The 288358-nt window shown below is 42.9% G+C and overlaps 1 protein-coding gene across 3 annotated transcripts; it reads left to right on the top strand.

Annotated features, from left to right (window-relative positions):
• Positions 1-123285: 123285 nt before the first annotated feature.
• LOC148010490 (uncharacterized) lies at positions 123286-287455 on the top strand. Of its 3 annotated transcripts, none has more exons than XM_087672138.1 (11): positions 123286-124106; positions 124219-124350; positions 177050-177242; positions 177392-177459; positions 177570-177635; positions 177705-177809; positions 195677-195750; positions 255995-256056; positions 256247-256320; positions 284906-285010; positions 286950-287455. In XM_087672138.1, exons 1-11 carry the CDS (start codon positions 124089-124091, stop codon positions 286971-286973), a joined length of 921 nt encoding a protein of 306 aa, XP_087528264.1. In that variant the 5' UTR covers positions 123286-124088; the 3' UTR covers positions 286974-287455. The 3 variants fall into 3 exon arrangements, with proteins under 3 accessions (XP_087528264.1, XP_087528262.1, XP_087528263.1); XM_087672136.1 differs by lacking the exon at positions 286950-287455 and adding an exon at positions 285474-286903; XM_087672137.1 differs by lacking the exons at positions 284906-285010; positions 286950-287455 and adding an exon at positions 285474-286903.
• Positions 287456-288358: the final 903 nt, after the last annotated feature.

Raw genomic sequence — 288358 nt, 5'->3', positions numbered from 1 at the left:
GGCCTTTAAAAGGTCGTAACAAATTGAAATGAAAAGTATTGTGAATTTTCTAGTGTTGGGGTAATTCTAATTTAAATGCATTGTCGTTGATTTTGTGAATGATTTTGAGAGATTCATAAAATCTAGGAGCTAACTTTACTACAGGGTGTTTCTCAACACTTTGTAATCTTCTCTTTTCAATTCTTAACCAAACATAATCATCAATGGTGAAACTCATAGCTTTGCTTTTCTTATTAGCTTGTTTTGTGTATAATTGCTGGGCTTTCACAATCATGTCTTTGACTTCAGCAAAAATAGTAGTATGAATATTAGCAATATCATCAGCAGCTTTAACTTTGTTTGACAATGAGGTAATAGGTGTAGGAAATCTATATCCATAAATGATTTCAAAAGGTGCTTTTCGTATAGCTATATGTGGGGTATTATTGTATGCAAACTGAAGTAGATGCAAGTGTGTATCCCATGTTTGTGGTTTTGAAATTGTGTATGCATGCAAAAGATCAAAAATTGTATTGTTTGTAACTTCTGTTTGCCCATTTGTTTCAGTATGAAATGCAGATGAAAATCAATATTTGTACCTAAATTAGCAAAAAAAGTAGTCCAAAAATTATTACAAAATCTAGAATCACAATCAGAAATAATAACTTTTGTCAAACCATGGTTAGTGAAAACAATTTTCAAAAACAATTGAGCAGCTTGAGATGCAGTTAACGTTTTCTTGCATGAAATGAAATATGCTTGTTTGCTAAACCGATCTACAAAAGTCCAAATCGTATCATGATTAGCTTGAGTGTTAGGAAAACCAATAATAAAATCCATTGAAATATGTTCCCATGGTCGTTTTGGAATTGGTAAATGTATTAACAAACCATATTGCTTACCATGGTGTCGCTTAACTCTTTGACAAAATAAACATTCAAATACAAAGTTAGAAACATCAGATTCCATCTATGGCCAGTAAAAATCTTCAATCAATGTACGTAAAGTGGAAATAATACCTCTATGGTCTTGATATGGGGGACAATGAATTTCGTGCAATACAAATTATCTAATTGGAATAGTTACACATAACCTTTTCTCATAAAACATAAATCCATCAACATAAGACAATGAATCAAGTGGAATCCAATTATTTGCAATTAATTTATTCCAATCAGCTTGAAAACTAGGGTCTTGATCATAGGTATCTTTCATAGGAATAAGGGAATCAAAAGATATCACATAAATATTATGAATAGTTGGTCTTATACTCAAGGCAACGACAACAACATTTTCTTTTCTAGTGGATGAAAACTTTGGATAAAAGCATCCCATTTAATATGACAATCAGAGATTTGTGGCTGACTAAGGAGATGTTTGATACTTTGTTGGTCAGTTTTGATCATGAATTCAGATCCCATTAAATAGTGTTTCCATTGTCGTAAAGCTTGTACTACTACTAGCAATTCCTTATCATATGTAGAATACTTAAGTTTAGGGGGTTTAAGTATGCAGCTAGAGTAGGCTATGGGATGTGAATCTTGCATAAGGATAGCTCCTATTCCTCCAGATCCAAAGGGTTCAGTAGTACGAGTATGCTCAGTGCTGTCTCCTATGGAACAAAGCAAGTATGCTAGTAGTATGAAAATCATGAAAAGAATTGGTTATGGACACTTACGTTGCTGATTTGATTAACTAAATTGTTTGTGCACATGTAGGAATTCACCTTTGCATTGCATTCCATATCCATGGTATCAAACGAGTATCAGCTCTACTGCTAGATTGCATAGCACTTGGTTTTCTAGACAATGACCCACGTTGAGAGTGTGAGAAGTCTCAAGCTATAGGTTTAGTATGTTTGTTTCTTTGGGGGGATTGAGTTAGTGGGGATTATACTTCATCTCCTCAAATGATTTTCATAAAAAGTGGACTAAGTTTACAGTCAACTGAGGAGTGCTCACTGTGTATGTGCTACAAGGTGCTAGGAACCATTATGTTTGTGTACTCCCTGTGAGGAGTTGGAAAGGGATCTATTGGACTATGAATGTTATAAACATGTGTTTAAGTTAGATTAGAGTGTGTAGCCTCCAGATGCTCTCTTGGTCGCAAGGCCGTGTGGTGTTTTAGTTGAGCATAAATGCCCAACTAGAGTCTTAGAGCCAGTGTTGGGCGCATTTTGGTTCGACAATTGGTATCCATATCTAATGCCAAACACCCACAATGCATGTTGCTTCTCAATCAAAATTATTTTCTCTACATTCATCGGAAGGGCATGTTCTCCACAAAACTTGGTCAGCACGTTAAGCACAAAAATGGAGAGCCTTGCATTTTTCTAAGAATATTCAGTATGAAAAAATATAATGTGTAATAGCAAAGTTATTTATTCAGATCAATACACAATCTTTCTCTATAATACATTGCTTGAAAGTGTGTTTGCACATAAGTACCTTTGTATGATCCAATTTGCCAATGTATTGTGAGAGAATTGCATATTTTTTGTGGTTTGTTGTCTTGGAGGTGTTGGCAACCGATGTCCTTAAGCCCCCTGCTTGAGCAAGGAAGTTGTCACTATCAACTAGCATCGCTTGTAAATATGCATTCTTAAAAAAGAAGCCAAGAACATTGTAGACCAAGAATAAGAAGAGCACACAGACTAAAATGCCCATTGATTTTCATCTCTTTCAAGCAAACGTGATCCAAAAAGGAATTGTGCCACCCTTGGATTCTTATGGCATTGATATTTCATGCTATCCAATGTTTGTCATGTCGAGTCTTTTCATTATTGCCTATTTGTCCTCCTTACTAGGCCGTTGCCGATGCTCATAGGTCTTGGCCTCCACTTCAAGCCTTTCGAGGATCTCTTTATCCAATGTCTATCTTGCATCTTTGTCAGAGAGAGAACTAGGGAGAGAAGAAGAAGAGAGAGAAAGACTGCAGAGGAGAGAGAAAGACTGCAGGAAGAGAGAGAAATAGAGTGACGAGGAGAGAGAAAGACTAGAATTGGAGAGAGAAAGACAGGAAAGATGTAGAAGCCATGGAAGCTTGGAGCAAGAAGGGAGAGAAAGATTGTAAATGTATTGGTATGTCAAAAGATGTGTAAAATTACAACTTCTCTCCTTATATACCAGTGTCAATGTGACATGGCATATTAATAGCATTCTAAGTAGTATTCCCAGCTTCTTACAATCCATCCCTTCCCAAAAGTTTTTGTCCTCAAAAGCAAACCAAGAAAGAACTAAAGAAAAGATGGATGGAACAGAGTACTACTCTGTTTTACAGCTTTACAAATGGGGAATGAGTGAAGAATTATCATTACAAGGGCTGAATATGAAGAACGGAAAGAGAACCCCACTATATACATGATTTGAAGAACTTTAGAAGCCATTGGAGCCATAGAATCTTCAACAAATAATTCCAGAAGAAAGTAGACAGCTTGCTGAAATAACAGTCCCTGCTGGACCAAATCTGCCATAACTTTTGATAGAAGTGTCCAAATGAGATGTACCACATATCAAAACGAAGCTCTTGAAGAGTACTTTAAGCTCATGTAGATAGCTCAATTCTGAAAATGAAGTACGGCAAAAACTGTTCTAAAACAGCGTGCTGTCCTGAACCAGTCTGCACCAATACTAGCTCCATAAGCAATAGGCTTCAGCCACCAATGTATCCTTCAAGTATGGATACTCATCCAATATTAAACCAGGTCTCCAAGAAGCCTCTTCAGAGGGTAAACCTCTCCATTTAATCAAATATTCCATAATAGAACGTGATCGAAGCTTCTTTTCACGCTGACCTATAACAGCCTCTGGGATGTACTGAACGATACCATCTTCATCAATAGGTGGCAGCTCAACAACTAAATCCACTGGATCACCATAATAGGGCTTGAGCTGACTAACATGGAAGACGTTATGAATCTTTGTAGAAGAGGGAAGCTCTAGTTTGTATGCCAAATCTCCAATCCGCTTAAGGATCCTGTAAGGGCCATAGAATCTGTGGGCAAGCTTATTACTGGATCCATCTTTCAATGTAGAGTACTTGGATTTGGGCACCTTCAACAAAACCAGCTCTCCTTCCTGGAACTCTAAAGGCCTCCTCTTCTCATCAGCATACATCTTCATCTGATCTTGAGCCTTCCTTAGATTCACCTTGCATTGCTGAAGAAGGGTCTGCATTCTTTCCAACTCTTCCTTCCCATGAGGGTTGATCTTTTCGTTAAAAATGACTGTGGGTAGGGGCACCTTGTAACCATACAAAGCCTCAAAGGGCGAAACTCCTATGCTCGCATGAGTGGAATTATTATAAGCAAACTCAGCCAGGTGTAACCAAGAATCCCATGAGGTTTGGACATCATAGCAAAAATGGCGAAGATAAGTCTCCAACCATTTATTAACTCTCTTTGTCTGTCCATCAGTTTGGGGATGATAAGCCGTAGATGGAGCCAACTTGGTACCCATAGATGTAAAAACCGCTTGCCAAAAGTTACTCATAAACTTTGAGTCCCTATCATGGACAATCACCTGCGGTAATCCATGTAATCTGAAAATATGCTCCATAAACTGGTTGGCCACCTGAGAAGCAGTAAACTGAATTTTTGTTGGGATAAAATGAGCTGCTTTGGTGAGTCTGTCAACCACCACATAAATACTATTCCACCCCTTCTTGGTAGTAGGTAAGCCTGTGATAAAGTCCATAGTAATATGAGTCCATTTACCCGTAGGAATAGGCAATGGCTGCAATAAACCCCCTGGCTTATGGGTGCTATCCTTATTTTGCTGACAAGGCATACACTTCATAACGAAGTCCTTGACATCTTTCCACAGTCCTTTCCAATAAAAGCTCTTGCTGATCCTGTCATAAGTCTTAAAAACTCCCAAGTGTCTAGCTAAAGGCGAAGAATGCATCTCCTCCAAAAATTTTCGCTTGAAAGAAGAAGTAGAGGGAATAACAATCTTGCCTTTCCACCAAATAAGACCATTTTTAAGCTGGTAATATGAGTTTTCTTCCATAAGACCTTGCTGTAATTTCTGAAAGATTTGGCTGAATTCTTCATCTAAGAGATATGCCTCTTGTAGCTCTTCAATCCAATCACTATGTAATTCCGTCATGGCTGATACTTTGCAGGCCCACATACGAGAGAGAGAATCAGCCACTATGTTATCTTTGCCCCTTGTATGAGTGATGTCAAAGTCATAATTTTGTAATGTTGCTACCTATCGTCGTTGCTTTGGAGTAAGATTTGACTGAGTAAGGAAATACTTAAGTACCCGATGATCACTATGCACTCTGAATCGGCTGCCATATAAGTAATGGTGCCATTTCTTGATTGCATGCAGAATAGCCAACATTTCCTGATCATAAACATTCATGGCCATCTCCTTATCAGTAAGCTTACGGCTTTCAAATGCAATTACTCCATGCTCCTGAAGCAAAACAGCCCCAATGCCACGGCCACTAGCATCACACTGTATAGTAAACTCTTTAGAGAAATCCGGGCATACAAGAATAGGAGCAGTGATAAGTAATTCCTTTAACTGGTTGAAGCTGCTATCTGCAAGAGCATCCCAAAAGAAAGCCTCTTTCTTCAACCTGTCAGTTAAAGGGGCTGCAATTGCCGCATAATGCTTTATAAATCTGCGATAGAATGAAGATAGACCAAGAAATCCTGTAAGAGAGGTAGTAGTAGTAGGCGTTGGCCAATCTTTTATGCATTGCACCTTCTTGGGATCAGCCTGTATTCCTTTTTCACTGACTATATGTCCCAAGTATTCCACTTCAGTCTGCATGAAAGAACACTTCTTCTCCTTAGCAAAAAGCCTATGATGTCTCAACACATCAAAAACCTTCCTCATATGCGACAAATGATCCTGAAAAGTCTTGCTGTAGATCAAAATGTCGTCGAAGAACACCAAGACAAACTGAAAGAGGAAAGGTTGTAGAATCTTATTCATCAGTCTTTGAAAGGTAGCTGGAGCGTTTGTAAGGCCGAATGGCATCACCAAGAAATGGTAGAGCCCATGATCAGTCCTAAAAGCAGTCTTGACCTCATCACCCTTTCTCATGCGAATCTGATGATACCCTGATCTCAAATCAATCTTCGTGAAGAATCGAGCCCCCTTAAGCTCATCAAGCAAATCATCTATCCTGGGTATAGGATACCTGTTCTTCACTGTTATCTTATTAAGATCCCTGTAGTCAATGCACATTCTGAAAGATCCATCTTTCTTTTTGACTAACAGGACTGGGGATGCATACGGTGAAGAACTTGGTTCAATGAATCCCATTTCAAGAAGCTCTTTGATTTGCTTGGCTACTTCCTCTCGTTCACATTTTGATAATCTGTAAGGTGGCTTATTGATTGTCTTTGGGTTGGGTTCCAAATCAATGGGGTGATCCACCGCTCTCTTAGGAGGCAATGAAGTAGGTACTTCAAATAAATCTCTATACTCCTCAAGAAGAGCTGTTAAGGCTGGATGGTTTGCTGAATTATTAGGCTGATCCTGTGCTTCTTTGTTCAAATGCAATACAAATATCTGTGAGCGCTTCTTGTACTCTTTCTTGAGTTGTTGAATGGTGATAAGCTGAAAATCAGATCTACTAGGGATTCCCTGTAAACGGATGAGCTGTCCATTGGAGAAAAACTCCATATATAACTGTGAGAAATCCATAGTAATCCTGCCTAAGGTCATCAACCAGTCACAACCAAGTACAATATCTATGGGCCCCATTTCCAAAGTGATCAGATTTACTTTGACTTCAAAATTTTCAGCCATCTGCAAAGAAACCTGTGGACAAATCTGTGTGCTGATTTCCTCTTCACCATTAGCCACTTGTACTCTAATGGGCTGCTGTAAGTCGGTGGGAACACAATTCAACTTGTACATAATGGATTTATTGACAAAACTGTGGGTACTGCCACTATCTATCAGGATGAACACTGGCTTTCCACATATGCTTCCCTTCATACGAAGTGTATTAGGGTTCTTAGATCCCGTCCAAGCATCCATAGAGATAGAACAATTAGTGGCAGCAGGCAACTCATTACAAAATCCACCAGGATCAAATGGGATATCACTGCCTGGATCAAAAGGAAAAGAGTCAGATGGATCATAGAAGTACTCCTGTCCACCATCATCCTCGAAATCTTCATTTTCAGCATTGATTGGGACTGCATTAACTTCATCTATGTCATTTTCAAGGTCCTCAAGAACTAGCATACTCTGAATTTTTGGCTTGGCATTTTTGTATACACACTTTGAAGCATGGTCAGGAGTATACTTTTCTCCACACTTGAAGCATAAGCCTTTGTCCTTTCTTTCCTTGTAAAGATCCATGGGAATATTTCTGGAATTTGTATTGGCTGAAGTAGACTTAGGCTTATTGTCACCTTGCTTAAATTCAACCTTTGGACTGTTTGCTGTCCTGAAATTGCTTTGAATCCTAGAAGCATTAAATGGAGGATAAGTTGGTATCCGTAAGCTCCCACTAGGCATATGATTGCTGCCATAATTGTTACCAACTTGCCCTTGCTTTAAAACAGTCCTTGGCTGTCCATAACTTGGCTGAAATGAAGACTCTTTCCTATACTTCCTTCCAAAGCGCTCTGCAAGCTCAATAGCCTTGAAAAGTGAAGTAGGATTCTGCGCCATAACATCAACTGACAAGGATGGTTCCAAACCATACATGAACTTGTGTAACTTGGCCTCATCACTGATGTTTTCCACATATATGGTCAAGTTGAGGAATTGGTTTGTATATTCTCTTACACTTAGGCTCCTTTGTTCCAAGTTATACCATCTTCGTTCTAACTTCTCTTTTTCAAGAGGTGAAACAAAGACTTCAGCCATAAGTGCCTTGAAAGCTTCCCAATTCTCAATAAGTACATTCTCTTTCTTGATATACCTCCACCAAGTGTGGGCAAATCCTTCTAAGTGGAGGGAGGCAAAATGTATCTTCATATCATCAGTTTTAAGAAATATGTCGAAATAAGACTCCATCTTAGAAGTCCATTCCTCTAATTCTGATGGTGAAGATGACTGGCCATTGAATTTGGATAAAACAATTTTATCCTTAAATTCTCTATCATGGAAAGGTTGCTGTCCCAAAACTGGCTGATCGGAATTTCTAAGTACAGAACCCCCAAAATGAGATTGAAATCTTCCAGCCATGTCAAAGATGAAGTCTCTCAAGTATATCTAGGTTCAAGGGTATAAAGCCACAAGTAACGGTCAAGATTTCCTGGCGATGAAGGAGAAAGCCATTGAACGTGGCAGCAAGGTGGCGTAAGCTATGATGGTAAGCTTGAATATGTGATAAGTTTAAACGAATACTCCGAAGGATCGACGATATAAAGAGAAGGCCGCCGAAAATGAAGAAAAGCAGGGAACGAGAAGTCTAATAACTAAAAAGCTACGATGCTTTCCTGGGAGCATGGGGAGGCGGCGCTGATTATTTAAGAGGGTGGAAGGCGAATGATGGAGGAGGAAGCACAAAAGTTAACGAAGCAGGCACGACAAAGCTACTGCAGAAAGTGACGTAATGAAGAACGTGGACGGGTTGAGAAGAAGGATTGTATCAAATCGTCCTGGTAGACAAGAACGAAGCGAGCTCGAAAAGTGACGAAGGGTACAATACTTCTTTCTTTCGTTGTCTACACTTGTGCTACTGAAAGCAGAAGAATAAAGAAATGTTTATGACAAGACCACCATGACGGCTTGATGAGTAAAATGCTGACGGCTGAAGGATGGTGCTGCATTCGAAGGTGGAGGACGAGGAGGAAGTGAACCGAAGAAAGCAGCAAGGTGAAGACTGCACATAAGGACGTCATCGACATCTACGAGATCATCTCATGAGTTGCGGTAATGGCACTGAGGACCAGACGCAGCTTGTCTATGCTCAATAACTCCAGCGACGAAGCTGATCAACTTCTGATTCTATTCGAACTGAATGCTGATGATCATCTTTGATTATTCAAAAGAAGTTGAAACTATGGAGTGAAGATCATTGAACTTGAGGGGAAACTAGAACTAGTAGGATTACTACAAGAGCATATTAAGCCATTATCATTTGCTGAAGCGAGCGTAAGGAAGTGAAAGAGAAGTCTATACTTTCAAACTGAATAGAAGAGCTAACTTCTACTCTTTCAATCGATTTAAATGTTATTCTACCTATTGTGAGAAATAACATCTTTTCGGTTTGATCTTATACAATGGCATAGTAAGCTTTTGGAAAAGCATCAATTGTTATCATTGAACTATATATGCTCATCCATTGGTCTTGTACTCCTTGATCTCAAAGATAACACATGGAAAACCTTAGAAGGATCCAATGCACATAAAACAAACATGAATGCCTCCAATGTATTTATTGAAACCTCTTGTGAAAAGAATTCTGATGTCAATGATTTTACTGTGAGTTGAGCACAATTCTTCATCCTTGTTCCCCTCTCGCATAGCATCTCTGCGGTTAGCGGGCGACTTTCACGAATCCCCCGCACAAATCCATGTGACATCTGGTGAACTGGATATGAATTGAACACGCAACCTTTTGATTGTTGAGATGGGAGACTCTTCAAATACTCCACCCACTTCATCATCAAGTGCCTTCCTTTTTTACCGATGAGATGAAGAATTTATTGCAGACTCTTTCTTCGGCTATTATAATGATGCAGAATCACTAGATGCAGTTATGTATGTAGCAGTAGTAACAGCTACGTTAGCAATAATTTGATCAACAATGATTGTTGCATCAAGAACAAGAGCATAAACATGGAGAAACCAAAGCGATCGAGGCCATGGTAAGTGAACGCAAATTATTTGATGGTCGGAATGTCTCAGCTTATCTTAAAAATTTTGAAAGCCAGATGCACTTCTTTGGAGTTCCTACCAACTGAAGCAATTATTTCTTACAGCTTGTCATGCTTGCTTTGCAGGTTAGACTGACTGATTTATTTATGCAAGATTCAAATTGGAATGTCTTCAAGAAAGAGCTCAAAGATGAATATTTCCTAGAGGATTATGGTATTGCTACGTAAAAGACATTCAGAGAGTGGGTCTATCATCCCAACAAAGGACATGTTGCTTCTGAGTTATTGCGCAAGTTTGAAGAACGTTACAACCAGTTGGATGCACTTGAGAAAAGAGCCCTAAACTTGGAGAAAGTGGAGCTATTCTTGCAAGCGGCTGATCCTCCACTTTAGGATGAGTTGGGAAAGCTTCTTGAAGACTGTATGCAGCCTATGGGATTGAAGACGGATTGGCAAGATGTTATTGATGCAGTTTCCACATTGATGAAGAGGTGGAGATGGAAGGCTCGCTTACAAAACGGTATGCAAACATCCCTAACGATGTCTTCTTCTACCTCCACTTCTCCTACTTCTCCTGCTGCTCCCTCCACTTTCTCTCCTACTTCACATCCCATGTCTATGCCTACAGTATGATGAGAGCAAAGATGCGCCTAGATTGGTGCCTCTTGTGGCCATTTTTCTCAAAGTCATTGGGCTCGTGCAGTTATAGAAACTGTCGTCAAGCTTGGTGAGAGTGAGACTCCTTGTGTTTCTCTTTTGGATCATCGTTCCGAGATTAATGTAATTGTGTGAGGTTTATATGATACTGGTAGATGGCCAATTGATGTGGATCATGGTTGGCACATGTATACGGCCAATAACACTGCAGGAGATTTATATGCTGCTTGTCCAAATCTGAAGATTTCTATTGGAGATGTGGGTGAGTCTTATCATTTCTTTGTACAAAAATCTTGTTCTTATCCTATTATTTTGGGGCAACCATTTATTACTGAGTCTCGGATGGAGACTAAGGTTTTGGATGATGGGCCTACCTATGCACGGATCCTAAGCAAGGATAGGAAGAGAGCTGTCTAGTTCATGACTATTTGTATTAATCATTAGCGGAATAAAGATTCTTTGAGGAATTCTCCTCTTCCAACAAGAGAGCTGGATTTTTGTTAGGTACCACTGTCTTGCAAGATGATGGTGGTACGAATCAAGGGGAAAGCTCAAGCCTCTTGGTAGCGGCATTTTTTCCTCATGTGTTTATGGTGTATCCACTGAAAGTACTTTGTGTTTTCACTATATTTCAAACATGCCTAGAGCTGCCAGGCAGTATGTAAAAAGAAAAGAAAAAGAATTGATGATTGCATGTGTTTTGCAGGAAGCAGACCATATAGAAGGTCTTTATGATGGCCTTTCATGCTTAGATACCATGGAAGAACTTTTGGTATTGCTAAATGCTAACAATCAAGAGTTTTCATAAGTCTTACAAGTTCATTCTTTGGCGATGTATTGTGAGATTTCTGATTTCATGCTTCAAAAGAATTTGGATGCTGAGGATTCTTAGCAAAAAGTATTCCTTGTTGCTGACATATTTTAGCAAAAAGATTTGGGTGTTACTTTTTATACACATCAAAATTTGTATTTACTAGGGTATTTTCAACAAGGGTTGAAATCTGCAGGTTGTAACAATGAAGCAAGAGTTCAAACAAAATATAAGATAGTTGACAAGAAGGTTAAACTAGTTGCAAGATCACTACCTTTGGACAGTGATGAGATGATTAGGAGAGCTGTTATGCAACCTTCTTTGCGAGATCCTGCAGGTATCAGACATACGTTTTCAGCTGAGACATTGAAAGAGATGAAGATTGGGACTGAAGATTTTTTACTTCCTAAAGTGTTAAGATGTTTTGAAGAGATATTATGTAGACATGAAAAAGCTTTTGCTTTCTTTCCACATGAGATTGGATGCGTTGATCCTAGGGTTGTGATGCCTATGGTTATTTTTATCATTCCTCATGTCCCTTGGAATCTATAACCTATTCCTGTACCGAGGGCTCACTTGCCCAAATTGGTAGGGCTTTTGGATGAGTGGATCAGGATGGGGATTCTAGAGCCATCTTCAGCTCCATATTCAAACAAATGGTTCAAAGTTCCTAAGAAGAATGGGACACTTAGATTCATACATGACCTATAGCCACCTATAGCCATTAAACAAGGTCACTATTCCAAATGTTGGTACAGGATCTATTCTAGATGAGTTTATTAAGGCTTTTGCTAAACGTGCTATCTATTCACTTGGCAATCTTTATTCCGGGTATGATCAGTTCCAGCTTGCCCTTGAGAGCAAAGATTTGACTACGATAAAGACACCTCTAGGTCTTGTCCGAATGTGTATGCTTCCGCAAGGAGCTACTAATTCGATTGCTCATATGATGAATGAGATCAACAAGGTTCTACGAGATTTTTTTCATGAGCTTACTATGCCTTTCATTGATGACTTATCTATCAAAGGTTGTTTACAAGAAGGAAAAGATGATTCTTTAGACAACCATGGATGCAGATTCTTTGTGGCCTCACATATTAGAGATGTTGAGAGGAAGAAGTGAATTTGACCTTGTCAAGGTTGAAGTCTCTTTTGTGAAGACTTGCTCTTCTACTTCGAAGGTTCGTAAGTTTCTTGGAGCTTGTGTGTTTTAAATTATTTGGATTCCTCACTTTGCTCATATTGCAGATGATCTCTACCAGCTCTTGAGAAAAGGGCAACATTTTTGTTGGGAGATAAAACATACTAAAGCCATGTCGAAATTGAAGAAATTATTGAGAGCTGCTCCAACTCTTCAAAAGGCAGATTATGAGTGTGGGAGACCTATTGTTCTTACTGTTGATACCAGTCCTATTGGCATTGGATGGGCTATTGACCAAGATGATGCAGGTGGGAATTGAAGAAATTATTGAGAGCTGCTCCAACTCTTCAAAAGGCAGATTATGAGTGTGGGAGACCTATTGTTCTTACTGTTGATACCAGTCCTATTGGTTTGGGACAAAAGTCCTAAACAAGCGACAACAAAGGTATCCACAAGTTAAAAGAGAGCTCTTGGGAGTTGTCACGGCTCTCAAGAATGACAGAGAGTACTTCATTGGTGCTACTGTAGTGGTCAAGACTCATTATTTGCCTCTTCTAGGTATGATCATGGGTTGTTCTACTCCAGATATTTCCATGCTTAGGTGGATTGGGTACATAAAATCCATAAATCCTGAGTTAAGGCACATAGCATGTAAAGACAACCCAGTAAGCTGATATGCTTTCACGAGTGAGGTATGATGATATGGATTTTTATTGTATTGATGATGCTGATGATGGGGCTGATCTTTTAGCCATGCATGCTGATCATATTTTTTATGTGTTTTCTCTGGAAAGCTTTGATGAGACTTTGTATATAGGAGAGTATTTGCAGATTGGTGAGTACCATGTCTAGACAGGATGGATGGACTAATGCAAACCATTGAGAGTTGTTTGTGATAAAGCTTCACAGGTGCGTATCATGAAAGAATTCCATGAAAGTCTTTGGGCTGGACATCGAGTTGTATGGGCAACCTATGAGAAGATCAAAGAGTGCTATTGGTGGAGAGACATGTACAGATATATCTCACAGTTTATTGAGACATGCCCAGGACATGCCCTAATTGTCAATTGTTCTCTTCAGTGAGGCATAGAGATGAGCTTCATCCTACCAACCTGCTGAAAGCAGAATGACATCATGAATGGAAAACTGCAACAAGGGAATTATGCATCTTCTAGTAGACAGGGTGATGACAGAAATGAGCATTTGTTTATGGTGCAGCACATGAACAATTCTGTGACAAGTGCAGAAGAAAGCAATGATGTATGGTATGTTGACTCAAGTGCATCAAACCACATGACAGGTCATGCAGAATGGATGGAGGATGCAAGGAAAATGGAAAAACCAGGATTTGTGGAGACTGGTAATGATACTGCACATCCTATTGTGCAGATTGGAAAAATTCCTTTGTCTATGCAGGATGGGAAAAAGAAATACTTGTCCGATGTATTTCATGTCCCGAATATCACCAAGAATCTGGTTTCTGTTGGTCAAATGGTTGAGCAGGGCTTGCAGGTCAGATTTAATCCTCATGGATGCTTTGTTGAGGATATGAAAAATAAAGGTCGCTTGATAGCAAAAGGAAAGAAGAAGGGCAGAATGTTTACATTGGATGCAGACATGTCTGAATTGAGTGCAGCAATGTTTGCACATGGGACCGGTGTAGTTGCAGATATTGATATCTGGCATAAACGCATTGGTCATGTTAATGTACAGCGACTTAAATCAATGCAGGCCCAAAATATTGTTGCAGGATTGCCCAAATTCAAGGTTGCAGAAATGCATAAGGTATGTGAAGCCTGTCAGTTTGGAAAACAGGCAAGGAAACCATTTCCTAGACATGTTCAAGAGAGTGAGAAGCCATTGGAATTAATCCACTCTGATGTGTGGACTACTAAAGCTGCATCTCTTGGAGGCTGTCATTATTTTGTCACTTTTATTGATGACTATAGCAGAAAAGTTTGGGTGTATTTTATGAAAAAGAAAAGTGAAGTTTTTGGGCATTTCAAAACTCTTAAAGCTATGGTTGAAAAAGAAACAGGCCTGCAGATAAAATGCCTAAGGTCAGATGGAGGGGGAGAGTACCTCTCAAATGAGTTTGCAAGGTTCCTGCAGGAGCATGGCATAAAGCAACAATATTCATGCAGTCATACCCCACAACAAAATGGAATTGCAGAAAGGAAAAACAGGCATATTGGAGAGGTATCTCGTGCCATGCTCAATGAAAAAGACTTGCCAGATTTTTATTGGGCTGAAGCAGTTGCTACAGCAGTCTACATAATGAACAGGACTCCCACTGCAGCAATACATGGAATGACTCCAAAGGAGAGGTATACTGGTAGGAAACCATATATTTCTCATTTGAAAATTTTTAGTTGCATTGCCTATGTACATGTGCCGGATGAGTTGAGATCTAAGTTGGATCCAAAAGCTGAGAAGTGCATCTTTATTGGTTACTCTCTGCAGCAAAAAGGGTATAGATGCTATAACCCTTCTACTCGTAAGTTTACAATGAGTAGAGATGTTGTTTTTGATGAGATGAGTAGCTGGTATAAACCAGTAAATGTGATTGATGATGTAGATGCACAAAATGGTAATGCTGCACAGAATTCACAGCAGCAGTCACAAAATATTAGTGGACCTGGAGCGTCCTCTAGCAGTGGTTCACATTCTTCGCCATGGACAGGCAGATTGAGATCAGGAGAATCTTCTCAAAGCAATGCAGATAGTGGTATGCAGGTATCACGAAAAGGAAAAGAGAAGGTTGATCAGCCCATGTTTGATGTGAATGCAGGTCACTCTTATGTGGATGGTGAATCCAGTGGCTCAGAACAGAGCATTGATGATGAGTTGGGTATTCCTTCTATTGTTACACCTGGAGTAAGGAAGACCAGGGATGTTTTGAGAGCACCTGGGAGTGAACCTACTTTGCGCAGGTCTACGAGAGCTAGGTATCCTGTGGATAGGCTAAAATATGATGGATTTACAGCCATTCACTATGCATATATAGTTAAAGTGATACAGGAACCAGAACCCACTTCTTTTGAGGAAGCCATGGGAAAAGAAAAATGGGAGAAAGCCATGGATGAAGAAATGGATGCCTTGGAAGCAAATGCTACATGGGAATTGGTACCTTTACCTAAAGGTAAAAATGCAATTGGCTGTAAGTGGGTTTATAAGGTGAAGCACAATGCAGATGGTTCTGTGAACAGATACAAGGCAAGATTAGTAGTCAAGGGGTATGCACAAACATATGGCATTGACTATGAAGAAACATTCAGTCCGGTTGCAAGGATGGCAACCGTAAGAGCAGTCATTGCTATGGCTGCATCAAAGGGATGGTCTTTACATCAGATGGATGTAAAGAATGCCTTCTTGCATGGTGATTTGCAAGAAGAGGTCTATATGGAGCAACCACCAGGTTATGTGCATGCTGTTCATCCTGAGTTTGTTTGCAGGTTGAAGAAAGCCTTGTATGGCTTGAAGCAAGCACCTAGAGCATGGTCTGACAAGATAGGACAGTATCTTGTCACTATTGGCTTTCAGATTTCCAAGGCAGATTTCTCACTTTATGTGAGAAAAACAGAGAAAGGTATTATGCTACTTGTCATTTATGTTGATGATTTGATTATGACAGGTGACAGTGATGAAGATATCCTTCATGTGAAAATGCTATTGAAGCAGAAGTTTGAGATGAAGGATTTGGGAGAGCTGCGTTATTTCTTGGGCATTGAGGTGATTAGATCACCAAGTGGGATACAGCTCTTGCAGAGGCAGTATGGATTGGACATGTTGTCCAAATATGGGATGACAGGCTGTAAGCCTATTTCAGTTCCTTTGGAGCAGAATGTGAAGCTGAGCACAGATGCAGGTGAGCTTCTAGAAGACCCTACTATGTACAGACGCATAGTAGGAAGTTTGATTTATATGACTATTACCAGGCCAGATTTGAGCTATGCTGTTGGATTGGTAAGTCAGTTTATGCAGGCTCCAAGGAAACCACATTTGGATGCGGCTAGACGCATACTCAGGTATGTGAAGTCCACATTGCAGTATGGACTATTTTATGAGACTGGGGTTCAGATACAGTTGCATGAATACATGGATGCTGATTGGGCTGGTAGCATTTCTGATAGACGTTCTACCAGTGGATATGTGTTCTCTTTTGGGAGTGCTGCAGTCACTTGGAGCAGCAAGAAACAGCCTACAGTTGCCTCGTCAAGCACAGAGGCTGAGTACAGGGGTGCAGCAATGGCTACATGTGAGGTGGCTTGGTTGCATAAGCTACTTTATGATATGCATCAGCCTCCTACAGATGGGCCAGTTGTCATTTATTGTGACAACATGAGTAGTATACACTTGGCAAATAACCCAGTCTATCATGCTAGAACAAAGCACATTGAGGTGCATTATCACTATGTGTGAGAGAGGGTTTTACTAGGTCTTATTGATCTAGTTTATGTCAGCACAGAGGATCAGGTAGCTGACATATTCACGAAGGCATTGGACGCAGAGAAGCTGCGCAAGTTCAAAGACCTGCTTGGTGTGCAGGAATTGGGATTGAGCTCGAGGGGGAGTGTTGAGATATCAAGCTCCACTCGTGATACGCCAGGGTGACCGTTGTGTATTTATGTCACCGACTTGTCAGTTGCAGACGCGGTTGGTACACCGCCCATGAATAATAGCTACATGATAGCTATCCTTATCTACTCTAGCTCGTGGCTCAGTTAGTATGCCACCTTAGTTAGTTGAGTTTGGTTTGAGACCCATATATAGGGTTCTTCTATTTCTTTGTATGAGAGTTCTTTTTGGCTTACACAACTAAGAAGAGGAAAACTGTTTTCAGCCTCCACCTCTGTGTGTATTCCCCCGTTGTGCAAGCAAGAAAGCTACAAGTGAGTCTCCTTCCTTCTCTCCCACAATCTTGACAGTAATAATTGTATGTGATACGTTCGTGCTGATTGAGAATAATAGAGCTCTTTTCAAAAGATTGATGTTGGATGACAAGCCTATGGTGCAAAGCTAAAGAAAAACCTCTTATGTCCTTTACAAATTTGTTATGGATTTTTAAATGATTAATCAGATGAGTTAATGAATAATGAAAGTTTTCCTTTAGTAGTATTTTTCTACTAGATACAAGTGATAAGTTGGGGTTGTGTTTTGGAGAGATTATTGAAGATCCTATAGAAGAAAAAAATTGAGCTCTTTAATGAACTTATATTCTTCTTTTCCTTAGGTCGTGAGGACGCTTCCTTTCTAAGTGTGGGGATATGTTCAGAGTGGAAAAAGACTGAATTTTTGACTAATTTTTGTTGTTTTTGAGGTCTGAATGACTGATTTTTGATGGATTTAGAGTAATGTATGGTTGTTAATGGAAGTATTTGAGAGTGTTTTGGATGATATTGATTATATTTTGGAAGTTCATGATGATTTTTACTGGAGATATGAAGCTCTATGATGTTCTGTTGAGGTTCTGATTGGTTCTGTATAGCTTCTGTTTTGTTCTGATTTTCTTCTGTATGAAGCATGGATTGATGATGGATGAAGATTGATATCTTTTGAAAGCTTATTGAATAGTTTTTGTTAGTTTGGAATGGTTTGATTATGAGTTATGAGGTTTTGATGACCTATGCTCAGTTGATGTCTCCTATGGAACAAAGCAAGGATGCTAGTAGTATGAAAATCATGAAAAGAATTGGTTATGGACACCTACATTGCTGATTTGATTAACTAAATTGTTTGTGCACATGTAGGCATTCACCTTTGCATTGCATTCCATATCCATGGTATCAAACGAGTATCAGCTCTCCTACTAGATTACATAGCACTTGGTTTCCTAGACAATGACCCATGTTGAGAGTGTGTGAAGTCTCAAGTTGTAGGTTTAGTACGTTTGTTTCTTTGGGGATTGAGTTAGTGGGGATTATACTTCATCTCCTCTAATTATTTTCATAAAGAGTAGACTATGTTTTGCATGTGCTTTATGTTGGAACGGTGCATCTTGGGGCCAATCCCCTTGAGGTGTAGGAGAGGCATAGTGGGGTCACAGCAGTTAGCCGAGGGGTGCCCTCTATAGAGCCTCTGTCTCTGCTCTGTCTCTGTATTGTAATTGTACTGTAGCTGCTCTGGCACTGTACTGTAACTGTTCTGTAGACCTTCTATAAGTGTTCTGTAGAATGTATGGGAAAGTTTTCTAACCTTTGGAAAGGATGAATCCAAGTTCAAAAGAGCTAAAACAAGTGGAAGAAACGACTGCTGAAGATTGAAGAGAAGACTAAGTGACAGTGACATTAGTGAGCTGTGAAAAGACACTGTAGTGGCTCTAGTGACTCTTCATATCAGGCATACCTCTTGGGAGGTGCATCCACGACCTAAGAAGGATTATTGATGGTTATTATGAGAGCATTGTAGTGATGATATGATGTATTATTGATGGAGAGAGAGAGAGAGAGAGAGAGAGAGAGCAAGAGATAGTCAATTCTATCAAAACAGTGTAACTATATATGAGAGATTGAGAGAGAGAACTATGAAGACATTGAAGATGAATACTATGTGATTGATTTCCATTCAAAGATGGTGTATTCTTTTGTGTTCTTTGTTATATTGATGGATTCTATGAATATGTTGAAGATTATGGTTGATTCTATCAAATCCGTGGGAGAAATCTACTATGATGCTGCGTGAAGAATTGTTGTTTTCTTTGTTTTGATGATCAAAAGAATGAAATAAAATCTTGTTGATGTTACAAGATAGATTTTCTTGCAAGAGAATTTCCTTTTCCTTGGTGTTCCTCTTAGGGATCCACTCTATTGATGCTTCTCAGTTGTTGACTATATATTCTCAATGTTGGCTACTTGATTCTAGGGCTTCCTTTTCATGTTACCCCGCATAGGGATTGGTTTGCGATCATAGCATGATAGCTTTTATGAGTCTGGGAAATGACTAGGAATTGGATATTGTTGGCATTGGGGATGTAGAGTTTCAATTTCCTCATATTGCTCTTCTACTCTACATAATGTATCTCATATACTAGCTTTGACCAAAAGTCTTCTATCTACTAGATAGTTGGATGATGCAAGCTATTATGTATCTTTTGGGGAATCCACATGGAAGATTACCCATGGGAATATTGGTTTTACTCGAGGTGCCAAGGCTAGCAACCTCTATCTTTTATTTGTATATGGGTCACTTAACCATGTTTTGACTATGGCCGATATACCACATGTATCTTTATGGCATCTTTGCATCAGGCACATGTCCTTAAAGGGAATGAAAATGCCTATTTATTTGCAATATATTCTAGCTCTTGATTACAACGTTGTTTATTCTTATGACCATTGTCTTTATGGCAAGCAAACATGTGCATGGGTGAGCCTCTAGCTCTTGTGCATTCTGATGCATGTGTCTCATTTCCTATCGATCATTGGGTGGTGAGAAGTACTTTATTACGTTACTTTATTATGTTCATTGATGATTATTTACATAAATTTTGGGTGTATCCTATTAAGCAAAAATCACATGTGTTATCTACCTTTCATCATTGGCTTGCTCTTGTTGAGAATCAATCTAGGTGTATAGGTTGAAATACCTAAGGTTTGACAATGGGAGTGAGTATGTTTCTAAGGCATTCGAGTAATTTTGTGATGAGAGGGGTATTAAGCATCAATTGATAACTCCATACACAAACCCCAAAACGGTGTTGCGGACCACATGAACAAGACCATTTATGAAAGATTCTAAAGTATGTTCAATCAAGCAAGCCTATCGCAACATTTTTTGGGTTGAGTCAGTTACTATTTCCATAGTGTTGCGGACCACATGAACAAGACCATTTATGAAAGATTCTAAAGTATGTTCAATCAAGCAAGCCTATCGCAACATTTTTTGGGTTGAGTCAGTTACTATTTCCATACATTTTATAAACAAATCCCCCTACACTATTGTTGTGTATCTTAGAGTCTTTGGATATGAGGCTTTCTACCATGTACACAGGGACAATCCTAAGACAATGAAATGTATCTTTCTTGGTTATAGGAATGCAAGTGAGATGAGCTATCACCTACAAGATTTGCAGGCTTGAAAGGTCATCCACAACCATGATATTATTTTCCATGAGGAGAAGATGGATAAGCAACTTGAACAAATAGTTAAGGTATGTAGGGCAATATTTCAAGAGAATCCTCATGTTATTATAAAGCTAGCTAGCTTGTAATAGTGATTGATGCTCTAGTGGCCCATGATCATGAAGTTGGACATGATATACAAGCCCCACTAGAGATTGACTGTTGTATGATTGGTTTTGGCCTTCGTTGCATAGTTATCTGACCTTTATCAAATGGATGTGAAAATAACTTTTTTGCATGGAGAGTTGCATGAGGATATCTATATGTAGCAACCTAAGGGCTTTATGGAAAATGGCAAGGAACACCTAGTGTGCAAGTTGAGAAAGATTCCTTATGGCCTTAAGCAAGCACCTAGGGAATGGTACCATAAGTTCAATGCATTCATGAAATCATAGGAATATACTCTCAAAATGATATAAATATGTGTTTTTATACAAAGAAGGCTCGTGATGGTAGCCTTATTATCTTGGTACTTTATGTTGATGATATGTTGATTATTGGGAGAGCTTGTGATGAGTTGGATGCTTTGAAGACTCAACTCAAGAAGAGATTTGAGATGAAGGACATGGGACATGCCTCGCATATTCTTACTATGTGCATCACACACAATCGCTTTTAGGGGCTCCTTAACCTGCCACGATAGGTGTACATACAAAAGGTGCTTGAGCGATTTCATATGCAGGATGTTAAGCCAATTGGTTGTTCTTTACCTTCCCATGTGAAGATTAGTCATGTCGATTGTCCCCGATCAAATGAGTAGAAGGCTGAGATGGCCAAGTTTTCTTATGCATCCATACTGGGTAATTTAATGTATGCCATGATAGCCACTATTTTGTGTGTGTGTGTGTGTGTGTGTGTGTGTGTATGTGTGTGTGTGTGTGTGTGTGTGTGTGTGTGTGTGTGTGTGTGTGTGTGTGTGTGTGTGTGTGTGTGTGTGTGTGTGTGTGTGTGTGTGTGTGTGTGTGTGTGTGTGTTGATCAACATTGTTTTAACTTTCATGTGTTTTTGTCATGACAAATATCATTGTTATTATTATAATTGTTATTCTAAGTGTTGCTTAGGAAACACACCCTTGTTTGTTCATTGCATAGGTTGCTCCTTCTTTATTGTTTCTTGAACAATGAGTTGAATTATGAGGAATGTGCTAAGAAATAATGTATTAGGGATTCACATAAGACTTCTAGAAAGCACACGAGAAAGGCACGGGCTTTACACAAGTGTAAGAACATATTTCATAATATTCAAAGGGGAGTTTTAAGTCATGGGCTTTTGGAAACATTGTTCCCTTTTGCACCCTTTCATGCGTTTGGTTTGTATAATTTTGTGTTGCCCTTAACGTATCACCATCAATAAATTTGGTTTGATGGTTTGGACCCATTCTATGCTTTGCATGGAAATCTAGATATATCATGAATAATAGAAGTGCTGCTACATGTTTCCATGGAAAATGCCAATACATTAGATGACGATGCAATTCCCAATGTGCATCACAATGTGTTGGGAAATGTAGGGAACCATAATGATGTGATTATAGAATGTCTACTGATGTACCAAAATTTTAGAAGTTCTCCTCCAATCTATGGGACCAATGTTGTGCACAGAGAATGTTTCAAGGTGAGATCCCTTGGTGGGCTACGTTAACAACAACCCAAAGGGAGGCCATTGCATGTGGATCATATGTTGTTGATTTTGGAAGAGCCATTCAATCCTTCCACAACAAAGCATTATGACAGAATAGTCTGCACAAAGCTCCTGGACAAAGAAAACTTCCTTCCATTGCATGATAAATTTTTAGATGTAACACACATGGTTTGTGTGGGCCATTCAATTTGCACACTCCATATATGAGTGAAGGAAAGTACAAAGGGATACCTGAAAAATTTTGTTCGCAAGATCATTGTAAATGATACTAGTTATCCAGTTTATAGGAGACATGATGATGGTAAAGATGTGGACATTAGGAGTAATGTCACTGATAATCATTGGGTTGTACCCCATGGCACATCTTTTGAGGGCTTGAGAACTATTGGGTCTTGTGAGGACTCTATCAGATTTCCTCAAGATGCCTAAAATACAAGTGTAAGATGAGGTGTCGTAAGGAAATCCTCTTATTCTTGAGGAGCTTGAATATGATCGATGAGAAGGGGAAAAAACCACTAAATTGATGAAATCAAAACTCAACAATGGTCAAGCTATTGCAGCTCATGCTATTCTTGGTGCCTTGGAAGCTAGTGCGGGGCAGCTCTTCTTCTTAGATGGTCCAAGGGAATCATGTAAGACATTTCTTTATAAGTGTATTTTGGCAACATTGTGTACAAGTGGTCATTTGGCTTTGATGACTACATCATCCAAGATTGTTGCATTGTTATTTCCAAATGGTTAGATGGTCCACTTGATATTTAACATCTTGTTGCTATTGGAGGGCCATTCTACATGCAATATACACATGCACAGTGATCTACTAGGCTGTTAAGGGATACCTACCTCATTTTGTGGGATGAAGCTTTAATGATGCATCATTATGCTTTTGAGGCCCTAGATAAGAGTTTGTGAGATATCATGTCTTGTAATCAAACTTTTGGTGGGAAATTATGTTGTTTGGGGGTGATTTTAGACAAATGTTGCTTGTTATAATCAAGGGAAGTCATGAGGACATTGTGAGTGCATTCCTTTGTTGCTCCAGTTTGTGGTAGCAAGTAAGAATTTTAAGGTTGGCACAAAACATGCATGTGTGTTAGAATAATGACTCTGGGGGTATAGGATTCATTGGGTGGCTTCAAGGTATTTGAGATAGTGTGGCCTTAATAGATACTATTAATAGGGTTGCATTACCTACAAGCATGGTTATATAGGGGGGTCAATGATGAATCTCATTGTATGTGTTCATAAAATGACTTCTCCAATGTGCATGATCAAGCAAATTTCTTTGCAAAAAGGGTATCCTTGGTCCAAGGGATGTAAAGATTGAGCAACTAAAATTAGAAGTAGTGTGTTTGATGGTAGGAGATGTGAGGTAGTATTACAATGTTGATAGTATAGCTAATACAGATGATATTCCATTTATGTACTCTATGGAATATTTGAATTCTCTTGATCTTGATGGTGGATTTCCACTATACTTATTACTCTTAAAGGTCAATGCACCCATTATTCTACTTCAAAACTTGAATCCTACAAGAGGACTATGTAATGGAATGACATTTATATGTAAGAATTTTAGTAACAAGGTTTCGGAAGCCGACATCATTACATGTACAAAAAATTGGTGCCAAGGTATCAAGTATCTTTATCAAGATTTTTTATGAGGAATATGTTAAATGATAGAGTAGATTTAGAGCAACAGAGAGAGTGAGCAGTCAACTCATCCCATTTCTTTCATTGTTCCCTCAAGTAACTAGTAGAGGAGAATAGTTACAACTAGGTCATCTAGCTACTGTACTAACCATAGTTAAGTCAAAGACCACTGACTTATTAAATGTCCCACACTTACTGTGTATAGCTAGACATACAAAAGACTGTCGGTCACACACATAGACAGATAGACAGAGCTTGAAATCTTAACACTCCCCCTCAAGCTCAAGATAACACCTGTACACCAAGTAGCTATCGAAATAATCGACTGAACTTATCTTTACCTAAAGACTTGGTAAAGATATCTGCTACCTACTCATCCATCTTCACATGCATAAGACCCACTCTACCTGTGCAAGAACCATCTCACAGATGAAATGGTAGTGTACCTTAATATGCTTCATTGTAGCATGGTAAACTGGGTTTGTTGCCAAAAGTACACTACTAATATTGTCACAAAATAAAGTCACTGGAGCATCCACCTACATATCCAAATCAGCCATCAACTTAAGCAACTATACAATTTCACTGGCTAGCAAAATAGCACCTCTGTACTCTTGCTCAACTAGACAATGAAACAGTCGGTTGCTTCTTGCTACTCCAGCTAATCATCCCACTTCCAAAGCTAAAGGCATAACCACTTTTAGACTTGTGATCATATGAGCATCATGCCCAATCTGCATTAGTGTAACCAATGAGTTTTAGGGCCTTATCCTTCTCATAGAATAGCCCATGATCTACAGTGGACTTTACATACCACATAATCCGTCTAACAGCATCCAAGTGTGGCTTTCTAGGCTTCTGCATCAACTAACTTATGATCCCAACAACATAACTCAAATCAAGTCTTCCGATGGTCAAGTAGATCAAGCTTCCAACCATTTGCATGCACATAGTGGTATCATCAATTTTAGCTCCAATGTTTATGTCTACCTTAACATTCTATCAAGTGGTTTACATTCAGCCATGCCATATTTTTTCAGCATTTCCATGGCATAGTGTTTTTGCATCAGCAAGAAACCATTATTTGCCTTTATCACCTCAATACCCAAGAAGAATTTCAACTCACCTAAATCCTTCATATCAAATTCAGATTTCAGCATACTCATGACATTCTGTATTCCAAAGTCATCATCACATGTGATTATCAGATCATCCACATAAATAAGCAGCACTACCAATCCTTTGTATGTCTTTTTCATGAACAGACTATGATCAGTCTTGCCAACTATGAAACTCAAACTCTTCAAGTGTTGATCCTTGCATGCCATGCTCTAGGAGCCTATTTCAGCCCATACAAAGCTTTCTTCAACTTACAGACATAGTGCGAAAACTTAGGGTGTGCATACCCTTTAGGTTGATCCATATAAACATCATCTTCAAAGTCACCATTGAGAAAAGCATTCTTAATATTATCCATCTGCTAAAATTTCCAGCCTTTTGCAACAGCTAATGCAATCATTGTTCGTATGGTTTCCATCTTTGCAACAGGGCTGAAAGTTTCTTCGTAGGCTAGACCATACTATTGAGCATATCCCTTGACAACCAGCCTAGCTTTGTATCTCTCTACATCACCATATGACTTGAATCTAATCTTATAAACCCATTTGTGTCTGAGTTGTGGTGCACTACTAGATTCCCCTCTCTCATGAGGCAAAATGTATCTGCTCTGTCAAGTACCAGGCATATACACAGTAGGAATACCAAGTTCACTATCAAGACTATAAACCGAGTCATAGCCTGAAGTCATCATGCCAAGTGTATCATCAAAAACTTTTTCTTTCCCTTTGTTATCCATCATGTCATATCTCACCCTCACTGACATAGTGTCAGTGGGGACAATGAGCTAGAACTCCGTAATCTCCCTATCCATGGAGGTACAGGGGATGATACATTCGTAACATTAGGACCTGTCAATGCAATACTCTTCTCTATAAACCAATTGTAGAAGCATGTGTAGAAGGCATGTCACATAGTACTACTATAGGTGATGCATACCAAGTAGCCATCTCATCAAATATAACATCCCTACTCACAAGTGTCTCCCGAGTAGAGGGGTCAAAACATTTATATGCCTTCTTTTCTTGTGCATAACCAATAAAGGCACACTTATGTGCTTTCAGATCCAACTTTCTTCTCTTTTCATCAGGAATATGCACACAAGCAATACAACCAAATACTTTCATGTGACTAACATTAGGTTTGCAGCCATACAACTTTTGAAAGGGTATCACATCATGAATGCCTATAATGGGAGTGTTGTTCAAAATGTACATGGCTATCATAACAGTCTTAGCCCAATGGTAAAGTGGCATATTCTTATCATTCATCATAGCACGGGTAGCTTCCATCAATACCCTATTCTTCCGTTCAACTACTCCATTCTGTTGTGGAGTGTAGTTTCATGTAAGCTACCTACAAATACCATTTTCAGCCAAAAAATTGTCAAACTCATGTGATACATACTCCCCACTGCTGTTAGATCTCAGACATGAGATGTAGCAATCAAATTCTTTCTCAACCTGCTTCTTGAACTACTTAAAAATAGCAAACACCTCATCCTTTGCTTTCAGTATATAAACCCCAGTATAGTGGCTAAAGTCATCTATGAAGGTCACATAGTAATTAGAGCCTCCCATGGATGCATTATGGTCTATGTTGAGATGACAAGCTCAACACATGCGGACATTAATGATGGACCGCCTGGTAAAATGGGTCCACACGTCTACGCTTAGCACGTCGGTGGTCATTATGACTCTCACATGTCCCACTGACTCATTACTTATTATATTCAGGTTGTTACACCTATTTACAGCTGGCATAGTTATAGCGCCAGTCAACTAGTGTAGTCGGTTATGCTTTGTTTGACTTAGTAGGCCACTTTCCTTTATGTTGAATTCTATCTATACTTTGTGTACATTGTAAAGTGTGTGGAAGAATAAGAAAAAACCATCAAGAAAACGTTTTGGCCTCCATCTCTCTTCTTGTCTCTTAAGTAAGCTTCTCCTTGTGCATTCTGTGTGTGTTTGGCGCTGCAGCTCAAGCAAGTCCTCCCACCACGCGATTCTTGACATGGTATCAGAGCCGCACCACTGAGAGAGGCTGATTTCAACGGCTGAAGTGAAGGAGAAGAAGCAAGGTTCGAGCAAGCAAGCCACGGGTAAGAAGCTCTCCCATCCTTTCACTCTCTCTCTTGGATAGTGCCTATGGAGGCACTGGAAGCAGGATCGAGCAAAAATCTCAGATTGCTGTGAGATCTGGTGTGTGAGCAAATCATTGAATATTTTGCAGATTGGCCCTTTAGGGTGCTCCCGTAGTTATTTTGGGCATCTGAGGCCGTTTCAGGCCCCGTTTTAGAGCTGCAAGGTTGCGGACAGAAGTTTCAGGGTACACTGTGATTTCGACTGTATTGACCGAAAGTGGATGCACAGGTTACAGATTGCGAATCTGTAATTTTTGAGGTGTTTGCAAGAAGCAAACATAAGGTTTATCTGTAAACAGGTTGTAAATTACATGTACTATTGAGCAATCAGTGAAAAAGGTTGCTTGGTGTATTATTGTGCACGTGTTGTGGAAGATTGTAGAAGACTAGCTTGCTGTGTTATATCCTTGTTTGTGATAATGGCAGTGAACAGTGGAAATCCCATTATTGAGAAGCTCGATAAGAACAACTACCCTTCATGGAAGTTCTGTGTGACGAACTTCCTCATTGGAAAGGGCCTTTATGAGTTTGTCTGAGGTGAAGAAAAGTAGCCAGAGTTGGGTATCCCTTCGACTGCAGATGAGTTAAAAGCATGGAAAGAGTGGAATGCGAAAGACAAAAAGGTGATGTATTGGTTATCTGCAGTAATTGATAATACTATGTTGGGACATATCAAGAATGCAGAAACTTCACATGCAACTTGGACAATTTTTGAGAGTATGTTTTCAGTAAATACAAAGGCACGAAAGATTCACCTCAAGCAAGAGTTGAATGCCTTGAAGAAAGGAAAAATGTCTATTAATGAGTATGTGTTAAAGGTGAGGAGCATTGCAGATGCTTTAGCAGTGATTGATGCAATGCTGGATGATGATGATTTGGTTTCATCCACTCTGAGTTGCCTTAACAATGAGAAGGCATGGAAATCATTTGTTACTTCAGTATATGTATGGAAGCCAGATTTTGATGAGCTAATCTCTCTCTTGATTACTGAAAAGATCAATATGCAGGGTGATTCGTCTGAAAGAAATGGTGAACAGGTCCAAGCATTTTACTTGAGTTCAGGAAGGGGACGTGGTAAATCCTCTTCGAGAGGTCGTGGTATGGGACGTGCTGGCGATAACCAGCAAAACAGGTTCAATCAACAGTTTGGTGAAATGCAGGTTTCTAGAGGCAGAGGAAACTTTAGAGGCAGGGGGAGCTCTAGAGGAAGAGGTGGATGGCAGAATAGAGGTTCTGGAAATTTTGCTATTGTTTGTCATTATTGTGGCAAAACAGGCCATATTGCAGCCAATTGCTATGCAAAGAAGGATGATATTTGTAGTGGTAAATTGCAGTAACAAAACTATGCATCATCTTCACAACAGAATGAAGACAAAAATGAGCGTCTGTTTGTTATGCAACATATGCTGAATGCTGCTATAGGAAAGGACACATGATGATGTTTGGTATGTTGATTCAGGTGCATCCAATCATATGACCAGCCATGCAGAATGGTTTGAGAGATGTAGGATTTGCAAAATACAGGTTATGTGCAGATGGGTGATGATTCATACCACCCAATTTCACACATTGGAAAAGTTCCCTTGTCCTTACATGATGGTAAGACAAAGAGTCTTTCAGAAGTATTACATGTACCATCTATTACAAAGAACTTGGTTTCAATCGGTCAGATGGTAGAGCAAGGACTGCATGTTAGATTTAATGCAAAGGGCTGCTTTGTAGAAGACTTCAATGACAAGTGCAAGTTAGTTGCAAAGGGAAGTAGAGTTGGACGTATGTTTACTCTGGATGCTGGAATTTCTACTATGAATGCTAAAGGAAAAGGTGTTGTTGCAGATATTGAAATTTGGCACAAACGCATTGGACATGCAAATGTACAAAGGCTGAAATTAATGCAGTCCAAAGGGTTGGTTATAGGTTTGCCTACATTTAGAATTGCAAAATTTCATAAGGTATGCGAAGCATGTCAGTTTGGTAAGCAGGCAAGACAACCCTTTTCGCATGACAGAGATGTAAGTAAAAATATCCTTGATGTTGCATACAGATATTTGGGGGCCTACACGAAATGTATTTCTTGGAGGCAGTTCATACTTTGTCACATTCATTGATGATTGTTCTAGAAAGCTGTGGATATATTTTTTGAAGGAAAAGAGTGAAGCATTTGAGCACTTTAAAACTTTCAAGGCTGCAGTTGAAAGAGAAACAGGCTTGAAAGTAAAGTGCTTGAGGTCAGATGGAGGGGGAGAGTACCTCTCGAATGAGTTCACTGATTTTCTAAGGTCTCATGGGATAAAGAGATAGTTCACATGCAGGTATACCCCACAGCAAAATGGGGTTGTAGAAAGGAAAAACAGGCATATTGCAAAAGTTGCACGCACCTTGATGGCCGAAAAGAATATGCCTAAGCATTTTTGGTCTAAGGATGTTCATATTGTTGTTTATATTATGAACAGAACTCCCACAGCTACAGTTCATGGTATGACCCCCGAAGAATGTTTTACAGGTAAGAAGCCTGATGTCTCACACTTGAAAGTGTTTGGCTATATTGCATATGTTCATGTGCTAGATGAGTTGCCGAATAAACTGGATCCAAAGGCTGAAAAGTGTGTCTTTGTTGGATACTCTTTAGAGCAAACAGGGTATCGTTGTTATAACCCTGTCACATGTAAGTTCAGAGTGAGCAGGGATGTCATCTTTGATGAAATGAGTAGTTGATATGCATCTAGTGGTGATGCATTGGATGATGATGATGATCATGACACTCATGTGCAGGCTAAAAAGCAAGAATCATGAACTCTTAGTGGACCAGAGACATCATCTAGTAGTCCTTGGTCAGGGAGACTAAGGAGTAGCTATACATCTTCAGGTGCATCTAGTAGCACTACAGGTAAAGACAAAGGAAAGAATAAAGTGTCAGATGGCATTGATGCAGTTCTTGATGAAGACTCCAGTGGCTCAGAGAGCTTGGATGATGAGCTTGGCATTCCTTCAGTGAGGACTCCAGGTATGCAGAGAGCATGCATCAATGCAAAGACTCCATTGAGTGATCCAGTGGTACGCAGGTCTAGCAGGGTGAGATACCCTATTAACAGATTTCATTTTGAAGGTTATGTAGCTCACCATTATGCTTATATGGTGAAAGTTATTGAGGATGTTGAGCCCACATGTTTTGAGGAGGCTGTTGGTCATACTCATTGGGATGCAGCAATGGATGAGGAGATGGCTCCATTAGAGGCCAATAAGACTTGGGATCTAGTATCATTGCCAAAGGGCAAGAAAGCTATTGGATGTAAGTGGGTTTATAAGATTAAGCACAATGCAGATGGTTCTATTGGTAGGTACAAAGCTAGGCTGGTTGCAAAAGGCTATGCCCAGATATATGGCATAAATTATGAAGAAACCTTCAGTCCAATTGCTAGGATGGCAACTGTCAGATGTGTGATTGCTTTGGCAGCAGCCAAAGGTTGGAGGTTGCAGCAAATGGATGTGAAGAATGCCTTCTTGCATGGTGATTTGCAGGAAGAAGTGTATATGGATCAGCCAGCAGGTTATGAAGATTTAGAGCATCCCACGTATGTGTGCAGGTTGAAGAAGGCGCTCTATGGGCTCAAGCAAGCACCTAGAGCATAGTTTGACAAGATCAGAGAGTATCTTGTCAATATTGGCTTTTATGTTTCTGATGCTGATCACTCACTTTATGTGAGAAAGGGAGATGCAGGTTTGGTCATCATAGTCATCTATGTGGATGACTTGATTATTACAGGTGATAGTGATAGTGGGATTGCTGAAGTCAATGACTTTTTGAAGAAGAAGTTTGAGATAAAGGATTTAGGTAAGCTAAGGTACTTCCTTGGCATTGAGATGATCAGGTGTGATGATGGTATATGGCTGTCCCAAAGACAGTATGGCTTGGATATGTTGTCCAAGTATGGTATGACAGTATGCAAAACACTTTCAGTCCCGTTGGAGCAGAATGTAAAATTGAGTGCTGATGTTGGGGATGAGATAGAAGACCCTACTATGTTCAGGAGGATAGTGGGGAGTTTGATCTACATGACCATTACAAGGCCAGACTTGAGCTACGCTGTTGTTCTTATGAGTCAGTTTATGCAAGTACCTAGAAAGCCACATTTGGATGCAGTCACATACATATTGAGATATGTGAAGTCCACATTACATTATGGACTTTTCTATGATGCAGGTACAGATGTATAGGTGTTTGGATACACAGATGCAGATTGGGCTGGTAGTATGTTTGATAGAAGATCTACCAGCGGATACATGTTCTCTCTTGGTAATACAGCAATTACTTGGAGCAGCAAAAGCAATCTACAGTTGCTTTGTCGAGTACAGAGGCTGAGTATAGAGGTGATGTTGTTGCAGCATGTGAGGTAGTATAGCTACAAAAGTTATTGGCTGATTTAGATGTGCAGGTGGAAGGTCCAGTTGTCATTTATTGTGACAACATGAGCAGTATACAATTGGCTAGGAACCCTATGTTCCATGCCAGGACAAAACATATTGAGGTACACTACCACTTTGTGAGAGAAAAGGTACTAGCAGGCGAGATTGACTTGGTGTATGTCAGCACACATGATCAGATAGCTGACATCTTCACGAAGGCATTGGGTACAGAGAAGCTTCAAAAGTTTCGAAGCTTACTTGGAGTTGCAGAGATGCAGTTGAGCTTGAGGGGGAGTGTTGAGATGACAAGCTCAACACATGCGGACATTAATGATGGATCACTTGGTTAGAACCACATGTCTACACTCAGCACGTTGGTGGTCATTATGACTCTCACATGGCCACTAACTCATTACTTATTATATTCAGGTTGTTACACCTATTTACAGCTGGCATAGTTATAGCGCCAGTCGACTAGTGTAGTCGATTATGCATTGTTTGACTTAGTAGGCCACTTTCCTTTATGTTGTATCTTATCTATACTTTGTGTACATTGTAAAGTGTGTAGAAGAAGAAGAAAAAACCAATAAGAAAACGTTTTGGCCTCCATCTCTCTTCTTGTCTCTTGAGTAAGCTTCTCCTTGTGCATTCTATGTGTGTTTGGCGCCGCAGCTCAAGCAAGTCCCCCCACCACATGATTCTTGACAGTCTGGCCCCCACACATCAGAATGAACCAACTGCAAAGGTCTCATGTTGTTTCGTACATGCCTAATCGTGACTGTTAACCACATTGACAAGCATCATATACATGACCAAGATTAGTGTAGGAAAACTTCAGTAAGTTAGTAACAAGCTATCTCTTCTGCATCAATTGCAACCCCATTGAATATTTACATGCCCCACTCTCTCGTACCATATTTCTAGTTCTTTGATTGTGCCTGAACCATGATCAAACATTGTCTATTTCAGCTGTGGTAAAGTGGCATCTAATGTGAACATCCTACCATGTCTATGACCACAAGCAATCAATTTGTAGCCATTATGCTTATTAAAATGGACCTGCAAATTCTTCTCAGTCATCTGACCCACAGACAGCAAATTCTTCGTAATTGATGGGACATGCAACACATCATGCATGTTCTTCTTCTTGCCATCATGAATCACTAAAGGTACTATGCCTTTGTTCTCAATGGCATGCTACGTATCGTCGCATGTGCATACATAGCCATTCTTGTCAGGCACCATATCTGTGAACTAGTCACCATGAGGTGTCATATGATTTGATGCTCTCGAATCAACTGCATTCGACTTCTTAGCAGCCCTGTTCTGCACGTAAGTCATGGCAAACAACCGATCTGTGAAATCATCCTCTGTATGGTTGGACGATGCATAATGTCCATGCTGCTTGTCCTTCTAATTGCCTTGCTTCTTCCAGTAGTCCTTAGCAATGTGTCCATACTTGCCACAGTAATGACAATCCTTATCCTTGTTAGGATTGTCAGAGGCACACTGATGTGACTGCCAGGAGCCTCTGCCCTTAGGTCTAGATCTCCCCCTAGCTCTAAAATTTCCACCTTCTCGTGCATTTAAACCCTGCTATGTATTACTGCCATGAGACATATTCTGTGATGCTCTTTTACCACAAACAAATCCTCTACCACGACTGCCACGACCACTTTGATTTGAGTAAAATATAGCATTTTTGCTCTTAGAGCTACTAAAACTAGTAGCCAATCCTAGTTTGACTTCCTCATGAATGAGCAATGCCACAAGCTCATTAAAATCTAGCATTTCATCCCGCATAGATATGGAAGTATCAAAATATTTATATTCAGGCCCTCAAGCCATTTAATTCAACTACAACCACGTCTTCATCCTCCACCTATGTGCCAATGGACGCTAATTGGTCCGCAATGGTCTTGATTTCAATGGCATAGTCTTCAATAGACCCACCCTTTCTCTACATATTATTGAATTTGTGCTTCAGTTCTATCTTCCTAGCACTTATGGTAGTGCCATAGTACCTAATCAAGGTATTCCATGCATCCTTTGGAGAGGTGTAGTTCATAATTTGCATTACCATACCATCCAAAATACATAATGACAGCCAATGTAGAACCCTACTATGTGCTCTTTCTGTCCAAGCTCTATGAGCTCCCAAAGTTGATCTAGAGTGGAGTTCTTGTTAGTACGAAATTTGGGTTCAGCCTCTACTCCTGTTACCAAATCCCAATATCCTTTTCCTATCAGGAAGTTCTCCATGCGGAACTTCCAGATGGCATAGTTGTTGCTGTCAAGTTTCTCACCCACTATCTAGGTTATGTTATCTGTTTTGTCTGCATTGTCCATGTCTACAACACACTGTATTTACTGCAATAATAAAAACTGTATCAGCTTGACTTCCTGCAAACCAAGTAATTTCACAGACAAGGTGCTTGTATGCACTCCAATCAATCCAATAAATATGAAGACAAACTGTTTGCAATATCAACCAGGAGTCACCAACAACAAGTTCCCTCCTAAATTTTGAATTTTCCTATGTTTTACCACCAATAAATCATCTCAGAACTGAGCATTAAAAACTTTCAGTATTCTTCAAGACATCCATAGTCCATGTAGTAAGATCCAAGCATTAGATGACAATAACGCGTAGTTCAAATGTGCTTGTAGTATCAAGTACAGTTTCGTGATTGATTTCAAGACCATTCCAGACTTGTAAATGCATTCAAATCTCCGAAGTTTGGACTCCTACTCATGGTCAAGTACAAGATTTTGAAGGGATAAACAATGGCAGTCAATTCGCAGTGATTTTGTATGTCCTTCCTGTGTATGCAAGAATTCAGATGCATCTTACTACACTCACAGAGAATAGTCTGCAATTAACTATTTGTCATAATGCAAGATGTACTTCATCATTCAGCCTGTAATTATTGCTCCAGGTTTGAAGGTCCAATGCTCATAACATGTTACTTAACATCCATACTTGATGTGCAGGGTATGTGCAGGATATTTCCAAGATAGCAGTGACTGTTAGAAATTCATCCATATCTTCACTCCATTGCATCATTGTCATGCCCAAATGCATGTACAGAATCTCAACTCCATTAGTTAGCATCTAAGACATTAAGTATGACATTTTTCAAGCACTGTATAATGAGAAAAATGACCTATAGGTGAAGGAAAATACAGACATAGAATTTTTGACATCACACTATCTATTGATCACATTTTTTAACTGTAGCATAGTGATTTTATTGATCTTTTCGTTTGGAACTTGATATGCCACACATAGACTGCATTTACTCAACATCAAAGCTGCCCATTCTTGCCAGTTGAGTGTAGGTGCAACCTCCCACCAGTTCACATTGAATTCCAGGAGATAGAAGCAACTCCTTCCTATTGTAAATGATGAGCATTACCAAGCATTCCTTAGTTCCAATCATACCCTGCACATAGAGCACAACATACCAAGATGTTGAGCCACACAAATCTACAATATCACAGATGTAGTGTTGTCATAAGGCACCAAAAACTGGTGCATAGCTTCTCTAGATCACATATTTTTTATGCAACCTATCTTATTTTGTCAATGCTCATCCAAACTGAGCTCTTTCATGTGACATTTCACCTAGGTAAGCAGCCTCAATAAGCTCCACCAAGCATAGAACTCAACATTCTCTGATGCTCATTTTTCATTGAGCTATGGTTGCTAGCACTTTCTTCTTCCTTTGCAGTTCACAATAGCCAAGCTCACAAACTAACATGGCTCTGATACTATGTTACATGACAAAGTAGATTTGGAGCAATAGAGAGAGTGAGCAATCAACTCATCCCATTTCTTTCATTATTCCCTCAAGTAACTAGTAGAGGAGAATAGTTACAAGTAGGTCATCTAGCCAATGTACTAACCGTGGTTAAGTCAAAGACCACTGACTTATTAAATGTCTCACACTTGCTGTGTTCAGTTGGGCATACAATTAGACTATCGGTCACACACATAGATAGATAGAAAGAGCTTGAAGTCTTAACAGAATATGTGTAGTGCTATTACATAGTGGTGCCCCCTATCTACAACCACATTATGTAACGGTCACACTCAAGGAGGATTCCTCCTCAATGGCAATGATGGGAGTGTCATGACTTGTGTTTCTTAGTTGTGCTACATCAATTGAATATGGATATCGACCAAGGTACTTCTTTACCTTTGATGCAATTGCTTTTGTAATTTTGTGCACTGTGTTGTTGCAGCATATTGTATGTTTTCTATAGAAATAAAGTCTTCTTGCAATGCTTCAAATGTAATTACATCACCCATGCATATGCAAATGAGGACACTTGCAATTGTTGGTGTCGATTCTCCCAAAACAAGACTATTTGAAGAGTGTGATATAGTTTGGATGTGCAAGTCTTTCAATATACATTGATTTCTTTTCCTGCTTGCAAGAGTATAGTTTTTTCAGTATGCACATAAACTGGTGCTATGGATTTGAGGCTCTTTTATGATTTTGGATGGAATGCAAGTTCCGCAATGTACATAGCATTTTGGTTATTTTTGCAAACGGTCAATATGCTTAACATTTTAGTACTACTCTCAAAAGAAATCAATTTTAAGACTACATGTTTGTTTGATCATTTGTCTTTTATTGGTTTTACGTGTGGATATACTGACATGAAATTTTAGTGCTTCTGACTACTCTCTCAAACATGCAATGTGCTGTTGTGAGAAATAAGGAGAGTGAGAGAAAGAGGGATAGAGATAGGAGGAGGGGAGTTTAAAAAACATCATGTTACATGTTCCCTTAAGACCCATGGTTGCACAGGTACTAGCACAAAGTGCTAGGATGATGAACACTTGTGCTTGACCATACTAACATGGAGCACTAGTGAGATTTTATCAAAGAAAAAGCAGGAGAATGTATACGAGAGACTAAAGGTATACAAGAATGTTCAAATTATTTAATACACAAATACTACATGGCAAATAGTCTAACAAATTAGCATGCAAGAATATGGGTGTGGGATCACACAATTCAATGTGTGTGACAATGAGAGCCGAGTTCCTTCAATTGGAAAGGTTGTGACTCAAAGACTCCTCAGTTTAGCAATGAATTTCTAATAGACGAACAAGCTACAGGCAATTGATGAGCATGCTTCGATAGTAGGGTGGCATTTACAATAATAAGAAGGAACAAAATTCGATGAAGAAGAGGAAGATAAAAGCTTATGTTAGTGCTGGTGGTGACGAGCAAATGTCTAGATGAGGCTGCACACTTAAGGGCCACCTGCATGTCCATGGTGCTTATGAGCATCTGAGAGTAAAGCAATGCCAACTGTGTGTGGTGGAAGCTTCTTCACTGAGCTAGATAATCAAAAGGTGACAACACGTTTGTTGGAAAATCCTTAAGGCCTTAAGAATATTATCTTATTAATACATTATAATTATATGATATTAATATACATTGTTAATGGTTATATGCTACTTTTATTGGTAATATATAAATGTTAATGTTATCAATGCTAATGTTACTAGTACTAAGAAAGGTCTTTCGCCTTTGGCGAGTGAGGGAGCAATGAGAGAAAACATAGGCACATACACATATACACATATACACACACACACATGCACACACCATTGATGCGAAATGCCAATCCAAGTGCTATGGCATGTGAAGTATAGTATCCACACATACACACGTGTGCATGCATGCATACGTACACACAACTTGTTGATGATGCAAAGTACTAGCCTACACACTAAAAACTATGGTATGTGAAGTACAATATCAATATTGGCACGTGTGCACATGCATGATTGAAGAGCGTGTAAAGAGAGGGAATATAGCTTTAACTCATGCTTTGAATAGTTAGGTGAGGTTGTTTATGATATCATGTAATTCTATTATATTGGAAAAAAAATCTTAGGTACATATTAATGTGGTCTTTGTTTAGTGTGGTTTCTATGAAATAATATTGGTTACCAACATCATTGAGATGTATACCAATAATCAAGAAGTAAGTCATTAAAACATATAATTTAGAATGTATTCTAAAAAATACATGTGTGAAGCTACCTTTTTAAATGTATTTTTAACACTTATGTGAATAATATGTATGTTTGACATAAAAGCTTAGTGCCAAAAGCACAACATCAAAAGTAGGGGTTCCTTCTAATAGGCTTTGTGATTTATTGTGAAATGTTGAGGAACACATGTATAATGACAAAAGCACAACATCGCAATTCTAATATCCTTTGAGATTTACTATGAAACATCAAGGAATACATGTGTAGGAGTTCTTGACAAAGTATAAATTCTAGTGTATAAATGTAAAAGAGTGGGGATAGACGATACTCCTAATTTCACTGGCTCTTTTATTCAATGACCAAAGCAATGGTGGAAGACCTTTTGGAGATTACAACAATGTCTACATGTTGCATGTGTAGCAAGAATGAAAGAAGTAGTATCTAAAGCTCGTACCCAGTTTTCAGAAGCACAACTACAGAGCCAGTTGCAGGTGTTGGACACACAGGGAAAGAGGCAGATTATGGGGCTACAGATCAGCAAGGCACCACCAAGATGGTAGCTATTCCTCTCAAAGCTCTAGCTTATGCACTCTCTGGCTAGATCTGCAGCCACTTCTTTCATTTGAACTAGTGAATTGTGATGAATGGATGATCACCACACCTCTAAGGTTGGCCTATCCCTAACACAGGAGTCAAGAGTAGCAAAATCAATAAGGAGAGTCACACTGTATGCAGCAGCAGTAAATGTGTCACTAGCACAGGTAGTATCAAGGGTAAATGGAGCCAAATATGCAACATGGATAGCATCATCAATAGTTTAGACTGTTGTTCCTATTAAACGTGCGAGTTCTATTGAACTGAGTACTAAAATGCACCGAAGAAGATCTTCAGGACTCGAACTTCCTGCGCTACTTGCATTTGCAGCCGGGGTATGCCTATGCCTTTGATTGGAAATCTTGGTAATGATGCTTATTATTGGTCTTGAGATGTCATGTCTGGTAAGGTTATGCTCTTGTTGGCAATGTATTAGCCCTAATCAGCAAGGATTTGGTTCGTATTGGAAATAGTTCCCACGCACAATGATGCATGGATGTTGCAAAGTATTGCAGGGATGTAGACTCAGGGAACTGCTGACAAAAGTCAATTACAGCAAAGCCTTCTTGTGTGATCAAGCATGGACCCCATAGCTTGATTTGAAGAGGGCATATTTTGCTTTGATTTGAGCTAAAAATCTCCCCATTCTGCCCTAAGGTTTGGGAGATACGCCCAATTTTGTGCTCAGAGGTACTGTGGGACAGGCAACAGTCCTACACAGTCAGCCCATAAAAGTCAATTACAGCAAAGCCTTGATCATTTATTGTCAGATATATTTTTACATACCCTCATAGAGGGGATCGAGAGATTTAATTTGAATCAGAAATTTTGGTGATGGGAGCTTGCTAGATCAAGATATTGCCATTTCTGTAACAGGGGGTCTAGTGGACTGCACTTGGGATGGCAGGCCACAAGGGTAAAGCAAAGGCCCAAGAGGACTTCCAGCGTGAAATAAGGGACTCCCGTGCCTCAATGAATGATCCTAGCTTAACCCAAGAGGATTGTGAAGACATGTTTGAAGAGGGTGCCCCCGAGATGGACCACTTCTCTATGCTCAACCATACTCTATGCCAACATGAGACCCATCATGCCAACCAGCATCGAGAGTTGGAACAACGCCATAGGGAGATGGAAACCCACCAAGATCAGCGTCATTCCGAGATGATGGCCAAGATGGACTTACTCATCAAGCGCATGGGCACCCTCATCCCCGCCATCGCACCCTCCTCAGCTCAGCCCAAGGAGCATGTCCCTCCCTGTGAGGCCAACTCCCCTCCTACCTTGGAGACCGGGCATAACCCACAAGGTTTTGGTGGCACCCATGGCCTTCCCCATAGCACCTATGAGTTGGGTGAGCCCTCTATGCGACATGATGAACCCATTCTCCCATCACCCGTGATGAACCCTTCTAGCCCATCCTTGGGACTACAACTCCCCCATAATGGAAGCTATATCCACACTCATGGGAATGGCCAGCAAGGGCCTAATGCAAATTTTGGGCAGCATGGAATGCAAGGTGTACATGGGCAGCATGCACATGGCAATGGGCAACATGCACATGGCAGTTTTGGGCAGCATGGTCATTTTGGACAGCAAGGTCCTAATGTGCAATTTGGTCCTCATTTAATGCATGGGCAGCCCATGGAAATTCTGGATAGCCGGGGTTTGGACAGCAAGGCATGTATGGGCAGCACAACATACATGGGCAGCATGTAGCACATGGCATACATGGACAACAAGGCCCTAATAATCAGTTTGGCCCACATGTAATGCATGGGCAGCATGGCACCCATGGACATTTTGGTCAGCAAGGCATGTATGGGCATTCTCGCGGACATTATGAGTACCATGACCATTGGCATGGATTCGATGTGCAAAGGAAAATACATGCGCCTACTTATGGCCAACATGCATATGATGAATGTGAATATTTTGAGCAGCATGCATCTGATGACTATGTATGTTCTTATGAACTACATTCTGGTCACATACATGGACAACCATCTAGACAGCATTATGTACATGGACAACATCATGCAAATGTATATGAGTATGTACATGGGGAGCAACATCATTATCAACAATGGAGTGCTCGATATCATCAACCACTTGATCATTACTATAAGCAACATGCGCATCCTTATGAACCACATGATACTTCTCAGGAACGATGCCATGATGAGAGCATCTCACTACTTGCAAGCTCATTAGCAGATGCCCCATCAACCCAAGGCTCTTAACTTTGAATGCCCAGTAGTAGCCACGCATGTGAAACTCATGGACATGAAATGCCTAGGGATTGATGCACTGGATGCTATATTGATTGCAGCCTCATCTGCTCTAGTCCAATTTGACCTAGTGGTTCCCAATGAGTTTATGGACAATTCAATGCATGCTACCGTATGGGTCAGTAAGGATCTTGTGCCACCATCAGTGCTTGACGATGACACCATAAATTACTTCTATGATACAGTGGATGCATTGGATCACAATTACCCTTTTGACCTCGGTGGTAGTATGGTGACCCATGCTTGTATGGATGACCCTTGTGCTCTTGATGCTTATTATGCAGGTTATCCATTTGATCCCGGGGAACGGAATGGTCTTAAAAATCCCCATCCTGATCAGCATTTCACCAGTGCAGTTCTTTCCCTACTTCAAGGATGCAATTTTGATTGAGCAGTAGCTAAATTTTCCTCAGTCTGAAATGCAGACAACTTACAAACAGCATACTATTTTAGCATAGTTTTTACCCTACATTAATGACAGTCAAGTGTCACCTACAAGGCTTGAAAGTACGCTTCATGAGCTTCGTTTTGACATGTCACACGCCTCAATCGGAGCTGCCCATAGGAAGTTATGACCAGTTTTCTCCATCAGGCCTGTTCTGGACAGCATGTTGTCCACTGTTTGTCAGCCCCTAATTGTCAAGAATTGGAGGCCAAACTCATATGCTATCAACTTGCACATGTCATATACATCATATACACAATTCTATGCCCCAATTCCACATGAGATTGTACTTCACTATACCTATATTCTCCTTTGTAATGCTGAGCAGAGTAGTACTCTGCAACCCCCCCTTTCGATGTGAGCCATAGGTCCTCTTTTTGTTTTTGAGGGCAAAAACCTTCGGGGTCGGGATGGAATGTAAAAGAGTGGGGATACACAGGTAGGACATGGATTAGCATGGGAATACCCAATTATACTGACAAGTTATATAAGGTGTTGAGAGACCCAATTAGGGCATCACTTTATCAATAATCAAGTCTCTCCTTTATCCTTCCTTCTAGCTTTCATGGCTTCCCTCCTCTTTCTCTCTCTTTTCATGTCTTTCTCTCTCTTCTGCTAGTATTTCTCTCTCTTCTTCTCTCATCTTCTTCCTCTTTCTCTCTCCTCTCTGCAGTCTCTCCCTTCTCTCCTTCTCTCTCCTAGGTCTCCTTCATTACAATAAAGTGCCTATTAGTACATGTGGGCCACAACAACAAAATATGGTGGCTATGTGTGGAATATGTGTAGCCAACAACATGCTTGATGCACAAAATGTGGCTTAGGGTGTGAAACACACTCCATTTTCATAATGCCACACTTTGCATGGCCTAGGCTTGGAGCCCTAAATAGAGGAGTTATGAGGAAACTCCTTCAACCAACATTTTGATACCCCGCTTAAACAAGCCAGATTGTGGTCCCAGCACTTCCCATTAGTTTCTTGGCCCATAGTATGCACTTGCTTTACTATATGCTAATTGAAACTCTCTCTCTCTCTCTCTCTCTCTCTCTCTCTCTCTCTCTCTCTCTCTCTCTCTCTCTCTCTCTCTCTCTCTCTCTCTCTCTCTCTCTCTCTCTCTCTCTCTCTCTCTCTCTCGACTTGCAACAATATGTAGTAGAAAGATCAAACAAATGATTGATTAAGAAGAGCTAAATGGAGTTCATAGCTTGGGTTATAGTCTACTAGTGCTTATCTCCATTCTTCTAAGTACAATGCTAGACATTAGTGAAGACAGGAGAGAGGGAATAGAACAATATAGTAGCCTAAGTAAGAGGTAGGTTGTTGTAGTGTGTGTGTAAGCCATTGAAGCAAGTGGAGTTGCTACCTCATCCTATACATTAAGCTAGAGTTGCTTGAAATTTTGATCCCATCATTGGGATAGAATGGTTCTCAACATACAATCTAGTATGCATCATCCATACAACTTTAGCATAATAGGGTGGGCTATGAATTCGAGTGTTGAACTATAAAATATCTCCAATACTGTGAGCATAACAATGTGAAACCCATTTATGGTTAGTTTAGGGTAGATGAGAATTTAACCAAGATGTGGATTAATCGAGAAAAAGAGATGTATCTAAGTTAAGATCCATTTATTTTTGCATTCCTTGTATTTTTAATAAAATCAAGATTGAGTACTAGGTTGTAGAAAAAGGATTGTGTCATTGATTAAATGTTGCACTTTGGTATCAAATTGAGATTAAAAAATCATTGAAGCAACCAATGTTTGTATCCTTATGTCAATGTAAAAAACTTCATATACCCCGATGGTTAGTTTAGGGTAGATGAGAATTTAACCAAGATGTGGATTAATCGAGAAAAAGAGATGTATCTAAGTTAAGATCCATTTATTTTTGCATTCCTTGTATTTTTAATAAAATCAAGATTGAGTACTAGGTTGTAGAAAAAGGATTGTGTTATTGATTAAATGTTGCACTTTGGTATCAAATTGAGATTAAAAAATCATTGAAGCAACCAATGTTTGTATCCTTATGTCAATGTAAAAAACTTCATATACCCCGATACTCGAAAAGAAACATCCCCTCCACACTTGTCAACTTAGATTCATTCCAAGGGATCCTAAAAACCCTAAGTGAGGTGTAGTTGTCACTAGCAACCTTAGCAAAAAACATTTTTAAAACTTGAGGTAAACTTAACACCCTTAGAGTAACTCGTTTAAGAAACTCAAGGTAAAATTTTACATTCACATTGTGTATACAAGTTTACCTTGACAACTTGATTTTTACCTTGATCTCAAGTAAACATATCTTGAAAGCCTTTAAACCTCTACATTAAAGCATGGATTGTGTTTAATTGTTAATCAATTTAAGTCTAACTTGGTTTTTAATCAATGGAAATTAAAAATTAAAAATTGCCCTCACATAAAGAGCATCTACTTAGGAGATAGAGATCATTCACATATTGAAAGAATATTTTAGCTTAGGAAATATGTATCGTTGGGGGTAAAGGTGACTGTGTCTAGCTGCTCGTGTATTAGTTACACTGATAGTTTTTGCACACCTATACGCTAAAGGTGGCGGGCTCCCATTACTGTTACTTCATTCATTATTCTTCAGTGACATTTGAATAAGGGAAGGCCAGTCACACATTGTGACTGTTGGAGTTCCCACATCTTGTGTCTCTTGATCTTGCTCTCTTGCTTCTTCCATCCTAGTTCTTATTTCTAATCATGGGCTTCCACTCAAGGCTTACTTTCTTCGACTAGTATCAAACCTAAGATCAAGGAGCTCTTCCCCTTCAGTTTGCTTCAGCCCGTGAATACCTATAATAGTTTATTTTAGGGAAACCATGGATCCTTCACTCCAAGGTATGCATTAAGCTCCATCTTTTACCCGGCTTCTTCTTCTCCCTTGAGGCTTGTTCCAAGGCTTCATTTGGCCTACTTGAGCACCTTAAAGTGCCTCTACAACACCACCATCACTAGCATAAGCAACAGCAAAGGGGGCTACAATTAGTGTGATTATACCCGCACCTCCCCTCTTGATTGGACTAGCCATCTCCCTCAACTCCTAGAGTCTATAAGCACTTGGGCATTGTCACTAAATTGATTGCTTATTACGCATTCTCTATTTAATAAATTCATGTCAATAAATTAATGACTCACTTTTCTTTAAGTGTTGATGATGAGTTAGCATGGCCATGAGACCATTTAGAGACCAGTATTCCTAGTGCATCACTTAATGGGGTGATCAAAGCACTATGACGAGGATATCTGGTACAAGCAATACAAGTTATGAAGGGGGAAAGAAGTGTCTACCAAGTGTAAGAGTGTACACAATGCTTGGGAATGTTTACTTGTGTGTAATGAGCATTGCATTCATTTGGGGTCATCCTCTCCCCTACAAGTCAAGGTTTAAGGTCTTTTCTTTCATTAAGAAAGACGAGAGAGGGAATTCTCTCATTAAGAAAGACGAGAGATGTGATCCTCTGAAAGTGAGGAGAGAAGTAGTTTTCTCTTTCTAAGGTCTAAAATGACACAAGCTTTTGTGTGGAATTCAATCTTAAAGTTGAGGCCCAAGGCAATCTAATAAACTCTCCTTATCTATGACTCAAGGTGGTTGCATGGACCACAAATTAAGCGTACAGTTTAAAAAGCTATTTTTTGGAAAATCCATTTTTAAAATATCTTGCAATAGAAAAACGATCTCTAAAAACATGCTACATGGGTTATAGGAAACAGGAGATCCACAACTTTTGTATTGGAGGTTTTTTCATCCAAACAAGGCACAAAGAGATATCTCGAAATTAGTGCTGCACAGTGGAACAACCACATCTTGCATGAATATCAACTCAACTCTCTCTCCAAGAAGAGAAGCTCTTGAAAGCCTATAAAAGAGGAGGCTCTCCTCGGGTGTAAGGAAGAGGTGAAGGAAGCATCACTTTGCATGTATCCAAGAGGAGAAGAGAAGGTGCAAGTGCTGCGGAAGCCCTGCTGAAATCATGTGCTGCAGAAGCTCTTCCGAAATCAAGTTCCAAGAGGAGAAGAGAAGGTGCAAGTGCTGCGGAAGCTCTGCTGAAATCAAGGGCCAAGAGGAGAGCCTTACACATATTGTGAAGGAGAGAAGGAGACTCAAGAAGAATCAAAAGGTGCCAACTTCCAAGTTGTGCAAGTGTTAGCCGGTTGTATACCATGCAAGGAACCGTGATCTCATTTCCAAGATCTACAAGTAAGAATTGGCTTATGTGTAATGCAGGAGCTTCCTCCTTGTCAATAATATAACTCCACAAGGGGGGGGACTGGCCCATCTTCCAGTCCCTAGTGTGTTGCCAATTTCTCTACCTCTCTCTCTACATCTTTCTTTTCTCACATCTATTCTCCCTCTGTGCCAACATAATATTCACTATATATATTTTAAGTATATAAGAAAATCGAGCGTGTATCTCAGATTCTATAACAGTGGTATTAGAGCAGGTCTCTTTGCTTTTCTCAAAGTAAAGGTGATCCTTGCAAGAAGAAGGTAAAGATAGCAACAACTGATGAAGCACCTACAAGTGAGCAATTCCAGGCTCAATCGATAGAGTATCGTAGCTTGTTGGAGATTCCTGAAGTACATCAATTGATTGACAGCTTAAGGGCAAGGGAAGAAGCTACTTATGAAGGACCGAATCCTCCAAAAGATGGTGATACTGGAGAAAACACCATTGCACCAACTAATGGTGAAGATGCAAAGCATCCAATTACTGAGAAGCTTCCTAGAAGGAAGAAGAATTCTCGGGTCAAGAAGAGTAAAAAGACCTCACCTCGAGTGAGGCGGATAAGGAGGGAGTCATCTCCCTTAGTAACCAGCTACTCCCTTGATTACTCAAGTTCATCCTCCTCCTCATCATCTTCTAGTTTCTACTCTCATGGTTCTAAGTCTCATGCAATCATCAAACGGACAAAGAGGGACCATAAGAGGAGCAAGCTTAAGAAGACTAAGACTTTCAAGTCTAGGGATAAGGACATAAAGTTTGATTTTTACTCCGGTAAGAGAGATCCTGCTAAGGCGTTAGCCTTTGTCAAGCAATTTGAAGTTACTTTTTCTTATGGCAATTTCTCAGAAAAGTCCAAGCTAAGGCATGCAAGCATGCATTTGAAAGACACCACTAGCAATTGGTAGTTGACTCTCATTTTGAAGGGAAGGAAACCTACGACTTGGGAAAAAGTTCAAGAACAAGTTTAATGCTCAGTTCTTGCCTCTTGATTTTGAGAATGATGTCAAGAAGGAGTGGCATTGGCTAGGCCAGAAAGAGCATGAAAAGGTCACTAGTTATATGGACAAGTTTTGATCTACTCTTCTCAAGGTTACTCCTTTCATGGAGATCAGCGATGAAGAGAAGAAAAGGAAGTTTGAAGCTGGCCTACTCCCTCATTTACACAAAACCATGAAGGTGTATCCACATGAAACCTTATCTCACATGATGGAGTCTGCCATCATAGCTGAAAGTTTGCATACACCTGGTACATCTTAAAAGTTGGAGATGAGTTCTTATAGAGCTAGACAAGAGCATATCTATGATCAACCAAGAGACAGGACTAATCGAAGAAGACCTACCTTTACCCATTACCAATATTCAAAGCTAGAGGGTAACAAGAAGAAGCGCAAGTATCTCTCACCTTCTGAGATACAAAAGTACAAAGAGGAAGGAAGGTGCTTTCTTGTGGTGAGTTAGAACATATGAAGCCTGATTGTCCTCACAAAAGGAAGGAAGAAAATGTGGTTAAAGATCCTCCTCCACCATCCTCAAATTCTGTTCCGAATGTGCAAGCTAGCACTCATTCAAATGAGAAGAAAAGACAACTCTTAAAGGGTTGGGGAACACTCAACTATCAATGAGTTTTGATATTCTTTGATCCAGGGTCCACAAATAATTTTGTGTCGGCAGATACTGTTAAAAGGCTATAAATTCCATTAGATCGATTGGGAACACCAATTGGATCAGGTTCAGCATTTGAAGTTCAAGGGAAGTTAAATCTTAGAATTGGGGATTACTGCGACCAAGAATCTTTTCTACTTGCATCCATAGGTAACTTTGATGTTATCTTAGGCATGCTTTGGCATTACAAGATTAGACCTCTTCCCGATTTTGTTAAGAAGACCCTTGCATTTCAATTCAAGGGTCGGAACATAGTATGCATTGCTAATGCTAGAGATTGGCATGTGCCAATGGTTAGTCATGTTAGCATTTCTAAAGAAAAGAAGAAAGCTATTTCTGCGTGCATGATTTTTATGAGAGAGTCAAAAGAAACTAATGATTCAAGGGCACTTTGTGCCTCTAATGAACACACAATACCAACTAATGCTTCTAAGTCTTAGACTTTAAAAGAGCCCCTCTCTTTAATTGATCAAGCTAGACATGATTTTGTTAAACAATATGAAGATTGTTTTAGTGATTCACTCCCAGGAGAGTTACCTCCTAAGCGCCTGAAAGATCACACAATTGATCTTATCCTAGGCAGTTCACCATCTAACCAACCGCCTTACCGAGTAAGTGCAAGTCAGCAAGAGGAGATCCTAACACAAGTAAATGAATTGTTGGAAAAAGGGTTAGTTCAACCTAGATCTTCTCCGTACTGCTCACTAGTCTTACTTGTTCAAAAGAAAGACTGTCCTTTCCATACATGCATAGACTACAGATCTTTGAACAAGATCACAATCAAGAATTGTTTTCCTATCCCAAGGATAGATGATATCTTGGATAAGTTGCAAGGGGCTAGTATCTTAAGTTGCATTGATCTCAAGAGCGGCTATCACCAAATACGGATAGCACCTGAAGATGTTCATAAGACAGCTTTTCGTATGACATTTGGACTATATGAGTTCTTAGTCATGCCATTTGGTTTGACTAATGCACCCACCACATTCAATCGAATGATGGAGAGAATTTTCAGATCTCACTCAAAGTTCACATGTGTATTCTTTGATGACATTCTAATATTTTCACGGTCTGAAGAAGAGCATAGAAAACATATGTCTATTGTTTTTCAAGAGCTTCACACGCATAGACTACAGATCAATGCTAAGAAGAGTGAATTTTTCCTTTCAAAAATTCATTACTTAGGCCATATTGTTTCTCACAATTTGGTGAGAATGGATCCTGAGAAGATTCGAGCCATTGTTGAATGGCCTACACCTACTTTTGTACATGAAGTTAGAAGTTTCTTGGGCCTATGTTCATACTATAGGAGGTTCATACGAGGTTTTGCATATATTGCATCTCCTCTACATGACCTTACTAAGAAGCAAATGCCTTTTTGCTGGGGATCAAGGCAACTACAAGCCTTTGAAAGAATTAAGTTTCTTGTGACTCAAGAACCAGTTCTCATAGTTTTGGATTTTCAAAAACCTTTTGAAGTTCACTGCGATGCTTCTGGGGATTGCATTGGAGCTGTGCTTAACCAAGAGCGTCATGCAGTAGCATTTGAGAGCCGATGCCTCAAGGACCATGAGCTACATGCTCCAATATATGAGAAAGAGCTTATGGTGGTGGTACATGCTCTTCAAGTATGGAAATACTATTTACTTGGTGCATATTTTGTTATTAAAACAAATCACCAAAGTCTAAGATACTTCCTCACCCAGAAGAAGCTTTCAGAGAAACAAATGCATTGGGAAAATTTCTTATCTATGTTTCATTTTCAAATCCTTCACACATCTGGAACTCAGAATGTGGTAGCAAATGCTCTATCACGACAACCTCGAGTGAATGCAATCACAACTGTTTACCATAACGAGTTCATGGATTTACCCAAAATGTATGCAACTGATTCCAACTTCTCAACCATATGGGATCAGCTTAACTCAGGTCAATCGATTACACCTTACTCGCTTCGAGATGGTTATTTGTATCATCATCAAGCAATTTGTGTAGCATTACCATTGCGACACAAGGTAATGGATGAAGCACATGCATCTCCATATGTTGGACATAGGGGTATTCTACCCACTACTCAAGCATTGGAAATATATTTCTTTCGGCCCACTCTTAGAGCTGACATTGAAAGATATGTCCGCGAGTGCAAGATATGCCATAAACTAAAGTATGACAGGCATAAACCACTTGGTCTACTGAATCCATTACCTATTCCCAATGAGCCTTGGAAAAGTATAGTCATGGACTTTATCATGGAGCTTCCTCACACACAAGCAAGCAATGATGCAATCTAGACTATCATTGATAGATTCAATAAGCAAGCTCACTTTATACCTATGTGAAAGACAATCAAAGCCAATCATATGGCTAAGCTATTCATTGCTCATATTTTCAAGCATCATGGCATGCCTAAGTCCATTATAAGTGATCGAGATCCCCGCATGACCAGCCTCTTTTGGCAAGCTCTCTTCAAGAACCTCGAGACAAAGTTAAAGTTTTCATCCTCTTATCATCCTCAAACGGATGGGCAGAGTGAAAGTGCTAAGTCTATTGTTTTGGACCTTTTGAAATCCTATGTCTCTAATAATCAAAGAGAATGGGAAAATTATTTGCCTTTAGTAGATTTTGCATACAATAATATGGTGCACTCTAGTACTGGTAAGGCACCCTTTGAGATCATCTATGGTAAGCCTCATTTACCACCCATTCTTCTTACAAAAGATCAGATCTTTGCAGCAATTGAGTTTGTTAGAGACATTGATACAACTTTCACTCAAGTAAAAGCTATCCAAAGGACACAAGAGAAGCATAAAGGTGAAGCAGATAAGCATCGTCGTAAGTTAGATCTCAAGTTGGGATAGTATGTTCTTCTTAAGTTTGAGAAGGCTTGCTTGAAGAAGAAGGAAAATCAAAAGGGTAAAGTGGTTAAGCTTTCTAATTGCTATTATGGCCCTTTCAAGATCACAGATAAGATAAACGATGTGACTTTTTGTTTGGATATACCAAGTCATTGGAACATTCATAATGCTTTCCATATAAGTTTGCTATGTCCCTATATTGGAGAACCTCCAATGGAACCAATCAAGGGAGATTTACCTGACATAGAAGAAATAGAAGATTTCCTTGTGCCTAAAAGAATTTTACACCATCAGGACAATAATCTAAGGTCAGGTAAGGTATTATGGAAGTATCTAGTTAAGTTTAAGAATTATCCCCCATTGGACGCTCAGTTTATGACTGAGAGAGAACTACAAAACTTTCCAGATCTTCTTAAGGACTATGTATCCCCTCTGCAGTTGAGATCAACTATTTAGAAGCCAGAGGGATGTCACTAAATTGATTGCTCATTACGCATTCTCTATTTAATAAATTCATGTCAATAAATTAATAACTCACTTTTCTTTAAGTGTTGATGATGATCTACCATGGCCATGAGACCATTTAGAGACCAGTATTCCTAGTGCATCACTTAATGGGGTGATCAGAGCACTGTGACGGGGATATCTGGTACAAGCAATACAAGTTATGAAGGGGGAAAGAAGTGTCTACCAAGTGTAAGAGTGTACACAAGAACCAAGAAGTTATACATAAATGAAGATGGATTGAGTTCTAAGAAGAGGAAGTGCATTAGCATTGTGTATATGTATTTATGTATGCATCCAGGGATGCCTCGGAATGTTTTACTTGTGTATAATGAGCATTGCATTCATTTGGGGTCATCCACTCCCCTACAAGTCAAGGTTTAAGGTCTTTTCTTTCATTAAGAAAGACGAGAGAGGGAATTCTCTCACTAAGAAAGACGAGAGACATGATCCTCTGGAAGTGAGAAGAGAAGTGATTTTCTCTTTCTAAGGTCTAAAATGACACAAGCTTTTGTGTGGAATTCAATCTTAAAGTTGAGGCCCAAGGCAATCTAATAAACTCTCCTTATCTATGACTCAAGGTGGTTGCATGGACCACAAGTTAAGCGTACAGTTTAAAAAGCTATTTTTTGGAAAATCCATTTTTAAAATATCTTGCAATAGAAAAACGATCTCTAAAAACATGCTACATGGGTTATAGGAAACAGCGAGATCTACAACTTTTGTATTGGAGGTTTTTTCATCCAAACAAGACACAAAGAGATATCTCGAAATTAGTGCTGCACAGTGGAACAACCACATCTTGCATGAATATCAACTCAACTCTCTCTCCAAGAAGAGAAGCTCTTGAAAGCCTATAAAAGAGGAGGCTCTCCTCGGGTGTAAGGAAGAGGTGAAGGAAGCATCACTTTGCATGTATCCAAGAGGAGAAGAGAAGGTGCAAGTGTTGCGGAAGCCCTGCTGAAATCACGTGCTGCAGAAGCTCTTCCGAAATCAAGTTCCAAGAGGAGAAGAGAAGGTGCAAGTGCTGCGGAAACTCTACTGAAATCAAGGGCCAAGAGGAGAGCCTTACACATATTGTGAAGGAGAGAAGGAGACTCAAGAAGAATCAAAAGGTGCCAACTTCCAAGTTGTGCAAGTGTTAGCCGGTTGTATACTATGCAAGGAACCGTGATCTCATTTCCAAGATCTACAAGTAAGAATTGGCTTACGTGTAATGCAGGAGCTTGCTCCTTGTCAATAATATAACTCCACAAGGGGGGGGACTGGCCCATCTTCCAATCCCTAGTGTGTTGCCAATTTCTCTACCTCTCTCTCTACATCTTTCTTTTCTCTCATCTATTCTCCCTCTATGCCAACATAATATTCACCAAATATATTTTAAGTATATAACAAAGTCGAGTGTGTATCTCAGATTCTATAATAGGCATCAACTTGTCATTTTACGTGGCACTTTGTCCCTAAGTTTGGGCAGCCTTGAGATCAACCATTGTCTCACAATCTATGACAATTTTCTATAATACAAACAAGGGTAGTCATTACCTCATTGTTTGAGCTTCATTAATGCTCATACACCTATGCATTGATGTTGGGATGCTTGGTACATGTCTTGAGATGCTTCTTGCATAGTTTTGAGCTTTCTTTGCTCAATTGTAAGTAGGGTTCTTCATTGTATATACAATGGGTAGCAAGTATTTCACTTGAAAGCCTTATGCATTGAAGGCTTACATGCTTCTCGGGTACAACATATGCTAATGTACATACTTGGCACTAATGTATGGGCTTGATCATGTCTATGGTGACATCTGAGGCTCCCTTTTGAGCCACATTGGATGCTTTGGCACCTTGGTTTTATGCTTTAGTTTTTTCCGTAATTGAACTTACAAGCTTATATTGGGTTTTATACTTTTGTCTTATGCTTCATGTACCTTGGATACTCAGATGCCATGTATTTAGTGAATTGATCTTGCATTGCTCATTTGGCATTTGACTTTTATTCTAGTGGGAGCCACTACTTGACACTTGGATGTTACAATGAGCATTTTATATTTGTAGTTGAGCTTGAGTGTATCACAATGAGACAATGGGACCCATTCTGACATGTACATGCTCTATTCATGCTATATGTATGTAGTTGATGCCTAGTGGGTTTATTTGACTTTTGTTTTGGGCCGACACCTATCTCTGTCACACTATTGTTAGTGATGTATTCATCTTACATAGCTATCTATTAAGCTTCTATTGTCATTGCTTAGTCAATTGTGCCTTTGGCAAGTCTCTTCCGTTATCTGTGAGACCTACTATATGCATGATGGTTATGCCTATGGGATATATCTCAATTTGACATATTAATATTTGGCAGTTCTTGATGCTAGTTGTATATTCACTCACTACTAGTTGCAATATTTCCCTAGCAATTGCATGATGGTTGTATATTCACTCACTGCTAGTTGCAATTCTTCCCTAGCAATTGCAGTTTGCATTGTACTACTGATAGCTCATACTTTGCTTTGATTTCTTACTGTTGTACTCTATTTTCAACATGTTATAATTGCAGTTTACAGCTTGATTTAGAAGTGGTTTTGGGGCTGATTTGCAAGAAATTACAGCAGTTTATTTTTCCCTTCTGTGCACTTGCTTGGTCTCATTATGGTTGTTGGTTCTCATGACAGTGCTATCTTCAATATTGAAAAACTAGATGGAACCAACTATAGCTATTGGAAGACACAGATACAACAAGTTTTAGTGCAAAAGTTGCAGATTAGACAACTAAAAAATGAGAGTGCCAAACACCCAAAAACATTATGGTCGAGGATTGGGCTGAACTGGATGAGTTATGCAAGTCCATAATCATTTTATCACTCTCTAAGCAGGTTTACTACAACATTGTGACTGACAATCAGACTACATTATGTGCTTTGGACACAAATTAAAAATCTTTATGATAAGCAAAGTCTTGTATCTCAAATGTATTGGCTGAAATAGTTGATGGACCTTGGCATGAAGGAAGGGACTTCTATGTCTGCACATTTGAATGAGTTTCACTGCATCATTAGTCATCTAGCTTTGCAAGAGATTGAGTTCAAGAATCCTTTGTATCCCTTATTTTTGCTTGGGACTCTACCTAAGTCATGGGATACATTTCATATGGCTCTATGTGCTAACGCCTCAAAGGATGGGCTAAAATTGTAGGATGTTGAGAGTGCCCTCTTGAAAAAAGAGGTGAATGAAAAGAATGTAGATCCTTCTCATACATCACATGCATTGACTGTGAAAGACCAACAAGATGAAAATGTCCATGGTAGAGACTCTCAAAGGTCTCAATCTAGGACACATGGATAATCTCGTAGTAAGTCCTGTGGCCGTAAGTTTGGTCTTACTTGTCATTATTGTGGAAAAGCAGGTCATATTCGGCCACAGTGCCATAAAATACGCAAAGAAAAGTGCAAGAAAAAGGGAAAGGGTAAACTACAAGACAAGAATGATGATTGCATCATTGTGCCTAGCAATTCTAGCATCAAGATTAAGAAGATTAATGCAGTGTAGCTTGATGTGTCCGATGATGACATATTGGCAACCTCTTCCTTGCATGCTTCACAGCTAACTAATGCTTTGTCAAGTTATACGCAGTGTTGGTTGATAGATTCAGGGCTTACTTTCATGTGACCCCTCATAGAGAGTGGTTTCACTCCTATCACAATATGACTAGATTTGTTCATTTGGGTAATGACCTAGTAGTTGATATTGGTCATGTCTAGCTACAATTTGGTTTAGGCAACATGTTCACTCTTCATGATGTACCTCATGCTCTCACAAGGAGCCTTATCTCTACGAGCACCTTAGATTATACATATTATTTTGTCTCTTTTGGTGATTCCTCATGGAAGTTTACCCTTGGAAATCTTGTTATTGCATGTGGTGCTAAGTCTAGTACCCTCTATCCCTTGCTTATATCTAGGTCAGTTGACTATGTTTTGGTTGTGGCTCTCATTCCACATGTATCTCTTTGGCATCGTCACCTTGGGAGCATGTCATTGAAAGGAATGAAAATGCTTACCAATTTGCAGTATCTTCCACCCCTAGACTGTAAGTGTTTTGAGTCTTGTGATTATTGTTTATATGGTAGGCAAACCCATAGTATGCATAAAAAATTTGGCATGAAGTGAATGGATGAGCCTTTGGCTCTCATTCATTCGGATATATGTGGTCCCATGCCTTGAAGTACTTTGTCACATTCATTGATGATTACTTACATAAGGACTTGGCTTACCCTATTAAGTAGAAATTGGATGTCTTGTCTACCTTTCAATAGTGGTTGTCTATTATTGAGAACCAACTTGGGTTTAGGTTGAAATGCCTAAGGTCAGATAATGGAAATGAGTATGTCTCAAAAAATTTTGAGCAATTTTGTAATGAGCGGGGTATTAAGCATCAGTTGACTACCCCTTACACCCCTCCCCACAATGGTATTGCCAAATGCATGAATAGGACGATTTAGGAGAGAGTCCACAATATGCTTAGTCAGGTAGGCTTACCATATCACTTTTAGGCTGAGGCAATTACTACTACCGCGCACTTGATTAACATGTCCCTTTGCACTGCTATTGATTGCCAGGTTGCAGAGGAGGTATAGAATGGGAAACCTCCATCATATGCTCATTTGTGTATCTTTGTTTGTGAGGCATTCTACCATGTTCCCAAGGATAAGCATAATGAGTTGGATCCTAAGTCTGTGAAATGCATCTTTCCTTGTTATGGGGATGCAAAAAGTGAGATGGGCTATCGCCTATGGGATATACAGGCAAGCTGAGCTACCTGTAGCTATGATGTAGTTTTCCATGAGAAAAAGATACACAAGTAGCATGAGCAGCATGAGCAAGTAGTTAAGGTACATAGGGTGATCTTTCAGGAGGATCCTCCAGCTCCCATATAGCCAATTAGACAACATGCAGTAGTTGATGCTCCAGTAGCTTATGATTTGTCTATTGTACAAGATCAGCCTATATTGAGATGCTCTACTAGAGTTACACGCTTTACGCCCTCTATGGATTATGTTATGGTGACATGCAAGTGAGACTCTCTCCTATGATGAGGCTATGCATAGAGATCATAGTCACTCATGGGATAGGGTTATGTAGTCAAAGTTTGATACAGACAAACCATATGTGGTATTTGATTTCTATGCCTAGTGGCAAGAAGAAACTGCTATGCAAGTGGGTATATAAGTTAAAAAGTATCCCTAGATGCATCAAGCCCATTTATAAGGCAAGATTGGTAGCTATGGGTTTCAAGTAGGAACATGGCATTGACTTTGATGAAGCCTTTTCTCTTGTGGTCAAAATGATGGCCCTATGATTAGTACTAGCATTGGTTGTTCAAGACCTTTATCAAATGGATGTAAAGATGACTTTTCTACATGGAGACTTGCATGATGAGATTTATATGTAGCAACCTAGGGCTTTGAGAAAAAAGGTAAGAAACACCTAGTGTGCAAGTTGAGAAAGAGCCTTTATGGCCTTAAGCAAGCACCTAGGGAATGGTACCACAAGCTTAATGCTTTTATTCATTCACAAGGATATAGCCGTAGTGTTGTGGATATGTTTTTATATACAAAGAAGGCTCATAATTGTAATAAAACATAAATGTCTTAGTCTAGGGTAGGCTAGGGTTAAGTATAAAAGGTGGAGATGTAACATGTGAAGGATCTTTTTGTCATTTTACAAACACTACATGTTTGAGGTCTTAACCTCCCACCATCTAAGAGAGTGAATACTCTTGGCCACCATAACTTGGGGTGCATACCATGTTGTGGCCACTTATCATTTGATTCTTAACCAATTGTTTAATGTTTTGTTGTGGAAATTAGCTTCTTTACATTGGTATCAGAGCATGGACTTTGATCCATGGGAAGAGTCATTTTCATGGAGAATCTAGTCACAACATGGTTAGAGGGTGACTGGGCGCCAAAAATTTAGACACATGGGTCTACACAGTTCAAACCGTGACTAGTGGGAGTCTTCTATAGTAAGTCAGGACCAAATTGGTGGATCTTGAAGAATGTAGGAGGGAGAAATGGCTGCTTTAAGGTCATTTTAGCATCTCATGGTCCATTTGAGGGTCATTTTAGGGGTTCTTGATCCTAACTGTGGTCTAACCATGGATTAGTGGAGCTGAACCCTAGATTACTTTTTGGAACAAGCCTCTTTCCTCTATCTCAAGCTTTCTTCTTCAAACTGCCATGGAGGAAATTACTCATCTCTCTCTCCCATTGTTTCTATCATCTATGCAACCTACATAGGATCAAAGTAGACATTCTAAGCTTGAGATTAAACACCTATATGCTTGGATTTAGTGAAGTATCCATCACATAGTTGAAAAAGCATACTGGTAGCATTTTGCGCCAATTTTTCAACACTTGGAACTACCATTTCATCAAACGTTTGAATATTGGAGGCTACAGGCTCTTCCACAAGGTTATTTGGACTACAAAGGTGATGTACAATGCATCAATGGCATTCTTCCTTCTCTTCCCTTCAAGATTGAAGCTCTCTTCAAGCCCTAGCCATGGCTGAAATTAGACAACATGAAGAATCCTTCAATTTCTTGAAGATTTGACCTCTTCTTGACTTCTTCTAGCTTCCTAATAGCAAGGGCAAGTATCTAAATCAAGCATTGGACCGACATTGAGCAAACATTGGAGCTTCCAAGCAAGATTGAAGCATTTTCTTCATCTCAGATTGGGAAAAACATGGCAGCCATCAATCTTCATCAAATATTGCTTCATTGAGGCTTCAATTCATGGGGCTTTTGTTTTCTACAACCCCAAGAAGGTTTAATTCAAGGTATTTATTAAAGATTGGGTTTGCATTGAAGAACTTCTTCAAGATTAAAGGCATTTTTAGCCTCTTGAACATGGCAATATCTGAAAATTCATGGAATCATTGATTCTAACAAGAATTTACACTCTTCAAAGCTCAAAAGATCTTCTCCAAAAAGCTATTGTAGACTTCTATCAAATCATTGACTTCTTTTGAAGGTTACATGGGAGCAATCATATTGGACAAAACTTTCTTGAAGTTGGTCATATGATCTCAAATCTTGGTCTATTGATAGTGGTTTATGCTGAATGTTGATTGGTTGGATTCATATACTACTCATCATCAACATTAAAGAGGTAATTCTATTGCTTTCAGCTTAATCTCTCTTTTCATCCAATTGTTGAACTAGTCCCATTGTTCATAAGAGAGATTGAGTGTAATAGAACATCTTAATTCCGATTGAAGGGCATGTAGAATTCAGCTTAGGACTGATTATGATTGCTTAATGAATTTTTTTCCTGCCCATTCAAATGTTGATGCTCAATTGATTGCATAAATGCTCCTAAACTATCCCAAAATAGTTCTAACAGCAACTTCCTTCCTCACGACAAGCTTAGAGAAATGCATGCAAAAGGATTATGCTTCAAATGTGGGGAGAAGTGGTCTCACAAGATCATAAGGTAAAGTGTAAAGCAAAGAACTCAAAAATCAACATGGTGATCACTCAAGATGTGGAAGTTGAAGAAGAAGAAAATCAAGAGGAGAATTTACTGCATGTTGATGCATACCCAATGGTTGAAGAGATTCATGAAGAAGAGCATGCTACCAATGAAGAATTTTATGATCCCATGGATGGATTTCCATTTGATCCAGGTGGTGCTCATGATCTCATGCTTCCTTGTGTACCATCTCACATGATGCATGGACTAGTTGCAAAGGGAAAAAGGTTTCATTGATGGCAACGTTGCACATATTTTAGTGGATATGGGCAATAATCATAGCTTCGTCAACACCAAATCTTTGAATGGGTTGAAGTTGCTACCCATTGATATGGATTCTTCCTTGTGGATACAAGTTGCCAATGGTGCATATGAGTCTAGTAAAGAAGTGTTTCCCTGTACTTCAATTGAGTTATCGCCCTCTTGCACAATAAATGTAGACTTGATCACTTTGGATATGGGACCCATTGACATTGTTATTGGATGTAATTGGCTGAAAACACTTAGCAAATTCACTTTAGACTTGGAGCAAATGCAAATGGGATTTAATTGGCAAGACAACACATAGAGTTGAAAGGCATAGACCACAAACAAATAGAACTCATCTCCATGAAGAAATTGCGAAAAGAAATCAATGCCAAGTTATGCATCTTCACTCTTTTGCTGCTTGCAAAAGTAGATGAAGGGCAATCAACAAATCAGTCATCTTCTTCTTCAAAGAAAAGGGATCCAAGATTGGAAGAGCTATTGGAGGAATACAAGGATTTATTTTAGCCACCATCATCTTTACCTCCAAAGAGAGAGGTTGACCATCCTATTGATTTGTTGCCTAACACAAAGCCCATCAACAAACCTCCCTATCATTTTTCCAAGTTTGAAAGGGAAGATATGGTAAGTCAAAGAATTGTTGCAAATGGGTTCAATTCAGCAAAGTCAATCACCGTTTACCTCTCCCATGCTCTTAGTCAAAAAGAATGATGGATCATTTTGCATGTGTATTGATTATCGAAATTTGAACAAGTCAACGGTCAAGAATAGGTATCCTATTCCTCCAATTGATGATCTTTTGGATGAGTTTAAAGATGAAAAGGTCTTCACCAAAATAGATTCAATCGGGTTATCATCAAATTCAAATGAAGGAAGGAGATGAGTTCAAAATAGCCTTTAGGACTAAAAGAGTGTTATACCACTTCTTGGTTATGCCATTTGGGCTTTCCAATGCACCCACTACTTTTCAAGCCCTCATGAATAAAATATTGTAGCCCTTCTTGTTCAAAACAGTTCTTGCTTTCTTTGATGACATCTTAATCTATAGCAAATCCAAGGATGAGCATTTGAAGTATATCCGAGAGGTATCTAACACATTATGAAGACACACACTCTTTGCCAAGATGACAAAGTGTTCTTTCATGGAAAATGAAGTTGAATACTTAGGTCATGTTGTGGGAGAGCAAGGCATTAGAGTGGACCCCAAAAAGATAAAATGTGTTAAAGAATGGCCTACTCCTGTGAATGCAACCTCTTTGAGAGGATTCATTGGGTTATCATCCTTCTATAGGAGGTTCATCAAGAATTATGCTCATGTGGCGGCTCCATTAACGAATAGACTCAAAAGGGAGGCTTTATTTTGGGACTCCATCGCCGATCAAAGTTTCAATGAGCTGAAATCTCTTCTAAGTTCAGCACCCATCCTTCTATGCCCAGATTTCTCTAAGGAGTTTATCATATGTGCGGATGCTAGTGGAAGAGGAATTGGCGCTGTTTTATGTCAAGACCATGGAGTCATAGCTTATGAGAGCCGAAAGCTTGATGGCAAGGAGCATCATTTATATATTTATGAGCAAGAGATGTTAGCAATATTGTATGCTATCAAAAAGTGACATCATTACATCTATGGCAGCCATTTCAAGATCAAAAGCGATCATTGTGTGCTGAAATAACTCCTTTCACAACCAAATTTATCTCCCAAGCAACGAAGATGGTTAGCAACTCTTCAAGAATATGACTTTGAGATATCTTATATGGCTGGAAAAGACAATGTGGTGGCAGATCCCTTATCAGGAATGTGGACATGTTCTATATCTACTATTTCAACCTACATAAGGATTGGATCCATGACATCCAAGAAGAGTATTTGCTTGATGAGCAAGCATCAAAGATGATGAAGAAATTTCAGCAAGGTAAAGGAGAAGACTATCTCAATTTCAAATGGCACAATAGTCTTTTATGGTATCATGGTAGAGTCTACTTGACACAACAATCTTCTTTTAAAGACCTAATCTTGCATAAGATGCACTCTTCGCCTTTAGTGGGACACCATGGATTGTTCAAAACATTTAATAATATCCATAAGAGTTTCTATTGGAAGGGCATTTGGAGGGATGTTAAGGATTATATTATGCAATGTCTTTCGTGTCAACAAAATAAAGACTCCTCTCTTCTACCCAGTGGTTTACTTCAGCCACTTCCTATTCCTCAAGGCAAGTGGACTAATATTACAATGGATTTTATTGTGGGGTTACCTACAACAAAGCATGGGTGGAATAGCATTTATGTGGTGATGGACCGATTGACTAAATCAGCTCATTACATCCCTACCAAGGCTCAATTTACAGCAAAGCAAATTGCTGAAAATTTCATGGAATGTATTTTTAAGCTTCATGGTATGCCATTGAAAATAGTATCCAATCGTGATACTAAATTCATGGGAAGTTTTTGGAGGAGTTTGTTCACTTCTATGGGAACAATTTTGACTCCTAGCATGGCATATCATCCCAAAACCGATGACCAAATGGAGCATGCTAATAAATGGTTGGAAGTTTATCTTCGTTGTTTTTGCCATGACACTCAAGCTTTCTGGGATCATTAGCTACATCTTGCTGATTGCTGTTATAATAACAATCATCATATGAGCATTGGCATGTCGCCATTTGAAGCACTTTATGGATACAAAGTGCAAATACCTTCAGCTCTTTTTCATGAAGACGTGAATCCACAAGCCAAGGCTGAAGTTGAGAAAATGGACGCTCTTTTGCATCGATGCAAGGAAAAATTTAGGAAGGCACAAGATGTTATGAAGGCTTATGCTGATGAAAAGAGAAGACCTTTTGAGTTTGAAGAAGGAGATTGGTTATTTCTCAAAGTGCCTTCATCTAGGTATGCTTCTCTTAAAGGTGGTCATAATAAGTTGGCTTATCATTATTATGGGCCTTATCAAATCCTCAAACCAATTGGTGAACTTGCATACAAGCTTGATTTGCCTTCTTCAACAAGGATTCATTCTACCTTCCATGTTTCCCAACTTAAGAAGTATGTGGGTCCAGCCATAAATGTTCTAGAGGAGTTACCTCCCATAGATGAAGATGGTCTCATCATTTATGAGCCTGAAAAGATTCTTGGCAAAAGAGAAAAGGTTTTAAGGAACCGTTCACTGTTGGAGTACCTTATTAAATGGCAAGGTTTGCCCATGGAGGAGTCTACTTGGAAACCATCATCATACCTTGATTCTTTTCCATGGCTTTTGTAGGAGACAGAGTAATATCTGAACAGGATAGCTTGCTATATTAAATTTCTATCATAAAAATAATTGCTCTACGATCATCAAAATTTAATTTTTAAGGCATGGCTGGATACTAGGGATTGTCCTCTACATTTCTATAGCTCGTACATGGTGGTTGGATATTTCTTCTTCAAATTATGGCCATTCTTGTGTGCAACAACTTGTTTTGAACAGTTTCCAACAATATATTTAAATTTCATAATTGTACTTCATTGACATATGAGATCTTCTTCAGCTTGGAGTTTCATTTCAGCATGGATTCATCACTTACAAAGCTATCCTTGTAATCTTTCCTTGTAAATTATCCCAATTCCAGCTTTGAGGACAAAGCTCTTTTAGGCCGGGATGGCTTGTAATAAAGCATAAATGCCTTAGTCTAGGGTAGGCTAGGGTTAAGTATAAAATATGGAGATGTAACATGTGAAGGATCTTTTTTCCATTTTGCAAACATTACATGTTTGAGGTCTCAACCTCCCACCATCTAAGAGGGTGAATACTCTTGGTCACCACCATAGGGTGTATACCATGCTGCAGCCACTCATCATTTGATTCTCAGCCAACATTGTTTAATGGCTTGCTGTGGGAATTAGCTTCTTTACAATAATGGTAGCCTTATGATTTTGTACTATTTGTGGATAATATGCTAATTGCTGGTAGAGCTCATGATGAGCTAGATGCCTTGAAAACTCAACTTAAGAAGATATTTGAGGTGAAGGACATGGGATAGGCCTGGCATATTCTTGGGATGCACATCACATGTGATCACTCTAAAGGGCTCCTTTATTTGTCACAAAAGGAGTATATCTAGAAAGTCCTTGAGCAGTTTCATATGTAAGATGGCAAGCCTATTGACTATCCTCTACCTTCTCATGTTAAGGTTAGTCAATCCAATTGTCCACAGTCATATGAGTAGAGGGAGAAGATGGCCAAGATCCATTATGCATCCATAGTGGGCAGTTTGATGTATGCCATGATAGCCACTCATTCTAGCATAGCATTTGCAATGGGAGTTGTAGCACGCTATATGGCTATACCTAGTTGATGGATTAGGATGTCTTGAAGGGTATCGTGAGGCACCTAAAGGGCACATCAAATATGTGCATATATTATGGTGGCCAAGATACAGGAGTCATGGGGTACACTAACTCTGATTATGTAAGACATGAAAACAGTAGGAAGCCCATCTCTAGCTATGTCTTCACCTTTGCTAGAGGTACTAATTCTTGGATGTCCAGGGTGCAGAAATGCACAACTCTCTCTACTATCAAGACCAAGTATATTGTAGCCACTGAGGCTTGCAAGGAGGGTCTCTAGTTAGGCTGTCTAGAGGTAGACCTTGGTATTGCTGATGTGGTCCCTACACTGTATTTCAATTCTATAAGTGCTATTCAGTTGCGGTCTTCCATGCAAAGATAAAGCACATTGAGGTGCATTACCACTTTATCCAAGAGGACATTGAGGACAAGTCCATTGAGTTTGTTAAGATCTCAACTAACAAAAATCTTGTAGATCTCCTTACCAAAATTCTCTCAATAGAGGGTCGATGGGTGTTAGATGTGATGATATCTTTCCTCATCCTATTGTACTTTATGTACACTTTTACTTTGTCACCTTTGTCTTAGTCTCTCCTCACTAGGGGCACATTCACCTTTAAGTAAGAGGTTCTTGGGGGTAAAGGCACATGTGCCTAACTACCCATGTATTACTTACACTAGCAGTACCTGCATACATGTACACTGCAACTGGCCAATGCCCATCACTGTCACTTCATTTTTTATTCTTTCAATGACATTTGAATAAGGGAAGACTGGTCACACATTGTGACTATTGGAGTTTCCACATCTTGTATCTCTTGCTTTTTCTCTCTTGCTTCTTCCACCATAGCCCTTACTTCCACTCGTGGGCTTCCACTCAAGGCACTCACTCCCTTCATATATGGTTAATGCTCTTAAGGAGTGGCTCTATGATACACATCTAACCCTAACCACCTCAACCCTCTTCATATGAGGAGCAAGTTACTAACCTCATCATCCAAACATAAGAGTTAATCAATTCACAAAATTCGACAACAGATTCCAACTTCCAAAACCAAAAGAACAATGACCTCCCTAAAGAAGAAGTATATGCTATAGCAACTCTTCATGAAGCCAACTCAATCAACATATCAGGATGCTCTAATTTGGGGATGATGGAGTACTTACATGTACTTTAAAATTAGAGGTTCAAGACCTTTTCCAATGTATTGAAAACCAACAAGGAAGTCATCCAAAAGAAAGTAAATGAAATAGAAAGTGTGGACCCACACCAAGGTTCTAACTACTTTTGAACACTCCATTATGGAACTAAAATGTACTCGACTCTAAATCAAAGGGAGAGTAGTTTGGTAGTCATCTAGGAATTTGATCCTAGCCATCACCATCAATGCTTCTCATGAGTATATGGACTTAGGCAACTAGGTGTTCCCTAGGTCTACCTCACAAGTGAAGCTTCTGGCCTCATCCCATGAGGATCAACTTGTAAGTTCCTAATGACACATGTATGGTCTCTAGCAGCATTCTAGCATCAAGAGAAGACCATCACTATTGCATGAGCTATCAAAGACTCGAGGTGGGCAAGCTCACTACACTTGGTTCAATGAGAGTAAGAAATGAGGGGGAGTTGAGTGCCAACCCCTTTGCCCACAAGGCATAGTCTCGCACTAGCCCCCTAAAACAATGCTAAATCAATTCTAGGACTCAATCAAAATCCACATCCCTTTCTTAATTTTTTAGGAGAAGCAATTCAACTAACTAGGTCCACCCAACCATAGGACAAGTTCATTATGAAGTTCGTTCACCTACTTTTCATTTTAGACATGGTTCATTTTAGTTTTCTAAATAAGCATGCTACTCATATTGTGAAACAAGTAAAGATAACTTTCTTAATTAATATTAGCATGTGGTTCTTTGTCATGTTTCTTACATATGAACATAAAAACATTCATTTGGGAAATACTGTGTTTATATTATTGTAATATTTACATCCACCCAAAGAGCAAAAGCAATTCAAAACCTAGGTTGCCACCCTACCCTATTCATCCCAAGCCTTCCAATGCTAAACCATATTAGGCTCATATAGACTTCCTTCCCTATTAAAGGACCATGTACAATATTATATCATCATCTATCCAAAGCCTCATATAGACTTCCTTCCCTATTAAAGGACCATGTACAAGATTATATCATCATCTAACTAGAGCCTCATTGGTTCTTGCTTGCCATAAGGGGGGAGAACCTTCCTACATGAACAACCTCACATATGTAAGTAGTGGTTAGCCCTTAGGCAAAGCAGTATTGTTATTAGTCTGGGTGAAGAGTTTTTGGGAGTGGCTCTGTGGATGGCACAACCCCTTAATCTTGTCTAGTTGTCGAAGGCACTGACATCATTAGTATCATTTTAATATTTTGCTTCAACAAAAATCAATCATTTGAATTAATTGAATAAAAATAGTCCTTTCTAAACAATATCTAAGGTAACTTTTTTTATGGAATCTCAATAACTTTCATTCTAATGAATAATCTTGCAATCAACTCATGGTTTGAGTTTAATGATCTATATCCATATATATGCATATCTCTAAATACAAAGGTGATTCAATAAATTTTTAAATTGTTGAGAAGTAAGAAAGAAAATTAAATCATTTACTTACCATTTTTAACTAAGTTATGAAAACGGTAAATAAGCATGCATTCTTCATCAAGCAATTTATTTCTAAGTAATTTCTAGGCTATTGTTAAAAATAATAATATTAGTTAACTATTTTAACATCACTTTAATAGAAAATCATTCTACAAGTCTATACCCCCAAAATAATTTTCTTTAAAAACTTTGGTAAATTTATAAAAGTAAACTCTAAATTTTCTTTTTTTTCAATGTTTTTATTCTAATTTAGCTAATAACTTAATAAAATTTTGATTCAACATCTAATCTAATTTACTTGTCAATTATTTTATTTACTTCATTTTCAAAGTATTTATAATTTTATACTAATTATACAAGTTTAATTTAATTTTCATATTTATATTTTTACTTTTTGATTTTTTACGTATTTCTTTTTCTTCAATTTTGAGTAATTAATGAACTTAACTTTAATCAAGAGTTAACAGGGAAAGGGTTATGTTTAATTTTAATATACAAGGTTTTTTAAGGTCAAATTAATTATTTAATCTATTTATTTAAGAATTTTTAAATAAAATTAATCAATCTAAGTCGTGTAATTTATTTTTTTTCAAAGTCCTCTCTCAAAAAATTGATCATGATTTGGTGATAAGATCTTACTATATAGTTTTGTATGGATATCTATGGATACCCCTACTTTTCATGTACAAAAATAGCCATTTTAGGTTATTTTCCACCTTTAATGATGGTATCTTGGGTACTTCAATTTCAACTAGCCTCATAATGTACAAATACACCATGTCTCCTTGCTTTACTAGCTTCTCCACTTTGCAATATATCATTACTTTATTGACTTGTCCACTTGCTTCGCAGTACATGACATGATTCTAGGCCAAATGCTAGTACTCGTGTTGGCCACCACTCTATCTTGCATTTCCTTGGGTTTTGGAGCCTTTGGTGATGACACCTAAAGAAGCATAAAGAAAATAATAATCACATTGTTTCAACATCACTAAAATTACACCCTTACACATGAGGGAGTCACATCCACATGGTATACATAAAAGTGTATGTGCATACACTTTTAAAAAGCTAGCATTAGGAAAAAATGAGCTCACAAATGGGCCTTTTAGCCCCCCTCTCTCCTCCTTAAAACAAGGAAAAGAGAAGAGAAGAATAGTAAAATAATCCTCTTCTCTCTCCACTTTTGCAATCTCGTTTTGCCTTTTTTATATTATCTAGAAAGATATACTCAGATTCATTCTCTCTCCTCATTCAAGAAGTCTTTTTCAACCAAATTTTATATTCAAAAAGGAGTTACTTATGAGAGTGTGGTGCTTCTTTTTCAATGCAAAATGATTAGTAGATACGAGGTAATTGATTTTTTAATTGAGAACAAGGAAAATGAAATTTCAGAAGTTCCTTGTAAGATATTTTGGGGATTTTTTATATTCTACCTTTTGGTCAAAAAAAACCAATTGGTCAAATTTTGTGTTTTATGGAAATGTTTTTGGAGGTAAAATAGAAATTTCTAAAATACGAAAAGTCTTGGACATCCCTACTCTCTGAGCTATTTTCCCCCATATCTATACTCTCTCATGGCTCTATTGTGACCTCTTCTCTGTGTTTATGCAACCTTCATTAACAAAGTGAATTACTTACACCCTCCTTTCCCTTGGCACCTTTGTGTGCCACTCTATGTATCTCCACTCTACCTCCGATGAGACAACCAAGTAGGCTCCCTTTTTCTATTAAAAGTAAAATGAATACATGAAAGAAGGAGTTGCATATTGAGGTAGAGATTGATTATGCCTCATTATTCAAAAGAACCGAGTGTACCAATGTCAACCCTCAGGTTCTGTAGAGTTATAGGCAAATGGGATTGAAACATGTGGACTTGTGGGTTGATGGGAAAATCTACCCAATTAACCCCTTAAATAATACACCTCCAACTTTCTCAGGAATCACAAATTTGTTAAAGTATGTATGCGAGGGTGAAAATGGGTTGCTCGGTTACACTAGGCGGCTCAATGATCAAGAGTCAAAGTATTTACAACTTGCCAAGCAACCATTAAAATTTGTCATGATGTGATCGTTGCACATCAACTTCATATACAACTTATAGGACAAGTGGTACAGTTAAATGACACTAAAATTCAACAAAACAATCAAATTATTTCAATGCAAGACACTATCCATGACATTGGTATCTCATATGAGGAGGCAAATGCACAATTGGACAACCTAAGAAAGATCAATAGCAAGCTAACACAGGAGTGCAAACAAAAGAAGAAGCCAATCAATGAGTTAATTGTGAATAGCGGCTAGTGGAAGTGATGTATCAAAGCAAGCAAGGTAGCTCAGAATGAGAATCTAAATGAGGGTGAGATTTGATTAGGTATTAGAAATTTGCTAAAGGCAAGTACACTGGAAAATGCTTTGACCAATCCTAACTTTAAGGTTGTGAAGAAAAAGGTGATTGAGTGCACATTAAAAGATGTTTCAAATGAGTTCTCAACTGTGGATACACAATCCATTTGTGACAGGGCCAGTATTAGCACAGCGACTTACTCAAAGATATTCAAAGGTGTGAATGCTAGGTTTGGTCGTGTGCTGAAGAGAAATAGAATCGTGCCTCTTCCTCAACCTTCAAAGTTAATAGAGGTGCAATGGCAACTTAATACAAAGGTTTTGAAGTTGATAGGAGATCCCATACATGTTCAATGCGTGGAAACACTAAAAGTTGGGACCAAAAATGCATATGAGGTGAAGTTCACCGAACTCAACAATTACTATTTAGATTTGTATAAGGTGCATTCGGCAATGGTAATGTACTACAATATGTCCGTTGAGGAATGTAATGGTAAATTGCAAATTGTTATAAAATTGGATGAAAGTGAGGTCATCAAAGGAGTAAAGCTTGAAAGAGTTAGTGTAACTTTGATTAATAGAGCTTTACAATTTGATAAGAACAACCCAGGGAACTTTAGTGTTCAATTTGAGGGCCATGTGTGGTGGCTCACTACATTTGAAGTTCCTAAGGAAACATTTGAGGTGATGCAACTGTTCTTTACACACATAAGTATTCCAAACATCATCGATCATCAGGAACATGGTGAGATGCTCTCGATTGCTTGGCTGAATGGCATCTTGCAAGAGACTTGAAAACTTTAAAATGCATGTGTGGAATCTCCAATGGTGCAAATACAAAGAATCCATGCCTATATTGCTTAACAGAGAGGGTGGAAGGAAAGAACGGAAAGAAGAATTTGCAAAGGGTGACAAGTAATGCACCAATGTGCAACAGAGAAGATCCCACTTGGAAGCCTATCTTCAGCATTCCATTGGATCGTATTCACATTTGTTCATTGCATGCTTTTGTCAGAATCATGGAGAAATTTGTATATGAATACATTTGCTTTGCTCATAGGATGCAACAAGAAAAAGAAGCCATTGCAACGTGTAGGAATGTGGAGGGAGTGTGCTATCAAAAATTGGGCTACAAAAGCATCAAGTGATGATTGAAAAAGATGAGAAGAGATCAGGAAAAGCTAGTAACTTGCCAAAAAAGCCTTGCTTTGGAGGAGCAAAGGCTAGGAAGTTTCTCTCAGCACCCATCAATGAGGAAGGGAATGTCATGGTTCGTAGACCATAGGACTATGATGGGTGGAAAAAGTTACATTTGCAGTTCCTGATAGAAGTAATGGAGGAAAAACAAGGTTGGCCAAAGCTAAGGTTTGGATAAGTCTTAACAAATTTGCTTCCTTACTTTGCAAAATGGTGTTTAGCAATGAAGATAAGCAAGAATTTATCGATGTTGTGGTGCATAGCTTCTACGAAAACATGGTGGAAGCATGGGGAAAAAGCTCTATCACACTTTACATGGTGCATACTAAGCCAATATTTTAAAATTATATGAATTGTATAAACTATTGAGCATAGTTTTGCTCATGTGTGATATGTATCTTTGTAGCTTATCCTTGAGGCACATGGGCCATACTTTGCAGAAAAGGAAAGCATTAGAGTTTGGTCCACACAAAGGATGGAAAATTCACATTGGATAGTGTGTGGTGCATACCAAAGAAAAACCAATCATAGTGGATGGGTGAATGGTAGCAATCCAATGATCCAATTGCTATCTTAGTGATATAGGATTATAGTAGCGGATGAAGCTAAACTCTCACAAAAGAGAGCAAATGAAAGTGCTGATGAATCAGCTGCAAACATGATGGAATCACGTCGTGCCACTAAAAGAGTGCATTATGAAGCCTCAAGTCCCAAAGAGAGCCATGCCAAGTGGCTAGAAACAAGGCTTCGACAAGGTAACAAATGGGTTCAAAGAGAGCTAAGATAATAAGATGAACAATGTATTCAGTGTGAATGCAATTCATAGTTTAAGAGAGAAAGAGAGAGTGTACATCTATTTGAATGAATCTTACAGTGTTAGGGTTATATAAAAGAGGGTTTCACTTTTTATCTTATTCATTGCATTCTCACATCTCTTGTGCAGGAAAGATGGCTAGGCCTAAGGTAGTTGCAAATAAGCTTCCGCTCAGAGCCCCATATCGTGTTCAGCCCCTTGCAGCATCTACTAGCTCAGATGCACCCCCTTCTCAACCATACCCAACTTCCTCAAGTCGCTCTCACAAGGGTCCTCCTTAACATCCCCACAAGAAATGTAAATGGAAGCTAGGTACATTGGCCTTGAGAGAAATCAAGAGGTATCAATGCTCTTTTGATCTCATCATTTTGAAGGCAAGCTTCTCAAGACTTTTTCATGAGATTTTACAAGACCTCTACCACACAGAAAGTAGGAGGTGGTTTTTGGCACAAGGACAGAGGATAGACCTAATCGCTTCACAAAAGAATGCCTTCATGCTCTACAATGTGCTACATAAGCCTTTTTAGTTGACTTGATAACTAATGCTCAACGTTGTGCAATACATGCGAAGTGCATCACTGTAACTCCCAAGGACTTCCAACTTGTAATAAGAAAACTTCAAGCAATGAAGGATGCATTCATTCCAATGGAATGAACATAGTTTGTAATGTTATCTTTTTTGGTATAGTGTTCTTCTCGTGCATTGGACATATGACTATGTCCCAATGCAAAACTATTGTACACGCCCTTAAAATATGAATTAAATTTTTACTCTTGTCCTTCTTTGCTCTCAACTTTGACTATGTATCTTCGCTGTATTTTCAACTCTTACTTACACTTTTTGCTAGCACGGTCAATTTCAATAGGAAAAAATGCAAAAAGTTACCATTTCTTGTTGCAAACTTTACTCATGATGCCTCTATATAGTCCATGTGGTTTGAAGTTTCTAAGGGCTAGTAGTCGCAATGTTGATTTCTCGATTAGCAATCCACCCATAATTTTAGTGTGGGATAATTTTTAAAATACTAAATTGTATCAAAATACAATGAAAATTCACACGCACACTCGTTAGGTGGCCAAGACCCCAATTTTTTTCTTTTTTGAAAAGAAAATGTATATAGGCCCATGGTCTGAAGTCTGGTATCATCTGGAGCCACTTTCCTACCAAGTCTGGCATCTAGAGCCACTTTCCTTGCAGGAAAGTGGCTCTAGACACTAGACTTCGGACCAGGGGTCTGCATGTTTTTTTTTTCCAAAAAAAAAAATTTGGGCTCTTGGCCACCTAACGAGTGCACGTGTGAAGTTTAACATTTTGATAAAAGGTAGTGGATTTATGATCACACGATGCATAGTGTATATGAAGCTGCATTAACCCAATTTTGGGATTTAAATGGTTTAAAAGTCCATTCTTCTTCTTATTTTCACATCTTTCTTTCTTGGCTTCCCCCATTCTCACATCCCCAACCTCTATCTCTTCTCCATCTTGCCCTCCTCGAGCTTGCATGGCATGCACCAAGCAAGCATGTCATCGTTTTAGCCACGGAAGGGCCTCATGCCAAGGCCTGCCACCTGGAGCACAAGGTGGAGCCTCTTCTAATGTAGCAGTAGGTGCTCTCCATAGAGCACAACGACTACCACAGAAGAAGAGGAGATGGAAACCAGGCATTGTCGCCCTTCGAGAGATACGGAGAATCCAGTGCAGATATGAGCTTCTCATCCCGAAAGGATCTTTTCATAAGGTTTTTTGGGAAGTTATGCAAGACTTGGAGCTGAAAGGGATGGGAAGATTTTGGGTGCGAGTGTGGGATGGCCCACCAATAGAAAAGTAAACTGCTACAGCTATGGAGGCCTTGCAAATGGCTACATAGGGGTTTCTCATTGACTTGTTCAATGACACATAGCTAGTGGTCATCCATGAAAAGTACATCACAATCGCAAATAAAGACATGAACTTTATCGTTCGGCTTTGACACAATAAGAGGACTCCTCCATAGGTTATGAGATTAATGATGCAAGGTTTTGTAATGAGTGTTATAGCACCATAGCATCTTGAAAGGCCAAAACATTTTGTATACTCTATCACATTGGAATATATATATATATAATATCTCATGCAATGTGTATTGAATTCAAATAATTGAGTAAAGTTGTTTTGTTTTGTTCCTTGAAATGCATGACTCTTAATTTTTGTTTAACATACGCATGCATCAAAAGTATAATATGTACAAATACGAGTTACATTATTGTCTATACACAATCGCAAGTGCAGTACTATGTGTTGACATAATTACATTGGATTATGTTAACGTATGCGAATGCGTCATTCACATACCACACATTATTCTCACACTTACACGAAGCACACATTTATTCAATAAATATTTATTATTTATAGGGACAAAGTAAAATATATTATATTCATTAATGAAAATACATTTGATGGGTTGATAGTGATGGTTGATACAAAAAGTCAATAGCCAACAAAAACTCTCATTCATTCCTTGGCTTTTTCATCAGTGGTGGAGAGGAGGGGCTATCTTTCGATGAAAATAGAAGTTCCTTCTTTGCTTCAAAAATGGCACACTCCCCCTTCAGCTCTTTCTCTAGGAGAAGCAGATCTGACACTTTAGCAAGGTCACCTAATGTAGCAAGCACACACATTGCTCCACCACATGTTTGGTCAAACAAGTAAAGAGAAGCTTTGACCGCTTGACTAGCACCGCCTTCTCCAAGCTAGATGTCACATGTATTGCTGGAAAAGGTCCAAACTTGGTCAAATCTTGAATTTTCATGATTATTTCATGACCTCATGGTGAGCACTTCTTATGAAAGACTACCAAGACTGCAACAAGGTTGTCAATATACTTCTTCAGATCTGAATCCTTTTGATGATCTGCATGTTGAGCTCCTCCTTGCCTTGATGCAAACTCATCTACATACGGTATGTCCTGAATGACAAAGTCAAATCAAACAATATATTTAGCAACTAACCTAGAGTTATCACAAACAACAAAACTTAATGGTAGGGTGCATCAGGTCCCCGGAAGTCCACCGATGAAATATTGGCTAAAAATGATGCATGTAATTGTCCTATTCGAAGTATGGCAAGAAAGTGGCCCCAGATGCCAGACTTTAGATAGGGCAGCTGTAGGCATCATTTTTTTCCAAGATTTCACTGGTGGACTTTGAGGGATCCGATGCACCCTACTATCAAGTTTCATCACATAAAAATACATAGTAGTTAGAAATCTCTTCTCCAAATCATCTTGCATCTTCGTTTCCTCGTATGTCACAACGAGGCACCTCTTTGGGTAGAGGGATCTACAAAGTCCTTGGTAGAAAGATGGGGCCTTAGTTCGAACAAATCATGCTTTAGTACTTCAAATTCAGCATCTAGCACAAGATAATCTTCTTCAAGTGAGGTATTCTGCTCTTGTGCTGCTATGATGGCACTTGTTGTATCTAAGCATGTGCCCTTATATCTTCCAATCTCTGCCATTGTCGGATGCACATCCATGTAATCATAATCGATCAGGTCTTCCATCAAATCCCTGACTAGAACAAAAAACAACTCTTCTTCCTTCATTTCCAAGTATTGTAGCACATCCGACAAAAGCAAGTATTGTATACCATCTACTTCAATGGGTGTCAAGGGCAAGGTTGGATTTGTTGACTTGTGGCTATTCTAAAGAAGATGGCACCATGAGAGTCAACCCTTGCTCTGCCACCACCCAATGTTCCTCTTCAACATTTATGAGCTCTTCAATCGGCTCTTCTCCCGTGTACGTGATAGCAATAACCTATGGAGTTGTATCTTCATCACTCTCTTCCTCTGGGGGTGTATCCAATGCAAGGAGATAAATTGCCAATCACACTCCACGAGATCCAAAGGTGTTATACCTGGTGCACTGCCCATGGGAATAGTGCATACTCTATGTGAAGGATCCACATGGGCCAGACACCTATTCACCACTTTTTGGTCTATTTCTTCTTCTTAGTTGTCTTTTTAGTGGACTTCTTTGTTTTTTTCCTTCCGGATTGAGCCTCCTGATCCTCCTTCTCTGTCTCAGTTTCTATCCTGTTGCTTGATGGATCTCTTGGTGGGTTGACGACCTATCTGGAGTCTCATCCACTCCTTCGTTTCCTTGTTGAGCTTCTTTTAGAACCTCCTAGATGATGGCCATCAGCACACTGCCATACTCGATGAAGGAGGCTTTCGAGGAAGGTTTCTTCCTCTCAGCATTTTTAGAGGCTGGGGGTTCTCCGCTTGCCTGTCTACTGCCCAGGGCTAGTGCTTTGGCTGCTTGGTCTATAGTCTTGCACTCATAGCCATTCCAGTCCACCTCATCCAAGGTGTGGGTTGCCACATTCTCTAGCACAGACACATTGATTCGGTGCATGAGGGAGTTATAGTGCTGATTGGAGAAAAGTGAGTGCACCAATTTTGCATGCATGTGGATCTTAGCATCGGGGATATCCTGTATGCTAATGCCGTCATTTGTCAAAACATCCTCCCTCTTCATCTTTAGCATAGCATACACATCTCTCTTATGTTTCTTCTCCACCTTAGGCTCCAGCCCTAGTGCCTTCTCCACCAAGGCCTAGTTCAATGGCACCTACACTTGTCGAGCATTCTCCCCTCTTTCCATAGTCACCATTCTGCATTCTTGATGGGGATTGTACGTTCTCAGAAATTCTACACACTTCGTGTGGTCAGGCTCTTGTGCAAACTTCTCTAGGTACTTTGAGAGGTTACACTATTCCACTACTCTCGTTGCGGGGTCCTCCTTGGCTACCACCTTCTCAAGGTTGTGGGTGCTGCGGAATTTCAGCTGATTATAAGCACAATTGTGGGTGCTGCGGAATTTCAGTTGATGCCGTATTGCATCCTCTCCTCCTATGTGAAAGGGGTTTGGTGAGTGTGATCTTGCTGCGACATATTTCGTTCATGTCATGAGCCATCATTCCCATTAGTGCTTTTGAAATAGTTTTTTGCTAAAAAGAAAGGCTTCGTGTTTGTTTAATGAAAACATTTAAGCTCCAACATAAACTTTCCTTTCAGACTTTTCACGCTTTATTTCAACATTTTTGTGACGTTTTTTCTCAATTGCAAATTAACATGTTTCTTTAATTCGTGCGTTTAAATGTCAACTGAGGTTTTCATAGCGGTGTGTTTTTTCTTATGTGTTTATGCGTTTGCTTGATTTTGATTGGTTCCGATTTGACTCACTCACCTTGACTCACTCACCTTATCTTACTCCCCTTATCCACTTCCCTTTCGGATTTGGGGAGAATCATTTCTAGGATTGAAGGCTAGCGGGCCCAAGGCATTCAACGTATGGGTCAAGTGTTTACTTTCGCATGAGCCAAGCATAGAAGTTTGGATTGTACTCCAACTGAGCGTCATGGTCCAAATTGAAGGGTCAGCTACCTATGTGTGTGATGTAAGTAAGAACGTCTATCAGGATGTCGCGGGAATCAATACGGCTAGCAATATGTAACCCTTTCTCCTCCACAAAGCATGTATTTTTTTTGTATTAATCATCTTCAAGCTCAAATAATAGCCCAAATTACAAAATAGCAAGCTTTTAGCTTTTGAGTTTGCTTTAGCACAAAATAGAAATAAAGCTAATGGGCAGTGCCCAAAGAGTCAGGCGTACCCAATACAATGTCCAAGTACAAATAACATAATCGTGCGCCCATGCGCATACAAAATAATAAACAAATATCCAACGCCTCAATAAATAGGTGCGACAAAATATAGGCGCCATGCCTAAGGTATGCGGCCATCAAAATATAAATGATAACTCGAATACTCGCTATCCTCCAATGCTTTCCTCCGCCACTGCTGCTATCTCTACACATCAACTGAAGCATTCACAATCGTTAGTAAAATAATACAATTAAACCGACAAAAGTGAATACCTAGCAGTCTTCAGCTACATAAATAAATCAATTGGTTAGAAATCAATCCTAACCTTAATTTATTACGAGTGCGCACTCTAAACTCATAAACGTTTATTAATTTAATATGCATTTTGCGGAATCACCCATGTACACACTAAATTAATGAAACGCCCGAAAAGGATAGGCATCCCCATCAACTTCTCGCACAAAGAATCCACTTTGTGTATGAGCCCCGGTTAACAAAGTTTACAGAATCCATCGTAAAACCTCATGGAATCCACCGTGGCACGGAATCTACCGTGAAATATGCCTCCTGGCATCATACCCCCGGGGTGGGATAGCAATTGACCTCAATTGCTATTAGCTCAATGTAGAGCTAGCAGAGTGGGGAAAACATTTAAGTCTCTAGTGTGCATCAATTGGGCTTCTTTTACAGGATGGTTCTTAAATTTGACTAGATATCTAAAATATCTTCGGCCAGTTCTAGTGGTCATAAAGTCAGTATCTATGATAGCTTCAGGTTCAAGTATTTCAGTCTCTTTCTCTAACAAAGGTGGGTTTTCATAAACAAGGTGTACAGGTAATTGGCCTCTAAAGGGTCGTAATAAACTAATGTGAAATGTGTTGTGAATTTTCCAGTGAGGTGGTAATTCTAACTTGAATGCATTGTCATTAATTTTGTGAATGATCTTAAATGGTCCATAGAATCTAGGGGCTAATTTCACAACCAGATGTTTATCTACACTTTGTAATCTACGTTTTTCTATTCTCAACCAAACATAATCATCAACTTTGAAATTCATTGCTTGTCTTTTATTATTGGCTTGTTTGGTATATGATTGCTGGGCTTTGGCAATTATGTCTTTAACCTCATAAAAAATAGTAGCGTGCATACTAGCAATATCATCAGCACTCTAAATTCTATTTGATAAAGATGCAACAGGTGTAGACAATCTATAACCATAAATCACTTCAAACGGTGCTTTCTTTGTAGATGTGTGTGGTGTATTGTTATATGCAAACTGTAATAAATGCAAATGTGTGTCCCATGTCTGTGGTTTAGAAATAGTATAAGCTCGTAAAAGATCTAAAATAATACTGTTAGTGGCTTCTGTTTGTCCATTAGTTTCAGGATGAAATGCAGATGAGAAATCAATTTTTGTGCCTAAGTTAGCAAACAAAGTAATCCAAAAGTTGTTACAAAATCTAGAATCACGATCAGAAATAATAACTTTTGGTAATCCATGGTTAGTAAAAACAGTTTTCAAAAACAATTGTGCTGCCTGAGATGCTGTTAAAGTTTTCTTACATGGAATGAAATATGCTTGTTTACTAAATCTGTCTACTACAGTCCAAATCATGTCATGGTTAGCTTTAGTATTAGGTAAACCAGTAATAAAATCCATAGAAATTTGTTCCCATGGTCTTGATGGAATAGATAAAGGCATAAGTAATCCATACTGTTTACCATGATGTCTCTTAACTCTTTGACAAATCAAACATTTAGAAACAAAGTTAGATACATCAGTGTCCATATGTGGCCAATAAAAATCTTCAGTTAATATACATAAAGTAGATATGATACCTCTATGACCTTGATATGGAGGACAATGAATCTCATTCAAAACAAAAGATCTGAATGGAACTGTAACACATAATCTCTTTTCATAAAACATGAATCCATCATTATAAGACAATGAATCAATAGGAATCCAGTTATTTCCAACTAATTTATTCCAATCAGTATGAAAAGTAATGTCCTGATGATAAGTATCTTTCATAGGAGTTAAAGAATCAAATGATATAACAGAAATATTATGAATGGCGGGTCTTCTACTTAATGCATCGGCCACTACATTTTCTTTACTGGGTTGATATTGAATGATGGGATGAAAACTCTGAATAAAGGCTGCCCATTTGATATGTCGATCAGATATTTGGGGTTGGCTAAGTAAATGTCTAATACTTTGTTGGTCAGTCTTAATCATAAATTCAGAACCCATTAAGTAATGTTTCCATTGTCTTAGAGCTTGTACTACAGCTAATAATTCTTTGTCATATGTGGAATGTTTAAGTTCGGAGGGTTTCAGTTTACAACTAGAATAGGCTATAGGATGATTGTCCTGCATAAGTATGGCTCCTATTCCAGATCCGCTAGCATCAGTAACTACTAAAAAGAATGGTCTATTAAAATCAGGTAGTTATAATACAGGAGCATGGGTTAATGCATGTTTCAATAAGTCAAAGGATTTCTGTTGATTATCAGACCAATGATAAACAATACCTTTCTTCAAAAGTTTAGTCAAAGGCAAAGCAAGTAATGAAAAATTACGCACAAACTTCCTGTAGAAACTAGCAAGACCTAGGAAAGATCGTAACTCATGCACATTTTTAGGTATAGGCCAGTTCAATATTGCTTCTATTTTCTTAGGGTCAACCTTAATACCATCAGATGATACAATATGACCTAAATATTAAATTTTTGTTTTAAAAAACTCACTCTTTTCCGGATTGGCATACAGTTGATTATCTTTCAATAACTTGAAAACCAATAACAGATGTCCATAATGTTCTTTCTCATTTTGACTAAACACCAAAATATCATCAAAGAATACAATAACACAATGCTGATATTTCAAAAATATACGATTCATCATTCTACTAAATGTAGCAGGTGCATTAGTCAATCCGAAAGGCATCACTAAAAATTTATAATGACCAAATTGTGTTCTAAATGCAGTCTTGAATATGTCAGACTTATCTAATCTCACCTGATGATAACCAGATTTAAGGTGTATTTTACTAAATATGGCAGAACCTTGGAGTTTATCCATAAGGTCATCGACTCTAGGAATTGGATATCTATTCTTTACTGTGATCTTATTTAAATCACGATAGTCAATGCACATACGATAGGTATTACTTTTCTTCTTTACTAACAAAACAAGTGCACCAAATGGAGAACTACTAGGTCTAATCAATCCTCTATTTAGTAATTCCTCAACTTGATTTTGAATTTCTTTTTGTTCTATCTGGTTATGCCTATATGGTGCTTTACAAGGTGGTTGTATACCAGGAATCAAATCTATTTTATGGTCTTCTGGACGTGAAGGAGGTAAACCAGGTGGTAGATCTTCTACAAAACAGTCTTTAAAGTGTGCAAGAAATTCTTTATGCTTAGAGTGCATATGATTTTCTTTAACTTGCAGTTCATTCACCCAAATGAGATAGGATTTACTACTTTTGCGTAATGCACGTTTAGCTTGAGTATGAGAAAGCAGTGGAAAAACATTAGGTGCATGCATACCATACAATGTAATATGTTTTCCTTGAAAATTAATATTAATTGAATGTGTGGAATAATCTATATCAGGGTTATGCTGATGACGCCAAGGCATACCTAATATAATATCACTGGACTGTAATGGTACAACTAGAAAATTCCTTCTTTCAGTGTATTCACCAAATTGAATTTCTAAATCATGCACCTCTTGTGTTCCATTATACCTTGTGCCTAAGAATGCTGTTTTAATGCGATAATGCGTAGGAACAATTTGTAATTTCAATTCTTTCACTATCTTTGCAGAAATAAAATCATGAGTACTACCATCATCATGCAAAATAATCTTTTCTTTTCCATGCACTAAACATTTCATTGTCAATAAAGAATGTGGAGTTGGCATACCTGGTAAAGTATCCGAAGGAGTAGTAATGTCGTCTTCATCTTCTGTGAAATCGGGCATTTCTTCATGTTCGTCATCTTCCATTGCTCCAAGGTAGTTGATATGGACAGGTGGCTTCTTCGATTAGCAATTGGCTGCTAGATGTCCAGGTTGGTGGCATTTGTAACACACTATAGGTTTGGCTTTAGATACATTGTTTGCAATGGCAGGAAGTCTAGGAATATTAGGATTTGGCTGTGGAATTGGCTTAGGGTTTTGGTTGGTATTGGATGGTAAAGCAGGTGGTTTTGCCCAAGACTTATGGAAAGATGATGAAGGAAAACGACCTTGATTAAATCTTCTAAAATTTGAGTTGAATTGCTTAGATTCATAGTTACCATTGGCTTGAAATTGCTATGGATGCTTGTCTCTTCCTCGAAGCTTGTCTTCAGTGTCATGAGCTAATGAAATTGCATCTTCAAGAATTGCAGGCTTGAACATGGTTGACTTCAGCGTAGTAATGCCCAAGTAATCCAAACATATACTTGCACTTGTGAGTCGCTTCAGGTACGACTTCAAGCATGCGTAACTGGAGTAATGCATTCCAAAAGCACTCGGTGTACTGAGGAATAGGCTCATGATCCCGTTGCTGAAGAAGGTCCCATTGCTTTATGGATTTTTCATGAAATTGTGGAGGAAGGAAATTCTGCATAAACTTCTTCTTGAAATTCTCCCAGGTAGTGGGACAATCTATGCTCTTACGAACCACGGTCCACCAAAGAGATGCTCTATCCACAAAATCATTAGTAACACACTTGATTTTATCTTTTTCTGCATATGTTTCCTCATGAAAGTAATCATCAAACTGACTGATGAATGCAAGAACAGTTTTTCCATCTCGAGTGCCATTGAAAGTACGAAATTTGAAATTTCTTTTACTTATCTTTGTTTCTTTGCGGATAGATTGAGCTTCGAGAGTCGCGTCGATGGTACGTCGGATAAGGTCTTCAGATTGTGGTTCCTCTTTGTCGGTAGTCGATCTTTGTAAATTAGCCAATTGAACTTGTAATGCTTGCCGAGCTCGTCGTTCTTCATCCAACTGCATCATAATTAAATCCAGCTTTTGCTCCATCGTAGGTTCAGGAAGATCGCCTTCAGCCATTAAATCATCCATATGTGATTCCGTCATCCTGCAAAACTTCAAAAGACCTCACACTCTCAAAATCCAATTAGCGGGATGAGCGTAGCTCAAGATCGGGTGTACAAGGCTTATATATTTTTGTGTGTGGTTTTCACAATCTTTGTCTTTGGCTATTGCGAGATTTGTAATCTTTGAAAAATCTGCGTTTTATCCTTTTGCATGTGTTGAAAATGGTTCAGCAAACCTGCGTATGCGAACAGTACCTTCCAATGAACAACTTTGCAGTTCGGAGTTTCTGCGCAGGAACAGCCCTTCTAGGAGTTTTGGATAGAAGTCAGTTTTGACTTCAAGTGACTTGTCTGACTTGCAGAGTTGCAAACTTATGTGACTTGCAGAGTACCAGAATTTGCAGAACTTGAGCGATTAGACTTGCAGAATTTAGACTTGGAGAACTTGGGAGATTTTGTGTGACTTGAGGCTTAAGAGACTAAGCTTTAAGCTTAGTATAATAAAATCGTCGAATTGTAGAGGGGGGGCGTTTTTTCAGCCGCCGAAAATCTCGCGGACCTCCTCTGATGCCGTTTTTGACGAATTGAAAGATTTAAGCTTTTTAAGCTTAAACTAAGCTTATTAAGCTTAAACTAAGCTTATTAAGCTTATGAAGCTTGCTTAAGCTTTTAAACTTGTGAATTGGAAGACTTATCTCTCTGTGTAACCACGACTTGTATGAGAGGATGTAGGAGTGGTCCTCCGCTGTTGCAGGCCGCTCCTTCGTGATCTGAGGATGGAAACAGAGGTTCTTGACTGTCAGGAATCCATCCGTATCGACCGTTCGTGATGAAATTGACCGTAGAGCTCGATCGTTCTAGGAGCTCCACCTTCGAACAAGATGGATAGCGATTGGAAGCTCTTAATCTCAGCTTTGCTCTGATACCACTGGTGCGCAGATCGGATGCTGTACGCTTGCGTAGTGAATGTCGGAAGGTCCCCAAGAATAAAAGAACTCTACTTTTTGCACAAAACTCAAGGTAAAAAGCATGCACGACATGAACAAGAGACCAATTGGGTGCAATCTTCCCCCATGCCTTGTGTGAGCGCTCCACAAAGCATGTATTTTTGTATTAATCATCTTCAAGCTCAAATAATAGCCCAAATTACAAAATAGCAAGCTTTTAGCTTTTGAGTTTTCTTTAGCACAAAATAGAAATAAAGCTAATGGGCGGTGCCCAAAGAGTCAGGCGTACCCAATACAATGTCCAAGTACAAATAACATAATCGTGCGTCCATGCGCATACAAAATAATAAACAAATATCCAATGCCTCAATAAATAGGCGCGACAAAATATAGGCGCTATGCCTAAGGTATGCGGCCATCAAAATATAAATGATAACTCGAATACTCGCTATCCTCCAATGCTTTCCTCCGCCACTGCTGCTATCTCTACACATCAACTGAAGCATTCACAATAGTTAGTAAAATAATACAATTAAACCGACAAAAGTGAATACCTAGCAGTCTTCAGCTACATAAATAAATCAACTGGTTAGAAATCAATCCTAACCTTAATTTATTACGAGTGCGCACTCTAAACTCATAAACGTTTATTAATTTAATATGCATTTTGCGGAATCACCCACTACGGAATCACCCATGTACACACTAAATTAATGAAACGTTCGAAAAGGATAGGCGTCCCCATCAACTTCTTGCACAAAGAATCCACTTTGTGTATGAGCCCCGGTTAACAATGTTTACGGAATCCATCGTAAAACCTCACGGAATCCACCATGGCATGGAATCCATCGTGAAATTGTGAGAGTGCGCAACGGAAGAGGAAATACGAACACGGAGGAGAGGAGAGAAAGCAGAGAATGAAGGAAGAAAATCTACACTGACTGAAATGAATGCTGAATACACTGAAATGGACTGATCAGTCCCTGCACGCAGCCCGAAGCGTCAGTAAGGGAATCAGATCAGGCTGATGACGATGGCAACACCAAAGACGAAGGAAGATGACGGAATCGGAGTGTGCACCTGCCAAGGAAGGAGGGAAGTTGATAATACAACTGATTGGCAAGTGGAAAATGGCTATAAATAGCCAAAAAACCCACAAACTGGCCGACCTGAAATTTGAGGCCATAAATATGTCCGACCAGCATTTAATGCTGGTAAAAATGCCAGGAATGCTCAGAAAAATCTCGGAAAGGGTGGACAATGTCCGGCAGGTGAGGCAGGCTGATGAATGCAGAAACTGCCCCGGGAAATGCACATCTGAGTGCTCTAGAATGAGCTACCTCCTCCGTCAAAACAAGTGATAGACAAGTCAGAGCTCCTAATGTCCTCGTCTGACTCAAACTGAGGCTCACAGGCAGGAGATGACAAGGCATGACAAACATGACTGCTAACACCCCCTCTCAGATCCTGGATGTGGCTGAAGGCCGAAGAAGAAATGGATCCGGGGATGGCAAGAGGAATGCCAATGTCGATGAAGTCCGTCGAAGTAGACTGCCGCTGAAGGAGCTCCTCACGATCCTGGAAAGCCCCCTCTAAAACACTAGGGGCCAGGGAATCCACAGCCGCATCACCGAGATCGTCCCCCTCTGAAAGGGATGGGGGGTACGAGGGAACCACCGGAGGAGAAGGTGGGGGATGGGAAGGAACCTGTGGAATAGAAAGTGCACAAGCGGGAACGGGTGTAGCAATAGACTGCCTCGGAGGACCCTGCATCAAAGAAGGGGAATGGAGCCTGTAAAGCCCACTCTCCTGCCAACCTGTAGATAAGATAGCTCCTGTACAAGAATCCTCAATAACAATGGCATGCTCGGTGAAGATCACTCGTGTGCCAAGCCTCGTAAGGCCATAAACTGAGAGGAGGGAAAGGCCCAAGTCCGAAACATGTAGGGCCTGTGAAAGGAAGCTCGTAGGTCGGTCTATAAACAAAGGCAATGTGCCAACACCACTAATAGGCACCGATAAAAGGTCACCAACAGTGACTGAACCCTCTGATGGACGGAGATCCTGTAACAAATCACCTCGGGGAGTCATATGACTCGAAGCACCACTGTCCACTAACCAAGGCTGCGTAGAAGACACTGCAGCCACGGAAGAAGGATCCTCCTCCAAAGCATGGATATGAAGGAACACTGACTCATGGGTAACAGCTGGTGTAGAGGTAGAAGAAGGCTCCGATGTAGATCCACCCTTCGCTCCCGGACGAAGGTGAGGGTACTTCTTCCAACACTTCTCCTCTGGATGTGTCCCTTTCCCACAGTGTGGGCACTTCGGTCGCTCTGAATCTGAGTCAGAGCCTGAAGAACTGTCCTTCTTAGCCTTTGACTTCTTCTTCTTCTTCTGTCCTCCCGAACCTGCAATAAAGGCTCTAGTGGAGTCGGATCCACTAGCACTGACCTCTCTGAGTCGCTCGTCATGCTCCAAGACAAGCGGGGATAGCTCCTCCCATAGAAGCTTCTCACGGGTCCTCGATGTAAGAAGGCTGGTGTAGAAGACATCAAACCGAGGCGATGGCAACTGAGTCAAGAGAATCATAGCCATGTCTTCAGAAGATATCGTCCGACCGAGGGATGCAAGCTCATCCCTCATATCCTGTAATCTGTTGATGTGGTCCTTCATGGAAGGACTATCATCAATAGCGAGCATCCGCAACATCTTTTCGAGAGATATCCGGTGGGCAAACGTCGTCTGTTGATAGAGAGACGCGAGCTTTCTCCACACATCTGCTGCAATCTTCAACCTGTGAACATGAACAAGGACAGAATCCTGCAAACTCAAAAAGAGGAAAGATCTGGCTCAAGAATTGAGCCGATCCCATAAGGCTGCACGATCCATAGATGTCCCATCTGCGGGATCCACCATAGGCCGGGGAATAGGAAGAGAAACAAGCTCCCAAAGATCGAAGGAGTCCAAGATACACTCCACCTTGCAGGACCATAGAGAGAAGTTGGAGCCATCCAACTTGTCCTCTTTGGGCAGCTGAGGAAGTACGGGTACCTGTACAGGGGGTACCAAAGGCTGCATCTTCGGCCCACTGGAAGGGGATCGCCGAGATACATGAATAGAAGGGGGACGGGAAAGAGGAATAGACTCCGGACGACGGTCCTCGCGATAGAAATCACGCCTCCGTTCAGATGAATGTCGAGACAAAAGCTCATCATCTGAGCCATCAAAACCTGTAGACTGATGAGAAGACATCTTCCAATCTGCAAACACCAAAACACAACAAGGAAAGGTTACCGGTGCCGAAACACAAACACCAAAAGCTCCTGAGCTGGCCGCCTTGCACAGAACGCAAGGATGATGTCAAACGCAAATGCTGACGATGCAATCACCACAGAAAAACAGCCGCCTGCCTGAAAACGCAGCCTGGGAAGAAGTCGCCAGCAGGAAAAGAGCCGCCGGACGAAGGAACAACAGCCAGAACAGCAAGGCGCAGGCTGGAAGGGTGTCGCCCAGCTGGAGGAAGGCCGCCGAGGCTGAAAACGCAGGCAGGAAGAGGGTGGTGATGACGTGGCAGCCACTGGAGAAGGCGCCAGCAGCAAACGCAAATTTGTTGACACCAAAACAGGCCGCCCTGATCAAGGAGATGGTGCAAAGGATGACGCCTCAGCTGTTGGAGACGTCTTGACCAGCAAACGCAGAGTTGTGGGTGTTCTCCCGCGTAAAACTCAGCTCCATGTACTCTCAGTTTGGCGATGATACCATGTGAGAGTGCGCAACGGAAGAGGAAATACGAACACGGAGGAGAGGAGAGAAAGCAGAGAATGAAGGAAGAAAATCTACACTGACTGAAATGAATGCTGAATACACTGAAATGGACTGATCAGTCCCTGCACGCAGCCCGAAGCGTCAGTAAGGGAATCAGATCAGGCTGATGACGATGGCAACACCAAAGACGGAGGAAGATGACGGAATCGGAGTGTGCACCTGCCAAGGAAGGAGGGAAGTTGATAATACAACTGATTGGCAAGTGGAAAATGGCTATAAATAGCCAAAAAACCCACAAACTGGCCGACCTGAAATTTGAGGCCATAAATATGTCCGACCAGCATTTAATGCTGGTAAAAATGCCAGGAATGCTCAGAAAAATCTCGGAAAGGGTGGACAATGTCCGGCAGGTGAGGTAGGCTGATGAATGCAGAAAGTGCCCCGGGAAATGCACATCTGAGTGCTCTAGAATGAGCTACCTCCTCCGTCAAAACAAGTGATAGACAAGTCAGAGCTCCTAATGTCCTCGTCTGACTCAGACTGAGGCTCACAGGCAGGAGATGACAAGGCATGACAAACATGACTGCTAACATAAATATGCCTCCTGGCATCAGGAACTGGTGGGTAGATGACACTGATGCTTGTGAATGAGAGGTGATGGAGTTGGATGACGATGACCACGAGAGATTCCGACGTGCTTTAGGCTTCCTGAAGATTCTCGGCATCCTTTACACTGTTCTGGCGTCCCTATGCTGCCGGTCGTCCTTTCAGTATTCGAAACGCTTGAAGCAATAAGCAGTCCCTTAGGAGGATGGTATTGGAGGGATTTATTCTGGAGAAACCCCCCGAACGCTGTTTGCCTTGAAAAGCCGTGGCCTGGGCTAAAAAACCGTGTCGGGGAGTAGAGGATATTCAGTTTTGAGTTGAAAGTCTTCAGGCTTGTGGTATCAATAAGCGATCCGTGGATCTTGAGGTGGTGGGCATGGATCATCGGACGATGAGGTTCCAAGATCTATGCCAATGGCAGCCCATCACGGGGTTTTCCTTCTGCTTGATTTGGTTTAGTCATGGTAGCCACCATCAGTAGGCGAATGATTGGCAACATGAAATCTGTTGAGCCATTTAAACCTTCGCAGCGAAGCTCCTGAAGTTGCAATAATGGGGTCATGTCCGACTCCTCAAAAAATTCCTTGTCATTGGAGGATGTAGTAGATGATTTCCTTCAACCAAGCATCCCGTTCTTGAAACATGAACATAACTTGCAGGAAAAGTAGTACACTTCCTAGGGGGTGTGTCTGTCTCACTGTGTAGTGCATGGTGCCCGTGCTAGTGGAACTGGGAGATGGGTCTAACCTTGGGCAAGCCCTTGGTAATGTCCCACACTTGAGGACCGGCGTTGAAGGTGCGGTGCAAAACTTAGGGTGACAGGTCTGAAAGTCCTACCCTTGATGTGCCCTAAGTGTGAAGTGGGGGAGGGGCTAGAGAGGACTCTAGATGCAGTGAGTGTGGTGCACAATAATAGTGAAGGAAGACTGCAAGCATTTCTCTCTTTAAAAAAAAATAAAAAATTTAATAGATGGGAGAGAGTATATTGGGCAAGGTATGCGGTACCTATTTAGTCATGGGGCGGTCGCAGGCATTGTGATAAAAATGTGTGACTTTGTAGGTATTCTTTAATGCCGGCTTTAGCTCTTAGAGGAGTGGTGGAAAAAAAGGGGTGATTACACCTTGCAAAACGGGTGTCACTCATATTTTCTAATAGCTCTAAGCAGAAGGCAGGGAGGAGAGTAGCGCGCATCATCAACCGCGTCATGGCTCTACTATCTATTCCTAGGTTAATATCAAAAAAGAGTGGGGGGAGATAGGCTTTCTCTGCTGCAGGTTTCTGGAGTAGCAGGAATTTGAGAAGTTGGAGGTAATTACAAGTGGTTAAGAATGCTGGATCGGGGCAGGAAGAGAAGTCTACAAGAAAACGATTTATGGAGGGAAGTATATCTTCTACCCTAAATACTAAGCACTCCTCCGGGCTTCTAGCATTTACATTATAGATTTTCAGGAAGTCAAAATCCCCATGTAAATCTCTGTCGTAGTCCACTCCATGCCTATAGGGGTAGGGCATGTAGATGGGATCGTTACGCTCTTCGGGGAGGGAGCTACAAAATGCGGTCCAGGCATCAAAATTGGTGTCCCAAATCCTCCTCCGCCATTTCGGCTATGCCTCGTAGCCTTGGACGGATTTGGGAACCAGATTGACCTTGTCTTCCCAGTACTCTCGTGGCTCTTGTCTCCACCTAGTCATTATCATGCTTCTTTCTTCCATCCATCTGTTTACGAGTTCATTAGCCAGATCTTTGATCTTGGCTACGACTCCTAAGGGTAGGGCCCGGTCCAGGGAGCGTGGAAAAGTGAATGAAAGCTCGAACGGCCTCTTATGTAGCTCTCTCTCTGGCGCCAGATGACCAACTCCTGGGGCCAATCTACAGGATGTGTATCATTCCTCAGTGGCATGGGCTCCTCAGGAAGTTGTCGTGGATGTGTGGGTGCTTGCCGTTGGGCCTCCTCGGCTAACTCTTGTCTCCTTCTCCTTGCTGCAACTATGTGTTCAGATAGCTCGGCATCTGTAGGTTCCTCCTGTGGGATCTCGGGTTAAGGCGGACTCGGCATCCTTTGTGGCTCTTCGTCATCATCTTGCTCGAAGTCCGGGCCTTCTTCGACATTTCGCTCAACCATAGGAGGAATGACTGGTGGTGGTGGTGGCTGCTCCTGCTCCTGAAAACCTAACTCCTCGAGCTCAGCAGTGGAAAGGCCCGAACAGCGCAAGTAGTAGAATTGTTGCTCTTTAGTTATTCCTGTACTTGTTGGAAGCTCCCGCTCTTGAAGACCGTATCTGAGAGCCCGGGTGGTGAGCTCCAACTTTCTTTTTACCTTTTCCACTGTATCATCGCCCTCGGCTTGCATCACGTGGAGTACCGTGTTGAGAAAGGCCTGTCGCTAGGTCTTAGTGGTTATCTTTGTAGCCTCAACCCTAGCTTCGGCAAGCGTTCTTTCGCATTCTGCCACCGCCAGGCGTTCAGTTAAGTCCCTTACCCTGTCAAAGTTTTTCCTTTCCCACTCCATGGCTCTCTCCTCCATCCTTTTCCTTTGTTCCTCTAGCTGGCTCGCCAGGGTGGTTATTGCCTGTTGCTGCTCGTTTGATAAAAACCATAGCTAGTTTCTTTCTCTTAATTTTTGAGCGAGCTGTTCTTCAGCGATCCCTCTTGCTTGATCGACAATGCTGAGCATGTGGTGCGCCTCGGCCAGAATTTTTGATTTCTCCTGTACCAACTGCTCTTGGCTTTGGATTTCAGCGAGGAATAGCCGTTTTTGATTAAAGGTCATGGCCATGAGGGCTTCTACGTCTTCTTGGGAGGTCTACAGCGCGTCTTGCAATCTTTGCACTTCATTCTGTAGTCGTTTTGCTTCAGCCTGTTGAGACTCTCGGCTCTTCATTTTTCAGGAATTCGATTTCCCTTATTAACCTGTTCTGTTCTTCTAGCTCTTGCCATGACTGGGGCTTCGTGGCATGTGCTTGTGGAATAGTGGCTTCGCCTTCCTGAACCTCCCGATAGAGCATTTCCACTTGGGCCACCCTTTGCTGTAGATCACTGTATTGCTGCATCAGTAGTTTTAGGTTCCTTTGTTCCGCCACCAGGCTCTGCTCCTCATCCTCCAGCCTTTGCCTAAGGTGTCTTTCATTGGTTTGGGCTTCCTTCGTTTTTTCTGCTAGCTGGTCCTGCAGGGCCTTTATCTCTCTCCATCTGTCGGCTTCCTGCCTTGAGACCTCTAGCCTGAGGGCTGCTGATGTCTCCTTCTCTTTCTCTAGTTCCAGCAGGGCCACCTTCTTTTCTTATTTTGCCTTGTCCAGTTGTGTCAATAACTCGGCCACATATACGTCATAGTCTGTATCAGCAGGCATGGGAGTATTGGGCGTGGTGGTCGATGCCTCCAGCCTTTGTCGTTTGGGGTCTTGCTGTGACTCTGCATCTGCGGCGGTGGGCCTTTTCAATCTAGTTTCAGGGACGATTTTGGCCACCTTGCTCACGAGCATCTGCACCATGGTCATGAGATGTGCTGTGTCGAGGGGAGGCGTGGGTTGTGCAGTAGTTGCAGTCGTAGTTTCAGCCGTTGTCGGCACAAAGGAGGGAGGGAGTGGATGTAGGAGGGACTTGCCCTTGCCTACGACCACCGGAGCTGCTTCCACACTTGCGCTGGCTTCGGCTTTATGGCCAGGGCTTGCGGGTTTGAGTTCTCCGCCCCCATGGGTCTCTTCCACCGATCTTCGTGTAGCTTCTGCCAATTCGGCCAGTTCCTTTAGTCGCTGCTCCTCGGCTTCTTCCTCTGCCCTTCTTTTCCTATCCTCTTCTGCCTTCTTCGACTCCTTTCTTATCCTGGCAAGCTCCTCCTCCTCTTTCCTCCTCCTTTCTTCCTCAGCCCTTCGAGACTCTTTTTGAGCCCTTTTGATGTTAGCCCGTTCTTCCTTACTTAATTTCTCTTTCTTCTCCTTCTGTCTCCTATCACTTTTGCTTTGTTCTTCGGGTTTGCTCGCTCGTGGAGGCGGCACCTCTTGCTCTCCCTTGTCACTTATTGTCCTTTCGCTTGATTCCCCTCCTGCGTGGTGAGGTGAGCTTTGATGCGCAGCTTTCTCATCCATGACGCCCTCATCTTTTATTGCTTTGTCTATGAAGGGTATTAGGATACCCCCGTATCTGATTGTAGCTGCCTTTGACGCAGGCTTCTTCCTTGCGGAGCGCGCGGTGGAGGCAGGGGATTCTCCTCCTGCTGGTGCTTCCACCGGAGTGAGGAGGGCAGCTGAACTTTGAATGGTCTTCTGTACGAATCCATTCCAGTCTATCTCTTCAGGAACTCCTGCTGCTATGCTTTCCAACAGTGGGACCCCGATCCTGTTCATCAATGCATTGTACCATTGGCCTGAGAAGAGGGTATGGATCATCTTTGCTTGTAATTTCACTGCTGGGTCCGGGATGTCAGCCAAGCTGATTCCATCCACGGTATGCACCGCTTCTTTCTTGACCCCTAGTATGGTGTAAACATCTCGTCTCGGCTGTCTCTCTTTCTTGGGCACAAGCCCCAGGGCCTTTTCTATGATTGTTGCATTGAGGGGCACTTTGATTCTTCTTTCCTGCTCCCCTGTCCTTACTATGATGGTGCCACAGTTCCTACTTTTGTCGAAGTTTCTCAGGAAATCTGCACACATGCTGTAATCCACAGCCTGCCCCACCTTTTCCACATACTTGTGGAGGTGGCATCTGTCCATCAAGTCTTTGATCACGGGTTCCTCCAGGATGGCCTTGTCCAGATTCAGTGTGTGCTTGAAAGTGAACTGACTGAATCCTTGCATCTCGATGCTGATGCCGAATTTGGTCATTTCCTCTTCAGAGAATGGGAGCTTGCCTCCTTTGTCCTGTCCTGCCATGGTAGTGACCTGTCAACGCACCATGCCAACATTAATGCCTAACAATCGGCTTATTTCAAATCAGAACTCAGTTTGAGAGAAAAATATATGTGACCAAAATGGGTACACTTGCTTAGAGGCTTGACCATTGCTATTGTTTTACTCTGCAGTATTCTTCCATAGAAACTTACTTAATTATAACAATATGCTAGCTAGATAGCATAACTTTTTATTTTTGCTCTTGCCCACATTACTCCTGCTCACATTGCTCCTTCATTTTTGCTCTTGCCCACATTGCTCCTACTCACATTGCTTCCCCCTCTGTCTGGGATCTTTCAAAGAATCCTTCCTAGGATTAGCACAGGAAGGACAAGGTAAGCGCTGTTTCGCATGGGTTGACTCACCTAGCCAACAGCCAATCATAGAAGCTTGGATTGTATTCGAGTTGGGTATGACAATAAGAGTAGATGGTTGGATGGAGACTTGGAAAATGTAGGTCAAAACGTCATGGAAGAGATCTCCAGTATTGAGGCAACTGGCAACATGTAATTCCTCTTCGGTGAGGAATTGGTCAATGTAGGGGTGGGCGAGCACATGGTCATCCAAATGCTGGTTACGGGTGATGGCCAAGACCCTAAATGAGATAGGTGCCACATAAGTGGGGTCATATTCGATGGTTTTAACTGCCCTACGTTGTTCGGCATTGGTCATTATTCGACAACCTTTTTTCTCCCATTGGATCCTTAGCGTAAACCATTGCTGGAAGAACGTGGAAGGTGAGCTTGCCATCTGCGTGAGCTCTTGTAACTCCTGTTCAGGGGCAGAACGAGGAGGCTTATGATACGAAGTGATAAGTCTTTTGAGGGCAGCTTGATCCTTTGAGATTTCATCGTTTGCTATCAGTTCGGCAGCAATTTTGGGTACTTTAGTGGTCATAAGTTCGTATTCCTCCTAAGTGCATGGTAATGCACGAACATCCAAAGCAAGCGTTTCATCAAGAAGTCCTAGGTCTAGCCTCTCGTAGCTTCTAGCAAATGTAGTGAAAGTTTCGTCTAATATTTTAATGTAGGTTATTAAGTCATCCCCAGAAGTTGCGGCAAGGTCCTTAGCCAAAGAGAGGAAATGTCATATTGCGTATAAAGGTTTAAGACCTGTTGGCGGGGGTGGTGCAACTGGACTGGATAGTTGTGACTCCCTCATCGGTGTCACGGGTTGGGCCTTGCACTCTGAAGCACTTTGAGGTTATTGAGATTCAGCAATCACACTCACTAAACAGCCTCTTTGTATGGAGCTTCAAGGCCAAGGACATGCAGGCTAACCTATCCCATATGCACAATGGTGCCTACTACAGTTTCCTACTTTCCTATAAAGCATTGTACTTGCTTCCTTTTCTTAAAGCAATGATAGTACTCTTTTCATTTCAGTAAAGTGTCAATGTCATTGTCCACATACACAAGATTGTGTTTATGAGTCCAAGTCTCAATCTTGGAACCTAATTCACTTGTGTAACAAACAATGTCTTTTCCATCATGAGTCCACACTTCTTCCATCCTCCATAGCTTCCGCCTTTGCCATGCTCTAGATCCCGCATTTCTAACATGGTATCAGAGCCCAGTTGGGCATGGCATTGCTTCTCCAGCCTCTCTTGATTCCTCTCAACCTCAATCTAGCTCAATGTCAGCTCATGACTTCATCTCCCAACTCTACTCTCACTGAAGCTTCCATGGCAGCCATAGCCAGCAGCACCCTGTCAGATTGAGCTGCTTATATCTCACTCCATAGGTCAAATCTCTTGGAGCTTCCTTCTGGAAAAGTATTCCCCAACTCACAAAGCTTCCGTGTATCACATCAATCTAGGATATTTGACCATCTAGAGCTCAGCATTGTGTAAATTCTCAATCTCTGCTCTATGTCAGCCATAGCCAGATAGGACCTACCTTACTTGGAGCTTCAATAACTTCTCAACCAGGCCATTTTAGCTCTTGATTTCTTCTAGGGAGTTGTTCTTCTACTCAAGGCGCTTCATCCTGGTACGAAAATCAATCACATTGCTGCGGCCTGACCTCGGCATTGCACAAATTCATCATCGCTGTCCTGAACTGCACCGAATCTGTTCGAGCTGCTTGCGTGCTTCATACAGTCCACGATCTTGATGATTATCATGGGGCTTTGATAGCTCATGAAGTCAGCTTCCTAGACATATAAAAATTTTTGAAAATGATCAAGTATAGCTCCTGCAATCTGAGAAAAACCAGGCCCCTATCTCAGAAACCCTAATTCCACCATAGCCAAAATTTCTCAAGCTTTCTTTTCCTCTGTTTTTCTTTCTCCTGACACTCTACCCAAGCCTATGTCACTCTAATCCATTGACCCAGCATCAAATCAAGGAGGGGAAGGACCTGAGAAGATTGAAGAACGACCGAACGATCCCGAACAAGAAGAATCAAGCTCAACATCAACACTGACATAGTGTGTTTTCACACTGTCATTAACTGTGTCTCTTGACACACTGCATTCTGCTCTTCTACTGATAAAATCTCAGGATTCTGGTATTGATTTGCTGCTGATCTTGCAAACCTCAACATGGGAAAAGACTCTCCAAATGCTCGATTCAAAGGAGTCGGGTTTCACACCTGGCAAACCCGCATCAAGCTCATCTTGATGAAAAAGGGTCTCTGGGCCATCACAAATGGCAAAGAGAAGAAACCTCGGGACGCGGACCTTGCAACTACTTGGCAAAAGAATGATGACAGAGCCCAGGCCATTATCAAACTGGAGCTAGACGACAGTTATATCCACCATGTGGATAATTGTGAGACCTCACAGGATACATGGAAAAGACTTGACACCCTGTTCGGTGCACAATCTAAATCATCAAAGTATGGTCTCCTCATTGAGTTCTTCAGGATTGAAATGAAGTCCAGCACATCACTTGCCACACATCTCAATTACATGGAAGGACTCCTAACCCAACTTGCAGGAATCAACATTAAAATGGATGAAGATGTTTGCATCGGTGTTCTACTTAAGAGTTTGCCTCTTGAATATAATAATGTATCAACAACTTTAATCACATGCCAAATCCTGAACTTGTTGATATCCAGGCATCACTGTTAGAAGAAGAAAAGAAACTTAAAAGCAAAGAAGAGCCCAACACTTCAAAGGATGAACAAATGTTATATGTAAACAATAGATACAAGGTAAAAAGGAACCGCTCTTCTGTGACTTCTGCAAAAGGACCGGACATACTGAAAAGTTCTGTCATGCTAGGAAGAGGTCTCAAAAGGCCTATCTTGCAGCTGTAAAAGAAGAAGAAGACCATGGAACAAAAGATGAAGATGAAGATGAAGATGAAGACCACCAGGATCGGAAGGACAAGACTCATCAGTCCATCTACTCTCATAACTCTGATAGACTATTTTAAAAGTCTTGTACTTCCTTGCCCTAATGCTTCCTGCCATAAGCTTTGTAAACTCCTTATGTAACTTGGCATTACAGTCCATGTACACTTTGTGAGGCCCCTGTTACAGCCTCTGGATGTCCATCATGTTTTGGTGCCCACACTTAGCCTTTTCTGCAACAGCCTCTGGTGTCTACCATGTTTGTGATGTGCCCACACTTTGCAGGTGGTTCTCATTACAGCCTCTACACACTTTGTGCCTTTCTAGTTGTGATTGAGGAGGGGTGTTGAGATTCAGTAATCACACTCACTAAACAGCCTCTTTGTATGGAGCTTCAGGGCCAAGGACATGCAGGCTAACCTATCCCATATGCACAATGGTGCCTACTGCAGTTTCCTACTTTCCTATAAAGCATTGTATTTGCTTCCTTTTCTTAAAGCAATGATAGTACTCTTTTCATTTCAGTAAAGTGTCAATGTCATTGTCCACATACACAAGATTGTGTTTATGAGTCCAAGTCTCAATCTTGGAACCTAATTCACTTGTGTAACAAACAATGTCTTTTCCATCATGAGTCCACACTTCTCCTTCCATCCTCCATAGCTTCCGCCTTTGCCATGCTCTAGATCCCGCATTTCTAACAGAGGTGCTACAGGAAGATCCGTAGGCATGGGGGTTGTGCTAGGTTTTGAGTGAGCAGTCATGGTGGTTTGTAAGTTCTCTGGATTAGGTGGGTTTAAGGCCTGTGGCATTTGCTTTGGTCGATAGATGAGCTGAGGCTTGCTAGCCACAGCTGACCATGGCCTGCTAACTATGTTCTGGGTGCCACTTGTGCAAGCCTCTCTCATTAGGGTGAGATTGTTTGTAGATGAGCTTCTTAGCTGGCCATTTTTAGGCACCCAAATCCAAGGATTGCCCTCGTAGTATCCTTGTGCCCTCAAGAGATCTTTGGGGATCCAGCGCGGCGTGGTTGTATGTTCATGGCGATAGCACCTAGACTGCCTTTTAGATCGAGACGGTTGGTAATTTTGACTTTTAGGATCATACTTGGGTGGTGTACCCGGATGTGGTTTTTGCCATTTTGGCACCCATAGATACTTGGACTTTTTGGCATTGTGAGCGCTCTTCGTGGGTTTGGGCTTGGGGTCGGGAGCCTGGCACGAGGCCGTAGTTTCCGTCTGTTCAGGCTCGGTTTGAAGCGTGGTTGTAGGGGTTTCTACCGGTGGCTTCGTAAAGGAGGGGGAATTAAGATAGCCCTTGCTGAAGGTCATCACTATGCGCACATCGCCGATAGCAAGATGTATGCGGTTTAGGTTGTAATCCACATTGCAGTTAGTTTGCTTCTTGAAAGTGCGACCTAATAGTGACACATTACCAGCTCCTTTAGTGTCAGGTAACACATGGAAGAAGGCTGGTAAACTTTCAGACTCGATGGAAACGACCACCTTGCACTTCCCTAGGAGTGGATAAGCGGTACCCCCAAACGGGGTGAGTTTAGCGTTAGTGGGATGTAGTTTCGGTTGACCAATGCGTGTCCAATGGTCATGCATCAAGATGTTGTAGTCGGCACCTTCATCAATCAAGGCTTCGAAGGAGTACACCACTCCTACTGTTGCGACTGTGATCCGCAGGTACGCTGGTGCCACTGCTTCTTCGTCCTGATCTGTAAGGTCAGTTACAGTAGCCATGCATACGTTCAGTGGGGGTTCTAGCATGGGTGGCTCATGTAATGGATGTGAAGGAGGATAGTACTTCTTAATGCGGCTGCCATTAAAAAAGCCTATTCCTTCACCGTCAAGTGTCTCCAACTCGACATTCCCGGTCCTACCGATCATGCGTACTCTAAAAGGCCCTAGCCCCCGAAACTTCATCTTCTGTTTATGTCCTTTGACCGAGTACAGCAGAACAAGGTCCCCTTGTTCGAAGTCTCGCTGCTTGACATGCTTGTCAAACCACATTTTTCGTCGAGCCTTTTCACAAATCAGAGAGTGAGTGGCGAGGAGTCGGGTCTCCGTTAAGCGCACGAGTTCCACCAAGCAGTTGGTCCAAGCCTCTCTTCCCTCCCAACGCTCCTGGACTACTAGCCTCAAACTAGGGATGAAGAATTCTAAGGGAAAAATGGCTTCAGTTCTGTATGTCAGCCTAAAGGGCGTCTATCCTACAGCCGTTTTATAAGCTGTGCGATAGGCCCACAAGGCCGCCATTAGCTTGTTGTCCCAGTCACTTCTCGAAGTAGACACGACTTTTGTAAGCACATCGACTAGGATTTTATTTGTGGATTCGGCTTGGCCATTAGCCTGAGGGTAATAGGGAGAGGACTTCCAATGAATTATTAGGAAGGTAGAGAGCAAGTGGGCAATCACTTCATTAATGAAGTGTGTGCCTTGGTCGCTTACAAGTTCGATTGGACAGCCAAACCGTGAAATGACCTGCTCCCGCAAGAACTTTGCGGTGGTCCTAGCATCGTTCTTTCTCGTGGCTCGTGCCTCTGTCCACTTCGTTAGATAGTCGGTTGCCACGATGATGTAGCGAGCTTGGGAATACTGTGCTGCAGGACTGATAGGCCCAATAAAATCGATGCCCCATTTTTCGAAGGGTTGTCGGGCTATGACAGGGGTCAACTCCATCTTGTCCTTTCGCACAGGCACTTTGGTCCTTTGGCACTCATCGTAGTGCTTTACAAATTTAGCTGCATCGCGGAATAGGGTGGGCCACCATAGCTGGGATTGTAGCACCTTTCGGGCTGTTGTGTCCCCGCTAAAGTGTCCTCCAGCGATTCCGCCATGTGCTTCATTCAATGCGTCGTGCATCTCGTGTTCACATACACATCTACGCAATAAACCGTCTTGTCCCAGCCTGTAGAGTTGGCCAGCTATCAGTTGGTATGGCTAGATTTTCAAGACAAGTCTTTTCAGCCTGGCCTTCTCAATGGGTCGCTCTGGTAATCCATTTTCTAGTACTTGCACTATATCATCGGCCCAATACGGTGTCAGATCCACTTTAAATAATTCTCGTTCACTAGACAAGTTAAAAAGATGGGCGTCCAGCAATTCGCCAGGCACGCCTTGCCCAGCGGCTTCTCCTGTGGGTATGCGGGACATGTGGCCAGCCATGTAGTGCTGCTTCCCTTTATGTACGACCACAGAGAAGTCAAAATCTAGTAAAAGGAGTAACCATCTAGCTATGCGCCCCATGGCGCAAGGCTTGTTCACAAGATACAGCAAGGCTTGATGGTCAACAAAGAAGACAAAGGGAGTGGCCAACAGGTAATGCCTAAATTTCTTTACCGCAAATACCATGGCCAACCCCTCCCTTTCTGTCATGGAATAGGTCATCTCGGTTTCTGTGAGCTGCCTGCTGGCAAAACTCACCGGGTAATCCATGTTATGCTCACCAGGCTGGCATAGCACGACTCCAATAGCGAACTTAGAGGCGTCTATGTGCACATGGAATGTTACGTTCTAGTCTGGGGCTCGCAAGATTGGTGCAGTCATAAGAGCCTGTTTCAACTCCTCATATGCGCACTGGCATTCCTCCGTCCACTCAAACACTATCAATAGCTTGTACAAAGGTCTAGCTATTAATGCATAATTTAGCACAAATCGTCGATAATATCCAGTGTGTCCCAAGAAGCACTGAACTCCCTTGTAGTTGTCGGGTGGCGGTAGGTCAACAATGACTCTGACTTTGGAAAAGTCCGTAGCAATGCCATTCCTTGACACTACGTTCCCTAAGATGCATCCGTGTTTTACCCAGAACTGGCACTTTAAGGGGTTTAGCGAGAGGTGGTACAGCCTACACCTTTCAAAGGCAGCTCTCAATTTCTCCAAGTGTTCGGCCCAACTAGAGTGTAAACATAGGTCGTCTACAAACACTTCCAGTTCGCGCCTAAGCATGTCCTTAAAGATAGTGCACATTAGGCATTGGAAAGTTGCAGGTGCGTTCATTAGCCCAAAAGGCATGACAATGTAGGCGAACACGCCCCATTCCGTGGCAAAGGCAGTCTTGTGCCTGTCATCGGGGTGCACTTGCACTTGATTGTAACCCGAGAAACCATCCAGAAAACTGTAGGCTTCCTTCCCTACTACCCTCTCCAACATGTGCTCGGTGTAAGGTAAAGGGTAGTTATCCCTTTTCGTAGCGGCATTCACCTTTTTGTAGTTTATGCACACTCGAATTTTTCCATTTTTCTTCATGACAATAAGGATAGGTGATACCCAGTCCGTGTGCTCGATCTCATATATGAAACCTGCCCTCATGAGTTTATCAATCTCCTCCTTCACTGCATGGGCGTGTTTGGGATTCATGGGGTAAGGTCATTGTTTTGTTGGCACTGCATCTGGAACCATTGGGATGTTATGAGTCACGACCCTAGGGTCGACTCCCTTAACTTCGTCCAATGTCCAAGCAAACACATCAACGTACTCTTGCAGGAGCGCAACGAGTTTGGTCTCTTCCTCCTCCCCCAAGTCATGTGCAACGAGCACAGGTCTTGGCTTTTCCCCTTTCCCAGCCAAGTTAACCTCTTTGACTTTGGCGGGTCCCTCGATCAGTTCACTAGTCTGACCTTGTCTTTTTGCACCTAACAGAACCACCACTCTGTCACCTTTTTTAAATTTTGTAAACCGTTTGGGTAGATCCTGTGGTTTCCTCTGCCTTTCCGCTTCTGAGTCTCTTGCTTGCTTCCTGGCCTCCTCTTTTAGCCTCCTGCGCCTCAGGTGGACTGGCAAGTCTCCCTTGGTGCATTTGACCTTAGAGGGTTGCGGTATCTCGGGATCACTCTCAGTGCTAACTTCCGACTCTGAGTTGAACTCGCATCCCTCACTTGAGGAAGGTGTTTCCCCAGGGGGTTGTAGTTCCGTAGGTGAATCTGTCTTGAGCACTGGGATTACCCATGGTTGTGCTACTCCGGCTTGCTCGTAATCTATGGCTCCCATTCGTTCTAGCCAGGATCTGTCACACTCCATTAGCATGACTCCTTTTTCGTTCCGACTGATCCCTTCTTTCCTAGGCCTTAAGTCTGCCCTGATTTGCTCTATCGCTTTTCCCTCCGTGTCATATTCTATTGTGTCCACCTCTTCTTCACTCTCTTCTCCCGTAGAGTGACAGTCCTCGTACTCCTCATCATTTGGATCCTGTCCTTCTGACTGCTCATCATCCCTTAAGCTTCCCTCTTCAATCTCCTTGTCATCAGTTAACTAAAGCCCAGTTATATAACAAGTTCAGGTTTTGGACCTTGGTCCATTTCCATTCTAGTTTAGCTAAAGGGTCACGCAGAGGTTTTAAGTTAGCAGCCAAATTGCCGTTCAATTTATCGGTTAGATACTCTACGATTTCCTGAAGCTCTAATTTGTTGTTGGTGATGCGGGACGAGGCCGGTTTTCCTGGGTTGAGTGAGCTTCCTGCCATCATGCAGAGCAGCACAACTGGCTCCTCAATTGGCATGGTAGCAGTTTTAGCAGCCTGCTAATGTGGTCCTTCCTCATCCGAGAATGGTAGGTCAATGGTTGCCAACACGTGCATCCAATCCCTCTCATCCTCAGGGCAAGGAATATATCTAGTGAGCGATCCATAGAGCTTGGTCGTTTGAGTATCGCCTTTTAGCATAGCTGCGATGGCAGCTAGGTCAACCGGCGTCGTCATCCAAGTGTCCATCTCTACCCTCATTGCACTAGTTCTATTCCCTAGGAAAATCAATCCATTGCCCCAGTCCTCTATGACTCGTGCATTCCTCATCCAAGGTCGGCCTAATAGTATGTCCTAATCCACTCCCTTCATGACAATGAAGTTTACCAAGAATTGCACACCGGCAATCTTTACCGGCCAATTCTTTAAGACCCCAAATGGTCTTACCCTCATTCCGTTTTCTAGTGTGACATTGAATCTAGCAGTCTCTACAGGAGGGTTTCCCCATGCCTCTAGGACCGCATGGTTTAGCACACTAACACCGGTGCCTGTGTCTACAATTCCTTTCCGAGTCATGTCTCCTAAGGCTAGGACGGGAAAAACTGCGTGCATTTCAGTGCCTTCCCAAAAAGCATTGATGTGCAAAGACTTAGGATCTGAGTGTAGAGTTAGACTTGGGATCCGTGTAACTGCATCATGATCTTGTGGTTCAGCACCCGCAAGTTTTGCGTGCCCCTCGATCGAGTCTTCTAATTCCTACCACAAGGAGTGATTTTGCCTAAGCAGATCCTCCAAGCTTAGAGTTACTGGAGTGGACAGCAAGGTTGTGAGGAGGCTACTGGACCCTTGTCTTCCTCTAAAGCTAGCAGTTCTAGGCCATGCATTCTGTCTGCCCTGGTAAGCTTCCCCCCAGCCTTGCTGTGCTGAGTCGCTCTTAGTGGTGCAGGTATGCTCCCAGCCTGTGGTTTTGAGGGTGAGACTGGTGTGCTAACACTGGAGAAGTCGTCCATAGGGTCTTCCAATATGGGTTCAGCATCCTCGAGGTGCTTTTGGGCGTCCTTGACCCACTCCTTGACCTTTGCTATAGCTTCGAGTTGCCGTTTGGGGTGGGGATATTCCCCTACCTTGGCACTCCCTAGCTCTGCTGTCTTAGGAGCCGAGGTCTCTACCTCTGCGTCTGTGACCTTCTTTCCCGTTACCAGCGTCGTCGTTTCCTCAGTTTTAAGGGTTATCTTCACATCGGTTCTCTTTTTTCGTCTCCTCCGGCTTTTCTTTTCTATTGAGGTTGCATCAAGGTTACTTGGCCCTGGCAAGGAGATGCCTGCTTGTTTCGTTTGAGCTCGCGTCATAGCATGTAGTGGGATGGGCATATCCTCACTACCAAAAGTTTCAACTCCAAATAGCCCCAAAGGCACCGATGGCATGTTGGCAGTGCTCGTTGATGGCTTCCTCCTAGGACAGTCAGAAAATAGATGTGTGATTCCACACTCTATGCATCGGAGATCCGCTTTGTCTTTGTTAGCTTGTTCTCACTCTGGGCAACACGATGAAATGTGGCCTGGGTGGCCGCAAGTCCAGCATGTGACTGGATCCTGGCTAGGCCCTCCAAAGCCTCTGCCTCATCCTCTTCCTAAAGCCATCACCGGCACTGGCCGATAGTCCATCAGGACTGGGTTGCCCTCCTCGTCGTAGGATATGTACGGATTGACATAGGTCTCTTCCTCATTAGGCTCCTCCACAAAGTGAACAGGATTTTTTAGTCACTCCACTAAATCCCCCTCACCACCGCCTTCTGATGACAAGAACTAGCAATTAGCTACTGCCCAAATCCTATACCTCAGCAAGGTTTTATATATATGTTTTTTTTAAAGTAAACAACTATCAATGAAAGGAGCCCCGCGACATGTCCAAATGCAAGTCGCGGCACATAGCTCACAGTCACTGCACCTAGGGGTCCTTAAGTTAGGCATGTCCAGTGGCCTCGATCAACCGGCTCCATTCCTAACCCCCTAACCCTTTTTTCCTCCCCACTTCACACTTAGGGCACCCCAAGGGCAGGACATACCTAGGGAGATAACAGTCGCCTATGGTTAGACCTGTCAACCTAAGCTACACACACCACACCTCCCTTTGCATGAATGGGATCCTCAAGTGTAGGAAATCACCCAGGCTTACCTAGGATTAGACCCAACTCCCTGTTTCATAAGCACAAGCACCAAGCACTGCATGACGAGGTAGACACTTTCCTTAGGTCGAGTACTTTCTCCTTCCAAGTACAACAGGATGCTGCAAACCACCAACTTCGGAGGCCCCCATCATCAACTCGACACACCTTGGGTTCTCTATCCAAATCATTACCAAATCTTCCCAATCAAACGAGTCCACATATGACCCTATCACCCCCCCACCAGAGCCACTGGCCCTTGATCCTACCCTTCCACAACAAAGACCTCAAAGTGCCATGGGATTGGCACCCATCCTCGGAGGGGGTAATGTTAACCTCAGTTCGAGATGACAGAAATATCAAGCAAAAAGTGAAAAAAGAATTGAAAAAGAGCAAAGTCACAGAGGTGGTCCCTAAAAGCTAAGCTGAGTCAAAAGCACAATTTTAAATAGAAGGCGCCTCTAAAAACTCTTGTAAAAGAGCGCCAGGCTCCCTCCTATGCCATTTGTAAAAGAATAGATTGGTGTAGGCTTAAGGGATGAGGCAAGAAAAGGGAAATAGGAAAAAGGACCTTGCCACAATGGCCAGTCATGAAAAAAGGGATGGGTGCCCATGGGATTTTAGGGCTTGTATATAAAGTTCAAAAAGTGAATGGAAGCTCATTCTTTGGTGTGTGGCTAACAAGAGACATCTCTCCTTGTCTTCTTCTCTTCTCTTATTTGTGTGTGTGTGTGTGATATAGAGAGAGAAAGATTGAGAGGGTGAGGGAGTGAGCACGTGGAAGTGAGGGATCAAGAGGGTGAAGCTCTTCACCATTCCCCCTTCTCTTCTTCTTTTCTCTTCTCTTTTCTCACTCGCACGTGGCTAAGGTGGATGGAGCTTGAAGGAGGAGGCTTGAGGATGCTTTAGGTAGCATCTAGGATCGTGGAGCTATCGGTGTGTGTGAAGGAGGAGGCAACTCATTTCGGCATCGAGGTAAGCTCACTACATTCATAAGTTTGGAGGCACATCGGCTAGGTGAGAGGCACCATTAAAGCTCGCTTGGAACGCTTGAAACAAAAAGCGGTCCATGGGTCTTGCCGGTCGAGCAAGAGCTTCCACATTGGGGCTCGTGGCCCTCACAAATGACATTAACATCAACAATTGCACTTTCACATGTGTCTTGATCAAGGCACAACCATTTACCCTTGAGCATTCTCCATCTACGATACTTGAACACTAGGCATAAAGTCTGTCATGTGACAAAGTACCTATAATTGAAAAGGAAAGTTAGTTGATCCATCCCAAAGTAAGATAATAGTAAACTAAGAAAGAAAAAATTTACCTGAAATCCATGTCCCTTGTTGTGACTGGACACTCCACTGTGTCAGAGGACTGTGAGTCATTTTTTATATCCAAGTTTTTCCTAGAATCCTTGTTACATAATCCTCCAATGCGCTTTTTATGACATGCATGCTTTTGGTACATCTCAAACCCTTACATTCCTTAAACATATGTGCAAAAATTGCAATTGGTATGAACCATCTTAGATGTACATTCTTTGAGCTAGTACTTGGCTTCATAGAGTTTAATATGTCTGGTGAACTTTTTGTCATAGCAACACTCCACATTTTGCAACTAGTAGAGTACCATTCAAAGATATTTATGGAAAGAAATGCTACACATGTGCAAAATGTTGCTACTACACAATGGCCATTCTATGCTATTGAGATTCGGTATATGCATAGACTCAAGGGTTCCATATTCTCAACCCCCCTTGGGCAATATATAGTTGGAGTCATAGAAAAAAAAAGGCCCTCTATGAGCTACTTACTTGTATGCCCCTCAGATTAATCTACCAATTTTGAGGTGGTAACACTTACCTATGAAACTCTCGACATTTTGCCACTCAAAGCAATCCGAAGAGTATACTTCTCTAAATATGAGACAATCAGTTACATAGATATCATGAAATTTCTCATTCTCAATGAGTTGCAAATACTTATTGTTTATAATGTTTCGTTGAAAGGACACAGTGGGCACAATATATATTTGTTTTTGCATGAATATATATTGTACCAATGCCTCTGTTACAAGGTGAGAATACCAAGTGTGATGGTCCAACCCTCAGAGACCCTTCCGGGACCCTTTCGGGACCCCGTCTAGGCCCCGGGGCGGCACTAGACCCTTTCTGGAACTTTTGCATTTTGACCCCTCAACGTGTCACCGGGCACCTCAACACGTCACGGAACACGTCACGGAACGCAACACGGAACATAACACGATGCGAGATTTGCCAAAGGGCCCATCTTGGGGGCTACAAGTCATATTCATAGATAGAAAGCATTTACAAGCTTGCACGGGCTTAGTAAGGGACCATGTCACGGAGGGTGGGTGGAGCTATCAACGCGCTTCAACACGACGCCACAACCGTGGGTGAGGGAGCTACAAGAGGTACTCTCAACATTCCTTTGTCTAAGAGCTAAAATTTTACCCTTCCAGTGCTTTGATACATCTGCAATTTCATATGCTTTCACCCTGAAAGCTCCCTTCATACTTAGACGCATATGTACCCAAGACGAGCAACGATACATATCAGTGATCCAATTCCCTTCTTCATCTTTTCTGTTACGTACTTCTATCGAGAGAATGCTTGTTTTTCTCTCAAGCATTATTACCTAGGCATTAGATGTAAAGAAGTATGTATTAACCCCTAAACAATAGGCATTTTAAGTATGTCTAGTAATCACCAATATGCCATACAAATCAACATGGCATTAAGAGATGTTTACACTTTTGTAAAAAAACACAAACATCGATATCAAAACACATGTGGATACGTACATCGACACAAAGTATAGATTCAATTTCAAGGCATCACTTTAATCATACCATTTACATGACATATAATGAAAAGAATAGCACAAGAATACTCAGAGATTTTTGCCAAAATAAATTTCATTATAATGAATAGGAGTTTGATTTGACTCAATACATTGTATGAAACATGGGTATTACAAAGTAGTTGTTACAAGGATAGTAGCCACATGGCATGAAATCTTAATAGGCACATTGGATTGACACCTAAGATATTCTATGACTCAACACATTGTGCGTTATATGAATGATATGATACAAGAGTTTCATGGATCATTGCCAATTGGCATGGAGATCTGAATGGACACATAGGACCAATAAAGCAAAGGATTTTTGAACCATCGACTTCCGACAGATCCATATCATCCAACACAAAGAAATCACTCACCACAACAAAATAGTCAATCGAGAATTATGTGCTTCACCTAAACCTTGTACAATACCTACATGTACAAAAAAATACATGCATGAATCTCTTTTAACAAAAAATATATAGATAATTGCATGAATAGAAGCAACATAAAATAGGACCAATTTACCTTTAAGTTGATCTGCTGAAGATAAGATTGAATTGTTGCTGATCAAAACCCATTGCAAATGATGGACAAAGAAAACATGAATCCCATCAAACATAAAAGTCACTAATCAAATGAATAAATTTTGGCACCACAAAATATGACAGATTTACCTGTAAATCAAGCTACAAAATCTCTGCTCTACCTTGTGTTAAGTGTTGCAACAACAATTGATCCTTAAGTTAGAACTAGCATCAAACCCTATTGTAAAGATAGTAGAAAAGGGAAAATGTCGAGAGGAAGAAAGAGAGGGTGTATGAGTACATGGGAGAGAGAAATAAATGAGCACCTATCCAATCTTTCCCAAATTGATCTCTGCAAAAGACAATAGCAAGAGTTAGTATTCACATGAAGTATACTGAAAAATAGTAGAAAAGAGGAGACAGAGAGAGAAAGAGAGAGGGAGAGAGAGACGAGCACTTATGTAATGTCACCCAAAATGATCTCTGCAATAAAACAACGATAAGGGTTAGAACTAACATCATGCTGTATTGAAAAGATAGCAGCCAAAAAAAAAAAACACACACACACACACAGATTAACACCTTTGACTCTTGCTCCAAATAGACTCTGCAAGAAAACAACAATTAGAACCAACATCAAATTATATTGAAAATACAACATAAAAGAGAAACACACATAGAGAGAGGGGAGAAGAAAAGAGAGAGAGAGAGAGAGAGATGAGCACTTGTGCCTCCTGCTCAAAAGAACTCTGCAATAAAACAACAATAACAGTAAGAAATGACATCAAACCCTATTGAAAAAATAGCAAACAAGAGAAAATACAAAGAGAGATGGGCACCCATGTTTTGCCCAAAATCTGGAGCTTCACGGAAAAGAAAGTGCAAAGATAAGCAAAACGCTCAAAACCCTAATTACTCTCACCAGGGAGCTTCAATGGAGACCAAAATTCACTAGTATAGAGAAGAGAGGAAAAGTGGTCTGCTGCTGCTCAACTTTTGGTTTAAATTGATTTTGTGAGAGGGAAAAAAACCAAAATTCAAAATTTTTCCAATTAAAATGGGGGAAATACGAGGTGAGAGACTCAAATTTTGTGTACTATTCATTCTCCCTATTTTTAAATCCCCCACTAACCCTTTTTTTAATAAAAAACCAAAGATTTGGAGAGAGAATATTCACTGCCCCCCCTTGACAGATTTGTTGCACCATCCACATGTGATTCTCAAACTTAGTGGTAAACTCAAGTGCACCTTTTGGTGCATCCTACATGTGATTCCTTGGACTCAATGTTGAGCCCTCTCATGTGTAGCATCACGAGGGTGTAGTCCTAAGGCATGCTTGTATTGTTCCTTTCTTTCTTTGAGTAATACAAGAGGATACCTTGTTCTCATATTTAAGGTGTTCTTTTGACGCCATGTCAAGTGAGTGGGGTGTGAGTGACTAAGTTGAGGTAGGTACATCACACTTGGTATCAAAGTGACTCTTGCTCAAAGCTAGAGTGTGCTAATGCAAGCAAGAGATAAGATTTAACATGACGTGTTGAGGTGTAGCTTCCCCATGGCATACCACTTAAAAGTGAGACATGGCCTCCCCACCACACACCATCTAGAGTCAAGGCATGGCTTTGCTACAATCAATAGCCTTGGAGGCAACAATGTCTCTATACCTAGCATGACTTACGAGAAGAAGAATGTGGCCATCATGAATGGAGGGAGGCATAAGAAGAGAAAGCAGTGGGACTAGAGAGGTGGGTGGCAGATAAGTTTGGGTTACTGGACGGCAACCAAGAGAACATGCAAAGGAAGGATGAGGAAGGGGAGGCCAAAAGGAAGGTTGATGAACAAGCATTCCATGATTGAATGCAACAACAAGAGGAGGAGACTAGCTGTAGGGTAGAAGAAGTGGAAATCTAGGAAAGGAAAAGAGAAGAGGAAGGGGAAAGAGGAATAACTTACAAAACCCAATAGAAAGAATGAGAAAGAGGAGCTAGAAGTACCTAGCATGAAGAAGAAGAAAGAGGAGCAACCAGAGTCATCCTATAAGAAGAAGGCCAAGAAGAAGAAGGGGAAAAAGTATGAGATGAGTTATGAGAAGATTATGAAAGCTCAGAAGATGAGGATGGGAGATTCAAAATGCCATAACCTACCAAGCACAAGGGAGTAGAGAAGTACTTGAAGTACTCCAAGGTGCCAAAGGAGAGAAAGGGAGAACTACCAATATCTATCTTGAAGAGAATGGAGCCAATTGGTACATATTAAAGCAAGAACAAGGCTAGGCCATCGTCTCATGGGAGGAGTTACAAGAGGAGTTGGACTACTTTATCCCAAAGATGGAGAAGTTCAAAGTCAAGGATCAATGGAAGAATCTCAAGCAGGTTCAAGGGAGACGAAGGAGTATGTTCACAAGTACCACCAATTGATGCTATAACTCCTAGGTATGGATACAAACACCAAGCTACATGGGTTCCTATTCCTAACGCAAGAGTGGGTGGGGAGAGATATGGAGACACAATAACTTGAAAACTTAGATGAAGCCGTGAGAGAGGCCGAAAGATTAGTGGACATGAAGGGAAGGATAATTTCCCAAGGGAGTCAAGCATGATACAATCTTACCACCAACCCTTGAACCCCAACGCTAGTCCCCCAAGAGGACAAGTATCTGAAACTAGGAGTGGAATCTCAAGAGGCACCCTAACCACCTCACAATCCTTGGTAACAAGAGGAGCATTTAGAAGGTGGAGGAACAACCAATATAGACTAACCTCGAGTGTGTCTTATGGATCAATGGGGTCGAATGCATTGTTGAGGAGATCTCAAGCCTCGTCCACAGGAGTGGGATGTTTCAAACATGGAGGACCTTACTACTAGTCTAGATGCCCCATGTAAGACACAACATCTAGCACTCAATTGAGAGTGGTAGCTACAAGTGCATATGGAGGAGATGAGCCATGGCTACCTCTCCAATGGAAGAAAAGAGCTTATTGCAAAGCTGCAAAGTCAAGATCCAATAACCCAAATGAAAGCAACCCTCCCACGAACAAAAATGAATACAAAACCAAGGTAGATGCATGCAAAATCTATTCACATGGTTGCACCATTGATCTCAAAACTTGAAACAAACCAAAAAACTCTCTCTTAATAAAATGAATAAAAACTCATTATTTTCATCAACTTTCACTTCCATTGCACAAAAGAAAGAGGGAAAAAAAACTTTTTACACATAAGAGAGAGGAGAGAGAGTTTTTTTTTACACCATACGAAAGGAGAATGTGTGTCTTGGAAGAAAGGAGAGAAAAGAGGCACATAATCAATTGTGCACTCCAGCCCACCTTTTTCCCAAAAGACACACAACCCTTCATATTTTTATTATTTCTTTAAATTTTAATACATTTACATTCGTAAGGATTTAGCCTTTACATTTCAATTCTTTTATTAGGAAAAAAATGAACTCACAAATGGACCAAGATGAATTAATTTTTTGAGTCTTATCAATAATATTTTTAAAGCATGTAAATTTTTCAAGTTAACAAGTTTGTAATTACATGTTTTAAAGAGAGCTTGGCTTACTCCCATGCAAATTGTAACTCAATAAGTGAGTGGTCCACAATATTTGTGAGGTTATAGACACAAAGCTTCTATTCACTTCAATGGGGAAAAGATCCAATTAACCCAAGCTACACACATAAATCAAAGAGGAATTGGTAAAAAGTCAAAAAGGAGGGTAGGGTGTCATGCAATGGAATAGGATCTGGTACTTTGAAATGGCACACAAATATATTAGGAGGAATTGATCAACAATATATTAATTCCTTGGTTGATATTGTGTAGATGAGGATAAGTAGTATTGAAGAGAAAGAAATCCCAAAAAAATAATCAAAAATATTAAAATATCTTTTGACAATATTTCTATTCAAATCTCTATTTTGAGAAGGGTTCAAAAAGATGAGAGATGTGGAGCACAATTTGTTGAAAGAAAGAAAAAGTAGCAAGAAAAGGAATTATTGGTTGTGTGACTTGATGTTTGTGCCAAAGACTTATTATAAGTAGGGTGGCTATATTCTTGATAGTTAGTGTATTTTATTGAAGAAAAGCATCAATAGTTTTTGTGTGTTGCTTTGAACACATAGCATTCATCCACTTCAATCCATGATATAGTACAAGTAGCTAAGGGACCATAGCCACAAGAAACTTTCAAGAGAGCTCCTTGGAGGGGACCAACCACCTGACTCAATACCTATTGAATCCTTAAATCTACTCTGAGATGAGCCATTGACCAATGGAAGACCAAATCACATTATAAAGAGGAGCATCTTTGCAAGAGCCTCCTAGGATTACTAAAGAAAGTTGCACATAACTAAGAAGTGAAGCTTTAGACACATAGCATTCATCCACTTGAATCCACAATATAGTATGAGTAGTTGAGGAGCCATAACCACAAGAAATATTCAAGAGAGCTCCTTGGATGGGACCAACCACCTAAGTCAATACATGTTGAATCCTTGGATCTACTCTATGATGAGCCATTAACCAATAGAAGACCAAATCGCACTACAAATTGGAGCACTTTGCAAGAGCCTCCTAGGATTACTAAAGGAAGTTGCACATGACTAGAACTCAAAGTGTTATCCAAGCTTTCCATTCATATTCTCTAATAGTTTGTGAAGCACCTCAAGTCCATTCTTCTTAAACCCTTACATCCATTTGAGTATAGCTCGAGCATTCTAAGCATCCATTTGAGTATAACTCGATCATTCTAAGAGATTTACATAATTGGCAAGCATCCACAAGCCTAACTGGTCTTTGTAAAACTCATGAGGTTGAGCAAACAATCACACCTTTCTTTGAGTATCTATCACCTCTCAAGGTATTGCCCAGTGACCATGTGTGTGTGCATCCAAAATCCACAACCACGAGGCCACAAACTTAAGGCATTAAAAGTCGATTAGTTCAAGCTACAAAAAATTGCAAGGTCCATCAAGGATAAGCCTAGCTTGAAGCATACCCAATTGGCAAGAAAAGAATTAGGAGGCCACTTGTAATTCTACAATTGTACAAGAGCACCGATCCCCAGGGCATACGCAGGCATAGCTTCCCAAACACACCTACCAACACCACCATCCATACACCCTAGATACCTTTGCTAAGGATATTTCTAGTAACATCGAGGGCTAGGAAACTTCCTCAAGGCACATAGGACACCATACTAAACCACAAACACATTACTCATGATAGACACATTCCTAATGCACACCACACTAGCCTAGTCATGCATGACACTAGCTCTGCATGAGACACCCTAGGCATATGGTGTATCATAATGGAGCTCTTGAGAGAGCACCAATGAAACAGGGATCTTACTGCAATAAATTTTATCTTTATTTATCAAAAATCTTGTTTTCATCATTTATGTAACCACAATAGAAAAAAAAGTCACCCTTCACAACAAATCTTCACGCAACATCATAGAAAGAAACTTCCACGGATTTGTCTTTAACCAAATTTACCACATTCTTCATATTCTTATTAGAATCCATCAAAGAACCAAAAAAGCACAAGAGAATGCTCCATTTTGGATGGAATTTCATCACATAGTATTCATCCTCAATGTCTTCATAGTCTCCTCTCAATTTGTCATATAGATACAATGTTTCATTAAGCATAGAAATGACTATCTCTCATACTTGATCTCTCTCACACATATCCTCACTCAATAGTACATTGGAATAACAATTAATAATCCTCAATAACCATCTCTTGTTCATGGATACCCCTCCCAAGAGGTATGTCTGATATGAAGAGTTACCAGAGCCACTACAATGTCCCTTGAGAGCTCACTATTGTCACTCACTGTAGTCTTCACTTCAAGTCTTCTTTAGCTATTTCTTCTAATTCTTCAAGCTATTTGGAGCTTTTATTTTTCCTCTTTAAATATTTAAAAACATTCTCCAAGCTAAACATTCATAGAAGCAAATAGAACGGAGACAGAGGCTCTACAGAAGCTCAATAGAACACTATAGAGACGGTCACAACAACGAAAGGCATAAAAACCATACAACTTCAACCAAAACCATTTCCAACCATCCAACACAACTTCAATCATTCCTCAAAAGACTCATTTATAATCCTAACCTCACAAACAGAAAGAAAACAAATCAAAACAGAGGCAAAATAGACCCTCTTAGAACCACAACAGACACATTACAAAACCTATTAGTACATACCAAAAACCATCAAAATATCATTACTCAATCAAAAACCATCATGACTCTCCCAAAAAACTTCCAAAGTTATCAAAATTCAATCAATACACCCTCATATCAATCAAAAACCATCCAAAAATCAACAAAAAATATCTTAAAAATAGTCATTTCAGCACTCAACATATCCCCACACTTAATTAGAAAATGAGAATAAAAGCTCAAAATACTAGCTCATCACTTTATCTTCATTAGCAATCATTTGGTAGGCAACAACCAATCACGACTCCATCCATTCTTTAAAATAATCTAGATCTATCAAATTGATTGATGAAAGAAAAACACCTTAGAGTATAGATCAATCCTTAATATGCCAAACTAGAACCAAACAAATTAGTAAAGGATATAAGATTTTTTTGCATTGTAGCAAATATTCATCAAGAAAATCTTTAACTTCAACCTTCAATTAGCTTTTGTCAACTTTAGCTTCAATTTTCTTCAACAGCAACTTCATCGTCTCCACGTGACAAACACATCACACATCACATAACATAAAATACAAAACTCACAAATACAAATACAAATACAAATACAAAATAGTCTAAATGGAAACAATCCCCGAAAAATGGAGAGCTAAAAAGAATGAGAATTTTCATTAAAAAGATGATACATCCAAAAACTACACCACTGCTATGTAGGATGAAAATATGTCTTCTTAAACTTCATGGTAAACTTGAGACATTCTAAGGTTTTTCTCTCATCTACAAAGTGGGCAGGCACGTTTTGGAGGAACTGCAAACAACACATACTTTCCAACAAGATAATGAATCTAGTAGGAAAAGCTGGTGCAAAGTAGTACAGCACATCCATTTGAGCAACAGTCACATCCTCATTAGGATTTATTATCAGATTTGAAATGGTCTTTCGAGTGTTCAGATCGGATTGTTGATGCATGAAGGCAATATACCAACAAAAATGGGTAGCAAGACATACAAAAACAAGGGATTATCAGAGCAATGTGTTGCAACACTTTAGCAGAAGCTTTCTTTGGGTTGCACTTGCAGATAATAACTTCAATTAGTTAAAGGAACTCCTTACTTCTACTCCTATTCTAGTATGCTTGGATTTTTCAAAGGAGTTTATCATACAATGTAATGCCAGTGGCCAAGGCATAGGGGTTGTTTTATTACAGGAGCATGGAGTGATTACCTTTGAAAGCCAGAAGCTTACAAATAAGGAAATGGCTATGAATATCTATGACCAAGAGATGTTGGCTATCTTACATGCGATAAAGAAATGGCACCATTATTTGTATGGCAGTCGATTTAGAGTTCAAAGTGATCACAAGGTCCTAAAGTATTTCGTCACTCTATCCAATCTTACTCCTAAGCAGCACAAGTGGGTAACTACACTGCAAAATTATGATTTTGACATCACTGTGCAAAGATAATGTAGTGGCTGATTCTCTTTCTCGTATGTGGGCATGTAAAGTTTCAGGTATGACTAAGCCACATAGTGACTAGATTGAAGATTTACACAAAGCCTATCTTTTGGATGAAGAGCTTAGCTATGTTTTTTGGAAATTACAGCAAGGTTTCATGGAGGATAACTGCCATGATCAGCTTAAAAATGGCATAATTTGGTTAAATGGCAAGATTGATATTTCCTCTACTTCTTCTTTTACACGGAAAATTATGGAGGAGTTGCATTCTTTGCCTTTAGCTAGACACCTTGGAGTTTTTAAAACCTATGATAAGAACAGTAAAAGTTTTTATTGGAAAGGACTATGAAAAGATGTCAAAGATTTTGTCATGAAGTGCATGCCTTGTCATCAGTAGAATAAGGATAGCACCCATAAGCCAAGTGGTTTGTTGGAGCCATTAACTATTCCTACAGGCAAATGGATACACATTACCATGGGCTTCATTACTGGCTTGCCTACTACCAAAAAGGGATGGAATAGTATATATGTGGTAGTGGATAGACTCAGCAAGGCAGCCCATTTCATTCCGACCAAGACCCAGTTTATTGCTTCACAAGTGGCTAGTCAGTTTATGGAGTAGATTTTTAGATTACATGGATTACCGCAAGTGATTGTTCATGATAGAGATTCAAAGTTCATGAGTAACTTTTGATAGGCGGTATTCACATCCATGGGCACTAATTTGGCTCCTTCTATAGCCTATCATCTACAAATTGATGGACAAACAAAAAGGGTAAACAAGTGGTTAGAGACTTATCTTCGCCATTTTTGTCATGATGTGCAAAATTTATGGAATTCTTGGTTGCACTTGGTTGAGTTTGCCTATAATAACTCCAGTCATGCTGCTAGCATTGGAGTTTCACCCTTTGAGGCTATGTATGGTTGTAAAGTGCCCTTACCTACAGTCATTTTAAATGAGAAAATCAATCCTCATGGGAAAGAAGAATTAGAAAGAATGTAGACCCTTCTTTGGCACTGTAAGATGAATCTTAGGAAAGCCCAAGATCAGATGAAGATGTATGCAGGATGAGAAGAGATGATCCTTAGAGTTCCAAGAAGGAGAATGAGTTTCTTTGAAATTGCCCAAGTCTCATTATTCTACCTTGAAGGATGGATCTAATAACACTCTTGCTTATAGGTTTTATGGACCCTACAAGATCCTAAAGTGCATTGGAGATAGAGCATATAGATTGGAACTACCCTCTTCCACTAAGATTCATAAAGTACTCCATGTTAGTTAGCTCAAGCCTTTCTATGGTGCTCTTGTTGATACAATTGATGAGTTGGCACCTATTGATGAAGAACGTCTTATATTCAGTACATTTCTGAGGCTATCATAAGTCAGCATGAGAAGAAGATTTTCTCTCGCTCTATCATTGAATATTTGATTGAATGGAGAGGTTTGCCAACCTGAAGAAGCTACTCGAAGGCTTGATTCTATACTAGATGAGTTTCCTTGCCTATGAGACACATTGGTGGGGGTTGAAGCATAATGACGAGCCAGATTATGGTGCACTTAGGGTCCTGAAAGCATATTGTTTTAGAACTGTTTTTATTCTGCCCAATTTTCAAAATTATGCCACCTATATAAGGTCAAAGTACTCTTGAAGACCTATGTTTTGGCATGTGGTATGCTTAGTTTGGACACTTCTACCGGAAGTTATGGCAGATTTGGTTCAGTAGAGTTTATTCTTACAGCAAGCTGTCTTTTTCATTTTGAGTCTATTTCTTGAAGACTTTAAGGCTCCAAAAACTTTTGAAGCACTCTTGATCATATAATAGCCGAGACTTACTTTCATTCCTTCATTTTAATCCATATGTTTTCAATCTTTCATTCATTTTCCTACTTATATAGTTGAAAACAGAGTACTACTCTATTTCATCCATCCTTCAACTTTTGTAAGTTTGTTTATGATGGCAAAAACCTTTGGGATAGGATGGATTGTAACAAGCTAGGAAGAAGAGAATACTGTAGAAATAATAGTAATACCGTGTCACATTGACATAGGTATAAAAGGGAGAGACATGTAATTATTCACATCTTTTGAAATATTAATACATTACTATCTCTTTCCTCATCACTTTGCTCATAGTTTCTATGGCTTCTTCTCTCTTTCTATCTTTCTCTTTCCTTTTCTAGTATTTCTCACTCCTCATCACTCTCTTTCTCTCTCTTCTACACTCCTTATCTCTCTTCTACAATCTTCTCTCTCCTATATCTCTCTCTCTAGTCCTCTCCTTGACAGTAGGCTTTCTCAACATAAATCGGTCCTAGAGAAATTGGCATAATTGCATCCACAAGGGAGAGAAAATATGTGCCATTGATACTCATGAACTGGTAATAACCTTATTTGCTACTAAGGGAGTAGAGATCTTCTTTTGCAAACAACAAAGTAAGAATCTCTATAGTGGATAATAAATTATTACCACTAGGCACAGGGGAAGCTAGAAAGGGCAGGAATACCGCCTCATTAAAACAATGGCAAGGGATAAACAAAAATGACAGCCATAAACCAAGCCCAAAAACTTCTTGTAAGTTTCCAAAAAAGAGTAATAAAGTTTTGTATCCACTGGAGGGAACTTCAGGGCCACAAAAAGATAAAGAACAACCTTATGAATACAATTAGCATCCAATAGAAAAGAATAATCATGGACCGGGAGGAAAAGATGCTAAATCACAAGTATAGAAGGTTCACGAGGTGCTATTCAGACTATTCATGCCAAAACACACAGAACCAGGAAAATCAAGTAGAGAATTTCTACAAAAAATCAATACACAGACCACAATTGAGATTTAAAAAATTAAAGAAAAAAACAAGACTGACAAGAGTAAACCAAACAACCCTAAGAAAACCATAGCCTACGAGAAAATTTTGACATGATGTGCACACACATGCAACCAAAAGCTTCGTGATATGCAAACAAAAAGGCACCCTAATCCCCCGTAATCAACCAATCAAAATAAAATATAATCAAGTCACACCGTATCCCTGACTCGAACTTAAGCAAAAAAACCATAACAAACTCATGATAGAACTACTAACAATAGATAGGACTGACAAGACTACCATTTGACTTATAAACCACAACCCCGTGAACGTATATCATCATCCTAAGGTGCAATGATGTGGATGGGTGAAAACTACACAGATTCCTTTTAGCTGATGATATTAGCAACTGTCCATTGTTAAATTATGTCCTTAATGCACAATGAGTCATAGTTTACAACCCAAAACCCACATAGACTGAACTCGAATGGACAATGGTCTCTACAAATGCACTTCTTTGTTACAAATTAGATTATGTTTGACACAAAGCGCATGCATGAGTGACGACAAGGGGTTTATTTTTATTTACAATTTAAAGGTATCTACAGCGCGTATACGCGTGCACTGTGAACATCAAGGGTTAATTCTAATTTACAAAATTATGTGGATGATTTTGCAATGTGCTCGAGCAATGGCAGGGGTTCCTTTTACAAATCAATGGTCGGTTCATTTTAATTGAAGTTTTTATGGGGTGCATTCTATTAATTTTATGGGTGCAACAATTGAGAAATTTTATTTACAAATTAAATGTATGTTATGGTTCACGTGAAAGAGGAAAAAGAAAATGAAACTTGGTAGTGTGTATGTGGCACCCTCAAGGTCTGATGACACGGTGGAAAAAAAAAGGCAACGCAAATCCCATGTCTAGAAAATCCACAAACAAGAGGACAACAGGTTGACCAGCAATGACTCGACCTCCTACACAACCATAAAATTAAAAGACAATGGCTAATACCCATGCATACAAAAAAAAACTAATAGGAGTGTCTGGTTTTATTTGTTAATTTTGGTCATTTTTACTTTTTTATTTTTTCTTAATATGTGTTTGTGCTTTTTCTTTTTTTTCATTTGTAATTTTTAGGGTGTGGTTTTTTTGGCATTTTGTTTGTTCGGTTTGTAAATGAAAACATTATATGAGTTGAGTTGTGTTTTATTGGGTTTTTTTTTTAATTTGGGGATTGTGGTTGTGTTGGTGTTTGTTTTTTTTCTAACCATGTCATGTTGGTAGAAAGAAATGTTTAATTTCAAATGTCCGAACACTAACAAAAATGTGGGAATTTTATGTAAGGAATTATTTAGATTTTTTGAATTTTTTAAACTACTTTTGTGGATTTTTATTGATTTTTTATGAATTTTATCAATTTTGATTAGATTTTCCAAAAAAATCTAAAATTTTAATCTAAATTTCCACTTGGAATTAGCTGTCCCAATTTCGCAAAACTTTTATGATTTTTCAATAATTTTTTCCACTTAATTTTATTTGTTAATGAATTTTATGTATTTTTGGGATTTTTCTAAATAATAATAAGCAAGTAAAAGGCAAGTATCGACCTACACAGTGTGTGAACAGCAATATGCATGTGAACAACAGCAAGTCCACTGCATAGAGACGGCACGTGTGTGGTCTTCTCTATTCACACATGTCATCACATGTAAAACGGGAGCTTAAATGGCACACACACATGAACCAAAAAAATCTGTGCAGGGTTGGGAGAAGCAGGTGTGGGTCAGACACGACATGTCGAATGCACTCACACGTATTATGAGGCAAAAACTTGATGTTCACGTGAAAAATGACAAAAAGTGAAGATGAAAATACATGTAAAAATTAATAATAATAATAAAACCAGTTGGCTGAATGAGGGGTGAAAAGAAGGAAATGTCCAGGCAAAGGTGTCGCACAGACTTGTCAAATCTGAACAAAGTTTCGATAAGAATAGGGCACATTCACATGGAAAAAACAGAAAAAAAAATCGAAAACAAAATTAGAAATTAAGAACAAAAAATCAAGTGGTTGGAATGGAATGCAATGAGAAGGAAAAACATTTGGTTTGAGGAGATGGATATGGCTATCAGATCGAAACATGGTTCTAATGACAAATGAGGGTATTCACATGGAAAAAATAATAAAAACACACATGAAAATCAAAACAAAAATTAATTTCAAACAATTCGTAAGGCAAAACAAGGGGCAAAAAAAAGGAAAAATGTCAAGGGAGCAATGTTTAATAGGGCTCTAAGGTCAAAATACGATTCTGATGAAAGCAAGGCGCGTTCACATGGAAAAAGATAAAAAATATGTAGAAAAACACAATTAAAAATTAATTAAAAAAATTGGTGGGGGAAAGGAAAATGAAAAACGTCCAAGGGACCAACAACTCAAGGCTATCTAAGCAGGATGCCATTCCAATGAGAAAGAGTGTGTTTACGTGAAAAAAAACCCAAAAAGTACATAAAAATAACCCCGCAAACACGCAAAAATAGATAACGGCCAATCCGTGCATCAAAAAGAGGGGTTGTAAAAAGAAAAAGTATCTGAGGAAGGGAAAATATCAAGGCTATCACATTAAACTATAGTTTTGGTGCAAAAAATGTCCGTTCTTATGGAAGCACGTTCGATTCACGTAAAATCCTTCAAAAATTAATAATTGATAAACCATTGCTCAAAATAGAGTGCAATAAAGAGAAAAAGTGGCCAGATCAAAGGGACAAACATGTTTGTAAGGTCAAATTCTAATTGGATCTAGCTTTTATCGACCAAACGGTGGCAGCCCTTGGTCCGGATTCTGATACAAAGGAACCAGAGGATATGGTTCCTTGCACAGAGGAGATGCCTCCTGGTCTTGACTTTTAGCCTACGGGCAAACGCTCCAAGCATACTTCAGAAGAGACAATGGGTCATCAGGAACGTTCTTATGCTCAGGTTGCCTCTGATTCGGTGGATTCTCGGGATATTGACTGGGAGCATTTGCTAGAGTTTGCCAACACTTTGCTTGGCGATTATGTCCAACATAATCATGAAGCTTTTTCTGACTCTGGCATCGAAGATGTTCTGGAAGCTACGGTGGACCTGAAAAATGTCTTGCGCTCATTTTTGGTGTTTTATGACCGTGCGGTTATACTCTTCTTCATTGGTAGGATCCCAGTGCTTTCCCATATTCGCCAGTAGCTGCACAATCTGCTACAAGGGGACTGTGTTGAGAAGATTTTTGTGGGGCCCCGAGGCTTCTATGAGGTGCTGTTGAAATCTGAAAGCATCGTGCTGATCTCCTGTCTAAACTGCCATTGTTCTTTGATCGCCGTTTGGCCCATGTTGTGCCATGGCGCCCTATGGCAGACTTTCAGCGCCTGCTTCAATGTGAATGCTCGGTGTGGGTTGAAGTGGAAAATTGCCCGGCTGTCTATTGGCCACTATTAAAGGATGCCATGGCCGTTGTGGGCACTGTTCTGGTCCCCCCGAGCCTAAGGGCCATGAATCGTAACCGTTTGTGTATGTTATGGGACATTGCTAGGAAAAGGCCTGCGTGGCTACGTCTTAATTGCTCTGGCATGCATCCTTTGCACTTTCGTTTGAAATGGGGCAACTTTGCAGGACACTACTTTTCACGTGGAAAATTGGGGCATTTTATGGCTAAATGCCCAGAGAAGCAATCGTCTTCAGATGATGAGCATGTTGTGCTTCTTATGGAAGACATGGTGCTTGATGCTCCGTCACAAGATGCAACCCAGCCACCTAAAGTTTTGGATAAAGGTAAACAATAGGTTTCGGGTTTGGATTCCCGTGGCAATGATTGGGTAGAGGCACGTTCCAAAAAAGGTAAAAAGTTTGGTGCTAGCCTGGCGGATAATACTAGGCCTAATACTTCACAAGATTCCATGCGCACGTATATGCGCAGGAAAGAAATGTTGTCTTCAGAGCACACTGCACGTACTTGGTTTCTTCTGCTCCCTGTACTCAGTCTACTAGGAAAGTATATACAAACGGTCCAAAGGGCCCACCCACTAAGTTGGCTTTTGATACTAGAGGTATTGTGATTACACCATGGGATCGTCGTTATCCCTGTTCCATACCCAAGACAGTGGATATTTCGTCTACCTCTAAAGCTGGCCGTCAGAACTCTTTTGCCGTGTTAGCTGATTTTTTGGATGAGGGTGTCCTGGACATTTTAGCAGAATGTGGACTGTATTGCATGAGAATCAGTGGGATGTCTTGTGTGTTGTTGAGCACAAGAGTCACGGTGAAGCAAGAAAAGTTGTGGATTGCCATGGTTTTCGCTTGTTTTATGCAGGGACACATGCCATGGATTATTCTGGTGTGCTTATGATTGTACACGAGAAATATCAGCCTGTTCTTATTAAAAATGATGTACATGGCCGCTTTGTGGTAATTGAAGTTTTATTTGAAGGAGAGATCTTATGGTTGTTGGGCCTTTATGCTTCGAATGACCCTTTATCTCGCCAAGATCTTTGGAATACGTTGTAGACCTCCTTATCACTTGGCAGACGGGGTTTTTTGATGGGGGATTTTAATATGCATGTTGATTCTTCATAGTCCACATCAGGGCATTCTGTGATGGACGCTCCGGAAAGCCGAGTGTGAAATGTGTTTGCTCTTGCTGTACTTAAGCAAGATCTCTGGTCTTGGCTACACCCTTCTTCTACAGGGTTTACTTTCCATTCAGCGCAGTATGCAACTACATGGTCGTGGTTGGACCGCATGTACATCATGCAGGATGATGATTTTCTTCTTGAGATGCTGGAAATGCAAGTGTTGCAGCAATATGCCTTGTCGGCGGACCATTTCCCTCTCCAGCTTGAGATACTTGCACAACCCATTGCACCTTTTATGCAATTGCTGGATAGACTCCCTTTGCGTTTCAACTCGTCTTATTTGAAGCATTCAATCTTTCAGGGCTATATGCAGCAATTGATTGATAGATTCTTATTGGACTTCACCTCTGAGGGCACTACTTCTTTTGAACGATTGCTCTCTAATGTGCAACGGGTCGCTCGGCAGTATGGGATCCATCATCCCTCTCTTTGTCAGTGGTGTTGACAAGCAGCGGAGGACTTACTGGCTTTGGTTCGTTCTCTGCTGGTGGACACTCCAGATGATGTATTTCTGCTGTCATTGGCGATGCGTTTGGCTGATCTTATTAAAGAGTTTCAGTTGAAATCTTATTAGCAGGCGAATTTGCAAAATTTGACTGAGAATTTGCAAGATAGTGCTTGTTAGTCTCATAAGTTCTTCTACGCTCTGCATGCATCTCCTGCTCGAGAAAATATGATGCGACTCAAGGATTCTGAAGGTCGAATGGTCACTGATCCTCGGACTATTGTCAATATGTGCATGAATTATTTTCTAGATCTTCTTGGTTCTTTGCATTCACCTTCTGACCAGGTTACGCAGGCATGCTCAGTCTTCAATGATCTGGTCCGCCATCAGGTTCCACTTGATATGCAAACTACTTTGGAGACAGATATTTGTGAGGAGGAGGTTATGGATGTTTTGTTACGCTTGCCTAAGGATAAAAGTCCTTGTTGGGATGGTCTCACCAATGAATTCTTTGAGAGTTCTGCTACACAACTGGTGAAACCATTGACGACTATGTTTTAGTAGGTTTGGGAAACAGGGATCATGCCTTCCTCATGGAAAGAAGGTCTTATCAAATTGCTTCCAAAAGTTCCTTCGTTGTCAATGTTGCAACATTGGAGACCAATTTCTTTGATGGGTTCGATGTATAAAATCTTTTCCAAAGTGCCGGCGAATCGGCTCCACAAGCATCTTCTGGCCATTGTGCATCCTCTTCAATATGGTTTCATTAAGGGCCGAAACATTCTGCATAATATCTTAAATGTGCAACTGGCTATTGACTATGCAAGGCACTCTAGTCAGGAACTGGTATTGATTCAATTGGATCTGGAAAAGGCTTTTGATTATTTAGACTGGTCTTTCATCGCAAAACTTATGTCTACTATGGGCTTTGGTACTCAGATGTCCCGCTTGATCTACACCATTAGTGTTGTGGCTTCTTCGCGAGTTATGCTAAATGGTGGTGTTACAGAACCATTTGTCCTTGCACGCTCTGTGAGACAGGGTTGCCCTTTGAGTCCTCTCTTCTTTGCCCTTGCGACTCATTCGGTTCTTTCGATGTTATCTTCTATGGCAGCTTCTACTCAGTTGGCTGGATTGTCTCTTCCTTTTGGACAGCACTTCATCAGTCAATCTTTGGCTGATGACAACTTTATGATTTTGCGTGCAGACAAGGACAATATTCGCAAGGCATTAGATGTTTGGATGCTCTTTAGTCATGCTTCTGGTCTTTGTATCAATGCTTTCAAATCAACCATTCTCAGTTGCTTGGAGTCCGACTTACAGTCATTGGGCTGGCAGGGACAGGTTGTTCCCCGTGGTTCCATTGTCAGGCATCTTGGGTACCCTTTGGGTGTTGATATTCGGCCAAAGCAACTACTAGAGTGGATTTCACAGAAACTGGAAGCTAAGTTTCTGTATTGGAAGTTGCAAGCTTGGCCCTTCCATGTTCGCCTCAAAGTGGCTCAGACAATTATGCTACCAATGCTCACATATTTCTTGCCATTGCTGCCTTGGACTACTACTACTTTGAATGCTCTTACTCGGCCCATTCATTTCATGTTATGGAAGAAGGATTCATTGCATGCATGCATTTCATGGATTTCTTGGTCGCATACATGTACCCCCAAACGCATGGGTGGTGGGGCTATTTTGGATGTCGAAACCCATATGCTGGCACTTCGTTGGTCTATTTTTTGTGCCATGTGCGTGGATCATCACCCGTGGGCCGTTATAGCCTGTTATTTTCTTGAGGACCGCGGGCTTCTGCATGGTAATACACAAATTCGGAGCTCCTAGTGGCATGTTCTTAATGCAGACTCTCGGTTTTCTAGTCCTTTCTCATCCCTGCTTGTTCATTTGGTCGGCTCTTGGAAATTGGTTCTCTAGAAGGCGCATTGGCATCCAGCGGAGGACCGCTTACATACTAACTCTTTTCAACTGGAATTGTTGGCAGCCTCGAGATTACTTTCGTGGGAAGGCAAACAGGAGCTCAGACCAAAATTTAACCACATGGCCCGTATGGGCTTGACTTCAGGTAGATGCCACCCTTGCCAGTCGTAATGTCTTGATATCGTTTCGTATAGCCAGGAGGCATTTTCGAATCCCTCGCGGATACCGTGATTTATGGGAATAGCTTTTGTTAGTGCTCCAGAGCAGGCAACCCTTTCCTGCCCCCTTGCTTTGGATCGTCCTTGGCAGGACTAGGACCTTGCAGGTTAGTTGAATTTGGAAAAGGCCTCAACTAACCAGGTGTACCATCTTCTGATTAAAGATCATCAATGGCTAGTTACTAAAGCTAATACTGTATGGGGATTGCAGAAATCTCAGTCATGGTGGAAGGCAACTATGATGGAGGGCTGGTTAAACAAGACACCTTTCAAATGCAAGATCTTTCTATGGAGGGTGATGATTGGTGGTCTTCCTCTTGCCTCGGCCCTTTCCAAGCGTCGAATCTCTAACGGCAATTGTTTCTTCTGTACCACTACTGTGGAATCGGCCCGTCATCGATTTATTTCTTGCCCTCTCGCTAAGAATATCTGGTCGCTCTTGTCAGCGATTTGGCGAGCTGTGGTTGGTTTCTTGCTAAGCCCTTTCGATTGGGTTTTTGTACGGCCAAAATACCCCACACCGGCACAGTTGTATATGAAGATCTTGTTCCACTTTCTTAGATACTGGGGATGCTGGCACAATTGGACCACTCGGAATGCCTTTCTTTTTTATTCGGCCTCTAATGTTCCGGGACACATTGCGAGGCTTAAAGGTCTCTTGCATTGGCAGATAGATCTCATTCGACACTCTGACTTGCTTCCTCGGGAGGACTTACTTCACTGGCATATGGCAATTTCCTCTGCGTCTTTGCCATGACTTGTGTAACTCTTTTATGGTTTCATACTGAGATTTTACACACGATGGCTTAGAGCCATCGTGTATCTTGTAATCATGTAAACTTGTACCTTTTTTTCGTAATTAATACAATTACCTTTTACGAAAAGAGAGAGAGAGAGAGAGAGTGTGTGTGTGTGTGAAACAATGAAATCACACACACACACACACACTCTCTCTCTCTAAATATGTTATATATGCTTGAACATCTATCACATTAAATATGTTTATCTATCACATTAAATATGTTTAGGTTTAGAGTATGTGTATAAGGTGAATCTCAATTGCGAGCTTAATTGTAACAATAGAATCCAAGGCATGGAACACCTAGGTCTTATTTTGTGCGCTAAGGAAAATTGGCAGACAAATACTTCACTATGGAATAAGGCGAGCCAAGAGCAAAGTCACTTAAGAATGGGATTATGGGGCAATGGACTGTTAGAGAGATGTACCGCAAGAATACGATTATGGCACCGGACTGTTAGAGAGATATGTCAGGGCAATGGTGAAAGAATGCATTATTGATTGAAAAGTATTATACCTTGGCAATGCAGAACAAAGTGCTCAACCAATCAAAGTGCTTGAAGTTGACGGAGAAGAAGTCTCATGGCAATCTAGTTATCAGGCGCTTGAAGATATAAGAGAAGCTTTGTATTACGGCAACAGGACAACAAGGTGCTTAATCAATCAATCGCTTCAATATGTCAGAGAAAGAGAAACTTCTGTTCACGGCAATGCATAACAATGTGCTTAATCAATCAAGCACTTGAAGGTATCTGAGATACTTGGGTGCCATGGCAATGCATAGAAATGGGCTTCATCAATAAAGCGCTTGAAGATATTAGAGAAATTTGTATATGATGCCAATGCATAACAATGTGCTTAGTCAATCAAGCGCTTGAAGATATCCGAGAAATTTGTGCAATGATGGCAATGGACAACAGGGTGCCTCATCAATTAAGCGTTTGAAGAATCAGAGAAATTTGTGTATCACAAAAATGGACAACAAAGTGCCTAATCATCCAGCACTTGAAGTTATCGGAGAAATTGTGTATCAAGGCAACGGATCAACGGACAACAAGGTTCCTGATCAGTAAAGCGCTTGAAGATATCATACAAATTGTGCATCATGGCAATGGACAACAAGGTGCTTTATCGTTCAAAGTGATCACTGATGTTTCTTTGTGGTTTGTGAGAATAAATTTGATTGAAGTTTGAAATATTGATTCTGTCTGCTTTCTTGCTGTGTTGCCTTTAAGGCCTTGCTGTGGGCAAAACCAGATAAGTCAGGAATTCTCTTGAAACGAGGGGGCGAGATAAAATCCTGGAAAAAGCGCCAGTTTGTGTTGAAGGATTCCTATCTTTTCTATTTCAAAGTCTTGGCTAGTGTGGTAAGTACAATACCTCAAAACTTGCACTTGCACTACTATAATAAGAATGGAGCATTGTGTGAAAATTAGGGTTTAGCAATTTGTAGTGCAGATTTAAGGAGCGGATTGTCAACGTGTGCTGACGATACCAGCGTATCTTTGGGTTTTCTTGAGACATGGAAACTAAATATTTCTAGACTAGGGGAATTCGTAGGTCTCTCCAGCTTGCTCACATTATGGACAAGAATGTTTGCAACAAGAATTTGGGGCATTCGTTGTTATATAAGGTGTGAAATGAGTAGCAATGTATCTGTCTATTTCTAACAGGGTAGAGATACAATATTGAAGAGGGGGGATTCTGGAGAGTGGTTAGACCGTGAGCTGGTGGTAAACAAAGCCAAGTAGTGTTTAAAGTCTTTGTGGTGTTTGAGACCAGCTGAGCTGATGGAGCGCTAGTGCTGCTTGAAGGCTCAGTGTGGGAAGGATCCTATGGAGTTACATGAGGCTAGGTTGCTCTTGTGAATAGCCATGATGACCTAGGTCCTCCAAACTTGACCAGTTGGCATGGAGGTGGTATAAATCGTCATCGTCATCTGATCTATTTTAGGAGGAGCTTGCTATACACTAGGAATCTGTAGGATGGTTGCTTCAACATGCTGGTGAGAAGTTTGAGAATCTGAGCAAGTGCATCATTATGGGTAAAGTTTTGCTAGATGTTGCATGTACAGTACACTACACACAATCTTGGAAATTCAGAAAGCTTAACACGCCACAGCCAAGTTGGGCAGCCCAATAAGTTGAAGCATTTTGCTCTGAGTTGATACAACTTGGTAAAATTCTATCTACACGTTTCTAATAGCCATAAGACCCATAGGGCAGCAATATTGCTCGAAGGGGAAGATATTCTGCTAGGAGGCCAAGGAAACAGACTGTAATATTGATGCTGGTCGTTTGGGATATCAAGTATTGTGGCTCACATTGGACAGGTTCAGTGGCATATAACCAGAGCTGCCACCCCATGTTAAACTTCACCTTTTATTTTGGGTAAAGGAGATTGTCAGTGGTGCTGTGATCAATTGGTTATTCCTCAATATAATATTGATGTTGAAGTTATGATATTTATTTACATGAACTTTTAAGGGTTCAGGGGTTTAGATATAGAAATAATCTTATCACAGAATACAAGATCAAGTGGAAGGATTGTGTCAAGGAGCATGCAGCATGGAAAACACTATTTACTCTCCAACGTGGAGTAACTAATTTTTTCATGAGGTCAAGAGTGAGGGGAGTTCTGTGCTGAGGGATTGCCAATCGAGGCACGCACTCAGTTGCCAGACATGTCCCATCCACCCAGCCATAACAACCTGGTATTCCATACCACTACCAATGAAAGAAAAATGCATAAGTGTCTCTCAAGCTAGAAAGAGTTCTCAAGCCCAATAGCTGCTATGTAACCTAAGACCACATCAATCTCTCAGAAGAAGAAAAGAGAATTTTATTAAAGGCACCTTAGGGGAAACCTCCCTGAGGTAAAAGACGAAGTACAAAGAAGGCGCTGTAAGTGGCCGCTAAGTATGTCATACATACAATGGTTGAGTGAATTACCAATTTGGTGGGAAAATGCCAAACTGTGTGGTGATAGGTGAAAGAAGGTACCAGAGTCCCCTGTCCACGTAAAAGCCTCTTTCCTGCTGAGGGAAACTCCTAGTGGTATAAGGCATGATGGGTGGATGGATGTGTTTAGGAATCTAGCTCATGGCTTGGTGGATTGCCGAGATGTGAGTGTGTTGCTGGTGACTCTCACATGGTTTAGGAGGTTAGATTTGGTTCCCACAAGCATGGATCCTTGGCACAAGTCAAATTCTTTTACAAGCTTTGTAAGTTTTACAAGTCAATATTCATATTCCAGTGATCAAAGACCAGCTTAGCAGACTTATGTGAGTAAGGTGACTTCTGATCAGTGTGAGTAACATGACTTACTGAAGACCAAGGTGACTTATGTGACCACTGTGACTTACGTGATCTGCAAAATTCAGACACAGACACTTTGGTTACCTTGGATGCATTGGTTCAGACATTGAGGTAAATTTTCCCCCATTTAATTCAGATTTCAATGTAGTTTTTGGTAAGTTTGTCGCACTTGGAGAAGCTGTTTGAAGCAGCTAATGTGGAGCTGTTCAAGAAATTTGGAAGCACAATTAAGAACTGCAAGGGTTGGAGGAGCTAGAGGGAGCTGCGCTAGCCAAAGGGCAATCCATTTTTGGGCAGTTTGAGTCTGTTCAGATGTTGTGGTAGCTTGAGAGGGTGGCAACTATGTATGCAACGAGGAACCATTTAAGAAGGTTGTGGAGGAATTAGAGATTGAGCTAAGGGTGCTTGCAACACAGGTGCTTGGTTTCTCTTAGAGAGAGGAGAGCCATTTGAGCTTGGCATGGGTGCACATTCAACTATGTAAGCATGCTTATAGAGACTGGGCATGAAAGGGGTGTGAATAGTGAACACAAACACATGAATACTTGGATAAATGGAATGTATATGCAAGGATATATACACGAACCTCTACATAAGTGAGGTATGAGATACAATGAAGCACACTGAGCAGTAGGACTGGTGCCAAGTGTGCTGAAGAAGCTGAAACAAGGATGATGCTTGGAAGTAGAGGGTGGAGCACAGGGTTAAAGGGCACTTGCAAAGGCAGTCCATGTAAAGAAATATTCGTCTATAGATAACAAACACAATTGTATGACAAAGCACAGATTGATAAAGTTCATAGTGAGGGTTAGGGTAACTCATAGAGACAATGAACACTTAAGAAGATAATGAATGAGTGAATACTGAATATATACAATGCTCAATGCAACAAATACACTATGCAAATATGAATATTGACCCCCGAACTCCCCTTTCCTAGGACCGGGGCAGAGTATATGAGCCGAGACTATGTTGTACTCTCATGGACCCTAAAATGCGGCATACAGCCTTGCGAGATGTCTAGCAACAACAAATGCAGTTCTGAGAGGCTGGATCAGTGTCAAGACAGGGTAGGCGGAAGTGAAAATCAGTACATGTAGGCTGAAATGATGACACGGCGGCCTGGTGATGTGTGCAGTTAGCAAAACGTAGGCTGAGACACCACATGGCAGTATAGTCGGCGTACAACTTATCACAACTTTTTCCTTTGACACCCATTGACATGTGCATCTGTTGCATGACCATGCTTATGCCCTTTGCATGTCTAAAATTCCAGTTACTTAAACTAGTTATGATCTATACACATGAATCATAACAATTGTGAGAATCGTAAGGGGTGCATCTACATGCCAAATCCCAACACTATTCTAACCACCAAGGCAAAGTAATGCATTAACTAAGCATAACCAATGCCTCATAGCAATGATATACCACATGATACTCATGTAAAGCATGCATCAACTACAAATAAATATACCTCATGCAAATGTACTTCTCTTACATCACCTATAAATGTACATTGCATACCATCCATGTATCCCATACATGCCTTGCAAATGTACATTACATCCAAATGTACATTTCATGTATTCATACATGTTAGTAGCCTTGCAAATATATAGTTTCAGAGCCTAGGTGCAAACCATACACATCTACATACAAACTCATAGTAACTAGTACACTGGATAGTGATCCCAATAGCAGAAATACTATCAAAATACAATACCTTAGATGCAAACAAAGTACATCCGAGATCCACTACATAACTGAGCTATCTATCACTAGGAGAGTGGAGGTGCAACCTCTTGCTTGAGTGGGTTCTAATTGAAACACATTAAGGTAAAGTGTAACATTGAGGATGATCTACCAAGTCATCTGTTGAGCTAAAACTGCATTAGCTTGACTTAAACAACCCCAAAGTATGCTTAATTAATGAAGAAACCTTATTATTTTAAAAAGAAACGCGATCCTAGAGAGTAATTGTGTCCCACATACCAAACCCTAATTTGGGTGCTTCAAACTTTCTATAAATAGGCATGCAGCCCATCACTCTCCCTCAATCTTGTTTTTGCAAGTCTTAAGGGTTGTATCTTTGTTGTTCATACCCCGTTCGTAGAGGACATTGCGGTCAGACCTTCCCCTTGTTGTATGCTACCATTTGGCGCGTGATTTCAGTCTCCCTCTCTACTTATTGGATGTCGCCTTCACCTTGGAGCTGTGGTCTTCACTCTAGAGCTGTTGCCACTTGTTGGGTTTGCGTTTGGTGCTGTCGCCACCTGTTAGAGCTATTGGCATTACTCTCCAGTTGTCACTTGGTCATTTGGCATCTGCTTTAGGTGTTTTCTCTCTTTTTACTTGTCGCTTGGTTCCTAGTGGCTATGTTTGCACTCAGTTGCTCTCAGCCAGTTTTTCTCTCTCCTTAGGTATCTACGTTTTTAGTCTTTCTCTCTCCTCACTGCCTGTCTACATTAGATCTAGCCTCTTTGGTTGCGTTTGTTGGTGTTCAATATACGGAGGCTACCTTGTTACATTTCGGGATCCGTTTTGGAGTATGACACACTCTCCAGCTCATAACGTCTGCCGTGATCCCAAAGATACGAGAGTTCGAGATTCAGTATTCACTGTATAGCGTGTTTGTTGCATGAGCATTGTATATTCGCTAGTCATTCACTTCATTATTCATTGTGCTTATTGTCTTCAAGTTATCCTAGCCCTAACTGTGTTCTGTGTTATCAGTTTTTGCTTTATTGTACGATTAGTTTTGTGCCTTCTGTGTTTAGAGCATTTCTTCACATGGTATTAGAGCTAGACACTCTCTAAGAAACCTTGGCATTTGATCAGAAAGCTCATCCATAGAAGTAGGAACAACAGAAGGGTTAGATGACGGACCCGTCGCATCAATTTGGATCATGAGCTCCAAAACTTCAAAATCATAGACAAAGAGGACTTAAAAGTCAAGATGGTTGAGTATTGGTGTCTCCTTGCTAAGTTCTCAATCACTAGGGCTCCTAAGTCCTCTGACGATCAGGTTACCTCGTTCCTTAACAAGCTGCCAAGAAAATATTTCTATTTTGTGCAGAAGGTGATTTCACAGCCTCAAATGTCTACATTTAATGAGCTTGAGTGTCAGTTGTAGCATTATGCATGATTATTCGATCAATTTCATAACATGTTCTCGATAGAGGGGGACTCTTGTTGCATCTTCTCAGAAGGGGTAGTAGGGCAAAGGCAAGGGCAAGGACAAACAAAATTCAAACTCAAATTAAAATCAAAATCAAAACAAGGCTAGTGAATCCCAAGGAACCACATAATCAACTCTCAAACCTGGATGGCAGAATGTGTGAAGAAAACTGCTAGGGTTTGCACTGAGGACACACAGTGTATGACCACGATAGAAACACAAAGAGACAGACACAAACACAGAGGGTAAAACTCAAACCCTAAATGCAAAAATCTAAACTCAAACACAGAAACTCAAACACAAAAAGAAGGGAGAGAGAGAACACAACTCTGAAGTGAATGAATGCTGTAAATGAATGTAAGAGTGTACAGAGTGCTCAAGGGCAGAGCAATGTTGGAGTGTGGCGTCCATCGGAGACGGATCCCAAGTCTGTGACCACCAGTCGTAGTGTAGGAGTGCTGAATAGTGAATGGAAGCAGGCTGGTCACCAAAACACAGCAGTTTGGAGGTTGGAAGCTGGTAAACGCAGCTGTGTACCACTGATCGGAGGCTGGAAATTGTGCACACTTTGCTGTAAACAGCAGGCTGAAACAGTTTCTGATGTGGCTGGCGATGACTGGATGATCAGATTGCAGCAGATGATGATGTAGCCAGCAGCTGACGTCAATATGGATGAAGGCGCTAGCAGCACGAGCAAACACAGATGGAGTGGCAGCAGTCTTGAGGGCTGGACAGCCACGTAGGAGGAGGTTGATGGCTGAAATCTGCACGTGGAGTAAGAAACCTGCACGGGCGGAATAAATCTGAATGGGGGTAGCTTGTCTATTTATAGATGTGGAAGGGTGCTCCAAAATTTAGGGTTTCCATTGAACTCTCTCAAACCGCTCCCTATTTTAGCGTTTCCACTAAACTCTCTCGAACCGCTTCCCATTTTAGGGTTTTACTGTAAAAGAGCATTTTTTAGTGTGTTTTGAGACTGTTTAAGAGGCTAATCGGCAAGTAATGCATGTTTTAGCTCAACACCCCCTCTCAGGCCCAAAATTGAGCAGAAAGGTTAGGCTAACCACTGTGATGTTTATTTACCCCAAGACGTCTCACCCCAAAGCAGCTAGGGCATCGGGCAAAGGGTGCACGTCGGCTACTCAGTAGCCTACCAAGACTATAGAGGCGATGGTTATCTTACCAAGGGAGTTCAAGTAGTCACCTCAGAGAGGACAGGGCATCGGACAAAAGGTGCATATTGGCTGCCCAGTGGCCTACCAAACCCTACAAAGGTGGATGGAACTACATGGAACCTTTTTTTTTTGAATAAGTAAGGTAAAGTTTACTTCATATGGTGCCAAGAACCATAAGGAATGAAAGAAGATGAAGTGGATGAAGCACCCTGCTAGAAGAGCAAGGTAGAAGTCACTGCCATGATAGCATCGAGAGAGATGCTGCACGATCCGCCTTGGGAGGGGAAACTGCCATACTAGAAGAAGATCAAGCACTCCTAGGATGATGAAACCATGAAAAGAACGGTGCGCATCCCCATGTCTCTAACCCAGGTAGGACCAAAGCAATCTTCAAGTTAGCCCTACACAAAAAAACAAAACCCTGCAAAAGAGATGAGAATCTACAAACACAGAGGTTAGTGGTGAGATGCTCCAAAGCAAAATAGAACAGAAAGAAAATCTAACTCAAAATAAATGCAATGAATGCGTGAGCAAATGCAGTGGAAGTCAAAAGAATAGAAAAGCTAAGGACAATGAATCCTATGGGCCCGACTCTAAGAGTGCGAAAAATGAATGCTAGACTGACCTAGGGTATCCAAAAGAACCTAGAGACATGCTAGTCTAAGAAGGTGGCTACCATCGCGCATGTCTAGTGGCAGGGCTTTGCTAAGGGAACTCCTGATGTGGGGAGGAAGGTGAGATAGATGCATAAAGTGCAACGGGATTGGAACCTGCAGACCAATTAGTCAGTCCCTCAGGGGTAGTGAAAGAGATGGGCTGCTGAGGCTGTACTTGACCCATATGTCCAGCAGCAACGACAGGTGCTGAAGGAGCAGATGAAGCAGGAGCAGAAGGCATAGCCCCACTGGACTGTGCAGTTGTAGTGGTCTGCTGAGGCTTTTTAGGTGGAAGACCTTGGGCCTTGGAGCAACACTCCTCGTCCACATGGCTTGCTTGCTGGCAGTGTGTGCAAAACTCGTTTTTCTTAGGGAGTTGTTGCCAGATAGGTCTAGATTCTTTGGTTCCATCTGAGAAAGAGGAGTCACCCTTTGATTGGCTTGCCTTCACATCTTGCGAGTTTTTGCCACTGGTGGTTTTCCCTCTTGAAGAAGAGGGAACCAACCCCCTCTGCTCTGAATAAGAAGGCACCCTCTCTGCTCTGAATAAGGCTGTGATGAGGATTTCTTGTGGACTTGATCATGCAGCCTTGCATAAGGCAAGAATTGACACTCAAAACTCGTAGAAGGTTGCCAATCGAGGTTGGGAGATGATGTGTTGAATGAAATTAAGTCGACCCAGGAGTGATGGGTGAGCTCATTTGCTGAAAGGTGAGAGACACTGTGTTAAAGGGTGGCATTCCCCCTAACGAAGTACCATGGTGCAAAGAGGTAGAGAATGGGGTGGAGAAGGAAAAGGTGCTAGGAACGGGGATGGAAGATCCAACCCCTAGGGTGTGTGAAGCAGATGTGGAGTGTAATCCAAGATTTTGAAAAGATGATGAGAGATGATCAAGGTGTGATATAGAAGAGGGTGGGATGGGAGGGAAGTGAGAAGTGTGTGTGATATGCTCAAATGAAACAGAAGCTGTAGATGTACTTGAATTCCGTCTGCTTCGTGAGCCCCCTCTATTGAAGTTCACATACGCAAAGCCATCCGGACCCTGTATCTCAAAAGAAGAAACAGGCGAGGTTTTTGATTCATGCAACACAAAAGAATTGCACAAACCTGACATTGGACTTGGCTGAGATGATGAAGATGGATCGCCAGACGTTCTGAATGCCGTATGTCCTCCATGATCGGAGAGGTGGCCAGCCTCACCAACCGGTCCGAATGTGGTAGCAAAACTGGTAGGAGGGGTGTAAACATCACCATACTTGTTGTGATAGTACTCCTCAAAGTCCCCCTCTGTCATGTTAATGAAATCTGGTGAAGGTGGAGTGTCGTCCTCCTCAACGAGTCCATAATGCCGTCTCAGGGCCTCCAATGATGGAGAAGCTTGATAAGACATCATAGGAACTAGAGAAGGTTGTCTGGGACATTGTGATTCGGTTATGAGTTGTATTGCGTGCCTCGCACAAAGACTAGCTTGCCACAATATCCGCAGGATACTCTTTACAAGAGCACTGATACCATGTGAAGAAAATTGCTAGGGTTTGCACTGAGGACACAGAGAGTGTACGACCACCACGACAGAAACACAAAGAGACAGACACAAACACAGAGGGCAAAACTCAAACCCTAAACGCAAAACTCAAAACTCAAAACTCAAATACAAACAGAAGAAGGGAGAGAGAGAACACAACTCTGAAGTGAATGAATGCTGTAAATGAATGTAAGTGTACAGTGTGCTCAAGGGCAGAGCAATGTTGGAGTGTGACGTCCACCGGAGACAAATCCTACGTCTGTGACCACCAGTCGTAGTGTAGGAGTGCTGAATAGTGAATGGCAGCAGATTCGTCACCAAAACACAGTAGTCTGGAGGCTGGAAACTGGTAAACGCATTAGTGTACCACCGATCGGAGTCTTGAAACTGCGCACAGTTTGCTGTAAACAACAGGCTGAAATAGTGTTTGATGTGGCTAGCGATGACTGGATGATCAGATCACAGCAGGTGATGATGTCGCCAGCAGCTCATGTCAGCATGGATGAAGGTGTTAGCAGTAGGAGCAAACACGGATGGAGTGGCAGTAGTCTCGAGGGCTGGACAGCCACGTGGGAGAAGGTTGATGGCTGAAACCTACACGTGGAGTGAGAACCCCGCATAGATGAAATAAATCTGAATGGGGGTAGCCTGTCTATTTATAGATGTGGAAGGGTGCCCCAAAAATTAGGGTTTCCCACTGAACTCTCTCGAACCGCTCCTCGTTTTAGGGTTTCTACTAAACTCTCTCGAACCGCTCCCCATTTTAGGGTTTTACTTAAAAGAGCATTTTTTAGTTTGTTTTGGGGCTGTTTAAGCGGCTAATTAGCAAGTAATGCATGTTTTAGCTCAATTGAATGTACCTAAGAAGAGTAGGTATTGTTAAAATTGTAAAAAGGCTGACCACTATGACGACGAGTGTCGATTGAAGGCAAGAGGTACATAGCCAAAATCCAAGAATCAGATTTTTGCACCCTAGTTGAGTAATCCCTAGTAGGGAAGCAAGGTGGTGGCAACTCTCAGTGGAGGTAGTGGCGATGCCAAACCCACACTGCCACTGGTTAGCCATCCAAGTCGGCGGACTACTCAACTCCAAAGGGTTTGTCTGACTAGTTTGTAGAGGCCTATATCATCTCCTTAGAGACATCAGATGTGAGTCTCGTTCACATCTACAAGTTGCCTCCTGACAAGGTGATTGCAGAGGCCCAATTGTCATAGCCAAGCACATCAGCACCTGTTTGGCTTGTGGACAATGAAACCACTCATCACATGACTCCTATAGAGGACATTTTTATTTTTGGAGTCCTTGTAACCGAGAGAGTCTACGTAGGAAGTAACTAAGTCAAGATTCAAGCCCACGGTCGTGTTAGTTTTGCCATTGACCAAGGTTTGGATTTGGCTTCGTTGAATGATGTCTATCATGTCCCTGATTTGTTGTTTGTTCAGCAGCTTTGTCAGTTGGGGCGAGCAGTTTTTTTCACGACGACCATAGTTGAGGTCCTAAACTCTTAGACCGGTTTAGTGATTGCTTGCGGCAAGGATAGCCTAATGGCCTTTACCACATGACACATTTTCTTACCAAGCCAACTACCTATGATTTGGAGTTCTATCGTTTCTAGGCCTTGGCCACCACATTGGAGCCCACAGACTCTGAGCGTCTTTGGCATTTTTGCTTAGGATATCTTGGCTATGACTCTCTTTATGAGCTATGGTGTCAAGGAATGGTTGAGGGCCTTCCATACCTAAAACTATCTTGAGAGGTTTGTAAAGTATGTCAGCTAGATAAGTAGCATCGTACACCCTTCCCTCAGCAGTCTATCATACGTGCTGAGGAACCCCTTAGGCTCATTCATATAGATCTTTGTGGTCCCATATCCATTGCTGTCTTGAATGGCGTGATATACTTCTTTTTTATAGTGGATGATTTCTCTAGGTACATGTGGATATACTTCTTCAAGCATAAGTCAGATGCCTTCACTTATTTTAGTGCTTGGATGCTGTTGGTTCATAACCAGACTGGTCATTGTGTGGGTACTATGAGGAGTGATTTTGGTGGCGAGTTTACCTCCCATGACTTCTTTGAGTTTCTACAAGACTAAGGCATTGCATGCCAACTCACCTCTATTAACAGAGAATAGAGTCGTAGAGCGTAGGAACCGGGCACACTCTATGCTATTTATAGTAGATCTCCTTCAGTGCCTTTGGGTTAAGGTTAACACTTCGGTGTACATCCTTAACCTTTACGACTGTGGCGGTCCCTAAAAAGACTCAGTACGAGGTATTTTTTGGAACTTGGCTAGTTGTTTCTCACTGTAGTCTTTGGTAGTCATGCTTATACTACGAACACCTTGGATTACAAGATAATAAAGCTCACCCCTCGATCCGATCTCTTGACCTTTGTGGGTTGTTCTTTTGAAGCGAAAGCCTACTGTTTGTTCGATCCTTGGGCGAATAAGGTGATCAATAGGAGGGATGTCGTCTTTGATGAGAGGGACATAGTGTAGTCTTTTGCATAGGACTCTATGTTCTCACCTTTGCTCACATCGCATGAGATTGTGTCTTTTGAGCTGGGTCTCCTGTCCGCTCCTGACCTTCTTGCAAACACTTTAGCTTCCAAGTCCCCTCCGCAAGGCTCGTTACCTCGTTGATACCAGTAGACCATGCGGGTTTTAGGGATCCTTCCACCAGATTGCACTTTGGAGGGCCCTAGCTCTGCTCTGCTTGCCCCTAATGCTTCATATACATCATTGTTTACAGATGATTACATCGCATATTTTTAGTTGGATAGTTGGTTCGAGGCTCTTCAAGACTCTTTGTGGCGTGAGGCCCTGCAAAAGGAATTGGATATTATTGACCGAAATGGGACTTGGACCTTGGGGGATCGTTCTTGCGGTCATTGGAACGAAGTGGATTCTTAGGATCAAGCTAAAGGTTAATGGTACTTTAGACAAATACAAGCATAGTTGCCTCCGTACGACGTACGGTACGTATCCGTACGTGATTTTGGGCCTATTTGGGCCACCTGGTCTGCGCGTCCTAGATCCCACGTCCCGCGTTTCTTGCACCCCCGCCCTTACTCCTGTGTGTTCTGCTTGCCTACGTGGCACTCTTGGGGGGGTGGGAAGCCTTGGATACCTCATCCCACCCCCTTTTCCAGCCATGCAGTCCCCAGCCCTCTTTGGATTCCTTCCAGCTGGCAGCCCTCCCTTTGACCATTGATCCCTCTTTGACTGTTTGAACTTTGACCCTTCTCTCATCTACAAAAGGTGCTCCTTTCCTCCATGCTTCCACACCAATTCAGCAAGCACTTACCATTCTCATCTTCCTCTCTTGGATCTTGATTCTTGAATGGACTTGTGATTTGTCATTCTCGAATCTCACCTCCCATCCCCTCTTTCCCGCACCCTATCGAAGCATTTTCCATTCTCAAATCTCATCTCCCATTCCCTCTATCCCGCACCCTATCAAAGCATTTGCCATTCTCATCTCCCATCCCCTCTCTCTCACTCTTGCTCTTTCAACTTTACCCCAACCCTCGGGCCTCTCGAGTCTCCCTCCCTTTCAACTTTCAAGACTCAAGTTTCAAGAGTCGAGACTCAAGTATCTCTCTCTCTCTCTCTTTCTCTCTCTCTTGGTGGATTCCATAGACTGAGGGGGAGATACCCTACACTCTTGATCTTTTTAAACTTAGGTCTTTTTCCAACTTTTTCAGTTTTTCCAGTTTCCATACATCTCATTCCAATATACCATGTAAACTTACACATAAATTTTATCTCTTCTTATTTGGTGAGAGATGATGATACCATTTGTATTGGTTATGGTCTCATAGGCCACTCTGGCCTTTTAGAGACGTTAATAGATCTTTCTTTCTTTCTTTTCTCTCTCTCTCTCTCTCTCTCTCTCTCTCTCTCTCTCTCTCTCTCTCTCAAGCCTCTTTATCTGTCATCGGCACCATGACTCGTGAGAAGCACGAGTCCTTCAATTTGCATGCGATCCATGTGGAGAGGGACACAAAGAAGTCCAACTCCCATCATTGGAACCAACTCTTATGTCTACTAACGAGGAAGCATCCAATGTGGGCGCGTATCTTCAACCGATGCGGGAGAGGCCTCTACCATTGGTGGTGGGGGCTCCATATCCGCATCTAGCTCCAGTAAAAGACAAAGAGTGGAGGCTCATGCGGTGCCGGAGAGACAATCCTCTCTCTCTTAAGCTCCTAGTCATGTACGTGGATTGGTTGCCTGTGGGAGCTTTTACTCAACCGCCAAGACCCACGGACCGCTTATTGTTTCAAGCGTTCCAAGCTGAGCACTAATGGCTACCTCTCACATAACCGACGCGCCATCCATATCTAAGGGTGTAGTGAGCTTACCTCCGTGCCGTTCGAGTTACCTCCTCTCCCGCGCACTCCGATAGCTCCACGATCCAAGTGCAAGCTTCAAGCAAGCTCCATCCTCAAGCTCCACACTCCAAGCTCCATTGCCGCGAGCAAGACAAGAGAAGAGAAGAGAAGAGAAGAAGAGAGGAGAAGATGGAGAGCTTCTCCTCCTCGGTCCCTCACCCTCACACACTCACTCCCTCACACTCTCACACTCCCTCTCTCAACCACAAGCTCAAGCAAGCAAGAACGAGAAGAAGAAGAAGAAGAAGAGAGCTACTTTTGGCCACACACAAGAATGAGCGTCTCATTCACTTTTCAACTTTATATACAAAATCCTAAATCCCTTTTGGGCGGTCATCCCCTTTTTCCCTTTTTTACATGGCCGGCCGTAGCCTAGGCCCTTTTTTCCATTGTCCTTCTATCTTCCTAGCTTCCTTTCCACCGCCCATCTACATTTACAAATTGCACGGGTGAGACCCCGGCACTTTTGAATTAAACCATGATGCGATTGCGCTCTTTTACAAAAGTTTTGACTTGCGCTTTTCCTTGTGCGCCTTTCTCCCTTATTTAGGACTCTTCTCCTTGTGCGTCTTTGTCTTCCGTTTCTCTTTGCCTTGGCCTTTGTCTTTGTCTTCTGCTTTAGCTTTTCCGGATTTTCCACCTTCGTTCGTTTGAGGGTTAACATTACCCCCCTCCTAGACGAGTGCCAGTCCCATGGCACTCACCGTCGTAGGTAATAGGCTGTAGCATGCACCGAAGACGTGGGTGACAAGGACACCTGTGGTTTCCTTGGAGGAGTATTGGTGGTGGTGTGGCAGAAGGTCCTGGGGGCCTGTTGGTGGCCAAGGTGGCTGGTGGAAGGTTGTTGGAGTTGGTGGTAGGGCTATTCTGTGTTGGGGATTGCATTGAGGGCCAGCACAAGTGTTGGTTTATTGGGGATTCTGCACATGACGATTCTTGGCAGGCTTACAGGGTGATAAGGATAGGAATTCAGAGTTGAGTGTTGATGAAAAGCGAACAACACCTTGTACCTGCAATTGGAAAACCTCGCATGTGGTCTCTCCTTAAGGGGTAGTGCTAGTCTTCTTATCGTGCACAAGACATATTTTGATTAGTTTGGGAGATAGGTCGAACTTCTAAGCAAGCCGGGAGTATTGTCCTGCACTTGAGGACCCAAACTGTGGATATACTTCGGTGCAGATATTATGTGAGTGCTCGTGCATACTTAGATATTACGTAGTTAGAAGACCACGGGTTAGTTTTTCCTAACAATGCGTGGATGAAGCAAAGTTGTCCATGTGGAGAAGAAGTACACGTGAAGATATATGAGACATCCTTTGCATTGTGATTGCACGATGTAGCATAATTGAATACAGGGACACCGCACTTTCAGTAGCTGGAAACTATTGGGCTTGCTTGATGAGTGCGGTGTACTTTGCATGGCCAATCGTGCGGTGCCTGCCACCACCAATTGCAATGGTACTAAGGCAGAGTGCAAGAGAGAATTGTGCAAGTGGGTTAGGGTGACAGGTCTAACCATAGGCGAGACAAGCTCCCCAGGTATGTCCTGCCCTTGATGTGCTCTGAACAGTTGTGGGTGATGGTAAAGGGCTAGGAGACTAGGGATGGAGCCAGTCGACCAAGGTCACTGGACGTACCTAATTTGAGGACCCCTAGGTGTTGTGCTGTGATTATGGGTGGTTCTTTTCGTTCTTTTCGTTCTTTTTTTTTTTGACTTGCCTGAGTACAACCATTGCAATATGTTGAGGCGATCAGCCTTTCAGTGGGTTGGAAAATGTCAAGCTCGAAGGCTCAAGAAATGGATATTACAGTGATGATTGTGCCCTAGTCTCGTTGTTAGAGAAGCAGTTGTTGAGATGGGGAGATACACTTGAGATATTGCAAATCTCCTCGCGACACACGCGATGTTGGTACAATTGAGGTAACGACTGCTGTGAGCCAACTATAGAGCTTGGCCCAGAAAGAGAGCGTAGCCCATGAATATGCTTTGGGCCATGCGATGTGGGGTCGGCAAGGGTGATTTTTGCTTTTGGCAGCGTGGCTTTGTCGCGGCTTTTTGTGGGGTCAATGGTCTTGCGGTGATCGGGCATTGAATACTTTCGCACAAGGACTTGTATTATCCTGCATCCACTTGTCACTTCGTGAGAGTATATGCTCGCTTGTGTTAAGTGCATCGAACAATTGCAATCATGATAAGATATAATTTTTCAGAATTCTATGATGTCTATTGGGATGCCTATTTCATTGCTTGTTAAGGTCGCATACATTAATGAGAAGTAACGGGAATGTGTACAAGTGGGGATCTTGCCCCTTTACTCATCAAAAAACAAAATGTGCTGGTATGCTGACTTGTCGAGCTACTTATTCATCAGAGGGGTTTAGTCGATAGGTACGAGGCGGGGTGAGTCCGGTTGGCTAGGCGACTGGGGTGGTGTTAGTGCGGGGCTTCCGTGAGGCTGGACAGGGAACATATCGGCCGGGACCTGAATCGTGTAGTCCCGGGTCGCTGCCATTTCCAGAATGTCTTTAAGCAATTTATTAAATTCTGCCCTATCCCTGGCCGCTTTGTCACTTCATGAGCACCTAGTGCCCGAGCGCGCATTGGGAGTCTATGCAACTGGCGTTGCCATATGCTGTGCGTTTCTTTGAGTCGCGACACTCTTGGCCCGGGGATTCTTCGGCCTTCGTCCGGGTTGGTGTCGTTTAGGGCCTCGCTTCTTCGCGTACCTTTTGAGGGTGGGCACGTAGCGCACCGGTGGAGGGGCACGTGCCGCATGTTCCCGTCGGCTGTGGAGAGCGTCCTTGCAAGCTAGCTGTTTTTGACTCTCCATGCTTCCCTCGTAGGGGGATTTGTAAGATGCGAATGAAGGATTAGGATTCGTTTCATGATAAGATCATTTGTATGTAAGGGATTGTGTTGGGTCGTCAAGCGCATAGGACAAAAAGGGGAGGGGTAGTGCATGCAGTGATTGTTATAGAGGGATGGCCCCCGTGATGTATATTTAGCCTCCTGCCATTAGGAGATCTTGGTTCATGCCGGGTTACGTCGGCTTGCGGTCACGGATTTAGGCAGGGCTCCTCCTCGGGAGGGTAGACCGGAAAGGGAAGAAGGCGTGTAGGAAGGGACTATACCCTGTCTACACCATCAGAGTTGTTGGTCAAGGCTTCCTAGGGCGGTAATGTGGGTTGCATGCCCTTCACTTGGAGATGGGGATGGTCACATGGCTTCTAAGTGTGTGATGAGAGGAGGATTTGAGAAGCTTAGCCCGTCCGACCCAACTCTTCTTCCTGCGCTTGACTATCATTGCTCGTGTGTGTTGACGGTGTTTATACATGGTGACACAAACATCAGTGTTTATTTATATACACATTCATGGATCCATGTCACTTCACGAGGATAAGAACCAATCGTAGAACTCAGGGTTGTACTGGAGCGTGGCACACGCATCCAGCACTCGTGGCAGCTTACTTAGTACCGATAGATATTTTGCCACGTCGAGCAGCATGGAACCTTGTCCGAGTCTACTGGCAATGTGTAACTCCTCCTCAGTGAGAACCTTATCAATCAAGGGGCTCTCTAGGCTAGTTCCGGCTAAATCCATACCCCAAATGCCAGTTAGCACTCGAAGGGAAGTTGGTGCCACATAGGTTGGGTCTCTTTGAGACCGCCATTTGGCCAATCTCTCCTCAGAGATTGTCATGATCCGAGCCCCTAGTTCGGCCATTACAACGCGGCATTCGCACCAACGCTGCTCAAATTGACTCTGGCCTGCTGACAATCGCTTTAGTTGCTCAATGTCTACGAGATTCGGTCGGCAGAGCACTTCATTGAACGTGACGGTTAAGCGCAATTCGTCGGCTTCTTCGTCAGCGATGAGTCGCATGTGTTCATGCAAAAGCCTATCGTAGTGCTCATTAAGATGTTCTTGCTCCTCCCAGGATAAAGGGAAGGGCAAGTAATCTCCAAGCTGCTCCTTGGGGATTGTGCCCACGTTCGCAAGGATGTGGACTCGTGTGAACACCTTGAGCTTAGCATCCAACTCAGATAAGCAGTCTGCGACACTTCTATGTTCAACGAGGGCTTGCTCGGTTGCCATCTCATGCAAGGTTCTAGGAATTGTCTAGGCTTTAGCCTAGCTGGGGGTTCAGGCCTAGATGAGCAAGATTGGTCAACGCTAGGATTGCTTATGCTCTCAGGGATCGTGCGTTTTTCCTGGGGTTTTGCTGCTATTTTGTCATGGTTCTTCTTGGATGTGATTGGTATAGATTTGTCACCCTGTTGTGACGACGTTGTATCCGCTCTTGATTGATCGACGCGAGTTTTATTGTCGGTGGATTGCGTGCTGGAAGCAACTGTTGATGGCAACGGTTGCTTCAATTTTTTAGAGCATACAGATATGACTGTGGTTTCACCGTCATCAGGAGGGGCATCGATGGGTTCATTGGTGGATGGACTTGATGCTTTATTCCCTAGCTCTCCGTCACTCTTGGTCTCAATTCTCTTTGGGTCCACAACTACGTGTGACTGCTGTTGTCTTTGTTGTTTTCTCCTCTTTTTCCTAGTCAGTGAAGGTGCCTCGCTCAACGTCTCAGGACCCTAGACCAGTTCAGCCGTTGATGTGCTTGGTTGGGCCTCAGCATTCTCTTCCTCTACTGTGTCCTTGTGGGACATGGCCGTGGCCTGCTGAACAGCCTTACCAGGCTGTGAGGGCACAACTGCCTCCCTTTTCGGGAAGTCTAGCTCTTCAGTCAGCCCCCTTGTGATTAACTCCTCCAGCTTAGGCTTTAGGCACTTTGAAAGTGCTGGAGTTTTCGAGGGAGTTGGTTGCAACACCTCCTCCAAAGGTAAACCACTCAGGACACGTTCCACACGGGGCACTGCCACGGCCAAGGGCTGTGACTGTTGTGATCTCTGTTTGGAAATAGCAGTAGCTAGTTTAGTGGGCTGGCTACTCTTGGTGGATTGTGGTGTCAAGTCCCTAGGGCGGCCGGAAGTGGCTGTGTTTTTTGTTGCCCTTGGAGTACTCATCTGTGTAGATCGAGCACGAGTTGATCCAGTCACATTAGGTTGCTCATGCCTATCCTTGGGTTGAGAGCTACAGATGGCGTCATGTCCCTCCTCATGGACATTTGGAAGCTTAGATGGAGATAGAGATTGGAATTGAGCAGTTTCCCTTAACAACCGGTGTTGTGCTTCCTGTGTTTGTTTGGAAAAAGAGGATGTAGAAGATCTAGGGTTCTTAGGTGGACTTGGCGCTGGCTGAATGATTTGCTCGAGGCTATTAGACGATTGTGCCATTTGATTTGTTGAGCGATCAGCCTTGCCTTGACCAATGTTGTGTCTACGATGCTTGTTCTTTCCTTGGGAAATCAAAGGCTCTTTGGGCACTAACGATTGTTGTGCATGCTCAATGGCTACACATGACATTTGTCTATCTAGCAGGCTAGGCTGAAGCTCTTTCCTTTGAACAATCATGTCTGGTTTCTTGCCTCGAGCCCTAGAGTTTCTCTTAGATTTCCTCCTGTGCTTCATTGCTTTTGATGCACCCTAGCCTTCAGCTGGTAGGGGCGGTTTAGCAGGGGATTTTGGTACCCAAATCCATTGGTTACCTGTGTAGTACCCTTGCTCACACAGCAATGCTGTGGATATCCATCGCTGCGCTGTGCTGACCTTCCATCGATGCCTGCGTCTATAAGGCTTGGGCTTCCTTTGGGGTTTTCTACGATATTTGTAAGTCCCAATGCCGTCCTTGGCATTGTCTGCTGACCTTCTTACTTCCGGCATGGCCTCACTCACTGGTTCTCGTTGTTCGACCTGCGCTTGTATTAACTCTTCCAACAAGTCCCCGATCTCATCAGCAGGCTTGACTGTCATGTCAGCACCCTGCTTGCCTTTCCCTCGAGGTTCAATGAGGTCACCCTTGCTAAAGGTCGTGACTATTCTCACACCCGGTAGTGTCAGGTGTATCCTCTGTGCTACATAGTCAGCCTCACACTTGGTCACCCTTTTGAAGGGTCTTCCTAAAAGGGCTTCTTTCCAGCAGCTAGCACTATTTGAAGGAACATGAAATAGGATAGGCAAGCTTTCCGTTTCAATTGTCGCAAGGATTTTGCACTTCCCTATGAGTGCTTGTGGGTGTCCCCCATAAGGGCTAAGAGTTGCACTAGTCGGTGCGAGCTCTGGTTGGTCTAGTAGGGCCCATAATTCATAGGTCAGGATGTTGAACTCTGCTCCTTCATCAATCAGAGTATCGATAGTATGCTCTCTTTTCGTGGTGAGTGTGACCCTAAGATAAGCAGGTGGTACTATGTCTTCATCTTCCGGGTCCTGGCTTGTAAGTTTAAGTCTTCTGACAGATGCCCTTGAGCCCCCAACTACACGACCAGATGTGGATTCTCCACTGGTGCCTTGGATCGTCGGTGTAGTGCTACTCAAGGAGCATCTATCGTCAGGACTGTCATATCTAGTCATTCTCACGATTGTAGCTTGATGTTGTTGCTTTCCGCCTTGACTAGATGCAGTCCGAATGCAACACGTATGTGTTTTTGCGGTGTGGTCTTTTTGTCCTTGTTGGCTAGATGGGCCTATTGAGGTTCTAGGGTCTCTGTTGGTCTCTATTCGGGCAGGGGCTTTTGGTTGCTCTTTTGCCAGGACGAATCCATGCTCATGTAGAGTTATTGCTACGCTAGGGTCCAATTTGGAGGACCTATCACGATGCGCGTTCTCTCTCCAACCTACCTGGGGGAGGTGCAGAGGGGGTAGGGCCCGCTCTGCGGGGGTCCTCTCCTACTGGTGGGGTCCTTGAGTGGCTTATCTGAGTGAGTTCCCTTATCGAATACAATCCTCAATTTATGGCCACTCCACGTGTGTGTCCTTTCCTGTGCGCTTGTGCTCAATCAGGCTTTCAGTTTCCTTAAGTGTACTTCAAGTGCGAAAATTCAGGGTGAGTGCGGCGACTAATTTCTAAGCGTCTTATGCACTCTCGCGTCGTTTTGGCCTGATAGGTTTGTTGGTCAATTTTCTGGTCGTCTTGGCAGGTTCAGCGGCTTTCTAATCTGTTGCAGCGTTCGTTTTTGGCCGATCAACTCTTGCAACTCAGTGGTTTGCGTCTAAGTCTCTGTGTCTCGCAATTGCCTACCTCTGGCTGCTAAGATTTCGACAAGTTACGCCACTGCATAGTTGCCGGGTCGGGTCAAATTTCTGACAGATTTGACAGGAAATTACACTCGGACCAACTGGTCCGAATTGCAGGGTCTGAGTGGGTCACTCAGACGGGCCGAATGGCTTGGGGTCAAGGGCCGAATCTCCAGATCTGACTCGGGCGATCTTTATTCAGACGGGCCGAATGACAGTTTCAGACAGGATAACTCGGACAGGCCGAACGGCAGTTGGCTGAGGGCCGAATGTGCCACGTGGCGAAGAGCCTGACTCGGACGGCCGAGAGGGTTGACTCGGACAGTTGCCTCGGACGGTCCGAGTAGGGTTACTCGGATAGGTTGACTCGGATGGCCCGAGTGCCGACTAGGGTTCTGGCCGAGTGGCCGAATGGTAAGGGGCCGAGGGCCGATTCTGGGGCTCGGCCCAGGAGCGACCGCTCGGACGGGCCGAATGCGGCGTGAGGGAAACAGCGCGATGCCAATCCTGCTCAATTCTTGTGATTTACCCAACCATTCCAAGCACAAACCTCTAGGTCTTATCTAGGATGAGAAGGGGAAGGGTTTTATGTACCTGGTTAGCGCGGTAGGCTCGTCAATGGCTAGATCGGAGCAAATCGTGCAACGGCTCCCTCTCTCTCCCTCTCTCTCTCTCAAACTGAACAGTCACAAATGAGCTCTCCCCTGGCCTCTTGGCTCTTATACCCCTTCCCGGGCATGGTGTTGGTGCCCCCAATCACTCGCATGCTGATCTTAGGCATCACTAGCAAGCATTTTGCTAATTCCTGCACGATTTTTGCCCTGTTTTGCAACAGTAAACCCTGGTGCTTGTTTTCTTTGTTTTTCCTTGTTTTCTCCTACTCTAATGCATCCAAATCACAAAATAAATACCTACACTACTCCGTCTCTCAATATAAACCTCAAACAAAACAAAAACCTACTTGCCAAGGAGATTAAATACCATCTTCAACCCCCTCACTTCCTACTTATCTCAAGCACTGGTTCGGGGAAACCCTTACTTGATGCTCGATTCAAAGCGCGCAAGGGCTCAAGGCTTGAATCCGTTGGTCCCGGCAACGGAACCAAAATGTGGGAGCTTTCACTCAACCGCCAAGACCCACGGACCGCTTATTGTTTCAAGCGTTCCAAGCCGAGCACTAATGGCTACCTCTCACATAACCGACACGCCATCCATATCTAAGGGTGTAGTGAGCTTACCTCCGTGCCGTTCGAGTTACCTCCTCTCCCGCGTACTCCGGTAGCTCCACGATCCAAGTGCAAGCTTCAAGCAAGCTCCATCCTCAAGCTCCACGCTCCAAGCTCCATTGTCGCGAGCAAGACAAGAGAAGAGAAGAGAAGAGAAGAAGAGTGGAGAAGATGGAAAGCTTATCCTCCTCGGTTCCTCACCCTCACACACTCACTCCCTCACACTCTCACACTCCCTCTCTCAAGCACAAGCTCAAGCAAGCAAGAACGAGAAGAAGAAGAAGAAGAAGAGAGCTACTTTTGGCCACACACAAGAATGAGCTTCTCATTCACTTTTCAACTTTATATACAAAATCCTAAATCCCTTTTGGGCAGTCATCCCCTTTTTCTCTTTTTTACATGGCCGGCCGTAGCCTAGGCCCTTTTTCCCATTGTCCTTCTATCTTCCTAGCTTTCTTTCCACTGCCCATCTACATTTACAAATTGCACGGGTGAGACCCTGGCGCTCCTTGAATTAAACCATGATGCGATTGCGCTCTTTTACAAAAGTTTTGACTTGCGCTTTTCCTTGTGCGCCTTTCTCCCTTATTTAGGACTCTTCTCCTTGTGCGTCTTTGTCTTCCGTTTCTCTTTGCCTTGGCCTTTGTCTTTGTCTTTTGCTTTAGCTTTTCCGGATTTTCCACCTTCGTTCGTTTGAGGGTTAACATTGCCTTTCTTAGAGAAAGGCAACGACTTGCGAACATTGAAATTACACGCACGGTGATTGAGTGCAATCTTGCATTCAATGTCCTAAAGTAAGAGCAATAAGACGATGGTAAAAGCCATTGCCAATGTGGGTTCATGTGAAGGATGGACCGGTGTTACATACAATGACATGAGGATGAAAAAGATTGATGAAGAGGAGAGGATTGATAGAGCCCTTGATCCTATTCGGGCCGCATGGATAAAATATGGTTGGTCCATTCTTACCGACGGATGGAGTGATTGTAAGAAACGAGGCATCATCAACATACTCGTCTCATGAGGGTGGCCTGCAAAGCTACATCAATTGTCACATTCTTCACGGTAAAGGTAAAGGTGCTTGCGATGTATCGTGAGCATAGCACACTGGAGTTGAAGAAGCCTTCTTCAACTCGCTTTGCTTACATGTGGTTATTGCTAGAACGCCTTTATGAGGTGCGGTCCGTCGCCTTGCGCCAGACAGTGGTGTCTACTCTATGGAATGAGTGGGATGAGCATGAGACAGAGGAGGCCAAAGCCATGCAGTGCTAATGCGTTAATGAGCAGTTTTGGCAAAAAGTCCATACCGTTGTCATTGTCATGACTCCCTTTTATAGGGTGTTACGTATGAGTGATTGCGAGGAAACCACCATGGGCCTTCTTTAGAGCGGCATTGACAGAGGCACGTGCTTGTACAGTGATCACAGAGATACAACGTGTACATGTTTTAGAGATAGTAGAGAGTGTTGAGCTAAAATATGCATTACTTGCTGATTAGCCTCTTAAACAGCCCCAAAACACACTAAAAATGCTCTTTTAGAGTAAAACCCTAAAACGAGGAGGGGTTCGAGAGAGTTCAGTGGAAACCCTAAAACGGGGAGCGGTTCGAAAAAGTTTAGTGGAAACCCTAATTTTTGGGGCGCCCTTCCACATCTATAAATAGACAGGCTGCCCCCATTCAGCGATCATCCTTGTTTGCAGGTTACACCAGCCCACACACCCTCTGTTGCTGTTGGCGCCCAGTTTCCAGCCTGCAGCCCGCCTCCATCTGCTGTCTAGCCATCATCAACTACAGCCACATCATCTTCAGCCTGTCCATTGCTGTAGGTGACAGCTCTCAGCTGCTGGCTACTGCTCCAAACTGTCCCAGACTGCTCTTCAGCCTGCTGTCCATCATCTCCAGGGTCAGCCAGCCTGCGTTTTCAGCATTGCAAGCCCTGACACTCTCAGACAGTGTTTCAGCCTGCTGTTTACAGCAGACTGTGCACAGTTTCCAGCCCCTGATTTGTGGTACGCTGCTGCGTTTACCAGTTTCCAGCCTCCAGACTGCTGTGTTTTGGTGACCAGCCTGCTGCCATTCACTATTCAGCACTCCTACACTCCGACTGGTGGTCACAGACTTGGGATCCGTCTTCGGTGGACGTCGCACTCCGACATTGCTCTGCCCTTGAGCACACTGTACACTCTTACATTCATTTACAGCATTCATTCACTCCAGAGTTGTGTTCTCTCTCTCCCTTCTTCTGTTTGTGTTTGAGTTTTTGTGTTTGAGTTTTGAGTTTTGGGTTTAGGGTTTGAGTTTTGCCCTCTGTGTCTATGTCTGTGGCTTTCTGTTTTTGTCGTGGTCGTACACTCTGTGTGTCCTCAGTGCAAACCCTAGCAGCCTTCTTGACAGAGGAGATGGGCGTGGATGCATAAGTCCATCCATGGTTTTGCCGCATTGGTACATCCGGCCTACAAGTCACCGGCGGTCATGGATGATAGAGAGTTCCGTTCAGACTAGCTTGTTTATTTGACTCGTGTGGTCCCTGTGGATGACCACAATGTAGTGCTGGAGGAGCTAGGATGCTATACAGATCAAAGAGGGCATGTGGCTTTTGCTTCTCCCACTTGTTGGAGGAGAGAGTCACTTGTGAAGCCTTTATTTTGGTGGCAAAACTTTGGATACGCATTGGAGACCCTTCAGCCCTTAACCATGAGGCTCTTTGCCCAGGATTGCTCTTCGGGTGCATGTGAGAGAAATTGGAGTGCCTATTCTCTCATTCACACAAAGATTCACAATCAGCTTAGCACACGACAGATAGAGCGGCTAGTCTATTGCTACGCTAACTTACGCATGATAAGGGCTATGATGAGCATGGGTAGTTCGAAGCAGGTAAAGTTTAAACACTTAACCATAACATTAAAAAATTGTTGCTTTAACTTTTAAACTTTAAACTTTGAAGTTTATACTTTACAATTTAGGCTTTAGCATTTACAATGATCAATCTTATGTGGATCACTGCATTGTGTAGGTGAATGTTGATACATTCAAGTTGACGGGCGACACTCTTCCAAGTATATATAAGGAGATGGACAAGGGGGAGGACATGATTTTTGTAGAGCTCTATAGAGAGCTTATAGCAACAGATACTCGTGACACTCACAGTCAGCGTGTTCGTGGGCGAGGAGTTCGAGTAGGTGGTAGCAGGGGCATGATCATTCGATGCCCTGTGAGATGGAAGGATCGAGGTGCAGCTGGGATTCAGTAGACAGTGTGAGAGTGAGAGACAGAGTTGAAGCACGACACCCAAGAGAATAGACTGAATGAGTTTAACCAGAAAGTACAAAGTACAACCCTTAAACCTTAGGGTTGTAGGGGGTGTTCACACTCGACACACACTAAGTGCCCAAATGTGTGTAACATAAGCACATAAGTACATACGACAATAAGACCATAAGTCTGGGGGAAAAAACCTCTCCTACCGAGAGTAAAAAGTGCCCCAGTGTCCTACTGATCACCGACACTCCCATATGAGCGTAGGCGTAAGTGAGGCGTGAGTCAAATACCCAACAAACCCCCCTGGAGTGAAGAGTGATCAAGAGTACAAGGATCATCCGCCACCAAAGGATATCAAATTTAAAGCATCGCGAAATGCTTCAAATTTGTCACGAGGAAGAGCTTTGGTGAAGATGTCTGCCACATTACTGGTGGTAGGACAATAGACAAGGCTGATATCACCTGCATGTAGCCTCTCTTTGACAAAGTGATAATGAATCTCAATGTGTTTCGTGCGAGCATGAAACACTGGGTTCCGTGCCACTGCAATGGCACTCTGACTGTCAGTGAACAAAGGAGTAGGCTCAGTAACAGATACATCCAAATCAGCTAGCAAGCGTCTAAGCCATACGCATTCAACTGTGGTAGTGAAAGCTGCCTTGTATTCAGCTTCACATGACGATGTGGCAACAGTGAATTGTTTCTTGCTAAGCCAAGAAATGCAAGAAGAGCCAAGAAAGAAACAATTGCCACTAGTGGAGTGACGTGTATCATAATCACCAACCCAATTAGAATCATTGTAAGCATGTAACTGCAGTGGTCCCCCCTTGGCATAAAGCAACCCAAGAGAACGAGTACCCTGCAAGTAGCGAAAAACACGCTTGACAGCTTGCCAATGTGACATACGTGGCTGATGCATATACCTGCTCAAAGTTGAAACTGCAAACTGTATGTCCGGCCTAGTATTGCATAGATAGATAAGACATCCAACTGCAGGAGCATATGTATGTATATCAAACAAATCACTGTCATCATGTAATGACAGTTTCAGTCCAGGTTCCATGGGAGTACAAACTGGCTTGCAATCCTGTAAGCCAAACTTCTCAAGAAGCTGCCCAATATACCTTGACTGTGATAGCCCAATACCTCGAGCATTATGTATGAACTGGATGCCCAAGTAGTAATGCAAAACTCCCAAGTTAGACATGTCAAAAAGTTGCTGCAAATTTTGTTTGAATGCTGAAATCTGATCAGCATGTGTTCCAGTGAGCAAAAGGTCATCAACATAAAGACATATAATCAGCATAGATCCCCCTTCTTTACATACGTAAAGGGTAGACTCAGATGAGCTGTTTAGAAACCCCTGACCAAGCAAGAAAGCATCTATTTTTGCATACCAAGCTCTAGGAGCTTGTTTCAAACCACATAGTGCCTTTTTGAGCTTGCATACCAAATGTTCTGAGCCTTCAACTGCAAAACCAATGGGCTGCTGTACATAAACTTCCTCCTGAAGTTCCCCATGTAAAAATGCAGTCTTGATATCTAGCTGATGCACTGTCCAACCATAATGTGCAGCCAAAGCAATCATAGACCTGATGATCGTCATACGGGAAGAAGGAGCAAATGTCTCCTCATAATCAATGCCCTTTTTCTGTGCGTAGCCTTTAGCTACCAGCCGTGCCTTGTATTTATCAATGGATCCATCTGCTTTTCTTTTTAGTTTGTAGACCCATTTCGTTCCAATGGCTTTCTTCCCAAATGGCAAGGACACCAAATCCCAAGTTTGATTCTTAGTAATAGAATCTAATTCAGCTTGCATAGCTGCCATCCAATGCACACTATGTTGTGCATCCTCATAACATTCAGGCTCTTCATTATCAAAGGTACTTGCTGCCATAATAAACTCCATGGTATGTGCTGAATCATGCAAACGAGTTTGCCTTCTAGTACGACTAGCCATGGGTGCATCCAAGGGACTATCTTGCATAGTTTGCAAATACCATCTAGGTAGCTGTCTAGCATCCTGACTGTGTGCAAGCTCTTGCTGAATTTCAGTTTCAGCATGATGCTGAATATTCCGATCAGCCAATGGCTGAATTTCTGCACTTTCCATAGGAGCAGTTGGCTGAACACTAGGTTCATTTTCTGAACCTCCAGCTGAATCACCAAAAGTAATGGGCAGCAGCCCTTCAAAAACATCACGGGCAGCCTGATATGTGTCCAAACCAGCCAAGGATAATTTTGATTTTTCATCAAAAACAACATCCCTGCTGACAAAAACCTTCTTTGTAACGGGATCATAGAGTATGTAGCCTTTGCTCTCATTGCTATATCCCATAAAAATGCACTTAACAGCCTTGTTGTCCAACTTTTTTCTAAGTACCTGTGGAATATGGGTATAGGCAAGACACCCAAAGGTATGAAAGTGACCAACAGAAGGTTTACGGCTGTTCCAAGCCTCAAAAGGTGTGATGGTCTTTAAGGCTTTGGTAGGGCATCTGTTCAAAATATGGCAAGCACACATGACTGCTTCCATCCAAAAACTATGAGGCAAGCTCTTTGCCTTCAGCATACATCTGGCCATCTCCATGAGTGACCGATTCTTCCTCTCTGCTACCCCATTCTGCTGTGGAGTATAGGCAGTAGTATACTGATGGACTATGCCCTTCTGCTGCAAAAAGGAATTCAGCATAGAGGACATGTATTCCCCCCCTCGGTCCGAACGGAGAGTCTTAATCTTGCATCCAGATTGATTTTCAATAAGTGCACTGAAAGCCAAAAATGCATCATACACTAATGACTTCTTTTTCAAACAGTAGACCCAACAAAAACGTGTAAAGTCATCAATGAATGTCACAAAATAATAACAACCGCCCAATGATATGGTCTGTATAGGCCCACAAACATCTGAATGCACCAACTGCAATCTGCTTGTTGCTTTGAAAGCAACATCACGAGGAAATGAGAAACGATGCATTTTCCCCACATCCCTCGCATAAGTGCTCAGGAGGTCTCTCCAAGAGAGGTAAGCCATCCAGCATCTGAGTACGCTGCAAAAGCATCAAGCTGCCAAAGTTTACATGCCCCAAACGAGCATGCCATAACTCCGCCTGTATCATAGCAAGAGTAAGAGTGGATGTCAAGTATGCCGACTGATCTACTGAAAGAGCATCCAACTCATATAAACCATGACACAAAGATCCTGTCAAGACCAAAGTCATGCATTCTTTTTCTCTAACCATGCAACGGTCATCATCAAAGGTGACCTGCAAACCACAACGTGCCAAAGAAGAAATAGAAAGCAAATTCTTCTTGATTCCAGGCACAAACAAAGCATCCTGCAGGCGGAGAATAGAGCCATCAATGGCTGTGAGCTGAATCTCCCCAATACCACGAACAGGGTATGATGCATTATTGGCACACTGTACCGATTTCCCAATGGGAGGTGCACTAACTGAAGCAAACAAATCTCTACGAGATGTAATATGTCTAGAAGCACCACTGTCAAAGAACCAAGTGTCAGCATCCTCTGTAGAGCTAAGTGCTCTATCGGCCCAAGAGATGTCATAACTGCAAGTGTAAAAACAATAGTCTCTGTCCACAACAAAGGACGCGGACTCACTAGCAGTGGAAGGAGTAGTAGAAACAGACATTCCTGACTCCTTCTTGTTCTCTTTGGCAATGCGCTTCCTGCACTCAGTGATATAGTGGCTGGGCTTCTTACAATAATGACATTTTCCTTTTTTTGCTTGCGTCCCCCCTTGTGTCTGATTCTGCGATGTGTCCGAAGTGCCAGAACTCTGTGGAGCATTTTTCACCTTGCTGTTTTTGCCTTTCTGTCTTGCCACAAAAGCCTGCTCGGAGACTATAGCATCCACACCACTATTTTTCCGTGTTTGCTCCTCCTCTAGAAGCAAACTAACCAGCTGAATAAAAGTGAGTGGGTGCTCAGCAATCCTCATGGTGAGGTTCAATGCAGTATGAAAAGACAAGTACGAAGGAGGTAAGGAATTCAAGGTGGTGGATATCAACCGTGCATCCGAAAAATACTCATGTACATTCATGAGCTGCTCCCTCAAGTCCTGAATCTTATTTAAGTGATCCTGCATAGAATCACCTTCATGCATCTTTAGAGTTTCCAACTCTTTTTTCAAGAAAGAGATCCGAGTTTCCTGCAAACATATGCTCAAAAGTCAACCATGCATCTCGTGAAGAAGATGCCGAACGAATATGAGGTATGATGGACCGCTGAACTGCCAGAGCAATCAGCGACAAGGCCTGTGCATCACGTGTATCCCAAGCTTTTTGAGCTGCAGTTCTTGGAGGAAGGGGCTGAGGTGGAGCGGGCTGAGGTCCCCGTTGTCCACGTGCGCCATGGGGAGGAGGAGTAACGGGAGCTACAACTCCCGGTCGAGTTTCCTCTCCACTGACATAATCCCATAAATTCTTGGCCACTAATACATTCTTCATCATGAATGACCAAAGCGAATAGTTGTTTCCGTCCAATCTGTCTTCCTTGGATACATACGTAAAGACATCACGTCCCTGATTTGCCATGATGACAAATTTCCAAAGACAAAATGAGCAATGTCAAAGCAGTATGAACTAGAAACCTGCAAATTTCCAGAAATTGCAGCAAACACGTTTCTGCAATTAATGTGCAAGGGTGTACTCTGTCAGAAAACTGTCTTTTAATGCACGCTTCCCAAGGTGCAAACAGTGCACTGCAACAATGTTATATCAAAATCCCCAAAATTTTTGCCAAAATTTCTGTCAAAACAGTCTTTGTACCAGCAGTTCATATGCAACTGTCTCCAAAATACACAAAAGCCCCAAAATTTCTGATGATCCAGTCAGAAATTTGCATGAAATTTATCCCACACCTGTGCTGTGCCTGCTGTCCCTGCTGCGTATGAACCTTCTCTGCCAGAAATTGATTCTGGACTAAAATTAAAAATTTTTGTTTTTTAAGAAAAACACACCTGATGTGGTCAAGGCGGACGAGCAGAGTGGCAGGTCTGACGTGGACTCGTCAGACGGCGGGCAGGACAGTCGCGAGCTGACGTGGAGGCGTCAAACGGCGGGCAAGACAGTCGCGAGTAGGCGTTGACAGTGGCTGGTCGTCAGGCGGGCGGCAGGACAGTCGCGAGCTGACGTGGACTCTGTCAGACGGGCGGGTGGCTCGCTGTGCTGAGGAAGTGGCGCCTGCAGCTGGCGGACGTGCTGGAGGCAGACTTGCTGGAGGCAAACATGCTGGAGGCAAGGAGCACCCAGGTCAGCTGGCGACTGCACAGGCAGTTTAGGGAGAAACTGACGGGGACTGGCGAGCAGGATCAGGCGGTGCTGGCGGACAGACGAGCTACAGGCCGAGCTGCTGAACTGGTCGACTGGGCAGGGCTGATGGGGGCTGCAGACAGCAGACAGAAGACTGCTCTGATACCAAATGTGAGATGGAAGGATCAAGGTGCAGCTGGGATTCAGTAGACAGTGTGAGAGTGAGAGACAGAGTTGAAGCACGACACCCAAGAGAATAGACTGAATGAGTGTAACCAGAAAGTACAAAGTACAACCCTTAAACCTTAGGGTTGTAGGGGGTGTTCACACCCGACACACACTAAGTGCCCAAATGTGTGTAACATAAGCACATAAGTACATACGACAATAAGACCATAAGTCTGGGGGAAAAAACCTCTCCTACCGAGAGTAAAAAGTGCCCCAGTGTCCTACTGATCACCGACACTCCCATATGAGTGTAGGCATAAGTGAGGCGTGAGTCAAATACCCAACACGCCCTCCATCATCGAGAAGGGGTGGTTCGAGTGGCTTGCAGACATATGTAAGGCGGGACTCTAGTAGCTCACATGCTGTGCCTCATGATGACATCCTCCCCTTGCCTACACAGCCGCCACCTAGGGAGCCATCGTTTGATGATGATAACCTCATCAGTGAGGGTGAGTGTGAGTGTGTCTCATCATCGGATGCCGAGGAGTCATCTTCAAACTCTCTTGATGAGCACTCAGATGGTTTTGATGATGATGATGATGATGATAGTGATGCCTCATCATAGATTCATATGACATAGGTCTCTATTTTTTTTTGTATCAGATATACCAGACTGTAGTTGTATCGCATGTTTTGCGCAGCCCATGCGACCGCGATAGTCACCCTCATGTATTCATCTTATTCTATAATGAAATGGCTATTTTCACTTTAAACATGTGTTCTATGATCTATCATTTAATGATTTATGGTTTTTGTTATTTAAAAAATCATCTTAATTTTTTTCGTACTAATACCGTGCCGTATCTTATAAAATCATAAGGTACAATTTAGTACCGTATTTTATCGTACTGTACCGTACCGTATCTTTTGTACCTAACAACTATGAATACAAGGCTCGCCTTATAGTGCAAGGTTTGCGGCAAAAGCAAGGCATTGACTATGAAGAAATCTTTGTACCTATCACTGGGTTGATATCATTTCATCTGTTGATTGTGCTTGCCGCTCACTACAGTTGGCCCATCTATCAGATAGATGTTGAAAGTGCCTTTCTGAACGGTTATTTGGAAGAGGAAGTCCATGTTGAGTAGCCTCTTGGCTTCTTTTCCGTTGACTGGAATGACAAGGTATTTCATTTGCAGAAAGCTCTTTATGGGTTGAAGCAAGTGTCGAGGTTTTGATACCATAGAATGAACGAGTTGTTACGGACTCATGGATACCATTCTATCCCCTATGATCCAAATATGCGTGCACCACAAGCGCAAGGGTAAGCTATATCCTTTTATACATTGATGATATACTTCTCACTGGCTCAGATTTTGCGGCCATAGTAGAAGTCAAGGCAAAGCTTTGCGCTACATTCTAGATGATTGACTTAGGTTTGTTGTTTTATTTCTTGGGGATGGTTTGAGGGAAATATCTTTCTATCATAGCAGAAGCACCCCCTACAGCTGGTGGAACAATATTGCATTGATCAGACACCGCTAGTGGTCATGCCTCTTAATACCACTGTCCATCTACATAACGATATCTCGAATTAGCCTTTTGATGTTATCACCTATTGCTTTGTTGTAGGAAAACTACTTTGGTTGATACATATTAAGATATTTAAGGTGTACTTATGATTATGAACTAACTTATGGTTATGGTTTATGCTTGTAGGGGTACACTGTTTCTGATTAGGCGAGAGATCCTGACACCCGACGTTCCCATGGTGGCTATCTCTATACCTTGGGCATGGCATCCATCTGTTAAGCTAGTTGTAAGCAGGAGATAGTGGTGGCTTCCATAGCTGAGGCAGAGTATTGGGCTCTCTTGGATGGTACCACTAAGGCCATCTATTTGAGGAACTTGTTGGTTGCGATTTAATTTCCTTGTGAGGTACCTACAATTGTCTCCTGTGACAATCAGAGTGTCATTGCCTTTATGGGCAATCTAATCATCACACCTTAGTTATGGCACATGGCGGGGTTCACTTCTACTTCACCAGAGAGTAGGTTGAGCTAGGCACTAGTGACAATTTTGTAAATATTTTGACCAAGGCAGTCAATAGGCCGATTCTATAGTACCTTCTATCTCGGATCGGCTCGGGTATACCCTTCTCTACTTCTACAGATTGACGGGGAGAGGGTGCTTCCCTTACTTATCCTTTTAGTTTGAGAGGGTGGTTTTCTTCTCTTGATAATGATAGTGATGTTGCTTACAGTTTTTCACTCTTGGACATTTATTTATTTTATATTATTACATTATGGACATTTGTAACTTCATCTGCACTGTTAGGATGACATGATTGTAAAAGGGCACTTGGACAAGTGAACAATTTCCTTGCACTATCCAAGTGGCACTGTTGCATAAGCATGAAAACTTGCATCTTTCTTTGTATTATTCCATGTATTGACATTCTGTTCATGTAAACATGCATTTGTACACATTTATACCTTTTCGGTCACCCTTGGAGTGGACGACTCTAGATCCACATACTTGTGGCATTGCACATGGCAGTCTCCAAAGGTAGTTTTTTTTTTCTATGCTTGTATGCTAGCCTTACTTGTCTTGCTTGCTCACATGTCATCTTGCTTGTCTCTCCACATATTCTCCATATGATTAGCACACACATCCTTAGGCAATCCCTAGGCACTTATCCTAGTAGTATGTAGGATTGTTTTGCTTGTTTTATAAAGATAGTGGGGTTACCAATTCTTATTTCCTGTACCTTGGGACACAATGACTCAATGGGATGAACACTCGTTTGAAACCCTCACTTAATGCTAAATCTTGTGACCCACTAAAGCAAAGTCCTTTAAAAAAAAGTCAATTGTTAATTCAATTTGCCTTTGTAAGACTTGGTAGGCCCTTGGGTAGCCAATGAGCACCCTTGGTCCGATGCCTTGGTCTCTTTGGGATGATTACTTGGACTCTCTTGGTAAGATAACCATCACCTCTATAGTTTTGGTAGGTGACTGGGTAGCCGACGCACACCCTTTGTTCAATGCCCTTGTTGCTTTGGGATGGAACACCTTGGGATAAAATAAAATAAATACAAGGGCTTATTTCTCATGGCTTAGTTTTGGGCCTGAGAGGGGATGTTGAGCTAAAAATGCATTAGCCTGACTTAAACAGCCCCAAAACATGCATATTTAATTGAGAAATCTTATTGTTTTAAAAAGAAACACGATCCTTGAGAGTAGCTGTGTCCCATACACCAAACCCTAATTTGTAACCCCTAAACTTTCTATAAGTAGGCATGCAACATACCACTCTCTCTCAATCTCATTTTTGTAGGTTTCAGGACTTGTATCTTTGCTGCCTATACCCCGTTCACAGAGAACATCGTGATTAGACCTTCCCCTTGCTGAATGCTACTATTTGGTGCCTGATGCCAGTCTCCCTCTCTACTTGTTGGTTGTTGCCTTCATCGTGGAGTTGTCACTTATTGGATCTGCATTTGGTGTTGTCGCCACTTATTGGAGTTATTGCCATCACTCTCCAGTTGTCTCCTGGTCAACTTGCATTTGCATTTGATGTTTTCTCTCTCATTTGCTTGTCGTTTGGCTCCTGGTGGTTGCTTTTGCACTTAGCTGTTGTCGCCTAGCTCTTCTCTCTCCTCAGGTACTTGTGTTTTTAGTATTTCTCTCTCCTCATTGCCTATCTGTGTCAGAACCAGCCTCTTCGGGTGTGTTTGCTGGTGTTCGACACACAGAGGCTGACTTGTTGCATTTTGGGATCCATTTCAGAGTACGGTACACTCTCTAGCTCATAACTTCTGCCTTGATCCCCGAGATATAACAGTTTGAGATTCACTATTCGTTGCATAGAATGTTTGTTGCATGAGCATCGTACAATTAGTAGTCATTCACTTCATTATTCATTGTATTCATTATTTGAGTTAGCCTAACCCTAACTATGTTCTGTGTTATCAATTTGTGCTTTGTCATACCATTGGTTTTGTGTTTTTTGTATTTAGAGCATTTCTTCACATCAACCTCCTCCATCCATTTGCATCCTTCCAACAATCCTAACATTTCACCAAGAAGCACATGGAAACTTTACCTTTAACTCATGCCCCAAAACCTGCACTAGGTTCTAGGCCTTTTTCCGTATGCATCGTATAGATTTTTGTATCTTTCATATTGCTGCCAAAAATTGTATATTGGCTGTATTCTCTCATGACCAGCACTATAGCGAGCATTTGTATAACCAACATTGATACATGAGTTCCAAAAACATGAAACCAACCTTGTCCAAGATCAAGCATTATATTTTCCCCAACACTTTGTGAGAATTTTTCAGATTGAGAGGCATCATCACTGCTTGATCCCGTTTCACTATGTGAAGACATTCTTATTGTAATGCTTAGCTGATTATAACTTTAGTACTAGAGCAATGCTTCAGACTTCCAATCAGATGCCAGAGGCCCACCAAATCAAGGGAATTGATGGTATCCTGGCAATGGAACTTGAAACTAGCCTTCCTTCTTGACAAGGGTGGTAAATAATCTGATTTAATACTAATTACAGCAAGCATAACATTCACATAAACTGAAAATGAAAATGTTACCACTTAAACTTGGACATTGGATGCTCGACTGGCCCCAAAATTGGCACCCCTTGTGGCATTTCTTTAACTTGTATTGCTAAAGGTTGAATTATATTGAGATATAGCATGATTCCCTTTAATCTTCAATACATCTTATTGTCCATAACAACCAGCAAGCCTTCAAACCAATTTGCCCCTTGGTTTGCTTGAGAATTGGCCTTCTGTTTGCTCCTTGGATGACAAATTTTGTGCTAAACTTCATGTCTGCTGGCTAGCCTTTTGAAATTCTCCGAAATCTCCAAATTTCAGCCGCCGCTGGATTTCAAGTACTAGGCACTAAATTCTGAGCACAGGGTGGCTAGTCAACTCTAATTTTTGCTATAAATTAGAGTTTACTAGTAGAAATTCTTTCGTCGCACCTTCTTGGGGCTGAATTTGGCTGAGATCTCGAGGGAAGCTATGAATTGGCTAAGAGAATGGAAAGGAAGTTGGAGAGAGAAATTTCAGAGTTTCATTGCCAAAATTCATTGAAATTTAATGCTGCCCTCCTATGAATTTTTGATTGATTGCGGCCACCATCAACAAGAGCCCCCCACATGTAGTTGCCTGTCCATATGGATCCCAAAATTATCGTCACATGCTTGTAGACAGCCTCCAAGGGCTGTCACTTGCCTCCAATGGCCTCTTGATGAGCTAGGGGAAGCTCTTTAATAGCTCCCAATGGCTGGTCTATTGAGCTAAAACATGCTTGATAGTTGATTAGAATCTTTAAATAGCCCCAAAACACACTTAATTAATGAAAAACACAAAATTGGTGTACAGTTTGAGAGAGTTTTAGTGGTCCCCCAAAACCCTAATTTTTTATTGGGGGTAAAGGCACCTCCGCCTAGCCGCTCGTGTATTACTACACTGACAGTCACCGCCATTGCACACTGCAGGTGGCGGGCGTCCGTCACTGTCACTTTATTTTTTATTCTTTTAGTGACAGTTTGAATAAAGGAAGGCCCGGTTAAACATTGTGACTGTTGGAGTTTCTACTTCTTGTCTCTCTCTTTCTTGCTCTTGCTCTCCCGCCATAGCTCTTGAGTGCAAGCTTCGATCCTTCTCACCTTTCAACGGTATCAGAGCTCGGCTTCCTGACTCTTGAGCTTGGTTCATGGCATTTTTAGCTTCCCATCGACTTCCCACTCACATTGGGTCTCCTTCCCGGCAGCCATATCCGACTCCTTCGAGCTCCCATCACTCCCTGGCTTCCCGAGCACCTTCCCGGCCCTTTTGGGCACCCTCAAGGTATTCACACAGAGGTATTGCTTCACTCTTTACAGGGTCTATCTCAGTTTTCAGCCCTCTTGAAACAGGGCAGCCATTACACTCCCAGCTCTCATTTCATATGTGGGCTACTCTCCCCTTGCTGGAGCTTGTTTGAGGCCTTCCTTGGCTTTAACCGGACCTTTCCGAAGCTTAGCCACCATTTTTTACAGCCCCAGGACTAGCATTTATAGTGGGCGCAATCACGCAGCCCTCCCATATGTGTCTTCAGCATTGACAGTCACAACAACAGCTCTCCCTCTCCATTGGCACTTGGAAAGGCTCCATTTCGGGCATATGAATATGCTTTGATGCTTGGTTTTGATGTTTGATGTATTGGCATAGTATTTGGACTGATTTAACACTATTTTGGGACTGTCATAACAGTCCAGAGGCAGTTTATGATAGTGTTACACTGACATTTGATGCTACAGCTTGTTTGGCATTGTCATTTGATGCCCGGTTGGTCCCGTTTGATGCCCGGATGTTAGGGGAATGTATGCCTATTATTTGGCAACCATTTGGAGCTGATTTTGGTGCTGAAATTCTCAGTTTTGAACAGTAAATCACTGCTGTACATAGTTGGGCTGAAGTCATTTTACTCACGTATGCTTATGCCTATGCTTTTTGGGCTATGTTTCGGGCATATATGGTGATGTATTGACACTTGGGGCTCGACATAGAGCTTGGTTTTGATTTAGGATCGTTGGTTGAGCTTGAGCTCGCTTTGCAAAGCATTTGGATGCTCCTTCTTGGATGTACTTATGGCATGTATGTTGCTTATGTCTGACCGGTCTTGACATGCTTAGCCTATGCCATTACTACATGCTAGTTACATTGTTTGGAGCCTATTGCTATTGGAGCTCGGTCTTGGCTTAACCTTGGATTCTCGGAGCTTACTTGAGCTATTTATTGGCTTGTCAGAGTTGTATCTTGGGATGTACTTGATGTCTTACATGCTTATGGATGCTACATACGGATGCTCTACCGCCTACATGTTCGGGATATACCATTGATGCTTGATCTTGGACACTTGTCACTGGTGCTTGTACATGCTTTGTTTTTCTTTTACCCTTCAGGATGATGCATGGTTCATATGTCTTGGTTCCTCTGATGCTTATGAGCTGACTCTTTGCTTTGGGTCCCTCTCTTTGTGAGCTGACATCTACTTGTGTCAAGTCTTGGTAGTGGCAGGAACACTTTGCCCCGTTGATTGGGGGGTGTGTCTACTCATTGGCAGATGCCTGTATGACATGTTTGGGTGTTGGATTCATGCTTATCGACTGTCATATGCCTATGTTATGCCCGCATGATGCCGGCTTTGGTCTTGGCAGTATTTGATTGACTTGGGATCCGATTTTGGCACTGTTAGTTCTCATTTACTGAAATCTGTAATTTATTACAGCAAGCATATATGTATTGACTGACATGGATTTTTCATGCTGAAATGTTCTGAAATGATGTACTTTCAGTAGTACTTGGTGGGCAGCAGCTTTGGGTACACTTTTCTCACCATTTTCTCTCGATTTTGGTGATTTTTTGGTCATTTTCTGCAGTAAACAGCAAGCAGTTTTGAACTGTCTACAGTCTTCCAGTTTGCATTATGGTGAGTTCGTCCACTGATCATACTATTTTCAACATCACTAAGCTTGATGGTACGAATTACTCTTATTGGAAGAGCGAGATTTGGCAAGTGTTGATGCAGAAATCGCAGATCAAACCTTTGAGGTTGAGCAGACATTCGCCTGCAACTATGCTAGATGAGGAATGGCTTGAGCTTGATGAGTTATGCAAGTCCACTATTGTATTATCTCTCACAGAACAGGTTCATTACAATGTATTTGAGGAAGAACAGAGTGCATGGCAGTTGTGGAATAAAATCAAGAATCTCTATGACAAGAAAAGTCCAGCGAGTCAGATGTATTGGTTGAAGCAGCTTATGGATCTGCGCATGAAGGAGAATGTGATTATATTTGCTCACTTGAGCCAGTTCCATGCTATACTCAAGAACTTGACTTTGCAGGATATCACTTTTGCAGAGGATGTCACTCCTATTTTCTTGCTTGGTACTCTTAATGAGTCATGGGATGTATTCCGCACTGCATTATGTGCCTCTATTGCTACCTTGAAATTATCTGATGTTGAGAGTGCTCTTTTGCAAGAAGAGGTTAACCGTAAGAATTTGGATGCCTCTCGTGTAGAACAGAGTGCATGGTAGTTGTGGGATAAAATCAAGAATCTCTATGACAAGAAAAGTCCAACGAGTCAGATGTATTGGTTGAAGCAGCTTATGGATCTGCGCATGAAGGAGAATGTGATTATATTTGCTCACTTGAGCCAGTTCCATGCTACACTCAAGAACTTGACTTTGCAGGACATCACTTTTGCAGAGGATGTCACTCCTATTTTCTTGCTTGGTACTCTTAATGAGTCATGGGATGTATTCCGCACTGCATTATGTGCCTCTATTGCTACCTTGAAATTATCTGATGTTGAGAGTGCTCTTTTGCAAGAAGAGGTTAACCGTAAGAATTTGGATGCCTCTCGTGTGTCGCATGCTATGAGAGTTAGAGGCAGGAATGATGGATATGGAAAGCATGGCAGTGGCAGTGGTGGTGGCCGTGGACGGGATTCTCAGAAATCTCGATCCAAGTCTCGCGGGAAGTCACGTAACAAATCCCGTGGCAGGAATGCAGATGTTACTTGTCACCATTGTGGGAAAAAGGGCCATATTAGGCCACAATGCCATGAACTACGCAATGAAAGGTACAAAGATAAGGGGAAAGACAAAGTGCAAGATAAATCTTCTGATCGCAGCATAGTGCCTGCAAAGTCCAGTGTTAAAATTGAAGAGATCAATGTTATGCAGCCTGAGGATGTTCATGATGATGATTATATCCTTGCAGCTTCTTCTAGTGCTTCGCAGATGACAGAGATACACTCTATGTATACACAGTGTTGGCTCTTGGACTCAGGCGCGTCCTTTCATGTGACACCTTACCGAGAGTGGTTTCATTCATACCGTACTGTTTCAGGTTCTGTGCGCTTGGGTGATGACAGCTCTCTTGATATTTTGGGCATTGGTGATGTTAGGCTGCAGTTTCCTTCTGGCAGCAGTTTTGTTATGCAGGATGTACGTCATGTACCTACTTTGATACGCAGTCTCATGTCAGCTGGACAGCTTGATGACGCAGGTTATCATGTATCTTTTGGAGACTCTGCATGGAAGATCACTCGTGGCAGACTTGTGATTGCGAGAGGTGCCAAGGCTGGTAGCCTCTATCTCTTGATTGTATCAGCTTCTTCCCTTGATCATGTTTTGTCTGTGGATTCTATTCCACATGTATCTCTTTGGTATGCCCGTTTGGGCCATATGTCTTTGAAGGGAATGAAAATGCTTTCTGGTTTACAGTACTTACCGCCCCTTGATTATGCATGTTTTGATTCATGTGAGCATTGTCTTTATGACAGGTAGACCAGGTCTACGCATAAGAAGTCTGGTAGGCCACGCATGAGTGAGCCCTTGGCATTGGTACATTCGGATGTCTGTGGGTCCATGCCTTGTCAGTCTATGGGTGGTGCAAAGTATTTTGTTACGTTCATAGATGATTTTTCACGGAAAGTCTGGGCTTATCCCATTAAGCTGAAATCCGATGTCTTGGCTGTGTTTCAGAGATGGCTTGCATTAGTTGAGAACCAATCTAGATATAGGCTAAAATGTCTAAGAACAGATAATGGGGGTGAGTATGTCTTACGTGCTTTTGAGCAGTTATGTGATGAGAGGGGTATTAAGCGTCAGTTGATCGCCCCCTACACCCCGCCCCAAAATGGTTTGGCTGAGCGGATGAATAGAACCATCCAGGAGCGTGTACGTAGTATGCTTAGCCATGCAGGCCTACCATAGAGTTTTTAGGCTGAGGCAGTTAGTACAGCTGTGCATATCATAAACAGATCACCTTCTAGTGGTTTGGATTTCCAGTTTGCCGAGGAGGTATGGACTGGAAAACCTCCCTCTTATGCGCATCTCCGTGTCTTTGGATGTGAGGCATTTAGCCATGTGCCCAGGGACAAGAGAAGTAAGCTGGATCCTAAGAGTGTCAAATGCATTTTCCTTGGTTATGGGGATGCAGGTGAGATGGGTTACCGTCTCTGGGATCCGCAAGCGCAGAAAGTCATCTGCAGTCATGATGTAGTCTTCCATGAAGACAAGATGCATAGGCAGCCTGAGAGAATTGTTGAGATCTGCAGGGTCATATTTTAGGAGGAGCTGAGAGCTCCCGCACAGCCAGTTGGACAGCCTACAGCTGCAGCAGATGCTCATGGTCAGGGTGTTGGACAGGCAGCTGGGCAGGCAGCAGAGCCTGCCGTAAGACGGTCTACTAGAGACAGACGCCCACTTGATAGATTTCAGCCCTCGATGCATTATGTCTTGGTTACAGATGTAGGAGAGCCTTTCACTTATGATGAGGTTATGCGCAGGGGTGACAGTCACTCCTGGGAGAGGGCTATGCAATCTGAGATAGACTCCTTGCATAAGAATGAGACTTGGGATTTGGTTTCCTTGCCTAAGGGCAAAAAGGCTTCGCCATGCAAGTGGGTGTACAAGCTGAAAAGTATCCCTGGACATTCCAAGCCGGCATACAAGGCTAGATTGGTAGCAAAGGGTTTTAAGCAGGAGCATGGTGTGGACTTTGATGAGGTCTTTTCTCTTGTGGTTAAGATGACCACCTTGCGCTTAGTCTTGGCTTTGGTTGCTCAGCTTGACTTGGATTTATACCAGATGGATGTCAAGACGGCTTTCTTACATGGGGACTTGTATGATGAGATTTATATGGAGCAGCCTAAGGGCTTTGCAGAATCTGGCAGGGAGCACCTAGTGTGCAAATTGAAGAAAAGTCTTTATGGCTTGAAGCAGGTACCTAGGGAGTGGTATTATAAGTTTGATGCCTTTATGCAGTCACAGGGCTACAACATGAGTGCTATGGATCCGTGTCTTTATACGAAGAAAGCCCGTGATGGTTCTTTATTGATTTTGGTACTCTATGTGGATGATATGCTGATAGCAAGGAAAGCTCATGATGAGTTAGATGCTCTTAAGGCTCAGCTCAAGAAGAGCTTTGAGATGAAAGATCTGGGACATGCCGCTCACATACTTGGTATGCGCATTAGACGCGACAGGCATCAGGGACTCCTCTACTTGTCACAGAGGGAGTACATTCATAAAGTCCTTGAGGGCTTCCGCATGCAGGATGTAAAGCCCATTGGCTGTCCATTGCCTTCTTATGTGAAGGTATCACAAGCTGATTGTCCGCAGACAGATGAGCAGAGGGCCGAGATGGCCAAGATTCCCTATGCATCCGCAGGGCAGTCTTATGTATGCCATGATAGCCACTCGTTCAGATATTGCCTTTGCAGTTGGTGTTGTGGCACACTATATGGCTACACCTGGGAAAAAGCATTGGGATGCCGTGAAGAGTATCATGAGGTACCTGAAGGGCACTGCAGATATGTGCATATGCTATGGCACCCAGGATACAAGAGTCGTGGGGTACACTGACTCAGATTATGCAGGACATGCAGATAGTAGGAAGTCCACTTCCGGCTATGTATTCACTTATGCTAGAGGTGCTGTTTCTTGGATGTCCAGGGTGTAGAAATGCACGGCCCTTTATACTTCAGAGGCCGAGTATGTTGCAGCCACTGAGGCTTGCAAGGAGGCCATTTGGTTGGGTCGTTTGGTTGCTGACCTTGGTATTGATGCTATCCCTACACTGCATTCGGATTCTATGAGTGCTATTCAATTAGCCAAGAATCCGGTCTTCCATGCGAAGACGAAACACATTGAGGTGAGGTATCACTTCATACGAGAACAAGTCTGTTGATCTTGTCAAGACCTCGACTGACCAGAATCTTGTAGATTTGCTTACGAAAAGCCTCTCTACAGAGCGCTTTGCCTTCCTCAGGAGGTTGATGGGCGTGGGATGAGATGACGTCTTTCCTTATCCTATTGTACATGTGTACATGTTGTACTGCCTTTTTTTTTTCTTTTTCTTTTCACTCCTCACTAGGGTATATTCGCCTTTAAGTGGGAGGTTGTTGGGGGCAAAGGCATCTCCGCCTAGCCGCCCGTGTATTACTACACTGACAGTCACCGCCACTGCACATTGCAGTTGGCGGACGCCCGTCACCGTCACTTTATTCTTTATTCTTTTAGTGACAGTTTGAATAAACGAAGGCCCGGTCACACATTGTGACTGTTGGAGTTTCCACTTCTTGTCTCTCTCTTTCTTGCTCTTGCTCTCCCGCCATAGCTCTCGAGTGCAAGCTTCGATCCTTCTCACCTTTCATTTTTTGGGACATCCTTCAACATCTATAAATAGATAGGCTATGCACCACTTTGCCTCACCCCTTTTGTGCAGTTTTCAGCCAACAGTCTTTATCCACATGGTGGTTCCCCATCCATGACCACTGCCACACCTTCCACATCTCCTCCATTGTGTGGCATCTTCATCCATTGTTGCCGGCCACTGTTTGGTGCCCCACACTTGGCTGTGTTTGGCATTCTTGTCATTGCGAGCCCTCTTGTTGCTTGCATTTGGACTCTATAGTCCCAGGCATCAGGTGACCTTTTGGAGCTTGCGTTTGGCCCTTCCCTTTGCAGGTGACAGCGATTTGTAATTTTCCTTATCTAGGCGGCTGCATCATTGCTGTGTTTGTAGCTGTCTTCTGTCACTTTCCTCCTTCGGTATCATCGTGGCTATCACCTTACGTCTCCTGACTGATCAACATTTGGTGTTTTCCTCAACTTTTGCACTCCAATTGGTAGTCACAACGCTTAGGATCCGTCTCTAGTTGACGTCACTCTCGAACACTCCATTGGTTTGCCCTTGGGCATTCTGTACACTCTTATGTTCATTTACAACATTCATTCACTTTAGAGTTTATTCTCTTTGTGTTTATCTCTATGTTTGAGTTTTGAGTTTTGCATTTTTCATTTTGTATTTAGGGTTTGAGTTTTGCTTGTCACTATCTGAGTCTTTGTATTTCAGTCTTAGTTATACATGCTGTGTTTCCTCAGTGCAAACTTTAGTATATCTTCAAATGGTATTAGAGCCAGTGCTCTTCTAAAGAGTATCCTGCGGTGATTGTGGAGGCTAGTCTTTGTGCAAGACTCATAGGCGACTTGATTTTGACTCATAATGTCTCAGGCACCTTTTGTTGGGGATCCTATGATGCCCTATCAGGGTTCTCCATCATTGGAGGCTTTGAGAAGGCATTATAGTCTTTTTATCTTTACTATCTTTTTCTTTACGCTTTGGTCATCTTACAGATGAGGAGTTTGAGCAGTACTTGCGATTCATGTACAATCAGGTTTATACCCCTCCAAAGACTGCTATTACTATGTTTGGAACCGATTGGTGACACTGGCCATCTCTTTGATCTTGTAGTGACCATGACATTCGGCATGTTTGGTGATCCATCTCTTTCATCACAGCCAGGCCTTATGTCAGGTTCATATAATCCTTTTGACTCATATGAGTCTTGACCTCTTTCTTCTTTTGTTATGTAGGATCCGGGTGATTTTCAACATGTTAACTTTAATAGAGGAGGCTCTTGAAGCAGATATCCTTCATCAAGCATATCTTTACCATCTATTTCATTTGAGTAAGTAAACTACACTTCTCAACTCTCTCCCATCCCACCATTGTCTTCTCCACATTTTGATCCACTCACATCTTCATTCCAAAACATGGGATTACACTCCACTTCCACTCAAAGCAAACTAGGAGTTGGATCTTTCATCTCTGCTCCTAGCACTTTCATATTTCCCATCACTCCACCTACCCTCCATTCACTACACCTCCTGTTACATCATTAGTGGGAATGATGTCACCCTTTAACATTGTACCTTCCACATACTTCCACTTTACCACTCCTTACACTTTGGGACGGTTGTGATGGGTTTCCCCCTCACTACCCCTGGACACTCGCAATCCCCCCACACAACCTTTAAGACGTAAGGATATCTATCCTCTACTTATGGACTATCGTCACACATCCCTTGGGTCACTTCTATGTAGGGATTTCCATCCTTTGCTCCACATGTCCCCATCCCTCCACCCTAGGCTCAAGCGGTTACCATGCTTGTACCCAATACGCAAATTCCCACATTTGGAACCACTATGCACACTTTTGGTATTAATGGTGGGCACTCTAGGATTCCTTTCCAAGCGTACTCTACTCCTCCACCCTATCCCCCCTATCCAACTTAACCCCATTACACACTTTCTCCATGTTCTAGCAGTATCAATCTTGTTGCAATGGCCAAGAATGCCTTCACAGATAAGACTTGTTTTGATGGGTTGAATTTCACCACTTGGTCGAACTTAATGCAACAAGTGCTTGAGTCTCAAGGACTTTGGGACCTCATCGTTTGTACCTCGGACTCTCGATTAGCTCACCTTGATCACATCCATCAATGCAGAGCCCGCAATGCCATGGCTAATGTTGAGTTAATGCAAGGGTTGCTTCTTGAGTTTTACTCTCGGTTATAGCATTTTCCCCTCGCATCTGAGCATTGGATTTATCTCATTGACTGCTATGAGGCACGAGATCGCACTCAAACGTATCAATCTCAATTTTGAGCTTTAGGAGTTTTCATAAGGAAGGTGATGATTTGAAAGTCAAGTTGGCCAAATATTGGCGGTTACTTGCTGAGTTTGCTACTACTAGCTTCCTAAAGTCAACAGACAACTATCAATTCACATTCTTCTTGAATAAATTGCATGACAAATACTTCCATTTATCCAACACATTATCTCACTACTTAGATTGCCAACCTTCTACGAGTTGGAGCGTCCGTTTTTGCATTATGCATGGCTGCACGATCGATTCCATAAGAAGTTCTCCACACACATCTATTAATAGGGTTGAGGGTTGGTTGCCTCTTCTTCGAGAGGTAAAACCAATAGTAGTAAAAACTTGCAAGATGCAAAGGCAAGCCAAAACAAGGGTGGCACCACTTCCTCTGATGGAACCAAAGAAATATGGTCCCTTTGGTAGCAAATTCCTAAGAAAAATAGGTTTTGTACACATTATGAGAGGACGGGCAATGTGGATGAGGAGTATCATATTAAGGCCCAGGGTCTTCCACCTAGAAAACTAGTAGACTGCTGTGATTGCCTCCACTTTGGTTGGCTACTCCAGTTGGGCTATGCCTCCTGCTGCTGCACCATTTGCTCTATCGGCCCTAGTGGCTACTGGACGTGGTATGCGGACAGCCTCGGCAGTCTTATCTTTTTCACTGCTTCTGAAGGATTAGCTTATTGGTCTGCTAGTGGCTCACATATTGCACCTTATGCATCCATTCTTAGGGAATTTATTGTACCTTCTAGGACCACTTCCCTGCCTTGCTGTACGCATTGGTGGCCATACACTTGGCCTTTTCCTTTTCAGACTTCCACTACATACTTACATACGCATTGCATTGCACTTAACTTTGCTTTCCTTTATTTTAAGTTTTGTTTTTGAAGCATCTCACGACTTACCTTTGTGCTTTCAAATTTTGATCTCTTTTAGAGGGTTTTGTATTTAAGTGTAGGGCTAACATACAGGTTTGCACTAGTCCTTCTTGAGCTAGAGATAGGAGCTGAGCGCTGTTTCTTTCATGGTTCCATCTACTTGTAGTTTTGCTCTTCTACTGGTATAGAGGATTTCCCTCCCACTCCAGATCGTGCAATATCTCTCTTGATGATATCATGGTGGTGACTTCTATTCTTCTCTTCCAGTAGGGATACTTCATCATCTTCATCAACATGGTTCTCGGCACCACACGAAGACCGACATCCTCAAGCTCCTCTTCCTTCTTTGGCATTGCCATCTAGGTTGAGAGGGGGTTCCTATCCTTCTTGGTATTCTATAAGTTTCAGCACTTATCTTCAATATCAGCCTTTCCCCTTGTTGTACCATCCCCTATGCATCGCATGATTTTATCATCTTTGTACTAGGACCCTTGGACAAGTGAAAATTTTTCCCATGAGGGACATTGTCCAAGTGGCACCTGCTAGAAAAAATGTTCATTGTGGTTCCATCTATCTTTTTAGGACTTGGTAGGCCATTGGGCAACTAATGGGCACCCTTTGTCCGATGCCTTGTTCTCTCTTGGGTGACTACTTGGACTCCCTTGGTAAGATAACTATCGCCTTTGTAGTCTTGATAGGCCATTGGGCAGCCCACATGCACCCTTTGTCTGATGCCGTGGCTGCTTTGGGATGGAATGCCTTGGGGTAAACATTCCAGGCCTTTCCTTTTATGCTCAATTTTGGGCATGCGGGGGGGTGTTGAGCTAAGTTACACTTTATAGCTGATTAGCATCTTTAAACAGCCCCAAAACACGCTTAATTAATGAATAATACAAAATTGGTACGCGGTTTAAGAAAGTTTTAGTGGTCAACCCTAATTTTTTTGGGAAACCCTTCGACATCTATAAATAGACAGGCTGCTCGCCATTCAACCTCACCCCTCTTGTGCAGATTTCAACCAACAATCTTTATTCATGTGGTTGTTCTCCATCCGGGATGGCTGCCACACTTTCCACAGCTCCACTGTCTGGCATCTTCCTCCATTGCTGAAGCCCATTGTCTGGTGTCCCACACTTGGCTGCGTTCAACATCCTTGTTATCGCCAGCCCTTGCTACTTGTGTTTGGACTCTACAGTCCCAGGCATTAGGTGGCAGCTCTCCACTCCTCGAGGCAACCTTTTGGAGCTTGTGTTTGGTCCTCCCCTTTGCAAGCGATAGTTAGTCGTGGTCTTCCTTGTCCAGGCAGCTGCATCATTGCTGCGTTTGCAGCTTTTTGCTATTGCTTTCCTCCTTAGCCACCATCGTGGCTATCACCTTAGTCTCTTGACTCCTTGGTGATTAGCGTTTGGTATTTTCCTCGACTTTTGCACTTCAATTGGTGGTCACAACATTTGGGATCTGTTTCCAGTAGACGTCACTCTTCGACACTCCATTGCTCTGCCCTTCGGCATTTTGTTCACTCTTACATTCATTGATAGAATTCATTCACTTTAGAGTTTCTTCTCTTTGTATTTGAGTTTTGAGTTTTGTGTTTTGCGTTTTGCGTTTAGGGTTTGAGTTTTGCTTAGTTTTGCTTGTCACTGTTTGAGTCTTTGTGCTTTAGTCTTGGTCGTACATGCTGTGTTTCCTCTGTGCAAACCTTAGCATATCTTCATATATGCTGATCACCAATAATTGGAAAATGACAGTAGTAGCTCTTTCTCTTCCTCTCTAAACCTCCTCCAGCAGGCTCTAATATCCTTTCCCTCACTTGAATGGGCAAGTTTTGCCAAGTGGAAGCCCTCTAAATGCAATTTTCAGTAATTTTCAGTCAATAAATTGATTTTCAGATCTGAAAATCAATTTAATTATTAATTCTTGCTAAAAAATTAACTACACTAGCCAGCAATTAAATTATCTAGGCCAATTTGTTATCCAACTATTGCTAATCATTTATTAGCCCTTGAATTGGCATTGATTAATTAATTAATGCCTAGTTTGTAATGTCACCAATGACTAGTAAAATTATCTAGGCCAAAATTTGTCACTAGGTACCACCTAGTACCTATTAGGTACACCTTATCACAACTTTTTCCTTTGACACCCATTGACATCTCAGGGTCCATGGCCCGTCGTTGTGAAATAACTAACTCGCACTTCACATATTCACCTCACATTTTCACATTTGATTAACGCTTAATCAAATGGTAAGGAAAGCATTAAAATTTCACATCCTCGTGAGACGTTGGATGCCCTTGCTTGTAGGTCCTGATCAGGTTTAGGAGTGCAACTCCCACCATTGTTGCACCACCACCACCACCTAGTTGAGAAATAGGATTGAAACCTATGGGATACATGCCTAATAGAATAGTAGCCCCCAATGTGGTGAATTGCAGAAGAGATGAGTGTGTATATTTGTGAAATAGGTGAGATTGTTGGGAATTGAAATTGCAAAAATTGATTTGGATTAACTGATGATGAACCATCAAAAGCAACATTATTGGAATGAGCATGTGACATAGAGGTATTACCTGACTCTGCTTCTATAATCACCTCTCCTTGCTTTCACAGACTGGTATGGGTTTGGGTCTTCATGTTTAGTAACTAGTTACGCCCATTACTTGTGCTTTTAAGGAGAAATGGAAGGAGGACTTGTGGAATTTGTATCATACAAATCTTGCACTGTATTTGATGGAAAGGATGACATTGGGTAGCTCATAGTTCCCAAATCCATGTGTCTTCTTTCAGTTGAGGGTTCTGGTTTTGCACCAACATAGATCTCTGACTGATGTGCATGATCCTTTGGGTTGTAGAATTGGTTTCTGGAATGATATGCCGAAGGTGATGTGTGAGTTGGATCATGAGTGTAGGGGCTCAGCTCTCTCTAATCTTTGCCTGATGATAGATGTGTATTCTTGTTGCGTGAGAAGATACATTCTGCAAGTAGAAGAAGGATCTTGTAGCACAGCAGCAGCAGTCCACCAGGCTTAGATGAAGATGTTGATGCAACAGAGGGAGCAGTCTGCAGTCCTCCATAGTCTCTGACAGTCTTTGCCGAAGATGGCAGCTATAAACACAAGTACAAACAGTAAAAACACAGCCGTGATGATGGACCTGATGATGTCAGCAGCATGTGTGGGCATCTGGGATGAAAACAACAGCAGGGTGGCCTATTGTACAACAAAACACAGGTCTGGGACAGCTCATATGGAGGTCGCATGGCTAGATTTGAGTGTCTACAACAAGAACAGCCCATCTACTAGCTTCAGGGACTGATTAGTCTCCAAAACACAAATTGTAGCAGGTTGTCCAAGCTGGGTGTAGCAGTTGGACAATAGTTTGATGCCCTCCACTGATGGCGATGTCCTCCAAATGAGCAGCTGGCTGAGATGGACCAACAACAGCTCCAGATTGGTCAGGTGCAACAGTGCAAAGATAGTAGCTGTGTGATGTGGGATGATGAAATGCAGGCACTAGCAGGGTGATTGATAAAGGCGGATGGCAAGGAGAGATAATGGTGGTGCCAATTTGTCAAGGAAAGTGATAGAAAGTGTCATGAAAAGTTGCCTACCCATGACCCCCTTTATAGACTTTTGTGAACCAGTATCCTACCAAAAATTGAGGTATGGGTAAAATGATCTGATTTTAAATTGTAACTAAGCGAGAACATGAGGGTTAACAGTAGAGAGTGCTTAGAGATCTACAAACAATATAACCAACAAGTGAATGCTCATCGAAATGGAATGAAATCATGCATTAAATGAATAAAAAAGGGAGCAAATACAAAGTATGTGCCAACTAGAATGTAGTTGGAGTGGAGGTCGAGACTGGAAGTAGAGTTTGAAGAGAGACCCTAGCAGGCCTCTATCTTTGTAGGAGTGGGCTTAAGGGGAGCTGATAGAGTTGTTGATATAGCACCACGAACAACTTGAGAGCACATTGTACTTGAATAGATCATGAATGGACTAGCCAAGCTGTTAGCAGATATGTTAGCTCATGTGTGAGTCTGCGCATGCTTTAGGGTTGGGGATTATTTTAGGCATTTTTTATGGTCTTCATTTTGGTCATATTTAGCATTTATTGCTGGCCAACTTGATCATATTGATGACATATTTTTGTTCTATTTATTCGAGCTTCTCCTCCTTAGTTAGTCAGTCACTCACCATCACACTTGTGGATCTTCTGCTGATGGGGAGAGGAGCCGGTGCTGGTGCCCACACAGCCAATGACTCACTGTTGTATGTGACTGTCTCATGTTGGATATATGGATTCCATTTCCTGAGCATACATCTGAGTTTTCATCTGTATTGTGTTCTTTAGTGTTCCTTCTTTCCTTTCTCTATTGTCTTGTGTTCAACAGTTTATTTCAGCACATGTTTATGTTTCCATTGCTGCATCCACTTTTGACACAGTATCAGATTTCAGGTTCGGTGCTCCTGCCGTGTTTTCCTTGTTGATTTCGGGACTATTTTGACCATTGCTGATCATGCGACTACTGTTCTGCTCAAGGCGATCTATTTTCCTGCATTTAATTCTGAGTTTGTTGACGTCAGCATCTGTACAGCCTGCGTCAGCCCCTTTGCTGCTTGCGTTTGTGATCCAGCCTGCCTTTGCGACAATTCTCTCCTATTGGCGGGTGTGTTCAGCTTGCGTTTTGGTGTTTCTGCATCTCCTCCTGGTTGAGCAGTTGCATCATAAGGCCGTTTCTGCTGTTTCAGGAAGTTTCTAGCTGTTTTTTAAACTTTTTGCAGCAGATTTCTTCTTGTTTTGATCAGATTTTCGTGAATACTGCATGTGAACTCTCATTTTTTGTAGTCTATGCTTGTGGTTTGGCTGTGTTCTCTCTCCAAATACCTTCTTTCCTCTCCTTATCTTCTCATCCTCTACAAATGGCTCCTTTGTGCACATCCACTCTTGTTAGTTTTACACATATGACCTTGATGCTACTTGAGCATGAGGTGTCTTTGCAGTTACAGGGAAGGCTTTTGTCATCTTATGGAGGTTCCAGTGAGGCTTTTGCAGCTTTAGAGAGGGGTTCGAAGAAGAAGACATTGAAGACCCAGTGTTACCAATGTGGGAAGAAAGGTCATTTACGAAAGGACTACAATGAGTCAGCGGCTTTTAGGAAGCAGAAGGAGAACAAGATGAAGTGGGACGTGGACTCCTTCGACGAGTCATCATCTGCCTTAGACTCAAAACTCCGATCCTCCGACCAAAGAGAGGGCCAAGGTGCGGAAAGGATCCGCTTCTTCGGCTCGCGGGAAGAGATTGATGGTCCCTTTCTCTGCTGCTTACTAGTGGTGGTGATGATGACATCCCTCACGACTCTCCAATGCCACAGAGAGAGTGTGAGAGGGTGAATAGAATGGGGCAGTCGCGTCTGATCTATATATCTATATAGATGCACAGGATCCAGAGAGGGACCTCCTTGACGCATCCATTGAAGTGTGGCAAGTTCAAATCCTGGAGCTAGGTATTGATATCGAGGTTCATGATGGGTTGTTTGATAGAGAACGGGATTGGTTCCTAGTCATGAGCTCACATGAGGGGACACTTTGGCGGTTTGGCCAAAGGTGGGGAATCCATGGTCATGTGTGTTCCAAAGGCGTTTTTGACAGGATGTTCATGTATGCTACTGAGAGACATTGGGACAAACACAAAGATACGCTATGATCTTCTCTATTTTTAGGTACTAATACGATCGACATTGACATTAGGTTTTCTTCGAGGCACCTTGGTGGTGGCTTGCGCACCCACTGCTTGGGTATCCATGGTTCTACTTGGTGGCTCTATGTTGAATGGTTTATGATTCATTATCACTGTACCATTGTATTGTATTAGATCACCCATGATCTGAGAGAGGGTGTTAGTAGATATGTTAGCTCATGTGTGAGTCTGTGCATGCTTTTGAGCTGGGCATTATTTAGATTATTTTAGGCATTTTTTATGGTCTCCATTTTGGTCATATTTAGCATTTATTGTTAGCTGACCAGCATTAAATGCTGGCCGACTTGATCATATTGAGGACATATTTTTGTCCTATTTATTCAGGCTCCTCCTCCTGAGTTAGTTAGTCACTCACCATCACACTTGTGGATCTTCTATTGGGGAGAGGAGCAAGTGCTGGTGCCCACACAGCCAGTGACTATTGTATGCGATTGTCTTGTGTTGGATATATGGATTCCATTTCCCGAGCATATATCTGAGTTCTCATCTATATTGTGTTCTTTCTTTCCTTTCTCTTTTGTCTTGTGTTCAACAGTTTATTTCAGCACACGTTTATGCTTCCATTGCTGCATCCACTTCTGACACAACCAGCACTAGTATCTCTGATTGCATGAAGTCAGTGTGAGGGATGTCAACAAGCAGCACATCCGTTTGAAAAACAACAAAATGCAGGCTATGTTTGACTGAAGAATGACATGACGGGTGCATTTGATGATGACAGCAACAGCAATATCTCTAGGACAGCAAAACATAGGTTGTCTATTAGTTAGAGCAGCAGGGGGCTGCATTTGGAGCAGGGAAAGTCTGAACAGTGGTGTCGATGATGAATTATCAGCACAATGGTGGCCCATAGAGCCTCTCTCCTCTAGAACTCCAGATGATGGTTTGGACAGGCATGATAGTAGCAGGGCTGGCGAGGGAGGCTGACAATGTCATGTATGACATTTCACATGACCAATGCTAGCTTGATGTGATTGTTCCCTTTGTACTGTTCATATGAGGTGCAATGCTTAAGTGGAGGGAGGTTATGGAGGAGGGCTTTGGTTCCATTGCCAAGAATCGCACATTGGTTTAGTGGAGAGACACCCCATAGAATAGGTTATGGATGGGAAATGGATCCTTGAACTGTAGGTACACTCAGGTGTGCATTGGAGAGGCACCGAGCTGGACTAGTGGCCAAGGGAAAGTATTGAATGCTTGGCACACTTTGTGAACAATTTAATGACAAGAATCCATGTCATATTGTGTCAGCTTGAAGGCTCTTTAATATGGGCATGACGTAGTCTCTCTCAACAGAAGTATTGTTTGGAGCATTTTATGACAGCTTTGAGTGTACTTAAGGAACCACAATTATGTCTGTTTGAGGTTGATTGTTTGTAGGCTATCAGATATTTGTTTGAGTTGAGGTGTAAGGAATTTTTTATTTTAGTATGTTTTGATTTGTCCTTAGGTCTGTGTAGTGAGATATTTGTTTAGCAAAAATCAGCATCTATTGTAGCATGAGTTAACCAAGAATTTCAATCTTCATATGATATTAGAATCACTTGATGCAAATCTAACAGGAACAATCAGAACCTACAGGAGTTATTCCTCTTCAAGGCTGTAAAGTAGGGCCAGCTTCTCCTGCATCGGAAGCTACAGTTAAGCATATTTTTGTCATAACTCTACCAGAACAACTTGTTGGCTTAGGAATCATCAAGCGCACCAATTATGTTCTGGCTGCACGTGATTATGAAGATCTACATTCTTGGATTGGTAATGCTCAGTTAATTGAGAAATGAAATATTCCTTTGCAATCTTCCTAGGGCATGGAATTGATGTGTGGTAAATTTTGTAACAAGAGCAGTGGGTTGTTGTTGTGGTTATTGTCATCTTCTCACCTTAGTTAATTTATGTTGTTATAGATGCAATAAAGTTAGCATCTCTTTCTAAGTGGAAGCTGCAAGCAAAAGTTGAGCATGCTTACATGGAGGTAGTTTATGGCGACTTGATGAATATTTTGCTTAATACCATCAGATAAGATGAATTGGAATCGCTTGGTTGGAAATTCATACTTGTTAGTTTGTTCATCAAAATTTGAAGGTTCGAGATTTAGAGCAACGATGGGCAGTTGCTAAAGCAAGAGATGCTGCTAGAGAAGCTGGAATGGTATGTCTCTACAGAAAGAACGTTTTCTTGCGCTTAAATAGATCAGAACTAACAAACACTTGTTTCTAGGCTTTACAACAATTACAATCCCAAGGAGGTGAAGATCCCATTGTTCTTCAAGCCTTAGCAGACTCACTTATGGATGCTTATCACACAAGAGAGCTACTTCAGAATGTAAGTTTAATTTGTGTTTTCCTAGTGTTTATAGAAGCCACATTCACGACTTTCTATGTTAGGGCCTTCAATGTTTCGAATAGAAGCATTGCTTATCGTACAAGTGAGGTACTTAGAATGTAAGTCCGTGTTTTGTCTTTCTTATTTTAAAAAAGATACAATCATGATTCTTAGATATGATAGGTCCCCCCCTTTCCCTCTTTTGACTTCTCTCTATTTCAAAACATGTTTAGATAGTAACCATTTGTCTTTTGTTGAGGCATCCTGTTTTGAAATGTGGATCCACATAGGGTGCTGTCTAGCCTTTTCATGTATGTACACATGAGCTCTCATTTTACAGAAATTTATGTGGAGTCCTTATCATACAGCCTAGCTGTAGATTTGTCTCAGCCTAGGCTCTAGTGAATTGTGGCCCCTTTGCATCCCTTTCAGCCTAACTTGCCTCCCCTCCTGCAATAACCAGTAGAGACTCCAAATCAAAATCCCACTAACACACTGATGGATGCACTTCTGCAAGTGGTGCTTCTTAGAGATAGAGCCCCTACTTCATGGTGTGGTGTCTTTGCTCTCTTAGGCTTCTTAGGGACACCCTTGAGACAACTCCTGCAACTGGTAAGCTTGAGAAACTTTAGTTATGCCATAGGGAAAGTGGTTTTTGTCAGAATTCAGATTTGCAGCTCCTAGCAGAGGTGGATAAGGTACTTAGGAGGAATCCACTGGCCCTCTGCGTTGGAGTAGCTTTTTTTTTGCCAATTAGATAAACGGAAGGGGTTACTCTAGCCTTGGAGACTAAGTGGCAATTATTGCCTTCTTTATTGGTCTTAGCAAATACTTTAGACTTTTGTCTCCTTGATATAGGAAGTGTCTAGGGATGATTACTTGAGAGAGAGTTTGGTCCTATGTGGATGTGGTGGAGGGAGCCTTAATGATGTTGGTTGTGCCTGCATCTACCTTGGAATTTTTTCATTTGTCCCTACTCATTTCCTCTATTTTGTTAGCAATCATGTGTGTCATGATGGTCATCTCCTGCCTATGAGCCTCAGTTTAAGTTAGATGAGGAAATTTAGATCTCTAACAGTGTATTTGTGCATCATTTCATTTTCCTGAGACACTCCAGGTGGAAGTCCTCTTCTGCACTTGTCCAGGCAGCTTGTTTTCCATTCCTTGTGGGCAGGCATTTATGCCACATGGTAGGGCGGACTTTATGTCAGGCATGGTCAGCATTTTAGTGCATTTTATCTTCCATTTCGGGCACTATTTGCAGGTCAGCCAGTTTGCTGATTCCCCCTTATTTATGGCTGCCCTCCCACTCCACCAGCCAATTATCTCTCTCTTCCTCTACTGGCCATCCACATTATCTTCTCATCTTCCTGCTTCCGTTTGGCGGCCCACACTGATGCTCCAAGCTGAATGTTAGGGCTGATTGTTGCAGCCTTCTATCGTTCAATATTTTGTCAGTCTTTTTCCATCATTATACTTTTCTTGTCTCCTTCTCTATTCACTTCGTGTTCACTTTCCTTCCCATTGTGCACTCTCACATGGTATCATTTGCCTTGTTGGTAGGTGGACATGATTGAAGAGGAGCATCCGTTCATGCCACAGTGGTGGCCACATTTGCAACATTGAGGGTGGCAGTAGCATCCTGGCAGGGGTAGGAGAAGATGGGAGGGTGGTATAGGGTGAAGCAAGGACTGGTGGAAAAGGGGGAGGATGTGGTGCAAGTGGAGGCCTTGGATAGATGAAGATACCCCAAGCAAAAATCACCCCGAGTTTCTCTCAAGATGAAGACATCTTGATTCCTTTGAGGGGGAGAGGATGTAATGTACTTGGTTGGACCTTGACTTTGACTATTGCAATATGTTATATAACCACGAGCAACAAATAAATCTATCTCATGACTATCTTCCATTTTTCAATATTATATGCTATTGAGAAACCTTCATTCAATTGTCTTGATGATTCCCATAATAGAAGTTCGATTCTATTTTAAATAGTGTGGGGGTACAAGGAGAAAGGGGGAGAGTGGCAAAGGGAAGAACGAAGAGGGAGGAGGGAGGTAGGAAGGAAAAGGAGAGGGGAAGAAGAAGGGAGAGGAAAAGGAGGAAAGAGAAGAATGCTGGTGGAGAGGCACTATAGTATGGTGGCCATGGCAACTAGCCTGGTGGAGAGGCACTAGAACACGGCGGCCATGGCTGCTATGTCTCCTTGCTCTATATTTTAAATAGTGTAGGGGGACAAGGAGAAAGGGGGAGAGTGGCAAAAGGAAGAACGAAGAGGGAGGAGGGAGGTAGGAAGGAAAAGGAAAAGGGAAGAAGAAGGGGGAGGAAGAGGAGGAAAGAGAAGAATGCTGGTGGAGAAGCACTACAGCATGGTGGCCATGGTGACTAGCTTGGTGGTGATGGCAAAAATGTGGTAGTGATGGCTCGTCAAGTGGCGGCACAGTGTTGGAAGAGGCCACCAAGCATTTTAGACAGTGGAAAGAAGGGTGAAGAGGAGTGAAGAAAGGAGGGAGGGGGGAAGGAGAGGGGGTGGGCAAAGTGTGGAGAGGGGGGAGGGAAGGGGAGGATTGGGGGCAAGAGAGAGGGAGATGGGATGGGGTAGACAGGGCTTTATGCAAGGGTTGAGGATGGGGGTTGAGTAGAGAGAAAGAGGGAGAGAGAGAGAGAGAGAGAGAAGAGAGAAAAAAAGAGAGACAAAGAGGAAAAAGGGGAGAATGTGGACAGTTTGGGTGGAGGGTTTTGTTTAAAGAAAGAGTAAATTAAAATAAACCATTTTCATGGTTCTCTTTTTGTGTTTTTGGTTAGTGTTAAAAAAAAGTGATAGATGTAGAGGGCAACCCATAAGTCACAATCCCATCTCGTTAGGATGAAAGCTTACATCCCTCAATTTGTTGTTGATGATCTTATTATCGATGAAGGAATTAGTGAAGAGGAGGCAGTAGCTTTCATTAAACAGCCCCAAAACTAAACTCAATTAATGAATTTCAACCATTTCTTTTAAATTGGAAGCGGTTCAAGAGAGTTTCAGTGTCCCACATGTAAACCCTAGTTTAGGAGGCCCTAAAATTTCTATAAATAGACAGCCTGCCCTCCCACACAAACCAATCTCGTTTTTGCAGTTTGCAGGTGCCAAAGCTTTGCTACCCAAGCCCCATTCATGGTGGACATCTTAGCCAAAGCTGTCCCAACTTGTCGACCAACCACTGGCACCTGTTTTCAGCCTGCTTGCTGATCTCTCCTCCTACAGCCATTGCCAGCTGATCTAACCTCTTCATTTGCTGGGTTTACATTTCTAGCGACCAACCCCAGGCTGCGTTTCTTGCTCTAGAGACCCCTCTAGCTGTTGGCGACACCCAACAAGGCTGCATTTGCTGTTTACCAGGCTGCTTTTACTGTTTTTTTTTGTGTTTTCTCTCTCTTGGAGTTGTCCAACCTGTCATCTACACTCCAACTATATTTCCAGATTTTCTCTCTCCTCTGCTTGTCTAGGCATCTACACTGCTGTGTTTACTGCTGCCAGACGTCTTTGGAGGCTACCTTGCTGCATTTTGGGATTTGTTGGAGTATGACACACTCTCCAATTCATTACCTTTACGTTGGTTCTTGAGACATGAGAATTCGAGGTACAATATTCATTCATTGCAGAGTGTGCTTGCTATATGAGCATTGTATTATTCAGATTTATTCATTCCAGATTATTCAGTGTTCATTGTCTCCAAGTTACCCTAACCATAACTATGTTCTATTATCAGTTTGTGCTTTGTCATATGATTGTATTTTTGTTTTCTATGTTAGGGTGTTTCTTTACAAGTTGTTATGGTAGGGACAAACTCCTTTTCTCCCATAACAATATTCTTTTTTTTTTTTGAAAAAAAGGTTACAACACCATCTATTAGAGCCATCCACATCAAGTTTGCAGCACTAAAGGATGAGGTAGTTCAATAGGTGTTGGAGAAGAGGGTATTGTAGGGTTGTACCACTCAATCAACAACATCAAAAAAGCTAACAATAGTATCATCAAAAGGGTTAGTGATATGCACCAAGGAAGTAGAGGCATAGGTTGCTTTGATCGTCAGGAATCCCAAGGAGGGTAGTATTTCTTTAAGCGATAGCTATTGATGAGAAAGTGATTTGCATAGACATCATGGCTTGAACTTGTATAGAACTGTGAGGATTCGTTGCAAGTACTTTGTATGGTCCAAGCCAAAATATAGTAGAACAAAGTCATCTTCCTTGAATTTGTTAAGCTTGATGAATCCATCATGGGATGCTTTCCAATGAACCTGAGTAGCTTCAATACATTGTAAAACCATCCACCTAGTCTCATCCAAACATTCCAAGTGCAATAGGTGGTGTTGAAGGAATTCTTCATCTCCCTATCGCTCTTTGATAGCTTTTGCAAAGAAGGTAGCTCCAGTTCAGCAAGAAAGATGGCTTTTGTACCATAGACAAACCCAAAGGGGGTTTGACCCGTGGTCGCCTTATAGGAGGTTTTGTACACCCAAAAGGCCTTTTATTTTATACACTTTGGTGAGCTTTTCCATGATTTCATTGAGGAAGTGAGTACCCTTGTCATTGACTAACTCTAGAGAACTATCAAAGCTCATTATGATATTTTCATAGAGGAATAGGGCCAAATTGTTTCCATCATCATGATCAAGGGCTTTGGCTCAACACCAATTTGTTATATATTCAATGCACACCATGATGTACCTATTTTTGTTTCTGTCTAGTAAGAGGATCAATGGGACCTATAAAGTTGATCCCCTATTTCTTGAAAGGCTTGAGGGGAAGGATGGATTGTAGTGGCATGGTACTAGCTTTGGTGGGCTTACCCATCCTTTGACATATGTAGCAATGTTTACAGTAGTCATAGGTATCCTTATGAATCATGGGTTGTTCCTTCTTCGGCAAAGCATTCTCTAGATGGCTTGTTATGGTAGGCCTTTATAATTTTCTCAATTTCATCTCCAATGAGACATCTTCGAAGTTGTCATCCTTGCCTTTTTTGTACAACGCAATGTATAAAGTGTGTGCGTCTGAATCCAACAGTAGCTGCTTTTTTGTATAATGCACTATATAAAGTGCGTGCGTTTGAATCCAACAGTAGTTGCTTTTTTTCCGGCTAGATAGTTGAGAAGGGTATGGCTGGGTTGCCAAGAGATTTGCAATGTCCGTGTAGCATGGGGCGACCATTTCAATGAGAAATAATAAAGCATCTTAGAGGTCTAGATCATCCTATCCTTTGCATCACATTGAGGGATACACCATAGATGATTAGCAAGCACATGGGAGCAGCTAGGTTTTGTCACCACTTCAAGATTGGATTCTTGGAAAAGGAGTAACCATCGCATCATCCATTCTTTCACGTCTGCTTTATTCATGAGGAAGGATAAGGCCTAATGGTCAACATAGAACTTGAAGTGGATAGGTTGAAGGTAGTGCCGAAACTTCTCCAATACAAAGACCATTGGGAGGCACTCCAATTCTATACTATGTAATTCCTTTTTCTATTAGTGACTTTGTGGCTTGCATAATAGATTGACTGATCTAGCTCAGAAGTTCCTTTTTGATGTAGAATTGCTTTTAACCCTTGCACAGGGGCATTTGTTTGCACATGAAATTCCTTTGTCCAATCCGGAGGTATAGGATGGGTACTTCAATCAAACACCATTTCATAGTATTGAAAGTATCTTTACATTCAAAGGTCCAAACAAACTCTGCATCCTTCCTATACGGAGCTTGTGCAAAGGTGTTGCTTTGGTTGCAAAGGGAGCTATGAATCTCTTGTAATATCCCATATGACCTAGAAAATCTCCTAATTGCTTCAAGTTGGTGGGTGTGGTTAGTATAGCAATCTTCTTAATCTTTGCTAGATCAATTGCTATTCCTTGGATGGATACAATATGGCCTAGAAGCACATATGAAGAGACTCCAATAATACAATTGTGAGGATTGAGAAGGATTCCATAGTCCTTGCATTGATCGAAACACTGTTGTAGGTGCTTCAATGCTTCAGCTAAAGATTGAAGATACAAAAGTCATCCAAATAGGCTTCGATAAGCTCATCTAAGTAGTTTTGAATGGCAGCCATCATCATGTGTTGAAAGGTAGCTAGTGTATTGCACAATCCAAATGCTATCACTTTGTATGCATAGGTTTCTCATTCTATGGGGAAGGTTGTTTGGGACCGATCCTCTTTTGTAATTTGGACTTGAGTATGCTCACTAAATCCATCTAGCAAAGAATACAACTCGTGGCATGTAATTGAATTCAACAATTAATTTGTGAAGGGAATATGAACATGGTCTTTCTTGGTTTTGGAATTAAGTTTTCAATAGTCCATACAGATGTGAAACTTTTCATTCTTTTGGGCCACCACCGCAATGGGTAAAACCCTCTTATTCTTAACCATTGTTGGGTATATGAAATTAGCATCCAAGAGTTTCGGAAACTCTATCTTTATCAGGGCAGAGTAGTTTGGGCTCATTCGGCATTGGTGCTGACGTACTAGTTTAGCATCAAGTTCAAGATTAATGTGATGTTGGCACATTGTGGGATCAATCACTTTTACATGACTAGATAAAGAGATCCAATTTCTCTTGCAAGAGGTCACATAGAACCATTAACTCCTCTTAAGGTAGGCTACATCTCACTTTGAGATTATGTTCAGTTCCATTTGCTGCAATGAATGTTAGTTGTTTATCTCCTTTCACTTCCTTGGTGAACATCCCTTGAATTTTCTTTGGGTTCAAATTTGACTCCTGCAAGGGAATTTTGCTCCCTTGCACATTTGCTACTAGAACTAGTCTTTGTCATACTGGCTGCGACTTCTCTAATACCTCTGGGGGTTGGGATGGAATGATTACTATTTTTGGCTATGGTACATGCACGGTCACCTCTTGGCTAGATGATTCATCCTTTGATGAGGCTTCCAAAAAGGTCACATAGGATTGAATATCATGACTGCTTTTCTTTGATGGGTGGGTTTCTTTGGTGTGATGGATCATCATCATCTCTTTCTAGGAATGGTTTATTAGGGTGATAGAGCCATTGGTGAAAATCGCTTTTGGTTGTGCCAACAACCTCTTATACATATTTATTAGGGTGATAGAGCCAGTGGTGAAAAACACTTTAAACTGTGCCAACAACCTCTTATACATCTTCTTTATGTTGTGAGGATCATTAATCAAACTAAAGGGGATTGCCATTGTCTTATGAATAAATGTCGAATCTTGGGTCACTGTGGTCATTGTAGACTGTACACAATTTATCCAACTAGCAAGAGTAATTTCATCGTTAGTAAACTTATCTTTTGGCTCCATTGACTCTTTGTTGTCACTTTGTGAATGATCTTCTTTTGATTCCACTTCTCCTTCTGACAGGGCTTTGTAGGAAAAGAACAAGCTTTCTATTTTTGATTCTTCTTTAATCTCTAGCTCCACCCATTGAGATTTACTAGGTTCAATAAAAACCTTAGCCAGGTAATAGTAAAGTTGCCTAGCTATCTTGTCCTCCTCTTTTGGACTAAACGATAACTCTCATCCTATAGGGTTCTCGAGGGATGGGACGGCTGTCGGGCAACATCTCAATTCTATGGTTTAATAAACCATGAGAGGATAGAAGTGCGTCGAGTAATTCGGACAGAAAGACATCAACGTACTTATGTAGAATCTGATCCAAATATTTACTTACATCTAAATTTATATCAATATTATTATTCAAAAAAATTGAATTACGTTGCAACATAGGAAAATAAACATAAATAACAATATTTGGATCATGAAAATATCTACTAAATTCCAAAGTTGATATCATATCTACATTAGTTTCAATGATCTTGGAGGGTGAATAGTTTTGAATCACATGATAGCGACCATTAAGTTCAGAAGACAGTACATGAGTTTTAGAATCAATGTATAAAGAGAAAAATCTATCAAAGAACCATGGCATGCTAAGAATGGCATTGACATGGTCAAAGCCCATCAATTAGAAGTCTAGGAGCTCATGGTGCTGCTAGATCAAAAGATGCAGCCTCGACACCATTTGATTTGAGCGATCCATAGTGGGGCCCTCTGCATAATGGATACAATATGCTTGGTCAGCGGATACCATGTGGAGCTGAAGCTTTTGGAGCTTCTACAATATTTACTGAAGCCTTTGAAGTTGACTTTTCCTTCTTGTTCTGAGGATACCTCTATCTCAAGGAAATTGTTCCATCGTCTAATGGCAAGCAAAGCAACAACCTTTAGAGTGATCCTTAGTGCGAGTTGCTTTGTGCTTACTATCCTTTTTATATGCAGCTACGAAGGTGACCAATGAGTTGACAATAGGTAGAAGTTTTCTTCGGCTTGAAGGTGGAGGTAGCTTGATGGGACTGACTCGAACTAACTACCCCTACTCATAGCCAAAGTATTGTCAATGTTTTGGACATACCTGTAGACATCCTTCAAGGAATGTAAAGGGTTGGGGAGCACCTCATTCTGGTAGTCTAGAAAAGATAATACATATAGAGTAACACTTGAAGATCATATGGATTGAAAATCTGCCCATGAGTTCGGTTTGGGGCACAGCCTTACCCACCAAGCATATGCCTTCCTCTATAATATAATTTTTATTTGTTCGATGTGCTGAGCATCATTGAATTGATATAAATCAAAATATACTTTCCACTTGGCTAGCCATGACTTGATTTTGGTCTCATCGCATTCCTTCTTCTCCCCTTTAAAGAGATCATGCTGCCTGTGTATTGGGAGATGGGCATTCTCCATGTGTTGAAGTTTGGTAGTAGTAGGTGTATCAAAAGGAGACACACTGTGAGAGGTCATGATGTTGATAGAGTAAAGGAGTGTAGAGAGTGAAGGAAGAGAAAGAAAGTAGAGAGATTAATTACTTTAGATGGAAAAGCAAAGTATTGGGGAAGAGAAATGTAAGAAACCACTGTTTTGATTGACTGTAGAGTAGAGGGAACATAGTTTGTCTTTAATGTAGACCTCAAAGTTCTTTTTTTTTTCTTGGGAGCAAGGAGACTTTTCCTCCCCCCCTTTCTTCTAGTTGTGGTATCCACATGCCACAAAAACTGCCCACCATTGTTTGACCACATAGGTTTGCACATCGGCTTGCCTCCTCACATGTCACTTGCCTCACTCCCGCCAGAATCCACTAGATTGGTTGCACCCCATCTCTATCTTGTCACGGTGAATCAAGAGTCGCTTGGCCATCAGTGCAAGGTGGCCCAAACCACCGCGCCACCCCACCACATGCTGTGCCTGCTAGTCACACTTGTCACCTCGTACCTTACAGTATTTCTCTCTCTCTCTCTCTCTCTCTCTCTCTCTCTCTCACATAGACAGAGAGCAGTCACTGACTTTTTCACTGATACACGACAGAGTATGGCAGATACCACTACTACTGCCACACAGCCTACAGGAGTACATTATCATTGGACCTCATCTTCTGTAGGTGTCCCTTTGGATAGAGCAGTGGCACTTAGCCGGTCTAGGCGCCCACGTCCACCCGGACGAAGGCCTAGACATCCACACCACAGACAAATTAAAGCCATCATTGAGCGCCACAGGAGACAGATGTCGAGACGCCTCAGCCATGCAGAGATACATCTCCCTAGAGAACAGACATATCATTGATGGAGAGTTTTCCTTTCTCTACTCTCACTTTCAGATCACTGACATGTTTCCCTTTTATAGGACACTATTTCATTTCCTTTTCAGTCTTATAGGCATGTTTTTCATCTTTTTTCTCGTTCCAGATGAGAAACGCACCATCATTGTATGTACTGCTTTGGTCTCATAGGCCACATTGGCCTTTTAGAGACGTTAATACTCTCTCTCTCTCTCTCTCTCTCTCTCTCTTTCTTGCTTCGAAACTGGTCAATAGACCTATCATTGTGCTTCTCTCCCTCCCTCTCTCTCTATGTCATGAGAGACACCCTAGGATGAGTGCCTCTTGAGTAGTTCCACATTGTATTTGGCTTAGACATAATTTTGTACTCATTAGCTATGTGTTGTTTCATGTTTATTCTCCAGTTAGTTAGTCTTAGCATTAGATGACAGCTTTTTGGGACATGGGAAATTCCCAGGCTTCTCAAATTTTGGTCTCATAGGCCGATTTGGCCTTTTCTAGACGTTAATATAACTTTTTTTCTTTCTTTCTATCAGTCTGTTTGTCTGTTTGTCAATAGCACCATTGGGGTGAAACAAGGCTTTCCACTTTCATTGACACTATTTGGGCTGTACATAGATGAAATTTCAGAATATGTGGACAGATCTGGTGGGGCTGAAGACAGCCTAGTTGGAGTGCTGATACCATTACTGCTTTGTGTCGATGATATTGTACTTATATCTAACTCACATGAGGGACTAAATAGACACTTGGATGCATTATCAGCTTTTATAGAGATAGAGACCTTAAAGTGAACCTTGGAAAAACTAAAGTTATGGTATTTAACACTTTAGCTGCTTGGGTGACAAGAGCTGAGCACCAGTTTACTTTCGATGGAGAGCTAGTGGAGATGGTCAGGCAGTATGTTTATTTGGGGGTCACATTGAAGGGGCCACAGTTCTCTTGGAGAGAGACATCAGAGGCTCGTTTGGCAAAAGCATATGCAGCCTTAGGTGCCTGCTGCTTGGGTGACAAGAGCTGAGGACCAGTTTACTTTCGATGGAGAGCTAGTGGAGATGGTCAGGCAGTATGTTTATTTGGGGGTCACATTAAAGGGACCACAGTTCTCTTGGAGAGATACATCAGAGGCTCGTTTGGCAAAAGCATATGCAGCCTTAGGTGCATCGGAGAGGCAATGTGCTCACATATATTTTTATGAACTGCACACCAAACTGTGGCTTTTTGACACCCTGGTTACACCCACACTCCTATATGGGGCAGCTATTTGGGGTCTGAGTCTCTTCCACATGAGGAGACAGACTTTGGGAGACTAAGATGGACTAGGGAAGGAATACTATGACGGGTAGGAGCATATAGAAAGACCATTGGTCATGTACAAGCGAAGAGCTTGACCCACATGGGATTATCAGAGAAGGAATACTATGACGGGTGGGAGCATATAGAAAGACCATTGGTCATGATACAAGTGAAGAGCTCAACCCACATGACCTTATCAGAGCTGAGTCAGGAGCATCACCCATGGTGGTTTAGGTCTTGATCTAGGTAGTGACTTTCATACATAGACTATGGGAGCTCCCCCAAGATAGATACCCATGGCTAGCCCTAGCTTTTTCTAGACAACTAGTAGCAGATGGTGATAGACATTGTTGGTATGCTTAGATGAGTACATGAATGAGTTTACATGGGCTGTAGATTGATAGAATACCCCCCTTTGACTATGGCCTGGATTGCCCTACACTTGATCTAAGCCGATTAGAGCTGAACCATGTGATCAGAGCAGACATACTGAGGCTAGATACTGAGAAGACTTGGATTTGATCCCCCTCCCCTCCCCTCCCCCCATGGCGCGAGGATGGCGCACTACCAGACCTACTTCCTTCAGGTCTTTGAGGATGGTTTCATCACCTGACCCATATATATGGATACATAGTTACCTCATGGATTGCGCACAATTATTGGTCAGATCCGCATCTCATCCCACCACCTAAGGATTATAGAGATATTTAATTTTAATGTAATCATTACATTTCATATCAATGTTACAATTCCTATTAATTGTTATGTAGCATTTAATGATTATGTTAATAATTAACATTCATGTTAATATTAATATTAATATTCATATCAATGTTATGGAGTCAACATTATTGTTGTTGTTGTGGGGAGAGAAAGAGAGGGAAAATCTCCATTGAGAGAGAGAGAGAGAGAGAGAGAGAGAGAGAGAGAGAGAGAGAGAGTATATTAACGTCTCTAAAAGGCCAATGTGGCCTATGAGACCAAAGCAGTACATACAATGATGGTGCGTTTCTCATCTGGAACAAGAAAAAAGATGAAAAACATGCCTATAAGACTGAAAAGGAAATGAAATAGTGTCCTATAAAAGGGAAACATGTCAGTGATCTGAAAGCGAAAGTAGAGAAAGGAAAACTCTCCATCAATGATATGTCTGTTCTCTAGGGAGGTGTATCTCTGCATGGCTGAGGCGTCTCGGCATCTGTCTCCTGTGGCGCTCAATGATGGCTTTAATTTGTCTGTGGTGTGGATGTCTAGGCCTTCGTCCGGGTGGATGTGGGTGCCTAGACCGGCTAAGTGCCACTGCTCTATCCAAAGGGACACCTACAGAAGATGAGGTCCAATGATGATGTACTCCTGTAGGCTGTGTGGCAGTAGTAGTGGTATCTACCATACTTTGTCGTGTATCAGTGAAAAAGTCAGTGACTGCTCTCTGTCTATGTGAGCCGAGCTGTGGGGGCCTCCTACTCCGTAGAATTGTTGCTTTGCGCCTTTGGAGCTCCAAGAGGAAAAATCCCAAGCATCTCTGATCCTCAAACTGCATGATCTGTCTCAGGGGTCCAAAACCCTCTCGAAACAGATAGTGGTATCTACCTCGTATGTCATAATATACAGTGCATTGGCAGATGTAGTGTTCCTCTGTCTCTGGCTCTCTGTTGCATAGTGGGCATATGCGTTCTTCTGTCTGTATACCCTCCCATCTGCCTGTCTCAATCCTCAGGTGGTGGGATGAGGTGCGGATTTGACCAATAACTGTGCGTAGTCCATGAGGCAGCTGTGTGTCCATGTAAGTGGGTCGGGTGATGAAACCATCCTCAGATACCTGGAGGAAGTGGGTCTGGTAGTGTGCCATCCTCGTGCCATGGGGCGAGGGGGGTCGGATCCAGGTCTTCTCCGTATCTAACTTCAGTATGTCTGCTCTGATCACATGGTTTAGCTCTAATTGGCTTAGGTCAAGTGTAGGGCAATCCAGGCTATAGTCAAAGGGGGGTAGTCTGTCAATCTGCAGCCCATGTAGACTCATCCATGTACTCATCTGAGCATACCAACAGTGTCTGTCACCCTCTGCTGCTAGTTGTCTAGAAGAGGCCAGGGCTAGCCGTGGGTATCTATCTTGGGGGAGCTCCCATAGTCTATGTATGAAAGTCACTGCCTGAACCAAGGCCTCAGCCACCATGGGTGATGCTCCCAACTGAGCTCTGATAATCTCATGTGGGGTCGAGCTCTTCGCTCGTATCATGCGTGAGATCATCATGACCAGTGGTCTTTCCATATGCTCCCATCCATAATAGTATTCCTTCTCTGGTCCATCTTGGTCTCCCAAAGGCTGTCTCCTCGTGTGAAAGAGACTCGGACCCCAAATAGCTGCCCCATATAGGAGTGTGGGTGTAACCAGGGTGTCAAAAAGCCATAGTTTGGTGCGCGGCTCATGAAATTGTATGTGAGTACATTGCCTCTCCAATGCACCTAAGGCTGCATATGCTTTTGCCAAACGAGCCTCTGATGTCTCTCTCCAAGAGAACTGTGGTCCCTTCAATGTGACCCCCAAATAAACATACTGCCTAACCATCTCCACTGGCTCTCCGTCAAAAGTAAACTGGTGCTCAGCTCTTGTCATCCAAGCAGCTGAAGTGTTAAATACCATAACTTTAGTTTTCCCAAGGTTCACCTTAAGATCTCTATCTCTGCAAAAAGCTGATAATGCATCCAAGTGTCTATTTAGTCCCTCAGGTGAGTCAGATATAAGTATAATATCATTGGCATAAAGCAGTAATGGTATTAGCACTCCAGCTAGGCTGGCTCTGGCCCCACCCGTCCTATCCACATATTCTGAAATTTCATCTATATACAGCCCAAAAAGTGTCAGTTAAAGTGGACAGCCTTGTTTCACCCCAATGGTGCTATTGACTGTATCTGAGATGCCCTCAGGTGTTCGTACTCTGCCTGTCACTGTCTCATACAGGGCATAGATACTCCACTCTATCTCTACAGGTACATCAATGTTTTGCATTCTTTTCATGAGTCTAGCACGTGGCATTGTGTCAAAGGCCTTGCGAAAGTCCACAAAACAGCAATAGATCTTTTTCTTGAATGCCTTGCCTTCTTCAATGATTGCCCTCAACGTAAAGATATGGTCTAGAGTTGTATATCCCCTCCTGAAGCCAGCCTGGCCTTTTGACCTTAGGCCATGCATCTCGGCCCATTCACTCAACGCTTGTTCCACGATAGAGCCATATATCTTGGCCAACATGTGTCCAATCATGATAGTTCGGTAGTTACTAGGTAGCGCGGGGTCTCCACTCTTAAAGAGCGGCACAATAATATGGTCTGGACCAACAGGTTGGAAATCCCTCACAAACTGGCCTATTAAAGATGTGAGCCAGCGTTGGTGCCAGAATATCACAGGCATGCGTGAAGTGTTCAGCCACTAAACCCTCATGGTCTTGGGCTCTTCCATTTTTCAGTTTCCATATGGCATTCCTCACTTTTTTTTCTGTGAAAAATCTGCAATTTTCTGGTCTTGAGGTTGAGGGGAGTGACATAGGCTCTTGGCCAGGAATATCATAGAGTGTGCAAGCATATCCATGCCAATCATCTGGTCTAGTAATTTGTAGGGGTGGTTGGTTCTCGTGCATCTTTTTCCATGCTCTCTTGCTGTCCTGCCCCAAGAACATGGAATACATTTCTGTTTCTAGTCTGCTCAGGTATTCCCGCTTCTTTTTGCGTACCAACCATCTGAAGGGTGTTTGAGCATGCTTATGTGTGCATATGCCAAGTGCTAGCTCTCGCTGAAAACGTGCTCGTGTCTCTCTGCACTCATCATCATACCAGCCATTCTGTGAAGCATTACCTCGTGGAGGTTTATCTGACGGTGTAGTGTATGGGAAAGCGTATGCTGCTGAAGTGTGTATTATCTCGGCCAACTGTCTTGTAAACTCATCCAGAGAGGCCTGTGTGTCTAGCTCCCTCAATGCATCTCGCAGAGTAATGCTGTATATGTGTGAGGTCGCTTCCAAAAAATCATAGCGTGGTAATTTTGGTATGTGTGACTGTGCTTCGTGTATATGTCCATATTGCATTGTGAAAGCTAGAATAGCATGGTCTGCTATTAATCCAATTGGTCTGTCTGAGATTTCAAAACTTTTTATGTCAGATAGCAAGTTGGGTGATCCAATCAAATAGTCCACTGTGCTTGACCCTTTCTTGTTATTCCAACATGTGAAGCCATTAGATCTTGGCCACTGTGGTAGCCCGTTAAGGATGGCCAAACCATGTGCACTTCCTAGTGCCAGTAGGTGTGTTCCATATTCTGTTATCTCTCTATCTTGGGCTGATCTAACTAATCCCACTTCATCTAATGCAATATCTCTGAACATCTCATCACTAGTGTCAAAGAAAGCAGATTGGTTGTTTCCTGTGCGTGCATTAAAGTCTCCTGCTAGTAGAACATCCCCAATTCTCATGTATCCCATTATGTCCTCATATAGTGGTGTATACGGGGATGACTCTTTAGGGGAAAACTTAGAGTATGCAGGGGGAAAATAGCATATGGCAATATACATGTCTCGAGTTTTGCTTGTACATAACCTGATCCACATGTATCTTGCCTCTACATCTCTATGTACCACTTGGACTGTATCTCGGAGCTCTTCTCTAAATAGAATTGCCACACCTCCTGATCCCCTCGTCCCTCCAAGCCGTCTAGGCTGAGGGCGATATACACTTTCCCATCTATATCCATATACATCAGGTAAATGGCTGTCTTTACATTGATGTGTCTCAATATACATAGCAATGTCTATACCTTTGAAAGTATCCTCAAAATAACCTACATCTGTCTTAAGGGAGCCATTGCAATTCCACAGTGTGAACTTCAGAGAGAAAGAAAGAAAGAGTATATTAACGTCTCTAAAAGGGCAATGTGGCCTATGAGACCAAAGCAATACATACAATGATGGTGTGTTTCTCATCTAGAATGAGAAAAGATGAAAAATGTGCCTATAAGATTGAAAGTGAAATAGTGTCCTATAAAAAGAAAACATGTCGATCAATGAGATGTCTAACCTCTAAGGAGATGTATCTTTGCATAGCTGAGGCGTCTCGACATCTGTCTCCTTGGCGCTCAATGATTGCCCTAATTTGTCTGCGGTGTGGATGTCTAAGCATTCGTCTGGGTGGATGTGGGTGCCTAGACCGGCTGAGTACCACTACTCTATCCAAAGGGACACCTACAGAAGATGAGGTCCAATGATGATGTACTCCTGTCGGCTGTGTGGCAATAGTAGTGGTATGTGCCATACTCGGTCGTGTAGCAATGAAAAGGTCAATGACCACTCTCTATCTATATGAGCCGAGCTGTGGGGGCCTCCTACTCCATAGAATAGCTGCTCTACACATCTAGAGCTCCAAGAAGAAGAAACCCAAGCACCTCTGATCCTCAAATTGCATGATTCGTCTCAAGGGTCCAAAACCCTCTTGAAACAAACAGAGGTATCCGCTCCTATATCATAATATACTGTGCATTGACAAATGTAGTGTTCCTCTGTCTCTAGCTCTCTGTCGCATAGTGGGCATATGCGTTCCTCTGTTTGTATACCCTTCCATCTAATGGTGATGCCTATCCAGGTCACATGAATTTGATTATCGATGTTGGTCTGCCATAGCCCTGGAGTGGTAGTACCACCAAAATCCCTTGTGCCAATTTCCAAAGCATCACTCAATAGAAATCATGAACAGGAGTACTAGACAAGAAGCTTACCTTGGTGTCCGATCGCTTGCAACATGTGCCTCTCTTGTACTCCACTCTCATTAGCAGTGTCCCATACTGGCCTAAACAAGATAAAAGCATACCTATCATGTGTAAACATCATAGTTCCATGAGCAAAAGTAGTTTTGTGCACGTCATGAATCTCATGCTAGATAGCAGATTGCCACTTTGATACCAATGAAACACCCCTCTAGGATCCAACTTGCATACGAGACATGACACAAACTACATGCACAAATATAAAGAGATTGGACATTCGACTCACCTCCTAGACATAGAGCTAAATGGGCCTACCCTTGAGCCTGGGACTAGTTTGGGTCACAACCATGCCCCAAGAACTGGCATCCCATACCACCAGTCCACACCATCCCGTTGTACCAATGGGCCAAGAGTCCAAGAGTGGTGATCACACAATGATATGCATAATAGGGTCTTGAGTCCTATAAATAGGACTTGGCTACCCTAACTCCAAAGTGTCTTTAGTGCGTTTGCACTAAATCACTTCATGACCTTTGCGACCAATGCTACTAGTGCCCATCCAGATGTCCAAGGATATAACAACTATATTTGTGATGTACTTAGTCACTCTTTACAGAGTTCCTTATACTTTGTATTTACCTTAGGGTTTTTTTGCCAACGTGTTATTAACAGAATTTTCTTTTCTTGGAAAAAAAGAGATGCTAGACTTGGGATTGCTGCACTGCTAGTTGCACGTTTAATAGTTCCCTTCAATTTCAAATGCATACTTAATGATGGGGGTCTTACTAGATTCTAGGAAAAATCTACAATTTGCAATGCTGCTTTCTGCAAAGAAATGCTTTGAAAAAGCGAGTACTGGCCATGATGTACAGGTGTTTAAACCAGTGTTGCCTTATGGTCTTGCTTCAGTTATGTGTACATGCAAAATTGATACTTTTGCAAGTATTAGAGATCTAAATTTGTTCTTATAAATGTTGAATGATGCAAAGTAAGCCCTGCTTATCTGACATTTCCTATTTGATTTCAGGCATTCGTGTATTTTGACAAAAAAATTTGTTGACTACTAATTACATAATTGATCACCAATTTTTCCAAACATGGGATTTGGAAAGTAAAGTGGCGCATTTTAATTACCTCTCTGCAATGTGCTATAGCTCTGAATGGGTCTGTAATATCTGCAATTTGCACAGAGGATTAAGGAAGCACATGCTCGACTACAACAAGCATCATCTCATTTGGCAAAGCTTGAACGAGCTGCTTCTGTGTAATAACTTTTTACTTACATTCTTCATGATGTTGAAAAGGCTTACTGTCACAGAACTTGATAAAATCTGGTAGTATCTAATGATAAGTATTTGAACAGTTGTTTCACGTTCAAATATTCATAGAGTGAGTGGTTTCCAAGTCTCCATATTCCCTTCACTTAAGGGGAAAAAAGTGAATCTCTTATCTTTGATGTAAAATGACCACCTCCATTATGTTGCTCTTGCCTGAGAATGTAACCCTATTGGAAAATGCTTGTACACACTGGTCTTGAGAATAGAGTGCTGTGTATGATACTGAAAATTGACAGCAAGTCTTCGCGTAATGTTCTGGTGATTATCTCCAAGCGGAGGGCAGTTTCTGTGATGATGAGCTGCCATGGCCAAATAAATGAGATCATTAACTGATCCCATGAGAAGAAGGAAAGAGGCCTTCTTACATGCTGAGAGTCTCGTACCTTCTTTCAAATCTGGGAGCTCCTCACATGATTTGGCATTATAGTCCGCCAGGATGGTTAGTTCATTAGCCTCTGTACTTGACATCTCCTTTGAGTAGATAGCCAAGGAGAAGTTGTCCATGATGCTCCCCCCTTTAATTTTATGTGGTGAGATTTTGTGCTTCATATTTTGATCTTAATTACAACTTTCCTGTTGAGTGCTAAAAAAATGATGTGCTGCTGGTAATGGTTATCTTATTTTTATTGAGAACAAATGATTCTATTAACAAATCCCTCGGGCAAAATGCCCTAGGCAAACTACAAAAGTAGCAATAATGCCAAACCGTGTGTGGCTGACAATGGAAGTATGTGCCAAAATTCTAGATCCTGACAAAAGCATGTCTCCTACTCTTCATAGTCTTCAAGTTGTCCTATAGCATCTCCCACCTCCTGCTGAGAGTGTGGACAATCTCTGTTCATTTCATGGAGAGAGACTTTGTTGCGGATATATGCAATAAATCCATAGCATGACTAGACCCACTAATCTAAATGTACCAAGCAATGATGCTGATTACCAGTTCCCATTTGTGAAAGTATCCTCAGTTCATTTTGAATAGGAAAAGTCTAGTGTGACAATCCTTTTAAAGAGCTAATGAGAGATGAGATAGGAATGAATCCCCTTTACATACACATATCCCCAGACTGGGCCCTTGTTCATGACCCAAGCAATAATACCCCATGTCGCTAAGATACGATTGGGACTTATTCCCCATCTCTATCCTCAAGATGGTTGAAGGAAAGAGGTTGTCTCATCTTCTCTTTAATAGTACATGGTGCAGTTTGGTGAAGTCCTGCAAATAGTGATCTCCAGGCTGGGAAAAAGTAGCTACAAATTTGACCTCAAAAACTTCTCCCAAACTCTCTAGCTCTGATCTGCTAAAACTTCTAGTGAATACTAGGTTTCCAAGGCCCTCCATCAGTGTTGGTTCAAACAAGCTCAACAAATGACATGACTTAGAATGCTTGAAGACTAGATGGAACACTTATCTCTTCAAGCATTCTAGTCTCAATAGCTCAAGCTAGCTCTCACCTAGCCAGCTCATACTATATGCTCCAAGCTGATTGGTGTACTCTTTGCTTCTCTAAGCTATGGAAGCACACAAGAATGGCTCTAACAAGCATGGTGTAGTAGAATCACCCTTTTCTCTCTTTTATTGTAGTTGAGGCTGCCAAGACATAGTAAGGAATGGTCTTACAATCCTTGGATGAGCTCCTTGAATGCCATTCTAAAGAAATACGCTAACACAAAAACACAAATACAAGTGTACAACAAAGCATAAATTGAACAAAACACAATTAGGGTTAGGGTAAGTCAAAGACAATGAACACAATGAAGTTCATAAATGAATGAATTCGAATAATACAATGCTCATGTAGCAAACACACTGTGCAGTGAAGGAATAATGTACCGTGACTCTCATGTCTTGAGGTCCAAGTTAGAGGTAATAAGCCAGAGAGAGTGTCGTACTTGTGATAGATCCTGAAACATAGCAAGGCAGCCTCCAAGATGTCACACAGCAGGAAATGCAGCAAAGGAGATGCCAGATTGGTGTTGGACAGAGGCAGCAAGAGAGAGAAAACTGCAAACATAGCAGGTTGGTGATGACGTGGCAGGCTGTCAGCAGCAGAAACAAAGATTTTCTGATGTGGCAGTCCATACAACAACAACAGATAAAAAACACAGCACTTGTGCAGGTTGCTAGGTGTAGACGATGTGATGCAACAAATGCAATAGAAAATGGTAGATTGCATGATGGAGGCTGGAAACAGGTGCCAGATGGATGTAGACAATGTTGGGCAGCCTCAGTTGAGATGTCCTTCACGAACAGGGTGTGCGCAGTGAAGCTAGAGCGTTTGAAACTTGAAAAAGTGAGATTTGGCTGAATGGGAGGACAAGCTATCTATTTATAGAAAGTTTGGGGCCTCCCAAATTAGGGTTTCCATGTGGGACATTGAAACTCTCTCTAATCACTCTCGGTTTAAAGGAATGGTTAAAATTAATTAATTAACTTGGGTTTTGGGACTGTTAAATTAAAGCTAAAGATAATTTAGCTCAACATCTTCTCTGAGGCCCAAACTAAAACCAAAAAGGGATTGCAAACAATCCCAAGCTCTTTTTTTTAAATTCTCCCCAAGGCGTCCCACCCCAAAACAGCTAGGGTATCAGTCAAAGAGTGTGTGTCGCCTGCCTTAGTGATCTACCAAGACCATAGAGGCAATGGTTATCTTAATGAAGGAGCTCAAGTGTCACCCAAGAGAGAACAAAGCATCGGACAAAGTGTGCTCGTTGGCTGCCTAGTGGCCTACTAAGTCCTGCAAAGCCGGATGGAAACATAATGTTTTTTTTTTTTTTTGGTTTTTTGATTTTTTAAAAGGGCTTTGTTTTGTTTTTCAAAAGATTTATCATTAAGAGAGGGTTTCAAAAAAGTTTTTGGCGATTGAGTGACAATGCCCCAAGGGGAGATAAAGGGATGGTCAGCCCCAAGACCTTTAGAAAACAAACATATCTATCCCAACCACTATTGGGTGTCAACGATGAAGGAAATCAACTAAGTGTGGATGAAACAAATATGGTGGGTATGTGGGGAAGCAAAAATAGATGTGCGGATAGCAAGTTAGATAAGCTAAGCAAGAAAGAGAGACTACCATGGATATTGCCATGTGCAATGCTATGAATATGGTGGATCTAGAGTCGACCACTCCAAGGGATGAAAAGGGATAATTGTGCACAAATGCATGTTTACAAGAAGAGAATACCAATGCATTGGAGTTATGCAAGAGGCAAATGCAAGTGTGATCATGCTCATGCAAAATGTGATGCAACGGTGCCACTTGGATAGTGCCCTTGCAAGGGATTTGTTCACTTGCCAAAGCACTCTTTTATAATCATGATCATCTTGATGATGCAGATGAAGATATAAAGTACAATATACGTAATGTCTAAATCAAAATCTGTAATCAATACCCTATCACTAACAAAAGAAGAAAACCGCTCCCTCTTAAACCGGAAGGGAAAGCTAGACGGAAGCACCCTCTCCGTGTCAATTTGAAGAAATAGGAGAGGAAGCACCTAAGCTGATTTTGGGAAGTAAGTACTATAGTATTGGACGATTGACCACCTTGGTTAATATGTGTACAAAATTATTTGATGAAGGCATAAACTCTAGGCGTATGGTGCTTGGCTCAACTTGCTCTCTGGTAAAGCGAAAATGAACTCCAACATGTTGCATTTGAGGTGTAATGATTGGGTTACTAGCTAGTACAATTACACTTTGGTTATCGCAGTAGAGGAGAGTTGGTATAGCACGTGGGAACTAAAGTGCTACTAGTACGCTCGTTAGGTAGATGGGTTCCATGGTACCATCAAAGACAGTCCTATTCTCCGCCTTGGTCGTGGAAGCAACCATTATCTCTTGCTTATAGTTGGCTGAAGAGATGGGAGCTTTGCCCAAGATAAAGAGGTAGTCGCCATGGGAACATTGGATGTCAGGATCTCCTGCCTAATCAAAATCTGTGTATCCTTGCAAACATAAACTAAAAGTGTAAGTCAGGCCATAAGAATAGATATAGCTTAAGTATCTCAAAACACGAAGACATGCTATCCAATATGATATCCTGAGACTGAGACAACTAACTGAGTATGCTAAATTTGGCCTAGTATGAATTAACCAAAGCAAATTTTCTATCATAGATTTACAGGTGTACTCATCGAAGAGCAAACCAAGGGTATCCTTAGATAAGTGGATAGTGGGATTGAGAGGCATGGTCACATGCCTTGTGTGATCTTGACAATACTGATGAAACCGGTCTATGATTCACATAAAACGGTAGTTCCTTCAATAAACACATGGTCACTTGACACACACACAAACAGAAACCTCACTCCCTCGCTCAACACTAGATTGGCCCCGAAGACTTGTGCCCCTCTTGGTATTTCTTTATCAATTAAAAGATGGAAAGTTACAAAAATGAAATGTTCCAAAATACATAACCTGAGAACCGTTGGTTTTCATCTTTTTTGAGTAAATCCCAGTTGCACAAGGACAGTACAACATGACTAGAACAACATCCCTTTTAGGAAAGCATTTTTTGTAACCATAACTCAATGATTTATGTGCAGAATTGTAGTCTACATATCTTTGAATTCACTGTTCTTACTGTCCAATATGTCCAAAACAACATCCCTTTTAGGAAAGCATTTTCTGTGACCAAAACTCAATGATTCATGTGCAGAATTGCAGTCTGCAGATCTCTGAATTCATTGTTCTTACTGTCTTGCATGTCTAGAACAACATCCCTTTTAGGAAAGCATTTTCTGTGACCAAAACTCAATGATTCATTGCAGAATTGCAATCTGCAGATCTCTGAATTCACTGTTCTTACTGTCCAGCATTAAAGCAGTCCCACAAACAACACTAAATCAGAGCTGAAAAACCTTGTTCTTGTGTGGCATGGTCATTACTTCCTTTAGTTCCTACATTGGAGAAGCCGACAGCTGCTCCTGAACCTGGACAATGAGGCTTTTGCCTTAGCAGAAGTGCAAAGAAAACACAACACTGTACCTTTGATGGAATCAGCCCATCATGCAAAGCATTTCCTCTGAGAATAGAGAGAGAGTTGATGAGAGGGAGCAAGCTCTACCTCCGTACATGAGTCAGAGACGAAGAAGTACTCTCCATAGTTGATAAAACTGCAGCAATCTGCCCTCAGCTCCTCAAAACTTCATTCTCAGATCCCCCTTATGCCTATTACGTTTTTTAAAAAAAGTGCTCTCTCTCTCTCTTTTTTTTTTTCGTAAAAGGTAATTGTATTAATTACGAAAAAAATACAAGATTACTTGATTACAAGATACATGACGACAATCCAAGCCATCATGTGAAGAGGTTCTAAGAACTACAAGTTACAATGTCATGGCAAGGATGCGGAGGAAATTGCTATATGCCAGGGACGGAAGTCCTCCGTAGAGAGCAAATCAGAACGATGGAGAAGAGCTAACTGCCAATACAAGAGGCCCTTAAGCCTCACAATATGCCGCTGAACATTAGAGGCGGAGTCAAACAGAAAAGCATTCCGAATGGTCCAGTTATGCCAACAGCCCCAGTATCGAAGAAAGTGATACATGAGCTTCATATGTGGCTGTGCGGGCGTAGGGTATTTGGGCTGGCCAAAAACCCAATCAAAGGGGCGCAGGGTGATACCAACCACCCCTCGCCAAACAGCTGACAAAAATAACCAGACTTTCTGAGCGACGGGGCAAGAAATAAATCGGTGGCGGGCGGATTCCATAGTAGTGGTGCAAAAGAAACAGGTGCCATTGGAGATTCGTCGCTTGGAAAGAGCCGAAGCAAGCGGAAGACCCCCAATCATCACTCTCCAAAGAAAGACTTTATATTTAAAGGGTGTCTTGTTCAACCAGCCCTCCATCACAGTTGCCCTCCACCATGACCGGGATTTACGCAATCCCCATAAAGCATTCGCTTTAGTAACTAGCCATTGATGATCTTTAATCAGAAGATGATACACTTGGTTAGCATAAGCTTTGCTCAAATTCAGCCGGCCTTGTAGGTCCCAATCCTGCCAGGGATGATCCGAAGCAAGAGCAGGAAAGGGTTGTCTGCTCTGGAGCACCGTCAAAAGCTGTTCCCATAAAGGCCTATATCCACGAGGGATCCTGAAAAGCCTCCTAGCTGTACGAAACGATATAAGCACATTGCGACTGGCAAGGGTGGCATCCGCAACCGAAGACAAGCCCAAACGTGCCATCCGGTTGAATTGTGGTCTAAGCTCATGTTTACCTTCCCACGAAAGTAAACGCGAGACTGCCAGTAATTCCAATTGAAAAGAGTTAGTAGCCAAGCGATCCTCCGTTGGATGCCACTGAGCCTTTTGAAGGACGTGTTTCCAGGAACATACCAAATGAGTAAGCAGCGGTGAAGAAGAACTGGAGAACCGCGAATCAGCATTAAGAACATGCCACCAAGAACTCCGGATTTGGGTATTGCCATGCAGAAGCCCATGGCCCTCAAGGAAATAACGGGCTATAGCGACCCAGGATGATGATCTGAGCACATGGCGCGGAAAAGCGACCAACGAAGTGCCTGCATGTGAGTTTGGGCATCTAAAATAGCTCCGCCACCCATGCGTTTGGGGGTGCACGCATGCGACCACGAGATCCAGAAAATACCTGCATGCAATGAGTCCTTCTTCCATAGCATGAAGCGAATAGACTGAGTAAGAGCATTCAGAGTCGTAGTAGTCCAGGGCAACAATGGCAATAAATATGTGAGCATTGGCAACATAATTATCTGGGCTACTTTGAGGCGAACATGGAAGGGCCAGGCCTAAGACTTCCAATACATAAACTTAGCCACCATTTTCTGAGAAATCCACTGCAGAAGCTGCTTTGGAGGAACATCAACACCCAAAGGGTATCCAAGATGCTTGACAATGGAGCCACGAGGAACAACCAGACCCTGCCAGTCCAAGGACTGCAAATCCGACTCCGTGCAGCTTAGAAGGGCTGATTTGAGCGCATTGATACGAAGGCCTGACGCTTGACCAAAGAGACCCCAAACATCCAATGCTTTTCGAAGGTTATCCTTGTCCGCACGCAAAATCATAAAGGTATCATCCGCCAGGGATTGGCTAATGAAGTGCTGTCCTGTAGGAAGCGACAGTCCTCTCTCTCTCTCTCTCTCTCTCTCTCTTTTGGGAATTTGTGCCACATGGCATACATATAACAATTTTCCCGTTTAAACCTTCTGGTCTAAAATTCTCCATGATTAGTGCAAAATTTGACCTCGGTAGAGGCGAGAGAATTAATCCTCGTGCAAAAACGAAGATAATGATGCGAACAGATTCTGGGGTCCAAAAATAGTAACTCCCTAATTTTTAGGGATGTCACCCCTTGCATTCCTCGAGTTGTTTTGAGCAACTTTTATCATTGCAACCACATCAAAAAGTGTAATGTGGCTCAGTTACAGTGACTTTTATTCCATGAGCATTCTCACATGTGCATCTTCTGTCTTGGCTGGACTCATTGTCCTGCACCATCTCTAGTGGCTAAGCACATAGTCCCAAACCACTGGCATTCTATTCTTTAGTGCCCATTCAATATGAAACCGGTCCTAAGGCTCAGACAAACCATTAGTCCAATTTGTCCCAATGGCTGCCTCTTCTGGCCATGCAAAGATCCCGGCTTATTCCAAGAGAATTTTGGGGGTAAAAAGCAATAGCTAAAGAAAAGAAAAATAAAATATTTATATGAATAAATAAGGAAAGTAATTGCAAAAAGTATCACCACCTGGTGACAACTGATCCACCAACTGAAGAGCGTACTTTTGTTGTGATATTAAAACACATATTCTAGATCAAACTAGCTCCATTCCCAAAAAGTAAGATAACAAAAGGTCAGTCATCTCAAAAGTGGCACCAAGGTGGGCCTTAATTTCTACTATGGCAGCATAATCTGAGCCATTGATAAGTGAATCATCTACATACAATGCGAACCATTGAGCTCACGCCCTTCATGTCACAAGCGCCCCTCCCCCCGTCATGTTCGATCGCGCCCGCTAGATTTTTTGCGCTGACGTAGACCCCCCCACCCCACCAATGGCTTCAGCCGCCTGCTTGGCTTACCCCCCATTCCGTCCCCCCCTGTTGGCCCCCCGCCCGCCCTGCTGTCCCTGCCCCCCCGCCTGCCCTACTGCCCCTGCCATACCTGCCCCCCGCCCGCCCTATTGTCTCCTCGCCATACCCGCCCCCCGTCCGCTTTGCTGGTCCCCCCCGCAAGGCCACCCTCTGATCCAGCCCCCTTGGCATGCTGCCTCTGTCCGCGATCGCGGTCCCGTCCGCGGTATCCAAAAAGGTCAGTCATCTCAAAAGTAGCACCAAGGTGGGCCTTAATTTCTACTATGGTAGGATAATCGGAGCCATTGATAAGTAAATCATCTACATACAATGCGAACCATTGAGCTCATGCCCGTCACGTCACAAGTACCCCTCCCCCCGTCACGTCTGATCGTGCTCGCTAGATTTTTTGCACTGACGTAGCCCCCTCCGACCAATGGCTTCGGCCGCCTGCTTGGCTTATCCCGCCGTTTCGTCCCCCCCCCCCCCCCCCTTGCTGGCCCCTTGCCCGCCCTGCCGTCCCCCCGCCCACTCTGTTGGTCCCCCCCTCCCCCCCCAAAAAAACTGCCAAAAACAACAGTCCTCCCCCCCTCGCCATTGTTCCCCCCACCCTCCAAGTTGCTCCCTCTCTTGCAGCAACTTTCCCCCTCAGATAGCATCGCGACGTCATTGGTAGTTTCCTCAGAAGCGTTGCACAATGGAAACCTCTGATCAGACGCCGGCGCACTCAGCGAGTGTCCTTAGTTAAACACCTTGCGTGCCATCCTCTCTGAGGAGCAGCTCTTAGCCGTCCAAGCTATGGAGCTGGAGCTAAAGGAAACAACGATTCATGGTTAGGTAGTAGGACATTCCCCAGCCAGGGCCCAGCTTCGGGACTGGTTTCACTCCACGCTGCGCATCGGCACAGCGCAGATCGTGGAGGCGGTCCTAATGGGCCAAGGAATCTTCATGGTCAGGCTGAGTTCGGCAGACACAGCTCGCGAGTTACTTGCCAGTTCACCATATGTGTCCACGAAGGGGGTTATATATATGGTACCTTGGTACAATGGCTTTAGTGTGGAGGCATTTGCACTCCACAACAGGTTTCTTCGGCACCCAGTCACCCTTCTTTCCCCGGCTTGGTGATAGAGTATCGCCAGTCGGTGGAAGACTTTGGACGGCTCTTCGGCACTGTTCTTTCCGCGTCTTTCGCGGATGCAGTGACAACAGCAGGAGTCCCAAAGGTGGTATGGGTGGCAGTGAAAGAGGCCAAGAATATCCCATAGTTTCTAGAGATTGAGGCGGACGGGCACGCCTTTAGGTAGCAGGTCATTGAGACGGGGTAGCCAAGGCAGTGCCTGCGTTGCCACGACTTTGGGCATCAGGCAATAGTGTGTACGCACTTCGGAGTCAAGGCGGCTCCGCCGACAGGCCCGCAGGTGGACGTTGACGGCTTCACATGGGTCTAGAGATGACAGAGAGGGAGACGGCAGGGGGGCATAGCTAGCTCTTCAAACCCAGTCTCGATAGCAGGAAGCAGGTGGGCGAGCGCCGCCCCCTCGGCAGAGCACTCCACAGCCCCCCTACCCACCCCACCCAGTAGGACCGCAGCCCCCCACGTCCACCACCCGCGCCACAGACTATCTCACCTGAGATCCCACAGCTCTCACACCACCCATCCCCCCCACACTGACACTGACCCTGGCCCATAGCCCCCCCTCTCTAGGGCCAGCAGCCCCCCCCACACCCGCCATGCACCTCCGTCCACCCCACCATCCCTCGATCCTACTCCCCCCCCCCTCCCCCCCCCCCACACACACCGAGCACCCCCCTTGATCTGCATCCGGTATAGGTGGTCCCCTCTATATCCACCCCCCCCTCCCACAGGAGGTGATGAGCCACACACGCCTATATCCTCCTCGCACCAGCAATCTTCACTCTCCCATACAACCACTAGCTCATCTGCCCCTGCCGCCTGTCATACTTTCCCGAGATAGGCACAACTGTTGCCACAAGATTTCTTCTATAGTGGCCCATGGTCCTACTTGAGAGTTGCGGAGCACGGAGAGTTCCCACTACCTCTAGAGGTGGGGATCTTCGTGGTCCGTAAGTTAAGGAGGGGCAAGGTCCATCTACTAGCACCATCGGATGGAACAAACTACATCTTTTTTTTGCAGTCTTTTCACTTATGGGAGTGGATGGCTACACAGGTAGAGGAAGAGTTGAAGAGTCAGGTAGCGGACCACAAGAAAAAGGACTAGCATTGTTTGCACAGCAGTGGCCTGGTTGCATGATGGACATTAACTAGTGGGTTGGTGCCGAGGTCCCGCACTTGAGCATTAACTTTCGAGCTCCTCCATAGTGGAGAGCTGCGAGGGATGTGATCGAGTGGCCCCTGGTGCAGGCGGCCCGTTTCTACCAGTGTACAGAGTCACGACTCTCAGCATGGCTGATAGATGCATTGATAGTACCACCTGGAGCATCTATCACCCCTATGGTCCGGCCGAGGGCCACCATGGGGAATTGGAGCTCGCCGTCCAGCCTGGCGGCAAAGCGTACTTGCATGCCTCATAGCTTCTCCTCGTCATCAGCAGCCTCCACACCGAACAGATGCCTGTTCAGTCAGTCACAGGTTTTTCCATGAGCCTGCACCTTGCATCCTGGAATGTGAACAGTCTCCACTACAATGGGGCACGTGGTTCCAGGAAGTTGATTGTTCAACAAGAGCTAGAGCCTGCCCTAGCCAGACGGATCGACATCTTACTTCTACATTAGCACAAGCTCACCCCCACCCGGCCCAGTGGGTTGGGAAGGTACTTCTGGGAAGCTCGCACACCTACTGGGAGCACGCCATAGGTGCCCATGGTAGGATTGGAGGCGTATGCACCTCTATTGGCCCAAGCCTCACCGCTTGTGTACGAGACCATGGGACAATAGTGGCAAGGAGGGTTCTATGGATTAGATTGGATATTGGGGACTTGTGCCTTGGAGTCCTCAATGTCTATGCCCCTATGGAGGTTAGGGCACGCAGTAGGTTCTGGGTGGGGATCGCGGATGGACTTCCAGAGGTGGACTTCTGGATCGTTGGAGGAGACTTCAACAACTTGGAGGCCTTGGAGGACCAGCAGGGCAGAGGCAGAAACTACCAGGGCATGGTTGGCAAGGAGCAGGAGACATGGGAGGTCTTTCTGCTAGTAGTAGGAGCACGTGATGCCTGGAGAGACCCTGCCTTCCACAGGAGGGAGAGTTTGTTGGACTTCTTGTGGAGATATAGGCGGCTAGGTGGAGCCCTCCTGGAGCGGTTGGACAGGTTTTATGTGGGAGAGCGGGGAGGCTCTCGTGGTGGCCAGATTGAGCAGTTGGGAGGCACCACGTTGTCCGGATCATTGCCCGGTTCTCTTGACACTTGATCCCCCAGCATCCGCCCTAGACACACGATCCAGTCGGATCCTTGACTCGATCTGTAGGAGGGAGGAGGTGATGAGACATATTGAGCAAATTTGGACGAGAGAGTGGGACAGGAGGGACCGGATAGCGGAGGAGGTTGCAGAGGTCCTAGCCGACTCGAGCAGAATCTGCCAAGAGGCAGCCATACAAGCCAGGCAGCAGAGTTGGGAGGAGGAGAGAGTACTCCGGCGGGACCTTACAGCCACACAGAGATTATTACAAGAGGCACCAGGGGATCCCACCCTCCACGCACAAGAGGTGCGCGCGCAAGAAACCATTGCTGGCCTAGAGGACAGGCACTCGGAGTTCTCTTTCTGAACCTCAGTAGCCTTCTGGGCACAGAAGGGAGACAATGTGCAGGAAGTTCTTCCAGGTACACCAGCCCCGCACCGCAAGAGAGCAGATACGGAGCCTTAGGGATCAGTACGGGAGGACTCGTTCTAGCCCAGATGAGGTGATGGGGATTGCCACCGATTATTACACGCGCCTCTTCCGGCAGGAGACAGCTTCAGCTAGAGGATAGAGATGTAGACAGCAGGTTTGGGATCACATCTCGTCTCTCGTCACAGAGGAGATGGGACACACCCTCCTAGCCCCCTTCAGAGAGAAGGAACTAGAGGAGGCCTTCCATACAAAGGATGTGCAGAAATGCCCGGGGAAGGATGGCCGATCTAAGGCCTTCTTCACCACCTACTGGGAAGTAGTGAAAGACCCCCTACTGACGGCCTTTCAGGAGATTTTCACTTTAGGACAGATGCGAGGGAGTCTTTTGGCAAGCCTTATCAGTCTTCTCCCTAAAGGGGGAGACTGGTTGGAGCAGTGGAGACCGATCACCTTATTGTCAATGGCCTATAAGGCACTGGCAAAGATGATCGGTAGGCGACTACACCCCATGCTTCCAGACATCATCCATGACACACAAACAGGCTTTGTCCAGGATAGGAGCATCCTAGACAATGTATTTACCTTCTTTGAGTCGACAGAGTGGGCTCAACACAGTGGGCAGAGACTGGCCGTACTACTCTTGAACTTTGAGAAAGCTTATGACAGGGTGGACTGGGATTTCCTAGAGGGCACCATGGTGAGGTTGGGATTCCCCCAGGTTTGGATTCACGAGGTCTCCGCCCTTTACAGATCGGCCACCAGCAGGATTCTCATAGGCGGAAGGCGAGGGGAGGAGTTTTGGCTGGAGAGATCGGTTCGATAGGGCTGCCCCCTGGCCCCATACCTGTTTCTGCTCTTTGCAAAGGCGATGTCTCGCTTCCTCAGGTTACGTGTGAGCAGATTATGCGGTCTCCGGCTTCCAGTGAGAGAGGAAACTGAGTTGTTGGACTCAGAGTATGCAGATGACGCAACACTCTACATAGAGGACGATGAGTTGATGTTGGAGAGAGTGAGGCTACGTGTTCTGTTCTGCAGCGGGAGCGAAAATCAACTGGCGAAAGTTGGTTGGTTTCCTCACAAATCTGGACTCTAGTACGGAGTGGGGCGTCCACCTAGGATTTAGATGGGTGAGTAGAGGGCAGACCATCCGGTACCTAAGGTTCCAGGTGGGACTCGACATCACCCCTGCCCAACAGTTTCTTCCTATCTTGGATTCGATCCGGAGGAAACTGACCTACTAGAGCATGGCTCGCCTCTCACTAGCTGGTCGAGCTTTGGTGGTCAACCAGGTACTCCTAGCGACGGTTTGGTACATCGCCTCATGTTGGTGCTTCTCCTCATCATACGTAGTGCAGCTCCGCCGCCTAGTGCAGAACTTCCTTTGGTCAGGGTCAGATGGTTCCAGGGACTCAAAGGCCAAGGTGGCGTGGGCGACCATCATACGGCATCGGTCAAAGGGAGGGCTTGGGATCATAGATCCAGAGTATCCGAGTAAGGCCCTTTTGGGCAAGCTAGTAGGTTGTGGCCTCACACGAAGAGGGCAAACCTGGAAGGTCCTATTGCAGGAGGGTCTTCAGGATTGTAGACCGAGGCTTGGTGGTGAGTGGAGGCCGTCCCTGAGATGGATCTTCATGTCAGCCCAAATTTACCCCCCAGATTACCTTTCCTACATAGCTTACTCCGTGTGTGGCAGGACCTTCGTAAGGCCCTAATCCAGAGCCCCCCAGGCTGCCAGGAGGAGATAGACTGTCAGTCGGTGATCTAGAACCCCCAGGTCAAAGATCAGGAAGGGGCATGTATCGGCGAGCGCCCCCACATCCAGTAGGCTGGTTGGGAAGCCGGCCCAGCTCGCTCCATCAGGACATGGTGGGAGGTGTATAGGATGGCGGATGAGGAGGTGCTGCAGCATGTATCAGGTTGCCAGAGAGGAGTGGAGTTGAGGAGAAGGGAGATGGCTGCCCTTTCGTGGAGGAGGATTTGAGTGGTGGGCCTTCAGGGGAAGACATGGCGACTGGACCCCTATGTCATCTGGAAGGAGCTCACGGAGTGGCGCCTTTGGATCTGGGGGAGGGAAGACCACTTGATGAGGTGTAGTGGGATCTAGGAGAGTGGCTATGGCTGTTCATTGCGGTTGCCAAGAAGCCATCCAAGTTCCTAGAGTATACTTCTAGTATTGGCAGACATGTATTGATGTAGGAGGATATGGATTGGGTGCCATCACGCAATAGGCACTGGGCGGAGCACAGCATCATGGAGCCTTTCTAACAGACCTTCTGGCATCGCCTATGGGATAGCTGGAGGCCGAGGAGGGTGTCGTATTTCTTATGGTTGGTGGCACATGGAGGCTTGGCGGGCTTGCTCAGATACAGAAGGAGGGAGGTTGTAAGCGCTGCACATAATAGCCTTTGGAAACTCCAAAGCACTGCCTTTGGTCTTGTGAGGAGGCGCAACTCGTGTGGAGAGGAGCATGCCTTGTCCTTCACCATATAGCACCCAGCCTTGGATGTATCTCATGGGGAGCTTTCTTTGGCAGGCAGTTAGCGAGGGCTGTCACCTTCTGTATGAGGTCGGGATGCAGGATACGATATTCATTATCGAGGTAGGGTTGTGCGCAGAGGTGGGTCTGGAGGCTCTACCCATACGCCAGGCACTGGAGCCCATAGCAGACCGCTTGGAGGTATGGGAGATCATAGGGAGTCTTACTGGATGGCATATCTGGAAGGTGCGGTGTCAGGAGGCTTTCGGCGGAGAGAGACTTTCAGCACAGGTGACATTAGTAGAGCTCTGGACCTCCATCATCCACTCCCTCCACGGCCGATGGGATCAGGTGCAGGGCGAGTCCAGGGCGAGTCAGGAGCTCCACTGTCATTTCATGCGCACTTGGGGCGGCCAGGACCTATTTTTCATGATGCAGGCAGGCAGCCCCAGTTGGCGATATAAATCCCCCCCCCCCCCCCAATGGCTTCTTGTCCCAATCCCCCCCAGACCGCCTTGAGAGGCTTGTACACATGATGTATTTATGATTTTGCATCAGCTCCAGCTAGTCTGTTGAGCATGAGCAATCCGTTGTAATCAGGTTTTTTGAGTAATATAATCAGCCACATTTTATTTGGAAAAAATAAATAAAAAAATCATCTACATACAATAGGATATAGATGATCCCCTTTGAAATGATATGGACATGTAAGTTCGAGTTATAAGGGGTAGAATGGTATCTTGAGTTCAAAGGAACTCATCCATCCTCTGCAACCAAGTCCGTGGCGCTTGCCTCAGTGCATAAAGAGCTTTTTGCAAAGCGAAATACCTTATCTTTCTAGTTAGTAGAAGATCCACTTCATCTCAACTTTCTTGTGACTTGGACTATCCACTAGGGTCCAAGTCTCATTTCAGTCAATTCCCTCAAGCTCCTCCATGGCCTCTTGCCATTAGGGGTGTTGAAGAGCTTCTTGCTAACTATCCAGCTCAGAATGTGCAATGTAATTGGCTGGAAATAGGGATGCAAATGAAGCCTGAGGTGTAAGCTGGGTAGATCTTATGGGGCACTCCAGAGTGGAATCGAGTGGAAGGATCCTCAAATCCCGCATGGTCTACTAGTACTAATGAGGTAGATCTTATGGGGCCCTCCAGAGTGGAATCGAGTGGAAGGATCCTCAAATCCCGCATGGTCTACTAGTACTAATGAGGTACCAGGTCTCGCGAAGGGGGCATGGGAGCTGAAGAATTTGTGGGAAGGTTAGCAGAAGGTAGTAGACTTGGCTCAGAAGGCACTATCTCCACCAATGGAATAATCTTCGGAAATCGTGCAGAGTTTGGTGTAAAAGACTACACAATATCCCTCTCATAAAAACTACATCTGTCCCATCACCTTGTTCAAACAAAAGATAGGCTTTCGCTTCGGAAGAGTAACCTACAAAAATCAAGAGATCAGTGCAGGGAGCGAGCTTTCATGTTTTATCATCAAGGGTGTGCGTGTATGCACAACTACGAAGACTCCAAAGTGGGAAATGATAGGCCAAGAGTCAAAAAATACCTCATACAGAGTCCTTTGAGGAATGACTGTAGTCGGGCACTGATTGAGGATATATACTAGGGTGTTAACAGCCTTGACCCAAAGGCACATTGGTTGGAGGATTTGTTGATTTGCTTATGCTTTAAGAGTATCATCTCTCGAAAAAGAAGGTTTCCGAGAGTAGTGAGAAGGTATTGCTAGGATGGAGTTTCACTTATTGGGCTCTTGTTGTAGGAGTGTTACAGATACAAGTTTGTGTGAAAGTAGAGGAGGCACTAATAGGTCTACTAGCTATATACACCACAAATAGTTAGAGGGAGAGAAGACATTTTTGGACTACTCTTACTTAGTCCTTACCTCATGTCGATCATTGGATTGTAGGAGGGGTTTTAACATGGTTGAGTGCCAATGAAGGACAAAAGGGGTAGATGTATAGACATTATTAGAGGAGGGGAGCAGGGAGTCTAGGAGGATTTTGTCTTTCCCATTAGGGGAGAGGACCCTTGGTTCATGGTAGAATTAGGTAGATCTATAGATTCTCTCCTATTTTCCGAACAAGACAAGACAATTGGGGGTCATAATCTTCTCTCAGTTAGACAAAATTTATGTAGATAATTGGGCCTGCAATAGAGGGTGTCTTGTCGGTATTGTTCTAGGAACCACTTTATTGGACCATGCATCAGTACAGTTGGTTCTTATGGATGGGCTCTCAGGAACCACTACGGTGTTAGGATTTCTGTACATTTGTGTTATGATGAGGATTTGAGGGAAGATACTACTAGGATTTGGACAACTAAGTCCTTTTTTGCATGATAGCTAGAGGCTTAGATGAGAGTCCACAAGAGGTGAGCTCCTTTCTCAAGGAGAAGGCTAGGAGCACAAAGAAAGGTCTCTTAGAGAGAGAGGGCTGCTAAAGCCTCATTGGCAGCACTTCAAATAGAAGAGGATAGATAGCCAAGATGCAGATGGGTGGCTGAGAGGATGCATGCAGCCAAAGTAGAAATAGATGTTATGGAGGCCTCATTAGAGTATAAGTACCATGCAAATGTCAAAACCATACACCATGCAAATATAAGTACTATGAAAGGGCTTGTTTTTGGACACATGCAGGGGATAGTGTGAACAAAGATATCTTCCGCACTTGTGGTCTGAGGCACTCAAAAAAAGCTGCTAGGTGTCAAGAAAAGTGGCGGCACAGTATGCACTCATACCATATTAGAGAGATAGTAGGGTTTGCAGGGAGAAACATAGAATGAATGGCAAGCACTAAGAGAAGAAAACTCAAAAACTCAAAAGAAGAAGAGTGATGAAGATGATGAATGACTCGGTTTCTCAACACCCTCTCTCAAGCCCAAAAAGGAGCGAAAAAGAGGAGTGAGAGAGAGAAGAAGATCATCCCTAGAAGCCTAGTGTTCCACTTGCAAGGTAACATGTAGTGAAGAATAGTAGACATGATGAGTTGATAGAACCCGAAACTCAACCTCGGGAGAGAAGCCACAAGCTCTATTACTCTATGTTGGAAGGTATATGAAGGCTTAGCCACCATGCTATGGCCGAAACATCCAAAACCCTAAACTAGGAAGAATCTATAGATCCTAGGTATCAATGAGAATAAGAGGGTGAGATGGCATAGGGATGCCAACCACCCCAAAAAGGTAAAGGGTATTTGATAGGGTGTGTGAAGAAACATAGGAGTGAGACCCCCTCTGAAGCTGAAGGAATGGGATCCCCTTGTGAAGGAGAAGAAAGATGATCCCCCTTTGAATCCCCCTTTGTGAGAGAGAGGGAATCAAGAAACTCATGGATCATGACCTTCGGAGTGTCTGATGATGAAGGAAATGCCACTGGTGGTGCTGAAGAAAGTATCTAGGGCTCCAATGGAACAAAGGCTAGGCAGCTCCTAGAGGTGGCCTCTCGAAATAGAATAAAGGAGGGAGTGGAGAGAGGAGTATCACATAGAATCTTCTCAATGTCAGCATTGGAGTTAGTGTTCGTGGAACAATATAAGGGAGGGGAGGAAGTAGATAGCTCCCAAGGAGCCATTGATGGGCAACAACCATTGTCTCTCAGTGGAGTGGACTGTGGAATCGATGGAGTGGAAGGAGTTGAATAACCACTATCTCTTGAAGGAGCTGGCTGAAGAGAATATGGTAGCCAACAGCCATTGTTTGTTGGTGGAGTGGACTGCAGAACCAATGGGTGGGAAAGCCATTGCACTCGAAAATGGGTGGATGAGACCTCCATAGCATATTGCGGCGGTCTCTAGGAGGGCTTATGGCTATGTGGGGTCTTATGGCCTCCATTTGCTCGAGAGGACTTAGTGTGCATTAGATGCATCTTATTGCTTGGAGCATTAAAATTTGATAGCCGATATAGAATGACCTTTGTGGCAGAGTTGGCACACGGAGTGCCAGGGGGAAGACACATACGCTCTGATGGGGTAGGGAGCAAAAGTGGATGATGACAAGCTTCGGTGGTATGACCGTTCTTGCTGCTTGAGGTGTACCTAGTGGTTGGTCCTACCTGGGTAGAGGCCATAGCACTAGAGTATTGAATTTGTAAAGGGAGGGTGGGAGAGAAAGGTATCTCTTGATGATACAGTGGAAATAGGGGAAATTGGAAGGGGATACCAAAGCTACAACCTATGTTTGCCTTCTCTGATGAAGAGGATCTTTAGCTCTTAGAGAACCTTTGCATAGAGTGATGGGACAGTATGCACTCATACCATACTAGGGAGATAGTAGGGTTTGCAAGGAGAAACACAAAGTGTACGGCAAACACTAAGATAAAAAAGCTCAGAAACTTAGAAGAAGAAGAGTGAAGAAGATGATGAACGACTGGGTTTCTCAACATTAGGAGACTTAGGAGAGTAGATGGATTGTTTGCCCAAGGGCCATAGGAGGTTGATTAGGTGGCCATGGACTATTACACTGCCTTCTTGGGTTCAACGATGAGGCCTCTAGGCCTTGAGAAGGATAGAAAGATTATGTGACGAGAGTACCAGGACAGTGGTCACAAAGAGTATGAGGAGATGCTTGATGGTCCCATTTTCAGTGGAGGAGATTGCAAAGGCTTTGTTGGCACTGCCATTAGGGAACTGCACAGGAGTTGATCAATTGGACAGGGCCTTCTTCTTGAGCTACTCGAATGTGATCAGCACAGGACTCTTAGCAGCGTTTCAGGAGATTATGCCAGTTAGAGATAGGCAAGAAAGGCTGTTTGAGGGATTAATTCACCTTATCCCAAAAGGCAATGGAGATAGATTGGACATTACTCAGTGGAGACTGATCACTTTGCTTGGAACAGCATATAAAATCCTACCCAAAGTGATCAGTCTCAGACTATCTCTCTTGATGCTAACCTCATTCACCCTACCCAGATTGGGTTTGTTCAGGAGCACAGCATCTTGGACAATATTTTCGCTTTTTGGAAGTCCATAGCTTTCGCACAATCTAGGGGACAGGAATTCATTTTTCTACTTCTTGCTTTCAAGAAGTCTTATGATAGAGTTGATTGGAAGTCTTTAGAGGGTGCCATGTTGAGGATGGGTTTTCCAGAGCAGTGGATCAGAGGTATATTGGCTCTTTACTTATCAGCTCACAAGTAGGTTCTTAATTGGCTAAGCTAGAGGTGACAGATTTAACATTCAGAGATCTATCAGGTAGGGATGCCTCGTTGTACTTCTTTTCTTATTTGTTGCAAAGTCCATGAGCTCCTTCATGATGAATAGAGCTATAGGCATTCAATGCATTAGGCTTCACATCCCAGAGTTTGAGTTGTTGGCTGTAGATTTTGCAAATGACACATCTTTTTATCTGGATGGGAGTGAGGAGAATTGTAGTGTGGACTATCTCTGTTCAAATCCTTGAGACTCCCCAGTGGATATCCTGAAGATCAATGACTTGATTATATCTCATAGTCCATACAAACCAAGCTATAATGCTAGAAATCAGCTCCCATCTATGACAATGCCCCCTGAGTCTACAATGTTTGTGAGTAGTAGTTTGGGGTGGGGATCCTGCTCAGATGCTATCCAATGATGAGAAAATAAGTACTCCCCTAAATGTCCTCATAGTCTGTCATCCAAACTACAGTCCCCCCATGTCGTCACCACATGGACCCCATAGTGCCATGAAATACTATCTTGAGAGCTCTCCTCCAAACCTTTTATTGTCTGGGACAGTCCCATAGGCTATGTCTCTGTCTCCTTTGGCTCACTGCATTGTGCACTTTCCACTGGGTCCCTGCCATATCCAAGCCAAGTGTCAATTGCTAAACTCCTATGGGCTACAAGCCATAAAAAGAGAGATGAGATTCCCTCTTTGTGCCAATGGGGAGTGGCTGCTGGCTGTGCTCCAAATCCTCATACTCATTTATATCCTCCACGCCAATCTAGTAGTGTAGCCAAAAGAAGGGTACGTCACATGGACTGTCAAGGAAGGGGTCCCTTCACACTCACTATCCTGGATTTCACTGACGTCTTTGTAGAGGTCTCCTCTTGTATGCCCAATATCTCCATCCATCTACAAGACAAGTGGCTAGGAGGTCTGTGTCTGTGTGCCACTACTTTGATCCTTTGTGTGGAAAAACCAATGAGTGCTATAAGGTCAAGATCCTCTCACTGGAGGTGGCCATCCTCCTCAACCATGAAAGTGAATAACTTGTCTCTGCTAGATGCCATAACTGCTAGAAGGATATCCTCTCTAGAGAAGAGACCAATCCAGGTCTCGGAGGTAGCTGTACTGTTTGCCAATTTGGTGGAACTCCCTCCATCACAGCCCCAAACATAGCTGTGGCTCCCCAAGAGCACGTAATCTGTGCCTCTGAGTTGCATGTGGCAACTCTTGAAGTGCAAACCAATCCCCCACTGATGTAGTGACCTATAAAAAGAATCTTCCCCATGATAGTGTATCTTCTGTCCAATAGTGTGGCCTGACTTTGATCTCAAATAATGAATAAAGAGAAGAGGTTGTCTCCTCTTCTCCTTGATAATAGTCCTTGAGGGGAGCTAGTGAAGGCCCAAAGATATAGATCTCCATGCTTTGATTATGGCAGCTACAAATCTGACCTCAAAACTCCTCACTAAATCTCTGGTGCTGATCTCCTGAAATATCGAGTGAATCTAGGCTGCCATGGTCCTCCATGTGTAGGTGTCATATCCTATAGCCTCCCCATCAAAAGCTTCTTCCAAGTCTCCTCGCTTGGAAGCAGACCTCCAACAATGAGCTTAACCAATAAGGATTTGCTTTGGCTATCTGGGTCTATGATTCCTAATCCTCCTCTAGATCTAGGCTTTGTGATGATATCCTAGGCCACCTTTGCTTTGGCTGGGCTCCCGTATCTTCTTGACCAAATGAAGTTTCTCATGAGATGCTTCACTTGGTTGATGCCACGACCTAGAGAATGCCCAATAAGAAGTGATGTACCACATGATTGCCAGAAGAACTTAGGCGAAGATTTCTACTCTCCCTCCTAATGAGAGTCTTGTTAAGCTCCAATATAGAAGCTTGTGTCTCATGCTCAGAAGGAGAGGTGCTAATGGATGCTTTGAGGTAATGCCAATCTCCACATGGCATTTGAGATATTTCATAGCTGTCTCATGGGGAACCCACGTGAAATCCTCATGTGGTCACCACTTCGGTGGTCTAGTGTTATAGAACCAAAATCCATAGGATTTGTGCCGATTAATTGGGGCTCCTAATGCGAAGCAAAATGTCGCCATGGTTGTAATGAAGGCTCTAAAGTTAACCTTATCCATATCTAGGTAAAGTGATGTATCATTAGCAAACTCCATGATGGGGATAAAGGCACCTCTACCTAACCGGCTGTGGATTCATTACACCGACAATATCCGCACACCTGTATACTAAAGGTGGCAGACATCCATCACTACCACTTCATTCTTTATTCTTTCAGTGACATTTGAATAAGGGAAGGCTGGTCACACATTGTGACTGTTGGAGTTCCCACATAGTGTCTCTCTCTCTTGCTCTCTTGCTCCATTTGCCATATCTCTTGCTTTGCTCTTGCTTCCGCTTGTGTATTTCCACTCGGGCTCTACATTTCAACTGGCATCAGAGCCAACCATTCGAGGATTTTCTTCATCCTTTGCTTTAGCTTGGATTCATAGCTTCATCTCAAGGTTTCATGGCAGTCATTGTTTTTTCCTCTTGAGGTATGCATTGAGTCTTTCCTTCTTTTGGCTTATTCCAGCTTGCTCCAAGCTTGTTGAGGAGTTTCCTGAGGCTTAATTGAGCCTTGTTGAGTGCTTATTGAGTTGAGGAGTAGCCATTTTATCCATTTTGAGTGGATACAGAGCATGTTGTAGAAGTTGTGGATAGCTATGGTAGCTTGACGGCACTGTCATATTTTGGCCATAACTTTTGCATACAGTATCAGATTTAGGCATTCCATAGCTAGAAGCCAAGAGTGTGATGGGAGCTACAGATCTAGGTACTCATAAAGTTAATTTTGTGCAGTTTTTTGTTCTTTTTTTCCACAAAACAGAAACATCTTGGTTTGGACAACAAACAATAAATTCCATAATGTATGTTTGATGCTTTGGGGATGCTACTTTGGTGCCTGGATGGTATGATTATGCTTTTGGAATGCTACTTGGACCATTTAGAGCTTGATTAACTCAGTTTTGTAGAGCTTTATTGCTGTCATAACAGTTTGGACAGCAAGTATACAACAATGAGCTTCATGCTTTGAATGCCTATTGTGCCTACATGGATTTGAGCTACATTTGATATACTTGGGCTTTGGTCAGTTGCTTTGAGCTTTTATGCTTACTCACTAACAGATATTGAAGCTTCATTTGACACTTATGCTTTTGGATGTATTTGTGATATGCTTGGGCTTCCCGGATGGTTTGATGTATATGACTTGAGCTTTGCTTGCTCACTCTGCATTTCGGATTTGTTTCCGTTGGGAGACACGTATACTTACTTGGCAGATCTTGGTTCTTTGAGACAATAGGACACTTACTTCATGTACATGCTCTTTTTTTTTCTCAAGAAAAGAGAATTCTATTAATAACACCTCGGAGAAAGTCCCCCTAAGGTAAATACAAAGTACAAGAAACTGTGTGAAGAGTAACTAAGTATATCAAAGATACAATGGTTGTGTAAACAACCAATCTGGTGGGCTAAAGTGCCAGACCATCTGAGGGGTAGTGTGAAAGGTATTTGAATTCCAAATCCTCAAGAAAGGCTCTCTTTTCTTCCTCATCCTCTCAGAGCTGCCCTACAACCTCTCCCATCTCCCATGGAGAGTGTGGACTATCTCTGTCCAAATCCTTGATAAAGACTCCCCAGTGGGTATATCTTGAAAATCAACGTGGCTATATCTCACAGTCCATATGTACCAAGCTATAATGCTGAAAATCAGCTCGCATCTGTGACAATGTCCCTAAGTCCACTGTGTCTGTGAGTAGTCTGGGGTAGGGATCTTGCTCAGATGTTGTCCAATGATGAGAAAAGAAATGCTCCCCTGAGTGTCCCCATAGTTGCATGCTGGACCTCTGTCTGTGACCCAAGCTGTAGCCCCCCATGTCGCCACCATGGACTCTGCTGTACCATGGAATACTATCCTAAGAGCTCTCCTCCAAATCTCTTGGGCTCTAGGACGATAGAGTCCCATAGGCAATGTCTCTGTGTCTCCTCTGGCTCACCACATCGCGTGCAAGCCACTGGGTTCCTGCCATATCCAAGCCAAGTTCCAATTGCTAAACTCCTATGGGCTGAAGCCATAGAAAGAGAGATATCTTCCTAGGCCTGAAGCTGTCATGTAGCCGCCTCCAAAAGTCATATAGGAACTCATCTAAGACTCTCTCTCTATGCCAATGAGGGATGACTGCAGGCTGTGCTCTAATCTTGCTCATCTATATCCTCCGTCCCAATCTAGTGGTGTAGCTAAAGAAGGGGATGTCGGATGGCTTATCAAGAAAGGGATCCCTCCACACCCACTTTCCTGGATCCCACTGAAGTCTCTGTAGAGGCCTCCTTTGGTATGCCCAATATCTCCATCCATCTATAAGACCAATCCAAGTCTGAGAGGAAGCTGTTTCAGTTTGCCAATCTGGTGGAACCCCTTCCATCATGGCCTCAATCATAGCCTTGGCTCCCCTAAGACCCTGTAATCTCTGCCTTTGGGTCTCGTGTGGTAACTCTTGAAATGCAAACCACTTCCCCACTGATGTAGCGATCTGTAAAGAGAATCTCCCCCATGATAAGTATGTCCGCTGCCCAATGGTGTGGCTTGACTTTGATCTCAAATAATGATTAAAGAGAAGAGGCTATCTCCTCTTCTCTTCAATAGTAGTCGGGGGGAGCTGGTGGAGCCCTGAAGATATCGATCTCCAAGCTCTAATAATGGTAGTTGCAAATTTGACCTCGAAGCTCCTCCCTAAATCTTTGTTGTTGATCTCCTGAAATATCTAGTGAGGCTGCCATGGTCCTCCATGTATGGGTGTCAAGTCCTCTAGCCTCTCCCCATTAGAAGTTTCTTCCAGGGCTCCTCACCTGGAAGTAGACCCCTAACAATGAGCTTGACCAATAAGGCTTTGCTGCTAACTATCTGGGTCTATGATCCCCAATCCTCCTCTAGATATAGGCTGTATGATGACATCCCAAGCCACCTTTGGTTTGGTTGGACTCCCATCTCCTCCTGACCAAATGTTCTTGATGAGGCGTTTCACCCGGCCAATACACGACCTAGAGAATGCCCAACAAGAAGTGATGTACCACATGGTCGAAAGAAGAACTTGGTTGGCAACCACTACTCTTCCTGCCAACGAGAGTCTCACCGAGCTCCAATACAAAAGCTTCTGTCTGATGCTCAAAAGGAGGGGTGCTAGCTGTTGCTCTGAGGTAATATCAATCCCCACATGGCATTCAAGATATCTCACAGCGGTCCTACGGGGAACCCATGTGAAATCCTTGTGTGGTTGCCACTCTGGCTGTCTAGTGTCGCATATTCAAAATCCAAAGGATTTGTGCCAATTAATTAATGCTCCTGATGCTTTGCAAAATGTCTCCATGGCTATTACAAAGGCTCTAAAGTTGCCCTCATTCCCATCCAAGTAAACTGCTGTATCATTAGCAAACTCCACATCAAGAAGCTCCTTGAATTCAAGGATGGGTAGCTTGATGCATCTGATACATGTAGATTTGTCTCTCAAGAAGGAACTCATGTCCTCTGCTACAAATAGAAACGAGAACAGAGAAAGTGGACATCATTGTCTAACTGATCTATGGATGCTAAATCTATCTCCTCTTGCCCCTCCAGTCATGACCTTGGCTATGTGCTGAAGAATAGAGAGCCACTACACTCTTGACCCTTTTGCTTTGGAAAGCCCATCCTCAGCATTGTGCCCTCCAGGAACTCCCAATCCACGCGATCATATGCCTTCTCAAAGTCGAGAAGGAGCACAATAAGGTCTTGCCTCCTGGATCTAGCCAAAGCTGTGGTCTCCCAGAAGGTGAAGATGTTGTCCAAGATGCTGCGCTCTCAGACGAATCCTGTCTGAGTGGGGTGTATAATATCTGACATCAATGGTGCAAGCCTGAGACTAATCGCCTTTGCGAGGATCTTATAGGCAGTTCCAAGCAAGGTGATTAGTCTCCACTGTGCGATCTCCAATCTATCTCCACTTCCTTTCAGGATAATATGAATCAGCCCCTTAGAGAGTCTCTCTGGCATAGTCCCTGATGCCATAATCTCTTGAAAGGCTGAGTGAAGGCCTTTTTTGATAAGATCCTAGTAGCTCACAAAGAAGGATTTATCTAGTCCATTTTCCCCTAGACACTTGCATGAGGGTAGTGCCCGAAGTGCCTCCTCCAACTCCTCCTCTGTAAAATGGGCCATCAGATTTCTGCTCATCCTGTCTGTAACCACCCTCTGCGTGCTTTGCCAAACTGCCTCTCTATCTCTCTCATATCTAGGGGGTCTAGTGGTGGATCCTAGAAGGGATGTATAGTATTGTGTGGCCACCTGTCTCGCCTCTAGAGGGCCCTGTGCAATGGATCCATTAGCTCTTCTAAGTCTCTGAACACCCTGTCTAGAGTGTTTAGGCCTTGTGTTGCGGAAAAATCCCTATTAACCCTGTCCCCAAACCGAGTCCAAAAAGAGGTTCTCGCATGAAATATGTACTTTGATCTAGCTTCCTTCATGGAGTCATTCTCTGCCCTGGCGGTATGCATCCTCTCAACTATCCATTTGCATCCTGGCTATCTCTCCTCCTCCCTCTGTAAGGCAACCAATGTTGCCCTAGCAGCTCTTTCCTTCTCTAGAAGGCTGTGTCTCCTCCTTGTAGCCTCCTCTTTGAAGAGGGAACTAATCTCCTGTAGGCTCTCATCCAAGTCACTAGCTGCCCGTCCAGCTGAGAAGGGTCTAGATCTCCAACATTGTGTGACTGTTTCTCTAAGATAAAACAAGTGCTTTGGAATCCTGACACTGGAATGGGTTCCCCCTACTCTCTCAAGAAGAAGTATTTGAATCAGTGAGTGGTCCGAGAGGGTCATGCCAGGTATGATGCCTGTAAGGCCGCCTCTGTCACAGGCCCAGTCATCCACATAAAATCGATCAATCCTGGATAAAGTCCTGGCTCCTATCACCCTATCTCTCCTGGAGAACTGAAGTGAGCCTGTGGTTGTGCCAAACTCTACTGTGAACCATGGGTCTTGGCCTCTGATCTGGAATAAGAACTCCTCCCAAGCAGCCTGCTCTCCTCCCCTAATTGATTTTTGTGCATCTGCCTCTCTTGTCCTCAAGAGCCTCCACCATGTTAAAGTCAGCCCCTACCATCGAGTGATCAACCTGTGGTAGAGATTGATTGAGGGTGGTCCAAAATAGTCTCTTGTCTCGTTGGCCATTCGAGGTGTAAATGGCCAACAAACCAATGAGTGCCTCCTCCACTCTTACTGAGACCCACATGGCTCTCCTTGGAATCAGAATACCCCAGCCTTGTATCGACTGAGTCCATTGCTCCCCAACACATATACATGCTCCAGCCTGTATCTCAGTAGCACCTATAGCTGCTGCCAAGTAAGTGTGACTCTGACCTGGAAATAGCTTCCCACAGCATGGGGATATCTTGTCTGCTGAAAGATGGTGCTCCTGTAACATAAGAAAATCAATTGATCCTCCTACTAGAGCCTTGTGCAGATCCTGTCGTGTGAGGCTCCGGCCTTGCCTAGAGTGACGACCTCCAAAGCCTCATACATTCCATGAGAGTGTCCTCATGGAGTGTGTCTCAACCTCTCGGACTGGCATGGCTGTACAGCCCATGCCTGCCTTTGCTGCCTCCTAGTATATACCCGATCATGTGTCCTCTCCGCTATCTCTGCTGCGGGGTGTAATGGGGGGAAGTCCTCAGAGTAGGCATGTGAGTCCTCTACCTCTTGCTCATTGTCCTGGGCTATCACGGCCTCCACTGCCTGCTGTGTGTCGGGTACCTAAGAGATGGGCTAAGCTCGGGAAGCTCAACCTGATGGAGAAATGGTCTGGGGGACTGTGGCGTATCTGAAGCCTGTTGTAGCTCTTGAGAAGCTACTAGTGTCACTGCCTTCGTGGGTTGAATCACATCCATCTGCAATGCTGCCCCTATCAGTGGGTGTGGGATCCTTGGCTCTTGGGCATCCAGAGGAACGTCTATGGGAGTAGTGTGGGGCTGCAGTGGCTTTGCATGGGTTGGCGGCCTGAGGTTCTTGATCATTCTCCACCGTCTCGGTTCTAGGCTCTCGTGCATTTGCCTCTCATCAGTGCACTCTCTTCGTTGGTGCTGTCTCCTCCTTTGTCTAGCCTTGCGCCGTCTTTAGCGCTTTGCATCACTGCTCTGAAGCGTCTTAGGTCTACCACCTCCCTCATCCCTGAAGGAGGTTTGGTGTCGCCGTGTCCTGAGGCATTTAGCTGCAAGATGTCCAATCATCCTGCAAGCAAAGCACTAACCAGGGAGGCCTGTATAAGAGACTGCTGGTTGGATAATAAAGCCCCCCTGAATGGAGGGAATTCTAATATTCTGGGGAAGACATTGCAAAGACTCTGTGGGTGTTATCACTCGGACTAATGGGTATCTATGTGGGCCTTTTGAGCTGCGTTAGCAAAGGTCCTATCCCTCTATATGATGTGGCCGAATGCACTGCCAATCTTAGAAAGGTATTGCGTAAAATACTCGTCAAGGCCAAGAAAAGAGATGGTGATGGCAGTGCCATCTCCAAGCAATGAATAGTCCCGGCCCTTGATCCATCTGTCAAAGTATGCTACTGAGGTCCTGACATCAAGCGGGATGGTAGCAAGTGCTGCCTCGATCTGCTCGAGTGAGTTGAACCGGAGTCTAAAGCATTCCTTTCCAAGGGGCACCACTCACATGATCCTGGCTGGGGTGTCGGTAAGAGCAGACTAGATGGAGTCCTTAAGATTGTGGATAGGTGGACGATCTCCAACCATTTTGTAGGTCAAGGATGATGCTTCTAGGGCTGTCACTCTCTCCCTGAGTGCCAGCTCTGTGTCCAGGGAAGCAAAGCGGATTGGTGAGAAGGCATCGGCTGAGTGTATGCAGGGGGCTGCACTGGAACCCCCTGGGGATGGTGGAGGACCAGTTACAATCGCGGCCGATACGCTAGCTCCATGTGTCGGTGGTGCGGGTGCTTCTTGGTCTGTTGGCGCAGGGTATAGCTGCTGGTCTGCTTGTTGGGGTTGTATGGGGGAAGTGGAGATGGATGTTACTTGCAAGGAATCTTACAAAGGCTGCAAGGGTGGATGAGTAGGCTGAGGAAGTGTCCATGGCTGTGAAGCAAGGAGAGAGTGCAGGCAAAGCAGGTTGAGGCGTGATAGGCAGGGCGATTATTGTCAGCTAGGGAGGCAGCTGTGGTGGGATAGAGGAGGCGGGTGTGATAGGAGGTGAAAGGTGAGGTGGTAGTAGGAATAGGGAGTTGGCGGCAGTGGCAGTTGGCCAACAAGGCGGAAGGGAGGACGGCAGGGTTGACGAGGCAGGGTTGACGGGCAAGGTTGAAGGGCCGATAGGCGGCGGAAGGACTCGCAGGTGACGCGTCAGTTCTCTCTAAGGTCAACGCAAGGTCGGCGGCCGTCGGCAGTCTTGCTCCCAAACGGTTCTCTTGTTATTTCTACAGGTGATGTATATGCTCTTTTGATATGTATTGGATGCAATTACTCTATAGTGTGTTGATTTGATCACTTGTTCCCCTGGGACCTATATCTATCAGTGTGTTGTTAGTGATATTTATATACATTTGGTTTATGTATTGAGCTTTGCTCAATGGGTTATGCATTTAGTAGTTCTCTTCTCTTTACCTTGATATCTCTTGTGTCTATGACGTCTATGCCTACCATATGTATGGTTACTGACACATTGCAATTGTGACAGCTTTTAGTGCGAGTTACAGCAGTTGGTTTATCTTGGATTGTGCTTTCATCTCTTGCATTATGGTTGGTGGGTCAAATGACAATGCTATCTTTAAATTTGAGAAGTTGGATGGCACAAACTACAGCTATTGGAATGCACAAATCTAGTAGGTTCTAGTGCGGAAATTGCAGATTAAGCCATTGAGATATGAGGGTGTAAAGCTAAATGCTTTGATGCAGAGGATTGGGCTGAACTGGATGAGTTATGTAAATCTACAATCATTGAGTCACTCTCTAAGTAAGTCTACTATAATGTTGTCTTTGATGGGTAAACCACATGGGAATTATGGGATAAGATTCACAATGTCTATGATAAGCAGAACCCTGCTGCCTCTCAGATGTATTGGATGAAGCAACTCATGGACCTTCGTATGGAGGGGATCTCCATGTCCACCCACTTGAATGAGTTTCATTCTATTTTTAAGCACTTGTCTTCGAAAGGAATTGAATTTAAGGACAATCTTCCTTCCTTGTTCTTGTTGGTTACATTGCCTAAGTCATGAGACACATTCCATATTGCTGTGTGTGCAAATATGCCTATTGATGGGCTGGTATTCCAAGATGTAGAGGGTGCACTCTTGAATGAAGATGTTAATAGAAAGAATGCCGATATTTCTTGAACCTCTCATACTTTGACAATCAGAGACAATAATGGTAGAAGCAGTAATGACCAGACTCTCAGAAGTCTCGTTCTTAGTCACTTGAACAGTCTTTTAGTAAGTCCCGTGGCCATAAGTCGACATTGACTTGTCACTATTGTGGAAAGCAAGGTCATATTTGGGCACAGTGCCATAAAATGCATGATGACAAGCGCAAAGAAAAGGGAAAAGATAAAGTGTAGGAAAAGAATGATGATTGCAACATTGTTTCTAGCAAGATCAATGTGAAAATTTAAGAGATTAATGTTGTGTATGTAAGGATGGTGATAGGATCGAGATGCAGCTGAGAGTGCAGTAGACAGTGTGAGAGTGAGAGAGACAGAGTGAAGCACGACACCCAATCCAATAGGCTGAAAGAGTGTAACAAGAAAGTACAAAGTACAACCCTTAAACCTTAGGGTTGTAAGGGGTGTTCACACCCGACACACACTAAGTGCCCATAAGTGTGTAACATAAGCACATAAGCACATACGACAATAAGACTATAAGTCTGGGGAAAAAACCTCTCCTACCGAGAGTAAAAAGTGCCCCAGTGTCCTACTGATCACCGACACTCCCATACGAGCGTAGGCGTAAGTGTGAGAGGGAGAGAGACAGAGTGAAGCACGACACCCAATCCAATAGACTGAAAGAGTGTAACAAGAAAGTACAAAGTACAACCCTTAAACCTTAGGGTTGTAAGGGGTGTTCACACCCGACACACACTAAGTGCCCATAAGTGTGTAATATAAGCACATAAGCACATACGAGAATAAGACTATAAGTCTGGGGGAAAAAACCTCTCCTACCGAGAGTAAAAAGTGCCCCAGTGTCCTACTGATCACCGACACTCCCATACGAGCGTAGGCGTAAGTGAGACGTGAGTCAAATACCCAACAAACCCCCCTGGAGTGAAGAGTGATGAAGAGTATAAGGATCATCCGCCACCAAAGGATATCAAATTGAAAGCATCGCGAAATGCTTCAAATTTGTCACGAGGAAGAGCTTTGGTGAAGATGTCTGCCACATTACTGGTGGTAGGACAATAGACAAGGCTGATATCACCTGCATGTAGCCTCTCTCTGACAAAGTGATAATGGATCTCAATGTGTTTCGTGTGGGCATGAAACACTGGGTTCCGTGCCACTGCAATGGCACTCTGACTGTCAGTGAACAAAGGAGTAGGCTCCATAACAGATACATCCAGATCAGCTAGCAAGCGTCTAAGCCATACGCATTCAACTGTGGTAGTGAAAGCTGCCTTGTGTTCAGCTTCACATGACGATGTGGCAACAGTGGATTGTTTCTTGCTAAGCCAAGAAATGCAAGAAGAGCCAAGAAAGAAACAATTGCCACTAGTGGAGTGATGTGTATCATAATCACCAGCCCAATCAGAATCATTGTAAGCATGTAACTGCAGTGGTCCCCCCTTGGCATAAAGCAACCCAAGAGATTGAGTACCCTGCAAGTAACGAAAAACACGCTTGACAACTTGCCAATGTGACATACGTGGCTGATGCATATACCTGCTCAAAGCTGAAACTGCAAACTGTATGTTCGGCCTAGTGTTGCATAGGTAGATAAGACATCCAACTGCAGGAGCATATGTATGTATATCAAACAAATCACAGTCATCATGTAATGACAGTTTCAGTCCAGGTTCCATGGGGGTACAAACTGGCTTGCAATCCTGTAAGCCAAACTTCTCAAGAAGCTGCCCAATATACCTTGACTGTGATAGCCCAATACCTCGAGCATCATGTATGAACTGGATGCCCAAGTAGTAATGCAAAACTCCGAAGTCAGACATGTCAAAAGTTTGCTGGAAATTTTGTTTGAATGCTGAAATCTGATCAGCATGTGTTCTAGTGAGCAAAAAGTCATCAACATAAAGACATATAATCAGTATAGATCCCCCTTCTTTACATACGTAAAGGGTAGACTCAGATGAGCTGTTTGCACCATGGTACTTCGTTAGGGGGAATGCCACCCTTTAACACAGTGCCTCTCTTCTTTTAGAACATGAGCACACCCATAACTCCTGGGACGACTGTGATGGGCATCCCCCTCACTATCCCCAGCTTTACATCTCCCATAACCACTCATACGCCGGGGTTTCCATCCTTAGCTTATGGTGCATCTTCACTCTCTCCTTGGGTTACACCTACGCAGGAATTCTCATCTTCTGCTCACAGTGTTCCCGTTCCATCTCCTTGGGTTCCTCATGTGGCTACCATGCCCATGCCTAGTCAACCCATCCCTACCTATGGATCCACCTTGCACACTACATGCATGCCTGGTGGGCACTCTGGGACCCATTCCCAAGTGTACTCAACTCCCCCATCCTACCCACACTACACTTTTTCACACTGTCCATCTCCGAGCACTACCACTCCTGTTGCAATGGCCAAGAATGCCTTCATGGATAAGACACGTTTTAACGGGTCAAAATTCACCACTTGGTCTAATTTCATGCAACAAGTGCTTGAGTCTCAGGGTCTTTGGGACCTCGTCATTGGTCTCGAGCCTATGCCGGATCCTCTTCTGGCTCACTCTGATTACATCCGTCAATGGAGAGTCCGCAATGCCACAGCCAATGTTGAGCTGATACTTGTGATTGCTTCTTGAGTTTCACTCTCAGTTGCAGCACTTCCTGCTTGCATTAGAGCGTTGGAGTCACCTTCTCAACCACTATGCAGCTCGTGATCGTACTCGGCGTATCAATCTCGACTTTAAGCTCCAAGAGTTCTCTATTAACGAAGGGGATGATCTGAAAGTCATGCTGGCTGAATATAGGCGGTTACTTGCTGAGTTCGCCACTACTTGCTCTCCAAAGTCAAATGACCATCAGGTTACATTCTTCTTGAATAAGTTGCCCGACAAGTACTTCAATTTCATTCAACACATCATCTCCGAACCTAGATTGCCAACCTTCTACGAGTTTGAGTGCCAGTTCTTGCATTACACGAGGCTGTATGATCAAGTCCACAAAAAATCCTCATCAAAGCCTTATTCAGAGCAGAGGGGGTTGGTTGCCTCTTGGCAAGAACTCGCTAGATGCGAAGACAAGCCAATCAAAGGGGGACTCCTCTTCCTCAGATGGAACTAAAGAATCTAGACCTATCTGGTAGCAACTTCCTAAGAAAACTGGTTTTTCACACATTGCCAGAGAGCAGGCCATGTGGATGAGGAGTGTCGCTCCAAGGTCCAAGGTCTTCCACCTAAAAAGCCTCAGCAGACCGCTGCAACTGCAGAGTCCAGTGGGGCTACGCCCTCCGCTCCTACTTCATCTGCTCCTTCAGCACCCGTTGTTGCTGTTGGACATGTGGCTCGAGTATAGCCTCAGAGGCCCATCTCTTTCACTACCCCTGAGGGATTGGCTGATTGGTCTACAGGTTCCGATCCCGTTGCACTTCATGCATCTATCTCACCTTCCTCTCCGCCTTGTCAGGCGTTCCCTTGGCAGAGCCCTGCTACTGGACATATGTGATGGTAGCCACCTTCTTCGACTCGCATGCCTCTAGGTCCTTTTGGATACCCTAGGTCAGTCTAGCATTCATTTTTCGCCCTCTTAGAGTGCCCATAGGATTCATTATCCTTAGTTTTTCATTTTTTTATCTTCCGCTACATTTACTCACACACATACACATTCATTACATTTATTTTGAGTTAGATTTTCTTTCTGTCCTGTTTTGCTTTGAAGCATCGCACCACTAACCTCTGTGTTTGCAGATTCTCATCTCTTTTGCAGGGTTTTGTTTTTCAGTGTAGGGCTAACTTGCAGATTGCTTTGGTCCTTCCTGGGCTAGAGACGTGGGGATGCGCACCGTTCCTTTCATGGTTTCATCATCCTAGGAGTGCTTGCCCTTCTTTAAGCATAGCGGTTTTCCCTTCGAAGCGGATCGTGCAGCATCTCTCTCGATGCTATCATGGCGGTGACTTCTTCCTTGCTCTTCTAGCGGGGTGCTTCATTCACTTCATCCACTTCATCTTCTTTCATTCCTTATGGTTCTCGGCACCATATGAAGACCAACATCAGGCTCCTCTTCCTTCTTCGGCATCTACATCCAGGTTGAGAGGGGGTTCCTATCCTTCTTGGTATTCTACAGGCTTCAGCACTTTGTCTTCGACATCGGCTTCTTCCCCCTGTTGTACCTTACCCTTTGTATTGCATGATTACATCATCCTTGTACTAGGTGCTTGGGCAAGTGAAAAATTTCCCCACGAGTGACACTGTCCAAGTGGCATGCTGCATGAGCATTCTTCAGCATGTAGCATACTTTGCATCTCATTGTGTTGAGCACCACTTGCGCGGATCCTATGTTGTTTCCACCGATGGTTGTTGTTACCACACCACCATCCTTCTTCATCACATGGATACCTCATCACCTATTTTTCCTCGTCATTGACACCCTGAGTGGATGGATTAGCTTGTACTATTTTGTGATGTGTTGGTTGTACCCTCCCTACTCCCATCTTCTAGGTTACTTTTACTCAATCGGCCGCATCCCATCAAATTTACTTCACTTATTCCAAAAAAAAAAAAAAAAAACCATGTAGTTCCATCCGCGTTTGTAGGGCTTGGTAGGCCACCAGGCAACCAACGTGCACCCTTTGTCCGATGCTCTGTTCTCTGTGGGGTGACTACTTGGATTCCCTTGGTAAGATAACCATCGCCTGTGTAGTCTTGGTAGGCCATTGGGCAGTCGATGTGCACCCTTTGTCTGATGCCTTGGTTGCTTTGGGGTGGGACGCCTTGGGGTACATAAACATCACAATGGTTGGCCTAACCTTTCAGCTCAGTTTTGGGCTTGAGAGGGGGTGTTGAGCTAAAATATGCATTACTTGCTGATTAGCCTCTTAAACAGCCCCAAAACACACTAAAAATGCTCTTTTAGAGTAAAATCCTAAAACGGGGAGCGGTTCGAGAGAGTTTAGTGGAAACCCTAATTTTTGGGGCGCCCTTTCACATCTATAAATAGACAGGCTGCCCCCATTCAGCCATCATCCTTGTTTGTTGGTTACACGAGCCCACACACCCTTTGTTGCTGTTTACGCCCGGTTTCCAGCTTGCAGTCCGCCTCCATCTGCTGTCCAACCGTCATTGACTGCAGCCACATTATCTTCAGCCTATCCATTGCTGTAGGTGACAGCTCTCAGCTGCTGGCAACTGCTCCAGACTGTCCCAGAGTGCTGTTCAGCTTGTTGTCCATCATCTCCAGGGTCAGCTAGCCTGCGTTTTCAGCATTGTAGGCCTTGACACTCTCAGACACTGTTTCAGCCTGTTGTTTAGAGCGCTGCTGTTTACAGCAGACTGTGCACAATTTTCAGCCTCCAATCGGTGGTACATTGCTGCGTTTACCAGTTTCCAGCCTCCAAACTACTGCGTTTTGGTGACCAGCCTGCTGCCATTCACTATTCAGCACTCCTACACTCCGACTGGTGGTCACAGACTTGCGATCCGTCTTCCGTGGACATCACACTCCGACATTGCTCTGCCCTTGAGCACACTATACACTCCTACATTCATTACAGCATTCATTCACTTCAAAGTTGTATTCTCTCTCTCCCTTCTTCTGTTTGTATTTGAGTTTTTGTGTTTGAGTTTTGAGTTTTGCGTTTAGGGTTTGAGTTTTGCCCTTTGTGTCTGTGTCTGTCTCTTTGTGTTTATGTCGTGGTCGTACACTTTGTGTGCCCTTAGTGCACCCTAGCAGTTTCCTTCACACCTGTGTCTGGGGAGGGTCTGCACATCAGGGGTCGCTACCCCCCGGGCGTTTCCTTGAGCCTTCCTTTTCCTGGTTTGGGGAGTGTTTGGCCCGTGTCCTGTGGGCGGTGGAGCTTTGGGCCTTGTCTCGGTGCGTACCTCTTTAGGGTGGGCACGTAGCGTTTTGGTGGTGGAGCTTGCACGGCATGCTCCCTTTTGTGGAGGAGAGCTTCTTTGCAAGCCAGCTGCATGGGGTGCTCCATGACGGGTTACTGTGGAGAAAATCTACAAAATGTGAACCAAGGGTTAGGCCCTGAGGCAGGATAGAGCTATTCGCATGAAAGGGATGAAATAGCGGGTTAAGGCGAGGCATGCAGTGTTTGCTGTAGAGGGATGGTCCCCCGTGATGATGTTTGTCTTGCCTCAAATGCGGGGCGGATTCCAGCCAGTAGCAGATCTTTGCTTATGCCAAGTTGCGTGGACTGGCTGTGATGAAATGGGGCAGGGCTCGTCCCCAGAAGAATAGACCGAAAAGGGGGAAATCCTGTAGGAGGGGACATCGCCCCGTCTACACCCTTAGAGGTGTTGGCCAGGGCTTCCCATGGCAGCAATGAGGGTTGCATGCCCTCCACCTGGAGGCAAGAACGGTCACATGACTTCTAGACACGTGGTGAGAGGAGGACCTGAGGAGCTCAGCCTGTCAAACCCAAACTTTTTTTCCTACGCTTGACTATCATTGCTTGTGTGTGTTGGTATTATCTATACATAGTCACAAAACTCATTGTTTATTTATGTACACATTTATGAATCCATGTCACTTCGTGAGGATAAAAACCAATTATAGAACTCAAGATTATACTGGAGTGTGGCACACGCATCTAGTGCTCGTGGCAGCCTTCTCAATAATAGTAGATATTTTGCAACATTGAGTAGCATGGTACCTTGTCCAAGTCTACTCGCAACATGTAGCTCCTCCTCAACGAGAATCTTATCAACCACCAGAGAGTTCTCTTGGCTAGTTTCAGCTAAGTCCATATCAGGAATGGCAGTTAGTACTCGAAAGGAAGTCGGTGCCACATAGATTGGGTCTCTTTGAAACCGCCATTTGGCCAACCGCTCCTTTGGCACTATCATAATCTGGGCTCCCAGTTAGGCCATTGTAACACGGTTTTCAAACCAACGTCTTCCAAATTGACTTCAATCCTCTAATTGTTGCTTTAGTTGCTCTATCTCTAAGAGATTTGGTTGGCAAAGCGCTTCGTTGAATGTCACAGTTAAGCGTAGTTCGTCGGCCTCCTCGTCAGAGATGAGTTGCATGCGCTCATGTAGGAGCATACCAGAGTGGTTATTAAGATATTCTTGCTCTTCCCAGGATAGAGGACATGGCAAGTATTCTTCAAGCTGCTCCCTAGGGAATGTGCCCATGTCTGCAAGGACGTAGACATGTGCGAATAATTTGAGTTTAGCGTCCAACTCAATCAAGCACTTTGTGACACTTCTATGTTCTATGAAGACTTGCTCGGTTGCTATCTCATACAAGGTTCCAAGAGTTTTTCTAGGCTTTAGCATAGCTGGGGGGTTGGGCCTAGATGAGCAAGATTGGTCAATGCTAGGATTGCCTATATCCTCTGGGTTTTCATATTTCTCCTGAGGCTTTGCTACTATTGTGTCATGGTTCTCCTCGGTTGTGATTGGTATAGTCTTGTCACCTTGTTGTGACAGTGTTGTATCCACTCTTGATTGGTCAATGCAAGTTTTGTTGTCAGTGGATTGAGTGGTGCAAGAAACCGTTGATGGTAACGATTGCTTTGATTTTTCAGAATACACGGAAGTGTCTAAGGTTTCACTGTTGTTGGGAGAGATGGCAATGGATTCATTGGTGGATGGACTCGATGCTTTATTCCTCAGCTCTTCAGCGCTCTTGGTCTCCATCTTCTTGGTGTCTACAGCTATCAGCAACTCCCGTTGTTTTCTCCTCTTTTTCTTGGGTACTTGCGATGTATCCCTTAAGGACTCAGGACCCTGAACTAAGTCAATTGTTGATGTGCTTGGTTGGGCCTCAGCCTTCTCTTCTTCTGGCATGTCCTTATGGGACATAGCCGCGGCCTGTTGAACAGCCTCGTGAGATTGTGAGGGTACCACTACCTCTCTTTTGGAGAGTCTAGCTCTTTAGCTAATTCTCCTGCGTTCAGCCCCTCATCCAACTGTATTGGCAGTTGCTTCCGGTTGGCGTTTGCTCTAGACTCCTGTCCTTACCCATTGGAACATGCCTCCATTGCTTCTTATCAGAGCAGGTGTTGTGTTTAGAGCTGTCTTTATCTTGCTTTGGAGGTTGGGGTGGCTCTAGTGTAGAACCAAGAGACGGTTTAGAATTCCTATCAGGTAGGCTTGGACGAAACCAGTTGAAGAAGTCAGGGTTGTATTGATGGGAAGCATAGAGATCTAGGATTGCAGGGTCTTGAGTGAGGCAGAAGACATATGTGCTGACATCAAGAACCATGCTTCCTACTCCTAGCCTGCTAGCCACGTGTAGATTTTCACGGCCAAGGGCTATGACTGCTGTGATTTCTGATTGGAAGTAGCATCAGCTAGTTTAGTGGATTGGCTGTTGTTGGTAGATTGTGGTGTCAGGTCCTCAGGCAGATCGGAAGTGGTCGTGTCTTTTGTTGCCCTTTGAGCACTCACCTATGCAGATCGAGCCTGAGTTGATCTAGTCACAATAGATTGCGTAGGCATATCCTTGGGCTGAGAGCTACGGGTGGTGTCATGTCCCACCTCTTGGATATTTGGAAGCTTAGCTGGAGATAGAGATTGGCATTGAGCAGCTGCACTTGGCGAGTGCTGTTGTGCTTCTTGTGTCTGTTTAGGGAAAGAGGGTGTAGGAGATTGGGGGCTTCTAGGTGGACTTGGCACTGGTTGAAAGATTTGCTCGTGGTTGTTAGATGATTCTGCCATTTGCTTTGTTGACCAATCAATCTTACCATGAGCAATGTTGCGCCTATGATGCCCGCTATCCTCTTGGAAAATCAAAGGCTCCTTGGACATTAGTGGCTTTCGTGTATTCTCAACGATTACATCTAATATCTGCTTGTCAAGCACGCTAGGCTGAGGATCTACCCTTCGAATAGCCCCATTTGGTTTCTTGATTTCAATCATGACGGGCTCGGTCACTTCAATGTTTTTGTCCCGAGACTTGGTTTTTTGTTTAGATTTTCTCCTGCGCTTCTTCGCTCTTGATACGTCCTGGCCTTCGACTGAGAGAGATGGTTTAGTAGGGGGTTTTGGTATCCATATCCATCGGTTAGCTACGTAATACCCTTGAGTACGTAGCAATGCTTTGGATATCCATTGCAGCGTTGTGTTAGCTCTCCATCGATACCTTCGTCTATAAGGCTTGGGCTTCTTTTGTGGTCTTCTATGATATTTGTAAGTCCAAAGCCTGTCCTTGTCATTGTCTCCTGACCTTCTTGTTTCAAGCATGGCCTCGTTCACTGGTTTTCTTTGTTCAACATGCGCTTCTATAAACTCTTTCAACAAGTCCTTGCTCTTGTTACTAGGCGTACTTGGTATGTTAGGATGTTCCTTGTCTTTCCCTCGAGGTTTGATGAGGTCACCCTTACTAAAGGTTGTGATTATCCTCACACCCCGTAGTATCAAGTGTATCCTCTGTGCTAGATAATTAGCCTCACACTTCGTCGCCCTTTTGAAGGGTCTTCCTACGGGGGTTTCCTTTCCACAATTATTACTATTTTGAGGAACATGGAATAGGATAGGCAAGCTTTCCGTTTCAATAGTTACAAGGATTTTGCACTTCCCTGTAAGTGATTGTGAGTGTCACACTTAAGGACTAAGAGTTGCATTAGTCGATGTAAGATCTGGTTAGCCTAGTAGGGTCCATGCTTCATAGGTCAAGATATTAAAATCAGCTCCTTTATCGATGAGAGCATCGACACAGTGCTCTCTTTTTGTGGTGAGTTTGACCCTAAGATAAGCAAGCGGTACTATGTCTTCATCTTCCGGGTCTTGGCTTATAAATTTAAACCTTCTGATACATGCCTTTGAGTCCTCAATTGCACAACCAGATGTGGATTCTCCACTGATGTCTTGGGTCGTCTGTGTAGTGCCATTCAAGGTACATCTATTGTCAGGATTGTCATGTCTAGTCATTCGCGCAGTTGTAGCTTGATGTTGTTGCATTCCGCTTTGACTAGATACAATCTGAATGCAACCTATACATGTCTTTGTGGTGTGGCCTTTTTGCCTTTGTTGGCTAGATTGGTCTATTGAGGTTTTAGGGCCTCTGTTTGTCTTTGTTCGGGTATAGGCTTTTGGCTGCTATTTTGCAAGTAAAAATCTATGTTGGTGCAGAGCCATTACTACACTCGGATCCAATTTGGAAGACCTGTCACGATGCGCGTTTTCTCTCCAGCCTACTTGGGGGAGGTGGGGAGGTTGGTTTCAGGGTCTACATGTTAAAATTTTGGAAAAATCCAAATTTGGCCCAACAGGTCCGAATTGCAGGGGCCGAATGTCCAATTCGGCTCGTCCGCATGGCCGAGGGCCGAGTTAGAAAGGGCTGAATGCGATTGGTTTGAATGTCGAATTCGGATAGTTCGAATGTGGTTGTCTAAGGGCTGAATGGCTAAACGGCCAAGGGCCGAGTCAGGTGGGCCGAGGTCCGAATGGTGAATTCGAGCGAGCTTTGTCCGAGTGGGATTGGGCCGAGTCAGCAGGGCCTAGGGCCGAATATCAAGTTGGTCCGAATGGTTGACTCGGACGGGCCGAGCAGTGAGTGTTCGAGTCAAGTGGGCCGAGTGGCCGAATGGCCGAGAGCCGAGTGGTATTGTCCGAATGGATTTGGCCGAGTGGCCAAATACAGGGTGGGCCGAGGGCCAATTCTGGGACTCGCCCCAGAATCATCGTTACTTGAATGTGCCGAATGCGGCACGTTTTTCGCCGAACTTGCACAGAATTCGTCGTGTCAAACGATTGAGATCTTCCCACTAGTCAAGCACTGGGCAACGAACTCCTCGGCAACGAGATTGAAGCAGATCCACGCAATGAAGCTCTCTCTCTCTCTCTCTCTCTCTCTCTCTCTCTCCAGCTCTCCCGAATCCGTGAAATGCAAACTAAGGTCTCCCTTGCTACTCCTGGCCTCTTATTACCCTGCCTAGGTCTGCATTCACCTTAGTCTTGGTCCCCTTATCAACATTTAACCCAAAATTTCATTTTTTGTCATTTTTCTTGTTTCAACTTGTTATATAGTAGCAGAAACCCTACTGTGTGCCCAACTATTTTGCTTCTATCCTACCTAAATGTAAATAAAAATCACAAAGAAAATACTTATACTACTCCAACCTACTTTTCCAAATCCAAAAAACCAAAAACTTACTTGCGAATGAGATTGAATACCTCTTCAACTCCCTCGCTTCCTACCTATCTACCTCAAGCACCGGTTCGGGGAAAACTCTACTTCAATGCTCGATTCGAAGCATGCAAGCGCTCAAGGCTTGAATCCATTGGTCCTGGCAACGGAACCAAAATGTAGAGGCGAGCATAAGCTCAACTACCAAGATTGACAGATCGCTTATTGTTCAAGCGTTTCAAGCGAGCACTAATGGCTATCTCTCACATAGCTGACGCGCTATCCATCTCTACGAGTGTAGTGAGCTTACCTCTATGCCCAATTGAGTTGCCTCCTCTCCTGAGCACTCCGGTAGCTCCACGATCTAAGTGCAAGCTTCAAGCAAGCTCCATCCTCAAGCTCCACGCTCCAAGCTCCATTGCTGCGAGTAAGAGAAGAGAAGAGAAGAGAAGAGAAGAAGAGAGGAGAAGATGGAGAGCTTCTCCACCATGGTCCCTCACCCTCACACACTCACTCCCTCACACTCTCACAATCCCTCTCTCAAGCATAAGCTCAAGCAAGTAAGAAGAAGAAGAAGAAGAAGAAAAAGAAGATGAGAGTTACTTTTGGCCATACACAAGAATGAGCTTCTCATTCACTTTTCAACTTTATATACAAAGCCCTAAATCCCTTTTGGGCGGTCATCCCCTTATCCCCTTTTTTTACATGGCCGGCCGTAGCCTAGATCCTTTTTCCCATTGTCCTCCTATCTTCCTAGCTTCCTTCCCACCACCCATCTACCTTTACAATTTGCACAGGTGAGAGCCCGACGCTCTTAAAATAAATCATAGTACACCTTGCGCTCTTTTACAAAAGTATTGACTTGTGCTTTTTCTTATGCGCTTTTCTTCTTGATTTAGGACTATTTTGCACTTCTTGTGTTTTCAAATTCTTCTTTGGCGCGCCTTCGTCTTTCGTTTCACTTTTGCCTTGTCCTTGTCTTTTGCTTTAAATTTTTCGGATTTTCCACCTTGTTCGTTTGAGGGTTAACAATAGGTAACAAAATTTTAGTGATAGTGGAGAGTGTTGGCATTGTGGTTAGAAAGGCCATATTTCTAAAAATTGTTGCAAAAATAAGGTTGAAATTAGAAATGGAAAAAGGCAGCAAGGTATCTATGCATTTTGTAGCAAAAACAATGATGATAGAAGTAAACAATTGTTTGTTATGCCGCACTTTATGAACACTATGACTGCTAATGGTTTATCAAAGAATGATATATGGTATGTAGATTCAGGCGCCTCTAACCACATGACATCTTGTGGAGAGTAGTTTAGAGAGATGCACAGTCTAGAGTCTCTGGGCTATATGGAGACAGGGATGATACAACTCACCCCATTACTACTTATGTTGGAAATGTTCCTTTGAGTATGCAAGATGGCACAACTAAGTACTTGGTTGATGTGCTGCATATACTAAATATTAATAAAAACTTGGTTTCTGTTGGCCAGATGGTAGAACAGGGATTGTAGGTTCGGTTCATATTAGATGCTTGTTATGTAGAAGATCTAAAAAATGATTGCAGGTTGATTACAAAAGAGAAACGTGTTGGCAGATTTTTTACTCTTGATGTAAGCCTGTCTAAAATGGAGGTTGCCATGTTTACACAAGGCTCAAATGTTATGGCTGATTTTAAAATTTGGCATAAGAGAATTGGTCATGTGAATGTGCAGTGGCAGCCTTTTGGGCACAGAAGGGGGACACGATGTGCAAGGAGTTCTTCTAGGTGCACCAACCCCGCACCACAGGAGAGCAGATACGCAACCTTCGGGATTAGTATGGGAGGACCGGTTCTAGCCCAGATGAGATGATGGAGATTGCCACCGACTATTACACGCGCCTTTTCCAGCAGGAGACAGCTTCAGCTAGAGGACAGAGATGTAGACAGCAGGTATGGGATCACATCCCGTCCCTCGTTATGGAGGAGATGGCACACTCCCTCCTAGCTCCCTTCACAGAGAAGGAACTAGAGGAGGCTTTTCATACACTGGATGGGCAGAAATGCCCGGGGGAGGATGGCCTCTCTAAGGCCTTCTTCACTGCCTATTGGGAAGTGGTGAAGGACCCCCTATTGAGGGCTTTCCAGGAGATCTTCACCTTAGGACAAATGCCAGGGAGTCTCTCGGCAGGCCTTATCAGTCTTCTCCCCAAAGGGGAAGACCGGTTGGAGCTCTCCCAGTGGAGACCGATCACCTTATTGTCAGTGGCCTATAAGGCACTGGCAAAGATGATTGGTAGGCGATTACGCCCCGTGCTTCCAGATATCATTCATGACACACAGACAGGCTTTGTCCAAGATAGGAGCATCCTAGACAATGTATTTACCTTCTTTGAGGCGACAGAGTGGGCTCAGTGCAATGGGCAGAAACTGGCAGTACTACTCTTGGATTTCGAGAAAGCTTATGACAGGGTGGACTAGGATTTCCTAGAGGGCACCATGGTGAAGTTGGGATTCCCCCATGTTTGGATTCGTGGGGTCTCCGGCCTGTACAGATCGGCCAAAAGCAGGGTTCGCATAGGCGGAAGGCTAGGGGAGGAGTTTCGGCTGGAGAGATCGGTTCGACAGGGCTGCCTCCTGGCCCCATACCTGTTCCTACTCTTCGCAGAGGCCATGTCTCACTTCCTCAGGTCACGTGTGAGCGGATTACGCGGCCTCCGACTTCTAGTGAGAGAGGAGACTGAGTTGTTAGACTCAGAGTACGCAGATGACACAGCCCTCTACATAGAGGACGATGAGTTGATGCTGGAGAGAATGAGGCTGGCTCTTGACGTGTTCTGCGTTGCAGCGGGAGTGAAAATCAACTGGCGAAAGTCGGTTGGTTTCCTCACAGACCCGAACTCCAGCACGGAGTGGGGCGTCCACCTGGGATTTATATGGGTGAGCAAAGGGCAGACCGTCCGATACCTAGAGTTCCAGGTGGGGACTCGACATCACTCCTGCCCAACAGTTTCTTCCTATCGTTGATTCTATTCGGAGAAAACTGACCTACTGGAGCACGGTTCGCCTTTCACTAGCCGGTCGAGCCCTGGTGGTTAACCAGGTCCTCCTAGCGACGGCCTGGTACATCACCTGGTGTTGGTGCTTCTCCTCATCGTGTGTGGTGCAGCTTCGCTGCCTAGTACAGAATTTCCTTTGATCTGGGTCTGATGGCTCGAGGGATTCTAGGGCCAAGGTGGCGTGGGCGACCATCATACGACATAGGTCAGAGGGAGGGCTTGGGATCATAGACCCAGAGTATCAAAGTATGGTCCTCTTGGGAAAGCTAGTTGTCTGTGGTCTCACACCAGGTAGGCAGACCTGGAAGGTCTTATTGCAGGAGGGCCTTCAGGATTGCAAACCGAGGCTTGGCAATGAGTGGAGGCCGTCCCTGAGATGGATCTTCATGTCAGCCCAGATCACCCCCCCCCAGATCACCTTTCCTTCGCAGCCTACTCCGCGTGTGGCAGGGCCTCTGTAAGGCCCTAATCTAGAGCCCCCCAGTTTGCCAGGAGGAAATAGACCATCAGCCGGTGATCTAGAGCCTCTAGGTCAAAGATCGGGAAGGGGCACAGATAGGTGAGCGCCCCCACATACAGTGGGCTGGGTGGGAGGCCGGCCCGGCTCGTACCATCAGGACATGGCGAGAGGTGTACAAGATGGCGGATGAGGAGGTGTTGCAGCGAGTATTAGGCTGCCAGAGAGGAGTGGAGTTGAGGAGAAGAGAGATAGACGCAGCAATACCTCCGAAATGGCTTGTTCCCCCGCTACGAGAGCCGATAGAGCCTGGGGAGGTATGGGCAACTAGGTTTTCACTAGCATGCATCCCCCTTCAGGTGGCAGGTAGAGTGGGTGGCGCCCCGCAGGGAACTTTCTTCGCCGTTCAGGAGGGGGGACGTCTAGCCCTTGACAGAGGGCAGCAGGATGAGGGGATTGCCACCCTTTCCTGGAGGAGGATTCGGGTGGTTGGTCTTCAGGGGAAGACATGGCGCCTGGACCCCTATGTTTTCTGGAAGGAGCTCAGGGAGTGGCGCCTTTGGATCAGGGAAGGCAGAGCACTTGATGAGCTAGAGTGGGATCTAGGAGAGTGACTATGGCCGGCCTCCTCTGCGGTCGCCAAAAAGCCACCCAGGTTCCTAGAGTACACTGCCAGGATTGGCAGATATGTACTGATGTAGGAGGATATGGACTGGGCGCCATCACGCAGCAGGCATTGGGCAGAGCACAGCATCACGGATCCCTTCTGACGGACCTTCTGGCGCCACCTATGGGATAGCTGGAGGCCAAGGAGGGTGTTGTACTTTCTATGGTTGGTGGCACATGGAGGTTTGGCAGTGGGAAGTTGGCTTGCCCAGATGCAGAAGGAGGGACGCTCTAAGCGTTGCACCCAGGAGCCTTTGGAAACCCCAAAGCACCACCTTTGGTCATGTGAGGAGGCGCAACTCGTGTGGAGAGCAGCATGCCGTATCCTTCGACGTATAGCACCCAGCCTTGGGTGTATCTCATGGGGAGCTTTCTGTTGGCAGGCAGTCAGCCAGGGCCATCACCTTTTGTATGAGGTCGAGATGCAGGACACAATATTCATGATTGAGGCAGGGTCGTGCGCAGTGGTCGGTCTGGAGGCTCTACCCATCTACCAGGTACTAGAGCCCACAGCAGACCACTCAAAGGTATGTGAGATCATAGGGAGCCTTATTGGATGGCATATATGGAAGGCGCGGTGCCAAGAGGTTTTCGGCGGAGAGAGACTTTCAGCACATGCGACTTTAGCAGAGCTTTGGACCTCCATCATCCACTCCCTCCGTGGCCGATGGGATCAGGTGCAAGGCGAGTCCAGGGCTCGTCAGGAGCTTCGTGGTCACTTCATGCGTACCTGGGGCGGCCAGGGTCTGTTCTTTGTGATGCAGGCAGGCAGCCCCATTTGGCGATATACCCCCCTCCCCATGGCTTCTTGCCCCCATCCCCCCTACACAGCCCTAAGATGCTTGTATACATGATGTATTGGTGACTTTGCATTAGCTCCAGCTACTCTGTTGAGCATGATCACTCTGTTGTAATCAGTTTTTTGAGTAATGTAATTAGCCACATTTTACTTGAAAAAAAAAAAGTATGGGTTTACTTTATGCATGAGAAAAGTGAGGTATTCACTCACTTTAAAAGCTTTAAGGCTTTGGTTGAGAAGAGAGGGTTGCCTAAGGTCGGATGGAGGGAGAGAATATCTCTCCAATGAGTTTTCTGATTTTTTGCAAAAAAATGGTATACAAAGGCAATGCACATGTAGATATACTCTGCAGAAAAATGGAGTTGTTGAGTGGAAAAACATGCATATTGTAGAGGTGGCTTATGCTCTGATGCTAGAAAGAAACTTACCTTATTTCTATTGGGTTGAAGCAATTGCTACTGTTGTATACATTATGAATAGGACGCCCACTGCTATTGTATGTGGTATGATACCTGAAGAGAAGTTTACAGGTTGAAAGCTAAATCTATCCCATCTGAAAGTATTTGGATGTATTGCTTATGTGCATATTCCTGATGACTTGCGCAGTGAAAAATGTGTATTTAATGGATATTCTCTTTAGTAGAAGGAACATAGATGTTATAACCTTGTTACACGTGAGCTGAGAGTTAGCAGGGATGTTTTTTATGAAATGAGTAGCTGGTATAGTAATATGCAGAATGCAGTTGGGGTTGATGAGCATAAGAGTGTGGTTGTGCAAAAAACATGTTAACAATCACAGACATTGAGTGGACCACAAGAGTCTCCTAGTCATGGTTGTGTTGATAGACCTTGGAGTGGCAGATTGAGGTCACAGGTTATCCACTAAGTACATCACAGATATCAAGAAAAGGTTAAGAGAAAGTTGGGGACTTACCTATTGTGATAGATGTATCATCAGGCTTCTCTCATGTTGATGCTAATTCAGATGGTTTTGAGTAAAGCTTGGATGAGGAGTTTGGGATTGCATCTATTAAAACACCTGGTGTGTGGAAGGCATAAGAGGATGCTAAAGCACTTTGTAGTGATCCAGGTCTATGCAAGTGAAGTAGAGTGAGAAAGCCAATGCAACGATTGACATATGATAGCTATGTAGCTCATCACTATGTATACATGGCTAAGGTCGTGTAGGATGTGGAACCCACTTGTTTTGAGGATGCAGTGGGTAATGATTATTGGTACCGTGCTATGGATGAAGAAACCGTTGTACTTATGGATAATGACACATGGGAGTTGATGCCCTTACCTGAAGACAAGAAAGCTATTGGCTGCAAATGGATTTACAAGGTTAAGCATAAGTTAGATGGATCTATTGAGTGCTATAAGGCACAATTGGTTGCAAAAGGATATGTGCAGGCTCATGGTATTGATTATGAGAAGATCTTTGCTCCAGTGGCTAAAATGACCACTATAAAGGCTATCATAGTAGTGGTTGCATCAGAAGGTTGCATCGTGGATCAAATGGATGTTAAGAATGCCTTCTTGCAGGGGGTATTGCAAGAGGAAGTTTGTGGAGTAGCCACCTAGTTGTGTGAATGAGAATTATCCAAATTATGTATGTAGGCATCGTAAGAGCTTGTATAGAGCAGCATCTAGGGCATGGCTTGACAGGATTGCAGAATATCTTGTCAACATTGGATTTCGTAGAGCACAGGCTGATCACTCACTCTATGTATGTGAAAGTGATGCAGGTATTGTGGTCATTACTATATATGTGGATGATTTGATCATTGTGGATGATAGTGAGACAGAGATTAACAATGTGAAGAGCCTTCTCAAGGCCACAAGGAGGATTAGTTTCCTCTTTAGAGAGGAGGCCACAAGGAGGAAGCAGAGCCTTCTAGAGAAGGAAAGAGCTGCTAGGGCATCATTGGTTGCCTTACGGAGGGAGGAGGAGAGACAGCCAGGATGCAGATGGATAGTTGAGAGGATGCATAATGCCAGGGTAGAGATTGACTCCATGAAGGAAGCTAGATCGGAGTATATATTTCACGCGAGAGCCTCTTTTTGGACTCAATCCGGGGACAGGGTTAATAGGGATTTTTTCTACACCACAGGGCCTAAACACTCTAGACAAGGTGTTCGGAGACTCAGAAGAGCTGATGGATCCATTGCACACGGCCCTCTAGAGGCGAGATAGATGGCCACACAGTACTATACATCCCTACTAGGATTCACCACTAGACCCCTTGGATATGAGAGAGATAGAGCAGTAGTTTGGCAGAGCATGCAGAGGGTGATTATAGAAAGGATGAGCAGACATTTGATGACCCACTTTATAGAGGAGGAGTTGGAGGAGGCAGTTCGGGCACTACAGTCAGGAAAGTGTCCAAGGAAAGATGGACTAGATAAATCCTTCTTTGTGAGCTACTAGGATCTTATTAAAAAAGGCCTTCACTCAGCCTTTCGGGAGATTATGGCATCAGGGACTATGCCAGAGAGACTTTCTGAGGGGTTGATTCATCTTATCCCGAAAGGAAGTCGAGATGGATTGGAGATTACACAGTAGAGACTGATCACCTTGCTTGGAACTACCTATAAGATCAGTGGGGGAGATTCTCTTTACAAATTGCTTCATCAGTGGGGGGAGTGGTTTGCATTTCAGGAGTTACCACACGGGACCCAAAGGCAAAGATTACATGGTCTTAGGGGAGCGAGGGCTATGATTGAGGCCATGATGGAAGGGGTTCCACCAGATTGGCAAACTGAAACAGCTTCCTCTTAGACTTGGATTGGTATTTTCTCTAGAGGGGATATCCTTCTAGCAGTCATTGCATCTAGTAGAGACAAGACATTCACTTTCACAATTGAGGAGGATGGCTGCCTCCTGTGAGAGGACCTTGATCTTACAGCACTTAGTGGCTGGTCCTGAAAGGAAATGGCACATAGACCCAAACCCAACCACTTGTTTTATAGATGGATGGAGATATTGGGCATACCGGAGGCCTCTAGAGAGACTTCAGTGGGATCCACGAGAGTGGGTGTGGAGGGATTCCTTCATTGATAGGCCATCCGACCTCCCCTTCTTTGGCTACACTACTAGATTGGGACGAAGGATAGAGATGAGCAAGATTAGAGCACAGCCTATAGCCACCCCTCATTGGCATAGAGAGGGAGTCTCAGATGAGTTCCTATATGACTTTTGGAGGCGGTACTTGATAGCTTCAGGCCCAAGAAAATATCTCTCTTTCTATGGCTTCTAGCCCATAGAAGTTTAGCAGTTGACACTTGGCTTGGATATGGTAGGGACCCAGTGGCATGCGCGCGATGTGGTGAGCCAGAGGAGACACAACGACATTGCCTATGGGACTGTCTGAGAGCCCAGGAGATTTGGAGAAGAGCTCTTAGGATAGTATTCCATGGTACAACAGAGTCCATGGTGGCGACATGGGGGGCTGTAGCTTGGGTCACAGACAGAGGTCCAGCATGCGGCTATGAGGACACTCAGGGGAGCATTTCTTTTCTCATCATTGGACAACATTTGAGCAGGATCCCTACCCCAGACTACTCACAGACACAATGGACTCAGGGACATTGTCACAGATGGGAGCTGATTTCCAGTATTATAGCTTGGTGCGTATGGATTGCGAGATGTAGTCAAGTCATTGATCTTTAGGATATACCCACTGGGGAGTCTTTATTGAGGATTTGGACAGAGATAGTCCACACTCTCGGTGGGAGATGGGAGAGGTTGCAGGGCAGCTCTAAGAGGATGAGAAAGAAAAGAGAGGCTTTCGTGCGGATTTGGGATTCAGACACCTTCTTTCATACTACCCCTCAGATGGTCTGGCACTTTAGCATACCAGACTGGTTGTTTACACAACCATTGTATCTTTGATGTACTTGGTTACTCTTCACAGTGTTTCTTGTACTTTGTATTTACCTTAGGGGGCTTTCTCTGAGGTGTTATCAATAGAATTCTCTTTTCTTGAAAAAAAAATGCTAAGCTTAGTGCATATGAGGGTGACTTGATTGAGAATGTCGCTATGTATCAGAAGACTGTGGGCAGCCTTATCTATTTGATGATCACTAGGCCAGACCTAAACTACACAGTTGGTTTGGGAGGGTGAGTTTATGCAGCTTCCACAAAAGCCACATTTGGATGTAGTGCGGTGCATGTTGCGGTATGTCAAGTCCATATTGGACTATACGTTATTCTACAGTATAGGTGTACCATTGAATTTACATAGTTACATAGATGCAGATAGGGCTAGTAGTATTTTATATAGGAGATCTACTAGTGGTTTTATGTTTTCCTTTGGGAGTGCTACTATTACTTGGAATAGCAAGAAATAGCTAACAATTCCTTTGTTTAGTACAGAGGTGCTGCAATTGTAGCATGGGAGGTAGCTTGGTTACGCAAGCTACTTGGTGATTTGGGGATGTAGGTGGATAAGAAGGTTAATAATCTACTATGATAACCTTAGTAGCATTTACTTAGCTAGGAATCCAGTGTATCATGTACGGACCAAACACATAGAGGTCCATTACCATTTCATTCGGGAGTAGGTTCGAGTAGGTGATATTGACTTGGTTTATGTCAACACAGAGGATTAAGCTACTGTCATTTTCGCCAAGGCTTTGGGAGCTGAGAAGCTTCAAGGCTTCAAGACTATACTTGGGAGTTCATGAGCTCATGTTGAGCTTGAGAGGGAGTATTGAGATGTTGAGCTCTACATGAGCTGGCATCCACTACATGCCTTGGTAATCTAGCATGATATTATTTACTGGCGTGTTAGGTGACTGACATGAGGATACACCAATGATTCTATAGAGCTGGACTACACCTCACGCAGTCCATCCTTGTCTATGGCACATTCATTGTGCCACCTCTTCTTTTCTAGCAGACTCATACTTAGTGATTGCATGTACATACCTTCTGGTACTTTCATATTAGTCTTTTATCATGTTATAGACTTAGTTCTTTTGTGTGGAAGAAGAAGAAAGAAGAAGAAGAATATTTCAGCCCTATCTCTCGGTGTTTTCAAGTTTCCAATGCTTTTGTGTATGTGTGCTTTTGGGTGCTTCACCTCTCACCCGTCTTGTCTATTTTCAATGCTAGCTCCATGTGTTTGTGATGCGGGTGCTTCTTGGTTTGTTGCCACCGTATTTTGCTGTTGTTTTGCCTGTTGGGGTTGTGCGGGGGAAGGGGAGATGGAGGTTGCTTGTGTGAGGAATCTTAGAAAGCCTGCAAGGATGGATGAGGAGGCTGAGGACGTGTCCATGACAGGTCTCAGGCATGGAGAAATACTGTCATGTGAGAGCTGGGAAGGAGCCCCCTTGCTCAAAGCAGTATTACTTTACTTCCTCCACTTCTTCCTCCTCTTCTGCAAATCCCTCTCCATCTCCCCAACAACAAACCCTACCAAACCCTTCTCTCCCCAGTGCCCATATCTAGATTCCTATCTTTTCTACAGCTAGCAGGGAGCAGTCACCTATCTCGAAGCAAGTGCCATCAACATGATCATCCTTAACCTACAAAGAAGTGCAATCTCATAGTCTTCCGTAGTCTTGATGATCACAGCATTTTTCACTAACATTGCTAGGGAACTACACAGGGCAGAGTTATAAACCTCCTATATGCAGCATGAAAATCATAACCTGGAGGACACCTTTGGCTACTACCCAAGCTTATCTCTTCGGCGCAAAAGAAGTCCTAGCAGTTGCTGAAGTGAAGCTAAAGATAGAGAGAGAAAGGAGCAATCCAAAATGTCTGCAGCAAAGGAATGCTATGAAGAGCAATTGGCAGCAATGTCTCAATAGCTAGCCATAGATCCGAGTTTTTTTTTTTTTTTTTTTTTTTTTGCAAATAAAATGTGGCTAACTATATTACTCCAGAAAAAACCTGAATACAAAGAAGTGCTCATACTCAAGCGGGGGGGGGGGGGGGGGTGGGGGGGGGCTGGGGTATCGCCATCTGGGGCTGCTTGCTTTGCATCACGAAGAATAGGTCTTGGCCGCCCCAAATGCGCATGAAATGACCACGGAGCTCTTGGCGAGCCCTGGACTCGCCCTGCACCTGATCCCATCGGCCTCGGAGGGAGTGGATAATGGAGGTCCAGAGCTCCTCTAGGGTCGCCTGTACTGAAGGTCTCTCTCCGCCGAAAGCCACCTGACACCGTGCCTTCCAGATATGCCAACTAGTGAGACTCCTTCCGCCTCCAAAATAGGCCCCGAAATGGCCTCAAATAAAAAAAACAAGGTTGCCAAGGGCTAAAGCCCTTTTCCCGCAGCATATACTGCCCTCTTGCTTCACCGCGAAGGGCGTCTCAACCTGAGACAATGCACTCCTGCACTTTCCGGCTGTGCTACCTGCAGAGATCTGCTCCCAAAACAGAAAATGAAAGCAACACTGCTCCTCTTACCAGAACACCGCGAGCTTGGCTTGCTTTCTTGAGCTCCTTACCACGAACATATGATTTCCCATACCTTAGAACGGTCTACTGTGGGTTCCAGTACTTGGGGGATGGGTAGAGCCTCTAAACTACCACTGTGCACGACCCTACCTCGATCATGAATATCATGTCCTGCATCCGGGCCTCATACAAAAGGTGACGGCCCTGGCTGACTGCCTGCCAACAGAAAGCACCCCAAGAAATACAACCAAGGCTGGGTGCTATTCGGCACAGGGTACGGCATACTCCCCTCCACACGAGCTGTGCCGCCTCACACAACCAAAGGAGTGCTTTGGGGTTTCCATCGATTGCTGTGTGCAACACTTACAAACTCCCTCCTTCTGCATCTGGGCAAGCCAACTTCCCACCGCCAAGCCTCCATGTGCCACCAACCACAAAAAATACGACACCCTCCTTGGCCTCCAGCTGTCCCATCGGCGGCACCAAAAGGCCCGTCGGAATGGCTCCGTGATGCTGTGCTCCGCCCAATGCCTCCTACGTGACGGTGCCCAATCCATGTCCTCCTACATCAGTACGTGTCTGCCAATCTTGGCGATGTACTCCATGAACCTCAGTGGCTTCTTGGCAACCACAGTGGCCGGCCAAAGCCACTCTCTCGGACCCCACTCCAGCTCATCAAGTGGCCTTTCTAGATCCAGAGGCGCCACTCTCTGAGCTCCTGCCAAAAGACCAAAGGGTCCAGTCGCCATATCTTCCCCTAAAGGCCAATCACCCAGATCCTCTTCCATGAAAGGACAGCTATCCCCTCGTCCTGCTGCCCTCTGTCAAGAGCCAAACGCCCCCCCCTCGTGCACTGTGAAAAAGGTTCCAGGTGGAGCGCCACCCACTCTTCCTGCCACCTATAAGGGGATGCCTGTTGGTGAAAACCTGGCGGCCCATACCTCCCTAGGCTCTATCGGCTCTCGGATCGGGGGAGCAATCCACTCCTGAGGTATCGCTGCATCTATCTTTCTTCTCCTCAGCTCCACTCCTCGCTGGCAACTTGATGCTTGCTTCAACACCTCCTTGTCCGCCATCCTATACACCTCCCGCCATGTCTTGATTGTACGAGCCGGGCCAGCCTCCCAACCAGCCCACTAGATACGGGGGCGCTCGCCGATCTGTGCCCCTTCTCGATCCTTGACCTGGGGGTTCCAAATCACAGGTTGGCGGTCTATCTTCTCCTGGCAGCCTGGGGGGCTCTGGATAAGGGTCTTACGGAGGCCCTGCCACACGCGGAGCAAGCTGCGTGGGAAGGGTGATCTGGGCTGTCGTGAAGATCCATCTCAGGGACGGCCTCCACTCACCGCCAAGCCTCGGTCTACAGTCATGAAGACCCTCCTGCAATAGGACCTTCTAGGTCTACCCTCCCGGTGTGAGGCTGCGGAGAACTAGCTTGCCCAAGAGGGCCATACTCTGATACTCTGGGTTTATGATCCCAAGCCCTCCCTCTAACCGATGTCGTATAATGGTCACCTACGCCACCTTGGCCTTGGAATCCCTGGAGCCGTCTGACCCGGACCAAAGGAAGTTCTGCACTAGGTGGCGAAGCTATAGTACGCAGGAGGAGGAGAAGCACCAATACGAGGCGATGTACCAGGCCGTCGCTAAGAGGACCTGGTTAACAACCAGGGCTCGGCCGGCTAGTGAGAGGTGAGCCGTGCTCCAATAGGTCAGCTTTCTCCGAATAGAATCGAGGAGTAGAAGAAATTGCTGGGGGGGAGTGATGTCGAGTCCCACCTGGAACCCTAGGTACCGGACGGTCTATCCTCTGCTCACCCATCTAAATCCCAGGTGGACGCCCCACTCCGTGCTAGAGTCGGGGTCTGTGAGGAAACCAACCGAAGTGCAGAACACCTCAAGAGCCAACCTTACTCTCTCCATCATCAATTCGTCGTCCTCTATGTAGAGCGCAGTGTCATCTGCATACTCTGAGTCTAACAGCTCGGTCTCCTCTCTTATTGAAAGTCGAAGGCCGCGTAAACCGCTCACACGTGACCTGAGGAAGTGAGGCATCGCCTCTGCAAAGAGAAAGGAACAGGTAGAGGGCCAGGGGGCAGCCCTGTCGGACCGATCTCGACCGATCTCTCCAGCCGAAACTCCTCCCCTCGTCTCCCTCCTATGAGAATCCTGTTGGTGGCCGATCTGTAAAGTGCGGAGACCCTGGAAATACAAGCTTGGGGGTAACCCAACCTTACCATGGTGCCATCTAGGAAATCCCAATCCACCTTGTCATAGGCTTTCTCAAAATCCAAGAGCAGTACGGCCAGTCTCTGCCCATTGTGCTGGGCCCACTCTATCACCTCAAAGAAGGTGAATACATTGTCCAGGATGTTCCTATCCTGGACAAAGCCTGTCTGCGTGTCGTGGATAATGTCTAGAAGCAAGGGGCCTAGTCGCCTACCTATCATCTTTGCCAGTGCCTTATAGGCCAGTGATAGTAAGGTGATCGGTCTCCACTAGGAAAACTCCAACTGGTCTCCCCCTTTGGGGAGAAGACTGATAAGACCTTCCGATAGATTCCCTGGCATCTGTCCTGAGGTGAAGATCTCCTGAAAGGCCAACAGTAGGGGGTCCTTCACCACTTCCCAGAAGGTAGCGAAGAAAGCCTTAGAGAGGCCATCCACTCCCAAGCATTTCTGCCCATCCTGTGTATGGAAAGCCTCCTCTAGTTCCTTCTCTGGGAAGGGGGCTAGGAGGGAGCATCCCATCTCCGTTGTGATGAGGGACGGGGTATTATCCCATACCTGCTGTCTACGTCGCTGTCTTCTAGCTCAGGCTATCTCCTGCTAGAAGAGGCGACTAGTAATCGGTAGCAATCTCCATCACCTCGTCTGGGCTAGAACGGGTCCTCCCATACTGATCTCGGAGGCTGCATATCTAATCTCCAGAGGTGCAAGACTGGTGCACCTGAAAAAACTCCCTGCACATCGTGTCCCCCTTCCGCGCCCAGAAAGCTGTTGAGGTGCGGAAAGAGAACTTAGAGCGCCTGTCCTCTAGGCCAACAATGGCTGCTCGTGCACGCATCTCCTGTGCGTGGAGAGTGGGATCCCTTGGTGTCACCTGTAATAATCTCTGCGTGGCTGCAAGGTCCCGCCGGAGTGCTCTCTCCTCCTCCCAACTTTGCTGCCTGGCTTGTATAGCTGCCTCTTGGCAAATCCTACTCGAGTCCGCTAGGGCCTCTGCAACCTCCTCTGCGATTTGGCCACTCCTGCCCCACTCTTTGGTCCAAATCTGCTCTATCTGTCTCGTCACCTCCTCCCTCTTGTAGATCAAGTCAGGGATTCGACAAGATCGTCAATCTAGGGTAGATGCTGGGGGATCTAGTGTCAGGAGAACCGGGCAATGATCGGATACCGTGGTGCCCGCCAATCTGGCCTCCTCGAGAGCCATCCCACTCTCCCACATAAAACCTGTCCAACTGCTCCAGCAGGACTCCACCTAGCCGCCTGTACCCCCAAGAGAAGTCCAGCGACCTCTCCCTCCTGTGAAAGGCAGGGTCTCTCCAGGCATTGCGTGCTTCTACTGCCAGTAGAAACACCTCCCATGCCTCCTGCTCCTCCCCGGCCATGCCCTGGTAGTTTCTCCCTCTGCCATGCTGGTCCTCCAAAGCCTCTAGGTTGTTGAAGTCTCCTCCAACAATCCAAGAGTCCACCTCTGGGAGTCCTTCCGCGATCTCCACCCAAAACCTGCTGCGTGCCCTAACCTTTGTAGGGGCATAGATATTAAGGACTCTAAGGTACGAGTCCCCAATATCCAATCTGATCCATAGCACCCTCCCTACCACTATCATCTCGTGGTCTCGAACACAAGCGGTAAGACTCGGACCAATAGCGGTGCATATGCCTCCACTCCTACCGCGGGCACCTATGGCGTGCTCCCAGTAAGTGTGCGAGCTGCCTGGGAGTACCTTCCCTGCCTGTTGGGCGTGGGTGGGGGTGAGCTTGTGCTCCTGTAGAAGTAAGATGTCGATCCGGCCAGCAAGGGCAGGTTGCAACTCCTGCCGAACAATCAATTTCTTGGAAGCACGTGCCCCACTGTAGTGGAGGCTATTCACATTCCAGGATATAAGATGTAAGCTCATGGGGAAATCTGTGATTGCCCGAACAGACATCTGTTGGGTGTGGAGGTTGTTGATGACGAGAAGAAGCTATGAGGCATACAGGTACGCTTTGCCGCCGGTCTGGAGGGCGAGCTCCATTCCCCCATGGTGGCCCTCGGCCGGACCAATGGGGTGATAGAAGTTCCAGGTGATACTATCAATGCATCTATCAACCATGCTGAGAGTCGAGCCTCTGTGCAGTGGTAGAAACGGGCCGCCTGCGCTAGGGGCCACTCAATCACATTCCTCGAAGCTCTCCATTGTGGAGGGGTTTGAAAGATAATGCTTAGGTGATGGACCTCAGCACTAGCCCACTAGTTAATGTCCATCATACAACCAGGCCACTGTTGTGCAAATAGTACTAGTCCTTCTTCTCCCATGCACTGGGAGGTGTGGTCTGCCACTTGACTCTTCAACTCTTCCTCTATCTGTGGCATCGTCCACTCCCCAGAGTGAGAGGACTAAAGAAAGAAGGCGTAGTTTGGTCCATCCGGTGGTGCTAGTAGACGGACCTTGCCCCTCCTTGACTTATGAACCACGAAGATCCCCACCTCTAGAGGTAGTGGGAACTCTCCGTGCTCTGCAACTCTCAAGTAGGACCATGGGCCACTGCGGAAGAACTCCTGTGGCAATAGGTGTGCCTGTCTCGGAAAGGTGTGATGGGTGGTAGGGGTGGATGAGCTGGTGGCTATATGGGAGGGGGAGGACTATTGGTGCGAAGAGGATGTAGGCGTGTGTGGCTCATCACCTCCTGTGGGGGGGGGCGCCTGAAACAGGTGCGGATCAAGGAAGGTGCTTGCTACGGGAGGTGGTGGGGGGGAGGATGATCGAGGGATGGTGGGGTGGACGGAAGTACATGGCAGGTGTTTGGGGGGGGGGGGGGGAGGCTAGTGGTCCTGGGAGTGGGGGGACTATGAGCCAGGGTCAATGGGGGGGGTGGGGGGGCGGCGCGGGGATGTGAGGGAAGGTGGGTGTGGGGGCTGTGGGGACTTAGGAGAGGTAGTTTGTGGCGCGGGTGGTGGATGTGGAGGGCTGCGGTCTTGCTAGGTTTGGGGGGGGGAGCAAGAGGGGGCTGAGGAGTGCTCTGCCGAGGGGGTGTCGCACGTTCACTTGCTCCCTACTGCCGAGGCTGGGTATAAGACATAGGCTGCGCCCCCCCTGCCGTCTTCCTATTTGTTGTCTCTGAACCTGTGTGAAGCCATCAGCATCCACCTGTGGGCCTGTCGGCGGAGCCACCTTGTCTCTGAAACGCGTGCAACCTGCTGCCTGATGTCCAAAGTCGTGACAGCGCAGGCACTGCCCTGGCTGCCCCGTCACAATGACCTGCTGCCTAAAGGAGTGCCCGCCCACCTCGATCTCTAGGAACTGTGGGATATTCTTGACATCTTTCACTGCCACCTGTACCTTTGGGACTCCTACAGCTGTCATTGCATCGGCGAAGGACGCAGAAAGGATAGTGCCTCCTCGATCTGCGCTATCCCGATGCGCAGCGTGGAGTATAGCCAGTCCTGAAGTTGGGCCCTAGCAGGGCGATAGGCAAGGCGGGGCGGCGGCCAAGGCAAGGCGACATACAGGGTGGGGGTGGCCGGTAGGGCAGGGCGGGACAGGACAGGCGACGGGCAGGGCAGGGCGGGACATCGGACAGGATAGGCGAGGCGGAAGATTGGGGGGGACAACGAGTAGGCCAGGCGAGAGCTCAGGCGAGGAAGGAGGGGGCGCCAGCGCAGGCGACGATCGTGAGGGAGGCGGGGGTAGCAGGCGACGCGGCGGTTTGAGCTTTGGTGCGTAGATCCGAGTACATCAGAGGCAGCCCAAGCATTTCTCCATCACATTTCAGCATCTCATGCAGCCTCAGATTCAGCAGTAGGGCCTTCGACAAAATACACCTGAAGAAGGCATTCCTATTGTACAGTGTGCATAATCTTTGCTTTGCTTTTCAGAAACACAACTGATGTATACTCATCGGGACCATGTGTCCTTTAGTGGCAGATGATTTGTAGCCTACCAAGATGCAACTCCAGCAATGGCTACAGCATACCTAACATGATGGTGTGGTTGAGCTCTAGCAATGCCATGGGAAAACGTCTTTCTACTTTCACTAGAAGCACCTTTAATATTATTGTTGGAGGCCTCAACTTCATCTGATGGAATATCTTTTTGCAGACCATCACTTTTTCAGCTCTTGCGGAAGTGGTTACTTTGGCCTTCACATTCTTGTTCTACAATGTACATAATATTTGCTTTGCTTTTCAGAAACATAGCTGATGTATACTACACACCACGACTTTGAGCCCTTCTGTGGTGGGTGATATATAGCCTACTAGGGCCTACGTCTAGTAAAGATGTGGAACGGCTCTAGTAGCCACTAGAGCATAGCTCCAATGATGCCGCGGTTAGCTCTAGCAATGCCATGGGAACAAGTCTTTTTGCTTTCACTGGGAGCACTTTTGTCTTTACTCGCCAAGGGTCTCAACTTCATCAGATGGAATATCTTTCTATAAACAAACACTTTTTCAGCTTTGGTAGAAGTGGTTACTCTGGCCTTGTTGCTTTGGCAAAAGTTGTATCTCTCTACTCTATCAATGTGACTTGTTTGGTATGTTATGGAGCTTGCACTAGCTTGGTGTCTCTCTAACTTCTTCTCTCCTTTTCACTACTCCCTCTCCACTCCCCACTCCCTCTACAGCACTCCTGCTTGCTCTAATTCTATGTGCATGGTCTCTCTTTGTCACTCTCTCTCTAGGCCATTCTTTGGTACTTAGCACTCACTCCGACCAGCACATGTACAATTGATTCTAGTCTTACCATAGCCTTCCTCTAGCTCCATTCTAGTGAAACCACATATCCTACTCTAGTCTTGCCATAGCCTCCCCCTTGCTTCTCTCTCGTGGAACTGCACTCAAGAACAAGAGAGCATATTTCTATGTGTGAACCTAGCGCACACTCTGCTCTACTACAGCTTGAGCAGAATATCATACAAGAATCAGTAATGTGGAATCCTTTCATTGGCAGATGATCATCATGTGATTTCACTAAATTTTTTTGTTTTGTGGTATTGTGGTCAATCCCCACTACTGCTGAAGGTTATCATTTATGAGCTCATAATTGGCATTTGCTAACAAAAATAGGCTAATTTCTTGGTTAGAGGGGGCAGTATCTCAGATGGGAGCTGATTGCTAGCATCATTGCTTGGTTCGTTTGGATTGCAAGGTGTAGCCATACAATTGATCTTGAGGAGGTATCTACTACAGACCCTTGAGGATGTATCTACTGCAGAGACTCTCTCTAGGATTGGGACAGACTATTCATATGCTCTGTGGGAGATGGGAGAGGTTGTAGGGCAGCTGTGAGCAGATGAGAAGAGATGCTTTTATACAGATGTGGGAGATGGGCACCTTCTTCCACCTAGTGCCACATATGTTTTTGCATTACAGCCCACCAAACTGGTTTTTCACCCAACCATTGTATTTATAATGCACTTAATAGTCTTATACAAGGTCCTTTTTGTACTTTGTCTTTTACCTCATGGTTTTCTTCCAAGGTGCTACTGATAGAATTCTTTTTTCTTGGGAAAACTTATTAATGCGGTATTACTTTATTTGAACGCCTACACAATTGATATTTTTCCCCACTTTTGTTTTCTTTTGTGGCGAGTTTAGTCAAGAAGACATGATTTTAGCAAGGGATGACCTGGGATATGTTATGTCAGAAATCCAGTCTGGTAAGCTTTAGTTATTAACAGCATGCACCAGTATCCACACCTATTTGTTTCTTGTAATATTGAATAGGGCACTTGCACTTTAGAATGTGTAAAGTAGTGCTCTTTGTTCAAAAAGGTCATATACATTGTATAATTCATTTAAAAGGAGCAACACAGCTCTCATGTTCGCAATTCTTGCCAAATGATACAGAAATGGCTGCTTGTAGTGAGAGTCTCGAGTGGTTGATTCCTGCACGCTTCCAGTTTTACAAATTGGAAAGACAGGTTTGCATACTCATCAATGTCTTTGTAGGCTGTGCCAACAAACTATTGTGATTTTATAGTACATAGAATCACAAGGGTAATATCTTATTTAGCCATAAATATTAGCATTGGGCTGTCGATGCACTGTGTGATCACTGAGGGATCTATTGAGAATCGATCCATGGTATGTGCATCTCACCTACTAGTCAAAAAAAATTAGATCAATCTCTAGGGTACTCACCCTCCAAACGACTCTCTATTTAGGGCCATACCCTGAGTTTCCCTTTAAGAACTGTCACTAAATTGATTGCTTATTACGCATTCTCTATTTGGTAAATTTATGTCAATAAATTAATGACTCACTTTTCTTTAAGTGTTGATGATGATCTAGCATGGCCATGAGACTATTTAGAGACTAGTATTCTTAGTGCATTACTTAATGGGGTGATTAGAGCATTGTGACGGGGATATCTCGTATATGCAATACAAGTTATAAAGGGGGAAGGAAGCGTCTGCCAAGTGTAAGAGTGTACACAAGAACCAAGGAGTTACACATAAATGAAAATGGATTGAGTTCTAAGAAGAGGAAGTGCATTAGCATTGTGTATATGTATTTATGTGTGCATCTAGGGATGCCTGAAAACGTTTACTTGTGTGTAATGAGCATTGCATTCATTTGGGATCATCCTCTCCCTTACAAGTCAAGATTTAAGGTCTTTTCTCTCTTAATGAATTAAGAAAAGAAGTAATTCTTTCACTAAGAAAAACAAGAGAGGTAATTGTCTCACTAAGAAAGACGAGAGACGTGATCCTTTGGAAGTGAGAAGAGAAGTGATTTTCTCTTTTTAAGGTCTAAGATAACACAAGCTTTTGTGGGAAGTCAATCTTAAGGTTGAGACCCAAAGCAATCTAATAAACTCTCCTTATCTATGTCTCAAGGTGATTGCATGGACCACAAGTTAAACGTAGAGTTTAAAAAGTTGCTTTTCTTAAAATAGACATGGTGAATCCATTTCTAAAATATCTCCCGATAGAAATCCTACCTCTAAAAACGGCCCGTGCAGATTATCTGAAACGGCGAGATCTACAACTTTCGTGTTGGACGTTTTTCCATCCAAGCAATGCACAGAGAGATGTCTCAAAATTTGTACTACTGAGTAGTTCCTGAAATAGCCACATCTTGCATGAAGATCAACCTTTCCAATCCTGGCACTCAAGTCTCTCTTCAAGAAGAGAAGCTCTTGGAGCCTATAAAAAGGGAGGCTCTCCTTGGGTGTGGGGGAGGTGAAGGAAATATCACTTTGCATGTATCCAAGAGGAGAAGAGAATGAGCAAGTACTATGGAAGCTTTGCTAAAATCAAGTTCCAAGAGAAGGAAAAAAGGTGCAAGTGCTACAGAAGCTTTGCTAAAATCAAGTTCCAAGAGGAGAAGAGAAGGTGCAAGTGTTGCAGAAGCTCTACTGAGATCAAGCTCCAAGAGGAGATCCCTACATATATTGTGTAAGAGAGAAGGTGCAAGTGCTGCGGAAGCTCTGCTGAAATCAAGCTCCAATAGGAGAGCCCTACACATATTGTGTAGGATAGAAGGAGAGACTCAAGAAGGATCAAAAGGTGCCAACTTCCAAGTTGTGCAAGTGTTAGCCGGTTGTATACCATGCAAGGAACCGTGATCTTGTTCCCAAGATCTACAAGTTAAGAATTGGTTTATGTGTAACAGAGGAGCTTGCTTCTTGTCAATAATATAACTCCACAAGGGGGGGGGGGGCTAGCCCATCTTCTAGTCCCTAGTGTGTTGTCAATCTCTCTCTATCTCTCTCTCTCTACATCTTTCTTTTCTCTCATCTGTTCTTTCTTTGCGCCAGCATAATATTCAACATATATCTTTTAACTATATAAGAAGGTCAAGCGTGTATCTCGAATCTTATGACAGTGGTATCAGAGTAGGTCTCTTTGCTTTTCTCAAAGTAAAGGCAATCCTTGCAAGAAGAAGGTAAAGATGGCAATTGATGAAGTGCCTATAAGTGAGCAATTACAGGCTCAGTTGATAGAGTATCGTAGCTTGTTGGAGATTCCCGAAGTACGTCGATTGATTGACAGATTAAGAGCAAGGGAAGAAGCTACTTATGAAGGATGGGATTCTCCAAAAGATGGTGATACTGCAGCAAATACCATTACACCAATTGATGGTGAAGGTGCAAAGCATCTAATTGCTGAGAAGCTTCCTAAAAGGAAGGACTTTCAGGTCAAGAAGAGTAAAAAGACCTCACCTCGAGGGAGGCGGATAAGGAGAAAGTCATCTCCCTCAGCAACTAGCTACTCTCCTGATTACTCAAGTTCCTCCTCCTCATCATCATCTTCTAGTTTCTACTCTCTTGGTTCTAATTGCTGAGAAGCTTCCTAAAAGGAAGGACTTTCAGGTCAAGAAGAGTAAAAATACCTCACCTCTAGGGAGGCGGATAAGGAGAAAGTCATCTCCCTCAACAACTAGCTACTCTCCTGATTACTCAAGTTCCTTCTTCTCATCATCATCTTCTAGTTTCTACTCTCTTGGTTCTAAGTCTCGTGCAATCCGCAAACGGACAAAGAGGGACCATAAGAGGAGCAAACTTAAGAAGACTAAGACTTTCAAGTCTGGGGATAAGGACATAAAGTTTGACTCTTACTCCGGTAAGAGAGATCTTGCTAAGGCGTTAGCCTTTGTCAGCCAATTTGAAGTTGCTTTTTTTAATGATAATTTCTCAGAAAATTCTAAGCTTAGGCATGTAGGCATGCACTTGAAAGACACAGCTAGCAATTGGTGGTTGACTCTCATTTTAGAGGTGAAGGAAGCATCACTTTGCATGCATCCAAGAGGAGAAGAGAAGGAGCAAGTGATGCGGAAGCTACGCTAAAATCAAGTTCCAAGAGGAGAAGAGAAGGTGCAAGTGTTGTGGAAGTTCTATTGAATCAAGCTCCAAGAGGAGATCTCTACACATATTGTGTAGGAGAGAAGGTGCAAGTGCTATGGAAGCTCTGCTGGAATCAAGCTCCAATAGGAGAGCCCTACACATATTTGTAGGAGAGACTCTAGAAGGATCAAAAGGTGCCAACTTCCAAGTTGTGCAAGTGTTAGCCGGTTGTATACCGTGCAAGAAACCATGATCTTGTTCCCAAGATCTACAAGTTAAGAACTAGTTTATATGTAACAGAGAAGCTTGCTCCTTGTCAATAATATAACTCCACAAGGGGAGGGACTAGCCCATCTTCTAGACAGGCAGATGGGAGGGTATACAGACAGAGGAACGTATATGCCCACTATGCGACAGAGAGCCAGAGACAGAGAAACACTACATGTGCCGATGCACTATATATTATGATATACGAGGTAGATACCACTGTCTGTTTCGAGAGGGTTTTGGACCCCTGAGACGGATCATGCAGTTTGAGGATCAGGGATGCTTGGGATTCTTCCTCTTGGAGCTCCAGAGGTGCATAACAACAATTCTATGGAGTAGGAGGCCCCCACAGCTCGGCTCACATAGACAGAGAGCAGTAACTGACTTTTTCACTGATACATGATAGAGTATGGCAGATACCATTGCTACTGTCACACAGCCTACAGGAGTACATCATCATTGGACCTCATCTTCTGTAGGTGTCCCTTTGGATAGAGTAGTGGCACTTAGCCGGTCTAGGCGCCCACGTCCACCCGGACGAAGGCCTAGACATCCACACCATAGACAAATTAAAGCCATCATTGAGCGCCATAGGAGACAGATGCCGAGACGCCTCAGCCATGCAGAGATACACCTCCTTAGAGGACAAACATCTCATTGATGGAGAGTTTTCCTTTTTCTACTTTCAGTTTTAGATCATTGACATGTTTCCCTTTTATAGGACACTATTTCATTTTTTCAGTCTTATAGGCATGTTTTTCATCTTTTCTCGTTCCAGATGAGAAACACACCATCATTGTATGTATTGCTTTGGTCTCATAGGCCACTAGGAAGTGCACATGGTTTGGCCATCCTTAACGGGCTACCACAGTGGCCAAGATCTAATGGCTTCACATGTTGGAATAACAAGAAGGGGTCAAGCACAGTGGACTATTTGATTGGATCACCCAACTTGCTACCTGACATAAAAAGTTTTGAAATCTCGGACAGACCAATTGGATTAGTAGCAGACCATGCTATTCTAGCTTTCACAATGCAATATGGGCATATACATGAAGCACAGTCACATATACCAAAATTACCACGCTATGATTTTGTGGAAGCGACCTCACACATATACAGCATTACTGTGCGAGATGCATTGAGGGAGCTAGACACACAGGCCTCTCTGGATGAGTTTACAGGACAGTTGGCCGAGATAATACACACTTCAGCAGCATACGCTTTCCCACACACTACACCGTCAGATAAACCTCCACGAGGTAATGCTCCACAGAATGGCTGGTATGATGATGAATGCAGAGAGACACGAGCACGTTTTCAGCGAGAGCTGGCACTTGGTATATGCACCCATAAGCATGCTCGAACACTCTTCAGACGGTTGGTACGCAAAAAGAAGCAGGAATACCTAAGCAGACTAGAAACAGAAATGTATTCCATGTTCTTGGGGCAGGACAGCAAGAGAGCGTGGAAAAAGATGCATGAGAGCCAGCCACCCCTACAAATTACTAGACCGGATGATTGGCATGGATATGCTTGCACACTCTATGATATCCCTGGCCAAGAGCCTATGCCACTCCCCTCAACCTCAAGACCAGCAAATTGCAGATTTTTCACAGAAAAAAAAGTGAGGAATGCCATATGGAAGCTGAAAAATGGAAGAGCCCAAGACCATGAGGGTTTAGTGGCTGAACACTTCACGCATGCCTGTGATATTCTGGCACCAACGCTGGCTCACATCTTTAATAGGGCAGTTTGTGAGGGATTTCCAACCTGTTGGTCAGACCATATTATTGTGCCGCTCTTTAAGAGTGGAGACCCCGCGCTACCTAGTAACTACCGAACTATCATGATTGGACACATGCTGGCCAAGATATATGGCTCTATCGTGGAACAAGCGTTGAGTGAATGGGCCGAGATGCATGGCCTGAGGTCAAAAGGCCAGGCTGGCTTCAGGAGGGGATATACAACTCTAGACCATATCTTTACGTTGAGGGCAATCATTGAAGAAGGCAAGGCATTCAAGAAAAAGATCTATTGCTGTTTTGTGGACTTTCGCAAGGCCTTTGACACAGTGCCACGTGCTAGACTCATGAAAAGAATGCAAAACATTGGTGTGCCCATAGAGATACAGTGGAGTATCTATGCCCTATATGAGACAGTGACAGGCAGAGTACGAACACCTGAGGGCATCTCAGATACAGTCAATAGCACCATTGGGGTGAAACAAGGCTGTCCACTTTCACCGACACTTTTTGGGCTGTATATAGATGAAATTTCAGAATATGTGGATAGGACAAGTGGGGCCGGAGCCAGCCTAGCTGGAGTGCTGATACCATTACTGCTTTATGCCGATGATATTGTACTTATATCTGACTCACCTGAGGGACTAAATAGACACTTGGATGCATTATCAGCTTTTTGCAGAGATAGAGATCTTAAGGTGAACCTTGGGAAAACTAAAGTTATGGTATTTAACACTTCAGCTGCTTGGGTGACAAGAGCTGAGCACCAGTTTACTTTTGACGGAGAGCCAGTGGAGATGGTTAGGCAGTATGTTTATTTGGGGGTCACATTGAAGGAACCACAGTTCTCTTGGAGAGAGACATCAGAGGCTCGTTTGGCAAAAGCATATGCAGCCTTAGGGGCATTGGAGAGGCAATGTGCTCACATACAATTTCATGAGCCGCGCACCAAACTGTGGCTTTTTGACACCTTGGTTACACCCACACTCCTATATGGGGCAGCTATTTGGGGTCCGAGTCTGTTTCACACGAGGAGACAGCCTTTGGGAGACCAGGATGGACCAGAGAAGGAATACTATGATGGATGGGAGCATATGGAAAGACCACTGGTCATGATGATCTCACGCATGATACGAGCGAAGAGCTCGACCCCACATGAGATTATCAGAGCTGAGTTGGGGGCATCACCCATGGTGGCTGAGGCCTTGGTTCAGGCAGTGACTTTCATACATAGACTATGGGAGCTCCCCCAAGATAGATACCCACAGCTAGCCCTGGCCTCTTCTAGACAACTAGCAGCAGACGGTGACAGACACTGTTGGTATGCTCAGATGAGTATATGGATGCGTCTACATGGTCTGCAGATTGACAGACTACCCCCCTTTGACTATAGCCTGGATTGCCCTACACTTGACCTAAGCCGATCAGAGCTAAACCATGTGATCAGAGCAGACATACTGAAGTTAGATACGGAGAAGACCTAGATCCGACCCCCCTCGCCCCATGGCACGAGGATGGCACACTACCAGACCCACTTCCTCCAGGTATTTGAGGATGGTTTCATCACCCGACCCAATTACATGGACACACAGCTGCCTCATGGACTACGCACAGCTATTGTTCAGATCCGCACCTCATCCCACCACCTGAGGATTGAGACAGGCAGATGGGAGGGTATACAGACAGAAGAACGCATATGCCCACTATGCGACAGAGAGCCAGAGACAGAGGAACACTACATCTGCCGATGCACTGTATATTACGACATACGAGGTAGATACCACTGTCTGTTTCGAGAGGGTTTTGGACCCCTGAGACGGATCATGCAGTATGAGGATCAGAGATGCTTGGGATTTTTCCTCTTGGAGCTCCAGAGGCGCAGAGCAACAATTCTACGGAGTAGGAGGCCCCCACAGCTCGGCTCACATAGACAGAGAGCAGTCACTGACTTTTTCATGGATACACGACAGAGTATGGCAGATACCACTACTACTGCCACACAGCCTACAGGAGTACATCATCATTGGACCTCATCTTCTGTAGGTGTCCCTTTGGATAGAGCAATGGCACTTAGCCGGTCTAGGCGCCCACGTCCACCCGGACGAAGGCCTAGACATCCACACCACAGACAAATTAAAGCCATCATTGAGCGCCACAGGAGACAGATGCCAAGACGCCTTAGCTATGCAGAGATACACTTCCCTAGAGAATAGACATATCATTGATGGAGAGTTTTCCTTTCTCTACTCTCACTTTCAGATCACTGACATGTTTCCCTTTTATGGGACACTATTTCATTTCATTTCCTTTTCAGTCTTATAGGCATGTTTTTCATCTTTTTTCTCGTTCTAGATGAGAAACACACCATCATTGTATGTACTGCTTTGGTCTCATAGGCCACATTGGCCTTTTAGAGACGTTAATATACTCTCTCTCTCTCTCTCTCTCTCTCTCTCTCTCTCTCTCTCTCCCCATCTTTCTTTTCTCTCATCTGTTCTCTCTCTGCAGCAGCATAATATTCACCATATATCTTTTAAGTATATAAGAAGGTCGAGTTGTATCTCGGATACATGCTCTTCAAGTATGGAAACACTACTTGGTACAAATTTTGTTATTAAAACAGATCACGAAAGTCTAAGATACTTCCTCACTTAGAAGAAGCTCTCAGAAAAACAGATGCGTTGTGCAAATTTCTTATCTATGTTTCACTTTCAAATCCTTCACACATCTGGAACTAAGAATGTGGTAACAGATGCTCTATCACGGCAACCTCGAGTGAATGCAATCACAACTGTTTACCATAACAAGTTCATGGATTTACCCAAAATGTATACTACTAATTCCGACTTCTCAACCATATGGGATCAGCGACACCTTACTCGATTCGAGATGGTTATTTGTATCATTATCGAGCAATATGTGTAGTATTACGATTGCGACACAAGGTAATGGATGAAGCACATGCATCTCCATATGCTGGATATAGGGGTATTCTACCCACTACTCAAGCATTGGAAATATATTTCTTTTGACCCACTCTTAGAGTTGACATTAAAAGATATGTCGACAAGTGCAAGATATGCCAAAAAGTAAAGTATGACATGCATAAACCACCTGGTCTACTGAAGCCATTACCTATTCCCAATGAGCCTTGGGAAAGTATAGCCATGGACTTTATGATGGAGCTTTCTCGCACACAAGCAAGCAACAATGTAATCTGGACTATCATTGATAGATTCAATAAGCAAGCTCACTTTATACTTGTGCGAAAGATAATCAAAGCGGATCATATGGCTAAGCTATTCATTGCTCATATTTTCAAGCATCATAGCATACCTAAGTCCATTATAAGTGATCGAGATCCCCGCATGACCAGCCTCTTTTGGCAAGCTCTCTTCGAGAACCTCGGGACTCGGTTAAAGTTTTCATCCTCTTATCATCCTCAAACGGATGGGTAGAGTGAAAGTGCTAATTCTACTATTCTAGACCTTTTGAAATCCTATGTCTTTGATAATCAAAGAGAATGGAAAAATTATTTGCCTTTAGTAGAGTTTGCATACAATAACACAGTGCACTCTAGTACTGGTAAGGCATCCTTTGAGATCATCTATGGTAAGCCTCATTTACCACCCATTTTTCTTATGAAGAATAAGATCTTTGCAGCATATGAGTTTGTTAGAGACATTGATACAACTTTCACTCAAGTAAAAGCTGCTATCCAAAGGACACAAGAGAAGTATAAACGCGAAGCTGATAAGCATCGTCATAAGTTAGATCTCAAGTTGGGACAGTATGTTCTTCTTAAGTTTGGGAAGGCTCGCTTGAAGAAACAGAAAGGTCAAAAGGGTAAAGTGGTTAAGCTTTCTAATCACTATTATGGCCCTTTTAAGATTACAGATAAGATAAACGATGTGACTTTTTTTTTGGATCTACCAAGTCATTGAAACATTCATAATGCTTTCCATATAAGTTTGCTACATCCCTATATTGGAGAACCTCCAATGGAATCAATCAAGGAAGATTTACCTGACATAGAAGAAACAAAAGAGTTCCTTGTGCATGAAAGAATTTTACACCATCAGGACAATACTCTAAGGTCAGGTAAGGTATTACAGAACTATTTGCTTAAGTTTAAGAATTATCTCCGATTGGATGCTCAATTTATGACTGAGAGAGAATTACAAGACTTTCTAGATCTTCTTAAGGACTATGTATCCCCTCTATAGTTGAGGTCAACTGTTTAGAAGCTAGAGGGATATCGCTAAATTAATATTACGCATTCTCTATTTAGTAAATTTATGTCAATAAATTAATGACTTACTTTTCTTTAAGTGTTAATGATGATCTAGCATGGTCATGAGACCATTTAGAGACCAATATTCTTAGTGCATCACTTAATGGAGTGATCAGAGCACTGTGACAGGGATATCTCGTATATGCAATACAAGTTATGAAGGGGAAAAGAAGCATCTGCCAAGTGTAAGAGTGTACACAAGAACCAAGGAGTTACATATAAATGAAGATGGATTGAGTTCTAAGAAGAGGAAGTGCATTAGCATTGTGTATATGTATTTATGTGTGCATCGGGGGACGCCTGGGAATGTTTACTTGTGTGTAATGAGCATTGCATTCATTTGGGGTCATCCTCTCCCTTACAAGTCTAGGCTTAAGGTCTTTTCTCTCTTAATGAATTAAGAAGAGAAGTAATTCTTTCACTAAGAAAAACGAGAGAGGTAATTGTCTCACTAAGAAAGACGAGAGATGTGATCCTCTGGAAGTGAGGAGAGAAGTGATTTTCTCTTTTTAAGGTCTAAGATGACACAAGCTTTTGTGGAAAGTCAATCTTAAGGTTAAGGCCCAAGGCAATCTAATGAACTCTCCTTATCTATGGCTCAAGGTGGTTACATGGACCATAAGTTAAGAGTAGAGTTTAAAAAGCCGCTTTTCTTAAAATAGACATGGTGAATCCATTTTTAAAATATCGCGTGATAGAAAGCCGATCTCTAAAAACTGCCCTCAAGGGTTATCGGAAACGGCGAGATCTACAACTTTCCTATTGGACGTTTTTCCATCCGAGCAACGCATAGAGAGATATCTCAAAATTTGTGCTGCAGAGTAGGTCTTGGAACAGCCACATCTTGCATGAAGATCAACCTTTCCAATCTTGGCACTCAAGTCTCTCTCCAAGAAGAGAAGCTCTTGGAGCCTATAAAAAGGAAGGGTCTCCCCTTCGGTGTGGGGGAGGTGAAGAAAGCATCACTTTGCATGCATCCAAGAGGAGAAGAGGAGCAAGTGCTACGGAAGCTCAGCTGAAATCAAGTTCCAAGAGGAGATCCCTACACATAGTGTAGGAGAGAAGGTGCAAGTGCTACAGAAGCTCTGCTGAAATCAAGCTCCAATAGGAGATCCCTACACATATTGTGTAGGAGAAAAGGAGAGACTCAAGAAGGATCAAAAGGTCCCAACTTGCAAGTTGTGCAAGTGTTAGTCGGTTGTATGCCGTACAAGGAACCGTGATCTTATTCCCAAGATCTACAAGTTAAGAATTGGTTTATGTGCAACAGAGGAGCTTGCTCCTTGTCAATAATATAACTCCACACGGGGGGGAACTAGCCCATCTTCCAGTCCCTAGTGTGTTGTCAATCTCTCTCTATCTCTCTCTCTACATCTTTCTTTTCTCTCATCCGTTCTCTCTCTGTGCCAGCATAATATTCACCATATATCTTTTAAGTATATAAGAAGATCGAGCGTGTATCTTGGATCTTATGACAGGAACAAGGAGAAAAGAGGATGCCAACCCATTGAAAATTGCCCACACTTGAATCCAATCATGACAAATTACCTTTTGCAAGATTTTCTGGGGATCCAAGTCTGCTTTTCAACTAAATTATTTTTTACTTGTAAAAATCAAGTTTTGTGAACATTCCAATAAACTGCAACAAATTAGTATTCACACCATGTGCAAACACTAGGTAACGAACCTCAGCCTTTATGCAGCATACCATCCCTCTAGAAAAGCTTTCACTAACCCGAAAAATGCAAAAATAACACAAGCACGGATAGAACAAAATTTACCATACAGAATGTGGAAATTTGACCAGCCAAGCTCATTGCTCTAGGGGATGGCTGTTTCATTGAAAATGAGGTGCTGGAAATATCCAAGCTGTTGGCCATTAATTCCATTTGATAGAGATTTTTAGCTTTTGGGGGTGACGGCCTTGCCAGCCATAGTATGAGAAATCACAGATGGCATCCTTTTGTGCAGTCAGTAAAAAATGTGTGAATGATGTCAATTTGGATCTGCTGATTGTTGTTTGCAATGGGACTCTCATGTTCTCAAATTAAATACATATTTATCCATTGTGCAAGTGGAAAATTCAATGGGAAATGAGAGGGGTTCTTAAGAGGGTATATGGGAATAGGACAAAAAGAGAATGACTTTATAGTAATTTTGATTGTTTCTTATTCACAATGGGTGACTCATGTGAGTCAATGACAAATTCACACCATTTCGATATTATTAGGAGATTTTATGAGGTTTGAAAGGTGGGACCAAAGGTCATGTAGGATATCATGTGTTGTAGTGATATGCTTAGTAGGTTGCTGAAGCAAGTAATTAGGCAAAGCAATAGTAAGGATATAACGAACCAAGATGATTAGTAAAGTGAAAGAGAAAAATTCCAAGTTAATTTGGAGGGATATTTGGCAACCTTTAGAATCACTTTCCAAGATCTCATTGAAGGTACATAATGGATAGTGGTTTGGCATTCTAACATGAAAACTAGAATAATATACTAGCACAGCTACTAGGAATCCACAGCTCTTGCCTGCTCTAGGAATGAAGACATCATTGTGCTTGATTTTTGGGACTCAATGGTATAGTAGATTGGGAGTTTCTAGAGGATACTATGTCGAGGATGAGATTCACAAATAGTGGTTTAGAGCTGTTCTAGTTTTATACTCCTCACCCATTCAGACTGCCCATCAGTTTGAGGCATTATTGGATGTAGAGTTTGTGGATGACATGGCTGTTTATTTGAATGGGGATGAGGAGAATTTTAGTGATTTTGTAGCTGCAATGTATGCTTTTTGTAGACCTTAAGGGATCTTATCAATCGGCACAAATTGTATGGATTTTGGATTTGTGACATTCAGCTTCCAGATTGGAGGCCACATGAGCATTTACTTGGGTTCCTCACAGTACTTCAGTGAGATACCTTGGCTTCCATGTGGATATTGATATCACATCAGTGCAGCAGCTTGCAAACGTACTCTTGGCATAAGGCAGAAGCTACTATGTTGGAGTGTATGGAGATTCTTATTAGGAGGGATGGTAGTAGTGGCTACCAGGTTCTACTTGCTACTATGTGGCATATTACCTCTTGCTGGGATTTCTCTAGCTCATGCATTGGCCAGGTAAAGTCACTTATCAGGTGAAGTCACTCATTAGGTAGTCCAACGATGGTTCTAGTAGTTTGGGATGTCATTATGGAGCCCAAGTCTAGGGGCACTTTCGGGATCATTGACCTAGACACTTAAGAGTGCTGATGGTGAAGCTTATTGTGAGGGAGCTTCTTCCAGTCGAGGATTGGTGAGAGAAGGTACTGCTATGGAGATTAAAGACAATTGTTCCTACTCATGGAGAACCATGGCAGCCCAGCATCCCAAACAAAACATCCTGCACCAATGAATACTTTCTAGATGCATAGGGCTTTTATAGCACCAATTTCAAGCATTTCTTGCTGTCCAGAAAACACAGTGGAATTACTATTCGAAGCAACACAATGACTTTTTCCTATTTTTCCCATTTTTTCCCAATGACCATTCATTTGAAAATGTGAATTCGTCACACTACAAATAGAAGAAACCTTGTATAAATATACATGTGCGCACACACATGCACACGTCCAACACACTTTTTTGTGAAACCAATGTTTCCGCCTCAGAGAGAGTGCCTTACATTTCTGAAGATGTGGAAAGCACTAAGTTGGGATGCCTCAGTCCAAGTTGGATCTCATAGCCAGTAGCCCCACCCTTCTGTGCTGTTGCTGCCATCCCTCAGCCAGCTCCCTCTTGCCAACACCACTTGCCCCCTTGCCACCTACAGTTGATGTTGCCTCCCCCTCACAGCCTACAATATCTCACTTCTACTATTGCCTGCACCCCACCATCCCAGCCATCTTCCCTGCCCCATCTTACATTGGCAAGTCCCATCTGCCACCCCTACAACTACCTTAAGTTTTGGTTGTCAGATCTAGTCATAGGACAGCCTTGTTAGTGCCATAAATGCGATGCTTTCGGACACCCAGGCCTTGGAGTGAAAACACTTTGGGTTTAAGGCCACTTAATAGGGATTTGGCCATTAGTCAAAGGTGCACCCATCGGTGGACAAGGATTGCTTTATCAAATTTAAATGATGTTGAGAAGGGGATAGTTGGGGTCTTGGCAACCACAACAGCCCTAGTTGAGGATGGTTGGTTCCACTAGCCCCTCGTGCTAGAGGAGCACCTAGCAACAGATGCTCCCCTTCCCCCCTACCACATATCCGCCCATCCCCCTCCCTCCAAGTGTGTCCTCGCCTCCCACGACCCCCACCACCACCTCCTTTCCCATCCCCCACCTTTGCCTTAGCCTCCTCTGCCACTTCTTGTGACGAAATACCTTGACGTTGTCGTAAGACTACAGGTCTAATAAAGGAAGAGCAAGGAAAATACATCCATACAAGTATTTTGATATGTGCTTATGGTGTCCTTAAATAGGATCTTTACAGGACTCTCACCCAGCAGAACTTGTCCATCAAAATAGTCTTAATATCCATTATTGAGTTTTAATAACTTAATGAGAACTTTGGATAGATCCAAATACATACAAGGACCTATTTTGAATAGTACTAGTTGTCCAAACCAAAAATATCAAAAGGTGGTGTGTTTTACGAAAAGTGTTATTTTTAGCCATTTTGAGAAGATTTTTGTAATTCTACCCAAGTAGACTCGTAGAGCAAGATTATTACGATTGTCTTGAGTACCTTGATGACTATATTCAAAGTTTATATGACAAAGTTATGGCCTTAATAAGTCGCAACCTGACTTAGGGCCTACAAAAAAATGAAAACATGAAAAGTAAAAAGTAAAGGCATGTGTAATATTCCCGCCATAACACTTCACATCAAGAAATAAATTTGGGCTTGAAATGTTTTAAAAATTACTCGTTGAGCTATCACATAAGTGATCGCATGTAATTTTCTTGATATCGAGTCTCGCATTAAATCAATTCTGCAATCTAACACGAGAAGACGCCTTAATGTTCCCAACCAACAAAAAGCAAAGACACCTCGTAAATAATATTACGATAGCTTGATCATAAATTTTCCTGTATTATATTTCATTTAGCATTTCCGATTCCATTTAATGCGTCAAAGATCAGATTGATTTCGTAACCACAAGACAAATCGCAAAAGCCTTAATTGGTAAACAAAGAACGCGCAAGAACGAGCATGATATTGAGTAAGTTAAGTATCAAAGAGTATGGCATGACTTTATAAACTAGGTAAGTCATGAGGTAACTTGGCCAAAAACCACCAGATGAAGTTGTTTTGAAGAAAAAAAGACATTTTTGAAAAAATAGGCAAAAAATCATGACGTTTTTGACACCTAAAGGGAGAGAAAGATTTTTAAAATCATCCCCATGCCACCATACAACAGGTAGGCAATTAAAATGCATTTTTTATAAAGCTTACTTAGCTCTTGACAAGTAGCCAAAAGAATGAGTCGACTGCATGCTTTCTCTCATGGCTATAAATACACCCTCTCTCATTCATAAAGAAAGCAAGAAGGAAGACCTCGTGATGATGGAAAATTTTCTCCACTTCTCTTTTTCATTGTAGCTTGAGCCTTGAAGGAGGCAAATACCCCTCTTCTACCTCATTTCCATTTTCTCTACCCCCTGTTACACCTTCCTCCCATACAACCATATCACTAAGTAAAACGCTGGCGAAAATTTTCTGGACAACCATCAACTCTCCCTGAACTACCACGTCAATTTCGTCTGACATCCATGGCTCCACGAGGTTGTAGAAATTCAAAAAGCCCATTTGAAGCAAGGGAAGCAAAGAACATGGCTGATGGAGAAAATGATGCGGTAAGAATTGGCGAAACACTCGTTATAGCAAACCTGAGAGAGGTAACATCTCGTCGGTTTGCAAAAAAATAATGTTTTATAAGCTTATCGCTATATTTGGCTTCAAATGATTATAAACGTATTTTAAAGAAAATGCATATGAACTGTCGCTTAGGAAAATAGCCTAAGTAATATAATAATTAACTATTCAGAAAAAATACTCTTTCACTTGGAAAATGATTATATGCCTGTCATTAAGAAAATATCTTAATTATGATTTATTTTGTAATATTTATTTTTATTTCATTAATGACGCATGTGATCATAATATCAGAAAAAAAGTAGACGGTATTAGGGAAATGAATATTTTATAATTTTTTCTTGAAAGAAACTATCTCTATTTCATTTTGCTAATGATAAACAGACACATTTTATAATAATTTATAGAAAATCATTTAGATAATATCATGAAATAATCAATGCATTAAATCAACAGAAAATTGCATAGGAAAATATATACTAGATGCATATAAATTAGGTGCGTGGAAATATAATTCGATATATGAAAAATGAAAGAAAAATTGCGCTTATGATTTTTGCATTGCTTAGAGTAAAGTTTTCAGAAAACCAATCAGCATTGTACTTAGAACATAGCTAAATGAAAATTGATATTTCTAGATAATATTGAAAGTTTGACAAATGGTTAGACATCGTCGATTAAACCATGGAATATGAGTAGAATAAAATTAAAAAATTCTTACGGAAAACACACGCAATGTTAATATTAATAATTATATTAGCGAGAGTGTCAATATCATAAGTTAACCCACGTATGAATCAGCGAGAAAAACTAACCTAAAATATCGAGAATGTTGAAGCAAAAATAACTATGAAATACTCAACAACCGTGAAACTATCAATATTATGAAATTAAATAAATAGCGGAAGTCTGTAGAACTTGTTGGACATTGATAAGAATTTTTCAATGTAAATTCTAAAGTCTAAACAGACTTGGAAAAGCATTTGAAATCCTGCTAAGTGCGGGCTAGGGCAGGACAGTGCATGAATTGCGTGTCATAGGTATAAATGCCCATATTATCTTTTAGGGCGGAAATACTAAATTTTTCATATGGATAAAATAAACTTCAGATTCGCGAAATAAACTGCAGATCCCGAAAAAGAGTTGCAAATAGGAAGCGAAACCCTAAGAATAAGGTGGGACCGTAAAAGAGAAACCCTAGATTTGGGTGGGGCTGCTTCCTATGCTAAAAACTCTTGTTGCTGTTTCTTTTTTATTTGTGCATGCATTGACGGTTGCACAGGAAATATTGATTGTGCTTGCAGGAGTTAGATCTGAATGTAAATATATAATCAGGATAATAAGAGGAAAGATCGTGCTATACCTCCCCTACGGCTAGACGTGGAACCCTGCTCCAAGGGGGATTGTTTTGTACCGCCGTGAGGAGCTTTGGATCGACCCCGACGGCGAGAGGTCACTCGGTGAGGGATCCGCTAGGCAGGAGGAGGTGGGAGTGCTAGGGAGGCTCTGGCCGTAAACCTCTCGATCGCTCCTAGAAACTGCTTAACCCTCACGCAAATCAGAATGGGATCTTGGAGTCCCCAGTAGTGAAGGTACGAAAATCTTGGAGGATTTGTTTTCTTCTGCATAGACAGAAGGGATTTTTCAATGAACGGAGGTTTATCTTTTGCGTAGGTAGAAGGGGAAAAGCATTGTAAATAACTTTGCAAAATATATTTTACCAAAAGACTGATTTCTCTGTCTTTGTGTTGTGTTGTAAAATTATGCAAAGGAACTTGTGATAACGGGTTAATTAACGAAGATGCTTTCATATGTCATAACTTAATGTGATAGGTAATTAAAAAACTAAAGAAAAACATTTGCGGGAAGCGGGTGAGCGAGATCTCTGATAGATCCATCCTACGGATGGGTGGTCCCGATAAACTGGGAGCTTCTCTCAAGAGATTGAATGAAACGTTAATTAGGAAAAATTAGATAGAGCCGAGCATTGACTTACCTAGGGTCAGATATTAAAACCTTAATCAGTAATTATCTTAGGGGAAAGGTGCGACAGTTGTGCCAGAACTCTGTTAAGGTTCCCTGAATCCCTACGAGTTGTTGGAAAAAAGAGTTGCACTCCATGAACCAAGGGTAACTACGATTCCTCCAGTCGGACGAGAAGCCCTTGTGGGACATCTCTGATAGAGCTAGTTGATGCATCGAGACCTCAGTTGTCAAATTAGGACCCCGAGCTTGCAGATTAATCCTTGTGGGAATGGCCGGTACCTTCTGTTACGGGGTGGACTCTGGGAAACCTAGACGATAGACCCCATGCATTGTCATGAGTGCCAGGCGAAGCCGCCGAGGATAGTTCCCCGATGGACCACTAAAACGTGCTGCCAGGGAATTGTTAGGTAGACACGTGATAGCAAGAAAGGCAAAAGCATGCTTTTGTGTTTGAAAAGCAAGATTTTGAGTTTGTAAACAAGAGATAGAGTTGTATAAATAGAAGCATGGATGAAGGAGAAGGCTTGGCAATTTGAGAATTGAAGATATCTTGTGTCTTTGATACGAGGACACAGGCTTGAGTACCGAACGGGTGCCTTAGCCTAGAAGGCTATCCAAATAACGACATTGAGCAAAGATTCTACTTGACTTTGGCCTAAAAGCTGAAGGTCTCACAGAGAGTAATCATTCTTGTATTGTCATAAATTGTTTGAGGATTTTTTATCTTTGTACGGTGCTTGTATTCAGTAATACAGAGTATTCTTTGGCGTCTATTCTTCTTGTCTCTCATCTTTCGTCTTGTCTCATCACAAGAACCCCTATGGTTAGTGGCTATTTGCGAAGCCCCCTTGATTTTTGTGAACCCAACGTGAAAGCCACATCCAGTTTATCAACAACTAAGATGAAAGAAGTGTCTCTGTTAGCAGGTTTATCAGATTCTAGTGATGAGTTGAAGCAACTTTTACGGACTTTTAATGCATATATGTAGCAACAACAACAACACAATCAGCAATAGATACTGCAACAAATGCAGCTTCAAGCCAACGCACAATACGAAGTTGCAGCCATGAAGGCTATGGAGGTGATATAAGTCAGAAGAAGCTCTTTGATGGTCACAATGTTTCAAGTTACTTGAAGCTTCATGGGTCAAAGATGGAGTTCTTTGGTATACCTGCGCATATGATGAGCCAATACTTTGTGTGGCTGGTTACTTCATCCCTAAAGCTACATATTAATGAGCTCTATGCTGTGAGTCCCATTTGGCATGCCTTTAAGAAATCTTAAAAGAAGAATACTATCTGGAAGATATCGTGATGGATACAAGGTATAGCTTCCGTGAGTTGATACACAAGCCAAATAAGGGCTTGGTGGTGGACCAAGCTTCTTTGAGAGTTTGAATCGAGATTTAATGAGATGGATGCTATAGGTCAAGCGGCCTTAGAGCCTGAGAAGGTAGAGTTATTTCTAGAAGCTATAGATCTAGTGCTTCAAGCACAACTAGAAGAGCTTTTGGAGGACTGAACGTAGCCTATAGTTTTGAAGACCAACTTCCAGGATGCGAAGGATGCAGTCACTACCTTGGTAAAGCGGCAATTGTGAAAATCCAAATTGCAGAACAGTACGGTCTCTTCTATGATTCCGCCTATTTCCGAACCTTCTACTATTCTGTCCATGGCTTCCACTGGTATGCCTACAACCGTTATGCCTACCCCAGTTCCTATACCTATACCTATTTTTATGCTAGTACTAGTACCTATGGTTTTGCTGCTAGCTTCTACAGCTCTGCCACTCAAGAATGACCAAGACTTATGAGTTGCTTGAAGACAGAGATGCTTTGATGGTAATTGCAAATGTTGTAATAGCAGAACAAGTCCATAAAAAACATGTTGTAGTTTTTGATGATACATGGCAGTGATAGATATATTGATTGAAGATGACTATATGTAGGATGTAGAAGATAGAGAGAAGTGCAAAGAAGATATTTTGGATTTTAATATAGATTGTGAGATTAGAGGAGGTGAAGATACTCTGTCAGTAATTTTGCCAGTGTTTTTGCAGGACATGCAGGAAGACCAAGGAAAAGTATGCATATAAGAGTATGATTCTAGAGTATCTATAGAGCATGATATGATTGATATTTTGCCATATGATAGGTTCGATTTAATGCAAAAGGCTGCTCTATGGAAGATTTTAATGATAAGTGTAGATTGGTCACAAAAGGAAGTAGAGTTGGCGCTATATGTTCACTTTAGATGTTGGAATTCTTGCTATGTATGCTAGCGGAAAAGGAGTGGTTGCAGATATTGAAATATGGCATAAACGTATTGGACATGCAAATGTGCAAAGGTTGAAATTAATATAGTCCAAAGGGTTGGTTACAGGGTTGCCTACTTTTAGAGTTGCATAATTTCATGAAGTGTGTGAAGCATGTCAGTTTTCCGTCTAACACCATATCAAGAATCGTGTGGTGGGGGACTTGCTAGAGCTACTGCGCCAAATATATGCCATACGCAGATGTAGGGGAGAATCTAGTAGAAGATAAGCAGTTTGGACATACGAGCTTGAGTCTGAGATACCATATAATCCTGGTGGATTTACAGAGCTTAAGTTACGACAAGGATTAGATGAGCTATCATTAGATATCGAAGGATACATACAGGATAAGAAAATCGAGTTCTTGATATCCTACGATTCAAGCGGGAGTGATTGGACTTGTGATGTGACAAAGACAGATGTTTGGATTTATGATCCTAGAGGCAAAATGATCCAGAGTATAATACCTTGAGAAACATATACGTGGATTTTTGATCCAAATGGACTACACTATTGGCCTGGAGGATGCGCAAGTTTAAGAGGGGGTGGATGTCGTAAGACTACAGGTTCAATGAAGGAAGAGCAAGGAAAAGACATCCATACAAGTATTTTGAATATGTGCTTATGCTGTACTTGAACAGGATCTTTATAGGACTTTCAGGCATCAAAACTTGTCCATCAAAATAGTTTGAATATCCATTATTAAGTTTTAATAACTTAATGAGAACTTTGGATAGATCTAAATACATACAAGGACCTATTTTGAATAGTACAAGTTATCGAAGACAAAAAATATCAAAAGGTGATGTGTTTTACAAAAAGTGTCGTTTTTAGCCGTTTTGAGAAGAATTTTGTAATCTTGCTCACATAGATTTGTAGAGCAGGGTCATTATGATCGTTTTGAGTAGAGCAGGGTCATTATGATCGTTTTGAGTACTTGGATGACTATATTCAGAGTTTATATGACAAAGTGATTGCCAAAACAAGTCGTAGCTTGACTTAGGGTCTGCAAAAAAACGAAAATAGGGAAAACAAAAAGTAAAGGCAAGAGGTTTGGAAAGCAAGATTTTGAGTTTGTAAACAAGGGATAGAGTTGCATAAATAGAAGCATGGATGAAGGAGAAGATCTGGGCAATTGGAGAACTCAAGATATCTTGTGTCTTTGATATGAGGACACAAGCTTGAGTACCAAACGAGTGGCTTAGCCCAGAAGGCTATCCAAATAAGGAGATTGAGCAAAGATTCTACTCGACTTTGGCTTAAAACCTAAAGGTCTCAACGCTTGCAGAGATTAATCATTATTGTATTATTAGAGTTTACTTGAGGATTTTCCATCTTTGTACAGTGCTTGTATTCAGTAATAAATAATATTCTTTGGTATCTATTTTTCTTGTCTCTCATCTTCTGTCTTGTTTGATCAAGAACCCTTGTGGTTAGTGGCTATTCGCAAATCCCCCTTGACAACATAGAAACGTAAATGAAAGGGTACAACAAAGCATAAACTCAACAGAACACAATTAGGGTTAGGGTAACTCAGAGACAATGAACACAATGAAGATCACTTGGAATACTCGTGGGAGGTGAACTCCCCCTAGTATCACTCCTCATGCATCCTAAACAAGGATTGGTCTAGTTATGCACCAGTAGTATCCAAGCAGAGAAATATGTAAAGGCATTGGACTTATGCTTGAGAAAATACACCCACATGTATCTAGAATGATCATCCATAATAAAAAAGAAGTACAATGTGCCATTCAAGGTGGCAGTGGATGTCGGTCCACAAAGATCAACATGAATCAATCTAAGAGGTGCCTCAGCCCTGTGTGTAGACCATTGAGATTAGCAGTCTAGTTAGCTCATACGTGAGCGTAGGTTGAGTTAGGTATTATAGTGGTATTTAGGATTCTTTAGTGATTTTTATGATGGTTATTTAGGCATTTTATGCTCGGCAACCAGCATTAAATGCTGGCTGACCTATTGCCATTTATGGTACTATTTTGGCCTATATATTTTGGGCTTCTTTTCTCAGTCAATCATTCATCACGTGACGTTTTGTTGGAGAGGAGCTGGTGCTAGTGCCCACACAGCTAGTGACTCACTATTGTATGCGAGTGTCTTGTGTTTGGTATATGGATTCCATTTCCTGACCATTCTTCTAAGTTCTCTTCTTTATAGTGTCCTGTGTTTTCTCTTTCCTTTCTCTTGTCTTGTGTTCAACAGTTTATTACAGCATGTGTTTATGCTTCCATTGCTACATCCACTTCAAACTAGGAAATGGGGTAGGGTGCTGCTTTTTGAGTTGACAAGCTTTACAGATATCCTATGATTTAGGCATGGAAGATCATCAACCATCTATTGACACGACAACTCATAAAGAGAGTCTTATCCGAGATGTTCTAATTGAAAATACCAAATACACTCAGTGCTCGTAGGCTCCCGTGAAGTGGCTTAAGCCTAGAAGCAGTGGAACTAAGGGCCCTTGGTTGCTGGCTCGAAAAGAAACCATGTCATGTGGTACATGTCACTAGGCTATGCCTCACTGTAAGCAATTACTAAACATGTCAGAGAGTCAAGGACCTTGACTGTGGTGGCTGTAAAGAAGATTGCTTGACCCAATTAGCAAAGTTGTTGAATGGATGATACGTTTACCCCAAGTTGGGGAACATAGTATACACCATCTAGCGTAGCATGATGTGGGCCCTAGTTAGTGGTGGCAAAATTGATGCGACCATGAGCCTGAATCTTGACCAAGGAGTTGTTCCTAACTCGGACTCTCCCATCTGCAAGTGCTCGAGAAATGAAAATGTCCTTGATGGGGGTCGTATGATGAGTAGCTCCATTGTTCACAATCCAAGGAGTAGTTGAAGTACTCGGCTGTGATGAGTAGCCTTTGCAATCACCTCATCAAGAGGCATCTCACAAATGTCGACGAGACTTGCATCTTCAATTGTCTCCAAAGAGACGATGTGGGTCTCTGCAAATCAATTAGACAAGCCCCTTGGCATTGAGAATGTTGTCAATTGTGATGGTTCACTAGTAGCAGTGTGGGTATGGTCTCACCACTACCCCTACTGAGGGTTGCCACCACTCTACCTCCTCTCTTGGGGGTGGTCTAACTGAGGGGTGGGGGTTTAAATCTTAGCTTTTGGTGTTGTACCTCTTGCCTTTGATCAACACTCGTCGTTGTCAAAGTGGTCAGTCTCCTGACAATGTTGACAATACTGATATTTCTTTGGTACATTTTGCCACCCATTTTGATTTGGTTTTTTTTAATAAAAAAATTGGAGTTTTGATTTTTTTTACCCTTTCCTTGCTGCCCCTTTTTAAAAGAAGCAATGAGAGTACTCTTTGAAGAGGTCAAACTATGGAACTGATCAAACAACCAAGCGTAATGTAGTAGCTCACACTCAAATTTATAGACTGTAGGCATAGTAGACTGTGAGATCACCTGCTGTAGAAATGGAATTATTTCCTTGAGCGCTTGTTTAGAAAAAATGTGACTTGATCGTTCGAGGACTTAGGAGCTCCCATGGTAGAGAACTCGGTGAGAAGGTGCAAATACTCAATCAACTTTGCTTTCAATTCATCCCGATCAGTGATTTTAAAGTTTTGAAGCTTCTGATCCAAATTGATGTAATGGGTCCTATCCAAGTCGCATAGCGGTTAGTCAAGTGTGCTTGACGTTGGGATGCTAAGTCAAAATGCTGAGGTTATGAATGAAATTCAAGTAGTAGACCTTACATCAAGGCATTCCTAGCCTTCCATGAGTAGACAACCTTGTATGGAACAAGTGCGAGATTAGGTTGGGGTTCTAATCCTTGCACAATATCCCATAGGTTTCTATGAGTTAAAGACATGTCTCATTAGGTTTGACCAAGTAGTGAAGTTCAACCCATTAAAATATATCTTGTCACTAAAGACATGTTTGACTGATGAGGAGGAAAAAGAGATATCGAGTAAGTGGAATAAGATGGATAAAAAGCAGATGGTGAATGGGGATAAGTGGGAGGTGAAGGAGCTGGGTAGACAAAAATAGGCTGAAAATGTCCAATGGGTGCCGATTGATGCAAAGGCATTAGAAGATGAATGTTTTCATAAGTGCCGGTGGAGGTGGAGGAACTAGGACATGTAAGCCTTGTCCAACGATCGGTTGGGGCACAACAAAATGACTAGAAGGCCTGTGAAGAAAACTACTAGGGTTTGTACTGAGGAAACACAGAGTGTATGACCACGACAGAAACACAAAGAGACAAACATAAACATATAAAGCAAAACTCAAATCCTAAACGCAAAACTCAAAACTTAAACACAGAAACTCAAACAAAAACAGAAGAAGGGAGAGAAGAATACAACTCTAAAGTGAATAAATACTGCAAATGAATGTAAGAGTGTATAAATACAACTCTAAAGTGAATAAATACTGCAAATGAAATGATGGGTGATGGGTTGATTAACTGGATATCAGCTTGTTAAAATTTCTTAAATTCTTTTTAATATGAAAATACCATGTATAGGATATTTCTAAGTGAGGTAGTAGATTGAGATTTTTCAGAAAAATCTCATTTTTTTATTTTAAGAGAAAATTAGAAAGAGGGTATGAGGTGTCCTGATGAGGTTAGAAGTAGGTAAAAATTAACCAATTTTTTTAATGAAAATTGAAAAAATTGGAGGAGATTATTGATGTGGCAACTTGGGAATTTTCAATCAATAAAAAAGAATCTCGTTTTTGAAATTTTCATGAAAAATTAGGATATGAAAAATTAGGTGTCTTGTGGATGTTAAAATGTACTAGGATTTTTCAAAAAATATATATATAATAGTTAGAAAAATAGGGGAATGAATACTTATGTGGCAAGAGACGGAAGGAAAAGTATATACTCTTTCTAATAATTTCTTATCTCTCTCTCACCATATGTCATTCTCTTGTAAAGTCCTACTTACAATTGAGCTCTTTCTCTCTTTTAGTTAACTACTCTTTGGCTTTTAGTTAGAATTAAACTAACTGGATGATTTTTCTTTTCTTCTCATTTTTCCTTTTCATACATGCATAATTTCTTACGTGTTTTGTCGACGACTAAGGTGGAGTTTTCATAATAAGGAATAACACACATACACTATTAAAAATAATTAGTCCGTGTTTACAAAAACTATTCTTTATGTACGTGTTCGCATGCTTTTAAGTAAATACACAACCATACATCAAGAGTGAGTTCACAAGAGTAAATTATATATTTATTTATGAAGTGTGCATACACGTGTTCACGTGTATACGTGTGCACATATGCCTAAGGAGGAGTTCACAAGAATAACTTATCTCCACCGATTTGGTACTTTTAAGACTTAAGTCCTTTAGCTAGTGGAAGGGGGGGGGGAGTTCATGCAAGGATCAACGATTTTCCTCGTGTATACGATAAAGAAAATTGCCATGGGAGATTTCTTAATTTTTTTGTATGTACATTTTGTGTTGTCAAGGCGGTTTGCTACATCCTCTTCCCCTTAGAGAAATTGAGATCTTCTCATCTCGAGAGAAACTCTAGATGGTCTCTCCAGAGAATGGACTCCTCGATCCACGTGGCATCTTCTTTAGGGAAGTCCTTCCATTGTACAAGGTACTCACGAAGGGTTCGATTTCTGAGAGGCTTCTCTCTAACCTCTAGAATTCTCTCAGGCTGGACTTCTAAGATTCCTTGAGTTGACATTACAATCTATCCATCATCTAAGGCATGAGGAGGACTTGGGACATACTATTTTAGAAGATTTACATGGAAAACATTATGAACTTTAAGATGAGGGGAAAGTTCTAATTTGTAGTCATCCCTACCAAGACATTTGATAATTTTGTAGGGGCCACAATATCTAGGGCTTAGCTTCTTGAATTTTCCAAGAGATAGAGAACTTTTCTTAGGTCGAACCCTTAAGAAGACCATCTCGCCCTCCTTGAATGTGCGAGAACTTCTCTTGGTGTTTGCATAAGCCTTTTGTCTATCTTGAGCAACCTTAATATCTTGATGGATCGCTTTGGTCTGCTCTTCCAATTCTTCCAGCATTTTCCTAGATGCTTTGACCCTTAAGGTCGGATTTGAAAAATTTAGAGGAGACAAGCACTCTTGCCCATACAATGCTTGAAAGGGAGTCATACCAATGCCTTGCTGGTACGAGGCATTATAGGCGAATTCCACCAAGGGAAGATATTGAATCCACTTCTTAGGCTCTGCTACAGTAAGCCCTCAAAATGTTCTCTGGTACTTGATTGACCCGTTCAGTTTGCCCCTCTGTTTGTGGATAATAGGCAATACTAAAGCACAATTGGGTTCCAATAGCCCGGAAGAGACAAGTCCAGAATTTGGACGTGAACAGTGAGTCTCTATCACTGACTATCCTCTTTGGCAGTCTGTGCAATCAGAAGATCTCCTTAACAAACAACCTAGCAATGTCAGATGCTTTGAAGATAGTCTTTACTGTGATGATATGAGCAACCTTTGTTAGCAAATCGACAACTGCTACGATAGAATCATAACCTCCCTGCACCATAGGAAGGCCAACCACAAAGTCCATACTGATACATTCCCATTTCATTTGTGGAATGTCAAGTGGATGTAACTCTCCAGGAAGTTTGATCCTTTCTGCCTTGATTCGTTGGCAACTCAAGCATTGAGTCACGTACCTCAGAACATCAGCTTTCATTCCTGGCCAGTGATAGCTTTTTCTAACAGCGTTGACAGTCTTAGCATAGCCAGGGTGTCCAACTACGAGACTGTCATGGGCCTCCCAAAGAATCTTCTTTTTGAGATCCTAGTTGTTAGGTACACATAGCCTATGTTGATAGTACAACAGCTCTCCATCAAGGTGATAATGTTTGTATCTGTGCTCTAGTTTTGAACCATCACCTCCTACTTTGATGGTCTCTCTTAACTCCAAATAATCTGTGTCATTGGGAATCTGAGGCACTACTTCTAAGATGGGATTGCTTGGCATGAAAATTAGGCTAGTAAGAAATCCTCTATTGCTAGGATATTCTAAGAATAAAGCATTGAGGAATGATTTCTTGCTCAAGGCATCAGCTACCACATTTTCCTTTCCAGGGTGGAACTTGATCTCAAAATCAAACTCCTGAATCACTTCAATCCATCTCCTTTGTCTCATGTTCAAATGTGACTGTGTGAAGATCCATTTAAGACTTTTGTGATCAATCACAAGTGTGAACCTTCTACCCAGCAGATAATGACGCCAAAGTTTCAAGGCATGGATGATTGCTAAAAGCTCGAGGTCATGCATAGCATAATTCTTCTCGTAAGGTTTCAGCTTTCGAGAAGAATATGCGGCTGGATGACCTTCTTGAGTAAGGACACATCCCAATTCCATGATGATTGCATCAGTGATTACTTCAAATTTCATTGAGAAGTCCGGCAACTTTAGGACAGGAGCAGTGGTGAGACACTCTTTTAGCTTATCAAATCTTTCTTGCTCTCGTTCTATCAATACAATCTTAACTTGCTTCTTGAGCAGCTCAGTGAGAGATGCTGCAATCAAAGAATAATCCTTGATAAAAATCCTATACCACCCTATCAAACCTAGAAATCCTCTGATTTCTTTGACGTTTTGAACCATCCTTGATCTTTAGTATATTTCTCAACTCCAAAGGGCATTTGTTATTGGTCTATTAGACCACTTACCCATCCTATCTTCATAGAGGCATCAGAGGCTACAACATTAGTCCATAATCGCAAGTTATCTCCTGACAAGGCAATCGCAAAGGCCCACTCTATCTGACTGAGCATATCTTCTCCTATTTGGATCGTGGATAGTGAATCCACCCATTATATGATCTCAGGAATGTGTGGTGTAAGAATAACTCCTTGGTCAAGATCCATAGTCAAGGTCACATCAAACTTAATACTAAGACAAGGGCTAGGATATCGCTTTGCTAGATGGTATCTATTATTTTCCTTGCTTTCACCTTTTGTCTGTTCAGTAGCTTTAGCAATTGAAGTGGGTAGTTTTCTTTACTGTTGCCGCAAACAAGGTCATAGAATCTAAGATTGCTTTAGTGATTACTCGCAGCGAGGCACGATCTAGTGGCCTCTACATGATGACTCGGTTTTTCTCCTTGCCAACAGTCGAGGGCTCAAAGTTTCACCACTTCCAAGCTTTAGCCACTATGTGAGAGCCTACGAACAATGAGTGTCTTTGGCATCATTGCTTTGGACACCTTGGGTATGACTTGCTCTTATGCTAGATGGTTAAGGGCCTTCCGTGCCTTAAATTATCCGAGGATATCTCTCCCACCACCTATCAACTTAGGAAACAATACCACACTCCATTCCCTTATTAGATGACACCTAGAGTTGAGATGTCCCTACGATTGATTCATGTTGATCTCTGTATATCGATATCCACTGTCCCTTAATGGCCTCCTTCTTTTCAATAGTGGATGGTCTTTCTAGATACATGCGAGTATACTTTCTAAAGCATTTATTTTATGCATTCACCTACTTCTCATCATGGATGCTTCTAGTATATGATCAAATGGGTCGCCGTATAGGTTGTATGAGAAGTGATAGTAGTGGTGGGTTTATCTCCTATGAGTTCACCAAGTTTCTACAAGAGTATGGTATTTCTCGCCAACTCACCTCTATCAACTCCCTTTCTCAGAATGGAGTGGTTGAGCATAGGAACCAAACTATGATAAACATGGCAAGTTCTATGTTGTTCGTAGTAGAGCTCCCCGAGCGCATTTGGGTCAAGGCTACTAATACTTCTGTAAAAATATTGAGAATGCATGCTAGGATGGATCACTAATGAGCACAAAGACAATCATAATGGACCATAAGTAATTACAATCATAATGAATCAACACTATTCGAGTATCAAGAGATATTATGCTTAAAGCTTGATGTTGATTCTTAATGCTTGATACTGTGGGAGCTTTAGAGATAACAAGAAAGGGTTTAACTCTATAAGGGTCTTTCAAAACACAAAATTATACAACAAAGTGAAAGGAAGTGCTAGAATCCCAGGTCCTAAGAAAAGTGTCTATCCTCCTCGTAGTCTGTGAACCGCCATGTATCCTCTCCCATCCACCTTGTAGAATATAAACAGTCTTTGTCCAAATCCTGGAAATTTTGTTTATAAGAAAGCACTCAAATCATCATCTTTCAAAGTAATGTTGGTCTATAATGACCTTTCTTTCCAAGTGATGTTGGAGTATAATGATCTTCAGTAAATTTTAAATTCGACTGATTGGTTTTCAGGTAGAGGCGCTTGAAGGTTTGTGTGAAGGTGGTGAAGGTGTTCCTTCGAATGCAGAAATTGAAGCCATTCTTCGTGAGACATTGAAGAAATTAGAAGACTTAGAGGTTATCTACTTTATGGAACTTCCTTCATTAAATGCATAGTGAAAGCAGATACATAGAAGTATAATTCATCCAATATTAAACGAGTAGACATCCTTTAGCTGATGGATGAAATTCTAGTGAAATAGAATGATGACAATATATTTTGTGTTGTCATCTCCTACCTTTGAGCCCTATCACAGCTTTCTTTACCCCTGGACTACTTATAGTAGATGAACTACATACTCAAGTATTTATTTGTCTACAGCCTTGGACGGCTTAGTAAAGACCCAAAAGTATTTTAAATTTCTTTTATTTTCTGATTTATTACACTGCAATCCAAGATGTGTGTGAGTGCAAGTCGTATGGACAATTCACAAATATGATGCAAAATAATTCCCTTCATGGCACTATATTCCTGTCAAAAATGGGATTGTTTTCTGCTTTTACCTTATCCGTTTGTGCCAACATTTCCTTGTATTGACAGTTTCAACACAAAGGAGATGAAATGCTACCGGACGAAAATGTCATTGCTCAACTCAGTGCCCAACTAGCTTCTATCTACGAGGAATACATGGCAATCTTACAAGCTGCCATTGGGTCTCTTCAGGCCTCTCAGACATTTTCTCAAAATTATGCTGAAGCAAGCCAATTTTCATATCCTGATAGTAGTACTCGCCCACAACCCATAGAGCATCCCAAGCAGACATATGGGAGGCATTAACTTGTTGAAGAATGGAATGAGGCATATATAACTTCATGGCAAGAGTTGTCTTTTGTTGTAGTCTGCAGTATTCTTCAGTGCTCATGTATGAAGTTCTGTGATATATTTACTGATTAAAAAATCTGTTTGTATGTAAATGACAGACAAAGCATTGAAATGATAACTCAATCCAGAGTATAGAAGGAAAATTTTGTTTGTGCATTGACATATGCATTGATGCATTGAAGCCCCAGAACTATGATATAGAAGTGGTAAATGATCCTTCTCCTTTTGGTGCCTTATTTTTTCAGTACTTAAACAAGCCAATCAGAGAAGATTGTTACTGGATCATACAAATACGCTAGTGAGTGGTCATAGCCAGAATCGGAGTGTGCACTGTGGGACAGTGATTCGCCTTTAGACACCTTTCTCTAGACTTATAGAGGAAAGATTACAGGGACTTAACAGGAGGCTTTTTGATGATGCTGTTATTAAGGAAGGAGTTCTTAAGGAGTGGACACCTCCGCCTACTTCATAAGCTTGGATAGGTCCATTATAGCAAGAGGGGATGAGCTGTGGTTGTGATAGCTACAGGAGGACAAGGATCCTTCCTCTCTCACAGTCGAGTAGGATGGCAGGGACTTAGGAAGGGGAGGTTGACTTGATAGACTAGTCTTATATTAGAGAGAGGATCATGGTAGTAGCTCATAGTAGCAAGTGGGAATTGGTATATTGATCCCTTCCCACCTTGCTGTTCAAAAGAGTTGGAGATGACATATTAGAGGAGACCCTTGAAAAGACTCCATTGGATCCAAGGGACTTGCTTTGGAGAGACCATGTAATGAAGCATAGGACATAAGTGTAGAGAGGGGGGGGCATATAAAGCTGAGTGGAAAACATGTTCATTATCTTTTGCCAATTAATCAAATCTTGTTCTTGAGGCTTCTTTATGTGGACCTCTCACCATAGCTAAGGGGTCAGTACCTTGCTCCACCATTGCAAGAGATGAGTTCCTTGCTGCCAACTACATTTCACCATCGTACACCATTCATATGAAATTTGAGCAACAGCTATGGTTGTCTTGATCATGGCTTTATCCATATTTTCTTGTTCATTTCATGTATTTCTTGGATATGAGTAACTGGCTCTTTTACATTGGTATTAGAGCATAGATTTTGATCCTGTTATAGAGTCCTTTTCATGTCAACATCTAGTTGCAATCATTGAAGACAGGGAACTACAATTAGATCTTGGTCACAGGGTACAGTCACATCACAAATGTGACTAAACAGGCTTCACCTTTCAAACGGTGACTATTCTGGAGTTCTTGGAAGAAGTCATGAAGAAAATGGAGGTTTGTTGCCAAAGTTAGCAGGTTGTGGCCTTCGTGCAGCTTATTTTGGTGGTATTTGGACCAAAATGGAGGAGGCAAGCTTTAGTAGAGGTTTCTATTACTTTTCAGGGAATAAGGGTTTCTTCTTCTTTTCCAAGTTACTTCTCTTCTTCCATGGAGGATGCTGGTCCTTGATATATCTGCCATGGCATTATCTCTTCACCAAATCTCTGGAGCCTTAATGTTTCCATGACAAGGAGCAAAGGGAGCACCATTTTCACCTACCCTGCTGACCAAAATCCACTCTGATCAGTCCTGAAATTCAGCACCTGTTTTCTGACCTGTTATACACTTCAGTGGATAGTCATTGCTTGATGCTAAGGCTTTAGAGCTTCAAGCAAAGGATTCTAAAATGGTAAGAGCTTGTATGGGAGTCTAATATGTTCAGTATATGCCAGTTTGCAGCAAATTAGGGCTTGCTGCCCACTGAAAAACAATGTATCTATACATGAGAGATTGTGAGAGAAAACTATGAAGACAATGAAGATGAATCATATGTGATATTTTTTCATTCAAAGTGGAGCATTCTTTTGTGTTTTCTATGTCTATTAAAGAATATGAAGAGAATGATCAATTTTATTGAAGATAAAGCCGTGGGAGAATTGTTTATATGATGTTGCATGAAGATTTCTTGCTAGTTGTGTTCTTTTTCTTGTTGTGGTTCTCTAAAGAATGAAACAAAAGCTTGTTAATATTACAAGATAGATTTTCTTACAGTAGAGATCCCTTTTCCTTGGTGTCTCTCTTGGGGCTTCATAGAATCATATTGATGATAGTCAAAGAGGACAAGATGTATTGGCTTCACATCTGGTTTTGTGATGCTCTATAAGATCCTTGCATTCTCCTAATCATTATGAGGCCTCAACACATTATATCAGATCTTCTCTCGTGTAAACAAAATGACTATCCTTTTCTTGATTTTGTCTATGGTTACATAGTTCTATTTAGATTTATATCAAATGGATATTAAAATGACTTTTCTACATGGAGACTTGCATGAGGATATTTATATACAACAACCTAAGGGTTTTATGAAAAAGGGCACGGAACACGTTGCAATAAGCTTAATGGCTTGTAAAGGGAGCTTTTTCATACATGGCCACTAACTTATCACTTATTATATTTAGTTTGTTGCACCTACCTACAGCTGATATAGTTATAGCGTCAATCTATTACTATAGTCAATTATGCATTGTTTGACTTAGGATGTCATTTTCCTTTATGTTGTATCTTATCAGTACTTTGTGTACATTGTATTGTGTATGGAAGACGAAAA

Source organism: Lygodium microphyllum, chromosome 29, assembly GCF_053477565.2.
Source record: "Lygodium microphyllum isolate KBCC chromosome 29, Lygodium_microphyllum_v1.1.10, whole genome shotgun sequence".
Taxonomy (NCBI): domain Eukaryota; kingdom Viridiplantae; phylum Streptophyta; class Polypodiopsida; order Schizaeales; family Lygodiaceae; genus Lygodium; species Lygodium microphyllum.
This window is presented reverse-complemented; position numbering and strand designations above follow the sequence as displayed.

Bases quoted from the DNA above. Each gene is read 5' to 3' on its own strand.
- LOC148010490 (XM_087672136.1), top strand. The intron at 177,460-177,569 runs GTAGTTTATGGC...CAAAATTTGAAG, and splicing joins TTGAGCATGCTTACATGGAG to GTTCGAGATTTAGAGCAACG. The intron at 177,636-177,704 runs GTATGTCTCTAC...ACTTGTTTCTAG, and splicing joins CTGCTAGAGAAGCTGGAATG to GCTTTACAACAATTACAATC.